The 282,909-nt window shown below is 42.2% G+C and overlaps 11 protein-coding genes, 1 long non-coding RNA gene, 16 other non-coding genes and 3 pseudogenes across 33 annotated transcripts; 18 read left to right on the forward strand and 13 right to left on the reverse strand.

Moving 5' to 3' along the window:
- The first annotated feature begins 15,528 nt into the window (after positions 1–15,528).
- On the forward strand, positions 15,529–17,182 carry LOC136171823 (brain ribonuclease). Its single transcript, XM_065940834.1, has 2 exons — positions 15,529–15,602; positions 16,402–17,182. The coding sequence occupies exon 2, from the start codon at positions 16,427–16,429 to the stop codon at positions 16,961–16,963; it is 537 nt and encodes a 178-aa protein (XP_065796906.1). The 5' UTR covers positions 15,529–15,602; positions 16,402–16,426; the 3' UTR covers positions 16,964–17,182.
- Positions 17,183–37,987: 20,805 nt separating this feature from the next.
- Positions 37,988–40,703, reverse strand: EDDM3B (epididymal protein 3B). The gene is made up of 2 exons (XM_065941783.1): positions 40,580–40,703; positions 37,988–38,761 (listed from the first exon to the last, which is right to left on the reverse strand). The coding sequence occupies exon 2, from the start codon at positions 38,741–38,743 to the stop codon at positions 38,303–38,305; it is 441 nt and encodes a 146-aa protein (XP_065797855.1). The 5' UTR covers positions 38,744–38,761; positions 40,580–40,703; the 3' UTR covers positions 37,988–38,302.
- A 4,593-nt stretch (positions 40,704–45,296) lies between these two features.
- Positions 45,297–45,743, reverse strand: LOC136172236 (angiogenin-1-like). The gene has a single exon (XM_065941440.1). It carries the CDS (start codon positions 45,741–45,743, stop codon positions 45,297–45,299), a length of 447 nt encoding a protein of 148 aa, XP_065797512.1.
- A 41,130-nt stretch (positions 45,744–86,873) lies between these two features.
- Positions 86,874–87,749, forward strand: LOC136172018 (ribonuclease pancreatic-like; annotated as a pseudogene).
- Positions 87,750–100,424: 12,675 nt separating this feature from the next.
- On the reverse strand, positions 100,425–111,418 carry RNASE6 (ribonuclease A family member k6). The gene is made up of 3 exons (XM_065941058.1): positions 111,291–111,418; positions 101,791–101,906; positions 100,425–101,200 (listed from the first exon to the last, which is right to left on the reverse strand). Exon 3 carries the CDS (start codon positions 101,193–101,195, stop codon positions 100,731–100,733), a length of 465 nt encoding a protein of 154 aa, XP_065797130.1. The 5' UTR covers positions 101,196–101,200; positions 101,791–101,906; positions 111,291–111,418; the 3' UTR covers positions 100,425–100,730.
- Positions 111,419–121,743: 10,325 nt separating this feature from the next.
- RNASE4 (ribonuclease A family member 4) lies at positions 121,744–150,992 on the reverse strand. Of its 2 annotated transcripts, none has more exons than XM_065941060.1 (2): positions 150,694–150,760; positions 121,744–123,002 (listed from the first exon to the last, which is right to left on the reverse strand). In XM_065941060.1, the coding sequence occupies exon 2, from the start codon at positions 122,983–122,985 to the stop codon at positions 122,542–122,544; it is 444 nt and encodes a 147-aa protein (XP_065797132.1). In that variant the 5' UTR covers positions 122,986–123,002; positions 150,694–150,760; the 3' UTR covers positions 121,744–122,541. The 2 variants fall into 2 exon arrangements, with proteins under 2 accessions (XP_065797132.1, XP_065797131.1); XM_065941059.1 differs by lacking the exon at positions 150,694–150,760 and adding an exon at positions 150,860–150,992 and having other exon boundaries at positions 121,745–123,002.
- LOC136171956 (angiogenin-1-like) lies at positions 129,173–150,989 on the reverse strand. 2 transcript variants are annotated; one of them, XM_065941055.1, is made up of 2 exons: positions 150,860–150,989; positions 129,173–129,768 (listed from the first exon to the last, which is right to left on the reverse strand). In XM_065941055.1, the coding sequence occupies exon 2, from the start codon at positions 129,748–129,750 to the stop codon at positions 129,307–129,309; it is 444 nt and encodes a 147-aa protein (XP_065797127.1). In that variant the 5' UTR covers positions 129,751–129,768; positions 150,860–150,989; the 3' UTR covers positions 129,173–129,306. The 2 variants fall into 2 exon arrangements, with proteins under 2 accessions (XP_065797127.1, XP_065797128.1); XM_065941056.1 differs by lacking the exon at positions 150,860–150,989 and adding an exon at positions 150,694–150,752.
- Positions 134,181–151,153, reverse strand: LOC136171957 (angiogenin-2). The gene is made up of 2 exons (XM_065941057.1): positions 150,920–151,153; positions 134,181–134,897 (listed from the first exon to the last, which is right to left on the reverse strand). Exons 1-2 carry the CDS (start codon positions 151,136–151,138, stop codon positions 134,436–134,438), a joined length of 681 nt encoding a protein of 226 aa, XP_065797129.1. The 5' UTR covers positions 151,139–151,153; the 3' UTR covers positions 134,181–134,435.
- Positions 151,154–151,421: 268 nt separating this feature from the next.
- TRNAP-UGG (transfer RNA proline (anticodon UGG)) lies at positions 151,422–151,493 on the reverse strand. The gene has a single exon. It is a non-coding gene; the product is annotated as a tRNA-Pro (tRNA).
- Positions 151,494–152,583: 1,090 nt separating this feature from the next.
- TRNAY-GUA (transfer RNA tyrosine (anticodon GUA)) lies at positions 152,584–152,673 on the reverse strand. The gene is given in 2 exon segments: positions 152,584–152,619; positions 152,637–152,673. It is a non-coding gene; the product is annotated as a tRNA-Tyr (tRNA).
- A 1,187-nt stretch (positions 152,674–153,860) lies between these two features.
- TRNAT-UGU (transfer RNA threonine (anticodon UGU)) lies at positions 153,861–153,933 on the reverse strand. The gene has a single exon. It is a non-coding gene; the product is annotated as a tRNA-Thr (tRNA).
- A 15,909-nt stretch (positions 153,934–169,842) lies between these two features.
- LOC136171905 (uncharacterized) lies at positions 169,843–182,545 on the forward strand. The gene is made up of 3 exons (XR_010663935.1): positions 169,843–169,873; positions 176,945–177,024; positions 182,507–182,545. It is a non-coding gene; the product is annotated as an uncharacterized lncRNA (long non-coding RNA).
- Positions 169,905–169,986, forward strand: TRNAL-UAG (transfer RNA leucine (anticodon UAG)). Its single transcript has one exon. It is a non-coding gene; the product is annotated as a tRNA-Leu (tRNA).
- Positions 174,217–174,298, forward strand: TRNAL-AAG (transfer RNA leucine (anticodon AAG)). Its single transcript has one exon. It is a non-coding gene; the product is annotated as a tRNA-Leu (tRNA).
- Positions 177,470–177,559, forward strand: TRNAY-GUA (transfer RNA tyrosine (anticodon GUA)). The gene is given in 2 exon segments: positions 177,470–177,506; positions 177,524–177,559. It is a non-coding gene; the product is annotated as a tRNA-Tyr (tRNA).
- Positions 178,127–178,216, forward strand: TRNAY-GUA (transfer RNA tyrosine (anticodon GUA)). The gene is given in 2 exon segments: positions 178,127–178,163; positions 178,181–178,216. It is a non-coding gene; the product is annotated as a tRNA-Tyr (tRNA).
- On the forward strand, positions 180,894–180,988 carry TRNAY-GUA (transfer RNA tyrosine (anticodon GUA)). Its single transcript has 2 exons — positions 180,894–180,930; positions 180,953–180,988. It is a non-coding gene; the product is annotated as a tRNA-Tyr (tRNA).
- Positions 182,546–182,772: 227 nt separating the features above from the next.
- Positions 182,773–182,862, forward strand: TRNAY-GUA (transfer RNA tyrosine (anticodon GUA)). The gene is given in 2 exon segments: positions 182,773–182,809; positions 182,827–182,862. It is a non-coding gene; the product is annotated as a tRNA-Tyr (tRNA).
- A 10,252-nt stretch (positions 182,863–193,114) lies between these two features.
- OR6S1 (olfactory receptor family 6 subfamily S member 1) lies at positions 193,115–194,110 on the forward strand. Its single transcript, XM_065941997.1, has one exon. It carries the CDS (start codon positions 193,115–193,117, stop codon positions 194,108–194,110), a length of 996 nt encoding a protein of 331 aa, XP_065798069.1.
- A 6,783-nt stretch (positions 194,111–200,893) lies between these two features.
- TRNAP-UGG (transfer RNA proline (anticodon UGG)) lies at positions 200,894–200,965 on the reverse strand. The gene has a single exon. It is a non-coding gene; the product is annotated as a tRNA-Pro (tRNA).
- Positions 200,966–202,521: 1,556 nt separating this feature from the next.
- TRNAT-UGU (transfer RNA threonine (anticodon UGU)) lies at positions 202,522–202,594 on the forward strand. Its single transcript has one exon. It is a non-coding gene; the product is annotated as a tRNA-Thr (tRNA).
- A 3,762-nt stretch (positions 202,595–206,356) lies between these two features.
- Positions 206,357–206,438, reverse strand: TRNAL-UAG (transfer RNA leucine (anticodon UAG)). The gene has a single exon. It is a non-coding gene; the product is annotated as a tRNA-Leu (tRNA).
- Positions 206,439–212,831: 6,393 nt separating this feature from the next.
- On the forward strand, positions 212,832–212,904 carry TRNAT-UGU (transfer RNA threonine (anticodon UGU)). The gene has a single exon. It is a non-coding gene; the product is annotated as a tRNA-Thr (tRNA).
- A 326-nt stretch (positions 212,905–213,230) lies between these two features.
- Positions 213,231–213,302, forward strand: TRNAP-AGG (transfer RNA proline (anticodon AGG)). Its single transcript has one exon. It is a non-coding gene; the product is annotated as a tRNA-Pro (tRNA).
- Positions 213,303–213,588: 286 nt separating this feature from the next.
- RNASE12 (ribonuclease A family member 12 (inactive)) lies at positions 213,589–237,281 on the forward strand. 4 transcript variants are annotated; one of them, XM_065941564.1, is made up of 10 exons: positions 213,589–213,823; positions 215,236–215,509; positions 225,425–225,514; positions 226,329–226,511; positions 229,314–229,470; positions 230,278–230,501; positions 232,129–232,222; positions 232,328–232,418; positions 232,528–235,978; positions 236,664–237,281. In XM_065941564.1, exons 9-10 carry the CDS (start codon positions 235,945–235,947, stop codon positions 237,137–237,139), a joined length of 510 nt encoding a protein of 169 aa, XP_065797636.1. In that variant the 5' UTR covers positions 213,589–213,823; positions 215,236–215,509; positions 225,425–225,514; positions 226,329–226,511; positions 229,314–229,470; positions 230,278–230,501; positions 232,129–232,222; positions 232,328–232,418; positions 232,528–235,944; the 3' UTR covers positions 237,140–237,281. The 4 variants fall into 4 exon arrangements, with proteins under 4 accessions (XP_065797636.1, XP_065797637.1, XP_065797638.1 ...); XM_065941565.1 differs by lacking the exons at positions 226,329–226,511; positions 229,314–229,470; positions 230,278–230,501; positions 232,328–232,418; XM_065941566.1 differs by lacking the exons at positions 226,329–226,511; positions 229,314–229,470; positions 230,278–230,501; positions 232,129–232,222; positions 232,328–232,418.
- Positions 214,996–215,077, reverse strand: TRNAL-AAG (transfer RNA leucine (anticodon AAG)). Its single transcript has one exon. It is a non-coding gene; the product is annotated as a tRNA-Leu (tRNA).
- On the forward strand, positions 215,984–216,055 carry TRNAP-AGG (transfer RNA proline (anticodon AGG)). Its single transcript has one exon. It is a non-coding gene; the product is annotated as a tRNA-Pro (tRNA).
- Positions 237,282–242,640: 5,359 nt separating the features above from the next.
- Positions 242,641–243,237, forward strand: RNASE11 (ribonuclease A family member 11 (inactive)). Its single transcript, XM_065940057.1, has one exon. It carries the CDS (start codon positions 242,641–242,643, stop codon positions 243,235–243,237), a length of 597 nt encoding a protein of 198 aa, XP_065796129.1.
- A 10,959-nt stretch (positions 243,238–254,196) lies between these two features.
- LOC136172567 (V-type proton ATPase subunit e 1 pseudogene) lies at positions 254,197–258,051 on the reverse strand (annotated as a pseudogene).
- Positions 258,052–258,583: 532 nt separating this feature from the next.
- On the forward strand, positions 258,584–259,164 carry LOC136172568 (inactive ribonuclease-like protein 9; annotated as a pseudogene).
- Positions 259,165–270,020: 10,856 nt separating this feature from the next.
- LOC136171534 (inactive ribonuclease-like protein 9) lies at positions 270,021–270,656 on the forward strand. The gene has a single exon (XM_065940201.1). It carries the CDS (start codon positions 270,021–270,023, stop codon positions 270,645–270,647), a length of 627 nt encoding a protein of 208 aa, XP_065796273.1. The 3' UTR covers positions 270,648–270,656.
- Positions 270,657–282,909: the final 12,253 nt, after the last annotated feature.

The raw sequence follows: 282,909 nt of genomic DNA on the forward strand, positions 1-282,909 counted from the left end.
GTGCAATTGTGCGGTAGTTTGAGCATTCTTTGGGATTGCCTTTCTTAGGGATTGGAATGAAAACGGACCTTTTCTAGTCCTGTGGCCACTGCTAAGTCTTCCAAATTTGCTGGCACATTGAGTGCAGCAGTTTCACAGCATCATCTTTCAGGATTTGAAATAGCTCAAATGGAATTTCATCACCTCCACTAGCTTTGTTCATAGTGATGCTTTCTAAGGCCCACTTTACTTCACACTCCAGAATGTCTGGCTCTAGGTAAGTGATCACACCATTGTGATTATCTGGGTCGTGAAGATCTTTTTTGTACAGTTCTTCTGTGTATTCTTGCCACTTCTTCTTAATATCTTCTGCTTCTGTTAGGTCCATACCATTTCTGTCCTTTATCGAACCCATCTTTGCCTGAAATGTTCCCTTGGAATCTCTAATTTTCTTGAAGAGATCTCTAGTCTTTCCCATTCTGTTGTTTTCCTCACTCCAGGTCAATATCTCTGTTTCTCATTTGCATCCCTTTCCTTATCTGGTACACATTCTGCCCCACCCCCTTCTTTTCTACACATTCTGACATACAGGAACGAAGCTGGATCCCATCTCTGCCAGTTCTTGGGGCAACGCTCTATCTCTGTGCTGTTTCTTTCAGCGTCTTTTCCTGTATGGGCTCTTTCTTCAGGGGATGTCCACCTCTCCCCAGCCTAACCTCACCAAGCTAGTGCACTTGGAGTGCTTTTTCTTCCTCATCAGGTGTTTTGTCAAAGCCATTCTTTATCTCTGACTTTCTTTTCAGCTTTCTGAAATAAGGATGCTCTGAAGTTATGCCAGCAAATAATCAAGCGAACCCTCAATTTTCCCATCTATTCATCTAATAATATATTTCTTTTTTAAGTATTTTATAAATTTGTAGTAGTGCCCAAAACACTGATATTCAGAAATTTTATTTATTTATTTATTTTCATTTATTTCTATTAGTTGGAGGCTAATTACTTTACAGTATTGTAGTGGTTTTTGCCACACATTGACATGAATCAGCCTTGGATTTACATGTGTTCCCCATCCTGATCCCCCCTCCCATGTTCAGAAACTTTAAAGAATATCTATGTGGCAAACACTCATAACTTCAGCCAAGGTCAGAAATAGAACACTGCAGCACTTCCAAAGCCCCCAACCATGTGCTTTTTTCTGATCACAGTCTTCTCATTCCCTCTAGAAGAAAGCATTGTATTTGTGTTTGAAATAAAAATTTCCTTTATTCTTCTGCTACTTTTATTTTCTATGTACGTATCTTTAAAATTGCAGTTTAATTTTGCCTGTTCTTGAATTTTATCTAACCAGAATCACATTGAGCATATCTTTTATAACTTAAGCTAATATCAGGTTTATGAAATCCATTCATCTTGCTACAATATGCATATTTTCAACCTGTTTTCCCCAGTGACTACATAGGGCATAACCTCTTGGCTGGATCAGGGATAGCATGTGGCAGAAATGAAAAATTAGTATACTGTATTGGTCTTTATCTTTCTGGCTCACTTCATTCTGTATAATGGGCTCCAGTTTCATCCATCTCATTAGAACTGATTCAAATGAATTCTTTTTAATGGCTGAGTAATATTCCATGGTGTATATGTACCACAGCTTCCTTATCCATTCGTCTACTGATGGGCATCTAGGTTGCTTCCATGTCCTGGCTATTATAAACAGTGCTGCGATGAACATTGGGGTGCACATGTCTCTTTCAGATCTGGTTTCCTTGGTGTGTATGCCCAGAAGTGAAAAATTAAATTTATATTATTTAACTTTTTGAGGTTGTATGTTACAACTTAACCTATCCCAACAGATCCACATTCCAATTAGTCTCTGCTAGTTTGGAATTCATACAATGTGTTTGTACTCATTGTTTACCTTAGAAGTTCCAAATTGCATGATAAACATAAAAAAGTCAACACTTACTCAATACCTTTTAGTTATCTGTTGAATATTTGACAATTTATAACTCTTCCTAGTTATGTTATTGATGTGTCACAGGGTTGGCATGGGCTCGGGAAAATGATAAAGAGAAACTCCGATTTCTTAAAGAAAGAGACAGTACTGACTGCAAACTGTCATTGGAATGAAATAGGGGTCAACTCACAGCGAGAAGCTAGTGACTCAAGCAAGTACACAATCTCAGGTGAGCAGCTCTCTGTCCACTGGGACCCTCAAAGTTGGGAGTGTACCTATGAGCTTCTGAGGTCCTGCTGCAGACGAAAGAGTGATGCAATGAGTCTCGTTACTAGATAGAGAAGTTGAGTGATATTTTCCCTGGAGGACCGGGCTAAACTAACATTTCTAACATCAGCAGCTGTCATTAGGAGTATTCATTGAAACACCAGCAGCAGCCACCAAACAAGGTGTGTTAAGTAATGACAAATTCTGTTCAGATGTTAATTTATCATAAGTAGTAAGAACAGAGGAAATTCCCTGGCAGTCTAGTGTTTAGGACTCCCCATGCTCTCACTGCAGAAGTCACAGTTTCCATCCCTGGTGAGGAAACTAAGATCTTGCAAGTTATATGGCCAAAGAGAGAGAGAGAGAAATCAGAATGCAAACACAGAGATTCAGCATCATTATTATCGAGCTGCAGAGAAGGGGTGTGAAGTGATCTGCTGGATTACTAAGGATAGATGTTGAAACTCATTTCGTTAGCTTTCTGTGTAGTTTTCCTTTTTGCCAAAACAGGGGAAGTGGTAGACCAATCTCTAACCAATTATCCCATACATTAACGGCAATGAAAGATCACTGATGGAATAAGAACTCCCATTTGATTTCCCCCTTCTCTCTCACTGGTCTAATTTCCTCCTGTATTGGCCTCATTTATCATGGTCTAATCAACCTATTCACGCAGACAGCAGCCAGCCCTTCCTCTCAAGGTGCCCGGCCTCTGGGTGCAGCCTGCCCAGGTGCCTGGTGACCCGTTCCCAGGATAGGTTCATTGAATCCTACCGATCTCACAGACCTTTATATGATCCTGATTAATATCAAGGCTTCCTTCTCATTTCTCTGCCTGGTGCAAACCCTGAACCTGCCCCTGCCCCCACTGTAGCTTCTCCAGCAAAGGCTTCAGTCTCCTGCGGTCACCCACCTGCTCCTCTCTCTTGTGTACATTTCAGCTATCTCCATGGCACAGCCTGAGGCTGGTGTCATCATGCAAGATCTGGAGTTGTGGACCTGGAGGCTATACAGATTCCTTCCCTGTCTCAACCACCCTCTCTCAGCTGTGTACAGAGGGAGACCTGTCCACCTGTGAACCCCTACACACATTCCAAGTCTCAGTTTAAGGTTCAGCTACTCTGTGGTGCCTTCCTTAGAACAATTCCTTTTCCTTTCCTTATGTTCCTTGCTCACTGAAAACATTTTGTAGTAGTTTTGCTCCCGCTATAGAACTGTAAGTGCCTTGAGGGCAGGTACTGTGTCTCATCTCCGTGTGTTTATAAGGACTAGTGCGTAATAGATGCTTGACAAATAATTGTCAAAGAAGTTAATTATAGTGCACATCTATCATAAGGGAGGTCAACGAGGTAAAAGGAAGTATAACACCATATCCCTATGTTAGTTTGCTTCCCATTTAGTTCGAAACTAAATTTACATAAGGCCACAGCTGAAAATGCAAGGCCACAGAAGCATCATGTAAGCAGTGCAGAAAGAGGTTCTGAGTTCAGAGGAAGATTAGATGCCTCCTGCTGAAATAGCCAGGAGAGTCTATCGAGGGTCAGGGGGTAGTTAGTTGAAGCTTGGAGGTGAATAGGACATGAATGGATGGGCAAGTGCACCCTTGGCAGCAGGAATGGTAAATGATTCAAAAGGAAAATTCAGAAAATGGTTAATAGACAGCTTTGGCTGGCACAGTAATTTAACCTTGATGCAGTACTTCTATCAAATTTTTTTTTGTATACAAATTTGTCAATCAACCCAATAATATCTTTGGCATCTTTTTCCTTCTAGCACTGGTTCCAGCCTGGTGTGAAGTGGCACATTTAGCTGTATATCTCTTTCAGTTCAGTTCAGTTCAGTTCAGTCACTCAGTTGTGTCCCACTCTTTGTGACTCCATGAACTGCCTCATGTCAGGCTTCCCTGTCCTGTCCATCACCAACTCTCGGAGCTTGCTCAAATTGATGTCCATCGAGTCAGTGATGCCATCCAACCATCTCATCCTTTGTTGTCCTCTTCTCCTCCTGCCTTCAATCTTTCCCAGATTCAAGGTCTTTTCCATTGAGTCAGTTCTTCGCATCAGGTGGACAAAGTATTGGAGCTTCAGTTTCAGCATCAGTCCTTCCAATGAATATTCAGGACTGATTTCCTTTAGGATTGACTGGTTGGATCTCCTTGCAGTCCAAGGGACTCTCAAGAGTCTTCTCCAACACCATAGTGGAAAAGCATCAATTATTTGGTGCTTAGCTTTCTTTATAGTTCAACTCTCACATCCATACATGACTACTGGAAAAACCATAGCTTTGACTAGATGGACCTTTGTTGGCAAAAGTAATGTCTCTGTTTTTTAACGTTTCTTCAACCACCATTGTTTTTTAAAATCAATTAATTGATTTGTTATTTTCATTGCTCTGGTCTTTGTTGCTGTGCGCAGGCTTTCTCCAGTTGCTACATGTGGGGACTACTCTTTGGAGGCCAGGCTTTGCTTTGGTGCTGGGCTTCTTATTTGGGCTTCTCTCGTTGTGGAGCACAGGCTCTAGGCCCATCGGCTTCAGAAGTTGCAGCATGCCAGCTAAGCTGCTCTGCCACGTGTGGAATCTTCCCTGGATCAGAAATCAAACCCACATCCCCTGCATTGCCAAGGGGATTCTTATCCAGTGTACCACCAGAGAAGTCCAGCCATCTTTAATTTGTTACATTTCCACAGTCTTTCTTTTTTTAAATTTTTAGGTCTTTGAAAATTTTGAAGAAATCACCATCTTCCTTTTAAATAGACTTCATATTTTATAGCAGTTTTAGATTCACAGCAAAATTGAACAGAAACTACTAAGAGTAACCATGTATCCCCACTCCCCCCTGCCACATGCCTAGCATCCTCAACTATCAATATCCCCTACCAGAGGGTACATTTTTTATAGCTGGTGAGCCTACATTGATACATTATAATCACTCAAAGTCATAGTTTGCAAGATGGTTCACTGCTATCGGTGTACATATGTACGCAATTAAATTTGCTTTGTTTTCTTGTTAATCTATGTTTTGTTTGATTGACAGTCCCCAGTCACTGAAACTTAATTGGTAGAGGAAAGTGTTTCTTTCTCCCCTGCATTACTTTGGTGCTTTCAATGCAGGGGCCCAGGTTCGATCCCTGGTCAAGAAATTGGGATCCCACAAGTCACTTAGCATGGCCAAAGAACAAAACAAAAACAAACAACTCCCGCCTCCCGCCGCCAAACCAAGGGATTGGACAGATTGACATACACAAACAGGTAAAATGACTTCTTATAGATTGGGATGCTTTGTAGGCTATTGAAGAAGCTTATTCGGGTTACTGAAAACTTGTTCATATTTGAACGGTGATTTTGAAATCTTGTTGGACCAATGCCCTGAAAGTCTTCTTGTATTGGAAAGATGCCACAAGAATGACTATTTTTGTGCAGCCATACCCAACACCTAGGTGAGATTCACGTGGTGAATACAAACCGTCCTACTGGGCCCCTCTAGGGCAGGTCCTGTAACTTATTTCTGTATTACCACTGCTGAATAAATGGCAAATTCTAAAGTGATTACTGTGGGTATCCACTCAGATCTGCAGAGTTGATAGGAAGATTATTTTAAATAAGATATTTGAGACCTAGCAGATGCAGAAAGAAGTTTTTTGGGGGAGAATCTCTTATCTGAATAGATAGAGTCTTCTGAGAGTAAAACTGCTGTAAATCCCTTTAGGGGAATTTTATAGCCCAGAAAAAATCAGACCACCCATACTTGCACAGACAGACACTATCACAAATTCTTTTACATCCCATTTATTCCCCTAAAAGCTCATGTATTTCCTGTAGAGTCCCTCTCCCTCCCATTAAGTTGATGTATGAACCTTTACCCATGCTGTTCAGGGAACTGCTTCTTTTGTGCTCCTTCACATGCATAGGAATAAACTTTGACAGTTGTTCTGTTAATCTGTCTTTGGTCAGTTAATTCACAGGCCTCATGAACTGAGTGGGTGAGAATCTCTCCGTTGTGTCCAACTCTTCACTACCGCATGCACTATGCAGTCCACGGAATTCTCCAGGCCAGAATACTGGATTGGGAAGCCATTCCCTTCTCCAGGAGATCTTCCAACCCAGGGATCTAACTAACCCAGGTCTCCAACTAACCCAGGTCTCCAACATTGCAGGCAGATTCTTTACCAGCTGAGCCACCAGGGAAGCCTTTCCTCTTCCAAGAACTAAAGGTAGAGGAAAAGTTTTCCTTCTAGTGCCTCTCAAGATGATATGAGTAAGATCTTAAGACTAAGAGGCAAGTAAAACCTGGGTGGTGGGTGACCTACGGAAACAGGAAACTAAAACCTCATGCCTCACCATGTATTTCTTGGCCTCACTTCCCTTTCCAAATTTATACACATTACAAAATAATACTGACTTTACAAAAATTTTTTCAGATTTCATGTGGCAAAGCAATTTAAAATTTCCACTTAAAGAATTCTGTTATTCCAATCAGGTTTCTTCTCCTTTCTCTTCCTCCTCTTTTTCCCTCCCCAAGGCTTTGAAACTCCCTGCTATTTTCAGCTCTGGTTTTTAGCAGGAGTTACCTGACTATCTCATGTAGAAAACAATTCCAAGATTACCCGGTACTATTTAATTCATTTTTATATTATTTAATTTATTTTACTTTTGGCTGCTCTGGGTCTTCTTTACCCTGCATGAGCTCTGTAGTTTTGGCAAGCAGGGGCTATGCTTCATTGTGGTGCATGGGCTTCTCATTGCAGTGGTTTCTGTTGTTGCAGAACACAGGCTCTGGGTGCATAGGCTTCAGTAGCTGTGGTCCATGGCTCAGTTGCTCTGCCACATGGGGGATATTCCCAGACCATGTTCTGTCCACTGGCAGGTGAGTTTTAACCACTAAATCACCAAGAAAGTCTAGCCAGTATTATTTAAACAGGCTTTCTGTGGGAGACCTTAACCCCACCACATGTGATCAATCACTCACTTACAAAGCGCTACCTTAAGTCCTTTGCATCTTACCCTATTTTGTCTTAATAACAAACCTAAGAGGAACATGGTATTATCATCCTCATTTTAGAGGTGAGGAAACTTGCTCAGTGTTTAACATGCTAAAACAGAATTTGGACTAAGACAGTGTAAACCTAGAGCTTGGAGAGATATTTTGATAATTCTCACTCTAGAAGAATTACAATTGTCCTCCATTACACATTATACACATATGGCTGAATCACTCTGCTGGACACCTGAAAGTGATGCAATAATATAACCTGCCTCTACTTTAAGAGCATTATAAATAGAAAGAAAATCCCAGGAATCTTTCTGGGAGGAAATTCTACTGCTAAGAAATATGAGGTTTTCTATTTCTTCTCAGAACATGAAGTCCATATTGCAAAATTCATGTTTAAATTGAAGAAAGTAGGGAAAACCACTAGGTCATTCAGCTATGTGAAGTGAAAGTTGCTCAGTCATTTCCCACTCTTTGCGCCTCCTTGGACTACACAGTCCATGGAATTCTCCAGGCCAGAATACTGGAGTGGGTTGCTATTCCCTTCTCCAGTGAATCTTCCCAACCCAAGAATCAAACCAGGGTCTCCTGCATTTTGGGGGATTCTTTACCAGCTGAGCTACCAGGAAATCCCTAAGTCAAATCCCTTATGATTATACAGTGAATGTGACAAATAGATTCAAAGGATTAGATCTGGTAGACAGAGGGCCTGCAGAACTAGGGATGGAGGTTTGTAGCATTGTGGTACAATGGTACAACAGGAGTGGTGACCAAAACCATCCCAAAGAAAAAGAAAGGCAAGAAGGCAAAGTGGTTGCCTGCAGAGGCTTAACAAATAATCGAGGAAAGAAAAAAGTGAAAGGCAAGGGAGAAAAGGAAAGAGAAACCAACTGGAGGCAGAGTTCCAGGGAAGAGCAAGGAGAGATAAGAAGGCCTTAAATGATCAGTGCAAAGAAATAGAGGGAAACAATAGAATTGGAAAGATTAGAGATCTCTTCAAGAAAACTGGAGATATCAGGGGAACATTTCATGCATGGATAGGCATGATAGAGGACAGAAACAGTAATGATCTAACAGAAGCAGAAGAAATTAAGAGATGGCAAGAATACACAGAAGAACTAACAAAAGTGGTTTTATTGACCCGGATAATCACGATGATGTGCTCACTCACCTAGAGCCAGACATCTTGGAATGTGACATTAAGTGGACCTTAGGAAGCATTACTATGAACAAAGCTTGTGGAAGTGAAGGAATTCCAGCTGAGCCACTTCAAATCCTGAAAGATGATGCTGTTAAAGTGCTGCACTCAATATGCCAGCAAATTTGGAAAAGTCAGCAGTGGGCACAGGACTGGAAAAGGTCATTTTTCATTCCAATCCCAAAGAAAGGCAATGTTAAAGAATGTTCAAACTACTACACAATTGCACTCATTTCACATGCTAGCAAGGTAACGCTCAAAATCCTTCAAGCTAACCTTCAGCAGTATGTGAACTGAGAACTTCCAGATATACTAGCTGGATTTAGAAAACGTAGAGGAACCAGAGATCAAATTGTCAATATCTGTTGGATCATAGAGAAAGCAAGGGAATTCCAGGAAAAAAAAAAACATCTACTTCTACTTCACTGACTACTCTATAGCCCTTGACTCTGGATCACAACAACCTGGGGAATATTGTTAAAGAGATGGGAATACCAGACCACCTTACTTGCCTCCTGAGAGGCAGGGAAAACAGAACCTTGCCCCAAGGTTCTGCAGCTGCAGCTCCAGCAGCAACAGTTAGAACTGGACATGGAACAACAGAGTGGTTCAAAATTGGGAAAGGAGTACGTCAAGGCTGTTTATTGTCACTCTGCTTATTTAACTTACATGCAGAGTACATCATGCAAAATGCTGGATGAAGCTGGAATCAATATTGCTGGGAGAAATATCAACAACCTCGGATATACAGATGATACCATTTTAATGGCAGAAAATGAAGAGGAACTAAAGAGCCTCTTGATGAGGATGAAAGAGGAGAGTCAAAAGACTGGCTTAAAACTCAGCATTCAAAAAGTGATAATCATGGCATCTGGTCCCATCATTTCATGGCAAATAGATGGGGAAACAATAGAAATAGTGACAGACTTTATTTTCTTGGGCTCCAAAATCACTGCAGACAGTGACTGCAGCCATGAAATTAAGACGCTTGCTGTTTGGAAGGAAAGCTATGACAAACCTAGACAGCATGCTAAAAAGCAGACACATCACTTTGGTGACAAAGGTGTGTGTAGTCAAAGCTACAGTTTTCCCAGTAGTCATGTATGAATGTGAGAGTTGGACCCTAAAGAAGGCTGAGCACTGAAGAAATGATGCTTTCAAGTTGTAGTGCTGGAGAAGCCTCTTGAGAGTCCCTTGGGCTACAAGGAGATCAACAGTCAATCCTAAAAGAAATCAACTTTGAATATTCATTTGAGGGACTAATGCTGAAGCTGATGTGAAGAGCTGACTCATTGGAAAAGAGCCTGAAGCTGGGAAAGATTGAGGGCAGGAGGAGAAGGCACAGCAGAGGATGAGATGATTGGACAGCATCACTGACTCAGTGGACATGAATTTTCAAGAACTCCAGGAGATAGTGAAGGACAGAGGAGTCTGATGTGACTCCTGATCACATCCAAAACTTTGGCCACCTGATGTGAAGAGCTGACTCATTGGAAAAGAGCCTGAAGCTGGGAAAGATTGAGGGCAGGAGGAGAAGGCACAGCAGAGGATGAGATGATTGGACAGCATCACTGACTCAGTGGACATGAATTTTCAAGAACTCCAGGAGATAGTGAAGGACAGAGGAGTCTGGTGTGCCGCAGTCCATGGGGTTGCAGAGTCAGACACAACTTAGCGACTGAACAACAACAAATTTCTTCTCTAAAGGGAATTTTGCATTTTGTCTTATCTCAAGTTCCTCTCCTCCACTCTGGCCTGTGTAAGGAGGGGTCACTGTAAATAAGATTGGCCACATACCCTCCTTCAGTAGTCCAGGAGCACAGACGTGGCCAGAACTGGGTGAGCTCACACAGAGGTTTTCTTTTTCTCTTCTGTATTCAGGTACTCTTTTCTTATTCTCCATGTCTGGGTACCCTTCCAGCCGGGGCCACTGGACACCTCTCCTCGCTCTCCCTGCAGAGGTACTGGTGAGAGATGTGGAATGTTGGCCAAATCCATCGACTGGTACTGTGCAGGGCCCTGCAGGGCTGCTGGGCACAAGGCCTTTGCATCTTCCACTTCTTTGATTATAGGAAACAGCCTTCTTTCAACCTCCCTGACCTTCCCTGAGTTCCAGTGGGCAGATTCAAGCAGTTGTTAATTAGGGAAGGGAGAGGATGAGAGACCAGGGAGACACAGTCAAGAGCAGCCTTGGGGCAAGGTTCTGTTTTCCCATCAATGGATACACACAACAATCAGTTCAGTTCAGTTCAGTCGCTCAGTTGTGTCCGACCCTTTGCGACCCCATGAATCGCAGCACGCCAGGCCTCCCTGTCCATCACCAACTCCCAGAGTTTACTCAAACTCATGCCCATCAAGTCGGTGATACCATCCAGCCATCTCATCCTCTGTCATCCCCTCCTCCTCCTGCCCCCAATCCCTCCCAGCATCAGGGTCTTTTCCAATGAGTCAACTCTTCGTATCAGGTGGCAAAAGTATTGGAGTTTCAGCTTCAGCTCAGTCCTTCTAATGAACACCCAGGACTGATCTCCTTTAGGATGGACTGGTTGGATCTCCTTGCATTCCAAGGGACTCTCAACAGTCTTCTCCAACACCAAACTGCAAAAGCATCAATTTTTCGGCGCTCAGCTTTCTTCACAATCCAACTCTCACATCCATACATGACCACTGGAAAAACCGTAACCTTGACCAAATGGACCTTTGTTGGCAAAGTAATGTCTCTGCTTTTTAATATGCTATCTAGGTTGATCATAACTTTCCTTCCAAGGAGTAAGCATCTTTTAATTTCATGACTGCAGTCACCATCTGCAGTGATTTTGGAGCCCCCAAAAATAAAGTCTGACACTGTTTCCACTGTCTCCCCATCTATTACCCATGAGGTGATGGGACCAGATGCCATGATCTTAGCTTTCTGAATGTTGAGCTTTACACCAACTTTTTCACTCTCCTCTTTCACTTTCCTCAAGAGGCTTGTTAGTTCCTCTTCACTTTCTGCCATAAGGGTGGTGTCATCTGCATATCTGAGGTTATTGATATTTCTCCTGGCAATCTTGATTCCAGATTGTGCTTCTTCCAACCCAGCATTTCTCATAATGTACTCTGCACGTAAGTTAAATAAGCAGGGTGACAATATACAGCCTTGACGTACTCCTTTCCCTATTTGGAACCAGTCTGTTGTTCCATGTCTAGTTCTAACTGTTGCTTCCTGACCTGCATATAGGTTTCTCAAGAGGTAGGTCAGGTGGTCTGATATTCCCATCTCTTTCAGAATTTTCCACAGTTTATTGTGATTCACACAAAGGCTTTGGCATAGCCAATAAAGCAGAAATAGATGTTTTTCTGGAACTCTCTTGCTTTTATGATGATCCAGTAGATGTTGGCAATTTGATCTCTGGTTCCTCTGCCTTTTGTAAAACCAGCTTGAACATCTGGAAGTTCACAGTTCACATATTGCTGAAGCCTGGCTTGGAGAATTTTGAGCATTACTTTACTAGCATGTGAAATGAGTGCAACTGTGCAGTAGTTTGATCATTCTTTGGCATTGCCTTTCTTTGGGATTGGAATGAAAACTGACCTTTTCCAGTCCTGTGACCACTGCTGAGTTTTCCAAATTTGCTGGCATGTTGAGTGCAGTGCTTTCACAGCATCATCTTTCAGGATTTGAAATAGCTCAACTGGAATTCCATCACATTCACTAGCTTTGTTCATAGTGATGCTTTCTAAGGTCCAATTGACTTCACACTCCAGAATGTCTGACTCTAGGTGAGTGATCACACCATCATGATTATCTGGGTCGGGAAGATCTTTTTTGTACAGTTCTTCTGTGTATTCTTGCCACCTCTTCTTAATATCTTCTGCTTCTCTTAGGGCCATACCATTTCTGTCCTTTATTGAGCCCATCTTTGCATGAAATGTTCCCCTGGTATCTCTAATTTTTCTTGAAGAGATCTCTAGTCTTTCCCATTCTGTTGTTTTCCTCTATTTCTTTGCATTGATCACTGAGGAAGGCTTTCTCATCTCCCCTTGCTATTCTTTGCAATTCTGCATTCAAATGGGAATATCTTTCCTTTTCTCCTTTGCTTTTCACTTCTTTTCACAGCTATTTATAAGGCCTCCTCAGGCAGCCATTTTGCTTTTTTACATTTCTTTCCCATGGGGATGGTTTTGACCCCTGTCTCCTGTACAATGTCACGAACCTCCATCCATAGTTCATCAGGCACTCTGTCTATCAGATCTAGTCCTTTAAATCTATTTCTCACTTCCACTGTATAGTCATAAGGGATTTGGTTTAGGTCATACCTGAATGGTCTAGTGGTTTTCCCTACTTTCTTCAGTTTAAGTCTGAATTTGGCAATAAGGAGTTCATGATTTGAGCCACAGTCAGCTCCCGGTCTTGTTTTTGCTGACTGTATAGAGCTTCTCCATTTTTGACTGCAACAAATATAATCAATCTGATTTTGGTGTTGGTCATAGGGTGATGTCCATGTGTAGAATCTTCTCTTGTGTTGTTGGAAGAGGGTGTTTGCTATGACCAGTGTGTTCTCTTGGCAAATTCTGTCAGCCTTTGCCCTGATTCATTAAATACTCCAGGGCCAAATTTGCCTGTGACTCCAGGTGTTTCTTGACTTCCTACTTTTGCATTCCAGTCCCCTATAATGAAAAGGGCATACGCTTTGGGTGTTAGTTCTAAAAGGTCTTGTAGGTCTTTATAGAACCGTTCAACATCAGCTTCTTCAGCATTACTGGTTGGAGCATAGGCTTGGATTACCGTGATATTGAATGGTTTGCCTTGGAAACGAACAGAGATCATTCTGTAATTTTTGAGATCGCATCCAAGTAGTGCATTTCAGACTCTTTTGTTGACCGTGAGAGCTACTCCATTTCTTCTAAGGAATTCCTGCACACAATAGTAGATAAAATGATCATCTGAGTTAAATTCACCCATTCCAGTCTATTTTAGTTCGCTGATTCCTAGAATGTCAGCATTAACTCTTGCCATCTCCTGTTTGACCACTTCCAATTAGCCTTGATTCATGGACCTAACATTCCAGGTTCTTATGCAATATTGCTCTTTATATCATCGGACCTTGCTTCTGTCACCAGTCACATCCACAACTGGGTGTTTTTGCTTTGGTTCCATCCCTTCATTCTTTCTGGAGTTATTTCTCCTCTGATCTCCAGTAGCATATTGGGCACCTACCGACCTGAGGAGTTCCTCTTTCAGTATCCTATCATTTTGCCTTTTCATACTGTTCATGGGGTTCTCAAGGCAAGAATACTGAAGTGGTTTGCCATTCCCTTCTCATGAACCACAGCCTTGTCTAACTCAATGAAACTAAGCCATGCCATGTGGGGCCACCCAAGACGGATGGATCATGGTGGAGAGGTCTAACAGAATGTGGTCCACTGGAGAAGGGAATGGCAAACCACTTCAGTATTCTTGCCTTGAGAACCCCATGAACACACAGCAATATCTTTAAGCTATTCTCCAGATTCTAAAACCTCCTCCAGGTGAGATAAGTTAAGAAATGATGATATGTTTGCTGCCTACAAATATGTAGGCCCCAGAGCAGTCAGTTGGTCCTGAAGGGTGATGATGTTGAGTCCTACTTACCTTACTCACTGACCCACTGGAAGGATGTCCATGAGCTGATCATGACCTATTTTACTACAAAACATGTCACTATCTTCACCTCATTGGTACATTCGGTTTTGAGAACATGAACCTGCTATGTCCCTCTTTGCCTGGCAAAACAATAAAGCCATCCTTTTCTACTTCACCCAAAACTCTGTCTCTGAGATTTGATTTGGCACTAATGTACAGAGAAGCTGAGTTTTGCTCATCAGATAAGAATGGACATATACTCTACTTCAACAGTCCAGGTGTGTTGAAGTTGTCAGAACTGGGTGAGGTCATACAGAAACTTCTTTCTTCTCCATGTTCAGGTGGAATCAAGACTGCCAGGAGAAATATCAGAAAGCAAAGAAGAACTAAAGAGCCTCTTGATGAAGGTGAAAGAGGAGAGTGAAAAAGTCGGCTTAAAACTCAATATTCAAAAAACTAAGATCATGGCATCCAGTCCCATCACTTCATGGCAAATATATGGGAAAAAAGTGGAAACAGTGACAGACTTTGTTTTCTTGGGCTCTAAAAATCACTGCAGATGGTGACTGCAGCCATGAAATTAAAAGACGCTTGCTCCTTGGAAGAAAAGCTATGACAAACCTAGATAGCATATTAAAAAAGCAGAGATGTTACTTTGTTCACAAAGGTCCATATAGTCAAAGATATGGTTTTTCCAGTAGTCATGTATGGATGTGAGGGTTGGACCATAAAAAGGCAGAGTATCAAAGAATTGATGCTTTTGAACTGTGATGTTGATGAAGAATCTTGAGAGTCCCTTGAATTGCAAGGAGATCAAACCAGTCAATCCTGAAGAAAATCAGTCCTGAATATTCATTGGAAGGACTGATGCTGAAGCTGAAACTCCAATATTTTGGCCACCTGATATAAAGAGCTGATTCATTGGAAAAGACCCTGAATCCGGGAAAGATTGAAGGCAGGGGGAGAAGGGGATGACAGAGGATGAGATGGTTGGATGGCATCACCGACTCAACAGACATGAGTTTGAGCAAACTCCAGGAGATGGTGAAGACAGGAAAACTTGGTATGCTGCAGTCCATGGGGTCACAAAGAGTCAGACACGACTGAGTGACTGAACAATACACCCTTCTCCAGATCTGGGAACTTTTCCAGCTAGGGGCAGCTGGACACCTCTCCCCACTCCATGCAGCCTTCCTCCCCAAAGGTGCTGATGAGAGATGTGGAATTTTGTCCAAAGCAGCTGTTCTCATGATCATATGCTACGTGTCTTTAGCTAATCTCAAAGTGCTATTTACTGTAGAGCAAGGGCTTGACTGGGGTTTGAATATCAGTGCTATCGTGGTTTTCCCTGCTGCTTATATTAATAGAAAGAAAGGTTCTTGTTGGCAAAGGCTTCCTCTCCCCAGTACCCCCCAAAGAGGGCGCCCTGGGCAATTCCCCACCCCTTTCTAACATGACCTTGTTTTCTTGTGGACCGAGATCAAGATGCTCCACCCACCCTGCTCTTCTTGGAAGCCAAGCCCCCTTTCATCTGTATAAATTCCACATCCCTGGGATAGAGTGATTGCAGAAACTGCCTTCTTTCTCAGAGACCAAGCTAGAGACCCAGGTAAGCAGTCCAAGAAGTGGTCTTAGGAGCTGATTCTGCTTGAGGGCTTGAGAAGGGCGATCCAGGTTGAGTGAGACTAGCCTAAGAATCGGGTTGGGCAGACATGGGCAGGGAGCAGAGCTGGGGTCAGGAATAGAGCATGCAGGCTGCAGAGAACCCACGGGGCTGGAGAAGGAGAAGCCTCCGGGTTGGGGGAGGCTCGATTCTCTCTTAGGAACCCAATGGCATCCTTTATGATGTGGTGTCAGACACAGGACAGGGGCTGAGTTTCCCTTGTGCTAGAGGACAACAGGGCTCTGTCAGCCGTGATCCTGGATGAATGCTGGCGGTTGTCTCAGGGAAGCTTGCAGTCCATGGTGTCACAAAGAGTCAGACACAACTGAGCAATTGAACAACAACAACAATTTCAGGATACAATGTGTCTTACTCAAAATCTGGCTTATTTATTTAATGATTTATTCAAAAGGGACATCTAACTTGCTGCATGAATGCTGGGTACAAAGGTATTTTATTTTTCAAATGTATTTCATATCAAAAGACTTTCTGTATTCAAAGACAAGACTGATAGGATTTTAGGTCATTTCTGGGGTCATCACCCAGAGGGTAGGACGACCCCTCTGTAGGGAGTGGGAGTCAAATGTTTGTGGGAAGAGTATATGTGAGTGTCTCCTTACCTAGAAAAGCTCTTAGGAAGCGGGACATCTTTCTGGTTGACTGTAAGCCAGGGAGGCTACAGGTGGGAGCTGGGGTTCTCTTTCTAAGGCAATGTTTTCCCTCCTCTGCCCTTTTCCCCTGGCAGCTTTCTCCAGGGGAGTGTGGTCATCATGGCTCTGAAGTCCCTGGTTCTGTTGTCAGTGCTGGTCCTGGTGCTGCTGCTGCTGGTGTTGGTCCAGCCTTCCCTGGGCAAGGAATCTGCAGCTGCCAAGTTCCGGAGGCAGCACATGGACGCTGGCAGCTCCTCCAGCGGCAACTCCAACTACTGCAATCAGATGATGAAGCGCCGGAGGATGACACATGGACGATGCAAGCCGGTGAACACCTTTGTGCATGAGTCTCTGGACAATGTCAAGGCCGTGTGCTCCCAGAAAAACATCACCTGCAAGAATGGGCAGCCCAACTGCTACCAGAGTAACTCCACCATGAACATCACAGACTGCCGTGAGACAGGCAGCTCTAAGTACCCCAACTGTGCCTACAAGACTAGCCAGAAGCAGAAATACATCACTGTGGCTTGTGAGGGAAACCCGTATGTGCCAGTCCACTTTGATGGTTCGGTGTTCTTACCTGCCACCCCCCTACCCTCACTGCCAGCTCCACACAAGCACAGGCTTCTCTGGCTTGAGGGCAATAACTCAAGCTAGGATTCTTATCCAACACACACACACACACACGTATAACCACATGATTCCCTGACCTGAGGGCAATAACTCAAGCAAGTTAGGGCTCCTATCCAACCCACACATGCGCCCCTGACCTGAGTCTTTCCCCTGTGTGTTTGGGGCGGGGGGTGAGAAGTGGATTGTGAGATGGGACCTGTGTTAACCAAATCACTGCTTCTTTCAATAAAACACATTTGCAACCACCTGAATTACTGATGCTTCCCCCATTTGGGTACTGTTTGTGTGATTGCTCTCTTGCCAGGGGTGAGAAGTGTGAATGCGGTTTTCTGTGCTGAGATGGGGATGCAATCCTTAAATACCACCTCTTCTAACTTTCGGTTTTCACTGCCCTAAGATAATTCCTCTCCTTGTAGGTTTCTTGATGTCCAATATAGTTTTAAATTGTGGGTGATTATAGCTAGCACGGATCTGTAGTTTGGGACACTGTCATGCTTGGTGAGCTGACAGAGGGTGAAACTCACATACAAAGATCTCTGACACAGAAGGAAAGACTGTGTGATCCAGGGGGAGACCCTGCTCCATCTTGGGATAGGGGGAGGTGAGTGTATGAAATTATGACCCTAAATTTCTATTTTCTTTTTTTTTGACGGAGCCACTGCTAAGTCAAAAAGGTGGTCCTCTGTTACTTGCAAAGTTAGAACACTCCATTTAGGAGCTAGAAAGAACTTCAGAGATCATCTAATAGGGGAAAGATAAGTAGATTTCAGCTTGTGGACCAACTCTAAGTGTAAATCCTTCCCTAGAATGTTGCAGAAGAATGCATAAACAGTGATGTGATGGAGCAGTGGTCTCTACCGAAGGCTCGAGGGAGGTGAGGGTATGTGTGCCACCCGTTGGCCATCCCTGACCAAATGAAACCCCCACGTTTTACAGGAGGGCACCCTGAGTCTTAGAGAGGTTAAGGGACCTACTCCTGGTGGCTACTAGTTAGTGTCTGACTGAGACCAGACCCTGGGTGTGCTGACCTCCCTGTCATTGCTCTTTCTGCTACTGGAGTCTCCTCAAGGAGGAAATCCCCCAGTCCCCCTCCGTCACTGAGGGCTGTGGGGTCACGGCTTTCTCTGCCTGAGCTTCTGGTAGCTTTCACAAGTAGCCAGTGCACTTGGCTATGAGACTGCTTCTTGACAACCCTTGCTTACATCATTGAAAAGACTAGACTTGGCTTCTGTCAGCATATAATCATTTCATATGATCCTCTGTGTACACTTGTATCTGGCTCTAGACAAGGTCATTGAACTAAAGAAAGATCCCACTGCCAACCAGTTTGACCAATGCTGTGATTGTGTGTTGTTGTTTAGTCGCTAAATTGTGTCTGACTCTTTGTGACCCCATGGACTGTAACCCACCAAGCTCTTCTGCCCTTGGGATTTCCCAGTCAAGAATACTGGAGTGGGTCACCGTTTCCTTTTCCATGGAAATCTTCCAGTTCCAGAAATTGAACCTGTGTCTCCTGCATTGCAGGAAGATTCTTTACTGCTGAGCCACCCTAGAAAGTCTGTCATTGTGTCACTACTGAGCATGCACACACATACACACACACACGTACTCCTGCAATTCCTTCAGTTAGCTAAAATAATGGGAGATGCTTTAAAATATCACTTTTTTCCTTATTGCGTTCCTTTACAAGCTGCTGTCTGTGAAATCCTCCAAACCACAGGTAGTTACCACTTAACAATTGTCGTAAGAGCAGGGAACAAGTTAACTTTGTGCATTGTATCCTCACTTCAGAAAAGTTGTCAAACTGCATTTAAAGACCTAAATATAAGGATGCCTAACACTATTGCATAGATCCTTGCGAGCTCTGATGAAACGTCTCTTTATAATTGCTGTTATAGGCTGAATTGTGTTCTCCCCATATTTATATGTTCAAGCCCTGACTTGTCAGAAATGTGAAAGGCATCTCAGAATATGACTGCATTTGAGGCTGTTGTTGTTCAGTCACTCAGTTGTGTCTGACTCTTTGCGACACCATGGACTGTACCCACCAGGCTCCTCTGTCCATGGGATTCTCCAGGCAAGAATACTGAGGTCAGAGGACCCTAATCCAATGTGACTGTTGTTCTTACAAAAAGAGGAAATTTGAGCACAGGGAGATGACACCAGGGGTGCCAGACTGCTGTGGTAAGTCATTATCCCAGTCGGAAAGACAGGAAGTTGAGAGCTGGCTAGAATGTGAGCTATTTGAGGATGTCTTTTTCAAAGAGCTAAAAAAACTTTTCTTTAAGCTTGTAATCATCCAAAGAGGAGATGGACCTATTTTATGATGTATTAGGAATTTTTAAAGCCCCTCTTTTATGTGCATTTATATACCACACTGAGAGCTAACACTAATCACTCTTTGTTGAATATTTCAGTTTTCTTGGTTGTTTTTTCCACTCAGCTTAAAGATACTAGTGACCAGGTCTTTTTCACTTTTCTATAGCTGGTGATTTGCAGGGTGCCAGACAAAGTAGAGTTTGGCAGATTCTATAAATGAAAGTGAGTAGATATAATATTTTATCTTAGTAAATGAGGTGTCATTTGTTTGCAAAGGTAAGTAATTTGCACAGGTAGTAAATGACTGTACTGAAAAATTTTTTTAAATCTTTATTTTGAAATAATTTTAGAGGTACTGAACAGTTGCAAAATGATACAAAGAATTCCTGTATATCATTTGTCTATATTTTCTAAACTATAATTTTTTCCCTATTTGTTTTATTAGTCATATATTTATATACAGCTATATAATTTTTTTTCTGAATGTTTGAGGGTGTATGATATACATGTTGCCCCTTTCCTAGGTACTTCGCTATACACTTCCTAAAAATAAGATCATTCTTTTCACAAGGGATTAAGAAGTATACTTATCAAAACCAGAAAATTTGAATTGAAACTCTACTATTATCTAATACTCAGACTATTCAACTTTCACCAGTTGCCGCACTAGCATATTCTACAACAAAGGGAAAAAGTTTTTTTCTTTCAGGATCCCATCTAGGCTCATACCATGGATCTAGTCAGGTCTGTGTAGTCTCTTTTAATATGTGTTTCCTTTAATTCAGTCTTTGCCTTTCATGATTGTGATGTTTTCATGCATATGTGCTTACTACTTTACAAAATGTCTTTAAGTTTGAATTTGTCTAATTTTGTCCTTCATGATTAGTTTTGGTTATGCTTTCAGTGTTTTTTTTTTTTTTTTTTTTGGAAACCCACTTGTGTCAGGCATTGTACTAGCATCTGAGGATCTAAAGATGCAAGCAACATATTTTTTAGCCTTCATGACAATGTTGTGCTATTTCATACCCATTAGATTGGCAAAAATGCAGGAGCATGATACTCTCATGTTTTGCCAGAGACAGGACATTGGGACATCAAAACACACATACCATAGTTTCTGGTGAAAGAGTCAAATTATACAATCAATGTTTCAGTTACAACTGTGTAACAAATTACCCCCAAACTTGGTGGCACGAGACAATCATTTCTTATGCTCCCAGTGATCCAAGAGTTCAGATACAGAGGGGACAGCTTGTCTCTGTTCCAATGTCTGAGGCTGCAGCTGGAAGACTCTGAGGTTTAGAGCTGGAATCATCTGAAGTCTCATTCACCCACATGTTTTTGAATGGTTCATGTTGCCTGATACCTTAGCTGGACCTGCTGGCTAGAACACTTATACGAGGTCTCCATGTGGTATCATCTTACTCACAACCTGATGATTGGGTCCAAGTGTGGGTGTCCCACAACAGAGAGGGAAAGTCAGGCAGAAGCTGTCTCACCTGTTATGACCTGGCTTTTTACTTCTTTATTTTTGAACTTTTTATTTTGTATTAGGGTACAGCCGATTAACAATGCTGTGATATTTTCAGGGGAACAGTGAAGGGACTCAGCCATACATATACATGGATCCATTCTCCCCCAGCCCCTACCATCCAGGCTGCCATATAACACTGTGCAGAGTTCCATGTGCTATACAGTAGGTCCTTGTTGGTTATCCATTTTATTTTTTTTTCCTTTTTTAAAATTTTTTATTTTTCAGTGGGTTTTGTCATACAGGTTATCCATTTTAAATATAGCAGTGTGTTCATGACCTGCCCAAACTTCCTAACTATCCTTTCCCCCCAGCAAACATAAGCTCATTCTCTAAGTCTGTGAGTCTGTTTTTGTTTTGTAAGTAGATTCATTTGTATCATTTCTATTTAGATCTCACATATAAGGGATGTAATATAATATTTTTCCTTCTCTGTCTGACTTCACTCAGTATGACACTCTCTAGGTCCATCCATGTTGCTGCGAATGGCATTATTTCATTATTTTTTAATGGCTGAGTAATATTCCACTGTATATATGTATGTGCCACATCTTCTTTATCCATTGGTCATCGATGAGTATTTATTAATAAGTTGCTTCCATGTCTTGGTTATTGTAAACAGTGCTGAAATGAACATTGAGGTGCATGTATACTTTTGGATCAATTTTTTCTCTGAATATATGCTCAGGAGTGGAATTGCAGGATCGCATGGTAGCTCTATTTTTAGTTTCATTTATTTATTTTTGACTTCACTGTGTCTTGTTCCTGCGTGTGAGCTTTCTCTAGTTGTGGGAAGTGGGGGCTACTTCTGGTTGCGGTGTGAGAGCTTCTCATTGCTGTTGCTTCTCTTGTTGCAGAAGCAACTCTAGGGCCCGCCAGTTTCAGTAGCTGCTGCTGGGCTCAGTATTTGTGGCCCATTGGCTTAACTGCCCTAAAGCATGTGGAATCTTGCTGGGCGAGGGATGGAACCCACGTCCCCTGCATCGGCTGATGGATTCTCCACCACTGAGCCATCAAGGAAGTCCATGGCCTGGCTTTGGAAATCATACAGATTTACTTTCACCCCATTCTATTCATTAGGAGGGGTTTTCTAATTCTAACCCATACTCAAGGAAAGGGGAGATTTTGATAGAGAAGAGTCAATATCACACTATAAGTGTATGTATAATGGGATATGTTGATACGGACATCTTTGAAAAATACAATCTGTTACAATTTGTGCACAAAGAAGAACAAAGAACAAAATGGCAACCCACTCCAGTATTCTTGCCTGGAGAATCTCATGGACAGAGGAGCTGGCGGGCTTCAGTCTGTGGGGTTGCAAAGAGTCGGACACAATTTAGAGAGTAAACAACATCACCCAGTTATACGAGGATTAAGTAGCAATCCACTACAATTGCTCACTGACAGGGCACCCTGTGGGGAAGTGAGGATGATAAACAAGATAAGGCACTCTGTGCTCTGAATAAACAGGCCTTTGGATGGTTACATGTGTATCTCAGGAATAATTTCAATGACTCCAGATTCTTGCAGTTTCCCATACATAGAAATCACTAAAGTCACTAACTTGAGATGTCTGTCCTTTGTGATTAGTCATGCTTTTTTTTTAACCAAGATGTATGCTTGATGCTTGTATTCCCTAGCTATAAAAATCATGTACAAATTGGCTCCTCCCCTACCTCTTTGGAGCAGTTACTCAGAGCTAACTGAGTAGCTGTCTCCTAGGCTTTAGTACTAAGTAAAATCATGAATACAACCTAAACTCACAATTCTTATGCTGCTTTTTTTTTCTTTCAATTGACAAGTTTGGAGAAAGTATGGCAAAATTTGATAAAAGTAAAAATAGATCTTGGTAAAAATTTTTGCACATGTGTGCACAGATAAATGTACAAAGATATTGTTGCAACACTGCTTGTTACAGTGGAAATTTGGGAATGTTCCAAATATCCATGAACAAACTATTGATAAACAGATAATGGTTTGTTAATACAAAGAAACAATACATCAGGAAAAATAAAAGAACAAGAAAGATACATTTTTATATGTATGAATGATGAGTTCCAAGTTTCTTTCTGAGGTTTAGTTTTATTGTTTCTGTGGAGCTGAAGGCCTGACACTCAAAATGGCCTCCAAGCTTTAGCCCTTTGGTCAATTTGGGCACGTAATACTGTTTCTTCTTTGTCCAATTGCTAGATCAGACTGTTTCTTGTGACTCCTTTCCTCTTCACATCAGGCACAAGGACCTCTATACATTTCCTGAACAACTCATAAGCTTCTGAGTCTTCAGAAAGGAAAATAATCCAAAATTTGGAAATGGACAAAAGAGATTTCAGTTCAGTTCAGTCGCTCAGTTGTGTCCGACTCTTTGCGACCCCATGAATCGCAGCATGCCAGGCCTTCCTATCCATCACCAACTGCCCGAGTCTACCCAAACCCATGTCCATCGAGTCAGTTATGCCATCCAACCACCTAATCCTCTGTCGTCCCCTTCTCTTCCTGCCCTCAATCTTTCCCAGCATCAGGGTCTTCTCAAACGAGTCACCTCTTCACATCAGGTGGTCAAAGTATTGGAGTTTCAGCTTCAGCATCAGTCCTTCCGATGAACACCCAGGACTGATCTCCTTGAGGATGGACTGGTTGGATCTCCTTGCAGTCCAAGGGACTCTCAAGAGTCTTCTCCAACACCACAGTTCAAAAGCATCAATTCTTCTACGCTCAGTTTTCTGTATAGTCCAACTCTCATATCCATACATAACCACTGGAAAAATCATAGCCTTGACTAGACGGACCTTTGTTGACAAAGTAATGTCTTTGCTTTTTAATGTGCTGTCTGTCTAGGTTGGTCATAATTTTCCTTCCAAGGAGTAAGTGTCTTTTAATCTCATGGCTACAATCACCATTTGCAGTGATTTTGGAGCCCCACAAAATAAAGTCTGACACTGTTTCCACTGTCTCCCCATCTATTTCCCATGAAGTGATGAGACCAGATGCCGTGATCTTAGTTTTCTGAATGTTGAGCTTTAAGCCAACTTTTTCACTCTCCTCTTTCACTTTCATCAAGAGGCTCTTTAGTTTTTCACTTTTTTCCATAAGCGTGGTGTCATCTGCATATCTGAGAGTCTTTTCATTTAGTACCAGCATCTGCCTAGCAGACCCACTGTGGATGAACAGACACTGTGAAGGTGTATATATTTGACTTGCAGAGTAGAAATGTGCTTCTATAAAACTAACAACATGCGTATCTTTCCTGTTCATAGTGATACAAATGAATTTTGTCCAGCAGAGAATATACATTTCTGTAAACCAAAATCACATTTGAACTGTTTTTAGCATGTTACTAATATCCTTATTAGGAGAAACATTTTCTCATCCTCAAGATGAGCTAAATAAAATGGGATTATTTATGAGTTTGTTTGATGACTTGGGTTTTTTTTAAAAAAAACTTTTATGATAACCACAGTTTTAACTTTAAAAAGTAGCATTCACACTTTTACAAGCATTATTTCTTTTTCCTGTATTTTCCTTTCCAACCTAGTCTGCTTGGTTGCTTATCCATCTTTCTAGACTGTGTTCAAATATCCACTTCTCTGAACTTTCCTCTATGCAGGCACAGAACTCGTCCAGCCCTAATTTGTTCAGACCCTGTTAGCACTGACTGGATTCTAACTGTTAAATTATGTTACAGTTATATCAAAGTATAATTGAAGGATAAATTCAGTTAGAAAACATCAGATCTGCTGTCTTGCTCTTCCACTCTTTGTTCTAGCTCTTCAAAGTAGGGTGGTTTTTACTAACCACACATTTACTTAATAACTTTCTCTCCTTACTTCTGAATGAGTTAGAATTTCTCTATGAAGTAAATTGACTTCCAACTACTCCTAAGAATGCATACTTCACATATCTGGCATGGAACTTTAGAAGCTTTGATGGTTGTCGTAAGATGATAAAACTAAGATTCTTCAATATTTGTTGGAAGAATTTAAGGATTATAAAATGCAATAAGTTCACAGAAACAAGAAGGGATAGAAATTGTCTCAGAATACAAACAAAGGGCAAAGATAGCACAGCGAACCATCTCTCCCTTTTCTTACTATCCTCTCTATCAGCTACTGCTGATGTGAAGTAGAGTGCTGTCTTGGAGCAGAAATAAACTTTGTGTGAGAGTATTTATGGAGTTATTATAAATCTGTTGTGTGTAATATCTTATGAAAATATCTATCTTTGAATAATATCCTTGTTCTAGGTATTGCTGACTCCTAAAATATGGCCTCTACAATGTGTATGTGTGTTAGTTGCTGAGTTGTGTCCAACTCTTTGTGACCCCATGGACTATAGCCCGCCAGGCTCCTCTCTGTCCACGGAATTCTCCAGGCAAGAACACTGGAGTGGGTTGCCATTCCATTCTCCAGGGAGTCTTCTCTACCCAGGGATCAAACCTGAGTCTCATTATGTTTCTTGCACTGGCAGGTGGATTCATTACTGCTAGTGCTACCAAGGAAGCCCCAGGGCGATAGGGGTAATAAAATCTGGATAACAAAATCTGAAATTTTGTCAGAGTATCTCTAAATTCAATATAAATTACTTTGGAACCATCAATTCCAGCTGGTAGAATGAGTTTTGATTTTCATCATAGGGGACTGGAATGCAGAAGTAGGAAGTAAAGAGGTAGCTGGAGTAACACGTAAGTTTGGCCTTGGAGTACAAAATGAAGCAGGGCAAAGGCTGACAGAGTTTTGCCAAGAGAATGTACTGGTCAGAGCAAAGACCCTCTTCCAACAACCCAAGAGACAACTCTACACATAGACATCACCAGGTGGTCAATACCAAAATCAGATTGATTATATTATTTATAGCCAAAGATGGAGAAGCTCTATACAGTCAGCAAAAACAAAAATTGGAGCTGATGGTGGCTCAGATCATCAGCTCCTTATTGTAAACTTCATGCTCAAATGGAAGAAAGTAGGGAAACCCACTATGTCATTCATGTATGATCTAAATCAAATCCCTTATGATTATGCAAGGGATGTGATGAGGAGATTCAAGGAACTAGATCTGAAAGACAGAGTGCCTGAAGAACTATGCGTGGAGGTTCATACCATTGTACATCAGATGGTGGCTGAAATCATCCTCAAGGGAAAAAAAAATGCAAAAAGGTTGTCTGAGGAGGACTTACAAATAGCTGAGAAAAGAAGAGAAGCAAAAGGCGAAGGAGAAAGGGAAAGATATACCCAACTGAATGCAGTTCCAGAGAATAGCAAGTAGAGATAAGAAAGCCTTCTTAAGTGAACAATGCAAAGAAATAGAGGAAAACAATAGAATGGGAAAGACTAGAGATCTCTTCAAGAAAATGAGAGATATCAAGGCAATATTTCATGCAAGGATAGGCACAATAAAGGATAGAAATGGCAAGAGCCTAGGAAAAGCAGAAGATATTAAGAAGAGGTGGCAAGAATATACAGAACTATACAAAAAAATGTCTTAATGACCCAGATAACCATGATGATGTGGTCACTCACCTAGAGTCAGACATCCTGGAGTGTGAAGTCAAGTGGACCCTAGAAAGCATTACTATGAACAAAGCTAGTGGAGGTGATGGAATTCCAGCTGAGCTATTTCAAATCCTAAGAGATGGTGCTGTGAAAGTGCTGCACTCAATATGCCAGTAAATTTGGAAAAGTCAGTAGTGGCCACAGAACTGGAAAAGTTTTCATTCCAATTCCAAAGAATGCTAAAATTACCATACAATTGCACTCATTTCACATGCTACCAAGATTATGCTCAAAATTCTTCAAGCTAGTCTTCAGCAGTACATGAACTGTGAACTTCCAGATGTACAAGATCAAATCCGCAACATCTGTTGGATCATAGAAAAGGCAAGGAATTTAAAAAAAATCTACTTCTGCTTCACTGACTATGCTAAAGCCTTTGACTATGTGAATCACGACAAACTGGAATATTCTTAAGGAGATGAGAATACCAGACCAGCTTACCCGTCCTGAGAAACCCATATGCAGGTCAAGGAGCAACAGTTAGAACTGGACATGGGACAATGGACTGTTTCAAAACTGGGAAAGAATTATGTCAAAGCAGTATATTGTCACCTTGCTTGTTTAACTTAAATGAAGAGTGAAGTGAATGAAGTCGCTCAGTCGTGTCCGACTCTTTGCGACCCCGTGAACTGTAGCCCGACAGGCTCCTCTGTCCGTGGGATTCTCCAGGCAAGAATACTGGAGTGAGTTGCCATTTCATCAGGCGAAATGCCCAGCTGGATGACTCACAAGCAGGGAATCAATATTGCTGGGAGAAATATCAACAACCTCAGATATGCAAATTATACCACTTAAATGGCAGAAAGTGAAGAGGAACTAAAGAGTCTCTTGATGGAGGTGAAAGAGGAGAGTGAAAAAGCTGGCTTAAAACTCAACATTTAGTGATCATGTGTTTGGCACTCAGGCGGAAGTCTCTGACAGCTGCTTTGGGATGAGGAACTTGCTGAGCATAGCTGGAGAAAGCAGATGGATCTTATCGCAGCTTTGGAGGCAGAAGTTGTAGGTTTGCTAAACTCAACATTCACATGATTGGCAAATCTGGAAGTCACTTCCCGGTCAGAGCCAAGTTCAAGGTGGCAGAAGAAACAGTGTGGGTTACCAGAAATCTATAAAGAAAACCAAAGAATCTAGGTTTCAGGTTCTTTGGGGGAAAAGTGGAAGAAGAGCTTCAATAATTAACGAAGTAGGCCTGGCAGTCTTTAAGAGGGTCGAATGCTTTGCAGAGGATTGGCTTTGGCAGAAATCACACTGCATGTGCCTCAGACCATTTGATATAACACTGTCTGTTTACAGAAGACTGGTATCCTAGCAATAAAACCCATGACCTGAGAAATGGAGTTCATTTTGCCTGCTCAGGTCAGAATGCTACATAAACGCAGCACAAATAGTAAGAAGTAGAGATTGTAGATGGGTTCAGTTCAGTTGCTCAGTCGTGTCTGACTCTTTGTGACCCCATGAATCGCAGCATGCCAGCCCTCCCTGTCCATCACCAACTCCCTAGATGGGTAGAAAGGAAGAAAAGAAATCAGCACTTAGTACCCAATTAAATAGTCAGCCAAAGACAGCCAGAAAAAAAACAAACCTCAACACTCAAAAAACGAAGATCATGGCATCTGGTCCTATCACTTCATAGCAAATAGAAGGGGAGAAATTGGAAACTGACAGATTTCATTTTCTTGGGCTCCCAGATCACTGTGGATGGTGCCTGCAGCCACAAAATTAAAAGATGCTTGCTCCTTAGAAGAAAAGGCTATGACAAACCTAGACAGCATACTAGAAAGCAGAGACATCATCTTGCCAACAAAGATCCAATAGTCATGTATGACTATGTGAGTTGGACCATAGAGAAAGCTGAGTGCTGAAGAATTGATGCTTTCAAATTGTGGTGCTGGAGAAGACTCTTGAGAGTCCCTCGGACTGTAAGGAGATCAAAGCAGTCAATCCTAAAGGAAATCAACCCTAAATATTCATTGGAAGGACTGATGCTGAAGCTGAAGCTCCAATACTTTGGCCACCGTGAAGAGCTGACTCATTGGAAAAGACCCCGATGCTGGGAAACATTGAAGGCAGAAGAAGGGGACAACAGAGGATGAGATGGTTGGATGGCATCACTGATTCAATGGACATGAGTTTGAGAAAACTTGGGGAGATAGTGAAGGATGGGGAAACCTGTTGTGCTGGAGTCCCTTGGGTTGTAAAGAGTTGGATTGGACTTAGAGAGTGAACAACAGCAACAATGGTATTTTTGATAGTTATGTACATATGTGTGGTATTTATACCACAGCCACTAGACCAATGACTGTAAACTTCTCTGAGAATTTGAGGAAAGCCATTTGACTTGCTATCCCCAAATGGAAACATATCAAGAATTTATAATTTCAGTGGGCTTACGGACTTCTTGAAGTCCCCAGGTTAGAAGAAACTGTTTTAGGGAACTTGACTCCCTGCAGGAAACTGACTTTTTCATCCTTCTATCATGATTGCTTAACACAGCATTTGTCACATAGTAGACATTCCACAAAGCTGTTGGATAAGTGAAAGTGAGAAAGAGTGAGTGAATATGAGAAACATTTAAACCATACAAAGTAGCATATGTGAAAGTGTTAATGACAACTCTTTGGGACCCCATGGACTGTATAGCCTGCCAGGATCCTCTATCCATGGAATTCTCCAGGCAAGAATACTGAAGTGGGTAGCCATTCCCTTCTCCAGGGGATCTTCCCCACCCAAGGATTGAACATGGGTCTCCCGCATTGCAGGCAGATTCTTTACCATCTGAACCACTAGGGAAACTCACAAGGCAACATACGCTAAGTCCCAAATGTATGGTACAAATGTGTTAGGAGGAAGGGATCATCATGAGTAGAAGGCTAGCAGCTTCTCAGTGGCCATGGGACTGAACTGGGATGTAAACAAAGGGCAGATTGTCACCAAGCGGCAACAAGTAAGAAAGAAGTTTCAGTGGCTGAAAGGTGTATTTCATATTTCTGGAACTGTAAGTGACTACTATTAAGAGAATAAACTGAGATTTTAGGAGATGAGCCTAGTGAGTTGGGGAGGATAGATTATGAAGATTATGTGCTTGAAACTGAGCAGAATCCTACAGGACCCTCCAGGTACAGAAGTCTTTCTGTTTCCTGTTTGTAGGCCTTCCCCTTTTCCAAAGAGCTGATGCAGACAGTTACTAACTAGAGAAGTGGGGAAATGCAGAAACGAAGGAAAAGTGGTCAGGAAACAAAAATAGTGCAGAGACAAAGCAGAGTCCTAGTTCCTCTTCAAGGGGTATAGTAACAATATCTTTTTGAGTTCTTTTACAGGAAATAAGGCCCCCACCCATGTGGAGGATGGTAACTTCAAGTGAGCACAAGAGTCCTGGGTTATCATCGTACTGCCTCACCACCAACCAATCAGAAGAAAGTCATACACTGTGCAGCCCTCACCCCAAATTTTGCGTTTAAAAACTCTTCCCTGAAAACCATCAGCAATTTCAGGTCTTTTGAGCATGAACCACCCGTTCTTCTTGCTTGGCTCTGCAATGAACCTTTTTCTGCTCCAAACTATGATGTTTTGGCACAGTTGGCATCACAGCACATCATGCATACTAACTTGGTTTTGACACAGTGCTGCATAAAAGCAGTTAATGTTTCCGGTAGGATAGGTACTTAGTATGCATAGCAGATCTCTGAATCTAGATGTTATGATCATGCTGGTGATTGTGAGGATCACAAACTTTGCAGATAAAGTTTATCCATTTGGGTATTTTTGGTTGCAAGCAACACAAAGCAATTTGAAGGGGGAATTTTTAAGTGGTAGTGAAACCACACAACCCAGACTGGGATTCAAACTCACTGTCTTTTAATTGAGATCACACACCTGATCTCAGAACTTACTGAAGTTCAGGTTCTCTATGCCTCAGGGCAGAAAGAATTCAGTGAGAGACAAAGTGATAGATAAGAAAGTAAAACTGAGGTCACTCAGTGGAGTCCGACTCTTTTCGACCCCATGAACTGCAGCCCACCAGGCTCCTCTGTCCATGGGATTTTCCAGGCAAGAGTACTGCAGGAGTGGGATGCCATTGCCTTCTCTGCAAAAGCATTCTATGTCCCTCTTTATTTAATAAAGCTGCAGATAGGCGCTTCTTGTCCAATGAGTTGGATCTACTCTCAGGTGTGAATCTGAACATATATGGGAAAATGAGCAGCTAAGTTTACAGTATTTACCACACTTATTTTGATATCTATTTAGAGATAAAGGCCAAGATAATGTTTGGTTTTCTTTCTTAAAAATGCGATGTCTCTGCAACATGTACATTACAGAGCACATCTGCAATACTTCAAATGACTTGGCCTTATATGAGATCAGTAGTCTGTCTTTTTATTTCAGTTATTAAATAGTGGTCTTATGATTCTTTGAGACCAGGAGAGCAGTCCAACAGATCAAAATTTTGCTAAATGAAGCAAAAAGTTCCTAATGGTAAACTCCCAAGTTCAGTCTGTTTGAAAATCCGAGGTGATCAATGGTTGCATTTATGAATAATTCTACATATTAAAAATAGCTTAATGGTATTTGAGGGAACATTATCAAGAAATTTAAGATATTTACTAAATATTCTTTTTTTTTCCATTTATTTTTATTAGTTGGAGGCTAATCACTTTGCAATATTGTAGTGATTTTTGCCATACATTGACATGAATCAGCCATGGATTTACATGTATTCCCCATCCGGATCCCCCCTCCCACCTCCTTCTCTGCCTGCTCCCTCTGGGTCTTCCCAGTGCACCAGGCCCGAGCACTTGTCTCATGCATCCAACCTGGGCTGGTGGTCTGTTTCACCCTAGATAATATACGTGTTTCGATGCTATTCTCTCGAAACATCCCACCCTCGCCTTCTCCCACAGAGTCCAAAATTCTGTTCTGTACATCTGTGTCTCTTTTTCTGTTTTACATATAGGGTTATCATTACCATCTTTCTAAATTCCATATATATGCGTTAGTATACTGTATTGGTCTTTATCTTTCTGGCTTACTTCACTCTGTATAACGGGCTCCAGTTTCATCCATCTCATTAGAACTGATTCAAATGAATTCTTTTTAATGGCTGAGTAATATTCCATAGTGTATATGTACCACAGCTTTCTTATCCATTTGTCTGCTGATGGGCATCTAGGTTGCTTCCATGTCCTGGCTATTATAAACAGTGCTGCGATGAACATTGGGGTGCACGTGTCTCTTTCAGATCTGGTTTCCTCGGTGTGTATGCCCAGAAGTGGTATTGCTGGGTCATATGGCAGTTCTATTTCCAGTTTTTTAAGGAATCTCCACACTGTTCTCCATAGTGGTTGTACTAGTTTGCATTCCCACCAACAGTGTAAGATGAACATTGGGGTGCACGTGTCTCTTTCAGATCTGGTTTCCTCGGTGTGTATGCCCAGAAGTGGGATTGCTGGGTCATATGGCAGTTCTATTTCTAGTTTTTTAAGGAATCTCCACACTGTTCTCCATAGTGACTGTACTAGTTTGCATTCCCACCAACAGTATAAGAGGATTCCCTTTTCTCCACACCCTCTCCAGCATTTATTGCTTGTAGAGTTTTGGATAGCAGCCATCCTGACTGGCATGAAATGATACCTCATTGTAGTTTTGATTTGCATTTCTCTGATAATGAGTGATGTTGAGCATCTTTTCATGTGTTTGTTAGCCATATGTATGTCTTCTTTAGAGAAATGTCTGTTTAGTTCTTTGGCCCATTTTTTGATTGGGTCATTTATTTTTCTGGAATTGAGCTGCAGGAGTTGCTTGTATATTTTTGAGATTAATCCTTTGTTGCTTCATTTGCCATTATTTTCTCCCATTCTGAGGGCTGTCTTTTCACCTTGCTTTTAGTTTCCTTTGTTGTGCAAAAGCTTTTAAGTTTCATTAGGCCCCATTTGTTTATTTTTGCTTGTATTTCCAATATTCTGGGAGGTGGGTCATAGAGGATCCTGCTGTGATTTATGTCGGAGAGTGTTTTGCCTATGTTCTCCTCTAGGAGTTTTATAGTTTCTGGTCTTACATTTAGATCTTTAATCCATTTTGAGTTTATTTTTGTGTATGGTGTTAGAAAGTGGTGCTGGGTAAACCACTTGTAAAAGAATGAAACTAAATATTCTTAAACAATACTTTGATACTTATGTATGTACACAAGCAGTCCTAAGACAGTAGTAAAGAGTCTATCATTTGACCAAAATTATAATCTGAAGGGGAGGATATTGCAAGCCATTTTCTACCAAAGTTTCTTGCTCTGTTTTGAATGCCAAAATTAAGGCCCACAAGTCACTAATAGGACAAATATAGTGGTTTGCATCTTCAACACCTGAGTGAAAATCTCTTAAACTCATGACAGAGGGATAATAGTGTTTCTTCTACGACCAAATGTTTTACATGGTGCATCCACTACGTTTTTCAGTTAATTCTGATTAAGCTGGAAGTCTCATGCTTGAGGTAGGGGAAAGGCAGAGACTGGCTTTAGATGTGCTGGTGTAATTTGCCTTCCCAAGATAAATCCTGAAGAAGAGAGAACCCAGAACTATAAAGTCATGGGGGCATCTGAGAATTCAGCAGAATCCACTGGGTAAATGTCAATTAAGAATTGTCATCTTCTCCCTTCCTTTCAATCTGCCAAATTCTGACAGCTACAGAAAATTCTGATCTTAGCACTTTTCTTTCTCTACTCATGGTCAAGTAAATTATTGTTCATTAGGGGTGCCCCTTTGGAAAAACCTAATGCATCCAGATTTGTAAGGCAAAACTTTGTATTGATTGGAAGTCACCATAGAATTTCTTTAGTTAACTTTCTCAGTGTTTTCAACATGATTGGGTTTTTAAAAAAGATTTACATACAACTTTCCTAAAATTCATGAACTTGTATAAAATGTGTGTATACCTGAATGTATTTCAAAAAAGAGAAAAACAATGAAAGTATATGAAAAAATAGTTTAAAAATATATATCTTAGTCAAAATAGAACTGACCTGAATGAGTAAAGAAAATCAAATAAATAAAAAAGTAAGTTTAATTTTCACTCCTCTCTTCCCCCACACTGAGGTATCTACTAAAACACCTAAAAGAAAAGTATCTGATCTAAGAAGGAATCAGTACTCAACATTACAAATTTAGGTACCGAACAATAGGTTAGAGGGAAAAAATTGCACGTTTTACTGAAGAGGATCTTTAGATACCTCAAAACAATCATTTCATTTGTACGTGAAAAATCTGAGCTCAGAGAGGTACAAAAACTTGCTCATGGTCACAACACTAATTAGTAACAGAACCTGGTCATCTCGTCCCAATTTAATGATTATTTTTCCAGACATCAATATTAGTCTTGAGAAAAATACACAAAAAATTGGGTATTTTCCCAAGATAAACACTCTTATATTAATTTTACATAAATACATCACATTATTTCAAATCAGTAAATAAATTAATGTTTTATACCAAAATGGAAAATAACTTAACAATCTCTTCTTCGTATTCTGATCAAGTATTTTCTTCAGAAGTCTCAGAATAAGATTTAATGCATCAAATCCAGCAGCGTATCATCTCAGTCTTCATCAGCCTTGTGTTCAGTATTGATTAGTGAAAAGAAGTTAAACCTTATCTCTTTGTGAATAGATTTCAGCAGTTCTAACCCTGCTTGATGGTCTATGCTCAGTGTTGCTATGCATCAAGAAAATAAAGCTACAAGGTTAATCCAAAGAACAATTTAAAAGCCATTTCAGTGGCAATTTCTGTAACTGAGTCATGAAAACAGACATAAAGTTCTTGAAGCTTGGGGTGAAGAAAGAGTCTCCCTACTACTCAGTAAGCCATAACTGGCGGTGTTTTCCTCTGATCAGTCCAGTTTTCAGGTGAGCGTTCAAACAATACACCATGTTCTTTCACATGGTTCAGAGAAGACGCTGAATTTGTTGAACCTGAATAATCTTTACCATTTAGTGCTTTCTTTTCCTCTTCAGCCTGCACGAATGGCGAGACAATACTGATGGAAATTCTTTATCAGTTGAGGGTGGATAGAGCCGCTCAGCTGTGCCACCTCTTCATGGGTAGGAGAAATAAAGATCCCTTGCACTGTTTCTAAAGCAGCGTTATGGAAAAGTGAATTCTCAGGACCAGATGTCGATTTCACTGTGTTATATATATCCAGTTCTTTTTCTGAAAGGTCCTTTTTAGATAAGAAGTGGGTTTAATTAGAGATATACACATTCCATAGACAGAAGGTTGTCTCAAAAGGTGAGAACAGCCTTGGAAGGAAAAAGCAAACTCCACAGAAAGTGTGGGCCATCTCAGAAGAGGGCAAAAGGCCCCAAAACATGGGGTGGTTGGTTTTTTACCAACCACCTATGGCTAGGTAATTTCATAGGCTAAGGATTGGGAGGATTATGCCAACCATTTCAGAGAAGAGGTGGAGATTTCCAGGAATTGGATCACTGCTTTTCTGTTTTTTTACTCTTATATGGTTAGTCTTGAAATTGTCATGGCACCTTTGGTATGTATTTGGATGCTAAAGTATTACAATGAGTGTATAATGAGGCTCAAAGTCTACTGGAAGTCAAATCTTCTGCCATAATGGACCTAGTTGGTGCTAAACAGTTTATGTCGTATCCTCTAGGGCTTATGTCATTCTTTCAGAGGTTGTGTCCTAGCCCCTTCTCTCTTGTTTCGATCACAGGAATGGGGTGGGGGTCTATTGGAAGAATTTGGGAGAGATTACAATACAAAATACAGCAGCAGAATTTGTTGAAAAAGCTCAACACAAGAACCTTGGATCAAAGGCTGAACAGTGCCAAATGGGCATGAATCCACTTTACCTTTAAAAAAAAAATTCTTGCATCACTACTTGAGATTTATACTCTGAGGACGGTATAGGGAAAAAAAAAAAAAAAAAACCTTCTCCATTTTTCTTTCCCAGTTCTCAGGGTCTCTATAACAAAAGATAGATTAACAAGAGAAAAATGGACAGAAGTTTATTCCTGTGAATACCCCATGTAGACATAAGAGAAGCTCAATGATAAGCAACTCAGTGAGGTGGCTAGAACTTGGGCTTACATTCTTTCTTCAGCTAAAACAAAGAAAGAAGAATGTGGAGGCAGTAAATTATGGGGAAGTGACCAGGAAAAGTACAGTAAACAAGGGTAAGTTTTGTTATGCAGATTTTAGTTGACAAGTGTGTTTTATGATTAGAGTCATTTTTTCCTTCCTGGAAAGAGAGGGAGGCATCCTTACAAATGGAAATTTCCATTGTAATTGTCAATTTCCCATCTATAGGGTAATCTATACTCTATTTCAAAGCTTCTCCTTTATCTGCTACTTGTCAAAATACTCCTGTGTCAAAGAGGTACATTTTGGTTTCCTATAAAAGAGAGTATAGCTAGCCTACCTTGGACCCTATTACTATGGTTTGACTCAGTAGAGGAGTTCAGGAACCTTAATGGACAGTCCCACCAATACACGCACAAAAATAAGAATGATAGTTCCCTAAGGGAAATGAATATTGCTGTTGTTGAGCCGCTAAGTCATGTCTGACTCTTTGTGACCCAATGGACTGTAGGACCCCAGGCTCCTATAACCTCAACTATCTTTTGGAGTTTGCTCATATTCATATCCATTGAGTTGGTGACGCTATCTAACCAACTCATTCTCTGCTGCCCATTTCTCCTTTTGCCTTAGATCTTCCCAGCATTAGGGTCTTTTCCAATGAGTTGGCTCTGCGCATTAGGTGGTCAAAGCATTGGAGCTTCAGCTTCAGCAGCAGTTCTTCCAATGTATATTCAGGATGATTTCCTTTAGGATTGACTGGTTTGATCTCCTTGCTGTCCAAGAGACTCTCAAGAATCTTTGCCAGCACCACAATTCAAAAGCTGGGTGCTTTCTTTATGATCCAAATCTCACATCTGTACATGACTACTGGAAAAACCATAGCTTTGACTATATGGACCTTTGTTGACAAAGTGGTGTCTCTGCTTTTTAATTGTCTAGGTTATATCATAACTTTCCTTTCAAGGAGTGAGCATCTTTTCATTTCATGATTGCAGTCATCATCCACAGTAAATGAATATGCATCTATCCAAATAGGGGAAGCTGATATGGGAAAGTCTAAGCAACAACACAAGGCTATTGTACTATGTTGCCCTGAAATAAATAGACTGCCAGATATTTCTCCAGCAAAGATAGGTTTATTCAGAATCAGCATGGTTGCATGCTAAGTTGCTTCAGTAGTGTCCAGCTCTTTGAGACTCCCTGGGCTATAGCCAGCCAGGGTCTTCTGTCTATGGGACTCTCCAGGCAAGAATACTTGGTCTCATGCCACCATTGTTTTATTGTTTGGGGACATGTTTCATGCCTCTGCTGTGTGAATTTTGTTTCTAAGCAAGTCTGTTGCATTTTGTGGTTAAGCAAGCCTGCTTTCTTGAATAATCAATCATTAATTTACAGGGATCTCCCATACTTTTTTCTTTACTTACAATCCTCTAGTGGAATTAAGTGTTTAATCATCTACTTTGTCCCATTACGCTGTCTCTATTAGTTTCAGGGCTTGAGTCACTCAGTGATGCAGGAGATTGAAGAACACAAGTTCCTTTAATGTTCAGTAGTCTCCTTCAAATACCTGCCCCAGGCAAAATTATATGACATGAACATTTCTTACTCTGTTTCTCTATCCTCAATTTAGCAAACAACTTCGGTGAACCCTATTTACTTGTGTCTTTAACATTTCCTTCTCCAATCTACTTCTTCTTTCCTCCAACAAAATGTAAGTCTTAAGCCCCACTTTTAAAGTCCTCTTTGCTTACCCTGGAGCTTCCTTGGTGACTCAGTGATAAAGAATCGGCCTGCCAGTGTGGATTCAGGAGACGCAACTTTGATCCCTGGGCTAGGAAGAACCTCTGGAGAAGGAAATGGCAACCCACTTCAGTATTCTTGCTTGGGAAATCCCATGGACAGAGGAGGCTGGTGGGTTACAGTCCATGGAGTCTCAAAAGAGCTAGATAAGACTTAAGTATTAAACAACAACAAAGCCCTACCCTATATCTCTGCCATGTGAAATGGTTGTTTATCAGATAAACTCATTTTGCTCATGTCATCTACTTAATGTACTATTCATCAGGGGATGTAACAATTTAACTCATCTGAAATGCAATAGCCTCCTTAGAGATATTCTTAACAAAAGCCAGGAAGAGAGATGATTGGTAGGCATTTGTTATGTTTATTTTGTCAAAGTTAAGATATCAAATCAAAGGATGAGGAAGGAAGAAAACAGTGATGGCTGAGCAACTGCCATGTGTCAGGAACATGCTACATATTTTATACCTAATCAGCTCTGGTCACATCAACCAATCTGGGTGGATCTCAGCACGTCCCCACCATCAATGCTTACAAAATCACCCCAGCTTAGCACATAAACAATTATAGTTTCATCACACACACAAGAAAAACCAGTATATGCTTTAGACACACACATATAATACACACCTACATAAAGCACAAATCACATTCAAGCAAAAGCTATATAACACACACTTAGAATACCTGTACTAATCACACAATACATACTCTGCATACATAAATAAGTTTCACACGCATTGAAATGATATAATTTATTTAGGGATGGAAAGATCATTCAGCTTGCAAAGGTATAAGGAGAATCAATATCAGGAAAAATTCCCAGTTTAGTCAGAAAGATGCCATATGTGCTGAGTCTTTAAAAACAAACAAACAAACAAACGTGTAGAAGAAAATCAGATAAATGAGAGCAGAAGGGTATTTCAGGCAGAGAGACAATACAGGTGAAGTTATGAGAGCAAGAAACCATGTGAAACAACTCTAAGTAGTTGGAAATTTTGGCCCATAAATGTAAGGGCTCTTGATGTAGGTGGGGCCACCACTTGAAAGCACTGAACACTGAAAGCTGTGGGTCTGGTTGGACTTTCTAGTTGCCGATATCCTCTAATAACCTCATGTCCTCTACAACATCAACAAACCCATTCATGCTGCAGTGGAATTCAATGTAGCTGTAGCTCTTATAATCTTTGTAACTGCTTTTGCTGTTCTTCCGGATGCACTTGAGTATCTTGAAGGGATCTGGGGCCCATATATATACATTTCTGTAGCGGTCTCTCCAGTTCCTCAGGCATATACGCTCAATTTTGTGCCATAAGGTATAGATGAAGATGTGATAGTTCTTGTCTTTTGCAATGCCTCTTTCCCTCATCAGATCATTGCATTTGTACTTGCTGAATGCCCAATTTGTGCTCAGGTGGTGCTGTTTCATAAATTCCCTCCAGGAAAGGTTCTGGCTGTGTACAAGGAGCCCACATAGGGTGAACTGCAGAGCCCACAGAGAGCCTAGGACCTTCAGAGTGGATGCCATCTCAGTCACCAGGACCACCTGCGGATGCACGGGGAAGGAGAGGAAAGCATTGTCTCAGCACTGCGCTGAGAGCTGAGCTCCACCTTAAAATTCCTCTCTCTGTCACTGTAGGCACTTGGACCCAATTTTACCATTTGGTTCCAGGCTTGAAGATAAGTCTCACGAGATAATAAAGTTTATAAGAAATGAAAATATGCTATAGCCTGTCTGAGACAAGAGCAACATTGTGAAAAATTGAAGTTTATTTTGGCATTTCCAAATACCTCCTGTCTGCCCTCTCTTCCATCTGAACTGAGGAATCAGTCTCGCTCTAGCTAGCTGTCTTGCATTCACATCAATTCTCAAAAGAGTGTGTATCTTAAAGAAGATGGGATTTTAAGCATTATGTCTGTGAATTGCAAAGGGTTGCCCCTCTAGAGGGGCTTCCTTGGTGGCTCAGCGGTTACGAATCTACCTTCAGCACAGGAGACACAGGAGAGCAAGATTTGATTGCTGGGTCAGGAAGATCCCCTGGAGGAGGGCACGGCAACCCACTCCAGAAGTCTTGTCTGGAGAATCCTGGACAGAAGAACCTGGTGGGCTACAGTCCATGGGGTCACAGAGACTCGGACATAACTGAAGCAAAAGAGCACGCACATTCCTTTAAAGGGGATGCAGGATATGAATAGAGACTTGAAGAATATTTTCCAAGCAGGAGGCTTTGGTTCCCTGAAATCCTAGGCTGCAACTATACTGATTCTGCAAGATAATGCTCTCCAGAATCTTGTCGTCCTTATGACACTTCCCAAAAGCCTGCAAAACATGTTTTCACTTCTGACTACACACACCCCTCCTCAGAAGACATTTCCCTAATTATTGTCATTATAATTGATCTTGATTTGTCATTAAGAATGTTATAAGGAGCTCCAGTTTTGAAATATTGTTTTAATCATTCAAATATCAAGATTGAAGCTGCCTTCACAAGAGCTATTTTATTCAGATTAGGGCAGAGAGTTGCTTGAAAAAGTCTCCCCTTTAAACTAGCTCTCTGTTCTCATTTACTATGAGGAGTATGCCTGATGGTGTGGAACCTCTATCCTAATTCTCAACTCTCTGAGCATGATGCCTCAAAACGGGCTTAATAATCCATCCCTCAGACCTGTGAGAGTCTAATGAGATACATTTACTGACAGCATTTCTGAGAATGTCAAGTACTGTGCCAAATATAGCATAAGGGATAGGTACCTTCTCTTTTGTGATACCCTATCCCTGGCTCAAAAGGCCTAAACAAGATGAGAAGACCAGGATTCAAGGTACTTCAGTGTACAGTTAACCCTCTGAATCCACCTGCTCTGCACCCAGGGATTCCACCAACCACAGATATGGATTAAAAATACTCCAAAAAATTTTTTTTTCCTCCAGAAAGCTCTAAAAAGTAACACTTGAATTTGCTTTGTGCTGTCAATTATTTCCATAGCACTTACATTGTATCTACAGCTATTTATATAAAATTTACCTTGTTTAGGTATTAAAAGTGATATAGAGATAAGTATATAGTTTAGATGCAAACACTGTGCCATTTTATACAAGGCACTTGAGCATGCTTGCATTTTGGTATCCTGGGCATGGAGGATCCTGGACCAATACCCCATGGATACCAAGGGATGGTGATATTACACTTAGGAAGAGTGGGGAGAGGCTATAAAAACTGATCAACAAGATTGAATCCAGGTCATTAGTTCTCACAAGTTGGGTCACTGTCTATTCTTAATCCCACCATCTTAATTTCCTCTTCCAGCATTCCTGGGCCTTTCCCTCTAAACATCCTCAGCACCAGCCCTTCTAACCATAACTCACCCTATTTAGATCCAACACTCCTGTCACTGATCGTAGTGGGGATCAGTTTATGGATGTGCAGAGCAGAGAGTGTGTGTCTTTCCCCTTTCCTTAGAGCCAAGAAGTCTGCAGCAGTGAAGGAAAAGATGGAAGGAATAACAGTCAGTGGGAGGTACAGTGTTCCAACTGATTGGCAGTAGCTGGGGGGGAGGGGATAAGATGGCCTTACTAAAAGAACCAGTCCTGCAACTTTTCATCTGGAACACTTGGGTTTACTCTGAGAATAGCCTGGAGCAAAGGAGTCAAACTTCAAATGCTGACTTGTGGTGCTGGTCTTGGCCCAGTATCTGCAGTTGGGAGCCCTGGAACTCCCTGTCTCCCTGCAGTCTGTGACCCTCACTACACCCTCATGGCAGTTCATCTGGCCGTTCTTGCACTGAATGTTGGCAGTGCTGCAGATACTGCGGATGTTCCAAAGATCATGAATGAAAGTGCTGAAGCGCTTGCACTGATGTGAAGTCATCTTCCGTCTTTGCATCATCAAGTTGCAGTAGCCGTCATTGCCTCCTGTCTCATCAGGGTCCACGTGTTGCCACAGGAATCATTGGTACATGCGATCCTGGCCAGAGGAGGGCTGTACCAGCTCCAGCCCCAGCAGGGTCAGCAGCAAGAACAGAAGAAAGACCTGGGTCTGCTGGAGAGCCATCACTGCCTTGGAGATGCCTAGAGAAGACCAAGGGGCAAGAAAAATCATCCCAGATTCGACAGGAAGTGAGCAACCCAAAGCAGCAAGGACAATTTTTGGAGCAACAGACTGGCCCTTTTTCTACAGGTGCAGTCTAAGGGTTAGGACCAGCTGAATTCCTAGTTTGATACATATGTTACTGCTGTCCTTTGTTTTCAAAGATGCTGCTTCATGATGGTGGATCACACTATGTGTGATTATAACGCTGATGAGGGACTTGCATCTTATTCTACCTACAGCCTATCCTTAACAATAATGATCAGGATTAAACATAACTAACTATCATTCATTTAAATGCCACCTTCTCAGTTCACAACCACGTTTTGCCTATGCACAGAAAGACCCAAAGTTCTATGTCACATTGCTGTGTCTGCTGCTTCAGATACGTGATATGGAGTTAGGAGGAGAGGGAAGTGAAGGAGTTGTGGGAAGCAGGGTGGCAGGAAGAAATGATGCTGGATTTACTCCTCACCCCAGGACCACTGGATTCAACTTCTGAAGACACACTTAGCACTTGGGTATAAGCTTCATCCCCACAATGTACTTTGTGTTGTCTGTCCTAAAACCAGTTGTGCACAATTCTGTCTCCTTTCTCTCATTCTGCTTCTTTGTGACCAACAATATGGGTTAGCAACATGACTAGTTACAGAGAAGATTTTACTTTTTATATAAGAGCATGAGTGGCCTCAGGCACAGTAACCAATTGACTTAGTAAGACATGGAAAAATATTATGAACAGAGTTCAAAGTCGACATCAATGGGTGCCTCTCAAGCTTCTACTTACAACAGAAAATGAAATGATCCCCAAATGCCCCCAACACATACTTTTAGGTTAGAGCTTGCACCAATGGCTTGCTCTGCTGACATGTTTAATCTCAGTAAGAACTTCTTTTGATATGGTGATCCGAAAGACCTAGTTTTAGCACACTAACTGTGTGATCTTGGGGAAATTGCTTAACTTCTCTCAGTGTGTTTCCTTAGAAGTAGAATAAACATAATGAAAGTGCTACCAGGCCTCCCTTGTGGCTCAGCTGGTTAAGAATCCGCCTGCAATGTGGGAGACTTGGATTCAGTCCATGGGTTGAGAAGATCCCCTGGAGAAAGGCTACCAACTCCAGTATTTTGGCCTAGAGAATTTCATGAACTGTATAAGTCCATGGGGCTGCAAAAGCTACCCACTCCAATATTCTGGCCTAGAGAATTCCATGGACTGAATAGTCCATGGGGTCGCAAAGAGTTGGACAAGACTAAGTGACTTTTACTTTCATTTCAATGTTACAGAAAGAGTTGTGGGGAGTCCAGCTGCTCACTGCTTAAGCGGCAATAAGCAGGCCAGGCTGGTGGAAAGGAAAGTTTGCTTTATTTCAGATGCCTGCAACTGTGGGGGGAGGGTGGTGGACATCCATCCAAAGGCCAACTTCCCATATCCCCACAACCAGTGGGGTAAGAGATTTTACAGACACAAGTCAGGGTGGGCGACTACATGCAGGAACAGCAAAGTCATCTCTGACAGTCGTCTTCAGCTTGGTCATCGGTGGTCTGACTAGCGACATGTTGGTTGTTTTAGGTACAGCTAGTCTTCAGTTCCATCATCCATTTGTTCCCATTTCTTTGTGGCCAGTTCTCAGAACTGTGGCAGCTCATGTCCTTGGAACAGTCTGGTCATCATGATGTTAACTTCTCCACCTGGTGTTTTAGTATCTGTAAGACAGCTCACAGGCTATGGCTCAGAATATTATCTATAGCCCTTGAGAAAGAAATAAAGGTCCTTGACTACATTATTGTTTAGTCTCCTTTGACTGTTTCCCTTTGTTTCCACGTTTCTCGTTTCCCTCGTTAAACTCATTCTTTGACTAAAGTTTCCCACAGGCAAAAGGCAGGCAGAGGACATGGTGTAGGGGCAAGGTCCATAGGGTCCTTCTCCTCAAAGGAACGTTGTGAAGAAGAAATGATAAAATCAACGTAAAGTGCTTATCACAATGCCTAGCCTAAGTGTTCAGTAGGTGTCAGCAATGAGCATTTTTAGGATTCCCATTTTTCTTGGTTTCCTTTGGTCCCTTCAATCTGATAAAATAACAACTACACTGAATTGCAGTCTTCTCAGGTGACACTAGTGGTAAAGAATCCTCCTGCCTATGCAGGAGAGGCAAGAGATGTGGGTTTGATCCCTGGATTGGGATGATCCCCTGTAGTAGGAAATGGCAACCCATTCCAGTATTCTTGCCTGGAAAATCCCATAGACAGAGGAACCTGGTGGGCTGTAGTCCATGGGGTCACAGAGTCGGGCACGAGTGAGTGACTCTCACTTTCCAATAGTCTTGCCTGGAAAATCCCATGGAGAGAGGAGCCTGGCCAGCTATAATCCATAGGGTGGCAAAGAGTCAGATGTGACTGAACAATTAATACACACTACCACTGATTGGGATTTCCTGGTGGCTCAGAGGGTAAAGAGTCTACCTGCAATGTGGGATACCTGAGCTCGATCCAAGAGACATGAGTTTGATCCTTGGGTTGGGATGATCCCCGGTAGTGGGAAATGACAAACCATTCCAGTATTCTTGCCTGGAAAATTCCATGGATGGAGGAGGAGCCTGGCAGACTATAGCCCATGGGGTTGCAAGGAGTCGGACAATACTGAGCAACTTCACTTTCACCACTGATTGGAGAACCAGAAAAAGAAATCAGATATCTATCAAACATTGTTAATATCTTGCTTCCTAAGGATTTTTTTGATTTTTATAGTAAGACAAATTTTCCAATAAAGAGGTTTGGAAAATCCTTCTTCCTACTTTGGAGAGAAATGACAATGTTTCCAATTTTTAAATAGATGAACCAGTAACCTACTCTTTCATCCCTTCCCCCATAAATTGAATACTTTCAGTGAGGCTGGGCTCTGTGTGGCACCAAGGCACTGGCCTCTAACCCAAGTATCGAGGAACCAGGGCTTTTGGTTCATTTCAGGGCATGTAGGCAGCAGGGGAGGTAACCATGGGGAATAGTGACTGTGATAGTTATTCATAAAATGGAAGAACTAGCAGTGCATAACTGTAGTTTATTAACTACTTTCTAAGTAAGATATCCAGTCGTCTGTTGATGAAATTAGGTAACTTTGAACTCATGGATTAATTAGCATATTTTACAGAGACTGTCTGTTAACTTAAGCTTGTATTTACTTGAAAACATATCAAGTTGAAGAACAAAGGAAAAGCTTGAAATCTTTGTATGACCTTCCCAAGACCTCAGCGTTGCTAGATATCAGTTAATAAAGTAAAATATTAAAGAGAAAATAGTGTAGTAATCAGTCTTTTATCTTTATATAAAATAACCATGAGAATATCCTGGGAGTGTTCCAGTCAAAACAATATCAAATTACTTCCTACTTAAGGTAAGAGGTAACTATCCTGATTGTGTTTTGTTATTTATGCAGGATTACCCAAGTGTGGGTGGGTGTGTTTGCCCGTGTGTGTGTGTGTGTGTGTGTGTGTGTGTGTGTGTTTGTGTGTGTTTGTGTGAGAGAGAGAGAAAGAAAGAAAAGTGTAATTAATCTGTTGGTATTTAGTACTAAATTCTTCTTCCTAAGGCTTAACGTTGTAAAAGTAATATTGGCTTATTAGGTGACAGCAAAAACAATTTGCCTCTCCTAAAAATTCTGCGTAGGGGCCTTAAGCCTTGGAATTTTCCCAACAACCTCTGTAAGGTGAATTTAACACTTTTACCTTCACAGAAAAGTGAGGTCCACTCCTTGAATGCCTGATCAGGAACCGACTGACAAGGAAAAAAGCATTGGTTTCCCATCTAACCCTTTCAATTGAACAGGGAAAATGGGGAAAGATAAATAGACCAAGAATCAGTGAGAAGACTCAGAGACATATTTATTAATGAAATATATTCTAAAGCAGAAAAGAAAAGGTCAGCAGCTCATTTTCCTAGCAACGAATGTTGCCGCGGTGTAAGGGGGAAATGCCATGAAGGAAGAGCCGCGCCAGCTCCGGACTACTTGCGTGGAGGGACAAAGGACTCATCTAAGTGGATGGGCCAGCCCTTTTCACAGCCGATAACGATGACTCTGTAGGCTTTGGTGGCTTTGTAATAGCATGGAGGCCGCGTGGACCCTCCTTTATGCTTGCAAATGGTGACCTGGAAGGCAGATTTGCTTATTCTGAGATTGCCTCTGTAAGGTTTTCCATTCTTATCTTTACAGATGTCCTTGATGTCATTCTTGTTGCCATGAACAAAGGTGTTGATGCCTTTGCAGGGTTTGGTCAGGTTTCGTCTCTTCATCATCGTTTCACAGTATTTGTCATCCCGGCCCTTTGGGCTACGATCGTAGTGCTGGGTCAGGAAGTGTTTGTATCTGCGGTCATCCTTAGCCAGAGTCAGTGGGGTCAGACCCAGTCCCAGCAGAAAGACCAAAAACAGGGGGCTCAGGACCATCACCATCTCTTTCAACAAGGGCTCCTGCCAAGGACAAAAGGAGATGTAATAACGGCACAGAATAGAATTGCCAAATTAGGCTAAAAGGACAAGGATTTTTCTCCCTGGCAGCGCATCATGAATCAGGTATCCTCTGTCACTAGATATATTTTTTTCTTTTCCTTTCCTCAGTAGTCTCATATGTCTTCTCAATTGATTCTTTGGAAATCTATAAAAACGTTTCCTGAATACAACTTCCAAGTACAACCACCAATTCCTATCCCTGAGGATCTCTAAGAATTTACCTTTCTATCAGTTGTTGCAATTCAAAATCCACTCACATTCTTTCATTCATCTATTAACTAATTTAATAACAAGCGCTACATAAGCCCCTATTGGGTACCAGGCACTGTGCTAGGTCCTAGAACACAAAGACCAGTAAGACACATCCAGTGCCTCGCTAACCCAGGATATAGCACCCATGGGGAAAGGATGGGAGTGCCAATTTACTGAGAAGAGACAGCAAGATATACTCTGAGAGCTAAAAAGGAGGACTTTCAGGGAACCTTGAGCCCAGGGAAGGGCTATCAGAGAGGGTTGGTGAAGACAGGATTCCCGAACAAGTCAGTCCATCAGCTGACTGTGAGAAGAGTAGTGAGAGAAGTTTCTCCCTGAGGTGAAAGGAAGCGGACCTAATTCCCCAAAAAGTAGGCTTCCCTGGTGGCTCAGTTAGTAAAGAATCTGCCTGCAGTGTAGGAGACCTGGGTTTGATTCCTGGGTTGGGAAGATCCCCTGGAGAAGGAAATGGCAACCCATTCCAGTATTCTTGACTGGCGAATTCCATGGAGAGAGGATATCGGCGGGCTACAGTTTATGGGGTCCCAGAGAGTTGGACATGACTGTGTGGCTATCACTTTCACTTTTTCATGACTTCTTAGCAATCACACATGCTGCAAAATTCTTATAATGGGATGAAAGTTTGACCTTAAATTTATTCTTAGATATACTATAAACTTTATAAATCCTAAATTGAAACATAAATGGTATAGTGTCATGGACATTAAATTAATTATTAATTTGTATATTGCGCTTTTCTTGTGTGTAAGTCAGTAAACATATTTTCATATTAAATGTTTTTGTAGCCCTTAAAGAGGCCACCGGTTGTAGCACTAAGCCTGTCATGATGTTAAACAGTCCTGGGAGTACAATTGTGACTCTAGAAATATAAGAGCATTTGGGGTTCTGCAGTTTACATGGGAAGCCATGTGACAGGCTGAGTGAAATGACCGCCCTTTCTAATCAGCATCTGGCATTGATCTTTATCTGTTTATCACGACTATAGACAAATTTGGTATATTGCCAAAGAATTACCAGATTATACACTAAGAAATTATTTGGTCATTCCTCAATATTGAAATAGTCCCTGAAAAGGTTTCCATTAAGCACATAAGAGTTATCATTTGTAATAGAATCAGGAAAAATAATTTGGGGAGGTTAGCAAGAAAGTCGAAGGCAATGGCAACCCACTCTAGTACTCTTGCCTGGAAAATCCCATGGGCAGAGGAGCCTGGTGGGCTGCAGTCCGTGGGGTCGCAAAGAGTCGGACACCACTGAGTGACTTCACTTTTATTTTTCACTTTCATGCATTGAAGAAAGAAATGGCAGCCCACTCCAGTGTTCTTGCCTGGAGAGTCCCAGGGACGGCGGAGCCTGGTGGGCTGCCTTCTAAGGGGTCGCACAGAGTCGGACACGACTGAAGCGACTTAGCAACAGCAGCAAGAAAGTGGTAGACGACTGGGAGAGTCACGCCTAAAAGAATAACAAGCCGTCCTACAGGGCCACTGCCCCAGCACAGCCACTGGGCTGCCACGCTCCCCACGCACCAAGCTCTTTACATTTACACGGCGCTTTCAGTCTCCTGAGTGCGTATTTCCTTCCTACTTTTGGGGAAGACACTTTTCTTGAATTGTAATCAGTTAAATCTCTTACTCTGCAATAGACAAAATATTGCCTTTTAACATCAAAAGCAGTTGTAGACTTTTGTCAAGGGTGGAAGTATCCTTAATAATCACACTGTGAATAGAGGCCAGAATCCCAGAGTTCAAAAATCTGGCAGAACCTGAGCTGGTCGTACCCAAAAGAGTCATTAGGTGGCAGCGGTGGATAGGAATGTTGTCTCCCTCGCTTGGAGGAAACGGTGGGTCCTTGTAGGAGTCAGTATTGTACAGGGGATATTGCTGATCACAGAAAGGGGTGTGAGCTGGCAGGCCTGGCCACAGTCTCTGTCCAAAAACTCTATGCTTTAGACATATATTATTCACCTGAACCATACTGCCTGCCTCACAGCAGACCCTCAGTAATAACTGTTTTAATGACTGATGTCATTTTCCTCTCCAGGTCTAAACTTATCTATGAAATGAGAGTTGCGAGCTATAAAAGTTTGAAATTCCATGGCTCTCATTAGGCATAAGGGAGCCATTCTAGTTTCACTAGCAAAAGTCCAGTGAGCATGGAATTGGAAAGATAAGTTTGTATGGATTTAGTTGGTGTCACAAGGCAAAAAGAAAGAGATGGCAGGGTGATCTGAGCCAAGTCTCACTGGTGTGCATCATCCTGTAAGGCTCAAGGTGTAAGCCCAGCCCTCTCCACCTCTAGTTAAGGCTCTGACCCTACCTCAGGGTTGGCACCCTAAAAAGGCACTTGTTTGTTGGGAGGTTGAAGGTCCTTATATTCCAGTCTGGGGAGGTAAAGGAATATATTTATTTCTGATGTACAAAATTTGTGCATTTATCCTGTAACAACTCAGCTAAATTTTGCTCAGGCTTATTGCAATCTTGGGGGCTTCCCCAGCAGCTCAGTAGTAAAGAATCTGCCTGCAATGTAGTAGCCTCAGGAGACAGGTTAGATTCCTGGGTTGGGAAGATCCCCTGGAGGAGGACAAGGCAACCCATTCCAGTATTCTTGCCTGGAGAATCCCACGGGTAGAGAAGCCCGAGGGGCTACAGTTCATGGGGTTGCCAAGTGCCTGACAAGACTGAGCGACCTAGCGTGCATGTGTTCTAATCATGACTCCCTGAGACATCCAGAAACCAAACCCTAGCAAACATGCACCATGGCCACCTCTATTTAACATCTGTTCCCTCACTCACACCTTCCACACAAATGTTTGCAATTCTAAATTTCCCAAAAAGAAAGGTAAAAGGGAATTGGGAAAAGACAAATAAGAGACAGAATATTTGTGGTACAGAATATTTGTGGGAAAAAAACAAATAAGGACAGAATATTTATGGTACAGAATCTGCGTAGGCCAAAAATGCAGGGCCTCACATTTGGTCAAGGACTGTCAGACTCATTTAGACAGATCCTTCTAGACCCAAGCACATAATCGTCAGGTCCTTCTAGACCCAAGCACTTAATTGTCAGTGGAATTTGTTCCGAATGTTCTTTAGACTAACTTTGTCCTGTGTCTCAAACCGATCCCTTGATCTTTATAAAAATTATTATTCTCTTCCTCTCCCCACAGGCAATAGTTTGTACTCAACAGATCCATCAAACTTTATGCACCAAAAAATTACCTTGACATTGGATTATGAGTAACTACAGTCAGTGTACCTTCCTTTGAACTTTGGATGTGTTCCACTTACTTCTTGGAGCATCCAAGAACTTCTCTCTTCTTTTTTTTTGTTGACACTGTATGATTTGTGGGATCTTACTTCCCTGACAAAGGAATGAACCCACACCCTTGGCGGTGAAAAGCAAAAAGTCCTAAACACTTGGACTGACATGGAATTTCCCCAAACTTTCTTAAGGAAAGTAAATAGCAGGGAAGGAGATAAGACTGAGAACACATGCATGCATGTTATAAGAAAACAGTGCTAGGACTTCCCTGATGGTCCAGTGGCTAAGACTCCAAGCTCCCAACGCAGGGGCTGGGTTCCATCCCTGGTCAGGGAAGTAGATCCCTCATGCTACAGCTAACGATTCTATATGCGGCAACTAAAAAAAAAAAGATCTGCCATGCTGTAGCTAAAAACAAGGATGGAAGATCTCCCATGCCTCAGCTAAGACCCAGTGCAGCCTAATAAATAATAAATATTAAAAAGGAAAGAAAGAAACCAGAGCTAAAAATATACTTCTGTTTTTTCCTTGTTAAGCCACATACACTGTCTGTGTCTGAGGTGGAGTGGGGGCTTCCAGATGCCCTTCAGCACCTGTCTCTCCTTCTTTGGGGATTTTATCACAATTTAGGAGTCTCTCCTAAACCTCCGCTTGCTCCCAGCTGCACTAATTTGCTTTTATCTACATATAGAATATCCCCTAAAGAAATTAGTTTTCATTTTAGACTTTGGAACCTAATTCATTTTCTTCTGAATTCATGAGCTTGAGCCCAAAGGCTTTAAAAGGGTGGGGGAATAGGTTCATTGAGATGGATGGACAGCTAGAAATAGCATATAAACAAATAAACATATATAAAACAATAATTACCCAGATGGAAGAATCTTACAAAAATCTAGAAGTTTCCTTCCAACTACAGAGGAATTCCAACTGTTTGTTCCTTCCAGCTGAGTGAATCTGGAGGCCCCTCCAGTTCTGATCATACAGTGATCAGATGGACAGGTTGGAGAGATTAGAACTGAAAATCCTCAGTCCTGTCAGAGATACGCAGACCAAGGACACTACTCTTGGACAAAACATGGAGAGTCATTTGCCTCTTCCTTGGGCACAACTGGGTCGAATATTAACTCACTTGAATGGATTAGAGATTTGTTCTAGGAGGCAGAATTTGATAAATGTGGCCTTTTGTCCCCAAGTTGGCTTTTTCTGACACCTCTGGTTCTTACCCCTGCCGAGACAGGACCGAGGTTTCACTGTTCTCATGCAATGATCTGGATCCCAAAGATGTTTCTTGGGCCACCTCCAAGAACTGCCTTGTAGAAGCCTGCAGAGAAGATGGGGTCCCCCGGGAGGATGCAGCTCCGCTGTACTTTCCCTTTACCCACAGAATCTGGTCTCATGAACAGGTGTTAAGTAGGTTTCATAGAACCGGGAAAGCACTTCCAGAGAAGGTTATGTGACAGCTGTTACCACCCTGCACCTGACCTCAACCTCCCAGCTATTACCCTTCAGAAATATCCTTATCCTGGGCTTTGGTTTCCTTTCATCTTTACCTGTCCACAAATGACTAACTGTGAGCACCCGATATTTTGCTGTAAAATTGTCTAACTCCACCATCAACGCAACACTGACTTGCATCCGCTCACAAAATGGCTATGTTGCCTGCATAGAAAGTGGACCCAAGTGTACCAGGATCACTTTCAGATCCTGTGGTTTCAAATATCAGGTAGTGTCAGGGGATGTTCAGCTTTAAGGAATCCTATATGTTGTTTTCTTCCTTTGTGTGCTGTTTCTCAAGGGCTCTCTGTTCCTTATCAGTTCCTGGAAAACAGGAATGAGCAGAGCTGCACACAGTTCTCAGGACAGAGGTCATGAGACAGAGCGCACGCGTGGATTCCCTTCAGTGACATTTTACCTTACTGTAAACTATTCAGTCACATCCCTACTACTCAGGATATGGATTGTCTTCTGGCCCTGTGACGACTGTTATTCACCTGGTTCTGTGTTTGCTCAACTTTATTTTTGCTGTTTAAAGCTTCCTTGTATGAAAGTATATACGCACAGGCTGTTCCAAATAAAGCACCCTTGTTTAACTCGAGACTTGGGTCCCCCACGTCCCTCTCTTCGTCGGCTCCAGTCCCCAGGTCCCGGTCTGTAAAGACCGTAGCGAGGTAGCAGCAGGCGGCCAGCCGTTTCACAGACGCCCAGCAAACACCTTCACTGGTGTTGGATCTAGGACGCTGTTATCTTGTTAAAAATTGCCAGCCTTCTCTTGTCATTCACCCACCTCTACGTTTTCAGTCTCCCGGTATTTTAGGCATTAGCTAAAGACATGCTACCTACCAGTAAAACAAATGCACTTGACATCATCATAATAATTATAATAATCAGTGTTACCTTGCATTCTATGAAAAGCTCATATATTTAACCATCACCAGAACTATGTGAGGTGGTTATTATGTAAGTCAGTTCTTCTTACGAGGAAACTCTGAAATCAAACAGCAGGGGAACCTTGACTGAAACAATCATTTCTCTTTTTTTTACTAATAACTTTCTTGCTTCGTCCAGTTTCTGCCTATAAAACCTTTCCACTGCAGGCAGGCTCCTTGGAGCACCTCTCTTATTTACTAGATGAGATACTGCCCTTTTGTGTCAATGATTCAAGAAAACCAATTAAGTCTTCAAATTTACTTAGTTGAATTTTGGTTTTTAACAGAACAAAGAGAAGTAGCAGGATGTGGGGCCTCTGCTGGCATCCAACAATGCATTCAAACACTCACTTTCCTCTTCTGAGCAAACACACTGTTTGAGAGGAGCACCTATTTTAATTAATTGTGCATCACTTTTTAAAAATAAACTGAAAAATTGAGTTTTGGAAAGTTTTCAACCATTACAAACCACACAGTTGGGACTGTACTGAAAGAGGATGCCAGATGAAGTTACATCAGTAAGGAGGATGCCAGGGTATAAAGCAGCAAAGGATAGGCTAGCTCTGTTGTTTGGTGGCAATGCTCCCAGGGATATGAAGCTGAATCCTTCTTAGTTTATCATTCAGAGAACCCAAGAGCCATTAAGAACATAGCCAAGGGTACTCTTTCTGTTGTATGTGAGAGTAACCTCAAAGTGTGGGTTATACAAACAATTTTCCAGGACTAGTTTTTCTATCACTTTATCCTAGAGGTAGAGAAATATTGCTTGGAAAAGGATATCCCATTCAACATTCATTTGCTGCTCAGCAGTGCTCCCAGACACCCCCTATTCATGGCTGACTTTCATCTCAACATCAAAGTAGTGCATCTGCCACTGAATACTACATTGTTCATCCAACCTAAAGACTAGGGAGTTATACTGACTTTCAGGAAATATTATTTATGTCATATTTTTCATCAGGAAGTACAGGCAAGTGACAAATCATGAACAATCTTGTGCCAATTTTGGAAGGACTAAAATATCTACAAGGCCATAAAAAATTTTGACTTTGCCTGGCGTGAGGTTCCAATGTCACTGAGAACGGGGTTTGGAAGCACCTTTGCTACAGTTTGTTCACAATTCGTGGGTTTGAGAAGGTGGATGAGAAGTCCAAAGAGGTCTTCAGTGACTTAGTGACCCTCAGTGAGAAGCTAGATTTAGATGCACAAGGGGACAATTTCACTGAACTCCTTACTGTGCAACACAAGAGGTTACTAATGAAGACCTGATGACATTGGAGGCCCAGAGAAAGGACAAAGAGATACAACAGGAAGAAGTAACTGAAGAACTGATGAGATTCACAACACAAGAAGTGGCAAGGGGATTTTCTTTACTTGAGGAGGCATTGTTAGTTTCTGAGCCACAGGACCAAAATATAGAAAGACAAAAAAGCTTGCAGAAACTGTTCAGAATGCAATCCAGTGCTACTGTGTCATTTAAAATGACAGTAGAAAGGCTACTACCCAGACATCACTGGATCAGTTTTACAAGAGGCTAGGTAGAACTGGAGCTGCAATACTTCAGCCACCTGATGCGAAAAGCTAACTCACTAGAAAAGACCCTGATGCTGGGAAAGATTGAAGGCAGGAGGAGAAGGGGATGACAGAAGACGAGATGGTTGGATGGCATCACCACTTCAAAGGACATGAGTTTGAGCAAGCTCCAGGAGACGGTGAAGGGCAGGGAAGCCTGGCATGCTGCGGTCCATGGGGTTGCACAGAGTCGGGCACGACTGAATGACTGAACAACAGTTAGAATTGAATCTAGCAAGGAACCAGAACCTGTGCCATCAATGTCAAGTATGAGTGAAACTGCAGCCTGCCCTCCATCTCCTGCTGCTGATGACCCTTCAGCTGAACCATCTCGCACCTTCTCTCCCTCCTCTGGTCAGGAACTCTTCTCATCTGTTCACTCGATGCCAGCCCCATATGCCAACTGTTGTACTGTACTACTCTACTTTTCAAGGTACTGTACTGTAAGATTAAAATTTTTTTATTTTTATATTAATTTGTATGAAAAGTGTTATAAAACTATTATAAAACTATATTATAGAAGTATTATAAAACTATTATACTATAGTACTACATAGCAGGTTGTGTCAGTTGCCTCCCTCAGCTAACTTTTTTGGACTAATGAAAAAGAGGACTTACAAACTTGCTTTCAGAGTAGAACTCCTTCTTATGTAGGGGACTTACTCTATTTTGAAACTATGCCAATATCCTGTTCTTTATCAAACTATCAGCTTATTCATTTGTTTATTTTATCAGTGTAGCCTCATGGGCTCTCATTTTTTTAGCTGTTTATATAATCTGTTATTTTCATTATTATCTTGATGCTCAAATTGTCACAGATTTTGCCATTGGGAACCCCTTAAACTGACTTCTGTGTCCTTTTGACGTTCCCATCATTCCTTGGGTATTTCCTTGCTTTCTGGCTAAAGATATTCTAGTCTCCTCTTCTGTGCTCCCTGTCCCAGCCCTGAGGGTAGCCATTTCTTCAGGGAGCCATTTCTCCAAGGCTCTTTTAAGGATAGTACATGGTATTTAAATAAAAGCCAAGTTCTTGCTAAAAGCTAAGCATACTTGTCACTCTTGGGATGTGCTATTATTAAACTCTTTGAGTGACCACATCGAGGAACTGTGGATACATAAATTCACACACATTGGTAAAAGTTGAGGTGGCAGCAGAACCAAGAAAGCGGAGGGGGATTAAGGATTAGCCTTTCTGGAGAATGAAATTCATAGTCAGGAAGCAAGAACACAAGCCAGATCAGATTGCAGTGAGGGAAAGCCTTGAGACCGTTAAATGCAAAGCTCAAAGCAGATCAGCCAGTAGGTCAAGAGGCTTAACCTAGTGACTCCTTAAAAGACTTCACTTAAGTAGATGTGAGACTTGTCTCCTAAACTCCATAAGGTTGACTCTCTTCATCTTAGATGACTGCCTTGACTTCCCCATCCATGTGGCTTGTCTCTTGACTATATCCCCACCTGTGGAGAAAGAAGCAGTGTTGTACTGGTTGGAACTGTCCTAGTGATTAACACCAGGAAGAAAGCAGAAGATGGAAGATGTGTGACTCAAGAAATTTCTAAGCAAATGACTTTTTTTGAGACCTTGCTTCCTTGGTGGAACCAGCATGGGATGCCTTTTAAGGAGAGGGAGGGTACTGTTTGGACTAGCAGCCTTCCTCCTAAACAGGTTGCCCTGTCTCCCCACCCTGCCTCCTTGCACCTCACTCTAGCTGCTCTGATATAAGAGCCCCTGTTGTTACCCCAGTATGAGTCCCCAGGCCCCTAACTCAACAGGCGGGGTGAGCAGCAAAGCCTTCTCCCACCACAGGGCACAGCAGGAAGAGGTAAAGGGGGAAATCCGAGGCTCGAGGAAGAAGGGGATTATTTCACAATGAGAAATTGTAGCCCTCTGGGGGTCCATCCCCAGGATCAGTTTCCCATGCACAGTACACCAGGCAACACTGTGTAGTGAGAACTCTGCCCTGGGGAGTTGGGGACCTCACACTGGCTTCTGGTTCCGCGCCAAGATGCAACTGTCTGACCTTGGGTCCACCGTGACCCTCATTCTCCTCAGGTGTACAGTGGGATGCCAGCAGGAAAGTTCTTTCCATTGCTTGTGTCTTGTCCATCTATGAGTTCAAGGTAACTGTCTATATATATATATTTTATAAATAGAAGCGTTTTGCATGGTATTCAAGAGATGTCTCCCATGGCCTACATTTTATTTCTGTGTTATCCCTGGTGCCACAGAGAAACTTGCAATTTTCTAAACACATAGTGCTCTGCCATATGTGTGTAATGTCTCTGACCTTTTTTTCCTCTCTGAATTGCCTATCCTCTACCTCTAATTGGAGGGGGGACCCTATTTATGCTTAAAATTCTCCCCAGGTCAATGTATGACAAAACCCACTGAAAAAAAAAAAAAAGAAAAAGAAATTCTCCCCAGGGAAAATCTTTGCTCTGGAACCTTCCCTGATTCACCCTGACTCCACCCCTTTCCTCTTGTTGCTTCTTAATAACTCCACCCTCACCTCTCCTGGAGTTCTTCTCAAGGTCTGGTTTATATTATGACTCTCGTGGTTGTGTCTGTTGGGGAGAATTCTCAGCACTTGGGTCTTAATCATAGTTCATGATTTACTTGCTTAGCTCTTTTCAGAAGACAGATATCTAGCTCTGGGGGAGTGCAGATTTGACATCCCTAGATCCTTCAGGTGCCCTGTCCTCCTCTCTTACCAGCTGTTACCTTTCACACAGGCGTTCTGGTCAGCCATTAATGCCCCTGTGATAAGCTACCGGAAGAGTTGGCGCAAGTGGCTACCCCTGATGTGGGGGTGGGGTCACTGGGGCTTGCCCTAGGGGGAAGAAGGGTCGGTGGTGGTAGGGTTGGGTCTCCTAAAATACTTGAAGCCCAGAGACCACTGAACAACCCAGGCTGATTAGGTAATTAGGTCTTCTCCAATCAGGAAGAGCAGACACCGAAGTCTTCTTTTCTCAGGTACCCTAGCTATGTCTGACCTCACTTTAAGAGGACCCAGGGCTGGGAACTGGAGTGGGAAAGGACATGTGGAGAATGGGTGCGTCCTTGGGCTGAGGAAACAGTGATAACGTGGAGAGGCTGGGAGGTGGAAAGCGGGAGGCGGGGGCCAGCCCTGTGTGCACCTGAGTCCAGACCGTGGACTGCACCTGGCGGGTCACAGGGGAGTCAGAGTCACCCTCTGGGAAAGTGCAGCCTGTGCTCAGGTGTTGGAACCCCTTCCCCCTTTTATCTTTTGACTGCTCCTCATGCCTTGTGGGATCTTACTTCCCAGATCAAGAATGGAACCTTGACTCTTGGCAGTGAAAGGACAGAGTTCTAACCATTGGTCCACCAGGGAATTCTGGCAACCCCTTTCTTTCCCGGTTTGTGCTGCTGGGTGTATGAGGGTGGGATGAACAGGAAGAGACATGGGAAGTCTTGTAACATGGGGATCATCAACAGGGACCTGTACAGCCTCAAAAGCTTTTTATGCTTTTGCAGTTGATTTGTCTTGAGAGGTAAAGTGTTGGGTGTCAACAGGAGGTGGAAATTAGGAGAAGATTGAACAATGTTTCCCTGGGGAAGGGGCTGCTCAGTAGAGGTTGATAAATGCAAAGCTTTGTGACAGGCTTGACGGACCACTTGGGCTGTTTGACTCCTAGGGAATTCCCAAATTTCCTCCATCCACAGTGACCTCTGTCTCCATGGAGTTGGCTTCAGAGGACCCAGAATTCAGAGCCCCAGTCCTGAAGAGGAGCCAGGAAAACTGTATAACCTGGGAGAGGGGCAAGTGCCCTACCTGAGAGAAGAGTGTGGGGGGTGTGGGTGGGCCTGGCCACAGCCTCTCTAAGGGTTCCTTGGGGCCTGGAGCCCAGTGGTGTGGTATAATAGTTCTAACCTTCCTGGGCTGCCTCTGAATTTAAGGGGATTTCAGGGGTTAATTTCCAAGCATTCTGTGAAGGGGACAAATGTACACTTCCTTTCACTTTCTCAGCTGGGCCTGTGATCAGCCAGTACTGATGTGGCTTCATGATGTCTTAGGAATCTTACCTTGAACACCTGCTTCTTCTAACTGATCGGCATCTTCCTGCCCTACTGTTTCCTTCTTCCATCCCCCTGTGTCTTTTCCCTCCTCTCCTCACTGTGTGCCTACAACTACTGTGACCACACCTCCTGTCCCCCTCACCTTGTATCCCTGTCCTCTTTCATTCATTCTGCCCCATGCCTCCCATTCCTCGCTCCTTCTCTTCTCCCTCACATCAATCCCTCTGTGTCCCCGAGTCCCTGTGTCCCTATTGATTTCTCTGTGTTTCATCCCATCCACGACTCCATCCCCATCTCCTCCAAAGTCCCATTTTGTGCCCCCAGCCCCTAGCATCTCTCTCCTCTCCTCCCTGTGTGTCCTCATCCCTCCACATTGAGTCCCTCCTTTGCCCACCTTGTCACTCACCTGAGGGTACTCTTATCTGACCAGAACCCATCTCTTTCCTGTCCTTTCTCCTCACCCATGTTCCACCGTAGGCCTCACCTCGTCAATGAGTCCTCCTGTTGCAATGCCGGCTCAGCGGGACACAGCTTCCCTCCACTGGGCTTCAGATCTCTGAAGGCCTCCTCTCACCACGAACTTCTTAAGAACTGGCTTGACCTGTGGTGCTTTTATTTGGGTGTGGGCTGGGGAGCAGCCTTGGATCAGGAAATGAATCAGGTTCATGCCTTTTCACTTACATATTCCAAGTGAGTGGATACCTATGGAGCAAGTACATCTGCCTAAACATCTTCAGCAATGCGGAAGCTTGAATCCTCACACTCAAAGAGTGGAGCTGGCTATAGCTACAAGATTTTAACAAGTCTGTTAAAACACCTGGCCTAAGTGTCTACCTGAAATGAGAATTGTCATTTATCACCTCCTATACACCCCTCTGGTTCTGATTCTGGAAAGAGCCATCATTGTGGTGGTAAAGATTGCTTTTTTCTGACCTGGGATACAGATGGAATAACCTAGAAGATTACGTTGCATGGCTTCCTGTCATCAAGAATGAGTGATGGGAGAGGGGATGATGACACAAGGCAGAGAGTGATGGGGCAGCTGAGCTAGCTGTTGGAGATGCTGTGCCCATGTCTGGGAAGAGACATGCAGTCTGCTGAGACAAGGAAGGTTCATTGCCTCATGGCCAGTGTGACTCTAGCCTTGCAGTATTCCAAGCCCTCCTTCTATTACTCCAAGGCTGTTGGAAGAATGAGATCATATCATGCCACTCTTTTTTAAGCTGAAGTCAGTGGTTTCTGTTGAGCCCTGAAAATTTACAAACCTAGGATCTCTATGCAATACCTTGAGTCAACAGATCCACCCGGAGGAGTAAATCCTTCAGTTGTTTCTCTTGAAAAGATGCTTAAGTGCAGCTACTGTGTGTAGGATTACCAAGAACAAGAATGAATGACCATATGGAGGGTGGAAGGAATGGAAATTGCTATATATCTAGGCCTGGAAAAGTAGCTGATAAAAAGGAAGTCAGGAGCCCCAGACTCAAGGACAAATGTACAAATTTGATGACAAGCCACCTCTGTTCTATTCTGAGAGAAGTCCTGCAAAAGATTAGAGCTATCTCTCAAGCAATCACTTGAATGCTGCTCCTGTCTACAGTGTGCGAAGAGTTTTCCCTTCCTGTTCCTCACTGATTCCTGAGCGCAGCTCTGTGATGGAGGGAGAGTAGGAGCTGTCATTATCTGTCCCCTTTTCTGTCAGTCTACATTTCCAGATTCTAGAGCCTGTGCCCCTTCCTGACCCAAATGTAAATGAGCCACAGTATTCTCATATCTCTCTATTTCCCACAAATCTCAGACACAAAGGAGGGGATAAGCTTCTAGAGCAGAATGTAACCACACTAAAGAAGGATACAAGCAGACACACAGGGCCTTGTGGGTAGTCCTGTAAAGTTTATTGTGTATGCACCAGGAGTTTCACCAGGCGATGCTTGTGGTAAAGAACTTGCCTGTCAGTGCAGGAGACTGTAAGAAATGTGGGTTCAATCCCCGAGAGGAAGGCATGGCAGCCGAGTCCAGTATTCTGATGGAAAATCCCAAGGACAGAGGAGCCTGGTGGGCTACAGTCCATAGGGTCATAAAAAGTTGGGCAGGACTGAAGTGACTTAGCATGCATGCAGGGAACTTCATTAAAAAAAATTTTTTTTTTAATTGAGGGATAATTGATTTATAATATTGTGTTGGTTTCTGTCATGTATCAACCAGAATCACCCAACTGAGCCAGACTTGAAGGAGGCTGGGGGCTTGTGCCACAAGGACTGATGCTGATAGGCAGGGTGGATGGCAGGACTGGACCATGGTTGTAACTGTGGGCCTTGGCCAATGAGCATGGCCCATAGTGCTGACCCAAAGTTTAGATGATCTCATGCAAGTGAGCTAGAACCATGTGGTATTGTCCTGTGATCACGTGCAATGATGAAGATTGTGTGACCACAGGACGAGGTGACCACAGACTCTGTGTCTGTGTCTGACCATTGGGCAGTTCGTATAATGAATGCAGTGCATGTCCTATGAGATTGCAGGAGGTTACAGGTATTTTGAGCTATTATGACAATTCATTCTGAGTAATGTAGGAAAGGTTACATTTTTGATGGTACAAATATGAGCTACATGAGCAAGCATTGTGTGGAGAAAAGTGCTTCATCCTTTGCATACCATCCTGTAACATTTCAGCATTGCATTGAGGGTCAGTTCAGTTCAGTTGCTCAATCATGTCCAACTCTTTGTGACTCCATGGACTGCAGCACTCCAGGCTTCCCTTCACCATCTCCCAGAGCTTGCCCAAACTCATGTCCATTGAATCAGTGATGCCATCCAACCATCTCATCCTCTGTCATCCCCTTCTCCTCCTGCCTTGAATCTTTCCCAGCATCAGAGTCTTTTCCAATGAGTCAGTTCTTTGCATCAGGTGGCCAAAGTATTGGAGCTTCAATTTCAGCATCATTTTGTACATATACAAAATATATGTGTATGTATGGCTGATTCATTTTGCTGTACAGTGGAAACTAGTACAACATTATAAAGCAGCTATACTCCAATAAAAGTAAATTAAAAAAAAAAAAAAAGAAAGCAAGCCAGGAATCCTACCGTATAGGAACCATACTTCCTGTGAAAAGAGGGGTATCTTCTGCATCCTGGCAACTAATAACACACTCTCCTTGCTCACCCAGCAGGCCCCCGGCTGTCACTGTGGTTCTAGATCCTTTTCCCTCTGCTCCAAAATCTGTTCTGTGCCCTGGGCACTAACTTCAGCTCTAGGGCTCCTTGTCTTACCCAGTATCTCTGGTGTGACTCCTGCATAAACCAATCCAGCTGGTAGGCCTGGGGCTCAGGGGCAGCTGGTCTACCCCCATCCTTGGGATTGGAGATATAGAGCAGTGCCTGTGGGTGGGGCCAGCAGAAGCACGAGGAGTCTAAGACCTGATGAAACCCACAGACTGGCACAGGGCCCACTTATGCAATGAGCCTCTTTGTTTCATTAATTGCCAATCCACGTGTCCCCAGGGACACACCACAGCTGCTTCTCTTGTAGCAAATCTAATTCCAGGTTCCTGTGCAGGGCACAGCTCTGCCACTGGATCTGGACTTCTTAAATGAAAAGTATCACTGGCTGCAGAATGGCCTTAGATTTTATAACTCAGCTTGGGGGAAACACACGGAAAGACTCAAGTACATAAAGGCAGGCTCAGTACACAGAGCAAATAGAGTTAGGGAGGTCTGTTTGCACAAGAGTAACCCAGGTCCTCCTTTCACTTTAGTGATCATTCTGGTTCCCTCTCATGCAAATGTTCTTTATCTCCTCACCTCCCTGTGCTGAAAACTTGAACTCTGAGATTCTCATTGCTCAAAATCTTATAAATAATCCAAGCAGTTTGTGATGCATAGATGAGTTTTTGTTATTGTTGTAGTCATATTTTTTTTATGCTTTCTATGCATTAAATTCACTTTCTCTTGTTTTCACCCTGGCCTGCTTATTGCAATCACTTACTGTGAAGTAGCATAATCTGAAAACACCCAGAGCAAAGTCTGTAAAATCTGTCAGGACTTTTCCACTGTGATATATTTTTTCCTTTTAAATTTTGAAAAAAAGTTTGAATTTACACAAAAGTTGAAAGGAAAGTTCCATGAGTGTTTTTTCTTGAACTAACTGAGACAAATGAAGATGGATGCCCACCACCTCCTTCCTGGGTTTCCCTCATAGCTCAGTTGGTAAAGAATCCACCTACAATGTAGGAGAAGTCAGTTTGATTCCTGGGTCGGGAAGATCCCCTGGAGAAGGGATAGGCTACCCATTCCAGTCTTCTTGGACTTCCCTTGTGGCTCAGCTGGTAAAGAACTCACCCACAATGCAGGAGACCTGGGTTTGACTCCTGGGTTGGGAAGATTCCCTGGAGAAGGGAAAGGCTACCCATTCCAGTATTCTGACCTGGAGAATTCCATGGGCTACACAGTCTGATAGAGTCAGACACGACTGAGCGACTTTCACTTCACCTTCACCTCACCTCCTTCCTCTCCCTTTCACTTGCCAAATATAACAATGTGTATTTTGTACAAACAAGGGCATTCTCCTACTTCATCACAATCATCAAATAGCCATCAAAATCAGGAAATGATCCTTGATTCATGACTACCTCTAATCTTCAGAGGCACAGTCACATTTTGCCAATTTCCTCAATAGCGTCCTTCAGAGCAAAAAATTTCCATTGAGAATAATTTGCTGCTTTTATTTGTTGTGTCTATTTTTATTCAACTTGGAATGATGCCTCAGTCTTTTCTTGACTCTGACGATTTTGATAGTTATTTTGAAGCTGTACCTCTCTATGAGGGTTTGTCTAGTGTATCCTCATGACTAAATTCAACGTGTGTGTCTTTGATAGAAATGTCAGGGAATTGTTGCCTTGTTATTTGTATTGTATGTTATTGTACCTTATTACGTGGCACATGACGTTTAGACATTTGCCTTGTTAAATATGTGATTCACTTTGAGCATTTATTAAGGTAGTGTTTTCCAGGCTTCTAGATAGAGTGACTATTTTCCCTTTTGTGATTAATAAGTGTTGGGGGAGACAGTACTTTGAAACTATGTCAATATTCTGTTCTTCATCAAACTTTTAACTTATTCATTTATTTATTGTACAAGTGTAGCCTCATGGTTTCTCACTTTCTTAGTATTTTATATTAAAAATTATTTTCATTATTTATCTTGATGCTAAAATTGTCACACATTTGGCCATTTGGAGCCCCTTAAATTGACTTCCGTGTCCTTTTGACATGTCCCCATCATTCTTTGGGTACTTCCTTGCTTTTTGGCACAAAATATTCTAGTCTCCTCTTTTGTGCTCCCTGTCCTAGCCCTGGGGTCAGCCATTTCTTCAGGAAGTCCTTTCTCCAAGGTTCTTTTAAGGATAGTACACGGTATTTAAAAGCCAAGTTCTTGCTAAAAGCTAAGCATGCTTGTCACTCTTGGGGTGTTGCTATTCCCAGAATCTTTGAATGAACAGATAGAGGGACTTTATGAATGTAAATTCACACACAGATTTACATCTCCATTTTATATCAGCATTGAAAATTATGACTAGTCATTGTTCAAGTTTCAATCTACCACCGCAAGTTTCCTTCTAGTTTCTTGTCCTCTACACTAGGAACTCTCATTCCTAAATGAGAAAACTGGGTCAGATTTTTCTTTAAATAATTGTGTATTTTTTCTTTAAATAATTGTGTATTCCTAAAGAGTTCCAGAAAGTGTCACAGTGGCATGAGGATTGTTTTGAGTTGAAGACATTTGGGAATTAATTGGCAAGCACAGGACAGTGCTTTCTCTGTGCTCCCCTTATATCTCTGAATATACTGAAGACATTTAATTTTATCATAGCAAGATAGGAATTTGTGTATTGTGTGAAAATACACAAAATATATTTCTTGCTGATCTGTGATGGGAATTCAGTAGGGTAAGGTTGGGTGGCGGTGGTGTAGGTGAGAACTTTCCCCTCTGTCTGTGTATATCTGTATTTCTGGACTAATGTGTGTGAATGATTTGTTCCACAATCAGTTGTTTAGTTGCTAAGTCATGTCCAACACTTTTGCGACCCCATAGACAGTAGCTCACCAGGCTACTCTGTCCGTGGGATGTCCCCTGTGGGAATATTGGAGGCGGTTGCCATTTCCTTCTCCAGGGTATCTTCCCGACCAGGGATCAAACCTGCATCTCCTGAGTTGGCAGGCAGATTCTTTACCACTGAGCAAACCAAGTAGAACTGAATGCAATTGGCGAATAGATTCATAAAAGCAACTTTGGCGCTGTGAAAAACATAAAAGTCTTAAGAAAATAGATTTGATATTGAGATCTTACATTGTCTTTCTTCCTGGGAAATATAAGCAGATTTTTAAAATAAGAAATACTTACAAAGAAACAAAACAATTTTTAACTGGGGAAATCTTAGAGATCATCTTTCTACACACTTCCATTTCTCAGAAAATAATACTAAGGACAAGAGAGATCACACGACCTAGCCAGTCACCACAGGGTCCAGCAAGGGAAGTCTGCTGGCCCAGCTGGTAGAGGGAGTTGGAGTTCCATGATCACATATTTTCCTCATACACGTGTATGCCAAGTGGGAGATACCCTCTTCTATTCATAGAAAATACCCAGAGTCCTGCTGATGTCTCCCTTTCTAGCTTCCTTATGAGAAATAGAATTACATAAAACATAAAAACAGTTGAATTTGGGGCAGAACCGGAAAAACGAGAGAGATTAAGAATTAGCCCTTCTGGAGAAGTGAAACACTCAGGTCAGGGAATGAAAATAGGCTGGATCAGATTGCAATGAGGGAAGGCATCAGGATTGTTTAGTTCAGAGTTCAAAGCAGGTCAGCCAACAGGTCAAGACAGTGAACTTAGTGAGCCCATGATAGACCCCACTTAAGTAAAGGTGAGACTTATCCCTTAAACTCGATAAAGCTGACTCTGTTCACCTTAGGTGCTGGCATGACTTCCCCATCCACGTGGTTTGTCTCTTGACAAGAGCCCCCGCCTAAACAATATCTCCCACCACAGGGCACAGCAGGAAGAGCTGGAAGGCTAGAAGAAGGGGATTATTTCACAATGAGAAATTGCAGGTCTTTGGGAGTCCATTCCGAGAGCGGGTTCCACCCCAGCAGCACAGCAGGCCGCACAGTGTAGTGAGAGCCCTGCGCTGGGAGTCGGGGGCCTGAGACTGGGGCTGAGCTGACGCTCCAGGGGCCAAGACGTGTCCGTCCGTCCGTCCGACCTCGGGACCACTCTGGCCCTCAGTCTACTCGGGTGTGTATTGCTCGTGTGCAGTTCTTCCTTGAGTTCAAGGTAACTGTCTATATCTTTTACGAGTTGAAGTGTTTTCCATGGCGTCAAACAGACTTCTACCCTGGCCTGCATTTTATTTCTGTGCCATCCATCCCCTGCCTCCTCCTGGCCACATGGAGAAATTTGCCCTTTTCTTAACACACGGTGCTTTGCCGAATGTGCCTAGTATCTCTTTCTGGCCTTTTTTCCCCCTGAATTGCCCTTCCTCTACTCTTCATGATGGGGTGGGAACCCTATTTATGCTCAAAAGTGTTCCCCAGAGAACTCTTTGCCCTGGAACCTTCCCTGATTCCCCGTCAATCCACCCCATTCTTCCTATTGCTTTCTGATAACTCTACCCTCACCTCTGTTGAAATTCTTCTCAAGGTCTAGTTTGTATTACAACTCTAGAGGCTGCTTCTGTTGGGGAGAATTCTCAGCACTTGGGTCTTAAATAAAAGTCCATGATTTAGTTGCTCAGCCCCTCTTAGGAGAAGACAAGGGTATGGCTCTGGGGGAGACTGCAGATCTGATGTTCCTAGATTCCTCAGGGGCCCTGTCCTCCTCTCTTACGAGTTGTTTTCTTTCACACAGGCATCTTGGTCAACAATTAATGCCCCTGTAATGAGCCTTCTTCTGGTGAGAAAAGCTGGCACAAGTGGCTATCCCTGATGTAAGGGGTGAGGGTGTTGGGGCTTGCTCGAAGCAGGAGGAAGGGTCAGGGGCGGGGGTGGTCTCCTAAAATGATTGAAATGGAGAGACCACTGAACAACCCACACTAATTAGTTAATTAAGTCTCCTCCAATCAGAAACTGCAGACACCCAAGTCTTTCTTTCCTCAGGCACCCTAGGCAATGTTTGACCTTGCTTTAAGAAGGACCAGGGGTGGGAACTGGAGTGGGAAAGGACATGTGGAGAATGGGTGCGTCCTTGGGCTGAGGAAACAGTGATAACGTGGAGAGGCTGGGAGGAGGAAAGTGGGAGACGGGGGCCCAGCCCTGTGTGCACCTGAGTCCAGACCATGGACTGCACCTGGCGGGTCACAAGGGAGTCAGAGCCACCCTCTGGGAAAGTGCAGCCTGTGCTCAGGTGTTGGAACCCCTTCCTGCTTTTATCTTTTGACTGCTCCTCGTGCCTTGTGGGATCTTACTTCCCAGACCAAGAATGGAACCTTGACTCTTGGCAGTGAAAGGACAGAGTCCTAACCATTGGTCCACCAGGGAATTCTGGCAACCCCTTTCTTTCCCGGTTTGTGCTGCTGGGTGTATGAGGGTGGGATGGACAGGAAGAGACATGGGAAGTCTTGTAACATGGGGATCATCAACAGGGACCTGCACAGCCTCAAAAGCTCTTTATCCTTTTGCAGTTGATTTGTCTTGAGAGGTAAAGTGTTGGGTGTCAACAGGTGGTGGAAATTAGGAGAAGATTGAACAATGTTTCCCTGGGGAAGGGGCTGCTCAGTAAAGGTTGATAAAAGCATAGCTTTGTGACAGGCTTGATGGGCCACTTGGGCTGTTTGACTCCTAGGGAATTCCCAAATTTCCTCCATCCACAGTGACCTCTGTCTCCATGGAGCTGGCTTCAGAGGACCCAGAATCCAGAGCCCCATTCCTAAAGAGGAGCCAGGAAAACTGTATAACCTGGGAGAGGGGCAAGTGCCCTACCTGAGAGAAGAGTGTGGGGGGTGTGGTGGGCCTGGCCACAGCCTCTCTAAGGGTTCCTTGGCGCCTGGAGCCCAGTGGTGTGGTATAATAGTTCTAACCTTCCTGGGCTGCCTCTGAATTTAAGGGGATTTCAAGGGTTAATTTCCAAGCATTCTGTGAAGGGGACAAATGTACACTTCCTTTCACCTTCCCATCCAGGCCAAGAATCAACTAGTTAGTGATGTAGTCTTGGAGCCTTCCTTGAACACTCAAGTTGGTCCTCCCATCACCCCTCAGTAGAATGCAGACCAGGGAGATGGATAGCTCAGTCATGCTTGGTGACAGGATCCCCAAGCTTGGAATCCCAAGGACTTGAGTATGTCAGTTGTGTTCATATCTTCTGGGACTCAAGACACCATCCTCTTTTTTCTCATTTGCCTACAGCTTGATGTCCTTCACAACACCATCCTCTTCACACTCAGGCTTTTCAACAGTCTTCTTGGAGAGATTTCAGGATGTCAGGAACTTCATTCCTCTGTCCCAAAAAAGTCCACCTATATCCACCCTCATCAAATGAGGTTCTTTAATAAGAAGATAAAAATTGTATTCTATGTTTGGAAATAAGGCTTAAAGTATATGCTCAGTATGGTTTCTAAGTGGTTTTGGATTCTTATGGAGGAAGATAAAAGAATAGATGAAGCAGGGAGCTTCCACACAGAGATGTAGAAGAAATGAGCAGGGGAGGAAGCTCAGGGAGGGAGGCTGATACCTGGAGACAGAGCGTAGCTTTGAGAAAGTTGCATCCGTGACCCTCCTGTGCCCCTAAATATCCTCAGACCTAACAAACCTCTTCTCACCTGATTGTTTGAGAATCAGTTCTTAAACACTTATGTTTAAACACTTTCAGCGTCTGGTGCCAAAGGGAGGGATGGGAGAGGAAGAGTCCCCAGACGAAGGAAGCTTCAGCTGGAGATCCCTGTCTCTGCCTCCTTCCCTGCAGCCTCTTGCCCAGTTCTGCTTACGATCCATCACCACTCGTAGGTCAGCTTTAGACAGTCTTTGCTTCCTTACTTTCTGCATTTGACAAGGAACTCTGGAATATTAATGAGTGTGTGTGTGTGTGTGTGTGTGTGTGTGTGTGTGTGTGTGTGTGTGTTGGGGCTGTCCTTGAGATTTTACAAACCTTCCTTGTAAAACAAAACCCTCACCCTCTACATACCCACTTCTTTGCAGTTTTAAAGATCATGTGGAAATGAACAAAACCGCTCAGATGGGAACAAGAAGAGCCAGTTTATTCAGTTTACTGTAGTCAGAAATCAGCCACTGTCCCTTTTATTTGTCAAAGACTCAAAAACAGGGAAGTGGGAAAGCTTTATGGTGGAAAAAAGAAGTTTTCAGATGTGCCCTAATTGGAGGCTGCTGGCAGGGAGCTGGAAGTGGGCTAACTAGAAGCAGGACAACCTACAGTTAGAGATGCATATTTGGTTTTTTCCAGCAAGTCCTAAAATGGGGAAGCAGAGACAAAAATTAGGAAGCTTAATTTAGTAATTTAGTCACAGTTCTTTGAGGCCAATGGACCACCTGTTTTGCTAACTCTAGTAGCTGCTGTTAATGACACTACCTTTGCCCTAGATGGAATATTATTGTTTGGCTTCCTGGACTGGTTTACAATGTAGAGTAGGTTTCCTGGATTTATTGCTGCTGATTGTGGATCAGAAGTTTATCTCAAATATAGTCTGGCTGTTGTCTGTTCATGTATTTTGGTCTCTCAGTCCCTCTTTATGTTCATTCTCTCACTTCCAAGAGGTTGGTCAACTTGTGAAAAACAATAATTCCAGATCTTTGTTGCTCAGGAACAGTTCTGTTATCTTCATAGTCAACTGTACTGTAAGATCTTCTTGATCTTTCTGTTTTTGTAGATGATCATCATGGTGACCATCTGATGAGAGAGGGGCTGCACGTAAGCATTTAAGACTCTACAGCAGACCAGCATAATGATCACTATCACTAAAACAAAAGAAATTAATAGTCTCTCTGAGGTGCTTCAAAACTAGAAAGTCCAGCTGTCCAACCCAGGCCGAGAGATATACTCCATAGGTCATGAAGCTCAATCTTAGACATCCAAATAGCTTTTCTTTAAAGTCAATGGAAGGCCTGTTAAATTTTCCTATTTCATTGACAAGTACAACAGGAAGTATTAGCACTGGCCCAGGCATCACCATGACTCGCCAACAAGACATCTTAAGCAATGTGATTGTCCATCACTACTCATGCCAGTGAGCTGAGACTGACCTTTAATCCATCTAGGGCAAAGGTTAGTGTCATTAATAGCAGCTGCTAGAGTTAGTAATAGGCTTATTATTTTTTAAGATTTTATATTAAAGTGTAGCTAGTTTATAATATTGTGAAAGTTTTAGGTGTACAGCAAAGTTATTCAGTTATACATACACATATATCTGTTGTTTTTCAGATTCTTTTCCCACATAGGTTATTCAGTTCAGTTCAGTTCAGTCACTCAGTCATGTCTGACCCTTTGCGACCCCATGAATCGCAGCACGCCAGGCCTCCCTGTCCATCACCAACTCCCAGAGTTCACTCAAACTCATGTCCATCAGGTCGGTGATGCCATTCAGCCATCTCATCCTCTGTCGTCCCCTCCTCCTCCTGCCTCCAATCCCTCCCAGCATTAGGGTCTTTTCCAATGAGTCAACTCTTCGCATGAGGTGGCTTACAGAGTATTGAATATAGTTTCCAGGCTATACGATAGGTCCTGGTTGATTACCTATATTTATGTATAGTAGTGTGGATTTTTTAATCCCAACCTCCTAATTTATCCCTTCCCCCAGTAGTAGGTTTCTTAAAGTTTTTCTGTTTGTTTGATTCCCACTGATGGGAACACTGTTCTGATTATTCAAATAAAAATGAGCCAGTAACTCACCCGAGTATTAATAATCCAGAATGGTGTCATCTTCCTTCATATCTAAGTTGGAATTTCCAGTCTTGGTGATTTATATAATTACAGACAAGTCTTGGAATACTATTCCTAATGATCATGAGGTGTTAGTCTGAGGCAAACAAAACCAGGCATCCTGATCACAAAGGAAGTAGTATCCAAGAGAGGTATGTGGAGATCCAGGGAAAAAATGCTGCTTATGACATGAGGTTGGAACCAAGGCCTTACATAACATGTTTGGATTTCTACTTGTCTCTTTCAGATTTGGCTCACCACCTTGCCAAAGATTGTTGAGTTCAAATTTAGAATTATCTAGGGTTTGAACAATAGATTTTATTAACTCAGGGTCTTTTTCTGGGAAAGAGTGCTTGCTCGGTCCCTTCAGTTGTGTGAAGGACACTAACAGGGTCACTGGTTGACTTCTTTGGAATCAATTGTTCAAGTGGGTGCAGGTAGAAATGCCATTGGCTGTGATCACCTGTGGCCTTATTTGATGAAACTGGAATTGCTCAGAGGGCTTTATCATGGGAATCTGGTGATTGTTGGTATATTCAGCAGTAAGACTGAGAACAGTCTTGTGGCTCTCTCTTGGGATCATCTGAAAATGGCAGTTGAATGAGTATTTCCTTTTCTTTTTAACTTCATTGAGATATAATTGACAAATAAAATTGTAAGATATTTAAAGTTTACAATGTGACAATTTGATATATGCAAGCATTGAGAAAGAATTCCTTCCATTGAACGAATTGACGTGTATCACCTGACGTATTTATCGTTTTAGAATGAGCCTATTCTGACCTAGCAATTATAATGTCAGGAAGAAAAGAGAAAAAGGCTCTTTATAGGTGAATGACAATAAGCGATCTATAGAAAATAATAAAAATTATAAGCAAGCAGATAAAAAAAAACAAGAATTGGACAGAAGTTTTGGTCCAACATGTTGGCTAGAGGCTGTCCACTATCTGTGATCATCTGTTTGTTCCAAAAGTCTTAGGCTAGCTGTCTACTTCTGAAGATCAGTGGTTTCTGAAGGATCTCTGAGAAACCTTGGTTTGAGATTTTGTACTGAAATAGCCCTCTAATTACATGGAATTCTAAATAGCTTTAGTTGTGAATTGTGAACCCAGTAATTGATTTCCTTTAGTTTTACTGCTGTATTTGTTGTTAACAGTATTTTGATAAGGTCCCTTCCTATGAGGTTCAAGAACAATTTTTCTCTGATACCTCTTTCAATAGATAAAATCCTCTGATTGAAAATAATGAAGAAATTGTTTAGAAAGATGTTGTGGGAGTGTGGCCTTACTCTGTTGGTGACAGGACTTGGTATATAGCACAAGAGTCCCTCACAATATTTTGCCATATCTGCATATGGTAGGGATGAGTCTAGAATTGGAGGTGAAATTTCAAATGCATATGCCTGTGTGTGTTAGTCACTCAGTCATATCCAGCTTTTTAGGATCGATGGACTGTAACCCGCCAGGCTCCTCTGTCCATGGGACTCTCCAGGCAAGAATACCAGTGTGGATTGCCATTCCCTTCTCCAGAGGATATTCTCGACCCAGGGATCAAACCCAGGTCTCCCGCATTGCAGGCAGGTTCTTTACTGCTTGAGCTACAGGGAAGTCCCAATGCATGTGCCTTCCAGTTATCAATTCATAGGGGGATAATCTATAAAAATAAATGCAAAAAGGCAAAATGGTTGTCTGAGGAGGCTTTACAAATAGCTGTGAAAAGAAGAGAAGCAAAAAGCAATGGAGAAAAGGGAAGATATTCCCATTTGAATGCAGAGTTCCAAAGAATAGCAAGGAGAGATAAGAAAGCCTTCCTCAGGGATCAATGCAAAGAAATAGAGGAAAACAACAGAATGGGAGACTAGCGATCTCTTCAAGAAAGTTAGAGATACCAAGGGAACATTTCATGCAAAGATGGGCTCAATAAAGGACAGAAATGGTACGGAACTAACAGAAGCAGAAGATATTAAGAAGAAGTGGCAAGAATACACAGAAGAACTGTACAAAAAAAATCTTCATGATCCAGATAATTACAATGGTGTGATCACTTACCTAGAGCCAGACATCCTGGAATGTGAAGTCAAGTGGGCCTTAGAAAGCTTGACTATGAACAAAGCTAGTGGATGTGATGGAATTCCAGTTGAGCTATTTCAAATCCTAAAAGATGATGCTGTGAAAGTGCTGTACTCAATATGCCAGCAAATTTGGAAAACTCAGCAGTGGCCACAGGACTGGAAAAGATCAGTTTTCATTCCAATCCCTAAGAAAGGCAATCCCAAAGAATGCTCAAACTACCGCACAATTGCACTCATCTCACACGCTAGTAAAGTAATGCTCAAAATTCTGCAAGCCAGGCTTCAGCAATACGTGAACCGAGAACTTCCAGATGTTCAAGCTGGTTTTAGAAAAGGCAGAGGAACCAGAGATCAAATTGCCAATATCTGCTGGATCATTGAAAAAGCAAGAGAGTTCCAGAAAGACATCTATTTCTGCTTTATTGACTACGCCAAAGCCTTCGACTGTGTGGATCACAATAAATTGTGGAAAATTCTGAAGGAGATGGGAATAACAGACCACCTGACCTGCTTTTTGAGAAATCTGTATGCAGGTCAGGAAGAAACAGTTAGAACTGGACATGGAACAACGGACTGGTTCCAAATAGGAAAAGGAGTACATCTAGGCTGTATACTGTCACCCTGCTTATTTAACTTCTATGCAGAGTACATCATGAGAAACGCTGGGCTGGAAGAAGCACAAGCTGGAATCAAGATTGTCGGGAGAAATATCAATAACCGCAGATATGCAGATGACACCACCCTTATGGCAGAGAGTGAAGAGGAACTAACAAGCCTCTTGATGAAAGTGAAAGAGGAGAGTGAAAAAGTTGATGTAAAGCTCAACATTCAGGAAACTAAGATCATGGCATCTGGTCCCATCACCTCATGGGAAATAGATGGGGAGACAGTGGAGACAGTGTCAGACTTTATTTCTGGGGGCTCCAAAATCACTGCAGATGGTGACTGCAGCCATGAAATTAAAAGACGCTTACTCCTTGGAAGGAAAGTTATGACCAACCTAGATAGTATATTAAAAAGCAGAGACATTACTTTGCCAACAAAGGTCCGTCTAGTCAAGGCTATGGTTTTTCCTGTGGTCATATGTGGTTGTGAGAGTTGGACTGTGAAGAAAGCTGAGCACCAAAAAATTGATGCTTTTGAAGTGTGGTGTTGGAGAAAACTGTTGAGAGTCCCTTGGTCTGCAAGGAGATCCAACCAGTCCATCCTGAAGGAGGTAAGTCCTGAGTGTTCATTGGAAGGACTGATGCTGAAGCTGAAACTTCACTGCTTTGGCCACCTGATGCGAAGAGTTGACTCATTGGAAAAGACCCTGATGCTGGGAGGGATTGGGGGCAGGAGGAGAAGGGGATGACAGAAGATGCGATGACTGGATGGCATCACCGAGTCGATGGGCATGAGTTTGAGTAAACTCCAGGAGTTTGTGATGGACAGGGAGGCCTGGCATGCTGCGATTCATGGGGTTGCAAAGAGTTGGACACGACTGAGAGTCTGAACTGACTGACTGACTAAACCTATGTATTCCTAAGAGAGTGGTCTGTTGGGCCATAGAGATAGTGGCTGGGAAAAGCTGTGGGCAAGAAAGCTCAAGGATTTCTGAAAATATTGCTAGTATTTTTTTGGCCACACCTTGCGGCTTACGGAATCTTAGCTCCCAAATCAGGGACTGAACCTGGGCCACCACAGTGAAAGTGCTGGGTCCTAATCACTGCATCACCAGAGAGTTCCCAAGAGTGATAATTTTATCTTATTAAAATTTTTTTATTGGAGTATAGATGATTTACAATGTTGTGTTAGTTTCATGTGTACAACAAAATGAATCAGTTACACACATATCCACTCCCTTTTAGATTCTTTTCCCATATAAGCCATTACAGAGTATTGAGTAGAGTTCCCTATGCTATATAGTAGGTCCTTGTGAGTGTGAAAATTGCTCAGTCATGTCCGACTCTTTGTGACCCCATGGTCTTTACAGTCCATGGAATTCTCTAGGCTAGAATACTGGAGTGGGTAGCCTTTCCCTTCTCCAGGGGATCTTCCTAACCCAGGGATTGAACCCAGGTCTCCTGCATTGCAGGCAGATTCTTTACCAGCAGAGCCACAAGGGAAGAACATAAAGTTGGTCCTTGTTACCTGTTTTATATATAGTAGTGTGTACAAGTCAGTACCAATCTTCCAACTTATTTCCTCCCCACCTTACTCCCTGGTAACCATATTTAAAAAAAAAAAAAGTCTGTAACTCTGCTGTTGTTCAGTTGCCAAGTCCTGTCCAACTCTTCGTGACCCCATGAACTGTAGCATGCCAGGCTTCCCTGTCCCTCACCATCTCCCAGAGTTTGCCCAAGTTTATGTCCATTGCATCTGTTACTGTTTTATAAATAAATTCTTCGTACCTTTTTTTTAAGATTCCACATATAAGAGATATATCATATGATATTTGGTTTTCTTTGTCTGACTTATTTCACTCGGCATGACAATCTCTAGGTCTATCCACCAATATTGCTAATTATAATTTAAGGATGCTGTTAGTCCTCTACAACATTTCCAGAAGATTGTGCATGAAAAAAGGACAGCTTTCCTTATTTCTGTTTTCTCTATTATTTATTTCTTTGTTTTTTTTGTTGCCTTCAGTTTTTGAGTAGAGGTAGCACCATGGAGAGTTCTTTTATAATTGTTCCCGTAAAGCTTGTGCCTCAATCACTTGATATGAAAGTTGGGATGCCCCAAGGAGAAGACTCTAAATCAAGTAGCTTTTTTAGCAACTGTAAAGCTGTAGCTCTTGGGCAAAGTAAAAGTGACTCAGTCGTGTCCGACTCTTTGCAACCCCATGGACCATAGCCTGCCAGGCTCCTCTGTCCATGGAATTCTCCAGGCCAGAATATTGGAGTGGGTAGTCATTCCCTTCTCCAGGGGATCTGCCTGCCCAATGAATCAAAACTGGGGTCCCCTGCATTGCAGGTGGATTCTTTACCAGCTGAGCTACTAGGGAAGCCTCTTTGGCAAAGATACAATGCTATTAGATACAACTCATCCTGAAAATCTACATAAAATAACTAAAACATTTAAATCCCATGGAGTGTAGAAGTTAGGTGTCTAAAGGTATCCAAAGGGCGCTTGAGGCTTTGGTTCATGACCATGTCCAACCTTTACAATTTTTCCAGAATTCTGTTGCTGACTGTTAACAGTGACCCTGTTGGGACTCAGGGCAGGCCAGCACAGAATAGATCAAGGTGACATGTTGATTATTTTGAATTAAAATAACAAAGAAACAGCCAGTGCCTAAAGGACACTCTGATTTGCTTCTTTGTCTCCCAGAAAGCAGTAAATAAATATCCCATGTGAAAGGTCTCCTCCCTGTCTAGGAGGCAGAGAGACATCTTTATTCCCAGAGGTAAGGAAACCAGGACTGAGAAGGCTGTAAAACTACCCATGTTATTTCTTTACTAACCAACTGCCCCAAGCCCAAACTCTGTTTAGATTCTTTACCAAGACTAAGTTTCTTAGCTCTGTCCATTCCTCACCAATTTGTTGAGTTATTTTTTAATCTCTAAAGTATAAAAGCTACCTGCCTTGGACACTTCTTAGGTCCTACTTCTTTTATTATTAATTAATGTTTATTTTTGCCTGAGCTGGGTCTTAATTGCTATGCACAGGCTTTTCTAGTTGCAGAGAGGGTGGGGCAGCTACTCTCTAGTAGCAGTGCTAGGGTGTCTCATCGTGGTGGTTTCTCTTATTGCAGAGCACGGGCTCTAGGTGCACAGGGCTTCAGTAGTTATAGGTTGCTGCTTTTGCTAAGTTGCATCTGACTCTGCAACCCTATGGACTGCGGCATACCAGGCTCCTCTGTCCTTCACTATCTCCCAGAGTTTGCTCAAATTCATGTTCACTGAGTTGGTGATGCTATGTAATCATCTCATCCTCTACTGCCCCCTTCTCCTTTTGCCTTCGATCTCTCTCAGCATGAGATAGAGCACAGGCTCAATTATCAGGATGCATGTGGGATCTTTCAGATGAGGAACTGAACTGGTGTTCCCTGCATTGCAAGGTGGATACTTATCAGCTCCTACTTCTTTGAGACCTCTGTATATACAAAGTAAATCTGTCCCCCTATTCTTGTTAATCTGCATTTAACCTACTTATTAAAGCAGCCAAAAGAACTCGAGAGAGGTAGAAGGGGCATGTTCCCATCCCCGGCAGTTGGCACAGTCAGCACGATACTGCCCAGACCCCTCTCCCCGGAGGCTGCTGGAGCTGAGAGATCCTGGGACATCTGACAGAAACTGGCGGAAAGTGGGATTTCTTATCACAGCAACCTCCTGGATATCTGCCTGCAGGATTAAGTGGAAGAGAAGTTGTGAGAGTCCCTTTTCTCTCTTTCTAAATTTAAATGACCTGGAAAATATACTTTCAGAATTAGTTCCACGGACAGAGTGACTCTGGCACTGAGCCTTTTCTTCTCAGAGATGGTCACTGTCTGTCTTTGTCTTTTGTCATTGTCATAAGGAGGAAAAACTACGGGGCAGAACACTGGCATAGCCCGATAGTCTGGTGTTCAAGCTGGCCTCACAGACTGGGAAGTTAATGGTTCTCATCAGACTGGCATCTGTTTGGACAAACTTTGCTGTGGGTCTCCTATGTAAAGACAAGCTGAGATTTTTCTTTTCGTCTTTTTCTATATCCTGAGAGCTTGGCTTTGTAACCAACGAGAATATTCTCTGTGGTCTTCACCATCCAGAGAGTATACTTAACCAGGGTGCAACTTCGTGGGTCAACCCAATAGCCAGCTCTCAGGGGAATTTTTCAGGAGTCCAAGTCTATAAGGGGTTTCTGTTATCTTAATTTTTGTTGCTTTTTCAGTGTTCAAAACATGCCATTCCAGGAGCACCATTACCTGGTGTCACAGATTAGTGGGTCTGTCGCTGGAGGCATTTCACATTCTCCTGGGAAACTAGAGACACCATTTTCACTACACCAGGTGCTACCGCCTGTAGCACCAAAGGCTTTTACTTTCTTAGACTAACTCTAGGAGTGAACTTTCTGGGTCTTGCTTGTGAAGGCTGCATACTCTATTTTGAGATGAGGCATATGCTTTTGGTAAGCCATGGAAATGCATTGATTTGAGTTGCTATCTAAGATGAATATCCTACTCATCGAGGACAAGATGATGGATCTTTTGAATTGGCTATACTTAAGAGAAAAAAATTGTTTTAGCAAACTTTCTTTCTAAAACCAAATTTAAAAAGTGGATAAAGTGCAAGCAAAAAAATGTATACAGGCATACCTTGAAGATATTATGGCTTTGTTTCCAGATTGTTGCAATAACATGAACATTGGAATAAACTGAGTTACACAATTTTTTTTTGCTTCCCAGTGCATATAGAAGTTATGTTTATGTTGTACTGTTGTCTATTAGGTTTGTGAAGCATTATTTCTAAAAAAAAAAAACAAAACAAAACACTGTATACCTTAATAAAATTATGTTATTGCTAAAAGATTCTAACCATCATTTGAACCTTCAGCAAGTCATAATATTTCTGCTGGTGGAGGATCTTGCCTTGATAACTGACCAGGATGGTGGTTGCTGAAGTTTTACGTGTATTTGGCAATTTCTTAAAATAAGACAACAATGAAGTTTGCAGCATCAAATGACTCTTCCCTTCAATAACAATTTCTCTAGCATGCAATGTTGTTTGATAGCACTTTACCCACAGTTGAACTTCTTTAAAAATTGGAGTCAGTCCTCTCAAACCACTGCTTTATCAACTATGTTGGTGTGTATGTGTGTATGTTAGTCGTTCAGTCGTGTCCGATTCTTTGTGACCCCATGGATTGTAGCCCACCAGGGTCCTTTGTCCATGGGATTCTCCAGGCAAGAATACTGGAGTGGGTTGCCATTTCCTTCTCCAGGGGATTTTCCCAACCCAGGGATTGAACCTGGGTCTACTGGATTGCAGGCAGTTTCTTTACCATCTGAGCCACCAGGGAAACTATATTTGTATTATAGTCTAAATCCTTTGTTGTCATTTCAATAATCTTCACAATATCTTCCCCAGGAGTAGATTCCATTTCAAGAAACCACTTCTTTTGCTTACTCATCAGAAAGCAACTCCTTGTTCGTCAAAATTTTCTTATGAAACTGCAGCACTGCAGTCACATCTTCAAGCTCTACTTCTAATTCTGTTTCTGACTTTGCGTGGCCTTGGTCAGCAGTAGCTTGAAACAAGATCTCAGATCCTCAACCAAAGATTGAAACCAGGCCTCAGCAGTGAGAGCACTGAATCCTAATCATTAGACCACAAGTGCCAGCAGATAGTGAGAAGTCCCTGGCTCATCTGCTTTATAGAAATGAATTTCAACAGAGATGGAAGATAGTGAAGCAGTGAAGTATTTATTAAGAGGAAAAAAGATACATGTGAATAGATATACACCAGTGGGGTGGGATAGGGACGGGATGGCTCAGAGAGACAGTCTCACTCTTGTGGTGGTTTAAATAACTTACATGGAGCATTTCTTCCTGGTTTCCTCTGGCCATTCATCTTGCTTTGCCTGGCTCTGAGTCTCTCTGTTATAAATTCAGAGTCCTCTGCTGTTTGCGCAAATCACATAGCCAAGACGGATTTTAGCACAGAGGCCTGTGGGAAGGTTGACACCACTTATTATGCAGTGGTACAACCTCTTTTTGGTCCCTGAGGGGCCTTTCTGCACGTGAGCAGTTGGAAAGTTCTCCATTACTTCAAGAATGAGAAATATGCAGTCTCTTTATCTCTCTCTCTCTTTTTTTTTTCCCTTTTGAACTTTTCCTTTTGTGCCAACAAATGTACGAATAGTCAAAGTTATGGTTTTTTCAATAGTCTTGTACAGATATGAGAGGTGGACCGTAAAGAACGCTGAGTGTGGAAGACCTGATGCTTTTGAATTGTGGTGTTGGAAAATACTCTTGAGGGTCCCTTGAACTGCAAGAAGATCAAACCAGTCAATCCTAAAGGAAATCAGTCCTGAATATTCATTGGAAGGACTGATGCTGATGCTCCAATACTTTGGCCTCCTGATGCAAAGAGCCGACTCATTGGAAAAGACCCTGATGCTGGGAAAGATTGAAGGTAGGAGGAGAAGGGGACGACAGAGGAAGAGATGGTTGGATGGCATCACCGACTCAATGGACATAAGTTTGAGCAAACTCCTGGAGATGGTGAAGGACAGGGAAGCCTGCCATACTGCAGCCCATGGGGTTGCGAAGCATTGGACACGACTGAGTAACTGAACAACAACAAATGGAATATACCCGATTAACAATGTTGTGATAGTTTCAGATGAACAGGGAAGGGATTCAGCCATATATATATACATACATGTATCCAAGCTTCCCTTGTAGCTCAGTTGGTAAAAAATCTGCCTGCAGTGCAGGAGACCTGGGTTCAATGCCTGGGTTGGGAAGATCCCCTGGAGAAGGAAATGCCAACCCACTCCAGTATTCTTGCCTGGAGAGTCCCATGGACAAAGGAGCCTGGCAGACTACAGTCCATGTGGTTGCAAAGAGTTGGACGTGACTTAGGGACTAAACCACCAACCATACATGTATCCATTCTCCCCTAATTCCCCCTCCCATTCAGGCTGCCACATAATGTTGGGCAAATTTCCATGTGCTATACAGTAGGTCCTTGTTGGTTATCCATTTTAAATACAGCAGTGTATACGTGACCACCCCAAACTCCCTAATTATCCCTTCCCTCCAGCAACCGTAGTTCCTGGTCTCTTTATCTCTTACCTGGGCAGGACTCAGCTCCTCCTTCTCCTGCCATGATCTTTACCTTGGAGTATCTGTCCACATAGCATAGACTTCAGCTAATCAGACTGGTGCCCATCTATCTCAGTTCTTTTCCTATTTTTAGCACATCTGTAGTGACTCCCTCCACTAGGAGGGAGTCTTCATCCCCGAAAGTATGTAGGTTAATGAGAGCATATAATGAAAGTATATCCTGCTTGATAACCTCCAGTTTCAGTTTTAAGATATGATCCGTCAACAAATAAAATTAGGTCAGGGTCAATCAATAGGAGTCTAGAAATCTGAGATACAAAACATTCTCTGTCTAAGATAAGATGATCATGAGGCTCCCCTTCTTTCAGTCAGAGAAGAAGAATGGCAGGATTCAGGGTGCTTCAGTGGTGAACAGTATGTGAGATGTGAGAGTAACGGATTCTAATACCTTAGCTGGACTTACTGGCTGGATATTTATACAAGGTCTCCACGTGGCACCACCTTCTTCACAACGTGATGATTGGGTCCAAGTGTGGGTGTCCCACAACAGAGAGGGAAAGCCAGGCAGAAGCTGTCTCACCTGTTATGACCTGGCTCTTTGCTTATTTATTCTTGAACTTTTGATTTTGTATTGGGGTTTAGCTGATTAACAATGCTGTGATATTTTCACATGAACAGTGTAGGGACTCAGCCATACATATACATGTATCCACTCTCCACCAGCCCCTCCCATCCAGGCTGCCACATAACACTGTGCAGAGTTCCATGTGCTATACAGTAGGTCCTTGGTGGTTATCCACTCTAAATATAGCCATGTGTTCATGACCTGCCCATACTCCCTATCTCTTCCCCTCAGCAACCATAAGTTTTTTCTCTAAGTCTGTATCTTTCTGTTTGTAAATAAATTCATTTGTATCATTTCTTTTTAGATTCAACACAATATTTTTCATTTGACTTAGTTCACTCAGTATGACACTTTCTCTGTCTATCCATGTTGCTGCAAATGGCATTATTTCATTATTTCTAATGACTAAGAAATATTCCATTGTGTATACGTACCACATCTTCTTTATCCATTCCTCTGTTGATGGACATTTAGGTTGCTTCCATGCCTTGGTTATTGTAAACAGTGCTTCAATGAACATTGTGATGTATATATCTTTTTGGATCATGTTTTTCTCTGGATATATGCCCTGGGGTAGGATTGCAGGGTCATGTAGTAGCTCTGAACTTCTCTGGTAGCTCAGATAGTAAAGAATCCACCTGCAATGTGGGAGGCCTGAATTTGATTCCTGGTTTGGGCAGATCCCCTGGAGGAGGGCATGGCAACCCACGCCAGTATTCTTGCCTGGAGGATCTCCATGGACAGAGGAGCCTGGTGAGCTGCAGTCCACGGGATCACAGAGTCAGACCCAACTGAATGACTAAGCACAAGCACAAGCATGGCAGCTCTATTAATGGTTTTTGATGGTTTCCATAATTAAAGCTGAAGGGTGGGAATTCCCTGGCAGTCCGGTGATTAGGACCTGGTATTTTCAATGCAGGGGCCCAGGTTCAATCCCTAGTCAAGGAACTGGGATACCACAAGTCACTCCATATAGCCAAAGACCAAACAAAAACAAACAAACAACAACAAAAAAAATCCAAGGGTTTGTCCAGCATGCCATACACAAACAGGCAAAATGAAATCTTACTTTGGGATGCCTAGGGGATAGACTATTGAAGAACCTTATTTGGGTCACTGAAAGCCTGTTCATATATCTGTAATTCTGAAATCTTCTTTCAGAAGACCAACTCCCTGAAATTCTTCTTGCACTGGCAAAATATCACAAGAATGACTGTTTCCATGCAGCCATGCCCAACACCTTGGTGGAACTCCCCTGGCGAATACAAACCGTCTTGCTGGGCACCTTTAGGGCAGGCCCTGTAACTTATTTCTGTACTTGACTGAAGTTGAATGAATGAATGAGCAAATTCTAAACTGGTTACTGTGAGCAACCAATGGAGATCTGCAGAGTTGATATGAAGGTTATTTTAAACTGAAGATATTTGAGACCCAGCAGATGCAGAAAGAAGCTTTTTCTGAGCTTCTGAATAAAGGCAGAATCTTCTGACAGTAAAGCTGCTATACATCCCTTTACAGAGGTTTACACCCAGGAAGAAAACAGATCACTCACACTTGCATTAGACAAACATTAAAACAAATTATTTTCCATCCCATTTATTCCCATAAAAACTCATTTATCTTTCCTTTAAAAAAATCCATTTATTTCCTGTAGAGTCCCTATTTGTTCCCCTCTCCCCCATTAAGCTGATGTAAAGTATAAACCTTTTCCCTAGCAGTTCAGGGAACCACTCCTATGTTCTTCCATATGCTTATGCATAAACTTTGTCATTTCTCTTTCTGTTAATCTTAAGTCATTTTTTCAGTTAATTCACAGGGTTCTTGACTGTACGTAAATGAGTATACAAAAGGTTTTCCTTCCAATACCCCTCGAGATGGTATGAGTACAATCTTAAGACAAACAATTGTGTGAGTGAATTACGGAACAGGAAACTAAAAGCTCACACTTCACCACATCTTCTTTGGCCCCACTTCCCCTTCCAAATTTAAACACATTAGAAAAGAAGGTTTACTTTACCAAAGATTTCTTGGATTTCATGTGACAAAACAATTTAAAATTTTTCCCTTAAAGAATTCTGGTGGCCCAGGGGTTAAAAATTCGACTGCCAATGCAGAGGACATGGGTTCAATCCCTGAGCCAGGAAGAGGACATGTTCCTGTGAGCAACTAAGCCCCTAAGCCACAGTTGCTGAAGACCATGTGCCTAGAGCCTGTGCTCCGTAACAAGAGAAGCCACCAAAATGAGGAACCCTTGCATTGCAATGAAGAGTAGCCCCACTAACTGCAACTAGAGAAAGCCCTCACACAGCAGTGAAGACCCAGTGCAGACAAAAATTGTTTATTTATTTGTTTTCTTTATTTTTTAATTTTTCCATTTATTTTTATTGGTTGGAGGCTAATTACTTTAAAATCTCTTAAAAAAAAATTCTGTTCTTTCCATCAAGTTTCCTCTCTTCTCTCTTCCTCCTACCTTTCCCTCACCAGGGATTTGAAACTTCCTGCTGTTTTCAGCTCTGGATTTTAGCAAAGCAAAAGCCAGGCAGTTATTGACTCCACTCCCTGTAGAAAGCAATTCCAAGATCACCTAGTTTTATTTAAACAAATTCCTTGTGGGAGGTTTTAACCCCACACTCTGTGAATAATAACAGGCTTTCTAAGCACTGTCTGCATCTTACTTGGCCTGTGTACTCAGTAGCATTGTCTTGTCTGACTCTTTGTGACTCTATGGACTGTAGCCCGCCAGGCTCCTCTGTCCATGGGATTTCCCAGGCAAGAATACTGAGGTGGCTTGCCATTTCCTCCCCCAGGGATCTTCCTGATCCAGGGACTGAGCATGTGTCTCCTATGTCTCCTGCATTGGCAGGCAGGTTCTTTACCACTGAGCGATTATCAGGGAACACTGCTTCTTACCTTATTTTGTCTTAAAAACAAGTCTAAGAGAAACATGCTATTATCACCCCATTTTAGAGATGAGAAAACGTTCCCAGTGCTTAAGGTGCTAAACCAGGATTTGGACTTGTCACTGAGTCCAAGCTTGCTCTGTTCACCATAAGATAGGACAATAAATCTGAGAGGCTAGGTGTTGAGACACAGAATACAACTCTGTCAGGGGAGTGTGTGATTTTCTTGGTTATGTCTCACTGCAGCAAAGATTTGAAATGGTAGACCAGTGTTACAGCTAGGTTATAGCTTAGTTTTATTCAGCAAGCAAAGGATAGTACACCCACGAGGTGTGAGGGCAGGCAGACCCCAAAGGTGAGGCCCCAATGTCTTGGCTTCCTCCTTTCATTCATTTGTCTCCTCCCCGCTGAGCCTGCCATATGTAAATCGGGCTGGCCAAGAAGGGGGTGTGTTTGTTTCACCTGAAGTTCTCACTCCAGTCTGCAGGTTTTCTTTTGTTTCATTTTTGCGGGCTTTCCCCTTTCTTTATCTTTTAGCCACCACCATTTTGGACTCCTTTTTCCTATTCTAACTACCTAACAACTTTATTTGGACAGTCATCTGACCAAGAGGATGGCAGACTAACATCTCAAAATAACCATTTTGTTGGGGCCTGGATGCCAGGTTTTTTATGGATCAGAGATGGGGGGTGAGGTGAGGAAATAAAGTTGAAAGTGAAAGTGTTAGTTGCTCAGTCAGGTCTGACTCTTTGTGACCCCATAGACTGTAGCCCACAAGGCTCCTCTGTCTGTGGAATTTTCCAGGCAAAAGTACTGGAGTGGGTTGCTATTCCCTTCTACAGGGGATCTTCCCTACACAGGGATGGAACTTGGGTCTCCCACATTGCTGGAAGATTCTTTACTGTCTGAGCCACCAGGGAAGCTAAAGTAGAAAGACCATTTATTTCTTGCAAATACCTTCTAGAATGGCAAGTCCCAGATGGGGATATGTGAGTTTCACTTCCTTACAGACACTCATGTTAAAGAACCCACCTGCCAATGCAAGAGACATAAGAGACGCAGGTTCAATCCCTGGGTTGGGAAGATCCCCTGGACAAAGGCATGGCAACCCACTCCAGTATTCTTGCCTGGAGAATCCCATAGACAGAAGAGCCTGGTGGGCTACAGTCCGTAGGTCACAAAGAATTTGACATGACTGAAGTGACTTAACACAGACACAGCCTCTTCGCAGGTGGTGTGAAATGGAATATCTCCTGCCGTATCAATAAGCAAGGATGCCACAGGTATGTGCAATTCCAGCTGCCCCCTCTCCCCCAAATGTGAATTTCTGAGCCACTCCGGGCAAGCAGCAGGCAAGTGGCACCACTGTCTACACAAGGAACTTAAGAATGTCACAGTCCTTCACAGGCGGGCAGGGCCAGGTTATCTTCCTGTGAGCTGAACAAAGGCACTTTAGTTTAAGGGTGTGACTTCCCTGGTGGCTCAGAGAGTAAAGCATCTGCTTACAATGCGGGAGACCTAGGTTCAATCCCTAGGTTGGGAAGATCTCCTGGAGAAGGAAATGGCAACCCACTCCAGTATTCTTGCCTGGAAAATCCCATGGACGGAGGAGTCTGGAGTCTTACAGTAGTCTTACTGTAAGACTGGAGTCCTACAGTCCATGAGGTCACAAAGAGCTGGAAACGACTGAGCGACTTCACTTTAGTTTAAGAGTGTAGGAGTGGGCAGGATTCCCTGAGGCAGGCATTTATGTATGCTATAATAACAAAAGTAGCAAAAAAAAAAAAAAAAAAAAAACAAACAAGGATTAAAGTCACAGAAACAGATCCAGTGTAGAATCAAAATTAACCCTTCCCAGTTACAGACTGACACAGTGTAAACCTAGAACATAGGGATATTTTGATAATTCACGCTCCAGAGGGAGTAAAATTTCCTCCATAAAACAGTAATAGCTGTATTTGTCTATATATATCTGAGTCACTTTGCTGTACACCTAAAACTAACACAATATTGTAAATCAATTGTACTTTAAAGTGAGTAAAAAGTGAAGTCGCTCAGTGGTGTCCAGCTCTTTGCAACCCCATGGACTGTAGTCTACTAGACTCCTCTGTCCATGGGATTTTCCAGACAAGAATACCAGAGTGGGTTGCCATTTCCTTCTCCAGGAGATCTTCCCGACCCAGGGATTGAACCCTGGTTTCCCACATTGTAGGCAGATGCTTTACCATCTGAGCCATCAGGGAAGTCTATATTTTAAAAGTAAATAAATAAAAACAAAATTGTCTCTCAGCAAATACAGGTCTCTTTCTGGGAGGAAATTCTACTGTTAAGAAATATGATGTTCTCTGTTTCTTCTCTAAAGGGGATTTTGCATTTTGGCTTATCTCAAATTCGTCTCCTCCACTCTGGCCTACAGGAGGAGAGATCACTGTAGATAAGAACAGCCACACACTCTCTTTCAACAGCTCAAGAATGTAGAAGAGGCCAGAACTAGGTGAGGTCACACAAAGACTTCCTTTTCCTCCTCAGTGTTCAGGTACTCTCATCTTCTCCAGATCTAGGGAGCCTTCCAGCTAGGGCAGCTGGATACCTCTCACCTCCTCAATACCCCCTTCCTCTTGCCACCCCTTCCTCTCGCCACCCCCTTCCCCCTGAAGATGCTGATGGGAGTCATGAAATTCTGGCCAAAGCGGCTTCAGGATTCCAGGGGAGAGAGAAGACATCCCATGCCTTCCCCTTCTCAAGACTACTTGTTATGTGACTTTTGCTAACCTCCTTGTGCTTCCCAGGTGATGCTAGTAATAAAGGAAACCAAGTGTCAATGCAGAGATATGAGACATGGGTTCAGTCCCTGGGTTGGGAATATCCCCTGGAGGAGGGTATGGCAACCCATTCAATCCCATGGACAGAGGAGCCTGGCAGGCTATAGTCCATAGGGTCACAAAGTGAAAAGTGAAAGTGAAAGTCATTCAGTCACGTTCGACTCTTTGTGACCCTGGAATTCTCCAGGCCAGAATACTGGAGTGGGTAGCCTTTCACTTCTCCAGGGATCTTCCTGACTCAGGCATTGAACCGGGGTCTCTTACATTGCAAGCAGATTCTTTACCAGCTGAGCTATGAGGGTCGCAAAGAGTCAGATACATCTGAAGCAACTTAGCACACATGCATGGGCTATTTAGTGTGGAACATGGACTTGGTTGGAGTTTGAGCATCAGTGCTACAGTGGCTTTCTCTGCTGCATTATAGAGAGAAAAGTTTTTATTGGCAAAGTCTCACTATCCCCAGCAGTCCCCCAAAGAGGGTGTGCGTGCGTGCTCAGTTGTGTCTGGACTGTAGCCTGCCAGGTTTCTCTGTCGATGGGATTTCCTAGGCAAGATCTGGAGTGGGTTGGTATTTCCTTCTCCAAAGGATCTTCCCACCTCAGGGACAGAACCAGTAGTCTGCTGAATAGGCAGGCGGATGTCTCGCTACTGGGCCAGGTGCCCTGGGCAATTCCCCAACCCTTCCTCACATGACCTTGTTTTCCTGTGGACTGAGACCAAGATGCTCCTCCCACCTTCCTTGGAAGCCAAGCCCCTTTTTACTGGTATAAGGCCATACCTCTGGAAGAGAATGATTGCAGAAACTGCCTTCTTTCTCTCAGACATCAAACCAGAGGCCCAGGTAAGCAGCCCAAGAAGTGGTCTCAGGAGCTGCTTCTGCTTGAGGGTTTGAGAGGGAGGATCCAGGGTGAGTGAGACTAGCCTGAGAATTGAGCAAGGCAGACATGGGCAGGGACCAGAGCTGGGGTCAGGAATGGAGCATGCAGGCTGCAGAGAGCCCACGGGGCTGGAGAAGGAGAAGCCTCCGGGTTGGGGGAGGCTTGAATCTCTCATAGGAATACCATGGTGTCCTTTATGGTGTGGTGTCAGACACAGGACAGGGATTGAGTTTCCCTTGTGCTGGAGGACAACAGGGCTCTGTCAGCTGTGATCCGGATGAATACTGGTGGTTATTTTGGGGGTACACCTCGGCTTATTCAAAATATGACTTATTTATTTAGTGGTTTATTCAAAAGGAACCCCTAATAAGCTGCATGAGTGCTGGGTACAAAAGTATTTTATTTTCCAAATATGTTTCATATCAAAAGACTTTCTGTATTCAAAGACAAGACTGCAAGGATTTTAGGTCACTTCTGGGGTCACCACCCAGAGGGGAGGACAACCCTTCTGTAGGGAGTGGGAGTCAAATGTTTGTGGGAAGAGTATATGTGAGTGTCTCCTTACCTAGAAAAGCTCTTAGGAAGAGGGACATCTTTCTGGTTGACTGTAAGCCAGGGAGGCTACAGGTGGGAGCTGGGGTTCCCTTTCTAAGGCGATGCTTTTCCTCCTCTCCCCCTTTTCTCATTCCGGTTCCTCCAGGGGAGTGAGGTCATCATGGCTCTGAAGTCTCTAGTCGCGTTACCACTGCTGGGCCTGGTGCTGCTGCTGGTGTGGGTCCAGCCTTCCCTGGGCAAGGAATCTGCAGCCGCCAAGTTTGAGCGGCAGCACATGGACCCCAGCGCGTCCTCTGCCAGCAGCTCCAACTACTGCAACCAGATGATGAAGATCCGGAACATGACCCAAGACCGATGCAAGCCGGTGAACACCTTTGTGCACGAGTCCCTGGCTGATGTCCAGGCCGTGTGCTTCCAGAAAAATGTTGCCTGCAAGAATGGGCAGTCCAACTGCTACCAGAGCAACTCCGCCATGCATATCACAGACTGCCGCCAGAGCGGCAGCTCCAAGTACCCCAACTGTGTCTACCAGGCCACCCAGGCGGAGAAACACATCATTGTGGCTTGCGAGGGAAACCCTTATGTGCCAGTCCACTTCGACGCTTCAGTGTAGGTCTCCACCTGAGGCCAGAGCAGCAAGATGCGCCACTTCATCACAAAGGCATCTGCCTCTCCCCTTGTTTCCTTGCCCTGGGGGCAATAGCTGAAGTTAGTTAGGGCTCTTATCTCTGCATACCTTACCGGAAACACACACATAGGATTCCCTGGCAAGAGGGCAATAACTCAAGCTGGTTAAGTCTTCTATCCAACCCACACTTGCTCCCCTGACCTGAGTCTTGCCCCTGGTGGTTTGGGGGGTGAGGAGTGGGTTGTGAGATGGGACCTGTGTTAACCAAATCACTGCTTCTTTCAATAAAACATACTTGCAACCACATGAATTCCTGATGCTGTCCCCATCTGGGTATTGTTCTTGTGATTGCTCTCTTGCCAGGGGTGAGAAGCGTGAACCCGGTTATCTGTGGTGAGAGGGGAATGGAATCCTTAAATGCCACCTCTTCTGACTTTTGGTTTTCACTGCCCTAAGATAATTCCCCTCCTTGTAGGTTCCTTGATACCCAGTATAAATGTGTGGGTGATTTTAGCTAAAAAGGATCTATAGTCTGGGACACTGTCATGCTGGGTGAGCTGACAGAGGGTGAAGCTCACATACAAATATCTCTGGCACAGAAGGAAAGATCATGAGACCCAGGGGGAGACCCTGTTTGGCCTCAGGGACAGAGGAAGACTATGAAATTGTGACCTAAGTTTCCTATTTTCTTTTTTTTGAGGGAGCTATTACTAAATCAGAAAGATGATCCTCTCTTACTTGCAAACTTGGACTCCTTCATTCAGAAGCTAGAAAGGACCTCAGGGATCACCAAATGCGGGGAGGATTTCAAATAAGTAGATTTCAGCTTGTGGACCAAATCTAATTAGAAGTGCCTGCCTAGAATGTGTACAAAAATGCCTTAACATTGATATGATGGAGCAGTGGTCTCTACCAAAGGCTCCACGGAGGTGAGTGTACACGTGCCACCCACTGGCCATCCCTACCTAAAGAAAGCCCTGCCTTTTACAGGGGGAAACCTGAGTCTTAGAAAGGTTAAGTGGCCTGCTCCTGGCGGCTGCTAGCTAGTGTCAGATTGAGACCAAACCCTGGGTGTCCTGGCCTCCCTGTCGTTGTTCTTTCTGCTACTGGAATCTCCTCAAGGTGAAATCCCTCAGTCTCCCTCCTTCACTGCGAGCTGTGGAGTCACGGCTTTCCCTGCCTGAGCTGCTGGGGGCTCTCACAGGTTCTAAGTGCACTTGGCTGCGAGCCTGCTCACTTCTTGACAACCCTTTATTATATCCATTGAAAAGACTAGACTCGGCTTCTGTCACCACTTAGCCATTTCATATGACTTCCTGTTTATACTTGCATCTGGCTCTAGACAAGGTCATAGAACTAGAGAAAGATCCTACTGCCAACCAGCTTGACCAGTTCTGTCATCATGTGTACTACATTTATAAATGGTGAAATCAATTGTGTGTTTTTAGGTAAAGTGAATGCTTAACCCTGGGGTCTGTGGGGGATAGGGGCGGATAGCTGATTCAGTGGCAGTAGGGATCTCACTCCTTACAGTGAGGATGGAGGAGGGAATAAAAGGGAAACTTTGTTTCTAGATCTGTTTTCTTTAGATAGAATTTTTCTTAAGTTCTTCTCACTATTGTTTCCAAACCAGCAGTTTCTCTTTTTCCCTCCTTCTAGAGTTAAGAGAATGGTTAGTGGAGGTTCAAACACTCACTTGGAGTTTTGCTGCATCTATTCTGCACAGTCACCAGCTCTGACTATTGGTTCCCTGCAGATTCTGGGCCAGGGGACCACGTGAGCCTCCATCTAGGGAATAAAGTGATAGGTGGTAACAGATGGTCTGGGTGCAGCCCTGGACAGCCAGGGAACCAGAAGGTGTGGGTGTGGATGGGGAGGGAAGTGCTCTGAACAGGACCCCGAAATGGGAAAGATCAAATCTTGTCCTAGAGACATCAGGCAGAGTCAAGGAGAAACAGCAGTTGTTGGGAGACAAATCCGAGATCTCTTTGCGGGGGACCTCCCTGGCAGTCATCGGTTAAGACTCCAGGCTTCCACTGCAGGAGCCTGGATTCTATCCCTGGTCTAGGAACTAAGATCCCGCATGCCACGTGGTGCAGCCAAAAAAAAAGTTTCCCTTCTCTGGGGAAGTCTTGCTACCCCGTAAATAAAGGAGTATTAACCTCTTCCAGAAGACTAACCCAGGCAGATTAATCTGAAAACTGAGGTGCTAACATGTGAAGATGGATATCTGCATCATGACAAAAATGACCATATCTAGTGATTCTTCTAAGAAAGGTAGTGTTAATTGTCAGAAGATTCTTCAAACCAAACAAGCTCCAGGAATTCCGCATTCTTGGTGGACAGGTAAAATGCCTCCCAGCACACTCCTTGCTCCTGCAGTCTTACCTGTACCGACAAAACCACAGTGTCTTCTGCCTCTTTCGACAGGCTGATTTTCTCCTGCCTCTCTCTGTGGTAAATTTCCCTTCAATTCCAGCAGCCTGAACAGATCAGTCATCCACACCTTAACTGAGTCCTTCAATGAACAGAGTACAGGGCCATCACGTCAGGTTCTTTCTTTCCAAGTGCTATCTGGTCAGTATTTTGCACTTTGAGCTTTTTCTCTAACTGGAAAATGAAAGGTGGCTGCCAATCTTCACTCTTGCCTCCTTAGCCTGATTCAGCCCTCACAGAGCAAGTGGGAGCACTAAGGGGTGCTCATCTTCCTGTCTGTGATGAAAGGTGCTTCAGTACTGGTTTGGGGAATGGATCACGAATGTGAGACAGCCCTCCGTGTGCATGATTCATGATGCATGATCGAGGTCCTGGTAGAAGGTTCAGAATGAGAGTGAATTTCCTGGAGACTAGACCATGACACTCCTGGAAGCTCTTCAAAACTGTCTCCCAGGAGCTACTTTCTAGGGGACAAATCGCAAGCACGTCTGCAAAGCGTTCAGTAAATTCCCCATGCACTTTGGGTTTCTTTGTGGCTTGTAACAAGTGTAGGTAGGATAGTTTCATCTCACTTCCTCAATGCCTTTGAAATTTATTCAAGTCGTTGTGTGAATCAATGGTTCATTTCTTTTTATTGCTGTGGATGTTCCACAGCTTATTTATCCATTCACCTGTTGGACATTTGCACTGGTTCCCTTCTGGGTGATTATGAAGATAGCTGCTTTGAACATCTAAGTACATATTTCTGTGTGAATTGGTGGAAGAATAAACACATAAATCAATGGAAAAGCATAGACAGGCCAGAGACATACCCACACAATTACAGTCAAATGATTTTTTTTAAATTTATTTTTGGCTATGCTGCGTCTTTTGGCTGTGTGCAGGGGAGTGGAGGCTACTCTCTGTCTAGTTGCAATGTGAGGGCTTCTAGCTGCTTGACTTCTCTTGTTGCAGACCACTGGCTCTAAGGTGCCTGGCCTTCAGTAGTTGCAGCACTCAGGCTCAGTACTTGCAGCTCATAGACTATAAAGCAGAGGCTCAGTAGTTGTGGCACATAGGCAGCAGCTGGTAAAGAAACATATTGAGGAAAGAACTGATTTTTAAAAAAATATCCCTCGTTATATTAATTTTTGAAGGAATTGCAAGAGTACATGGAGACTGTAAAAACAGTAAGTACTGGGCACCATACTACTGAGTTTAGGTAAAATACCAGGCTTGCCATAGAGGCTGCCAACCAATCCCGAGAGCCCAAGAAAAGAAGATGGAATTCTGGAAAAGCAGAGCTCTATTTCTTGTGAGAAAAACAAAACAAAACAGATGTTTCTCCTACTCCTGAGTGACCTGATTTAGTTACAACCCTCCAGGTAGTCAACAGAACCCACGCAAGTGTGCCATCATTTCTGATCTTGTTTTCTCATCCTTTTTTCTCTCTAAGTCACATCCATACATCCTGACACCACATTATAATTCCCTCTGTCTTTCTTCTAACATCCTGTGCCTTCTTCATTGCCTGTACTGTCCCAGTTTCAAGGCTCCCAGAGAACAGATCCATGTGGTGGGTCTAGAACTTAGAAGCTGCTGTCTGTGAAATCCCCCAAACTACTGGTAGACACCACAAAACAGTTGTCCTAAGACTAGGGAACAGGTTAACTTTATGCATTGTATCCTCACTTGTGAAAAGTTGTCAAATTGCTTTTAAAGACCTAAATATAAGGATGCCTTAACAGAAACAACCTAGAGACTGAACACCACCTCCACCATCACTTAGTTCCTTGGGATGCTTATGAAACTTCTTTTAATAATCTCTTTTACAGGTTGAATTGTGTTCTCCCAAAATTTATGTCTAAAGCCCTACCTTGTTGGAAATGTGAGATGCATTTGAAGTGAAGCTCTTTAAAGAAGTGAATAAATTAAAATGAGCCCTTAGATAGGCCCTAATCCAGTGTGACTGGTGTCCTTATAAGAGGAAATTTGAACACAGAGAGACACCATGGGTGCCAGACTGCTGCGGCAAGTCACAGTGGTGGGTTGGGAAGAGCAAGACAGGAGGATGAAAGCTGGCTAGAAAGGGGGCTATTTGAGGATTGTTTTTAAGAGGGCTAAAAAAACTTTCCTTGAAGTTTGTAATCATCCAAAAGGAAGATGGAACAACTTTTATGATATACCACAAATTTCATTAAACCTCTTCTACATATGCTTGTGTCTACATTGGGTCATTCAGGTCTTGAAGCCACTCCGAGAACTAGTAATAATCACTTTTTGTTAAACATTCCAGTTTTCTTGGTTGTTTTTTCCACTTAGCTTAAAGCTACTACTGACTGGGTCTTTTTCACATTTCTATACCTAGTGATTTTCAGGGTGCCAGAGTGGAGTTTGGTAGATTCCATAAAGGGAAGTAAGTAGACATAATATCTTATCTTAGTGTCGACTTAAAAATTAGCCGCAACCTGAAAGTAGAGAGTGTTTTACTTGGTGTGAATGTTTAGGACCCCCAGCCGGGGATACAGCATCTCAGTAGCCCTGAGAGACTGTTTTGAGGAGGCGGGAGAGGGAGTCAGGCTATATACAAGTTTGCAACAAAGCAGACAGGCAGTGGGAACATCAAAGATTATTGGTAAGTAAGGAAAACCAGATATCAAGTAAAGGGATTTAGTGGGAGGGCTTTCCAGGTGGCGCCTGTGGTAAAGAACCTGCCTGCCAATGAAGTTAAGATGTAAGAGACCTGGGTTTGATCTCTGGGTCTGGAAGATCCCTGGAGAAGGAAATGGCAACCCACTCCAGTATTCTTGCCTGCAGAATCCCAGGGACAGAGGAGCCTAGAGGGCTGCAGTCCATAGGGTTGCACAGAGTTGAACATGACTTAGCAGCATCTGCAACCTATGTATGGGAAGATGCGAGATTCTGAGATTATTGAAGTCATTCTTTGCATATGCATCTCAGTTATCTGGGGCCAACATTCTGCATTTTTACAGAAATGTTCTTCTCTTCTTGAATTCCCTTAGGTCACACTGGAGGGCTGTGATCACTGATGACTATGACATCCTTAAGTTCCTCATGTAGGGAGTGGTGCTGCTTGTTGGCATGACTCATAAATTCACATTGAGGGGTCAGAATCTCAGAAAGCTGTGGCACTTATTGCCCACCACATGGCAGGAAATACTTCATTTCGTGTTAGTAAATGAGGCACTGATTATCTGCAAAGGTAAGTAACTTGTACAAGTAGTAAATGTTTGTGCTGAAATTGTTTTTTAACTTTTTATTTTGAAATAATTTCAGATGTACAGAATGGCTGCAAAAATGATACAAAGAATTCCTGTACACCATTTGCTTATATTCTCTAAGCAATAACATCTTTCCTATTTGCTTTATTATTGTTGCTTAGTTGCTAAGTTGTGTCCAGCACTTTTGAGACCCCGTAGACTGTAGCCCACCAGCCTCCTCTGTCCATGGGATTTCCCAGGCAGGAACACTGGAGTGAGTTGCCTTTTCCTTCTCCAGGGGCTCTTCCCAACTCAGGGATCGAACTTGCATCTCCTGCATTGGCAGGTGCTTTACCACTGAGCCACTAGGGAACCCCATTTGCTGTATTAGTCATATATTTATGTACAGATATACAATTTTTTTGAGAATAAATTATGGACATATTGCCTTTTTCCCTAAGTACACTATACATTTCCTAAAAACAAGAACGCTCTTTTTACAAGAGTTTAATATAAGTATACTTATCAAAACCAGGAAATTTGTATTAAAACTATACTATTATCTAACCTGCAGACTATATTCAACTTTCGTCAACTGCTATCTTTAACAAAAGAAAAAAATTTTTTTTGTTTCAGGATACCATCCAGGCTCACACCATGCATACCTCTATAGTCTCTTTTAATATGTGCTGTGAAGGTGCTGTGCTTAGTAATGTCTGGCTCTTTGCGATCCCCATGGACTATAACCCACCAGGCTCCATTGTCCTTGGGGATTCTCCAGGCAAGAATACTGGAGTGGGTTGCCATGCCCTCCTCCCGGGGATTTTCCCAAGCCAGGGATCGAACCCAGGTCTCTCGCATTGAAGGCAGATTCTTTACCATCTGAACCACCAGGGAAGCCCTTTTTAAATATGTGTCTCCATTAATTCAATCTTTCTTTGTCTTTCAGTATTGTCATGTTTTGATGGTTATGGGTTGGTTCATTTGTAAAATGTCTTTAAATTTGTAGTTGTGTAACTTTTTTTGGGGGGGGGCCACATCACGAGGCATGTGGAATCTTCCTTCTCTGACCAGGGATCAAACCCACGGCATCTGCATTGGAAGCACGGAGTCTTAACCTCTGGACTACCAGGGAAGTCCTATACTTGTCTAACTTTTTCCACTCCTGATTGGAACTTGTTTATGCATTTTAGCATTTTTTATTTATTTATTAGAAGCCAACCAGTGGGAATTCCCTGGCATTTCAGTGGCTGGGACTCTATGCTTCCACAGGAGGGAAGAGAGGTTTGATCTTTGGTTGGGGAACTAAGATCCTATGTGCGGCATGGCCAAAAAACTAAAAAAAGAAAGAGAGAAACCCATTAGTGTCAGGCATTGTACTAGGAATTGTCAGGCAATGTACTAGGAGTTAAGGATCTAAAATTACAAATAAGATTGCTTTTTTTCTCTCCCTACACAACGATGCTGTGCTTTCATACCAATCAGATTGGCAAAAATGCTAGACCATTATATTCATGTTTTGCCAGAGACAAATAATTGAGCTATGAAGACTCATACACCATAGTTTCTGGTGAGAGAGTGAAATTAAACAATCAATGGTTAGTTAATACATGTGTGCAACAAGTTATCCCCAAACTTGGTGACATAAAACAATAATTTCTTATGCTCCCAGTGATCCAACAGTTCAGATAGGACATAGTGGGAGCAGCTTGTCTCTGTTCCAATGTCTGAGGCTGCAGATGGAAGACTCAGAGGTTGGGAGCTGGAATCATCTGAAGGTTTATTCACCCATATGTTGGATGGTTCATGTTGGCTGATACCTTAGCTGGACCTGCTGGCTGGATTATCTGTACAAGGCCTCCACGTGGCACCATCTTCTTCATTGCATGATGATTGGATCCAAGTGTGGGTGTCCCACAACATAGAAAGTCAGGCAGAAGCTGTGTCACCTGTTATGACCTGGCTTTGGAAGTCATATAGTGTCATTCTCACCACATTCTGTTCATTAGAAGGGAGTTTCTAAGACTAAGCCATACTCAAGGAAAGAGTATGTAGACCTTTCTGATAGAGAAGAGTCAATATCACACTATAAGAGGAGCATAGAGAATGAGATATGTTGACATGGACATCTTTGAAAAACACAATCTGCTCCAATCAGTTTGTGAACAAAGAAGAACAAAGAACATTTTTCATCACCCAGTTGTACAAGGATTAGGCTGCAACCCACTGCAATCGTTCTCTGACAGGGCACCCTCTGGGGAACTGAGGATGAAAAACAGGATGAAATACTCTGTGCTCTGAATAAACAGGTCCTTGGATAGTTATCTCAAGAATAATGTGAATGACTCCTGATTCTTGCCCCTTCTCATACATAAAAATCACTAAAATAATTAATTTGAGATTGTCTGTTCTTTGTGATTGACAGTAATCTTTTACCAAGATGTATGTTTGACTGTTTCTCTGGTGGCTCAGTGGTAAAGAATCCATCTGCAATCCTCCTTGTAGAAGGAAATGGCAACTCATTCCAGTATTCTTGCCTGGAAAATCCCATGGAAGAGAAGCCTGGTGGGCTACAGTCCACAGGGTCACAAGAATCAAAACATGACTTAGGAACCAAACCACCACCACCACCATGCTTGACTGCATATATTCCCGAGCCAAAAAACTCATGTATAAACTGATTCTTCCCCTACCTCTTTGATATCTTTCAAAAGGCAAGTGTGGGGTAGGGAATAGGGAGTGAAAGTGTTAGTCACTCAGTCATGTCCAACTCCTTGTGACCCCGTGGACTGCAACCCGCCAGGCTCCCCCGTCCATGGAATTCTCCAAGCAAGGATACAGGAGTGGGTAGCCATTCCCTTCTCCAGAGGATCTTCCAGACCCAGGGATGGAACCTGCATCTCCTGCATTGCAGGCGGGTTCTGAGCCACCAGGGAAGCCCCGGGAGGGGAGGGAGTAGGGGGTTCCTATGTACTTCTAGTTCAAGCTGTATAGAGGGGACACTGAGCCTGGGCTGCTTTAGGATCTAGAATCTCAGTGCTATTTGAGGATCTTGGAACTGAGGGGCAAAAATGGGGGAGGCATCGCCTTGAGGTACAACAGTGACCCACTATCAAGGTTTGTTTCCTGAACTCTGTTGAAGGCAGGATGCTCTCCTGGGGGGGTTGCATGATAACAGGCCCACTACAGTGGAAGGGAGGGGGCCTCCTGACCGTTTGGGGCTCCTTGGACCCCTACAAGAACCGGCAAAGGAGGATCGCTACAATGGCTGAGACGACTGACTATGACCACAGAGGGTAAGTGAAGTTGCAGTTAACAGATGGGAGCACGGGCAATTGTGTAGCGTTCAGGGACCATCCTGGTGTCTGCGTGTTGCCATCACCAGTGGTAAGTTGTTCAAAGAAGACCACTGTCACGCCAGGCAGGACCACCAAGTACAGGTCATCTCTGTGGGTGAAGAACGCCGGCCCAGCCGAGGAACTGCCAAAGTCAACTTTGGCTGTGCCTCGCGGCATGTGGGATCTTGGTTCTGCAACCAGGGATCAACTCTGCACCCCCTGGTCTCTTCATCAAGCTCTTTGTCCCTGGGGGGCCACGGGCGTAATCGGAGGCGGGCGGGGCTCAGGGCAGCGACGGGTTGCGCCTGTGCCAGCTTGTCTTCCTTCTGGCTGGCTCTCCAATGCATCACGAACAGGAAGGCCGGTGTTCCCGCCATCTTCCCAGGCCCAGGGGCTCGATGGGGAGGAGGGGAGACCAGGGGGCTGTGGCTGCCATCACCACGGGGGGCCCCCGGACAGCCCCTGCCTCCCCTCCCCTTCTTTCTCCCTTTTCGCACAGGCACACGTTCACCTGACTACCCGTCCTCCCCACACACGCCACCCTCCGCCGTGGAGGGCCCGGGAGAAGTCCCCCTCCTCTCTCCTGGGCCCCTGGTTCTCGGGTCGGTCGGAGCACTTAGTCTAGGCGCCCCCGCCCCATCCGACCCGACAGACCCCCGCGGGGCACCTGGGCTTTCCCCCCCTACCTCTTTGAAACAGTTCCTCAGAACTAATTGAGAGGCTGTCTCTCAGGCTCTAGTCCTCAGTAAGACCATGAATACAACTTAAACTCTCAATTCTTAGGCTAGGTGTCTTTCAGTTGACAAGTTTGAAGAAAATACAGCAATATTTGGCAAAATTAAAAATATATATGACTTGGAAATTCCACATCTAGATATACCTTGGTAAACACTTTTGCACACAAAGAAATGTACACACAAAGAAATGTACAAAGATATCACTGCAACACTGCTTATTAGAGTGGAAATTTGGGAGCATCCCCAAAATCCATCAACAGATGATTGATAAATAAATAATGGTTCATTAATACACAGGGAAAAACATCAGTAATAATAAAAGAACAATAAGATATATTTTAATACTGATGAATCTTAAAAAAACTGCTGAATGAACAAAAACAACAACTTGCAGAATGATTTATATTACATGATAATATTTATGTAAATTACTTTAAAATTGTACATGAAAACTATAGTTTGTTTATAAATATATCATACATGAGGTATAAATATAAAAAATAGGACTGGAAACACCCTAAATTTATGATTTCATTTGAGAAGAGTTAAGAGGAATGGAAATGAAGAGAGGAATAAAATGAACTCCAATGTTTTTATATATATATATATTTTTAAATAGTAAGCAAATAAAAAGCAATATTTATTTGCGTGCTATATATTAGTTTGTATTTATCTACACTGTTTAATTTTTGAAAAGTAATTAATCACATTAAAAATGAAAGGAGGCCATGAGAGAGGGCAGGGTATGATAAAATCTATCAAGAAGAGTGAGGAGCTCCAGGAGAATTCCTCTCCTCAAGAGCATGTGCTCTCCCTTCCCATGAGGTTCTTGGGCCTTGCTTCTGCCACCCACACACAGGCTTCCTCTGTGGACTTGCCTCATATGTAAACATCACCTTTTCTGTTTCTATTAGCCCTGTGTAGATAGTGTGCAAGGGATAGGATACCCACTCCAGTATTCTTGGGCTTCCCTGGGGGCTCAGTCAGTAAAGAATCTGCCTGCAACACAGGAGACCTGGGTTTGATCCTTGGGTTGGGAAGATCCCCTGGAGGAGGGCATGGCATCCCACTCCAGTACTCTTGCCTGGAGAATCCCCATGGACAGAGGAGCCCGGCGGGCTGTAGTCCACGGGGTCGCAAAGAGTTGGGTGTGACCAAGCACAGCACAGCACAGATAGTGTGGCATTTTCAAAACAACAACAAAAAAATCCCCAAAGCATTACAAATTAAAAACAGTGTTGAATTTATCAGTGAAACGGTTTTCAATTGTATTCTTCTCCACCGCCCCCTCCCCCCAGTGGAACTTGTTAAAATAGCTAAGTCAATCAGTAAAGCAGTAAGAGGGGCATAATGTTTTTATTGGCTCCACCTCCTGTAGTCAATATAAAATTTTAGAAGTACAATGTCATCTGACCTGATACTCAAATTCTTTTTCCATACTCTGTGGGTAAGAGATATATATGAATTGCTTACTTAGCTCTTTTTCCCTGAGAACTGTGGCATCTCTAAGCCAGCACTAATGGTCCTGGAACCAGGCTTGGTCCTGGGATGCCACTAGAGACACAGACTCTAAAACCCCTCAGGGTTTCCTGTCTTTTGAGGCTCATATCTTTGTGGGGCTCCCATGTGTACATGTGTAACTAAAATTGTTTTTTCTGCTAATCTTTTTATTACAGAGGGGTCTAGGCCAAGAACCTAGAAGGGTTTGTGGAAAATTATTTTTTCTCCCTTACTCCTAAGGCCTAAATTCTTAATCCCAGTCCTTCAATTTCTAAATCAAATACCGATTCCAGGACACAGCTTCCACTCCAACAAGGGTGTGGGCAAGTCAGACTCACCAGTGACAGACTCAATGGGCCCTCCCAGAGGACCTGGCCCAGGGCCTTTCCGTCACTACTGCCTCCGCCACCCACTCGTCCTGTCGAGGGCATCCTGTACTGAAGGCTGTTAGAGCCTCCCTGGACTCGCTACGTTCTAGCTGCCAGGAGCAGCGCAGCACCAACTGTGGCTACCAGGAACGCCGCCAGACACGGCTTCCTCCTGCTCCGTGACAACCACGCCCTTCATGATGGGTGATTGGGAAATAAGACACACAAGTTGAAAACGAGGCACAGATGTCATTAGGGTGAACCACACGCACTTTCTCTTACCAAGTGTTGGAAGCTGAGGTACAAAGAGAAAGAAATCCTATGACACTCGATATCATAGCAGGAACTGAGGCAAAAGATTGGGCACCCACCGGAGTGAGCAATGCGCCAGGAGCCAGAGTCTAAAGGGTATCCACGAGTCTGACCCCTCAAAGGGACGGCTGAATGAAAGTCACAACTCCCTTAGGCTGATTAAACCTGTTGTTGCAGTAAACAAAGATGTATATGATTTTAAAAAAAAAAATCTGTTCCAAAACCCCAATGAGTAGAACAAGAATGTTTTTAGTTTCCCAGTGCTTCCCCCCAGCACTCCCCCACCCCGTGATCGATGCTTTCTCTTTGTTCATTCTAATAGAGAATGGGAGACTTGACTCTAAGATTACTGTGGATTATTATCACTATTTTTTTTTATTATTATTTTTGGTTGAGCTGGGTCTTTATTGTTGCCCACTGGCCTTTTCTAGCTGCGGTGAGTGCGGGCTACTCCTTGTTGCGGTGAGCGGGTTTCCCATTGCAGGGGCTTCTCTGGTTTAGTAGCTCAGGCTCTAGGCACAGGGGCTTCAGCACTTGTGCATGGGGTGAGTTGCTCTTCAGAGTGTGAATCTTCTAATGAACCAGGGATTGAACCCGTATCCTCTGTACCACCAGGGAAGGCCCCTTCAACTATTGATATTTAAAACATTATCTGATTAAATATAGAAACAAATAGTTAAGATCTAGGATGCCTCAGTTACCAGTGTTAGAACCTATGTATGAAATGCCATTAGCACTCTGGATCAGTGCCACCTCCAACAAACACAGACAATTATTTCAAGGGAAATATGTAAAGCTATGAGCAGAGTTTGAAGGGATGGAGAATTTTCTTGCTCTTTAATCCCAGAAACCTGGCGGAGGCCCCAGGTTACTAAATAACCTCAAAGTTTGCCTAGGGCCAAAATAGTTCTAAGAATATTGGCAAATGCAGGCCTAGATAGCTCCAGGCTGACAACGACATGAAAGGGATCTCAAACATACTTATACACACACTCACTATAATGCAACCAAAAATGGTTTTATTGCTCTGAACACAATACAGCAAACATTGGCCAAATTCCTAAGGTTAAAAATATGGAAGTCTGGACCCACCTTTACCCTTTTACCTACTACCTTCCTTCAAAACACAGAGCTCCAAAGCAGAAAAGAATCTGACTTTTTTTTGTTCAACTCTGGTCTGGTATCCTCATCACTCTAGTTTTTCCAATACTCTCCTTTTTCCTTCTATGGGAAGCAGGAAAATCAATAAAAGACAAGAAAATCAGAGGAGATCATAAGAGAATTTGTGCTAAGCGAGAAGCAAAGTGACCTTTAAACAATCTTATCTAAGTGTACAGGAACCAAATGGTAAGGGGGGTCGGTCTTCTGAGGGGGGTCACAGGCGACAACGAAGAACTTATATTGGGCGGCGTCATGGTAGCGGCAGTCAGGATACCTTCCCGCAATGAAATTGCACTGAGTCAGGTTGACAGGCTTTGGACTCTGGTGACAGTTGTGCTGGCCGTTCTTACAGATGATGTTGGGCAAGTCACAAACAGCAATCACATCCTGGAAGGAGTTGTGCAGAAAGGTGTTTTCAGGCTTACAGTGCTGCGTGTAGTTATTGACGCCACTCATTGCCTTGTTGCATGGGAGAAGCCCTGGCTGTATATGCTGAATTTCAAACCAGCGAGCCTTGGTGAGATTTTTTGGCACCGCATCAAGAGGACGCACTGCCCACCACATTCCCAGCAGCAATAAGAGGACAGAAGAACGTCCCAGAAGATGTGGCCCCATCTTTTCTGTGCAACGAGAGAGAAAATAGATCGTAGCAGTAAAAGCAACAAGAGAGAAATTATTGCTCGTAACCATTAAGATTTTTATTCTGCTTTTTAAGATTTCATAACTCTTTTTTTTTTTTTTTTTTAAACCATCTTCTTTCTCACTTGAGTCTCATAGTTTTGAAGAAACTAAAGCCCAGTGAGGAGGAGTTTGAGGTAAGACAACCTTCCCTCTGGTTGGTAGATCTTGTTCTTCTCTTTGACCTGCACTCGTGTGTGTGATGCTGCCCATGTCAGAAACCTTGTCTCTTCCCAGGATCCCTGGTGGTCCAGTAGCTAAGACTCTGAGCTCCCAGTGCAGGGGGCCCAGGTTCAATCCTTGGTCTGGAAACTAGATCCCACATGCCACAACTAAAGATCCTGCATGCCACAGTGAAGATCAAAGATCCTGCATGCCGCAACTAAGACCCAACGCAACCAAATAAATAAATATTTTTACAAAGAAAAAGAAATCTTGTCTCTTCCTTCCTGAAACATTTACCCTCCTTCTATTTGACCTGGATCTCCCAGTTATCTTCACTGCCCACTCTCTCCCCAGCTGTGGGGCTTACCACGTCTCCACGATGTGGCTCCAGCAGCAGTAGTTAGTCCCAGGACCAGAAGCTTTTGTCTGTTGTTTTCATCCCAGGCATGCTAGGTCTGCCTGCGTGGGGAAGGGTTCTGAACCCTAAGAAAGAGAAACCTATAGCTTGGAAGATGAATTTCTTATGGACAGTATGGATGAAACACTTAGATTTTCAAACCTGTTATTTAAAATAGTATCAATTACACTGTAGACATAGGGAGACTAAGCTTATTTTAGAACCAATGAGACTTAAAACACAGTTTTGAGGAACTGATCACTTCCTGATATGAAATGGTATTTCCTTCCTTACTTCAAGCTTCATTTTTTTTGCAAGTTTTATGATTTCAGTTCCTTAGGAGAAAATATACATGAAAATCTGATGTAATAACTGTCACATACTTGGTATGTGAATTTCAACAATAGACTTGAATGAATTATTCATTTATGTGTATGTTTTTTAGGCCAGCTACTGGGCTACTCTGATTCATGAGCTCATGATCAGTCAGTTCAGTTCAGTGCTCAGTCTTGTCTGACTCTTTGTGACCCCATGAATCACAGTACGCCAGGCCTCCCTGTCCATCACCAACTCCCGGTGTTTACTCAAACTCATGTCCATTGAGTCAGTGATGCCATCCAGCCATCTCATCCTCTGTCGTCCCCTTCTCCTCCTGCCCCCAATCCCTCCCAGCATCAGGGTCTTTTCCAGTGAGTCAACTCTTCACATGAGGTGGCCAAAGTATTGGAATTTCAGCCTCGGCATCAGTCCTTCCAATGAACACCCAGGACTCTTGATAGATATACGTAAATAGACTGATACATAATGTATTAATAAATAAAAGTAGCACTTACAGCTGTGATCAAGGTAACTGTCTGGAGACAGTAGCTGCTGCTGCTGCTAAGTCGCTTCAGTCGTGTCCGACTCTATGTGACCCCATAGACAGCAGCCCACCAGGCTCCCCCATCCCTGAGATTCTCCAGGCAAGAACACTGGAGTGGGCTGCCATTTCCTTCTCCGATGCATGAAAATGAAAAGTGAAAGTGAAGTCGCTCAGTTGTGTCTGACTCTTAGTGACCCCATGGACTGCAGCCTACTAGGCTCCTCTCTCCATGGGATTTTCCAGGCAAGAGTACTAGAGTGGGGTGCCATTGCCTTCTCCAGGAGACAGTAGAAAGGAGGTATTATTGGAAGGCACAACACCTGCTCTGAGCTTTGAGGATTAATTAGAAGTTAGGTGAAGAAGATGGTAAGGGCATCCCAAAGAGGAAATTGTAAGAGACCCATACACATGAAGCAGGGCACATTTAGGGTATTTGCCTGTTAAACCTTTTCCTATTTTTTCACTGGGGCTGCAATATCCTTATTCAGAACCTATTGTCTCATAGAGGACTCACACAAGTTTCCTACATGGACTCTCTGCCTTTAGTCTCTTTTGCTTCCAATCCATTCTACACATTACTTCCAGATTAACATTTCTTGAGCATAAATGTAACAGTGAAACACTCTTGCCCAATACTTTTAATGACTGCAATAATCTTCAGGGTAAAATTTAGTCTGTTTATAGCAAAGCTATAGGACACAAGGTTAATATACAAAAATTGGTTGCTTTCTTATATACCAGCAAAGAACAATTTTGATTTGAAATAAAGACACTAACATTTCCATTAACACCAAAGAAAAATGAAACACTTAGGTGTAAATATAATAAAATATGTATAAGATTAATATGAGAACTATAAAACTTTGATGACATAACTCAAAAGAGGATATAAATAAATGGAGAGATGTTTCATGTTCATGCCAAAAGAAACCAGAACATGTCATCCCAAAATATGGCTCTTTGACGTCAAAATTATTTTGCATTGAAGGCAATTAAGAATCATGAAGTGCAAAATGAGCTTCTCCCTTTCTGTCCAAAGGCAGAAAATAAATTTTCCTTTTACTGGAGAGAGACTGTCATCATCCCAGTGAGGACACCAGTGGAATCTGCAAATGAATCTCAAAAACTATCTTTTTAGTTATTTCTTCACCATTTACTATCCAGAGATAGTATGATGAAGGGGTATACTATGTCTGGTCTCTGGTATATTATCCAGAGACCAAACCCCTTTGTCTTGTCAGTTCTTTACAAAGGTATTGCTTCTTTGTCTAAAGGGTATAAAAGCTTCCTGCTGTGTCCACTTATTTGGATTTTCATTTTCTTGTGAATGCTCCCACGTGCATATGAACATTTAATAACATTTGTATGCTTTTCTTCTATTGATCTTTGTCTGTTGAATTTTCAGACCCAGCCAAGGAACCTAAGAGTGCTAAGGAAAACTTTCTTCCCATACAATGACATTATGCACTTGTAAAAATGTGTACAGCAAGAACAAATTCTAGTGTAAGTTGTGGACTTTGGTCAATAATAATGTACTTTAAAAAAAATAATTTTATTCGCTGCATCTGGTCTTAGTTGCATCATGTGGGCTATTTGGTTTTGGCATATGGACTTTCTAGTTGTCACGTGTGAGCTCAGTAGTTGCTGCGCCCAGATTCCAGAGTGCACGGGCTCAGATGTAGGCTCAGTTGCTCTGTGGTATGTGGGATCTCAGTTCCCGGACCAGGGATTGAACCTGTGTCCCCTGCATGGAAAGGTGGATTCTTAATCACTGGGTCATCAAGGAAGTCCCAGTATTACTGTATTAATACTGATTTATCAATTGTAACATAAGCACTACAGTAAAATAAAATGTTAATAATAGGAAATTTTTGAACTGTGTGGTTAGGAGAAGGGAAAAGGAAAAGAGGCATATGGGAACTCCTTGTACTTTCTACTCAATTTTTATGTGAATCTAAAATTTTGTCCTGGGGACTCCCCCTGATGGTCCAGTGGTGGTGAATCTGTTTTCCAATGCAGAGGTCAAGAGTTGGATCTCTGGTCCTGGAACTAAGATCCCACATGCTGTGAGACAAATAAGCCTGAGCGCCAGACAATAGGAGAAGCCTGCCTAACGTAACTAGGGAAGCTCACACACTGAGATGAATACCCAGTACAGCCTAGATAAATAAATAATATCTTAAAAAAATAAATATCTTTAAAAAATAAAATAAAATTGCTCTGAACCAACAAGCCCATTAATTTAAAAAAATGTTTTAAGATGTCTGTTTGCCGAGCACTCAAGCATCTTTTTCTATAGCCTATGTATTAGAATAGTCTCCCTTCTCCTTGAAGTTCCACAACTTGATTGTATTCCAAGTCTACTACAGAGAAAAACAATACCAAGTTATCCATGTCCCTAGATAGGGGTCCCCTAACCCTGACCTCACATCAGAATTGCCTATAAAAATTTTTATAATGCCAAGATCCTAGGCCTACTGAATCTGAATTTGGGGGACTGAGGTCTTTGCATATCTATGTTTGATTAACTCCACAGTGATTCTTAGTAGAGAACCATTTTTCTTGACTGACATTGATTTTCACCCAGTGGCCAAGTTTTAAGACTGGGCCTGTGCTTGACTCCTGAGATAATGTTTCCACTTTGTCCTAATTCAGACAGATGAATTCTTGTCTTGCTATAATAAGTAAGGTGCAAGACAGATGGGGGAAGACAAGAATGGGAGAATATACCTCTCTTAATTCTCTTAAATTATCCCAAATCTTTGAAGTGTAGGGGATACTTTTCCTTCTACACTTCTAAATTCTCAGCTGGGGTCCCTGTAACAAAAGACAGATTAATAAGATAAAAGCATACAAATTTATTTAGTATAAGGAACATAGGAACACTTGTAAGGAAATGGAGACCCTAAGAAGTGATTAAACCTGAGTATTTTTACGCTAGGTTTGACAAAAAGTGGGAAAACATGGACAGATGTGAAAGAACAAAGGTACAAGCTAAGTGTAGTATGAGAGGAGAAACTTACAAGACCTATTCATCTAGATCAGAGATAAAGATGCTCTTTTCCCCTTAGACATAGAGAGGGCTCCTCTCACATGAAGATCTCATGATCTGCTTCAGAAGGTCAGAAAATCCTTCCTGCACAATCTTCCATCTCTCAAATTCTTTCAGCTTAAAACATTCCATAAGCTAATGTGTGCACGCTCAGTCATGTCTGACTCTTTGTGACCCTATGAACTGTAGTCCACCAGGCTCCTATGTCCATGGAATTTTCCAGGCAAGAATATTAGAGTGGGTGCCTTTTCCTCCTCCAGGGGATCTTCCTCACCTGGGAATAGAAACTGTGTCTCCTACGTCTCCTTCATTGGCAGGCATATTCTTTACCACTGCACACCTGGGAAGCCCTCAATATGCCAGGGTGCCAAATTCAGTAGTAACATGTCTTGAGTCCCATCAGATGCTACCTGTGCAGGAAATGGACCCTGGTCATTGTCTGGGCCCTAAAATTCTAAAGCAAGTTCAGGGCATCTGATAGGGTCTCTATTATCTATGTTTTCTCCATACCCATGCCTCACCAAGAAGGGATTAGGTCTATGGCCTGTCATTTTGTATATTCTATTCTCTAGACCTTTATTTGATTGTTGACTGCAAGAATAACAGTCCCAAAGCCCTGTCCTGAAATAACAGATCAGTATCTTCAATCTACTAGTTACTTATTATAACAATTATCAGCCATATTCACCCCTCTTAGAATGTTCCTTCTTTCATGGTTGTTGATGTATGTCTGTGTCAGGCATCCAGCCAGTGATGGCCAGAACAATGAGTCAGAGGCTGATGCTAGGTGATGAGTTCCAAGTTCCTTTGTGAGGTTTAGTTTTATTGTTTCTGTGGAATTGAATTCCTGACACTTGAGACAGCCTTCAACTCTTAACTCATTGGTCGATTTGAGCATGTGATACAGTTTTTTCTTTGGCCTATTGCTGTATCAGACTATTTCTTGTGACTACTTTCATCCTCTTCACATCAGTCATAACAATCTCTATACATTTTCTAAACAAGATGCTTGCTCCTTGGAAGGAAAGCTATGGCAAACTTGATATATTAAAAAGCAGAAATATCACTTTGCCCACAAAGGGCCATATAGTCAAAGCTATGGTTTTTCCAATAGTCATAATATGGATGTGAAAGTTGGACCATAACAAAGGCTGAGCACCAAAGAATGGATGCTTTTGAGTTGTGGTGCTGGAGAAGACTCTTGAGAGTCCCTTGGACACCAAGAAGATCAAACCAGTCAGTTCTAAAGGAAATTAACCCTGAGTATTCATTGGAAGGACTGATGATGATGCTGCACCTCCAATACTTTGGCCACCAGATACAAAGAGCTGACTCATTAGAAAAGACCCTATTGCTGGGAAAGATTGAGGGCAGGAGGAGAAGGGGATGACAGAAGATGAGATGGTTGGATGGCATCACCAACTCAGTGGACATGAAGTTGGGCAAACTTGGGAGATATTGAAGGACAGGGAAGCCTGACTGACATCCTGCAGTCCATGGTGTCTCAAAGAGTTGGACACAACTTAGCAACTAAATAACAACAATAACAGAAGGGAAAATTGTCCAAGACTTGAAAATGGGCAAAAAGAGATTACTGGGAGTCTTTTCATTTAGTACCAGGATTTGTCTAGCAGACTCACTGTGGATGAACAGACACTGTGAAGGTGTATACCTTTGATTTGCAGAATAGACATAAGCTTTTATAAAATGATAACAGTGCATCATTCCTGTTCATGGTGATGCAAATGAATTTTATCCAGCAAAGAACATACATTTCTGTAAACTAAAGTCACATTTGAACTGTTTTTTGGATGTTACTGACTTCCTTATTGTTGATGAGTTTATTAAATTGGGTTTATTTATGAGCTTATTCAATGACATGAATTTATTATTTAGACTTTCTTGATAGCCACAATTCTAACTTTTAAAAAAATTATTCACACTTCATAGATTTACAGGTGTTATTTCTTTTTCCTGAAACATCCTTTCCAACCTAGTCTGCTTGGTTGCTTACCCATCTTTCTAGTCTCTGCTCAAATATCCTCTCCTCTGAACTTTCCTCTCTCCAGGCACAGAAATCTTCCAGTCCTAATTGTTCAGATCCTATAAGCACTCATTGGATTCTATTTTCATTGTTAAATTATATTTTAATTATACCAAAGTATAATTGAAGTGTAAGTTCAGTTAGAAAACATCAGATTTGCTGTCTTGTTCTTCTGCTCTTTGCTCCAGGTCTTCAAAGCAGGGTGGCTTTTACTAACCACACATTTACTTAATAGCTTTCCCTCATTCCTTCTAATTGAGTTAGAATTTCTATGTGAAGCAAGTTGACTTCTAGCTTTGGATTTACAGCTACTTGTAAGGTTATGTGGGGGGAAACAAGAATACCTGCCTCCCATTTCTCAAATGGAAATTTAGGATTTTTGATGAGTGTTATAAGATATTTTATTGCTAGGATTCTTCAATATTTGAGGGGAGGGTTTGAGGACTATAAAATGCAAAAAGTTAATGAAAGCAAGATGGGATAGAAATTTTCTCAGAATGCAGAACAAAGGGTGAAGATGTCACAGCAATGCATCTTTCCCTTTTCCCATCTCACACCTCGCCATCAGCAGTATGGATGTGAACTAGAGTGTTATGTTGGATCAGAAATAAACTTTGTATAAGAGTGTTTATGGAGTTATTATAATTATGATGTGTGTAATATCTTGTGAAAATATCTATTTTTGAACAAGACCACTGAATAATATCTTTGTCCTAGAAAATGCTGACTCCTAAAATATGGGCTATCCCATGTGACAGACAAAATCTGGAATTTTTCCAGTTAAAGTATCTCTAACATAAATTCCTTTGGGACCACCAACCCTGGTTTGTAAAATGAGTTTTGACTAGATTAATAGAATTTTTTGATAGTTATGTGCACATGTGTGGTAATTATATCACAGCCACTATACCAATGACTGTAAACTTCTCTGAGAATTTGATGAAAGCCATTGATTTGCTGTCCCCAAATGGAGACAAACCAAGAAGCATTCATACAATTTCAGTGGCTTTGTTATTAGGAAGAGCCAATTTTTGCTCCATGTTGGATCTGCTTCTTCGATTTTAACCTTTGATTTTTGCTGCTTTTGTTATTATAGTCATACTTAATGGTCTGCTCTTCTGCTTGACTATTCAGAGAGACAATCCAACCCTATCCACCTGTGACTGGCAGAAAAGAAGAAATTAACACTGAAGCTGGCCATTCCCAGAAACATTTGAGAGACTTATGACCTTTTTACTCTACTTCCTTACCTTCTCCACACCTCTCTGTTCTATAAAAGAACCAGATATCCCCCCAACAAGATTATTATTTTGAGACATTAGTTGGCCATCTTCTTGTCCAGCTTGCTTTCTGAATAAAGTCATATTCCTTGCCTCAACACCTCATCTCTGATTCATTGGCCTATTGTGCAGCAAGCAGATAGACCTTGGACTTGGGAACATGGTTCATGGACTTCTTGAAGTCCCCAGGTTATAAGAAGCAGTTCTAGAGAACTTGACTGCATGGAAGCTGGCTTTTTCACCTTCTACCATAATTGTTTAGCACAGCATTTATCACACAGTAGGCATTCCATAAATGCTGTTGAATAAATGAATACATGAATGAATGAATAAAATATGAGAAAAAATTTAACCAAACAAAGCAGCATATGGTAAATGCCAAATGTATGATGTAAATGAGTTAAGAGGAAGGGATCATCATGAATTGGAGCCTAACAGCTTCTCAGTGGCCATGGACTGAACTGGGACATAAACATAAGGCAGATTTTCACCAAGTGGGAAGAAGTGAGAGCAAAGTTTCAGTGACTGGAATGTGTATGGCATACTCCTGGAACTGTAAGTGGCTACATATGACTACTACTAAGAGAACAAGTAAAGTGAGTGATATCCTGTGGATATCATATCCTATGATATCCAGATGAGCCTAGAAATGTGGGCACAGGTCAGATTATGAAGACTGTGTGCTTGAAACTGAGCAAGACCTTGCAGAATCCTCTGGGTACAGAAGTCTTTCTGTTTCTTGTTAGCAGAACTTCCCACTTTCCAAAGAGCAGAAGCAGACAGTTACTAATTAGAGAAGTGGGGAAATGGAGAAACGAAGGAAAAGCAGTCCAGAAATAAGTCCCTGCACAGCAAGGGAAAGAGAATGCTTTAATAGAGAAAAAAAAGGAAGTTGGAGGGCTATAATAAACAAAGAGTCCGTGGCTTTTCATTGGCTGAATCCTTGCCAGGAAAGTCCTGACTAACCCTGCTAGGTCACAGGGTGTGAGAGCTCCCTCTTCTGGTCTTCCAGTTCTATTTAATAGAGATTGTGTGTGTGTGTGTGTGTGTGTGTGTGTGTGTGTGTGTGCACTCTAAGTCGCTTTAGTCGTGTCCAACTCTGTGCAATCCCATGGACCAATGCCTGCCAGGTTCCTCTGTCCATGGGATTCTCCAGGCAAAATACTGGAGTGGATTGCCATGCCCTCCTGTACTGTTTACTAATCTTTTACAACTATTAATAATTTCTTTTAAATTCATTTTCCTCCTATACTGTTTTGAACCATCATCATTTAACATTTTAATAAAAACAAATTTTAAAGAATTTTGAAAGTGAGGTATTTGTGAAAAACTTATTGTAGGAGAGCTGAAAAGACAATCCTAAAATATGACTCTAGGAAACCAGAATGCACCAGTACATTTTAAAGCAGTATTTATCAAGTAAGAAAAACAACTTGTGTTCCCCATATGTAAATTGATCATTGATGAAGATCTGTTACCCCCAGAAAACTGAATTTGCCTCTTGGTGGATGTCAGGGGAGTGTAATCTCCTCGGTTCTGTCTTGTCACAACAAAAGTTTGAAGCGATGGACGTTAAAGCCCTCAGCGTGTCACAGCTCTTAGACAGACCGTATTATAGCTCTCAGCTCTCAAATAGACTGTGTTACAGCTCTCAGCCCTTGGACAGGCCATGTTATAGCTCTCAGACAGATCAGGGTTACTGCTCTGTGTTACAGCTCAGTTTTACTTAGAAAATAAAAGGAAAAGACATCCTTGAGGCATGAGGGCATGCCGACCCAAAAGATGCGAAGAGAGAGTCCTGGCCCTTTGGCTCCTCTTTTTATATGTTTTTTCCTCCTCCTGGGCCTGCCCTATGTAAATTGGGCTAGCCAAGATGCTGTTTGTTCTACCTGAGGTCCTCACTCCCGTCCTCGGACCTTCCTTTGTTCTATTTTCATGGACTTTTCCTTTCCTTGTCTTTTAGCCACCGCCATTCCGGACTCCTGTTTCCTATTCTAATTACCTAACATGAATGTCAAGCCAAAAGACACAACCAAGGCAAAGATCAGGAGCAGGAAAGATTTATTACTTGCAGCAAGGAACCTGGTGGGCTACAGTCCTTAGGGTCGCAAAGAGTTGGATACAACTGAAGCAACTTAGCATACACACAAGTTAGGAGCACACCAGAGATTTTTCCCAAAGCAGTCTCCACAAACAGCAAAATTGGGGAAGTTTTAAACTAAGGGTACTTGCATATCATGAAGAGGCTTGAGCAGAGATTTGGTGTAGAACTGGGGAAATGTTGACAGAGTCCAAGCTTTAGTCGACTGAAGTCAGGAGGGTCAACAGCATCTTTCTGTCCTGCATCTGGAACTCAAAAGACTTTATCAGATTGTTATGTATGTCCTTTGAAGAGGAACTGAGACACTGTTTTATTGCTGAACAATTACTTCTTGATTGCTTTCCCTTTGTTCCTGCATCCCTTACTTCCCTTAAGATCTTGTGACCAAGTTTAGACCATGAAATGCCTATGGCTAAAATGGCTTCTCTTATATTAAGAAAGCCCTTCCTGGTTCTCTTTTCCTGGGGACCCCCTATCCTATCTGCTTATAGAACTACTGTTTAATACTAATCTCTTATGAGTTTGGTTGGTAAAGTTCTTTATCTCCCAGGCTTCTGCTCATTTCCAAGTACACAAAAACAACTGCAAAGCTGAGGAGCTATTTGGGACATGATGACCAATCTAGATTCACTGGCCACTCACTGAGGCCCGAATTCCAGGAAGGTGTTGCTGAGAGGAAAATTTGTTTCCTTTTCCCCTTGTAGCTTAACTGGTGCAATAATTATATTATATGAGATACTGACAGGAGAACAAACAAATGTTTAATAACATGTATAATACATAGCAGACACCCAGAAAGCTGAGTAACTCACCAAAATGGCTGATGCCATCACCTTAAACACCATCTTTAGCTAAAGACAAAAGGAGATGTTGAGGATGAGGAGTCTATGGAAGATGACCAAGAAAAACACCGTAAACAAGGATGAGATTGTTTTGCAGGTTTATTATTGCCTTCTCCATCAGTAAGTTTCTAGAGAATGAGTCACCCCCACCCACCTTCCTGGTACAGCAGGAAGACACTCTTACAAATGGAGATTTCCCTTTTACCTGTGATTGTCTCTTGTGCGTGTTCTAAGTTGCTTCAGTTGTGTCTGACTCTCTGCAACCCGATGGACCATAGTCCACCAGATCCCTCTGTCTATGGGATTCTCCAGGCTAGAATACTGGAGTGGGTTACCATGCCCTCCTCCAGGGGGCCTTCCTGACCCAGGTATCGAACCCAGGTCTCTTCTGTTTCCTGCATTGGCATGCAGGTCCTTTACCACTATCTCCACCTAGGAAGCCCAAATGTCTCCTACAAAAGAGTTACAAAAGTAACCTCTATTTGATTTTCAGAATCTCTCTCATATCTGCTGATTCTTTCTTTTTTTTTTTTACTGAAGAAAGTTTTTATTTTTAATTTTTCCATTTATTTTTATTAGTTGGAGGCTAATTACTTTATAATATTGTAGTGGTTTTTGTCATACATTGACATGAATCAGCCATGTATTTACATGTATCCCCCATCCTGACCCCCCCTTCTGCCTCCCTCCCTCCCCACCCCATCCCTCTGGGTCTTCCCAGTGCACCAGCCCCAAGCACTTGTCTCATGCATCCAACCTGGGCTGGTGGTCTGTTTCACACTTGATAATATACATGTTTCAATGCTGTTCTCTTAAAACATCCCACCTTTGCCTTCTCCCACAGAGTCCAAAAGTCTGTTCTGTACATCTGTGTCTCTTTTTCTGTTTTGTATATAGGGTTATTGTTACCATCTTTCTAAATTCCTTATATATGCGTTAGTGTACTATATAGGTCTTTTTCTTTCTGGTTTACTTCACTCTGTATAATGGGCTTCAGTTTCATCCATCTCATTAGAACTGATTCCAATGAATTCTTTTTAAAGGCTGAATAATATTCTTAAAAAATAACCAGGCTCAAATGACCCCTATGCCAAAGAGGTATATTTCAGGGTGGAAAATTCTACTTCCTTACAGTGTGCAAACTAATTTAAAATATCAGCTAATTTAAAATTCTTATATTATTGTTGTTCTGTCACTCAGTCGTGTCCAATTCCTTGTGACCCCCATGGACTGCAGCACACTAGGCTTCCCTGTCCTTCACCATCTCCTGGAGCTTGCTCAAATTCATGTCCATTGAGTCAGTGATGCCATCCAACCATCTCGTCCTCTGTCATCCCCTTCTCCTCTTGCCTTCAATCTTTCTCAGCATCAGGGTCTTTCCTAATGAGATGGCTCTTCACATCAGGTGGCCAAAGTATTGGAGCTTCAGCTGCAGCATCAGTCCTTCTAATAAATATTCAGAGTTGATTTCCTTTAGAATTGACTGGTTTGACCTTCTTGCAGTCCAAGGGACTTTCAAGAGTTTTCTCCAGCACCACAGTTCAAAAGCATCAATTCTTCAGCATTCAGCCTTTTTCGTGGTTCAATTCTCACATCTATACGTAACTACTAGAAAAGCTATAGATTTAACTAGACAGACCTTTGCCAGCAAAGTAATGTCTCTGCTTTTTAATACGCTGTCTAGGTTTGTCAAGGTATAAAATGTTCATACCTTGGTCTTTTCTCTAGTTGTTTCAAGGTTTGAGTCATTTGTTGATGCTGGAGACTGAATTATAGTGTTTAGTATTTCTCCTTCACGTAGCTGCCCTGGGCATAATTATATGACATGAACATTTCTCTTACCCTGTGTCTCTATCCCCTATTTAGCAAACAGAACTACTGTGGACATTACTTACTTCGTCTTCAACATTCCTTCTCCCATATACTTCCTCTTTCCTTCAACAGAGTGTAAGTCTTAAGTCTCACTCTTGAACAGAGTTTCATTTTAAAGTCCTCTAACCTTACTTTATATTTCTGCCATGTGAACATGATTATTATCAGATAAACTCCTTTATGTTCATATCTTCTACTTGATATTTTATTCATCAGGAAACATATAACCTTAACTCATCTAAAATGCAGTACCCTCCTTACAGATATTTTTAATGAAACCTAGAGAGAGCAGACAATTGCTGGGCACTTGTCATGCGTGTTTTCTCAAAGTTAAAATATCAAGTCAAAGGATGAGGAAGGAAGAAAATCATTGTTGACTGAGCACCTGCTATGTGCCAGGAACATGCTACATATTTTATACCTAATCAGCTTTGGTCACACCCACCAATCCGGGTGGAACTCAACATGTCTCCACCATCAATGCCTAGGTCATGTATTATCCCCTGCTTAGCACATAAGTAGTTATACTTTCATCACATACAGAAATCTACTGCACACAGTAGACACACACATATAACATACTTTAAACTTATAAACACTACAAATCACATTTAAGCATAAGCTATATAGCACACACGTAAAACACCTGTACTAATTACACAACACATACTCTGTACACATAAATACATTTCATACACATTGGAATGATATAATTTATTTAGGGATGGGAAGATCATTCAGTTTGCAAAGGTATAAGGAGAATCAATATCAGGAAAATTCCTGGGATAGTAAAAAGGAGATGCCATGTGTGCAGAATCTTTTAAAAAGTAGAAGAAGAAGAAAATCAGATAAATGAGAGCAGAAGGGTATTCCAGGGAGAGAAACAACACAGGCGGTTATGAGAGCAAGAAACCACATGAAAAATGCTAAGTAGTTGAAAAATGTTGGTACATAAATGTAAGGGCTCTTGATGGATGCAGGGTCACCACTTGGGAGCACTGAACACTGAAAGCCATGAGTATGGGTGGACTTTCTAGGTGCTGATATCCTCTAATAACCGAGTGTCCTCTATACCATCAACAAACCCATTCATGCTGCAGTGGAATTCAATGTAGCTGTAGCTCTTATAATCTTTGTAACTGCTTTTGCTGTTCTTCCGGATGCACTTGAGTATCTTGAAGGGATATGGGACCCATATATATATATTTCTGTGGTGGTCTCTCCAGTTCCTCATGCATATATGTACAATTCTGTGCCAGAAGGTATAGATGAAGATGTGATAGTTCTTGTCTTTTGGAATGCCTCTTTCCCTCATCAGATCGTTGCATTTGTACTTGCTGAATGCCCAATTTGTGCTCAGGTGGTGCTGTTTCACAAATTCCCTCCAGGAAAGGTTCTGGCTGTGTACAAGGAGCCCAGATAAAGTGAACAGCAGAGCCCACAGAGAGCCTAGGACCTTTAGAGTGGATGCCATCTCAGTCACCAGGACCACCTGCGGATGCACGGGGAAGGAGAGGAAAGCATTGTCTCAGCACTGCCCTGAGAGCTGAGCTCCACCTTAAAATTCCTCTCTCTGTCACTGTAGGCACTTGGACCCAATTTTACCATTTGGTTTCCAGGCTGGAAGATAAATCTCATGAGATAATAAAATTTATAAGAAATGAAAATATGCTATAGCCTGTCTGAGACAAGCCCAAAATTGTAAAAAATTAATGAAGTTTATTTCAACAGTTCCAAATACCTCTTGTCTGCCCTCTCTTCTACCTGAACTAAGGAACTTATTTCCCTTTAGCTGACTGTTTTGCATCCAGATCAATTCATAGAGGTGTATATATCCTTAAGAAAATAGGATTTTAAGCTTTGTGTTTGTGAATTGCAAAAGGTTGTCACCTTTAAAGGATATGCAAAGTACAGAACAGACTTTTGAACTCTGTGGGAGAAGGTGAGGGTGGGATGTTTCGAAAGAACAGCATGTATATTATCTATGGTGAAACAGATCACCAGCCCAGGTGGGATGCATGAGTCAAGTGCTTGGGCCTGGTGGGCTGGGAAGACCCAGAGGAGAGGGAGGTGGGAGGGGGGATCGGGATGGGGAATACGTGTAACTCTATGGCTGATTCATATCAATGTATGACAAAACCCACTGAAAAATAAAAAAAATAAAAATAAAAAAATAAAGGATATGCAGAAGATGAATAGAGACTTGGGAGATATTTTCCCAGCAGGAGGCTTTTGTTCCCTGAAATCCTTGGCTGCAGCTACACTGACTCTGAAAGATGTTGCTTCCCAGGATCTTGTCTTCCTTATGACACTTCCCCAAAGACTGCGAAGCAGGCTATCACTTCTGGCTACACACACCCCTTCTCAGAAGCCATTCCCCTAATTATTGTCATTATAAACAATCTTGATCTGTTGTTAAGAATGTCATCATAATGAGCTCTAATTTTGAAATATTGTTCTAATCAATCAGGTACCAAGATTGAAATTGCCCGCACAAGAGCTACTCTGTTCAAAATCAGGGCAGAAAGTTGCTTGAAAAAGTCTCCCCTTTAAACTAGCTCCCTGTCCTCATTTACCATGAGGATTATACCTGGTCCTGTGCAATGTCTATCCTAGTTCTCAACTCTGAGCATGCTGCCCCAAAATGGGCCTAATAATCTGTCCCTCAGACTTGTGAGAGTCTTATGAGATATATGCATTGAGAACATTTGTGAGAATGTCAAGTGCTATGTCAAACACAGCATAAGGGATAGGTGTCTTCTCTTTTGTGATACCCTATCCCTGGCTCAAAAGGCCTAAATAGGATGAGACCAGGATTCAAGCTGCTTCAGTGTATAGTTGGCCCTATGTATCCACCTGTCCTGCACCCAGGGATTCAACAAACCACAACCATGAATTAAAAATATTCCCCCCCCCAAAAAATCCAGAAAGTTCTAAAAAGTAACACTTGAATTTGCTTTGTGCTGCCAGCTAATTCCATAGCATTTATATTGTGTTTACAGCTATTTACATAAAATTTAAATTATATTAGGTATTATAAGTAATGTAGAGATGATTAAGATATATAGATTAAATGCAAATGCTATGCCATTTTATATAAGGGATTTGATGCTTGGATTTTGGTATCCTGGGCATGGGGTCCTGGAGCAATACTCCATAGATATCAAGGGACAATTATATTATGCTCAGGAAGATTGAGGAGGAAGCGGGAGGAGTAGAAGAGTGGGGAGAGGCTCTAAGAACTGTATCAGTGAGATTCATACTGAATTGAATTCAGGTCGTTGGTACTTACAAGTTGGATCACTGATTGTTCTTAATCCCACCGTCTTAATTTCCCCTTCCAGCATTCCTGGACCTTTCCCTCTAAGCATCCTCAGTACCAGCACTTCTAACCATAACTCACCCTATTTAGATCCAACACTCCTGTCACTGGTCGAAGTGGAGATCAGTTTATGGATCTGAAGAGCAGAGAGTGTGTGTCTTTCCACTTTCCTTAGAGCCAAGAAATCTCAAAAGTGAAGGAAAGATGGAAGGAATAGCAGTGGGAGGTATAGCACTCCGACTGCTTGGCAGTAGTTGTGGGGAGGGGGGTAAGACAGACTTACTATGAGAACCAGTTCCTGTGTCTTCTCATCTAGAACACTTGGGTTCACTCTGAGAATAGCCTGAAGCAAAGGAGTCAGACTTCAAAGACTGACTTGTGGGCATTTAGAAATTATAAGGCCCTGGATAACCCAAGAGGTTATCAGGAGACAACCAGAGATCTGGCTCCTAAACTGGTTTCCCAACAAAATTCTAGGAGAAATTCCCTAGATGGTTATGTTCCAGGGGAATTTAAGTGAGGAAAACTACACCTGAAATTGTAAACTTCTGGACTTTCATTGAGAATTGAAAAGTATCTAGTCAAAGGCACCTTTTGCAGACAAAGTGAGATCCTCAAATGTGTTTTCTATTAACATATTTCTTCAAGGGCTGATCCTAGCTAAGCCTCTTTGGCTGAATTTCTCCCTGGGCCATCTTGTTAAGAGAGTATCAGGAAGTGTAGCAGAATATACCCCCCCCCCCCAAAGTATGCCTCTGAGGTGAGTAACATTTGCCTCCCCAAAATGTGTCTCTTTGGCAGGTGGGTTATTTTGAGCCGAAAACAATCAAGGTCCAAAGGTTCTGAAAGAACATTTGACCTTCTCCCTAACTACCTAAAAGAGTTATGGACAAAGAATATCACCTGCCATTCCAGGAAACAAAGAATGTTGAGGCCATCAAGCCAGTAGTCATGGCAGTAGTTGAATTCAGGATGGAGATAAACAGGATACAGGCCTAGATAGTTAGGGTGTATATCAGGGAAAGATTTTGGTGAGTCTAGACTCTTTCATCTTTCTGTACAAGGAAAAGTGCTAAATTTGTTAAATTTAAGTTGCCTGGTTTTTCTTTAATTAACAGTAATCTCTTGATGTTCCAACTATTTGTGGCTTTTTTGGGGAAAAGTTCCTATATATCCTGGTTCTTCCCTTACTTCTTCAAAACAGTCCCTCAGAGCTATCTGAGAGACTGCCTCCCAAGCTGAAGTCCTCAGTAAGTCCACTGAATAAAACATACTTCTCACCTTTTAGGTTGTGAATTTTTTTCAGTCAACAGAATGTATATAGAGGATTTATTTCAGGAAGAGAGCTATCACCATGGATAACGACAGTATAATATGAACTAGATGTGTAGACAGGGAGGTCTGTTAAAGTCTATTAAATTTTTTCTCTGTCCCCATGGTCTCTGCAAGGCTTAACAAATATTTGTTGACAAAATGTTTGCTCATTTCAAATTCTGCTGAATTGCTCCCTTCCCTTTATAGTCCCCAAATACTATCCCCAACTTTTGCCTTTAGCTAAAAATGTTATTTGAGGTAGCAGCTTGGTCCATTTGTCAAGTTTTACTCAGCTTTCCTGGGTGTCTCCTATGCATATGGGAAATATCCATGTTGTTAAGCTTCTGTTTGTTTTTTGTTAAAAAAATTAATAAATAGAAATCTCATTTAAATAGAGTCAGGAGACTAGAAGGGGAAGCTTTCACACTCTACAAGGATAGCAGAACCAATGGGAAGAAGAAAGATTACCTCTTTCTGGCTCAGACCTTAAGAGACTGTTGCAATTCGGCCAATGAAAAGTCACATGCTCTTTGCTTACTGTAGCCCTCTCAACTTCCTTTTTCCCTGTATAAAAGAGTTCTCCTCTCCATTTTTGCTTAGGATTTGCATGTGGCTTACCATAGTTGCCCACCCAAAATTGCAATTCTTTGCTGATCCCAAATAGACTCTTTTTTTTTTTTTTTTGGCTGAAAAAAAGCTTGGTGGTCTGATCATCATAGTGCAACACTTGCTCTCGTTAATTTATTTTTTATTACAGAGGGAGCACAGACAGAACCTAGAAGGGTAGGGGAAAAATTATTTTTCTTGTCCTAGAGTTAGAATATTTAGTTTATATCCAGAACTTATCTTCAAAACTTGTTAGTAGCAATGCCATCTTCTTTCTTCTCTCTTTTTGGCCATGTGTGTTGACTTCAGTTCAGTTCAGTTCAGTTCAGTTGTTCAGTAATGTCCGACTCTTTGCGACCCCATAGACTGTAGCACACCAGGCCTCCCTGTCCATCACCAACTCCCGGAGTTTACTCAAACTCATGTCCATTGAGTCGGTGATGCCATCCAACCATCTCATCCTCTGTTGTCCCCTTTGCCTCCTGCCTTCAAATTTCCCCAGCATCAGGGTCTTTTCAAATGAGTCAGCACTTCACATCAAGTGGCCAAAGTATTAGAGTTTCAGCTTCAGCATCAGTCCTTCCAATGAATATTCAAGACTGATTTCCTCTAGGATGGACTGGTTGGATCTCCTGGTTGAGTCTCCAAGGGACTCTCAAGAGTCTTCTCCAACACCACAGTTCAAAAGCATCAATTCTTCAGTGCTCAGCTTTCTTTATAGTCCAACTCTCACATCCATACATGACTCTAGAAAAACCATAGCTTTGACTAGACGGACCTTTGTTGGCAAAGTAATGTCTCTGCTTTTAAATATGCTCTCCAGGTTGGTCATAGCTTTTCTTCCAAGGAGGGTTGACTTGCAGGATCCCAATTCCTCCACCAGGGATCTAACCCATACTCCCTGCAATGAAAGCTTGGAATCCCAACCACTGGACCACCAGGGAATCCCCTTGTTTCTTCTCTTCAACTGGGAAATAAGTCATCAGGGTTAGATGGGGACATGTTGGTATTTATAGAAACTCTGGTGCAATTTAAGCCCTAGCTCATTATTCCCCTGAATAATGGGGAATTGGGCACCAATAGACTGGATGGGGGCTGTCTCAGGGAACATTGTAAATCCAACTACTCTCCAGTTTTTTGGTGAATGAAGAGGGGGAGTAAAAAGGCAAGAATTCTGGGCACCTGGGTATGGAGGACTTGAGAGATGATTCTAAGAAAAGATAAGATGGCCATCATGTTCCCATACATCTCTAGAGTTCCCAGCAAGTTAGTGGTATCCCCTGCAGACCTAAGTCAAGCAGTGGCTCAAGGGGTGTAGAAGCTGCAGGGAGACACTACTAGGGCTCGTATGTGATGCTGCAAGCTATGAAAGACCCGTTTTATGTCTGCTTATAGCTCTTTTTCTGGGAAAAATCCCAAATTAAATTCTAAGAAGTTAAATGAGGGGCAGTAGTTTCTCTTCCAGAGAAGACGATGGCACCCCACTCCAGTACTTTTGCCTGGAAAATTCCACGGAAGGAGGAGACTGGTGGGCTGCAGTCGGAGGGCTCACTAAGAGTTGAACATGACGGAGTGACTTCACTTTCACTTTTCACTTTCATGCACTGGAGAAGGAAATGGCAACCCACTCCAGTGTTCTTGCCTGGAGAATCCCAGGGACGGGGGAGCCTGGTGGGCTGCCGTCTATGGGGTCGCACAGAGTCGGACACGACTGAAGCGACTTAGCAGCAGCAGCAGCAGCAGCAGTTTCTCTTCAGTTTGCAGGTGCTCCATTACTGTTAGCTCAAAATAAAGTGAAGGAAAGTGAAGTCGCTTAGTTGTGTCCAACTGTTTGTGACTCCGTGGACTGCAGCCCACCAGGCTCCTCCATCCATGGAATTTTCCAGGCAAGAGTACTGGAGTGAGTTGCCATTGCCTTCTCCAGGGGATCCTCCCGACCCAAGGATTGAACCCAGGTCTCCCACATTGCGGGCAGAAGCTTTACCATCTGAGCCACCAGGGAAGCTCAAAATAATCCATATCCCAAAGTAGCACATCTTATGAAGGACTCTTCTGAACCCCTAATTTTTTTAACAGGTGGGCAATATAGCAGCGTATACATAAAATGTGCTAACAGGGTAAATCCTATGGGTTCTCACCGCGCGCGCGCACACACACACACACACACACACACACACACACACACATACATGAAAGGGTAACCATGTGAAGTGGTAAATATGTTAGCTTGGTTATAATGATTATCTCAGGATACATATGTAAACCAAATCAAGTTGTACATCTGAAATATAAACAATATATGTCAGCTACGATTCAAATGCTTTCAGTTCAGTCCTTTCACACATACACACACACTCTCCTTCTTTAGTAGCTAGTGTCTTTATACATCTCTGTTCCCCAATTTGTTTCTAAATATTCAAAGGGAGAATGTGTGAGAATTATCTTAAGAGGAATCATTCTCTCTGAAGCAAATGAAACAAAGCTTTCTGTGTCATGGTCACTGATCTGATGGGCTTTAGTCTTGACCAGAGTTTATGAGGATATTAAAGTATGTGCATGTTTATAAACTAGAGAAGAATTAAAAGAGGATAGGAGGAAAAAATAATCTCACACACAAGAACATAGTCTTCTCAAATACCTGAAATTGAAATTATCTTATTTTCTTTATTATAAGGAACATATGAAAAATCTTTCAGTCAGGAAGAGTGAAGGAGTCTTAATGATCTAGTACATTTTAATACTCTGACTTACTAGGGTGACTCAAAAGTTTGGGAAGGGGAAAAGAAAATTCCTTATATCATTTCTTGATCTTATTAGATCCAAATACAGCTACTTTGCCACATAATACAGATAGAGCTCTCATGTTGCAAGTATATATTTCCAACCTTTTAATGCCTCTCCCAAGAGCTGATTTTTAGGAATAACAAGAGCCACGTATTAAAACTTTCAAAACTCCTGTGCTGAAGTGGGAAAAGTACTGGATAAGTAGCCAGTTAAACTAGACTTTTGTCTCAGCTTTTCTACTAAATTTTGGTCTTAGCAAATTCCTTAACTTTGAGTTTTTGTTTACTGTAACACTAGGAGTAGCATTCCAAAGGTGCCATGGTATTAGAATGAGATAGCTTAGATGAAAGGACCTTGAAATTCTTGAAGTGCTATGTAATGACTAAATTCCAGATGATAAGATCAAAGATAGCAAAGCTGACCAATATTATAAAAGAAAGCGTATTATAGAAGAGCCCAGATTCATTATAAGTTTGTGTCTCATCTTTTTCTGTCATGCAATGTGTTTAACAGAATGGGTTATATAAAGAAGAAAAAAAGAATCAGGGGACCCAGCCTGGGACAGCCCAAATGCTTACTCATTACTGTTTAAGGAGTAAGTTAAGGGCCCGCTGCTGGGCCATAACCCCTGTTGAGAGGTACCTATTTGTCAAAGTGCACAGGCACTTCCGGGTTACCCTCACAGGCGATGACAACACGTCTGGTGCTGGCCTTGGCCCGGTATCTGCAGTTGGGAGCCCTGGAACTCCCTGTCTCCCTGCAGTCTGTGACCCTCACTACACCCTCATGGCAGTTCATCTGGCCGTTCTTGCACTGAATGTTGGCAGTGCTGCAGATACTGCGGATGTTCCAAAGATCTTCATGAATGAAAGTGTTGAAGCGCTTGCACTGATGTGAAGTCATCTTCCGTCTTTGCATCATCAAGTTGCAGTAGCCGTCATTGCCTCCTGTCTCATCAGGGTCCACGTGTTGCCGCAGGAATCGTTGGTACATGCGATCCTGGCCAGAGGAGGGCTGTACCAGCCCCAGCCCCAGCAGGGTCAGCAGCAAGAACAGAAGAAAGACCTGGGTCTGCTGGAGAGCCATCACTGCCTTGGAGATGCCTAGAGAAGACCAAGGGGCAAGAAAAATCATCCCGGGTTCAATAGGAAGTGAGCAACCCAAAGCAGCAAGGACAATTTTTGGAGCAACAGACGGGTCCTTTTTCTACACGTGCAGTCTAAGGGTTAGGACCAGCTGAATTCCTAGTTTGATACATATGTTACTGCTGTCCTTTGTTTTCAAAGATGCTGCTTCATGATGGTGGATCACACTGTGTGTGATTATAACGCTGATGAGGGACTTGCATCTTATTCCACCTACAGCCTATCCTTAACAATAATGATCAGGATTAAACATAACCATCATTTGTTTAAATGCCACCTTCTCAGTTCACAACCACATTTTGCCTGTGCACAAAAAGACCCAAAGCTCTAAGTCACATTGCTGTGTCTGCTGCTGCAGATACGCGATATGGAGTTAGGAGAAGAGGGAAGTGAAGGAGTTGTGGGAAGCAGGGTGGCAGGAAGAAATGATGCTCAATTTACTCCTCACCCCAGGACCACTGGATTCAACTTCTGAAGATACACTTAGCACTTGGGCAAGAGCTTCATCCCCACAACGTACTTTGTGTTGTCTGTCCCAAAACTAGTTGCGCACAATTCTGTCTGCTTTCTCTCATTCTGCTTCTTTGTGACCAACATCATGGGTTAGCTACATGACTAGCTACAGAGAAGATTTTACTTTTCAAACAAGAGCATGGATGGCATCTGTCACAATAACCAACTGATTTAGTAAGACATGGAAAAATATTATGAACAGAGTTTAATGTAGACATCAATGGGTGCCTCTCATGGTTCTACCAACAACAGAAAATTAAATGATCTCCAAATCCTCCCAACACATACTTTTTGGTTAGAGCTTGCCCCAAAGGCTTTCTCCACTGAACACGACAATCTCAGTAAGAACTTCTTTTGATACAGTGGTCCCAAGGACCTAGTTCTGCCACACTAACTGTATGACCTTGGGGAAATTAACCTCTCTCAGTATATTTCCTCAAAAGTAAAATAAGCATAAAGGTAATACCAATCTCTAGGAATGTTGTGAAGAAGAAATGATAAAATCTATGTCAAGTGCTTATCATAATGCCTAGCCTATGCTAAGTGTTCAGTAAGGGTCAGCAATGATTATTTTTAGCATTTCCATTTTATCTTGGTTTCTTTTGTTCTCTTCATTCTGCTAAAATAACAACCATACTGAATTGCACATACTATAGACACCCTCCCTCTTATACTGTAGAGAACCTATATTCCCAAAACATTAGAAGACTGTTTTGCAGCTGAAATATCTCAGCTACTAGGATTTATGCTGTGTACCTACACAAATGTTTCCTCTCCAAAGTGCATGGAATTTTCTTTCTTGCATGTCACCCTTTTTCAAAAGACTTGACAATTTTGAGTTCTTTTTCTCTTATCTTTGTAAAGTCAGCAAAACATAGTGGAATAGGATTTCAATTTCACAAATGATTGACATGAGATAAAACGACTTGCCTGTGACTAAACACTTCATTCTAAATAGCTTTTTGGTTGTGAGAGAACAGGAGATCAAGAGCAAAAAGTACTAGGAAGGGCTGGCTTCTCAGCAGCCAGCTCCATCAGCAAGTGGAGAAGCACCCTGTCTCATTGCCACATGATTTCCTGGAAAAGTGTCATTTGTTCTAACACCAGGGCTGAGTATGCAATAATAATGCTCTAAGCAGATGTTTGGAGATGTGAGGTATTGAAATTTTTTAAAAAATTTATTTAGCTGTACGCCCGAGTTCAAGGGCAGCGGCTGAGAGGAGCTACCGCATGTCCAAGGAGCGGCGGCTGCGCAGGCCCAGAGGAGCTACTCCACGTTCAAGGTCAGGAGGGGTGGCCGTGAGGAGATACCCCTCGTCCAAGGTAAGGAGCAGAGGCTGCGCTTTGCTGGAACAGCCGTGAAGAGACACCACACGTCCAAAGTAAGAGAAACCCAAGTAAGAAGGTAGGTGTTGTGAGAGGGCATCAGAGGGCAGACACACTGAAACCATAATCACAGAAAACTAGCCAATCTGATCACAGGACCACAGTCTTGCCTAACTCAGTGAAACTAAGCAATGCCGTGTGGGGTCACCCAAGACAGGACGGGTCATGGTGGAGAGATCTGACAGAATGGGGTCCACTGGAGAAGGGAATGGAAAACCACTTCAGTATTCTTGCCTTGAGAACCCCATGAACAGTATGAAAAAGCAAAATGATAAGATACTGAAAGAGGAACTCCCCAGGTGGGTAGGTGCCCAATACGCTACAGGAGATCAGTGGAGAAATAACTCCAGAAAGAATGAAGGGATGGAGCCAAAGCAGAAACAATACCCAGTTGTGGATGGGACTGGTGATAGAAGCAAGGTCTGATGCTGTAAAGAGCAATATTGCATAGGAACCTGGAATGTTAGGTTCATGAATCAAGGCAAATTGGAAGTGGTCAAACAGGAGATGGCAAGAGTGAGCATCGACATTCTAGGAATCAGCGAACTAAAATGGACTGGAATGGGTGAATTTAGCTCAGATGACCATTATATCTACTACTGTGGGCAGGAATCCCTTAGAAGAAATGGAGTAGCCATTATGGTCAACAAAAAAGTCTGAAATGCAGTACTTGGAGGCAATCTCAAAATGACAGAATGTCCTCTGTTCATTTCCAAGGCAAACTATTCAATATCATGGTAATCCAAGCCTATGTCCCAACCTGTAATGCTGAAGAAGCTGAAGTTGAACAGTTTTATGAAGACCTACAAGACCTTTTAGAACTAACACCCAAAAAAGATGTTCTTTTCATTATAGGGGACTGGAATGCAAAAGTAGGAAGTCAAGAAACACCTGGAGTAACAGGCAACTTTGGCCTTGGAGCATGGAATGATGCAGGGCAAAGACTAGTAGAGTTTTCTCAAGAGAATGCACTGGTCATAGCAAACACCCTCTTCCAACAACACAAGAGAAGACTCTACACATGGACATCACCAGATGGTCAACACAGAAATCAAATTAATTATATTCTTTGCAGCCAAAGATGGAGAAGCTTTAAAGTGAAAGTGAAAGTGAAGTTGCTCAGTCGTGTCCGACTCTTTGAGGCACCATGAACTGCAGCCTACCAGGACCCTCTGTCCATGGTATTTTCCAGGCAAGAGTACAGGATTGGGATGGTATTTCCTTCTACAGGGGATCTTCCCACCCAGGGATCGAACCCGGGTCTCCCACATAGTAGGCAGATGCTTTACCATCTGAGCCACCAGGGAAGTCAGAGAAGCTCTATACAGTCAGCAAAAACAAGACCCGGCGCTGACTGTGACTCAGATCATGAACTCCTTATTGCCAAATTCAGACTTAAACTGAAGAAAGTAGGGAAAACCACTAATGACCTAAACAAATCCCTTATGACTATACAGGGGAAGTGAGAAATAGATTTAAGGGACTAGATCTGATAGACAGAGTGCCTGATGAACTATGGATGGAGGTTCATGACCTTGTACAGGAGACAGGGATCAAGACCATCCCCATGGAAAAGAAATTCAGAAAGGCAAAATGGTTGTCTGAAGAGGCCTTACAAATAGCTGTGAAAAGAAGAGAAGTGAAAAGCAAAGGAGAAAAGGAAAGATATTCCCATTTGAATGCAGAATTCCAAAGAATAGCAAGGGGAGATAATAAAGCCTTCCTCAGCAATCAATGCAAAGAAATAGAGGAAAACAACAGAATGGGAAAGACTAGAGATCTCTGCAAGAAAATTAGAGATACCAAGGGAACATTTCATGCAAAGATGGGTTTGATAAAGGACAGAAGTGGCATGAATCCAACAGAAGCAGAAGATATTAAGAAGAGGTGGCAAGAATACACAGAAGAACTGTACAAAAAAGATCTTCACAACCCAGATAATCACAATGGTGTGGTCACTCACCTAGAGCCAGACATCCTGGAATGTGAAGTCAAGTGGGCCTTAGAAGGCATGACTATGAACAAAGTCAGTGAAGGTGATGGAATTCCAGTTGAGCTATTTCAAATCCTAAAAGATGATGCTGTGAAAGTACTACATGCAATATGCCAGCAAATTTGGAAAACTCAGCAGGGGCCACAGGACTGGAAAATGTCAGTTTTCATTCCAATCCCAAAGAAAGGCAATCCCAAAGAATGCTCAACCTACTGCACAATTGCACTCATCTCACACGCTAGTAAAGTAATGCTCAAAATTCTCCAAGCCAGGCTTCAGCAATATGTGAACCGAGAACTTCCAGTTGTGCAAGCTGGTTTTAGAAAAGGCAGAGGAACCAGAGATCAAATTGCCAACATCCACTGGATCATCAAAAAAGCAAGAGAATTCCAGAAAAACATCTATTTCTGCTTTATTGACTATGCCAAAGCCTTTGACTGTGTGGATCACAATAAATTGTGGAAAATTCTGAAAGAGATAGGAATACCAGACTACCTGACCTGCCTCTTGAGAAACCTATATGCAGGTCAGGAAGCAACAGTTAGAACTGGACATGGAACAACAGACTGGTTCCAAATAGGAAAAGGAGTATGCCAAGGCTATGTATTGTCACCCTGCTTATTTAACTTATATGCAGAGTACATCATGAGAAACGCTGGGCTGGAAGAAGCACAAGCTGGAATCAAGATTGCCAGGAGAAATATCAATAACCTCAGATATGCAGATGACACCACCCTTATGGCAGAAAGTGAAGAGGAACTAAAAAGCCTCTTGATGAAAGTGAAAGAGGAGAGTGAAAAAGTTGGCATAAATCTCAATGTTCAGAAAACAAAGATCATGGCATCTGCTCCCATCACTTCATGGGGAATAGTTGGGGAAACAGTAGAAGCAGTGTCAGACTTTTTTTTTGGGCTCCAAAATCACTGCAGATGGTGATTGCAGCCATGAAATTAAAAGACGCTTACTCCTTGGAAGGAAAGTTATGACCAATCTAGATAGCATATTAAAAAGCAGAGACATTACTTTGTCCACAAAGGTCCATCTAGTCAAGGCTGTGGTTTTTCCAGTGGTCATGTATGGATGTGAGAGCTGGACTGTGAAGAAAGCTGAGCACCAAAAAATTGATGCTTTTGAAGTGTGGTGTTGGAGAAGACTCTTGAGAGTCCCTTGGACTGCAAGGAGGTCCAACCAGTCCATCCTAAAGGAGATCAGCCCTGGGTGTTCATTGGAAGGACTGATGCTGAAGCTGAAACTCCAATACTTTTGCCACCTCATGGGAAGAGTTGACTCATTGGAGAAGACCCTGATGCTGGGAGGGATTGGGGGCAGGAGGAGAAGGAGACAACAGAGGATGAGATGGCTGGATGGCATCACCGACTTGATGGACATGAGTTTGAGTAAACTCCGGGAGCTTGTGATGGACAGGGAGGCCTGGCATGCTGCGATTCATGGGGTCGCAAAGAGTCAGACATGATTTTCCAGCCAAGAATACCGGAGTGGGCTGCCATTTCCTTCTTGAAACCATATCAAATTGAAGAATAAAGGATAAGTTTGGAATTTTTCTATGACCTTCCTAAGACCTCAGAGTTGCCAGGCATCAGTTGATAAAGTAAGAGATTAAAGAGAAAACAAGGTAGTAATCAATTTTTTAATCTTTTTATGAAATAACCATGAGAATATCCTGGGAGTGTTCCATTCAAAGCAATATCAGATTTCTTCCTGCTTAAGGGAAGAGGTGGCTACCCTGAATGGGTTTTGTTATTTATGCAGGATTTCAAACGTGTGCATGTGTGTGTGAGAGAGAGGGAAAGAAAATGTAATTAATCTATTAGTATTTAGTCCCAAGGGGCTTCCCAGGTGGTGCAGTGTAAACAATCTGCTTGCCAATGCAGGAGACACAAGAGATGTGGGTTCAATTCCTGGATTGGGAAAATCCCCTGAAGGAGGAAATGGCAACCCACTACAGTATTCTTGCCTGGAAAATTCCATGGACAAAGGAACCTGGTGGGCTATAGTTCACGGGATCCCAAAGAGTGGGATATGATTGGACGACTAACACACACACACACACCCCTTCACAGAAAGGTAAAGTCCATGCCCTGAATGCCTGAAAAGGAACTGACTGATAAGGAAAGAGGCATTGTTCTACCATCCAACCCTCTCAGATGAACAGAGAAAATGCAGAAAGATCAATAGACCAAGAATCAGTGAGAAGACTTTGATTCTTACTGATCTGAGAGACTTTTTATTTATGAAGCATATTGTAAAGAAGAAAAGATCAGCAGCTCATTTTCTGGATTCTTATCGATGAATGTTGCCGCAGCCTAAGGGGAAAATGCAGGGAAGGACAGCAGAGCCAGCTCTGGGCTACTATCTTGAAGGGATAAAGGACTCATCAAAGTGGACGGGCCAGCCATTTTCACAGCCGATAACAATGACTCTGGAGGATTTTGCAGCTCTGTACTTGCATGGAGGCCGGGAGGAACCTCCTCTATGCTTGCAGGTGGTGACCTGGAATGTAGACCTGCTTATTCTGAGATTGCCTCCGTAAGGCTCTCCATTCCTGTCTTCACAGATGGTCTTGATGTCATTCTTGTTGCCATGAATAAAGGTGTTGGTGTCTTTGCAAGGTCTGGTCAGGCCTCGATTTTGCATGATGTTATTACAGTATTTGTCATCCCGGCCCTTTGGTTTGGCATCGTAGTGCTGGGTCAGGAAGTGTCTGTATCTGTAGTCATCTTGATCCAGGGCCAGTGGGGTCAGACCCAGACCCAGCATGAAGACCAAAAACAGGGGGCTCAGGACCATGACCATCTCTTCCAACAAAGGCTCCTGCCAAGGGCAAAAATAGATGCAGTAGGGCACAGAACAGCATTGCCAAACTAGGCTAAAAGGACAGGGATTTGTTTTATGGTGGGGTGCCATGAATCATGGAGGAGAAAATGGCAATCCACTCCAGTACTCTTGCCTGGAAATTCCCATAGACAGAGGAGCCTGGTAGGCTACAGTCCATGGGGTCGCGAAGAGTCGGACACGACTGAGCGACTTCACTTTCACTTTTCACTTTCATGCACTGGAGAAGGAAATGGCAACCCACTCCAGTATTCTTGCCTGGAGAGTCCCAGGGACGGAGGAGCCTGCTGGGCTGCCGTCGATGGGGTCGCACAGAGTCGGTCACGACTAAAGCGACGTAGCAGCAGCCATGAATCAGGTAACCGCTGTCACTAGGTATATAATTTTCTTTTCCTTTCCTCAGTAGTCTCATCTGTCTCATCAATCAATTTCTTTGGAAAGTCAATTTAAAAGTCTCCTGAACACAACTTCCAAATGCAAACACTCTTTCCTATCCCTGAAGATCACTGAAAATTTATATTTCTATCAGTGATACCATTAAAAAATCCATTCACATTCATTTATTAACTGGGTACCAAACACCATGCTAGGTCCTAGAACACAAAGACCATTAAGACATACCAAGTGTCTCCCTAATACAGGGTACAGCACCCGTGGGGGGATCAGCCATGGGGAAGGCATCAGAGCACCGATATACAAAGATGAAACAAAAAGATATACACTGAGAGCTATGAAGATGAGGGACTTTCAGGGAACCTGGAGCCCAGGGAAGGGCGATCAGAGAGGATTGGTGAAGATGGATTCCAGGGCAAGTCAATCCATCAGCTGACTATGAGGAGAGCAGGGAGAGCAGTTTCACCAGGAATTGAATGGAAGCAGAAGTAGCAGAACTAATTCCCCAAGAAGTAAGTGCTTCATGGCCAAATGTGGAATTATTACTATTTAGGAAGAACAGGGACAAGTGTGGAAGAATCTGTGTCGTACTTGGGAGTGGGTCTGGGGTGGGCTCTTACAGAGAACTGGAGGAAGAGGAATTCAAGCATACTCTTGACAGCTTCTTGCACTGGGAACAGTTTGGATTACTCTCAGAGAATATTTTCCCGTTTCCCTGAAGGCCTATGTGGACAGTTACACAACAGGCAAATGGTATTATCATGTGGCTAAACAAATAAACAACAAAACACTTCAGACCTTTTCATTAAACAAAAGGCTTTATAATTTGCTGTATTGATTTCTTAACATCTTCCTCAAAAGAAGAGAGAGCTGCCGTCATCACTCAGGAGCACTCAAATAAAACTGTAAAGCTCACACATCCCAGGAATGGTGTGTCACAGTACTCAGCACAGCCAGAGAGTAAATATTGTTCTTCTTGCTGGGATATGATTTTAACTCAATGACAGATAATTAAAAATAGAATTAGACCAACATAATTTATAACAAAATAGAAAACAAGCTTCTTATGAGCCACTAAGATTTTATTTCTTCTGGAAGTTGAGAATTGGAGCATTGCAAGATACTTATTGCTTGTAGCAGATAGTTTCTGACTACACCATCACTTCTTTGGAGGAAAATTGAAAGAATAGGGCCTTTTTAAAAAACCACCATGGTCCTACTTCACTTTTTACCAAATAAATGTGAATGTCCTCATGTCTAACAATAAAAAGAACTTTTCAACGTTAATTGGAAACTGATTTTTATAACTTGGTTTTTCAAATTGTTTTCCAATGAGTAACTTATCCAATTTATAATTGGCTATGATTTCTCGTCAGTCATCACACATGCTGAGAAATTCTTAGACTGGGATAAAAATCTTATCTTCAATTTATTTTTAAATATACTATAATCTTTATGAATCCTAAACTTAAACGTAAGTGGTATCAGTTCAGTTCAGTTCAGTCGTGTCCAACACTTTGCGACCCCATGAATCGCAGCACGCCAGGCAGTGCCATGGATATTAAATTATTAATTTTTATATTGTGATTTTCTTGTTGTAAGTCAATAAACATATTTTCATATTAACTATTTTTGTAGCCCTTAAAGAGGCCACGAGTTGTAGCACTAAACCTGTAGTGATGTTAAACAATCCTGGTAATACAACTGTGGATCTAGAAAGACAAAAGAATTCGGGGTTCTGCTGCTTACATGGGAAGGCATGTCAGAGTGAGCTTTCTAATCAGCATCTGACATTGATCTGCCTTGACTGTTTTATTGCTGTTCAGTCGCTCAATTGTCGCCAACTCTTTGTGACTCCATGGACTGCAGCATGCCAGGCTTCCCTGTCCTTTACCATCTCCTGGAGCTTGCTCAAATTCATGTCCATTGAGTTGGTGATGCCATCCAACTATCTTATCTTCTGTTATCTCCTTCTCCTCCTGCCTTCAATCTCCTTGCAATCCAAGGGACTCTCAAAAGTCTTCTCTAACACCACAGTTCAAAAGCATCAATTCATCAGCGCTCAGCCTTCTTTGTGGTCCCGAGCTCACATCCATACATGACTGCTGGAAAAACCATAGCTTTGACTCTACAGACCTTTTTCAGCAATGTGCTATCTCTGCTTTTTAATATGCTGTCTAGCTTTGTCATAGCTTTTCTTCCAAGGAGCAAGTGTGTTTTAATTTCATGGCTGCAGTCACCATGCACAGTGATTTTGGAGCCCAAGTAATAAAGTCTGTCACTGTTTCCATTTTTTCCCCATCTATTTGCCATGAAGTGGTGGGACCAGATGCCATGATCTTAGTTTTTTGAATGTTCAGTTTTAAGCCAGCTTTTTCACTCCTTTTTCACCTTCATCAAGAGGTGTTTTAGTTCCTCTTCGCTTTCTGCCATTAAAGTGGTATCATCTGCATATCTGAGGTTGTTGATATTTCTCCCAGCAATCTTGATCCCAGCTTGTGCTTCCTCCAGCCCAGCAAGTCACATGATGCACTCTGCATATAAGTTAAATAAGCAGGGTGACAATATGCAGCCTTGACATATTCCTTTCCCGATTTTGAACCAGTCCGTTGTTCCACGTCTGTTTCTGACTGTTGCTTTTTGACCTGCATACAGGTTTCTCAGGAGGCAGGTAAGGTGGTCTGGCATTCCCATCTCTTTAAGAATTTTCCAGTTTGTTGAGATCCACACAGTCAAAGGCTTTAGAGTAGTCAATGAAGCAGAAGTAGATGTTTTTCTGGAATTTCCTTGCTTTTTCTATGATCCAATGGATGCTGACAATTTGATCTCTGGTTTCTCCACCTTTTCTAAATCCAGCTTGTGCATCTGGAAGTCCTCAATTCATGTACTGTTGAAGGCTAGCTTGAAAGATTCTGAGCATTACCTTGCTGGCATGTGAAATGAGCCCAATTGTACAGTAGTTTGAACATCCTCTGGAACTGCCCTTCTTTGAGATTGGAATGAAAACTGACCTTTTCTTGTTCTGTGGCCACTGCTAAGTTTTCCAAATTTGCTGGCATAATGAGTTTAGCACTTTAACAATGTCGTCTTTTAGGATTTGAAGTAGCTCAGCTGGAATTCCATCACCCCCGCTAGCTTTGTTCATAGTGATGCTTCCTAAGGCCCACTTACCTTCACATTCCAGGATGTTTGGCTCTAGGTGAGTGCTCACTCCATCGTGGTTATCTGGGTCATGAAGCCCTTTTTTGTATAGTTCTGTGTATTCTTGCCACCGCTTATTAATCTCTTCTGCTTCTGTTAGGTCCACACCATTTCTGTCCTTTATTGTGCCCATCTTTGCATGAAATGTTCCCTTGGTATCTCTAATTTTCTCGAAGAGATCTCTAGTCTTTCCCATTCTATTGTTTTCCTCTACTCCTTTGCATTGTTCACTCAGGAAATGAACAATTTCTTATCTTTCCTTGCTATTCTTTGGAACTCTGCATTCAGATGGGTATCTCTTTCCTTTTCTCCTTTGCCTTTCGCTTCTCTTCTTTTCTCAGCAATTTGTAAGGCTTTCTCAGACAACCATTTTGCCTTTTTGCATTTCTTTTTCTTTGGGATGGTTTTGGTCATTACGTCCTGTGAAATGTTACGAATCTCTGTCCATAGTTCTTCAGGCACTCTGTCTACCAGATCTAATCCTTTGAATCTATTTGTCACTTCTACTGTATAATCATAAGGGATTTAAGTTTCCTCTGTTCATAGTTCTTCAGGCACTCTGTCTACCAGATCTAATCCTCTGTCTATCAGATGTAATCCTTTGAATCTATTTTTCCCTTCTATTGCATAATCATAAGGGATTTGATTTAAGCTTACATTGCACTTTTCAGTCTGCTGGATGTGTTTTCTCTATTTTTTTGAAAAAGTTTTCCAGCAATCGCTGAAAGATAAATTTAACATCCCAACCTTCATAGAAAGGAAAAGTTTGCCCCCTGTTACCTGAGATGGAAATGACTGATAAGGAAAAAGGCATTGCTCTCCCATCCAACCCTCTCAGGGGGAAGCTGAATAGAGAAAATGGGGGGAAGATCAATAGACCAGGAATCAGTGAGAAGACTGATTCTTGCTGATTTCAGAGAATTTTTATTTATGAAGCATCTTGTAAAGCATAAAAGAAAAGATCAGCAGCTCATGTTCTGGATTCTTAGCAATGCATGTTGCCATAATGCGAGGGGGAAATGCAAGGAAGGAAGAGCAGAGCCAGCTCTGGACTACGGTCTTGGAGGGATAGAGTTCTCCTCAAAGTGGACAGGAAAGCCATCTCGACAGCGAATAACAATGACTCTGTTTGCTTTGAAGGCTCTGTACCGGCATGGAGGCCGGGTGGACCCTCCTATATGCTTGCAGGTAGTGACCTGGAAGGGAGACCTGCTTCTTCTAAGACCGTCTCTGTAAGGTTCTCCATTACTATCACCACAGATGGCCCTGATGTCATCACTGTTGCCATGAACAAAGGTGTTGGTGTCTTTGCAGGGTCTAGTCATGTTTCGTCTCTCCATCATGGTGTTACAGTATCTGTCATCGTGGCCTGCTGGGCTAGGATCATAGTGCTTCCTTAAAAATCCCCTGTACCCATCATTTTGAGCCAGGGTTTGTGGGGTCAGGACCAGATCCAGCATGAAAACCAAAAACAGGGGGCTCAAGACCATGACCATGTCTTCCAACAAAGGCTCCTGCAAAGGGCAAAAGGAGATTAAGTAGGGCACAGAACAGCATTGCCAAATTAGGACTTTTCTCTCTGACAAGGTATCATGAGTCAGGTATCCTTCATCACTACTTAGTGATATTCTTTTCATTTTCTCGAAAAGGAAATGTTTCATCTTGTCTATTGATTCCTTTGAAAAGTCAATTTAAAAGTCTCCTGAACACAACTCCAGCCTCAGCTGATCTTTCCTATCCCTGAGGATCACTGAAAATGTACATTTCTATCAGTTGAAACATTACAAAATCCATTCACACGCTTTAATTCAGTTATTGGCTAATTTAATAGCAAACTCTATATAAGTCCCTACTGGGTACCAGGCACCATGCTAGGTCCTGGAAGACAAAGGCCATTAAGACACACCAAGTGCCTCCGTAATACGGGATGTGGCACCCATGGGGAAGGGATGGGAGCACCAGGCTACTGAGATGAGACAGTAAGATAGATGCTGAAAGCTATGAAGAAGAGGGACTTCTATGGAACCTTGAATCCCAGGGAAGGGGCGATCAGAGGATTGTTGAAGACAGATCGCAGGCACTCAAGTCAATCCATCAGTTGACTGGGAGGACAGCAGTTGCACCCTGAGGGGCTGAGGTGAAGGGAAGCGGACCCAATTCCCCAAGAAATAGGTGGTTCGTGGCCAAAGGTGGAATTGTTATATAAACTACCATACAGTTGTGCTCATTTCACATTCTAGCAAGTTATGCTCAAAATCTTTCAAGCTAGGCTTCAGCAGTATGTGATCCTAGAACTTTCAGATGTACAAGCTGGGTTTCAAAGAAGCAGATGAACCAGAGGTCATAACACTCTAATGACAGAAAGTGAAGAGGAACTAAAGAGCCTCTTATTGAGCCTGAAAAAGCTAACTTAAAACTCATTGTTAAAAAGACTAGGATCATGGCATCTGGTCTCACCACTTTATGGCAAATAGAAGGGGAAAACACAGAAGTAAGTGACAGATTTTAATTTTCTTGAACTCCAAAATCACTGCAGACGGTGACTGCAGCCATGAAATTAAAAGACACTTGCTTCATCCTCTAGAGGACTGGAGGAAGAGGAACTCAAGCTTATTCTTAGGAGCTTCTTGAACTGGGAGCAAATAGGATGATCCTCAGAGGATATTTTTCAGTTTCCCTGAATACATACCTACACTGATACACAATAGGCAAATGGTATTACCACATGGTAAAACAAGCAAACAAAATACCTTAGATCTTTTCATCAAATCAAAGGTGTTGTAATTTCCTTATTGATTTTTAATATCTTCTTCAAAAGAAGAAAGCTTCTATCAACTCTCAAGAGCAGTCAACTCAAACTGTAAAACTCAAACATTTTAGGAATGGTGTGTCACAGACACTCAACACACCCAGAGAGCAAATACTATGTTTCTTCCTGGGGCACAATTTTAACTCAATGACACATAATTTAAGATAGAATTAAATAGGCATAGAATATAATAAAATAGATAACAAATATCTTACAGTTACTAAGATTTTATGTGTTCTGAAACTTGAGAACTGAAAGATATTTGTTGTTTGTAGCAGGTGGTTTCTGCTATACCTTCAGTTCTTTGGGAAAAACTGTGACAAACAAGGCCTTTTTGTAAACCACCATAGTTCTACTCCACATCTCACCAAATAGATGTGAATGCCCTCACATCCAACAATAAAAATAACTTTCCACAGGAAATTAGAAACTGATTTTTATAACTTTTGTTTTTCAAATTGTTTTCCTATGAGTAACTCATTCGTTTTATAATTGGCTATGATTTCTTGCCATGAAGAGATGGGACCAGATGCCATGATCTTAGTTTTCTGAATGTTGAGCTTTACGCCAACATTTTTACTTTCCTCTATCACTTTCTTCATCAAGAGGCTTTTTAGTTCCTCTTCACTTTCTTCCATAAGGGTGGTGTCATCTGCATATCTGCGGTTATTGATATTTCTCCCAGCAAACTTGATTCCAGCTTGTGCTTCTTCCAGCCTAGTGTTTCTCATGATGTACTCTGCATATAAGTTAAATAAGCAGGGTGACAATACATAGCTTTGGCATACTCCTTTTCCATTTTGACACAAGTCTGTTGTTCCATGTCTAGTTCTAACTGTTGCTTCCTGACCTGCATATAGGTTTCTCAAGAGGCAGGTCAGGTAGTCTGGTATTCCCATCTCTATCAGAATTTTCCACAGTTTATTGTGAGCCACACAGTCAAAGGCTTTGGCATAGTCAATAAAGCAGAAATAGATGTTTTTCTGGAACTCTCTTGCTTTTTTGATGATCCAGTGGATGTTGGCAATTTGATCTCTGGTTCCTCTGCCTTTTCTAAATCCAGCTTGAACATCTGGAAGTTCACAGTTCACGTATTCCTGAAGCCTGGCTTGGAGAATTTTGAGCATTACTTTACTAGCATGTGAGATGAGTGCAATTGTGCAGTAGTTTGAGCATTCTTTGGGATTGCTTTTCTTTGGGATTGGAATGAAAACTGACCTTTTCCAGTCCTGTGGCCCCTGCTGAGCTTTCCAAATTTGCTGACATATTGAGTGCAGCACTTTCACAGCATCATTGTTCAGGATTTGAAATAGCTCAACTGGAATTCCATCACATCCACTAGCTTTGTTCATAGTCATGCTTTCTAAGACCCACTTGACTTCACATTCCAGGATGTCTGGCTCTAGGTGAGTGATCACACCATCGTGATTATCTGGGTTGTGAAGACTTTGTACAGTTCTTCTGTGTATTCTTGCCACCTCTTCTTAATATCTTCTGCTTCTGTTAGGTCCATACCAATGTTCCCTTGATAACTCTAATTTTCTTGAATAGATTTCTAGTCTTTCCCATTCTGTTGTTTTCCTCTATTTCTTTGCCTTGATCCCTGAGGAAGGCTTTCTTATCTCCCCTTGCTATTCTTTGGAACTCTGCATTCAAATGGGAATATCTTTCCTTTTCTCCTTTGCTTTTCACTTCTCTTTGTTTCACAGCTATTTGTAAGGCCTCCTCAGACAGCCATTTTGCCTTTTTGCATTTTTTTTCCATGGGAATGCTCTTGATCCCTGTCTCCTGTACAATGTCACGAACCTCCGTCCATAGTTCATTGGGCACTCTATCAGATCTAGTCCCTTAAATCTATTTCTTACTTCCACTGTATAGTCTTAAGGGATTTGATTTAGGTCATACCTGAATGGTCTAGTGGTTTTCCCTACTTTCTTCAATTTAGGTCTTAATATGGCAATAAGGAGTTCATGATCTAAGCCACAGTCAGCTCCTGGTCTTGTTTTTGCTGACTGTATAGAGCTTCTCCATCTTTGGCTGCAAAGAATATAATCAATCTGATTTCGGTGTTGACCATCTGGTGATGTCCATGTGTAGGGTCTTCTCTTGTGTTGTTGGAAGAGGGTGTTTGCTATGACCAGTGCGTTCTCTTGGCAAAGTTCTATTAGCCTTTGCCCTGCTTCATTCTGTACTCCAAGGCTACATTTGCCTGTTACTCCGGGTGTTTCTTGACTTCCTACTTTTGCATTCCAGTCCCCTGTAATGAAAAGGACATCTTTTTTGGGTGTTAGTTATAAAAGGTCTTGTAGGTCTTCATAGAACCGTTCAACTTCAGCTTCTTCAGCGTTACTGGTTGCGGCATAGGTTTGGATTACCATGATATTGAATGGTTTGCCTTGGAAACGAACAGAGGACATTCTGTCATTTTGAGATTGCATCCAAGTACTGCATTTCAGACTCTTTTGTTGACCATAATGGCTACTCCATTTCTTCTAAGGGATTCCTGCCCACAGTAGTAGATATAAAGGTCATCTGAGCTAAATTCACCCATTCCAGTCCATTTTAGTTCGCTGATTCCTAGAATGTCGATGCTCACTCTTGCCATCTCCTGTTTGACCACTTCCAATTTGCCTTGATTCATGGACCTAACATTCCAGGTTCCTATGCAATATTGCTCTTTACAGCATCGGACCTTGCTTTTATCACCAGTCCCATCCACAACTGGGTATTGTTTCTGCTTTGGCTCCATTCCTTCATTCTTTCTGGAGTTATTTCTCCACTGATCTCCTGTAGCATATTGGGCACCTACCGACCTGGGGAGTTCCTCTTTCAGTATCCTATCATTTTGCCTTTTCATATTGTTCATGGGGTTCTCAAGGCAAGAATACTGAAGTGGTTTTCCATTCCCTTCTCCAGTGGACCACATTCTGTCAGAGCTCTCCACCATGACCCAACCGTCTTGGATGGCCCCACATGGCATGGCTTAGTTTCATTGAGTTAGACAAGACCGTGGTCTGTGCGATCACTTCATGGCAATTAGATGGGGAAACAGTGGAGAAACAGTGTCAGACTTTATTTTTTTGGACTCCAAAATCACTGCAGATGGTGACTGCAGCCATGAAATTAAAAGAGGTTTACTCCTTGGAAGGAAAGTTATGACCAACCTAGACAGCATATTAAAAAGCAGAGACATTACTTTGCCAACAAAGGTCCATCTAGTCAAGGCTATGGTTTTTCCAGTAGTCATGTGTGGATGTGAGAGTTGGACTATGAAGAAAGCTGAGCGCTGAAAAATTGATGCTTTTGAACTGTGGTGTTGGAGAAGACTCTTGAGAGTCCCTTGGAGTGCAAGGAGATCCAACCAGTCCATCCTGAAGGAGATAAGTCCTGGGTGTTCATTGGAAGGACTGATGCTGAAGCTGAAACTCCAATACTTTGGCCACCTGCTGCAAATAACTGACTCATATGAAAAGACCCTGATGCTAGGAGGGAAGGGGGCAGGAGAAGAAGGGGACGACAGAGATGAGATGGCTGGATGGCATCACCAACTCGATGGACAGGAGTTTGAGTAAACTCCGGGAGTTGGTGATGGACAGGGAGTCCTGGCGTGCTATGATTCATGGGGTTGCAAAGAGTCGGACACGACTGAGCAACTGAACTGAACTGAACTGATGATTTCTTGGCAATTATCACACAAGCTGAGAAATTTTTAAATGGGACAAAGATATGACCTTCAATTTATTTTTAACTGTACTATAATCTTTATGAATTCTAAATTTAAAAACAAATGATATAGAGTCATAGATATTAAATTATTTTTATATTGTGCTTTTCTTATGTGTAAATCAATAAACATATTTTCATGTTAAATATTTTCATAGCCCTTAAAGAGACCACCACCAGTTATAACACTAAGCCTGTAGTGATGCTAAACAGTCCTAGGAGCACAACTGTGACTCTAGAAAGACAAAAGGATTCAAGGTTCCGCTGGTTACATAGGAATGCATGTGACAGGTTGAACGAAATGATCTCTCTTTCTAACCAGCATCTGGCATTGATCTACCTTATCTGTATTATCTTATATATAGACAAATTTGGTATACTACCAAAGAATTACCAAATTGTACCCTAAGATTCTTTGGTCATTCTTCAACACTGAAAGAAAGAAAGAAATAGTCACTGAAATGGTTTCCATTAAGCACGTAAGAATCAGCAAAAGTATTTTGGGGAGGTTAGCAAGAAAGTGGTAGATGACTAGGTGAGTCACGCCTAAAAGAATAACAAGCTGTCCTACAGGGCCACTGCCCCAGCACAGCCGCTGGGCTGCCACGCTCCCCACGCGCCAAGCTCTTTACATGGCGCTTTCAGTCTCCTGGGTGTGTTTTCTTCTTCTTCTTTTTTTTTTTTAATTTTTATTAGTTGGAGGCTAATTGCTTTACAATATTGTAGTGGTTTTTGCCATACATTGACATGAATCAGCCATGGATTTGTGTTTTCTTTTTCTACTTTTTTGGAAGACACTTTTCTTGAATTGTAATCAGTTAAGCCCCCTGCTCTGCAATGGATAAATATCGCCTTTTAACGTCAAAGGCAGTTGTAGAATGGCAGGCTGTCAAGGGTGGAAGTATCCTTAATGGTCACACTGTGAACAGAGGCCAGAATCCCAGAGTTCAAAAATCTAACAGAACCTGAGCTGGTCGTACCCAAAAGAGTCATTAGGTGGCAGTGGTGGATAGGAATGTTGTCTCCCTCGCTTGGAGGAACCGGTGGGTCCTTGTAGGAGTCAGTACTGTACAGGGGATATTGCTGATCACAGAAGAGGATGTGAGCTGGCAGGCCTGGCCACAGTCTCTGTCCAAACACTCTATGCCTTAGATATTAAGACCAAGGACACCTCACTAGATACGAGTGTCAAAGCAAAAGTCACAAAGCTCAGGATATCACAAATAAAGATTTAGTGGTTACCAGGTTTCATGCCTGCCATTCCTAAACCGTTATTCATGGGATCTTAAGCAAACAATTACCTATTTACTTATAAATGTTTCTTGCATCCCCACTCAGTCACTCAGTCGTTACCGACTCTCTGTGACTGTATGGACTGCAGCCCACCAGGATCTTCTGTCCACAGCATTATTCCGGAAAGAATACTGGAGTAGGTTGCCATGCCCTCCTCCAGGATAAGTGTTTCCTACTGGCATATAATCTACAACAGGGCAGAGAGCATATTATTCACCTTGAATCATACTACATGCCTCATAGCAGACCCGCAATATATATATTTTTTAATGACTGTTTTAATTTTCGTCTCCAAACCTAAATTTGCTTACTATAAAATGAGAGGTGCTCACTGTAAAAGTCTGAAATTCTGTGGTTCTCATTAAGGCATCAGGGAACCTTTCTAGTTTCATAGCAAATGTCCAGTGACCACGGAATTGTAAAGATAAGTTTGTATGGATTTAGTTGGTGGCACAGATAGGATGATGTGAGCCCAATCTCACTGGTATGTATCATCCTTTAAGGATCAGGGCGTAAGCCCAGCCCTCTTCACCTCTAGTTAAGGCGTTGAGCCTACCTCAGGGCTTGGCACCCTAAAAAGTTATTTGTTTGTTGGGAGGTTGAAGCCTTCATGTTCCAGTCTGGGGAGGTAAAGGAATATCTTTATTTTTGATCTACAAAATTTGCAAAATTCAGCCTGTAACAACTCAGCTGAAGTTTGCTTAGACTTATTGTAATTTTGACTCCCTGAGACATCCAGAAACCAAATCCCAGCAAACACACTATGGCCACCTCTATCTAACATCTGCTCCCCCACTTCACACATTGTTTTCAATTCTCACATGTTTGAGATTCTAAACTTCTGGAAATGAGAGGTAAAATGGAATTGGGGAAAAAACAAGTAAGAGACAGAAGGTTTGTGGTACAGAAGTGAATCTGCCTAGGCAAATGGTGCAGAGCCTCACATTTGGTCAAGGATAGTCAGACTCATTTACACAGATCCTTCTAGACCCAAGCACATATTTGGCAGTGGAATTTATTTCAAATGTTCTTTAGATTTTTATCCTGTGTCTCAGACTAATCTCTTGGTCTTTATAAAAATTAACATTCTTGTCCTCTCTGACAGGCAATATTTTGTATTCAAGGGAGCCATCAAACTTCACGTACCAGAGAATTACCCCAACCTTTGATGATGAGTAATTATGGTCAATGCACCTTCTTTTGATCTTGGGGTGTGTTCCACTTGCTTTCAAAGAACACCCAAAACTTACTTTCTTCCTTTTTTGCTGTTCCACACAGCTTGTGGGATCCTAGTTCCCTGACAAGGAATTGAACCCATGCCTTTGGCAGTGAAAGCATGGCATAGTCCTGCTTGGATTGTTAGGGAACTCCTCCAAAATTTTCTTAAAGAAGTTAGCTGGGAAGCTTACAAGTAAACAGAGATTGGACTTCCCTGGTGATGCAGTGGCCAAAGCTCTACATTCCCATGCATGGGGCCAGGGCTTGATCCCAGGTCAGGGAACTAGATCCCTCCTGCCACAACTAAGAGTGCCAGCACCACAACTAAAGATCCTGTATGCTGCAACAAGGATTGAAGATTCCTGTGCCACAATTAACACCTGGTGCAGGCAAATAAATAAATAGATATTTAAGAAAAAGAAAACTAAGAGCTAAAAATATACTTTCTGTTTCTTTTCTTGTTCAGTGTCACACAAAACCTATACTGGGTTTTCGAAGAGACAAGTGCTCGGGCCTGGTGCACTGGGAGGACCCAGAGAAGTTGGGTGGAGAGGGAGGTGGGAGGGGGGATCAGGATGGGGAATACGTGTAACTCTATGGCTGATTCATGTCAATGTATGACAAAACCCACTGAAATGTTGTGAAGTAATTAGCCTCCAACTAATAAAATAAAATTAAAAAAAAAAACCAAAAAAAAAAAAAAAAAACCCAACATATATTGGGGAGGTGGGGGTGAGGTGGGGCTCCAGATACCCTTCAGCAAACAGCTTTCCCCAGGCTTTGGGGATTTTACCACAATTTAGAAATCTGTCCTAACCCTCTACTTGCTCCCAGGGGCACTAATTTGCCTTTATCTACATAAAGGATATCCACCAAAGAAATCTGTTTTCATTTTAAACTTTGGAACCTAATTCATTTTCTTCTGAATTCATGAGCTTGGGCCCAGAGGTTTTAAAATAGGGGAAAATAGTTTCATTTAAATGGATGGATGGCTATAGTATATAAACAAAAAACAAACAGACAAATAAATAAAATAATGGATTACCCAGATGGAAGAATCTTACAAATATCTGGAAGTTTCCCTCCAACTGCAGAGGGGTTCCCGCTATTTGTTCCTGGAGATGGGTTCCAGCCAAGTGAATCTGGAGGTCCCTCCTGGTTCTGATCACACAGTGATCTGATGAACAGGGTGGAGAGACCAGGTCTGAAAATTCCCAACCGTGACAGAGACACACAAACCAAGGACACTGCTCTTGAACAAACAATGAGAGTCGTTCACCTCTTCCCTGGGCATGATTTGGTCAACTATTAACTCGCCTTTGGATTAGAGATTTGTTCTAGGAGGCAAAGTTTGATAAATGTGGCCTTTTGTCCCCAAGTTGGCTTTTTATGACACCCCTGGTTCTTACCCCTGCCTGAGACAGGACCGAGGTTTCACTGTTCCCATGCAATGATCTGAATCCCAAAGATGTTGTTTCTTGGGCCAGCTCCAAGAACTGCCTTGTAGAAGCCTGCAGAGAAGATGGGGTCCCCCGGGAGGATGCAGCTCCACTGTGCTTTCTCTTTACCCACAGAATCTGGTCTCATGAACAGGTGCTAAGGAGGTTTTATAGAACCGGGAAAGCACTTCCAGAGAAGGTTATGTGACAGCTGTTACCACCCTGCACCTGACCTCAGCCTCCCAGCTATTACCCTTCAGAAGTATCCTTATCATGTTCCTGGGCTTCTCTTTCCTTTCATCTTTACCTGTCCACAAATGACTGTGAGTGTCCAGTCTTCCGCTGTAAAACTGACTAACTCCACCATCAATGCAACACTGCCTTGCATCCACTCACAAAATGGCTACGTTGCCTGCATAGAAAGTGGACGCAAGGGCACCAGGATCACTTTCAGATCCTATGGTTTCAAATACCAGGTAGCAGCAGGAGGCCAGCTGTTTCACAGGCCCCGGCAACCACCTTCACTGGTGTTGGATCTAGGACACTGTTGTCTTCTTTAAAAATACCAACCTTCTCTCGTCATTCACCCACCTCTGCATTTTCAGTCTCCCTGTATTTTAGGTGTCAGCTGAAGTCAGGCTGCCTATCAGTAAAACAAATGCATTTGAAATCATCATAATAATTATAACAATCATTGTTACCTTTCATTCTATGAAGAGCTCATATTTATTTATATGACTACATTTAATCCTCACCAAGACTGTTTGAGGTGGGTATTATGTAAGTCAGTTTTTTTTGTGTGTGTGAAGAAACTCCAAAATCAAACAAAACCTTGACTGAAGCAATCCTTTTTTATTTTCCTCCTGCTAATAACTTTCTTGATCCATCCAGTTTCTGCCTATAAAACTCTTTCATTGCTGAGCTTCTCAGAGCACCTCTCTTATTTACTAGATGAGATGCTGCCCCTTTCATGAATCATTTATCAAAGCCAATTAGGTCTTCAAATTTACTCAGTTGAATTTTGGTTTTTAACAGAGCAAAGAAAAATAGTGGGATGTGGGGCTTCTCCTGGCATCTAACAATGTGCCCACTCACTTTTCTTTTCTGAGCAAACACACTGTTTGAGAGGAGCACCTATTTTATTTTTTTTTAATAATTACTTTATTTTAATAGGAGAACAATTACTTTATAGTATGATGGTTTTTGCCATACATCGACATGAATGAGCCATCAGTGTACATGTGTCCCCCTAGCTTGAACCCCCCTCCCACCTCCCTCCACACCCCATCCCTCTGGGTTGTCCCAGAGCACTGGCTTTGAGTGCCCTGCTTCATGCATCGAACTTGCACTGGTCATCTATTTTACACACGGTACTATACATGTTTCAATGCTATTCTCTCAAATCATCCCACCCTCACCTTCTCCCACAGAGTCCAAAAGTCTGTTCTTTACATCTGTGTCTCTTTTGCTGCCCCGTATGTAGGATCATTGTTACACTCTTTCTAAATTCCATATATATGTGTTAATATACAATATTCGTGTTTTTCTTTCTGACTTACTTCACTTTTTATAATAAGCTCTAGTTTTACACACTTCATTAGAACTGACTCAAATTTGTTCCTTTTTATAGCTGAGTAATATCCCATTGTGTATATGTACCACAACTTCCTTATCCATTCATCTGCTGATGGACATCTAGGTTGCTTCCATGTTTTAGCTACTGTAAATAGTAAGAATACCTATTTTAAATTACCCACACATCATTCTTTAAACACACTGAAGAACTGAGTTTTAAAAAATTATCGACCATTACAAACCACAAAGCTGGGTTTTGCTTTGAGATTCAATCAGAAGATCTTTTATCAGAGAGTTCAGGTTTATAAATATAAATAATGTGATCTTAAAACAAAGTTATCAACCAGTCACTTATTAGGGAGAAGGCTCTCAGGCTCCTGCGACAACCTTAGTGCCTTAGCAACCCTGGACTAGGAAGCAGCAGCCGACTCCCACTGTCCAAGGGGATCAAGACAAATTAACCAACATGACCCCATCCTTCTCTGGTAAATCACCTAAAAGCAGCAGATCAGCCTCTGATTTTAGAGTCACGCAGTAGTGCTGGTGGGCAGCCTCCAGCTTCTGAACACAGCTAAGTCCTATCTCTTCCCCTTGGATTTTACCTGACAAACATTTGGAGATTACACAACCTATCCCTGGGCTTCCCAGGTGGTGCTAGTGGTAAAGAATCCATCTGCCAATGCAGGCAAGACATAAGGGGCCTGAGTTCAATCCCCAGGTTGGGAAGATCCCCTGGAGAAGGAAATGGCAACCCACTCCAGTATTCTTGCCTGGAGAATCCCGTGGACAGAGGAGTCTAGCAGGCTGCAGTCCATAGGGTTGCACAGAGTTGGATGCAACATAGCAGCAGCAGCAATCCATTCATAGAACTGACAATGCCAAAAGCAAGTTGGTGAGTAATGAATGGTTACTTTTATTCTAATTGCTTTTCTTTTCACCTTGGCACAATGAGTTGATGCAAACAGAAAATAAGATTTTGAAATAAAAAGAAAATTTTAATATTTTATTAAAATGCATCTAAATGCTTACTCGATATGCCAGCAAATTTGGAAAACTCAGCAGTGGTCACAGGACTGGAAAAGGTCAGTTTTCATTCCAATCCCAAAGAAAGACAATGCCAAAGAATGTTCAAACCACTGTGCAATTGCACTCATCTCACAGGATAGCACAGTAATGCTCAAAATTCTCCAAGCCAGGCTTCAACAGCACATGAACCATGAACTTCCAGATGTTCAAGCTGGGTTTGGAAAAGGCAGAGGAACCAGAGATCAAATTGCCAACATACATTTATTGGATCATCGAAAAAGCAAGAGAATTCCAGAAGAGCATCTACTTCTGCTTTATTGACTATGCCAAAGCTTTTGACTGTGTGGATCACAATAAACTGTGGAAAATGCTGAAAGAGATGGGAATACCAGACCACCTGACCTGCCCCTTGAGAAATCTATATGCAGGTCAGGAAGCAACAGTTAGAACTGGGCATGGAACAACAGACTGGTTCCAATCTGGGAAAGGACTATGTCAAGGCTGTATATTGTCACCCTGCTTATTTAACTTCTATGCAGAGTACATCATGCGAAATGCCAGGCTTGATGAAGCACAAGCTGGAATCAAGATTGCTGGGAGAAATATCAATAACCTCAGATATCCAGATGATACCACCCTAACGGAAGAAAGTGGAGAGAAACTAAAGAATCTATTGATGAAAGTGAAAGAGGAAAGTGAAAACTTGGCTGAAAACTCAACATTCAGAAAACTAAGATATGGTATCCGGTCCCATCACTTCATGGCAAATAGGTGGGGAAACAATGGAAATAGTGAGAGACTTTATTTTTTTGGGCTCCAAAATCACTGCAGATGGCAACTGCAGCCATGAAATTAAAAGACGCTTGCAGGCAAGAGTGGGATGTTTTGAGAGAACAGTATCAAAACATGTATATTATTAAGGGTGAAACAAATCACCAGCCCAGGTTGGATGCATGAGACAAATGCTCAGGGCTGGTGCACTGGGAAGACCCAGAGGGATCGGGTGGAGAGGGAGGTGGGAGGGGGGTTCAGGAAGGGGAACACATGTAAATCCATGGCTGATTCATGTCAATGTATGGCAAAAACCACTACAATATTGTAAAGTAATTAGCCTCCAACTAATAAAAATAAATGGAAAAAAATGGGGTAAACCCAATAAAAGAAAACAAAACAAAACAAAACACGCTTGCTCTTTGGAAGAAAAGCTATGACCAACCTAGACAGCATATTAAAAAGCAGAGACATTACTTTGTCCACAAAGGTTCATCTAGTCAAGGCTATGGTTTTTCCAGTAGTCATGTATGGATGTGAGAGTTGGACTCCAAAGAAAGTTGAGCGCCAAAGAATTGATGCTTTTCAACTGTAGTGTTGGGGAAGATTCTTGAGGGTCCCTTGGACTGCAAGGACATCAAACCAGTCCATCCTAAAGGAAATCAGTCCTGAATATGCTTTGGAAGGACTGATGCTGAAGCTGAAACTCCAATACTTTGGCTACCTGATGGGAAGAACTGACTCATTGGAAAAGAATCTGAATCTGAGAAAGATTGGAAGCAGGAGAAGAAGGGGATGACAGGGGATGAGATGGTTGGATGGCATCACCAACATGATGGACATGAGTTTGAGTAAGCTCCAGGAGTTGGTGATGGACAGGGAAGCCTGGTGTGCTGCAGTCCATGGGGTTGCAAAGAGTCCAACACAGCTGAGCAACTGAACTGAAATGCTTACTCAAAATACCTACAATGAGAAGCTACAGTTAACCGTCCATATCCACAGGTTCCCCATCCTCAGATTCAACCATGGACCGAAAATATTTGAAAAAAAATTCCAGAAAGTTCTAAAAAGCAAAATGTTAAATTCACTGTGTCCCAGCAACTGTTTACATAGTATTTACATTGTATTAAGTATTATGAGTAATCTAGAGATCATTTAAACTATAGGGAAGATGTGTGCAGATTATATATTAGCACAAATACTATGTCATTTTATATAAGGGGCTTGAGCATCAGGTTTAGGACCCTTGGCAAGTCCTGGAACTAATTCCTGTTGAATACCGAAGGACTTCCCATAATCTATGATTAATGAATGCTATATCTTTTTGTCAGTAACTTCAACAGATGGGAAGCACCATGGTGGCTCAGACCGCAAAGCGTCTGCCTGCAATGCGGGAGACCCGGTTCGATCCCTGTGTTGGCAAGATTCCCCTGGAGAAGGAAATGGCAATCCACTCCAGTACTCTTGCCTGGAAAATCCCATGAATGGGGGAGCCTGGTAGGCTACAGTCCATAGGGTCGCAAAGAGTCGGACATGACTAAGCGACTTCACTTACCTTACCTTTAATAGATGGGAAGCAATTGCATTGCCAATTGAAAAAAATGCTCATATATTTAAAAACTGTTCTGTCAGCTTGAACTTAAAGCCATCCCCTATATTTTGAAATGTTTTTCACTCTCTCCTTCAAGCCAACAGTTTCCCTGCACAAGGACACAGGAAGCATGGGTTCTCCTTCTATGGACTTGGTGCTAGTATACCTTTCCCTTTATACAGAGTACATATGTTTAGTTCTGTCCCCAAGGGTAATTACAAAAGTAGGTGTTGGTGGGAAGAGATTAGTCTACAAATTCCTTCATAACAAAAAATGTTAGGTCTGTAAGTGTGAAACTTATTTAGTAACAGGAGTCAATGGTTAAAGGAGGATGAAAACGACATGGAAATAAGGACCACTCTTCTACCTCCAGGAAGTAGAAAACACTATTGACTGAGGGAGAGGGGGGACAAAGTCCTACTGGTCTACCTATATTTCCAAATAAAAACAAACAGTAACCATCCAGTTTTCAACAGACTCTGGGTTCTGTGCCCATTTGCTCTGTCCCAACTGAAGAAGGAAATGGAAACCCACTCCAGTGTTCTTGCCTGGAGAATCCCAGGGACAGAGGAGCCTGGTGGGCTGCCGTCTATGGGTCGCAGAGTCGGACACAATGGTAGTGACTTAGCAGTAGCAGCAGCTCTTTGCCAGGTATTTCAGTGTGTTCTGAGAATAGCTGTTTACAGAGATTGTTTGCTCAAATACAGATTCAATAAAAACTAAAGAGGGATTTCACCAGCCTGCTGTGGTCCACTTTCTCAGCCATCTAATTTATGAATCACACTGGCACATGCTTCTAACAGTAACTGGGTAAACCTCTTAGCTTTGACTGCTTATACACTCACATCTGCTCTTTTAACAATAGCCAGAGTCATTCCTCTTTTTCTAGAATGATTTTCCCAAGCCAAACTAATTTGACTCAAAAGAGGATGTTGAGGGTGGGAAGTCAGTTACCAGGAAAAGCAAAATAAACAATTGAGGGTGGTTATGCAAACATGTCTTTGCCTTCTCCAGTTGGCAAGTTTGTAGAGATTTGGTCATCATCTTCTTCTGGGTACAGCAAGGGAGACATTCTTACTAAATGGACATTTCCCTTATAAATGTAAATGTTTCTTGTTACAAAAAGTTAACTCCTTTCAGGTTTTCAGGATTTTCTCCTTGTCTGCTGTTTTTTAGAAAACAACCAAGTTAAAATAATATGCCAAAGAGACATTTTGGGGTGGCAAATTCTGCTCCCCTACAGCTCACTTGAGATTTCCCCAGGCCCCCAAACACCGTTGAAAATTGCTTTTACTGTCCTTCCTAAATAAGCCTGTGTCGTTATCATTTGATGTGCTGTCACAGAGTAAGAAAGTTGAGGGCCCCAAGGTTCCACTAAGAAAGCTTAGAGAAGAGGTTGTTGGTGAAGTGTCTCAAAGAATTTCACAACTCAGGCTGAAGGTGGGTTAAGGGGGAGAAGACAGAGGAGAAAAGGAAAACATGAGTTCCCAAATGTCAGTTATGGTTGCAAAAACTTGACAAGTTATGGTTCATAAATCTGGCGATCATCCTGTTTTCCTGAGGAAGTGTAGCCTTCCTCGGATTTCCCTTCCGTTCACCAATTCTGCGGTCACGCTTAGAGCCTATGTTCTAGACAACAGGTATTTCATGCTGCCAGCTCTACTCAGCTGCAGAAAATAAGCAGCGGAGTAGGAATGTGGGCTAGAGGAGGGCATGGCAACCCACTCTAGTATTCTTGCCTGGAGAATTCCCATGCTCAGAGGAGCGGAGTGGGTCCCAGTCCATGGGGTGGCAGAGTGGAACACGACGGAGGGCCTATGCACAGGAATGTGGGATCCCTAACTGGAGAAGAATGGAATTTTTACCTTGTCTTCCAATCCTCAGCCCTTCCAGTCCAGTCCCGCAAACGCCTCCCCACAGAACTCCATACTGTCTCTGCTGAAAAGGGACTGCCTCGCCCAAACTCCCGGATAAAGCTACCAAAAAAGGAGGAGTAGAGGGGGAGATGAAGGAGCGGGAGTGGGAACCTACCTCGGCCTCGGAACAAGTCTGCAGAAATGGGCAAGACGGTGGAAAAGAAGTTTTTCTCACCCGCTTCTTCCCTGTAACGACGACGTCGAGTCGGGAGAAGTGCAAAGATGCAGAGGGGTGGAGAAGGGTCGGGGTGCGAGGCTTTTTGTAGTTGGGACGGCGCCCCACTTCTCCTAGGAGGCGCTTCCCGCCAGGACCCGCCTCCAAAGCAGGCGTCAGAGCAACCCCCGTTCTAGGCGGAACCGGAGGGTTTCTGCCTGGGCTGAGACTGAGCCTCATTGGCCAAGAGGACGCGGCCTGAGGGGGCCTGCAGACTGCAGGACCCTTACTCCAGGGAGGAAGGCTGCCTCTCTCAGGCGTCTGCTGGCGAGAGTCCAGTAAGTCAGGCAGTTTGGCCCGCACACATAACCAGATCCAGCTACCTTATGTTCGATCAGTGTACATCTTTTGTAAAACAGTTCGGAACGCCGGGAAATTTGCACAGAACAGCGGGAAAATTTGCACAGAACACAGCTTTTTTCAGCTATTAGTAAAGGTGGGGTAGAAAGGAGATAAAAGGATTGGGCTCGTCCGGGATTTGAACCCGGGACCTCTCGCACCCAAAGCGAGAATCATACCCCTAGACCAACGAGCCACGGCAAAAGCGAGATGCAGAGATTATCTCTGCATCTCACTTCTCCGTCAGCAATTGGCCGTGTGGTTGCTCTGAACTTTTATTCTCTGTGTAGACGTTTACCTTTGATTTTTATTAGCTGTTCTTTATGAAGTATCACGTCTGACTCTGACCTCACTTATTCTCCATCCGCGTCCTGGACCCCTCCAGACGCCAGATGGGGTGAGGAGAGGCAGCTTTTCAAGACGTCAGTCCCGAGTCTGAGCTCCAACAAGCCCCTCCCTGAGGAGTCTCTGAGTTCCAGACAGGAGGGAACCTGCAGAGAACCCAGTTGAGGGCCCGAGCTGGGGTCGACTGCAAGACTGTAGGGTTCAGAACACCAGGACAGATGCCCAGGATGTGTATCTGTCCGGCTGCTACTACTTCGCGAGAGTGTAAAATCCTAGGGGCAGGAATGACCGGCATCAAAATACGGGTAGCCAGTATTCTGATCTATTGTAGGTGAACCAGTCTGGGGCGTGTTCGTAAAGATCAGACCCCCGAAGTTTCCTTGAATGAGAATCAAATGTTCCATTTCCCCACCTTTAAGTTGTTTCCACAGTTTGAAATTCTCTTTCCCAATCACATCCCAATTTACGTCAAAGCCTATTCCTTCCTGCTCCAGTTCAAAAAAAATTTTTTTTGGTTGTTGTTGTTGGAACTATTAAAATCTGTTAACAGTTGAATAAATTAAAAGTCTCTCCTCACTGAATGGACATGTGCGTGTAGTGTGAATGAAGTTCTCAGGGGGTTGTCCCGCAAATTAGAGCTCTAAGGACCGCAGAATAGAATATATATTCAGTACCAACGAGTGGTGTTGGATCTTCAACAGGCGGCAACCTAAATTCAGTTAAACCATCAAACTCAGAACTTCTTCAGATGGTTGGAAGAGTTAGTGCTCACTCCCCCTTTTCTGAAAACTGTGCCCAATGGGACCGTTTTCTGGATAACAAAACCATCTTTGGAACGTGGTAAGGTCTGGAGGAAAATAGCCTAGAACACTTAAAACGACGTGAGAAATTGGAGTGCAAGGGCTCACGAAGCGGTTGCCACCCCCAAAACACTCATCTCTTCCTTCGAGCCGGAATCGAACCAGCGACCTAAGGATGTCTACTCTCGAAAGTACTACAGTCCTCCGCTCTACCAGCTGAGCTATCGAAGGAAGCGCGAGCAGCAGCTACCTAGAATTTTGTATTAAGAACATTGATAAACAGAGATTCCGGCACAATAGCCCACTAGTTACCAGTGTGTGGGTACCACGTAGCCGAGCAGCTTAGGAGAAAGTCCCTCATCCACACTTCTACGGACAACCCCTCTAGAGCCGAATTCTCCTGATTCAGAGAGGGGCATTCAAGCGGGCCTAACCTGGGAGCTCTTCACTCGCGTACCTAGAACCTGTGGATCTCGAGGCCGCCCCCAGCCGTGGCGATCTGCTGGCCTGTTGTCTTCACTTAGCGCGCTGCCCCGGGCCCCTTGGCCTGATGATGTGTATCTAAAGTGGGAGCAGACACCCGGGCATTGGAAAACTAAGGGCTGAGGTGGTGTAACATCCAATTCTGATCGCGCAGCTGCGAGTCAAGGAGAAGGGCGGGCCTCAGAGCTCCGGCCTGGGCCTCCCTTTTCCTCACTTCCCATGCTCGCCTCCATAATCCAGCAGCGTTTGCACAAGCGAGCCGCTTCTCCCTTCCGCTTACGCGTCCACAGGCTTGCGGAGGGAGAGGCTGTGACGTATAACATGGCTAAGCCCAATGTTACTATGAGAATTGACTCTTGGAGAAACTATTTTAAGGTTTTCAAAGAGGTAGCCACAGATTCTTTGAGTCAATAATAAAATTTAGTGATACGAGTCTCGACCCTAACTTTCCCGCTTTGATACTGAAGTGTTCGAAAACCCACTGAAACGTGGAACCTTGTCGGACAGCCTATATTCTCCCAAACGCCTAATCGGGACAGCGGACGCTGGGGAGAGGTCTTGGTTCTGGACTCCAGGCCTGCTCAGAGCGGGTGTGCGGGTTCGATCCCATCTCTTTCCTCACCGCCCTTGTGTCCCGCCGCGGCACGGGCCGCCCCCACGGCTCTTGCTGTGGTCCCGCAAAGCCAGGGCGTCCTCGGAGCCTGGCAGCACTTGCCGCAGTTTGTAACCGACTCTGCCACAATCAGGGCGGCAAAGCGGCCCTTGCCCCCTACTATTGAACTTAAAAGTAAGTGTTCCGCTCGACTGTTTATTTGGGACATCTGCAAACCGGCGGGAAGATATAATTAGCGGAATTTCGGCTGGAGTTCAAATTACGCGAGAGTGGTGGGTAGCTGGTGAAGTAGGTTTTAAAAAGAGTGAAGGGATTGCCCAGTAGGCCCCAGCGAGATTTGAACTCGCGACCCCTGGTTTACAAGACCAGTGCTCTAACCCCTGAGCTATAGGGCCCCGCAAGTGACCACTCTCCCTTGTTCTTTAAAACAGCTTTTATGCTAGACCTTTATTAGGGTGCCTGTATGTACCGGACAAAAAATCCTGGACGTCAGTTTCAGTCGGTTGTTGTTCAGTCGCTCAGTCATGTCCGATTCTTTGCAACCCCATGGACTACAGCAGACCAGGCGTTCCTGTCCTTCATCATCTCCCTGAGTTCACCCAAACTAATGTCCATTGAGTCGGTGATGCCATCCAACCATCTCTCCCTTTCTCCTCCAGCCCTCAATCTTTCCCAGCATGAGGGTCTTTTCCAGTGAATCGGCTGTTTGGATCTGGTGGCCAAAGTATTGGCGCTTCAACTTCAGCATCAGTCCTTCCAATGAATATTCAGGGTTCATATCCTTTAGGATTGACTGGTTTGGTCTCCTTAGAATCCAAGGGACTCTCAAGAGTGTTCTCCAGCACAATTCAAAAGCATCGATTCTTCAGTGCTCAGCCTTTCTTTATGGTCCAACTCTCACATCCTTACATGAATATTGGAAAAACCATACCTTTGCCTATCTGTTCCTTTGCCAGCAAAGAGATGTCTCTGCTTTTTAATATGCTATCTAGGTTTGTCAGAGCTTTTCTTCCAAGGATCAGGAGTTTTTTAATTTCTTGACTGCAGTCACCGTCCATGGTGATTTTGGAGCCCAAGAAAATAGTCTCTCACTGTTTCCATTGTCTCCCTACCTATTTGCCATGAAGTGATGGGACCAGATGCCATAATCTTAACTTTCAGAATGTTGAGTTTTAAGCCAGCTTTTTCACTCTCCTTTTTCACCTTCATCAAGAGGATCTTTACTTCCTCTTCACTTTCTGCTATTAGGGTGGTGTCATCTGCATATCTGAGGTTGTTGATATTTCTCCTGGAAATCTTGATTCCAGCTTGTGCTTCAGCCAGTCCATCATTTCACGTGATGTACTCTGCATAGAGTTAAATAAGCAGGGTGACAATATACATACTCTTGACATACTCTTTTCCCAATTTGGAACGAGTCCCTTGCTCCATGTATGGTTCTAACTAGTGCTTCTTGACCTGCATGCAGGTTTCTCAGGAGGCCGGTAAGGTGGTCTGGTATTCCCATCTCTTTTAAGAATTTTCCAGTTTGTTGTGATCCACACAGTCAAAGGCTTTAGCATAGTCAAAGAAGCAGAAATAGACATTTTTCTGGAATTCTTTTGTTTTTTCTATGATCCAACGAATGTTGGCAATTTGATCTCTGGTTCCTCTGCCTTTTCTAAATCCAGCTGGTACATCTGGAAGTTCTCAGTTCACAAACTGTTGAAGCCTAGCTTGAAGGATTTTCAGCATTACCTTAGCATGTAAAATGAGTGCAATTGTGTAGTAGTTTGAACATTCTTTGGCATTGTCCTTCTTTGGTACTGGAATGTAAACTGACCTTTTCTTGTCCTGTGGCCACTGCTGACTTTTCTTGCTGACATTGAGTGTAGCACTTTAACAGCATCATACTCTAGGATTTGAAATAGCTCAGCTGGAATTCCATCCCCTCCACTAGCTTTGTTTGTAGTGATGCTTCCTAAGGCCCACTTAACTTCCCACTCCAGGATGTCTGGCTCTAGGTGAGTGATCACACCATCGTGGTTATCTTGGTCATGAAGATCTTTTTTGTATAGTTCTTATGTGTATTCTTGCCACTTCTTCTTAATCTCTTCTGCTTCTGTTACCATTTCTGTCCTTTATTGTGCCCATATTTGCATGAAATATTCCCTTGGTATCTCTAATTTTCTTGAAGAGATCTCTAGTCTTTCCCATTCTATAGTTTCTCTCTATTTCTTGCATTGTTCACCTAGGAAGGCTTTCTTATCTCTCCTTGCTATTCTTTGGAAATTTACATTCAGATGAATATATCTTCCTTTTCTCCTTTGCCTTTCACTTCTCTTCTTTGCTAAGCTATTTGTAAGGCCTCCTCAGACAGCCATTTTGCCTTTTTGCTTTTCTTTTTCTTGGGGATGATTTTGATCACCACCTCCTGTACAGTGTTACAAACCTCTGCCCATAGTTCTTCAGAAACTGTGTCTATAAAAGCTAATATCTTGAATCTATTTGTCACTTCCACTGTATAATCATAAGAGATTTGATTTAGGTCACTATTGGAACTCTGTAGTCTCTTGCTGGGAACAGTGCAATATGGGGTCAGAGACAGGAACTACCACTAGTTTCAGTTCAGTTCAGTTCAATCATTCAGTCATGTCCGACTCTTTGCGACCCCATGAATCTCAGCACGCCAGGCCTCCCTGTCCATCACAAACTCCTGGAGTCTACTCAAACTCATGCCCATCGAGTTGGTGGTGCCATCCAGCCATCTCATCCTCTGTCGTCCCCTTCTCCTCCTGCCCCCAATCCCTCCCAGCATCAGGGTCTTTTCCAGTGAGTCAACTCTTCTCATGAGGTGGCCAAAGTATTGAAGTTTCAGCTTCAGCATCAGTCCTTCCAATGAACACCCAGGACTTATCTCCTTCAGGATGAACTGGTTGGATCTCCTTGCAGTCCAAGGGACTCTCAAGAGTCTTCTCCAACACCACAGTTCAAAAGCATCAATTTTTCGGAGCTCAGCTTTCTTCACAGTCCAACTCTCATATCCATACATGACCACTGGAAAAACCATAGCCTTGACCGGACGGACCTTTGTTGGCAAAGTAATGTCTCTGCTTTTTAATATGCTATCTAGGTTGGTCATAACTTTCCTTCCAAGAAGTAAGCGTCTTTCAATTTCATGGCTGCAGTCACCATCTGCAGTGATTTTGGAGCCCAAAAATATAAGAATGCAGAAATTTGCCCAATCCAACATAGTCTAATGTAGTGAAAGTTTTCCACTCTCCACCCTCTGCAGATTATGAAAATGAAGAAGGGAAATTCTACAGAGAGATAATTGTCGACCACAGATCTCTCAGGCTAAGTTTCAACATCCACATTTGGTTTTCTGTTTGACTTAGGACATGCACCAAGGGGCAACCGCCTGCCCCAAGTTCGTAAGATTAGCGATTTCTCCACAGCTCAAGTCTTAGTGCCAGAACAGGCATTCGTTAATTTGTTCATCCCTTTATTGGATAAACACTGAACTCCAATTCTGTGCTAGGTGGAATGAGACATCTAGATATGGTCTTTACTTTGAAGCCAGTGGCATAGTCTTGTGGTATAAAAGAACGTTAATTTTCATGAAAAAAAGGACAATGAGAAGTAGCTGTGCTGGGTGTGAGGGAGGGTAACAGTGCTAAGGTTCACACACCTGCAGAGTGAGCCATCACAGAGGCAGGCCTTCAGGAGGGGATGGAACTTGAACGGCACTTTGAAGGCGAGTTAAGACTTACACAAGTTTGGGAACAGAGGGATCCTTGGTAGAGAAAAAAATTATGAGCAAGGTTGGAGAGAAAGACCTTGGCATTTAAAGTGCCAAGGCAGAACATTGGCTGGGGCAGATGCCAGCCCTTGTGGAAGTGAGGTATTGTAAAACAAGTTAGCAGGAGACTTAGAAAATTCTGGAATGAAGTTGTACCCCTTTAAAAATTGAACAGGAAAATTCACAAGGCAAGAATATGAAGACTGGATTGAAGGGGAGAGAAGCCAAAGTCAAGGGAACACCCGAGACTGGCCATGGTACAGACTCTCAAACATAAAATGTAGGAGAATAGTAGTTATGGAATTGGAAAGGAAGGAATGAATGAGAGCGATACAGGCAAGGGAGAGTCTGCTGAAGTGAAGAAGAAGAAATAAGAGACAATAAAGAAGAAAGAAGGAAGATTCTCAAACATCATACTTTGAAGAAGCAAAATGATACTGAAAAAAGGAAATCTAAAGGAGAGATGGGTATCTGGAGAAGACAGAGGGGTAAAGAAATGTTAGAATTTAGGTAGGCTGGATTTGAAATGTAGATGGAAGATATGGGAATTTATGACAGCTTGTGTCTAGAGTTCTGTAGACTGATAAGTCAAGGTTAGATCAAATTACAGAGGTCATTCATTGAGTCAGAGCTTGTAAGAATTGTGTGCTCTTGAAGGAAGAGAGTACAAAGAAAAAACAACAGACACCTGAAAATAAGCTTTCTGAATAGCCCTGTTGCAGGCCTTTGTCATATGAGTGTGTCCAACATTTTAAAAACATTTTCCTTACTTTTTTGTAATTTCAATATTATAAGTAAGATTGTCCTAGGAAACTTGCTTTCCCACCTGGCAGCTGAGAGTGAGGATATGACCTAGGTCCACCAATCAGATGCATCCAGAGAAGATTTCAGTTTAGAGGTATAAATAATCCTTTTAACTCCTCTAATCCAGGAGTTAATAATTCCACAGGGAAATCCCATATTTGTCCAATAATGAAGGTGTCAGTTTCTTGGCTTTGGGATTTCTTAAGTCTATAGATTATTGCCTTTCTTCCCTTCTGGAAAATTCTCATCCATTATCTTTTTAAGGTTTTTTGTCCTCTACTTTTCTTTCTCCATTCATGAAACAAATTAAATATATATTAGACCTTCACACCCTGTCCTTCATCTGTTAACCTCTCTTTCATATTTACTCTCTTTTTGTCTCCATGTTGCTTTCTGGGTTATATGTTCTTACTCATAATCAACTACTGCTGTATTTAAGTGAAAAGTGAAAGTGAAGTCACTGAGCCATGTCCGACTCTTTGCCACCCAGCGGACTGTTGCCCACCAGGATCCTCCGTCCATGGGGTTCTCCAGGCAAGAATACTGGAGTGGGTTATTTTCAATTTTAGACATTTTGCTTCTTTTTCAAAACTACTAAGCCAAATTCTATAATTTCATATTATTTGCAGATATCTGCCAACTTTAAAAAAATCTCTTTAAACATAGCAATTATATTATTTTAATATCTATGATAATCTGTATTATGCTATCTGTTGCTTTAGTTGATTCTTACTCTTGTCGAATTGTTTCCTGTGTAACTGTTCATCTTTGAATGTATACTGCTCAATATCTTTGCAAAATTATAAGCAGTGAATTTTTGAGGTCAAGATGAAAGTTTCTTCCTGGAATAAAAAAAATTACATGGCTTTTGTTTCTCATATGTACCTGAACCATTATCAGCCCAAAAGGACTCTAAAAAAAGTTCATGGTTAGACATTCCTTGGGCCTCCAAGATGATGTAAAGCCAAACTGCAAATCAGAGAAAAAGCATACCTGTGGTCCTAGCTTCCCAGTAAAAGTTGAAAGCTCTTCTTTTTATTTTCCCTTTCTAAGCTCAGCTGATTTTTGCTGAGCTCCACAACAATTAGTGTAAGTGAAAGGTTAACTTCTTATTCATTCTTATCTTGTGAGTATAGCTCTTTGGGGTCCCAACTTAATATTTGGAAGAGTATCTTAGTAGAATTTCCACTTTTGGTGGGTGCTGAACCTTGACGTCTGCCCTTCCTTTTTCTCCTACCCAAAGATGCTGCCAAAACTATAACCCAATTTTGCAGTAATTAGCAAATGTCTTAAGAGCTACAAAGATGAATGCTTTCCTTACCTCTCAGATTTCATCTTTTCCTTAGATTCTGGTCGATTAGTTTCCTGTTATCATATTAGTACTTTGATGCTTTTACAAAGATTTGGTAAAATCTTATCCAATATTTTTATCATTTTTCCTCAAGAGGTTGGTCCAATTTATTTAGCCCACAATTACTAGAAAGGAGACTAGAGTGGTAGGAGCTATAACATCAATCATTTTCTACCACATGGACTGAGGAGAGAATGCATCAGTCTACAAAAGGCCTAAGGGAGAGAGAGCGCAAAAAAGAGAGCAGTGATAGTGAAAAAGGAAGCCTGTGTACCTTCCAAGTCCCTCGTTATGACTCACTCCTGAGGCCTCACTGTATTCCCTCTTAGAATCTATGAGATGTCCCTGAATTTTTACAGCAATTTTCCTTTCTATTTTAGGAAAAATTATTTTCAACTTAAAATACTCCTAAATAACACTGAAGGCATTAATACATGTCTCTACATTATAGCTTTTATCTTCTAGTATTTGGATCAACATTTATCAAATGGCAGTTATATGTTGGCCACATACACAGATCTCTGCTCCAGTCAACTTGGTCCACTTATAATTCTCCAAATATAACTCACTTTTCCAGTTGTGATCATTTGTTTATTATTTCTTCAACTAGAATGATTTTCCATTTTTCCATATCTGTCAAACACTACTTATCCTGGAAAGATTATCTCAATGTTCTAATTCACAATGCCTTTGCTTTTTTACCAAGTAGATATCATCTCATTTCCCCTCTAAAACCTATGAGCCTTATTCATCTTTACTATTCCTTATTCTTCACTCTCTCTCTCAGGATTTTGAATAGGACACATGTAATGGAGGTATTCCCTAGCACCCAAAATTAAGCATCTAGACTGCCATTACCCATTCAACTACACTCAGTCAGTTATGAAATTATCAGACTGCTCTGTCCTTCCTGAGTTTCTTCATCTTATATGAAATATTGTTGAAAGAATGCACCCTTTTATTTTTTAATCTTCCAGAATTACTTCTAAATTCTGTTTTCCTATCTATGTGTGTGTCCACCTTTTGGAAATGCTACAAAGGATACAAAGAAAGAACTGAATGAGATGGAAAGGAAAAGGGAAGGAGATTCTACTACACTTAGTTATAGACCGCTTTATCTTGTTTTTAGAATTCATTGTGTTAGTATACCATCAGCAGTTTTAGTACATTGTTTTAGAACTGAAAGTTTTAGAACTTTCAGATGTACAAGCTGGATTTAGAAAAGGCAAAAGAACCAGAAATCAAATTGCTAACATAAGCTGTATCACAGAAAAAGCAAGGGAATTAAAAAAAAAAAAAAAAACCATGTACTTCTGCTTCATTGACTACTCTAAAGTCTTTGACTTTGTAGATCACAACAAAATGTGGAATATTCTTAATGAGATGGGAATACCAGGCCACCTGACCTGCCTTCTGAGAAATCTGTATGCAGGTCAAGATGCAACTGTTAGAACTGGACATGGAACAACAGACTGGTTCCAAACTGGGAAAGGAGTATATCAAGGCTGTGTATTGTCATCCTGTTTATTTAACTCATATGCAGAGTACATTGGGCGAAATGCTGGGCTGGATGAATCACAAGCTGGAATCAAGGTTGCTGGGAGAAGTATCAACAACTCCAGATATGCAGATGACATCACCCTAATGTCAGAAAGCAAAGAGGAAGTAAACAGCCTCTTGATGAATGTGAAAAAGGAGTGTGAAAAAGCTGGCTTAAAACTCAACATTCAAAAAATGAAGGTCATAGCATCTGATCCTATTACTTCATAGCAGATAGATGGGGAAAATGTATAAACAGTGTCAAGTTTCATTTCCTTGGTCTCCAAAATCAATGTGGATGGTGACTGCAGCCATGAAATTAAAAGACATTTGCTCAGAAGAAAAGCTATGACAAACCTAGACAGTGTATTAAAAAGCAGAGACATACTTTGTCAACAAAGGTCTGTATAGTGAAATCTATGGTTTTTCCAGTAGTCATGTATGGGTGTGAGAGTTGGACCATTAAGAAGGTTGACTGCTGAAGAATTGATGCTTTCAAAATGGTGCTAGAGAAGACTCTTGAGGGTCCTTTGGACTGCAAGGAAATCAAACCAGTCAATCATAAAGAAATCAACCGTGAATATTCATTGGAAGTGCTGGTGCTGAAGCTGAAGCTCCAATATTTTGACCACTCATTGGAAAAGACCCTGATGCTGGGAAAGATTGAAAGCAGGAGGAGAAGGGGGAAACAGAGGATAAGATGGTTAGATGGTAACACTGACTTACTGGATATGAGTTTGAGCAAACTCAGGCAGATAGTGAAGGACAGGGAAGCCTGGGGTGCTGCAGTTCATGGGGTCGCAAAGAGTCGGACAAGACTTAGCGACTGAACAACCACAAACAGTTTTATGCACTGTATTCTCAGCTCCTTGAGGGGAAGGTTGTATGGGTTTCCAAAATACCTAACAAAGTAACCAGCACACAGTGGTATTACCAAATACTTGAAATGGAGAGCAAACTACTACCCATTTATGTTCAGAGAGTAAAAGATATTATTTCCCCCAGAAATCTGGAGCCCAATAGATTATTTTAGTTTCCTCTTCCTGAAATTACTGGTAAAACAAGCACTGAAAATCTCTAAGGGACTTCCAGCTCTCATCTAATTTAAATTCCAGGATACTAGTCTGAATTCAGGGGCCAGTTCTCATTTTACACGGTCACTATATGGTGTACCTAACACTAACAGAGATGAATGCTCCACCCACCCAACACACACAGAGTATCCTTACAGAAAAGAGGAGAAGTTACCTAAAAATAAATGTATGGTTACCTATTGAGACTGAGAATATATAAGATAATGTTTATAACAAAAGACTGGGTGAAATCTGTTTAATATGGCATATGCATTTAGCCCTGCTGGGGCAGATTTCCTTTGAAAAATGTCTGACCTCCTTTCTCAGGCTAATTCATAATTTCAGACCCTCAGGCAGACACACTTTCCAGCGAGAGAAGCCCCACCTAAGAAACTTATTTGTCTAACAGGGCAACCTTTGTTTCCTACACATTTGTTCCGCAGAAAGTGTGTCTTCCTGAGGGTCTGGCATCACACATTAGGACTGTGAAGGAAAGTCAGGCATTTCTCAAAGGAAATTTGCCCTAGTAGGGTTGAATACATGCATTAGGAAAAGAAGGAGCACTTTCAATCTCCTTTTATGGAGCCAGTATCATGCAGATACCAATAACAGACAAAGACACTACAAGAAAGGAAAATTATAGTCCACTACCAATGCAAAATGCTAGCAAATTGAATTTAGCAGTATATTAAAAGGATCATCACAATGACCAGGTCGGATTTATCTCTGGGGTGCAGAGATGATTCAACATGTGCAAATCAATCAATGTGATAAACTATTTTAACAGAAAAAGAAGAAAGCCGCATGACCACCTCTGTGCTATGCTTAGTCGCTCAGTCGTGTCCGACTCTTGCAACCCCATAGACTGTAGCCTTCCCGGTTCCTCTGTCCTTGAGATTCTCCAGGCAAGAATACTGGAGTGGGTTGCCATTTCCTCCTCCAGTCCAACTCTTTAGGACACTGTAGACTGTAGCCCTCCAGGCTGCTCTGTTCATGGAATTTTCTAGGCAAGAATACTGGAGTGGGTTGCCATTCCCTTCTCCATGACCATCTCTAGATGCAAAAAAAGCATCTGCCAAAATTCAACATCCATTCATGATTAAAAAAATACTCTCACTAAAATAGGTATAGAAGGGACTTCTCTTGACAGAACAAAGGTCATATATGAAAATCCCACAGCTAACACCATAATTAATGGGGGAAACCTGAAATCTTTCCCTCAGAGATCTGATATGAGACAAGGATGCCCACTCTCACCACTTCTATTCAACATAGTACAGGAAGTCCTAGTCAGAGCAATTAGACAAGAAAAAGAAAGAAAAAGCATCCAAATTGGAAAGAAGTAAAATCATCTCTGTTTAGAGATGACATGGTCATTATGCAAAAAACCCTAACTACTGAGCAACAACCAAAAAAACCTGTTAGAACTAATAAGTGAACTCAGTATAGTTTCAGGATATAAAGTCAACATGCAAAAATCAGTTGCATTTCTATACACGATAACTATGCAAATAGGAAATTAAGAAAACAATCCCATTCACATCAGCAATAAAAACAACAACAACAAAATACTTAAGAATAAACTAAAGAGGTGAGAGCTTGAACTTTCTGACCTGTACCAAACTCAAGGACATCGCTAGTCAATTTCAAAACAACATCTGATAGCAGATTCTAGGTGCAAGTTTGTAGTTTCAAAGTGCCCCCCACCCATTTCACAACTATGTTATCATTTCAAACCCCAATCAATCCTTATGAAATAAGCACCCTTACTTCTTCTAATTCTTGACAAGCAACTTATGTAACCTCACAGTTTTTTGCCTTTGTAAGCTTTCCTCATTTTGTAATCCAATGGAACTCAATTCAAGTGCTTCCTTGAATTTGTGCTTACTGGACTGCTGTCTTAACAAACCCTCAAAAAAGCTTTTTTTTTTTTTTTTTTTTTTTTTTAATCTCAACCAGGTCTCTGTTCCTGGACTTCTTGGTTAAGAAGGAAAGAAACAAAGAAAAGATAAAGAGGAATCTTATTGTAGGATGACACAAATGTTTTAAACCTTGATTATAGTGATGGTTGTACAACTTGATAAATTTACTAAAATAATCATTGAATTGTACACTTACAAGGATGAATTTAAGTATATAAATCATATCTCAATAAAGTTGTTTTTAAAAAGTATTGATGGGAATAATAGAAAGCAAATAGCATTCAGGAGACTTAATCTCTTCTATTTCAGAAATTACATTTAACATAAGTGGAACAAATACTGTTGCTAAAAGTAAAAATTGCTAAATTGAGTTAAAATCAGACCTAACTCTATGCTGTTTATAGAAAACACATTTTAAATGTAAAGACATGTGTTAGCAGAAATAATCAATAAACAACAGAAATAGAAAAGAGTTTGATCTGTGCCAAACCAAAGACTATAACCCAGGAGATGTAGATTCAATAAGCTCTCGAACTGTGTTGTAGTGGCATACAAAATGGGAAAAGCTTACGTAGGCAAAAACTGCAAAGTTACGTAAGTTGTTTGTCAAGATTTAGGATTGGATCTGGCAAGAAATAAAGGTGTTTGTTAAACAAGGATTGCTGCTAGCAGATGCTATTTTGAGAACAGCTGGCGGTGTCTTTGAGTCCCATACAGTTAAAACAAACAAACAAACAAAAATTCAAATTCTTAGATTCAGAAACATGTCTGAAACCAAATCCACAATGGCCACCCAGCTCCATTTTGAATGCCTAAACCACAGTTACTCCATTTTGACTTAAAAATGTATTCTTTTCTTTAATGGTTAAAGCAGACGTACAACCCACGTTTGACAGGTCATAAGACAGACTGTTCTAGTTAGCATAAAGTTCAAGCCAAATTGTGTATAAGCCAGAATAATGTGCCTTTACCTCAAAATATGAAAAATTTTCCCATCATACAGATGTTAAAAGTAAAAAATGAAAAAGACATACTATGAAAATGAAAAAAAAAAAAAAAGCTGATGTAGCTACCTCAATATCAGATAACAGATTCTTTAAGGTGAGAAATACTATATGAGATATTGAGGAATATTTTTTTATTAAAGGGTCAATTCTATACAAAGCACAATATTCCTTTTGGCACCTTTTGGTACATCCATACAATGGACTATTATTTAGCACTAAGACCTATAGGCATGAGCTATCAAGCCATGAAAAGACATGGCAGAAATGTTAGGAACTGAATGCCTATGTTTCCCTCAAATTCATATGTTGAAACACTAACCTCCAATGTAACGGTATTTGGAGATGTACCCCAAAAGGGGGTACATAGGGTTAGATGACATCATGAAGATGGGGCCCTCATGCTGGGATTAGTGCCCTTCTTAGAAGAGATGCCAAAAAGCTAACTTTCTCTTTCTCTCTCTGTACCATGTGAGGACAAAATGCTTGACTGCAAGCCAGGAAGATAGCTTGCATCAGAATCCAACCATCCTAGCACTCTAGACTTCTAGCCTCCATAACTGTGAATAAATAAAATTCTGTTGTTCAAGTCAACCAATCTATGGTATTTTGTATGGTAGCCTGAGCTAAGACAAAAAACTCAAATGTATTTTACTAAGTGAAAGAAGCCCATTTGAAAGGATACATATTATATGATTCCAACTACATGATGTTCTGAGAAAAAGGCAAAACTATGGACACAACAAAATGATCCTTGGTTGCTAAGGGTTGTGGGGAGAGAGGGATGAATAGTCAGAGCACAGAAGGCTTTTAGGGTAGTGAAACTGTTCTATTTGATATGGCGGATATATGCAATACATTTGTCAGAAACCATAGAATTTATAACACATAGAATTTATAAACATAGAATTTTTAAGCTCTCCAACAATAGTCTTGCATTTCTATGTATCTAATAACATATCTTCAGAGGTAAGAAACAAAAGTTGACAGAACTGAGAGAAGAAATAGAAATAGAAAAACACACAATCATGACTGGATATTTGAACAAATCTCTCTCAGTAAGTGTTAAACCACTAGACAAAATATTCAGTGAGATCATTAAAGATTTTATGAACACAGTAACCAATATCTGGTATTGAGAGGTAATTGGATAGATTCCTAAAAAAGAAATTTTGAATGAAGTTTACTATGCATATGTCAAGTACAAATTGCCATTTTCCCTCTGCCTCTACAAGGATTAAGTCACTAGCTGCTGCAGTCACTGACCTTCAACACATCCTGAAAGGAGCTCAGGGTGGAGATCAGGAATGAGGCACTCTGTGCTCTGGGAAAAACTGGTAGAACAGGGCTTCATTCAGGTAGTTATTTTCAGGAGAAGACTTTATGAGCTCAAATTCTTGTATCTTCTCACATCTAGAAAAGCACTAAAATCATTAACAGAAACATTTTCTCCTTGTGATTAGCAGCAGGCCTCTGCCAAAATGTGTGCTTGACTGAACATATCTCCCTTCACTCAAGTCATATAGAATACTGACTTCCCCTATTCCCTGGAGAAGGGAATGGCAATCCACTCCTGTATTCTTGCCTGGAGAATCCCATGGACAGAGGAGACTGGTGGGTTACAGTCCATGGGATTGCAATGAGTCAGACACAACTGAGCAACACTACACACTTCACACTTCCCTACCTCTTCAGAGCAGATAGTTCCTCAGAGCTATCTGAGACACTATCTCCTGAGCTTTAGTCTCCCTAGATAAAACTTAATGCACAACTCCCACGTTGTACATTTTTTCAGTCCACACAAACTTCAGTCACTCAGCTGACAGAATGGAGGACTGTAGGATGCATGTCCTGGTAGACTTAGGTCTCTATGATTCAAAGGAGAACACAAGTATTTTGCACACTACTGATAAGGGTGTGCACACCACCTTGTTGAAGCCTGAAAAACTGACATAATAAAAACCACATTTGGACTTAGAAGATCAAGGTAGTTGAGATTCCTTGTTCTTGGACCAAGATCTTGCAGGTGCATTGTTCATGGACTTCACACTTTCTAGATTTCAAATCGCTGAGGTTCTTCCACAGATGAGAAAGACCCCTGGTATTGAGTTTCCAGGATGATCTCATTTGATTAATTTGAACATGTGAAGAGCTGTCCATGTGGCCCAAGAGAGGGTAATGGTGCAAGCATTTCTCCTAGTTTCGCCTGCATACTCACCTGTCATGCCCAGCAAAACAAATACACTTGGCCAGAGACCTCAGAAGATAGCACAACTTGATTTCATTTTTGTGTAGTTCATCTGAGATCTCCGGTGTTTCTAGTCCTGGGCATCCTTTGGTTACAGTCTATTCATGCCTAAAGGGTCATAAAGTGGTTGGTACTGTTCCTTAGTATTGGAAGGATCTTTTCCTTGTCCTTAACAGTTGTCTTTACTATTTTGCCAGGGTTTTCTTCTTTTCCCTCTCATTTATATCTAAGGCTTCTCATTTTTCCCCCTTCTGCCACCATACTGAGCACCATCTCTTCCCTGCACACTGTTTTCAAGACATCAGGAGATCTTTGACTTCTTTAGTTCACTTTCCTCATTTCTGTTGGAATTCCAAAATTCTACAAAACTGATCTCTGCTGCAATCAATGGTTCTCAAAGCATGGTCCCTGGATCAGTAGCATTTGCATCACCTAAAAACCTGTTAGAAATATAAATTCTTAGGCCCTTGGTCTTCTAAATCAGAAATTCCAAGAGCTGAGTCCAACAATTTGTCTTTTTAATAAGCCCTCAGGTGACTGTGATGCCTGCTGACGTTTGAGTCAGTGCTCTACCCTGGAGAGATGCCCCTCTCCAGTCATGCCTCTCTCCACAGCAGCAGGGAGCTCTGGCCCAGTATGCCTACCTCTTTCACCCTTGAAAATGGGTTTAACCCTTGAAAATCTCATTGACAGAGACCCCACAGAAGATCTGAGTTAGCAGTCTTCCTCCAATCCCTGCTCCCTTCACTTCTATGTTAAAACTTACGGGATTTCAAGAAGAGATCTCTGTCTCTATGCCCAAATTTCCCCTTGGGATAAAGACACCAGCCATATTGGATTAGGGTCCACACTAATAACCTCATTTTAACTTGGTTATTCTGTAAATATCTTATTTCCAAATAAGGTCACATATTGGGGCACTGGGGATTAGGACTTCTATATAACCTTTTGGAGGGACAAAATTCTACCTACAACAAAGACCACAGAATTTTACAGGAGGCTCTGGGAAAATCCCCTTTATATGTCCAGGGAACCCCCAACACCATCATGGGATTAACTTTCTCTTCTCTTGGGGGAAATTAAGAGACAGTGACAATTGTCTATTCTTAAGGAAGTAAGCCAGGTCTGGGTGCTTCTTCCCTAACATAGACTGTGTATTTGCAAGAGGGAGGGAGGCACAAAACATGAACATATACAACCTCTCCATTTAAAGCTCTTCGTGGAAATTTGCTCCCCAAATAGCTTTAATATTATTAAATGAAGGGTGTGATCCGATGTCATCAAGGAGCCACAATTGCTACTTTCTTAGAAGGCAGAAAATTCACCCAAACATCCCCCAATCCCACCACCCAGCCTTTTGCTGTCACCTGTTCCCCCACCCCACCACCACCTCCAACAAGTCTAGGCAGTAGTTGTGAAATAATTCTGCTACAGCCACACACTAGTGAAAGAGATAGCAGCATCTGGTCGTTCTGTAATTTCCAATTCGTTGTAAGTAAAAGAAGCAAGAGTTCCTTTCCGCATGGGGAACACAGAGACTCAAGTGTGTGGACCCTAAACAGATGCTCAAAAGCTCGGAAAACTGATGTGTGTGGCTACTAATCTGAGTCAAGAGGGGTGACAGTGTAATGCTAATTTTCTCTCTTTCCGGCTCCGTTCCCCGGCTCCTCTCCGTAGGCCTGTAGGCTTGGGGTTCTCGGTAGGATGAGGTGCGGGAGACGCGGAGTTCTCAGGAGTACCAGCCTGGGCTCAGAATCCTCCCTCAGTCCCCGGAGAAGGGCTTCTCTGGCTTCTCCTGCAGTCGCCAGGGGTAAGAACCGCTGCATGGCTACAACTGCGCAGGGGAGACAGGACCTCTCTGGGAGACGCAGAAATATATGTTCCAAAGAAAGGGACTAAAGGCTCCCTGGAAGCAGCAACCGATCCAACCTAAAAGACAGCCTTCTCTTGCAACAGAATTTGCTGAATTGCGAAGATTCTGCTTGGGCTGACACTAGGCAGCGGGCATTGATTGGCGTCGACTGTTTGGGCTCTCGGCCACTAAGAGCAAAAGGGAACTGGGAGACAAGGGTTTTTTTGTCTCGTTTTGTTTTTGTTTGTTTGTTTATTTTAATCCTTTAACGCATGCCTTATGCATGCCTCCTGGAGACTCAAGACTGCTCTCCCGGCTTCAGAATCGAAAAGTATCGAACTCAAAATTTAGCAAAAAATTGAAGTCCAGGCACCTGGAGCTGACAGGGAAAGGCAGCTTTGCTCATTCTTACTCCACCACCACCAGTATCCCCAAGCAATATGGATACTGATCACCTTTTGTCCAATCAACAAATAGTTTTCGAGCGCTTACTGGATGCAAAGCAGAACCTGATGCGACCCACCTTCGGGAAGTTGTTTCATTCCACACCCTAAGAGCTGCGCTTCCGGAGCGATACTTGGCTTTGAAGTTACTTCCCTTTTAGTTCCGCGAGTGGAAAAAGCTATTTGAGTTGGGTGGATACAGGTTCGAGTTCTAGTAGAGCAGAGAAGAACTTTCTTAGTGTCCTCTGGTGATATCTAGAATCAAGGTTTGGGGTCACAGAGGAGAGAACAACGCTGAAAAAAAAGAGGCAGAAAGGTGTAAGTATAGGGGGATACTTGGTGTGGGTGTGGTAGCGTGGCCGAGCGGTCTAAGGCGCTGGATTTAGGCTCCAGTCTCTCTGGAGGCGTGGGTTCGAATCCCACCGCTGCCAAGGTTTTGTTTCCTGATCGTGGATGATCACGACCCACGTCCTCACTACAGGACCGGATAAGGACTTGCCAAAAACATAGCATTTAAGCTGGGGCTTTTTGAAGTTGAGAGAAGAGAGGTGCAGAGCCATGAAAGTGCAAGGGCCCCATAGCGGGCTGCCCCAGCAGAGGAGAGCAGGGAGTGAAGACAGATTGTCTCATCATTTGCTGCTAAGCCAGCAAACTTTGGGCAGTTGCAGAATGTCCCGGTGCAGTTTCTGCTGCTGACTGCCTCTGGGATCCCTACTGTTTCCTACTGGTGATCTCTATTTATCTGCTGCTCTCCTCACTTAAACAGCACCCCCTCCCTTCCTCCCTCTTTCTCTTTCCTTCCCCTCCAGGCAAGGGTGGTAAAGTCAGGCCAGTAAAACAGATGGGTTAAACTGGAAGAGAATCATCGAGGGAGGCAACTGCTCCTCAGTTTACCAACTGAGTTTACCAACCACCAGGGACGCCCCATCAGCTCAGGGAAGTGATTTAATTCCTAGGCTTGAGTCAGCCAAAGAAGAGTACTCCGACTCTACCTAGCACATAGTGTCCTAGTGAATTGAAGTCGCTCAGTCGTGTCCGACTCTTTGCGACTCCCGTAGACTCTAGCCTACCATGCTCCTCCGTCCATGGGATTTTCCAGGCAAGAGTACCGGAGGGGGTTGCCATTTCCTTCTCCAGAGGATCTTCCATAGTGTCCTAGGATGGGTTCAAAGTCAGAATTTGAGCTCTTTAAGGAACACTCTCACTTTCTGACCCTACAGGGCAGTGCGTTTCCTGCCCAGTGTGCACCACTGTTGGTTCCCAAAGGGTGCATTGGGCTTGGTTTGGCACCGACTGCACTCAGATTTGAATCCAGGTATCTCGCCTTCCTTAAGCCTTTGAGGAGTCATTGGTTCACTTTAGTAGGTGGTGATGGTCCTGACTGGCCTATGGAGGCAAACAATAAATTTGTCCATGTGACTTGTTACTCTAGTCAGCTTCTGAAAGTGAAGTGAAAGTGTTAGGTGCTCAGACCTGTCTATTTGAGACCCCACGGACTGGAACCCGCCACGCTCCTCTGTCCATGGAATTCTCCAGGCAAGTGGAAATTCTTTGCTGTGGAGGCCTGTTATATGCATTGTAGAATGTGAAAATGTCTCCAGACATTGCCAAATGTCCCCTAAGAGGCAATATCTGCACTAAAGACTCAGGCTGCAACTACACTGTTATCTCTCAGTGTTTGGCTTGTTGTGTCAATTTCCTACAACATCTTTTGAAAGGTAGAGGTTCTTAATTTTATGAAGTACAGTTAATCATTTTGCTTGATTTTTCTTTTATGGATCGTGCTTGTAATGTTACATCTAAGAAATCTTCCAACACAAGTTGACAAATATTTTATTTTAATTATTTTATAATTTTGGCTTTTGATATATTTCAGTCAATTTTTTATTCAGTGTGACATAAGGATCAAAAAAAATTTTAAAGATCATTTGTTGAAAAGACTACTTTTCTCTACTGAATTGTCTTTGAAATTTTGTCAACAATTAGTTGATAATATATGTGTAATTCTACCTCTGTACTCCTGTTCCATTGATCTATTTTTTTTGTATCTTAATGCAAATACTACAGTCTTGATTATAGCAGCTTTATAGTCTTGATACCAGACAGAGTGAGTCCTTTAACTTTTCAGAGTACTCTCCTTTTTCGAGTTGTTTGGGACATACTATGTCTTTGATTTTCCATATGAATTTTCCATATGAATCAGTCAGCTGATTGTTTTCCGGGGGGGAAAAAATAAAAAGGCCTGTTGTTATTTTGATTTGGATTGCATTGAACCTATAAATTAATTTAGAGATAATTGATATCTTAACAATATTGCCTTCTCATTCATTAACATAAAATGTTTCTCCTTGAATTTAGATTTTCTTTCATTTCTCTCAGTCTTTGTGTGTGTGTGTGTGTGTGTGTGTGTGTGTGTGTGTGTGTGTGTATACAAGTTTTGGACATATTTTAATGCTAAGTATTTCATTTAATAATTCTATGGTAACTTGGATTCTTTTTAAAAGAATCCAAAATCAATTTCTGATTGTTCATTGCTGGTATATACTATGTGTATATATATTATACACTATATATATACTTACATATATGTATGTATGTGTATATATATATGTGTGTGTCCAACTCTTTGTGACCCCATGAACTGCAGCTTGCCAGGCTTCCTTGCCCTTCACCACCTCCTGGAGTTTGCTCAAACTCACAATAATATATACAATTAATTTTAATATTAATCTTATATTCTACAATTTTTCTAGATTCACTTATTAGTTATAGCTTTCTGAAGATTCCATAGAATTTTTAAATAGGCTTTCAAGTTTGATTTGCTTTATACTTTTCCAATTGAGTTTTATTCCAGATTGGTTTCACAACAAAGCTTATTTTAAACCCAGTGCATTTCCCCACTGCTAACAACTCCATCCTCCACCAACCCACAGATCAAAGAACTGAAGCTACTGCTCAGCTGTGAATGTGATATCAGTTACAGACTTTTAAGGAATCTAGAACGAAGTCCTGGAGCCAGGTCAGTGACTCAGTCAACTCCCAAAACAATTTGCAGTCCCGAATTTGCAGTTGTGTGGTTTCAGAAGTGTCTCTGGCCCTGCCACTCTGCTCAGACTGACAGGAAATCCACGCAACAACAGGGATTGGTGAGAGCCTGGAACTTCCGCATTATCCCCAGTGGCCTGTTGCCCACCTGCTAGAACAGCCATGAGGACAGTTGTGTCTGGGCCAAAGCCACTCAACTGGGGGCATGTTCAAGTGTTACGCAGAAGAGGCTAACACTAATCTATAAAGAAAAAATAGCTGCTCACATTGACCTTGGCTCACTATATGCCAGGCACTGTGCCAAGCAAGCACTCAGTACTTTATCTTTGTAACAACCCTGTAAGGTAGGTTGTAGCATTATTTATCCTCATATCAAATGCAAATTGTGTGAGCATCTGTTCTCTCTTTATGAGAACAGAGAGAAGACATCTCCGGGTGTTTTAGAGTGTAAAACCATGTAAGAAGCTTCATCTCTGAAGAAATAATTCAGCAGAGCCACATGTGTGCATTCTTTGATGTCTCGGGTGAGGGAAGAGACTCAAGAGTGAAGTCACATACTTGCCTAAGTTTCAAAGCTATTAAGTGGCAAACAGTTCCTACAATGGCTACAACCCAAGTTCCAGTTCTGAGAGAAAGGGACAAAACGACCCTTGAGTGGCCTAAACTCTATAGCTTATCCTCTGGAAAATGACTCTGGAGAAGGCGATCTGTCAGTGAGGACAGGATATTCTGTGATAGTAACAACTGCCTGATGAGAAAGAGGGTAACTGCAGGGATCAGAAGCCCGAGTCTGGCCTCTATGGAGCTTCAAGATTTCTATCACCAAAACGTTTTTCTCGGGGAAATGAACATGTTTTGTCGCTGGGCTAGGATTTCCCCGCACAAGTTCCCTAGCAGATTCCGAGGGTGAATTTGCAACGCAGAGATGTCAACAGTGGCAACCTGGGAGACCCTTCAGCCCCTAAAGTCACCAAATGCAAATTGTGTGAGCATCTGCTCTCTCCTTATGAGAACAGAGAGAAGTGTCTTAGGAACAGAGTGTAAAACCATATGAGAAGCTTCTTCTCTAAAGAAATAATTCAGCAGAGCCACATGTGTGCATTCTTTGATGTCTCAGTTGGTGAAATAGGGGGAGTTATAGAATTCTGTTGGCATCTCTGGGTTGTTGGTTAGGTTCCAAATAGGCGCTGTAGCATTTGCAAATGCTCTAAAAACGCCATTGGATGTCATGTTCCTTTAAAGATAAGATTTTCGTAGCTTTAATTAGCAACAGCCTTTGTTTATCTTTGTAAGAGATTTATGGTAGACTGAGGAAGCCTCAAGGAATAAAACATAGTAGCACTGCTGAAGACCCAGAGCCTAGTGTGTGGTACAGATTTAATTCATTCATTACCCATTTATTCATTCACTAAATTCTTCCGCTTTAAGCCCTGGGTGGAAGATGAAAAATTCAGAGCCAAAGAGGAGAGTAAATTTTTGCGGTAAGTGTCTGCTGTGCCCTGAACCCCTTGCTCTTGACGGTTGAAGTTAGGACTTCAAGAACGTATCGTGTAAAGCAGAATTGAGATGTAAAGAAAGTATTATCTGAAAGAGCAGTAAATATGCTTCCAGCATCTGGTAGCGTGGCCGAGCGGTCTAAGGCGCTGGATTAAGGCTCCAGTCTCTTCGGGGGCGTGGGTTCGAATCCCACCGCTGCCAGGGAAAGTTTTTGCCAGTTGCAGAAGACTCAGATCTAAAATGAGACAAATATTGCACTTACTAGGTTAGAGGTGAGAGATTGAGCCTGTGGGAGCGAGGTTCAGTTAAAACTAGTCAAACGCTTTCTCTGGCGAGGAAGTTTTGCTAGTTAGTAACGTTTTGATTGGTCTTCAAAGAGGGGAATTTCACGAAGGGGATAGGGGTCATCAGGAACAAGTTTTAAGACCTTAAAACGGAAGCTTTAAGTGCAAACGCACTCCGGAAGAAGAAATTGTCACATTCGACAAGGGACTGATAAAAGGGTAGGGGAAAGGGGGAGCGGTGTCCTTTCCCTCCCGCCCCCCCCCCCCCCCCCCCACACACACATTTTTACAGAGGGAAATTCACAGAGGCTTAGCGGGCAGTGTAAAATCGAAATTCAAGCGGCAACTCTTTTGGCAAAAGTGCAGGGAGTAGCCCTTGGGTCCATACTGTCGTCAGAGTACAGCGGAGACTTTAGAGTCAGTTCCTCAGGTCCTCAGCTCTCCATCGGTCTGTTTGCTCTGGGACGCATCTGCCTCCCCACGCCCAAGCCCCATTTCTGGTCTCCTGATGAAGACTCTGCATCTTTCTCTACCAGGAAGTGAGAAGGACAGGGAGGGTCTGAGGGAGACTGTCTGGAGCGTGACTCAACAAAAAAGGCAATGTGCGCTGGGAGGAGGGAGGTGTTTAAATTCTTGTAGACTTGAATCAAGGATCTTGGACAACAAACTTGGAAAATCTGCTCACTGTCCCTACCGCTTGCTTTCAAAAAGTCTGAGAATGTTTTAACCAATAATCTGAACTCCTATTAGACATTTTCACCTCTTAATCTGTGAGTACAGGTAACTTTGGATCTTGGCCCACATTTCAGGGTTCCAGGAGAGTGTATGGACGGAATTTGATGTCCACTGAAATCCAGGTTGAATTAAAGTGTTACACCTTTCTCAGTGTCTTTGTAGAGGCCCATTTTGCAGGAGAGAGCATCCTTATGCAATGGAGAGAGCACCTTCAGGAGGTGGTGAAGGAGCAGAGATGGCCCATGTCCTTAAAAGAAACATCAAGAGAAGTTTACAGTTCCTGGCTGAATTCTTAGTCTAAGGGTCTGCGTATGATTGTCCCTCTTTTGCTTAGAAAACTCACTTAACAAAATCGCAATCTTTGTTCAACATAAATATTGCACCCCTGCACTCACCGAGCTGAACTAGAATGAAGAGAAACCCAGTAATGCTCAAATGGTCTCAATTTAAATTCATGACAATGATCTCAAGTGCATCTGCATAATAATCTTATTATTTTTGTCAATCACTTCATTGTACCATTCTTAAAGGCGAATCTTTCATCCCTTCTATAGTGTCTTTAAAATAGCAATACCTCAGCATCCATTCTCACTCTTGGCTTTCTATTTCACTAAGGAAAGAGAACCATTCACAGGAGAATGTCTGCATGCACGATACTACAAGGTATCCATCTACAGGCATCTGAGGACTTTTATTCCTCCTGTTACTGTGAATGACCTAGCCGAGATACTAGCTAAGATCATCCCCTCTAACTGCACACTAGAAGCCATCCTTTATTGCTTACCCAAGAACATTCTTTCTAGTAGCAGTATACATGCAAATGGATAGACATGGACAAAATCAATTCATGAATTTTTCAATTAATACTTTTTTCTGTTTGGAGGCAGTTTTATGTAAAAGAAAACTGAGCACAATGTAAAGAAAGTTCTCATACATGTGCTCTCCCTGCTCCTCTTCCAATATTTTCCCTTCTAATGACAAATTGCATTGGTATAATACATTTTGTTACATTTGGTGAACCAATTATATCATTTTGTTAATAATTAAATTCAGGCATCATCCTAGCAAAATTTCTTTGTTTGCCATTAAAGATTTCTTCAAACCTGGAGAGTAAAAGAAACTTGCAATAAAGGTCCCAAGAGATTCTGAGCATGCATAATTATAAACACACCCAAGATAACTATCCTGAACTTTCAAAACTCTTCCTTTATTTTCCCACTGGCTTGTCTCAGCCTGCATTTTAGACAAATATCTGTTGCCCTATATGCTGCTCTCATTGCACCCAGAAAGTGTTAGTTTCATCTGAAAGAGCAATGAGTGCTGAAACTTGGAGAATTAGAAACAAATATACTGCAAATTCTGACATAGAGATATAGAAATAGAGAAAGACAGGGAAAAAAAATCAGAAAGAGACAAAAAACAAGAGATAGAGACATAGAAACAAAGAAGAAAACAGTGGGGAAAAAAAAGTTACAGAGAAAAATCAGACCAAGAGGGCTAGACACCCTGAGAGACAGAAAGAAAATGAGAAACAGACACAGCTATACAAGAAGGGGGAAAGTTTAAGAGAAAAGCACGAACTTAGGGATCAAAAAGTGATCAGAAATACACCTGGTAGTAGGAAGGTGGTGGGGAAAATAAAGAGGGCTGAAGCAAGGGAACTGAAGGGTGCAGGGAGTGGAAGATAGATTCTGGAGAAACAGCTACTGACAAAGATTCGGGTCTGTGGGCAGAAAAGATCCAAGTTCCTCACTGGCCTCAGCTAACAGGGCAGAAGAGTACCGATGGGACCGCGGAACCGAACGTCACTTTCTCCATCACTTCCCAGGAAGCCTCACTGAGCGCAAAAAGTCAGACTAGGTCTAGGTGAGCACCGCAGTCCCGGTCTGGAGTGAGTGTTGAGGCGAGGTAAGTACAGAACCTGGGGCGGGAGTTGAGTGGGATGGGGAGAGGCGGTTAGAGGCAGTGATTCTCCTCAAAAGGTCTTCATTGACCCTGCAGGATGCTTTCTGCTGCTCTCCATTCCTTCGCAAGCCCGCCATCAGCCAACCCACGCCTCCCTTTGGCTGACGCCCCCTTTACCCTCACCTCTTACAGGGTTTCTGACCTAGGATGGCCGGTATCCCACCAGTCCGTGTAGAAAGGATCTGGGGAGAGAAAAGACTCTCCAGGCCCAGACATTCTGAAAATAGCCACCCCAGGATGCTTGACAACCACGGAGCTGGCATGTACATCTCTCTTTGCCAAGAAGGCTTTCAACCAACCAGACGCTTGATGTTCCCCGGGGTCATCCAGTGTGTTGGCCTCTGTCCTTTCTGCAAAAAGGAAGGACCCAGGGTGAGCCAATGTGCACCCTTCGATAGCTCAGCTGGTAGAGCGGAGGACTGTAGGTCTAATACATGTGGACATCCTTAGGTCGCTGGTTCAACTCCGGCTCGAAGGAAGTGCCTCACTTGCTTTTGCCCCATCATAAATGCCACCACCTCCTGGCACCTGGTGCCCCTGCCCTGCAAATTGGCCATTGCCTGTGCACTACAAAATCATCTTCATTCTCACTGGACAAAGCCAACAAAGCCCTTCCGGAGTCACTTGTCCCTTTCTCAAATCCAACGACACATGCCCTTCATCCAAAAGCAACCTGAGTGGACTGTGGCAACCCCTTCAACATCCCAAGCCCTTTAAGCTTTTATTCATGTGCCTCTTCCTGGGGAAGACAAGTACCCCCTCTTGCACTACCATTTTGCTCAACGTGGACAGATTCCTGACAAACACGTGTCCACACAGGAGCTGCCCACTGCAAGCCCTGGAGCCCAACAAGCACACGGGCCATGGAAAACCAAGGCATTCTTCTTGAAAATCCTCCCACTGAGTTTTCTAGTGGGTGGGATGGAAGGAGGCGCTTAGAGGTGGTGCTCCTTTGAGGAGCAGTGAGGCTCCCATTCTTTGGCCCCTCTCATTTTTGCAAAAATAAAGGACCCAGTGCTTGTCATTGGAAGGCATGGACATGCACCCTTTGATAGCTCAGCTGGTAGAGCGGAGGACTGTAGACTTGATAAATGTGGACATCCTTAGGTTGCTGGTTCGATTCCAGTGCAAAGGAAGTGTCTTAGTTACTTTTGCCCCATCATGAGGGCTACTAGTGAAATGTGTCCACTGACATATGCCCTCCAGCCCCAAACACTCCTTTTCTCCTGCCTTAGGAGGCTGCCCCAACAAGGCACCCTGTTGACCCCCAAGCCCTTTTAATTTTTATTCACCCACCTCTCCCCAGGGATAGCAGCACCTGCTCTGCTACTACACTTACTCAACATGGATAGGCCCAGCCACACAATACCTGCCCACCACAAGCCCTGGAGCCGGACAAGCACTGGGCCATGAAATGGGTCATGGACAATGAAGGCATTCTTCTTGAAAATCCCCCCATTCAATTTCTCTTTCCTACTCGGCCTAGTCCTAGGGTGGTCCCTTGCTTCTCTCTTCTGTCTAGCCCAACTGCAGTCTCTGTGTGTCCTTGTCCATTTCTCCAACTTTCTCTCTGACTCTCTCTTTCTCTTTCTCCCTCATTCTCACATTTGCTCTCTCTTTCTGTGTTTCTTTCGAATAATCCATAAATATATAGACATAGGGAGACAGAAAACCTCCATCACTATTCGTTTTCTATACTGTGGGACAGGACTGCCACTCTGGGATGTACCAAGCCACTGCCAACTCTACACCTGCATTGAGAGCCACTGGCATTGGCAGTGGCAACAGACACCAAGGCTCTCAGGACGGGGGGAGAAGGCTTGAAGTCATGATGAAACCTGCCGAGGCCCGATTCAGGTCTCCTGTCAGAGAACTAGGCTGAGGCCATGGGAAAACTTCAAATTCCTTGAAACTTCACAGCTGTTCTGGTTGCTATAGGAAGCTTTGAGTTCCTTCTGAAAGACTAATGATTGCTCCGACTCTGTACAATGGAGGGAAAAACACGTGCACTGATTCCCCTGCTGCTTCTGATATAAGACATAGCAAGAGAGCTGGAGATAAAGACAGAGAGAGACCAAGGGGGAGTGACTGCAAGGGGAGGGGGAGATGGAGAGGAGCAGAGTTTGTGAGCAAAAAGAAAGATTTATAAATGAGTGAGCACTGAGAGTAGGAAAAGTGGGAGGGGAGGGCAGGGAGGGGAGGGCAGATAATGGTGGCTGAAGGCAGGGAGCAGAAGGGGCCAGGGAGTGGGGTTTGATGGCTGGATGTGTGATCTGGAGGGGTACACCCACTGTCCACCTTACACAGGCCACTGGCCTGTGCTTTCTGACCAGCTGGCTTAATTAAGGGCCGGGCCCTTAGGCTACATGGACTGGACCTTCCCACTGACCTCCATTCATCCCCAACTGAGCCAGGCTGAAGAGGTGGTGGTGGTTGGGGGAGGGTTGTCAAGGCTTGTGGGTGCAGAGAGGAAAGCCAAGGTGTGGCCCTGGCTCTTTTCCCTCTTGTGGGAGGGAAACTTCTGAAGGTGGGAGATATGTTGGGAAAGCATGGGGAAAAGGACTATCTGTACAACGGTGATGGGTTTGTGACTCTCTGCAGTCCCGGGGCCCAGCTGCTGGCCTCCCCTGACTCTTAAGCCCACAAACTCCTGTTCAGTTCAGGTTCTGCCTCTGCATTCAGACTGCATTTCCCCACACAGTTTCCTCTCCAGGTGAGCTGCCCCAGGTCTTCCCATGTCCCACTGCTGGCTAAAAGGGGCTGAGCCCGGGGCTGTGGCATCTCCAGGGTCCATGGGGTGGTCCCACTGCTTTCCCACAGGAGACCTTCAAGAGAAAGGTTTTATTGCTCTGTGACCACAAAGAGTCCCCAGCCTTGAATGTCACCTTCTGCAGAGACCAGCGGACAGGGACCGAAGAGATTTTCTAAGGCACATCTTTCATTGGATGTGCCCACAGACACCCTTACCTCCGCCCCCCTCCTGCTCTCCATGGGTATTGGAGATTCCCAGGTTTGGGGGAACTAACTCTGATGTTTTGGGGATGTATCAGGGGCAGGGGAGTCCCCATAGTTGGGAGATGGACTCTGATGACTTGGATACTCTAGGGTGAGCCCTAGCACAGTCAAATCCTCCTGTCTGGAGTCTCACAGGGAGCAGCAGGGGACCTCCGTGGACATGGCCTCATCCTCACAGGAGCAGACCTGTGGGTCTTTTGATCAGAGGTGGCGACACAGGCATTGGAGGGCAGGTGACTTGGGTGTGGCCTGCTGCACCTCTGTGCTACCTGTGCTGGGTGGGTGACCACGCACTGTTGGGGTGGCGAGCCCACACCAGATAGGATCTGAAAGGTTTTTCAAAGACTCCAAGTGAGGGCAAGAGGTCCAAGTCGACAGGAGGGTGCTCTGGCTCCTCCCTTCCTCTCCTGTGCCTATCCAGGAAGGCCGCAGAATCTTTAGCTACTTCAGGGAGCAGTCGCCTCTGCCAAAGGAATCCGGGTCTGTGGGCAAAGGAGGGGAACCAAGGCCCCAGATTGGGCTAGCCCAATCAATATCCTTTCTGCATCATTTCCCAAAGCCTCACTGCGCGGAAAAGTAAGACTAGATCTAGGTGGGCACCAAGGCCCCTCTCTGGAGTGAGTAACAGGTAAATGAGATACAGAACCAGGAACGGGGATTGGGGATGCAATGGGGGAAGGAGCTTAGAGGCCCACGCTTCTCTTTAAGAAACAGTGAAGCTCCATTTTCTTGTCCCCCTTCATTTCTGCAAAAAGAGAAGACTCAGTACTTGTCAGTGGAAGGACCTAACTATGCACCCTTCGATAGCTCAGCTGGTAGAGCGGAGGACTGTAGTATCACATCCTTAGAGGTAGACATCCTTAGGTCGCTGGTTCGATTCCGGCTCGAAGGAAGTGCTTGGGTTTTTTTTTTTTTTTTTTAATCCATCACGAAGACCGCTAGCGCCCTCTACCGCTGCCCTGTATATTGACCCTGGCCCTTTCATCAGTAGATCATCCCCATTTTCACAGGACAAAGCCCTTCAGAAGCCAATTACCCCTCCTTCCTGAAATCCATGGACAAATGCCCCTCATCCTAACAACACCCCCTTGCTCCTGCCTTCGCAGGCTACCCTAGTTAGCCACCCTCGCAACCTCCCAAGCCATTTAAACTTTTATTCATGTATCTCTCTCTAGAGAAAACTGCACTCTCTCTGCCGCTACCACTTACTCAACATGGACAGATCCGTGACAGATAAATGGCCACAGAGGAGCTTCCCACCACAAGCCCTGGAGCCCGACAAGCACCCCTGCCATCACATGGGTCAGGGACAACCAAGGCATTCTTCTTGAAAATCCTCCCATTCAATTTCCCTTCCCTACTCTGCCTAGTCCTAGAATGGTCCATAACTTTTCTCTTCTGTCTAGCCCAACTACTGTCTCTGTGTTTCTCTGTCCATCTCTCTCTTTCTAACTTTCTCTTTCTCATTCTAACTCTCTCTCTTCCTCATTCTCCAGAGAGAGAGAGAGAGAGAGAGAGAGAGAGAGAGAGAGAGAGAGAAGGTTACCAGGTTTGGGGGAACTAGCTTTGATATTTGGGGGATATAACAGAATGAGGGTGTGCCTATGGTTGGGAGGTAGACTCTGGTGACTTGGACACTCCAGAGTGAGCCCCACCATGACCCCACTCCTCCTGTCTGGGACCTCACAACGGGCAGTAGGAGACCTTCGAGGACATGGACCTCGTCCTTGCAGGTGAAAACCTGCGGGTATCTGGATCAGGAGTGGCCACGCTGGCACTGGAGGCCACACTTGGGTGTGGCGTGTCATATTTCCGTGCGACATGAGCTGGGTGGGTGACCAAGCATTGTTGGGGTGGCCGGCCCGCACCAGACGGAACCTTAAACATTTGTCAAAGACGCGGAGCAAAGGCAAGAGGTCCAAGCCTGACGGCAGGGGGCTCTGGTCCTCCCTTCATCTCCCGTGCCTGTCCAGGAAGTCCCCAGAATCTGGAGCTACATCAGGGAGCAGCCGTCTCTTGCCAAAGGAATCCGGGTCTGTGAGCCGAGGAGGGGAGCCAAGTCCCCAGACTGGCCGCAGCATGACCAGGCTTCTGGGTACCTAAGGTGTGGTCTCCCCGCCTAGCCCGACATCCTTTCCTCATCACTTCCCAGGAAGCCTCACCGTGAGGAAAAGTGAGACCAGCTCGTGGTAGCAATAGGGTTAAGTGGAGGGGTGATGACGCCCCAGCATCAGAGGGCAGGTCTGGGTTTGGGTAAGGGCTGGGGGCGACGCTCAGACACTCCTCGAGGGCCCCTCAGCGGATCTTACCCAGGTAGGATCCTCTGCTTTCCTCCGCAAGCCAGCTCCCACCTCACCCACGCATCCATTTGGGTTTCAGTAACGCCCCCTTCTCCTCACCCTCTTTCCAGTTTTCTGACCACAGAGGGCTGCTGTCCTGTTCTCTCTGAAGAAAGAGCCCAAAGGAGAGAAAATGAGTCAACAAGTAGCGGCCCGGGCTCAGATTCTGAAAATCACCTTTCCGGGATGCCTGGCCACCACGGATCCCCGGCGTGTGCAGGCTCTTTGCCAAAGGACTTACCGCCAAACCAGAGTATGTTGTACCCGGAACCTATTAGAGCCTTTTGGCTTTTGACATTTCTGCAAAAAGGAAGGACCCAACCGACTGCGTACGCACCCTTCGGTAGCTCAGCTGGTAGAGCGGAGGACTGTAGATGCGAAGCATATAGACATCCTTAGGTCGCTGGTTCGATTCCGGCTCGAAGGAAGTGCAGCTGGTGGTTTTGCTCCCTTGTGAAGGCCGCCGCCACCCCCGGGCGCCCAGCTGCGCAAATTTACCCTTGCGAAGAAGGTTAGCATCTGAACTCTCACAGAATAAGGGCAGGAAAGCCCTTCTGGAGTCACCCTCACGGCGACCTGTGGACTGTCGCCAAGGAACACATTTTCTTCTTCTGAAGTCCACGACTTTCAGCGCAAAACAACAGCCCCCGGTCCCCCAACCATCGCTCCCACTTAAACGGATAGTAGCCCAAGCCTCAAGCCTTTTACACTATTATTTCCCTACAACTCTTGCTTTTGCATCTTCTGCCTAGCACAGCGCTCTCTGATACCCACATTTCTGAATTCGTTTTCTACAGTAGTTTTTTAGGGTGGATGGATTCTTTAGGATTTTCTACATATAAAAATTATAAAATCTCCTAGCAGAGACAGTTTTACTTCTTCCTTTCCAATTTGGATGCATTATATTGTATAGTAAGGTATATACAATATATCATTTTGTTTTGTTTCATTTTGTTTTATTCCATCCCATTCTATTTGCCTGAATTCCTTAGCTAGAACTTCCTGTACAGTGTTGAATAGAAGTGGTGAAAGTGGTTGTTCACTCTTGTTCCTGAATTTAGGGAGAAAGTTTTCAATGTTTCACCATTAAGACTGATATTAGCTGCAAATTTTTCATAGGTGTCCTTTATCATATTGAAGATGTTCCCTTGTATTCCTGGTTTGCTGAGTATTCTCATCAGGAAAGGATATCAAGTTTGTCTAATGTTTTTTCTTTATCAGTTGGGATGATCATGTGTTTTCCCCCTCTATTTTGTTAACATGGCATATTATATTCATTTTCTTATGTTGAACCACTCTTACATTCTTGGGGTATATCCCAATTGGTTTTAGTGTATAATCTTTTCACTATGCTACTGGATTAGGTTTACTGGTATTTGGTTGAGGATTTTTGTATTTGCATTCATGTGGTACAGTGGTGTATCATTTTCTTTTCTTATTTTTTTTTCTTCTAAATTTGATATGAGACTAGTACTGGCCTCATAGAACAAGTTTGGAAGCATTCCCTCCTCTGCCTTTTGGAAGAGTTTGAGAAGGATTGGAGTTAATTTTTCTTTAAATATTTGGTAGAATTCACCAATAAAGCCAAATGATCCTGAATTTTTCTTTAATAGGTTTTCAATTACTGATTTAATTTCTTTATTCACTATAGAATCTGTTCAGATTTTCCATTTTTCAAAGAAACTTTTGAGTGAGTTTTGATAGTTTGTGTGTTTCTAGAAATTTTTCCATTTCGTCTATGTTGTCTAATTTGTTGGCATACAGGTGTTAATAGTATTCTCACAGTATTTTTTATTTCTGTAAGGTCAGTAGTAACATCTCCACTTTAATTCCTGATTTCAGTAATCTGATTTTTTTTTTCTTTTGTTTTTTCCATTGTCAGTCAAGCTACAGATTTGTCCATTTTTTTTTCTTCTTTTCAAAAACCAACTTTTGGTTTTGTTGATTTTGCTATTTAAAATTATTTTTCATTATCGCCGCTCTAGTCTTTATTATTCCTTCCATCTGCTTGGTTTGTTTGTGTTTAGTTTGCTCTTCTTTTTTCCTAAAACTTTTCTTCTTAAACTTTTCAACCTTAAGATTGAAGGTTAAGTTGTTGATTTGAATTTTTTTTTTAATGAATGTATTTATAGCTCTAAATTTCCTTCTGAACATTGCTTTTGCTGCATCCTTTAAGTTTTGGTATGTTGTGACTTTGTTTTCACTGATCTCTAAGTATTTTTGACTTCCTCTTGTGTTAGCTAATTTGACACATTTGTTGCTCAAAACTGTGTGATTTAAGTTTTTTCTGCTATTGATTTGTAGTTTCATTGCATGGTGATCAGAAAAGACACTTGTATAATTTTATTGTGACTAGTTTTGTGGCCCAAAATCTATCTTGGAGAATGTTCATCTGTATTTCTGAGGGAGGTGTATTCTGTTGTCATTGGGTGGAATGTTCTATGTGTGGTCTGTTAGATCTGAGCTGTTAGGTTAGCTTACCATGTTGAAGTCTTCTATTTCCTTATTTATCTTTTGTCTAGTTGTTTTCTCCATTATTTACACTGGGGTGTTGAAGTCTTCAACTATCATTGTAGGACCGTCCAAATCTTTTTTTCATTTAAAAAATTAGAGGCAGGTTTTCTTATTAACAAGTTTTGCAAGTTCTTAATATAGCTGGATACAATTTTACCTTTATTAGATATGTGATTTTAATATATATAATTTCCCCAACCTATAACTTGTTTATATGTTGTCTTAACAGTATTTCTTTTGAGAAAGAAAACTTGTAATTTTGATGAAGTTCAATTTATCAATTTTTCTTTTATGGACTGTGCTTTTGATTTAGTTTCTATTAAATCTGCCTAAATCAAAGTCACAGAGGTTATATCTTATTTTGTACTTTTAGAAATTAAAATTATTTTAGTTTTACATTTAAGTCTATGAATCTTTTTTTTTTACTTAGTTTTTATATATAGTCTAAGATGTAGATTAAAGTCCATTTTATCATGTGAATATCCAACTGTTCTTTCAATATTTGTTGAAAAGACTATACTTTTTCCACTGAATTTCCTTTTCTTATTGAAAATCAAGTGGCCATAAATATGTGGGTCTATTTCTGCACCCTTCTGTTTCATAGATATTTGTCTGCCTTTATGTCACTTAATATTTCTCTCATGTATTTTGTTTCTTAGTTCTGTGTTCTTTAAGATAGTCTTCAGCCATTCCTGAAGTACCTGCTTGTTCTGTTTTATCCTTCTTTTCACACTGTGGTTATTATAATCAAGGCCAGATTATACATGGGTATGAGTTAATGTATATGAATTAAGGACTACGGAATAATCTTCTATTCATATTTTAGATTTGTATTGTATTTCTTGTTCTTTTTATTCAATTCTATGTGCTATTTTTTCTCCTGGTAAGTTCCTCTTATATAAAATTTGATAATGGAACTCAATCTTGTTTTCCTATGTTATTTACTTACCCTTTTAAAATATGAAAAGGGAAAAGAAGAAGGGAGAGAAAAGCAATCTTTATTTATTTTCAGAAATTTTATCATAATGAAAAAGACAATCTTCTGTTTTCAACATTTTCTTTTAATCCTATCTCCGCATTCTGAACTGTGATTCCATGTGAATAGCTGTGCTTCTATATTGCCTCCACTACTTTTGGATCAGAAAGCAACTTGTTTCTGGGAAGCTTGAATTCCTCCTGGAGTTGATAGTTCATTATAGTTTTACATTTCCTGGCTCTGAGTAGGCCACATGGTATCTGACATTCCCCAGTGGTTGGTTGGCTAATTTTGTGGAAATTGAGTTGCCATCTTTAGGGAAATATTTCTGACATTCATTAATTTTTTAACTGCAGACAGTTTGTATTTCTAAAAGCTGAATTTTCTTCACATATATACCTGATTGTAGCTACATATTTCTGATGCTTTTTCATTATGAAAAATTTCAAACATTCTAAAAATAAAGAAAATGGTATAATGAATAATGGTGTAACAAACTCATAGTTCCATGAATTACCAAATCATGGCTATGCTAATTTTATCTATACCTCCACTCATTTTATTTTGAAGCAAATCCCAAGTATCATATCATTTTGCTATAAATTATTTTCTATACAGTTACCACAACAGGAATTTTACTGATGAGGAAAACTAAAGTCAAAGTGGTATTAAAAGATGATTAAAATAGAAGCATATTCGAAAATATTGAAATTCCATCATTCAACAGAGTTGTCAAGCTAGCAGTCTCCTTAGTTTAAATATTTTCCTTCTGTCCTCCATATAATGACAGGGAAAGTTTTCCAGGATATCCTAAAAGTGAGTAATAAGGTACAGAACAGAGTAAGAAAGTCACAGGTAAAGAATTAAGCATTGTGACATTTGCCTACATACACACAAAACAACCCTGGAAAGTTGTGCAGTAAGATAATGAAAATGGTTAAACAGGGAAGGGATATGGGATGGATTGGGGGGGGAGAAGGATTAGAACTTTAAAAATCTATACATTGTTGTATTTTTAAGTCATTTGAGTATGTTTTATATTTTTAAAATAAATATGATCTTTTCTTCTAAAATGTACTATTTCATGCAAAAACTAGGCTATTCCTATGATCAAGTCATTTTGAAAGTATTATAACAATACCAAGATCATTGTTAATTGGACAGATGGCTATATAATTTTAAAAAATTGCCTGACTTTGTAGTTAGAGTCTTAAGTTTTATAGTTCAATTAAATGTTACAAACATATATGGCTTAAGTATGCTTTACTAGCGCTCAGACTTCATGCATCTCTCTTTGCTTCAACTTGTCCTCCTTACAGCTCAACAAACAAGAGCCTCAGGTTCTACTTTAGTTTTCTTCAACTTACCTCAACCAGGTCTACCTGTCTGTGATCTCACTATTTCCTCATAATCTAAAGTGATGAAACTTCTCATGCCTCATTCATGTTTCCAGTTAGGTATTATCTTTTCTCTAAAAAAGAATATGTCCAGAAGAATGGAATTCAGTCAAACTGGGCCTCAGGGGGACCTCTGTACAATCAATCCTGCATATTCATGGGTTCTGCATCTGGGAACTCAACCAACCATGGATTTTTAAATAATCAGGGAAAACAAATTTGCTATACCAACAAATATTTACATAGCATTTACATTGTATTGTGAGTGTGTGTGTGTGTGTTAGCCACTCAGTCATGTCTGACTTCTTGCGATCCCATGGACTATAGCCTGATAGGCTCCTCCATCCATGGAATTCTCCAGGCAAGAATACTGGAGTGGGTTGCCATTTCCTACTGCATTACATTGTGTTAGGTATTATAAGTAATCTAGAAATGATTTAAAGTATAGCTTACCCTTGAACAACATGGGTCTGAACTGAACAAGTCCACTTACTTGTGGATTTTTCCAATAAATATAGTACCTACATTTTCATTTTACATATCCTTAAATTAACTAGCTATGACAGGAAGTTTCATTTCTCTTAAAGATCACAATATGTGAAATCAAAAGAAATCAGAAGGGTTTGAGTACTGATTCTGACCAAACTCTTTCAGGTTTTTGCTCTTGGGTAAGTCATTTATGAATTCCTCTGTTTTTGAGGCAGAAATAGCAGTATGTGGGTTTTCAACTACATGGGAATTGGCATTCCTAAACCTCCCTCCCACTGCATTTTTCAAGAGTCAACTTTACATGGAAGATATGTGCAGGTTATATTCAAATACTATCCCATTCTAATCAAGGGACTTGAACACTCATAGTTTTTTTTTAATATCCCCAGGGGGTTCTGGAACCAATCTGATGCAGATAACAAGAGACAACTCTACTTTTCTTCCTCTCAGCTTAAGACTTATCTCACAATACCAGCTTCTCCTCAAGTCTAGGGGTCAGAGTAGTTTAATTCACTTATTTATTGAGCACCTAATGTGTTCTGGGCACTGTGTTTGGTGTTTGTTATTATACTAAAATATAATTCCTGTCCTACAAGTTCAGAATCTGGCATGAGACACAAATGAGAAGGTAGAGTTCCAATTAGGTATTGAGACTTAGTTTAGCAGAACCAGCCATGGATCAGGTTGGAGAGTGGGCAGGAGGTGGGGTTAAGGTGAGTGGGCAGGGGAAGCTTCTCAGAAACGAAGCTGATATGTGTCAGGGTAAACTGAGTTTTAGAACATGAATAGGAGTTAGTCAAGTCTTTATTCAAGGACATAAAGTGAACAGAGATAGAAAAATGTGAAGAGTGGTTCAGAATTCTGAATAGTGTTTTAGGTGTGTGTGTTATTTATTACTGGAAGATAAGGTCCAAGGCTGGGAGAAGCAGTAAAAGCTAGGGATGATGCAGGGAAGCTTCTCTTATCTTATCCCACCCTTGAGGCTACTATTGCTTCCCAACCCAAAAGCCAGGGGAGGGATTCTCAATATCAGTGTAAATCCTCAGGGAGAAAACAGAATGCTTCTGTAATTGGGATATAAATATGTCCCATGAGTGCTGTGCAGGAGAAAGACAGATGTTGGCTATGGTCCTCCACAGCTGGTCAGACTCCATTCTTTCTCTCATTTCTCCTGTATTGCCCAGTACTTTCGCAGCTGCTGGTTTGGGGTGAGTGACAGATGAAAGCAGAAGCATTCCCACCCAACCCTTGTTAAGGGTCAGCCTCCTTTTCATCAAGCATGAAGTCTGGGAAACTTCTGTTGAATTGCAAATTTCTCTTGTGTCTTTGAGGAATTATTTTCTCTCTTTCTTATGGCTTTATTTCCTCACCAGTTGGATCTCTTTTCTTTAGCAGGTACTGCTGCTAGCTGGGCTCCTAGTGTTTGGTTCAGTAAATCCTCATTTTGGGGCATCACCACTGGAAACTCAATTTTTTTTTTTATTGGAGGATAATTGCTTTATAGTGTTATGGTGGTCTCTGCTGTACATTGACATGAATTAGTCATAATTATATACAATATGTGTAATATATTATACATATATAATATATATATCCCCTCCCTCCGTCACCCATTCCCCCCTTCTAGGTTGTCACAGAGTTCCACGCTGGGTTCCATGTGTTATGTAACAGCTTCCCGCTAATTATCTATTTTACACATGATCATGTATATATGTCATTGCTACTTTCTCCATTTGTCCTAACCTCTCCTTCCCGCTGGAGAAGGAAATGGCAATCCACTCCAGTACTCCTGCCTGGAAAACCCCATACCAGGTTCCTCTGGTAGGTTACAGTCCATGGGGTCGCAAACAGTTGGACACAATTGAGCAACTTCACTTTTCTTTTATTTTCTCCTTCCCATGCTGAAACTCAAATTTTGCATGAAGGATCCTACTTGTCAATAGATGGACTGGTTAGAAACCAGCCACTTCTTCAGTCTTCTCCTTCCCTGCACTCAGGCTCATGCCAGGAGCCAGGGAGGACAGGGTCTCAAACAGAAAAACTGACAGTTTGTACATAAAACTCACCAGCAAAAAAGGTGACTATCTGGATTTAAATGGAACATTTTTCAACCATTAGAGACAAAAGGAGCTATAAGTAAGTGCATAAAGTCTTTTCATAGGTAGATGAGAGGTTTAAACCCTCTATATCCACCCCTTGCCTTTCAGCCCCATGTTATTCTTTTAGTGACATACCTTGGAGCCCTATGAGATCATCGTATTTCACTTGAAGTGTACCTGTTCAAACCTAAGGCAGTGATCAGAATGCAGAAGAAACTCTTCATACAGGGAGGAGAGGGTGGACCTTGATTGTGGACCTGGCCACGGCCACAAGAAAGGACAATGTGATGCAGCCTCCTTAGGATCAGAAAGTCCCTTTATTTACAAGGCAGAAGAAAAGCTTTGAAGAATTATACCCAGGAGGAAAGCACAAAAGAAGAAGCAGATTATCCACCTGCAGCCTCTTTTCCCAAGTGCTCTGCCCATCCTCAGGAACTCCAAGTGTGCCAGGCTATTGTCAGCATCACAGCAAAGTCATGGGAAGGACTCCAGGATGGAGCAGGACATTTCAGTCATAAAAAGGGAAAGAAAATTCTTGCAGGGTGATCCTCAGCCTCATGGAGATATCAAGGACTTTCAAGGGCAGGTAGGAAGAATCCCTTCTATATCTTGATTTGGGACTCATCCTCTTCTCACTTAAGGGATAATTAGTTTCAGTATTTTCAGACAGCCAGAAAGAATCCTCTTTGAGGGGACCAATCCTATTTCATTTCACTCCATTACTTATTTTATGTGCATCAACTGCAACATACTATGCTCACGTACTGCTCTTTTCCATTAAAAACCTCCTGTCTCTCCTATCAAATCTATACTTATTTTTAGTATTTATTTTAGGTATCACCTTTCTCTAGAATAGTTTCTCTCTAAGTCTCAGCTTGGATTCCTTCAAGTCCCCTGGGCTTACCTGTGACACTTCATGTGTGACACATTTTAACTTTTCTGTCATTCTCATTAGGCAGTGAGCTGCATGAGGGTAGTGACAATGTTGCCTTTACCTCCAAATCAACAAACTTAGCACCTGAGACATAATCAACCTAGAACAAAAGATGAATGGTTTTACTGCTAATAAGGTAATTTCTATAGAAGCTACAGGGAGATGAGAATGTTGAATGAAATCTCTAGGGGAAAAGACCACAGAATTGCTTTATCCTAAACAAAAGGTGCAAAAGTTTTCCTACTTGAGTGGGAGCCACAGGTGAGAGATTGTAAGTAGAGAGGTGGCAGTAGTGGTAAAGAACCCGCCCGCCAATGCAGGAGACGTAAGAAATATGAGTTTGATCCCTGGGTCGGAAAGATACCCTGGAGAAGCAAATGGCAATCTACTCCAGTTCGTGGACAGAGGAGCCTGGCGGACTTTAGTTCATGGGGTCACAAAGAGTCGTGTCCATGGGGTTACAAGGAATCATACTCGACTGAAGCAGCTTAGCACACAAACTTTATTGCAAATGTAGACTGCTGGGTGTGCTAGAGAACTGTGGGGCTGACAGAGAACCAAGGGCTGAAGGTCATTTCTCATGCTTTGCATGGCTAATGGTGATCAGTTTTCTCCTAGTAACTGAAGCTTTAAGAAAAATTTCAGAATATCATTGATTTGTTCTTATAATTGGTGTTAGTCTTCAGAATTGGAATGACGAGAATCAGTTGGTAAGGACTTAATTTCTGAATTTATTAGAAATTACTAGGAATTCATAATTTTGTCTCTGGCAAGTCATCTAATAGGGCCCAAGTTTGAAGAGACTTATCTTGGTGTTATGGACTGAAAAAGCTTGAGAAACTCATCCTAACATTCCCCAGAATATTTGGCTTGAAGTTGGCTCTAAATTAAAACATGTAGATAACCGACTGATTGAATCAGTGTGGTTTATCCCTATTCTCCCTTTTAAATATAACTTGCTTTAGATAGGCAAGCACTTTGTGACTAACTGAGTTCTGTTAGACTCTTGGGTTGCAGGAGAAAGTCTCCATGAAAAGGTAACATTGTGTAATAAATGTACTAATGGCCTAGATTCCTATGACTCATTCTACAGCTGAGCAGATGAAAGACAATCAAAGCTGGATTAATTGACTGTTTTCCAAGGGAAGAGGCAAGTCTCTGGTGCTCTAAACTTAGAGTCCAGAGCTTTCTCTATCACATCATTTGCCAGCTAACTGCTGGGAACTCTTTGCACTATGAATTAATTTGCTCCTTACAGCATTTTATAGTTGAGTTGCGCAGAGAGGTTAAGTAACTTTTCCAAGGCTACTCAGCTAGTAAGTATAGATGCTGGGATTGAAAGCCAGGCAGTCTGGCTCAAGTTCTGATTCTGGTTGAATAGGAATCACATTCTTCACAAAATCATTTTTCTTAATTTTTGTCCAGCTCAATGGATATTGTTTTTATAATAATGAGATATCACCATTTGGGATCTTAGAATAGTAGATGTGAAGATGGAGCCTCCTATCATCTTCACACCTTAGTTTTAGCTACCATTTATGGGAAATCTTTCTCAGCTCTAAAAATCAATTAGATGAGGACCTCAGGTCCTTCAAATCTTTTTAAAAAATTTTTATTGGAGTATAGTTGATTTACAATGTTGTGTTCATTTCAGGTGTACAACAAAGTGAATCAGTTATACATATACATATATCCACTCCTTTTAGATTCTTTCCCCATTTAGGCCATTACAGAATATTGAGTAGAGTTCCCTGTGCTGTATAGTAGGTCCTTACTAGTTATCTATTTTATATATATTGTATGCATTTATCAATCCCAATCTCCCAATTTATCCCTCCCCCTACTCCTTTATAACCATAAGGTGTTCTTTTTTTACATCTGTAACTCTATTTCTGTTTTATAGATAAATTCATTCATCATACCCCTGTTTTTTAGATTGCACATCTAAGTCATATCAGACAATATTTGTCTTTCCCTGTCTATTTACTTCACCAGTATGATGATCTCTAGGTCTACACATGTTGCTGCAAATGGCATTATTTCCTTCTTCTTTGTGACTGAGCAATATTCCATTGTATGTATGGGCCAGATCTTCTTTATCCATTTGTCTGTTGATGGACTTTCAGGTTCTTCAAGTATTAACAGGATCTGTGACTAGAGAAAGTGGAGCTCTGTGTGCCATATCATGATAAAATAAACTTTAGGACTGTCTGGAGAAGACCTATCCTCACCAGGACTGCGTTCATGCTGTTGCACAGATGGGAAGGATAATGGCTCCTGATGGAAACCAGAGCAGTGGTGTGACTGAGTTCATCCTGGCGGGTTTCCCAAATCTCAACAGCACAAAAGCAGAACTGTTTTCTGTCTTCCTTCTTGTTTATCTGCTGAGTCTAACAGGTAATGTGTTGATCGTCGGAGTGGTAGGAGCTGATACTCGCCTGCAGACTCCCATGTACTTCTTTCTTGGTAACTTGTCCTGCCTAGAGATTCTGCTCACTTCTGTCATTATTCCCAAGATGCTGAGTAATTTCCTCTCAAGGCAACACACTATTTCCTTTGCTGCATGTATTACCCAGTTCTATCTCTACTTCTTTCTTGGGGCCTCTGAGTTCCTGCTGTTGGCTGTCATGTCAGTGGATCGCTACCTGGCCATCTGTCATCCTCTGCGCTACCCCCTGCTCATGAATGGGGCTGTGTGCTTCCGAGTGGCCTTGGCCTGCTGGGTCGGGGGACTCCTTGGAGTACTCGGCCCCACAGTGGCTGTGGCCTTGCTTCCTTTCTGTGGACAGGACGCTGTGGTGCAGCACTTCTTCTGTGACAGCGGCCCACTGCTCCGCCTGGCATGCACCAACACCAAGGAGTTGGAGGAAACTGACTTTGTCTTAGCTTCTCTTGTCATCATATCCTCACTGATGATTACTGCCGTGTCCTATGGTCACATAGTCCTGGCCGTCCTGCGCATCCCCTCAGCTTCAGGCCGGCAGAAGGCTTTCTCCACCTGTACCTCCCACTTGATGGTGGTGACCCTCTTCTATGGAAGTGCCGTTTTTCTCTATGTGCGGCCATCGCAGACTGACTCTGTGGATACTAACTGGGCAGTGACAGTGATAACAACATTTGTGACACCGCTGCTGAACCCATTCATCTATGCCTTACGTAATGAGCGAGTCAAACAAGCTTTGAAGGACATGTTTAAGAAGGCAAGAGCAGGATATTGGTGGCATCTTTCACTTGCTAAGAGTTTCAACAAGAAAATAGTGAGGTAAAAGTGAAGGGATGCCATCACTTAAGGGATGTCCTAAGTCCAAGTCTCCTTTGTTATCTTCTCATTGTCTCATCATCATGGCTATCACCACATGTCCAAATTTTGGAACCACTAAAGAACTACAAGGCATCAAATTCATCCTTCTTCTCTTTCAGGCAAAATTCCTTGATTCTATCTCATATAAATTCACATTATAATTGATTTAACATAATCAATACCATCATAAGAACCTCCAACCTGTGCAATCCTAACCTATGGGTCCATAGTCACCTGTGCTGGGGTCCAGCAGGATCCAGGGGGTACCCTAAGGACGTTCGTACCCTAAGGACGAACGGTGTCGGCGAGAGAGAGAGAAGACATGTGAGACCAGCCTTGATAGGGCCAAGTCTCAGGATGAACGATGAGAGAGAGAGAGAGAGTGACCAGACCCGGGGGTGGGGGGGGGGTGGGGGGGGGTGTGCAGCTGAGTCTGGCAGAGTCTGGCAGGGTCTGGCAATGCTTTATTTTTTACTGTAGCTTTTATACCCTAAGTTACTACATCTCTAAGGGGGAAGATAGTTTAACATTACATCAGCTTGTTCTTCACGAAACCAAGGTGTTTTCTGCATACTTCTTTGTTTATGAGGGTCTTATACTTTATCTTCTGGCCTTGGGGCCTATTAACATTTTATGCAAGTCAGGTGAATGTAAACCTATTTTCTGTTTCTATGGTGACCTTAACTGAAAGGTAGCAGTCTCATAGGGCAACAGTACAGAATAGAAGTATAACCTTGTTAACGCAAAAATTAATCCTTCTGCAGAAGTTGTCAGTTGCATTTATCTAAGAAGTTTACCCCACATTGACTCTGCAGCTTCAGTGAGGCAGCTTCTGCCTAGCACTCCTGGCTCACAATTAACAACCATCTCATTGTTACCACACTAGGGCTAAGCTCTTATTTTTCTAGATCTTTAACTATATTAACAATGGTTTCTATAACACAACCTTAGCACATTAAGAGCAAAAACACAGCAAGCAAAACACAGCAAACAAACATCAACCCAATAACCACCTTTAGGATAATTTTTCTTATGTTTTCTAATAGGGCTTCCTCACTCCCCGAAGGGCTCTATGTCTATTAGGGCCTTTATATGATCAGGTTCTTTATGTTATTTTATGACTAGGGTATTATAAGCAATCATGCCTATTAGTACCAAGGGCATAAACACATTTGCCAAATAAACTAAAATACCAGCAAAGGAGTTTCAATTAAAACACTCCTTTCACCCTGAATAATCTCATAAAATACCACCACCCGGGAAACTTATTGATTAAAGTTCTAAATTGATTCTTCTTTGGGAAGAGTTTGGGGAAGGCCTTCTGCCTGTGTCACAGAAATTAGGGAGTAGTCTATTGAAGCAGGCATCAGAAAGACAGATATCATCTTTAAAGGTGAGCGCCGGGGGGCAGCTTTTCGGAATCCCTGAAAACCTGATCTGCCTTGCCTGTCAGGTTTTCTTCTCATGACCTTGTCATGGGTGGGATCTCGTGAGCTGGCCTTTTTGAAACCCCTGAAAACCTGATCTGCCTTGCCTGTCAGGTTTTCTCCCTCATGACCTTGTCATGGGTGGGATCTCGTGTGCCGGCTCCTGGCACACCTGGGTATCTAAGAATGAGCTTCAGAAAGTGTATAAGCACTATTATTATGTAAACGTATATATCGAGCCTATATGCAATTGTCTGGGAAGAGGACAAATAGCTTTAATTCAATTCCTAAAGAGTTCCGTGTATGACTCTCACCAAAAGTTAAAAACTAGTTCTCATTAGAGTCTTTAAATTATTTATGAAAATCAAGAATCTTAAGGCAAATGTCCTATAATCATAAAAAGAAATAGATTAACTGTGTATTTTTGTGCATACATTTTGAAAAAAAATGCATTCACTGTTAGGTGGAAAAGGGGTAAAACAAATTTAATAAGGGACTTATTTTCTTCTCCATGACAGTTTCAGATGCCTTTGAAAAAGCAGATCAAAAAGAAAGCTTATGAATAGCAGCATTTAATGTGGTTATCTAAGTTACACTGTATTATAAAGGTTTAATGTGGTTATCTAATTTACACTGTATTATAAAGGTGGATTAAAGATATATTCACTCGTTTTGTCAGTGGATTATGTTGCTTTCATTTGTCCATCTTTTTATTACATTTGAATATCCTCATTCATCTTTTAGTTTTAGTAAAATGGGGATAGAATGAGGACTTTCAGCATAAAAAAATTAAGAATATCAACTATTGTTATACCTACCAAGAATCAGATTTTGTGTTACATTTTATCTAACCTCATTGTATATTTGAAAGGAAATGAGGGTTCTTATTTGTGGTGACCTTGGAATCTTGGACAAATGTTTATGTACGTATATATGTATGTATGTATTCAATCATTCAACAAAGGTTTTTTAAGCATCTTTGTTGGATACTGTGATATATGTGTAATATATGTTATTATATATACTATGTCCTTATTATATATAATAAGATGAATAAGCAATGGTTCCTAACCTCAAGCGACTTTGATCTTAAAGTGGAAGACTAAGAGACAAATAATAATTCAAAGATAGGGGATGATAAGGGGGTTTACAAAATAACATTGGAGGTCATATGAAAATTGATTTATCCTGTTAAACATTTTCTTGTTAGAGAAGTTTTCAGAAGCTATCATTCACTACATGGGAATTAACTCCATGTTGGAGTGCATTTGTATACAGAGACACAACGCTTAGAAAAAATAAATATCAAAGTATGGACAGCACATCAACCTCAAAATAATGTTGCAAAATTGGCAAACTGAGCATTAATATGCAAAGTAGTAAAAGTGAAGTCGCTCAGTCATGTCTGTCTCTTTGCGACCCCATGGATTGTAGCCTACCAGGCTCCTCCTTCCATGGGATTTTCCAGGCAAGAGTACTGGAGTGGGTTGCCATTTCCTTCTCCAGGAATATCCAAAGAAATAGCCATAAAGTTTCAATGGTCACTGGAAATAGTGATGCTTTTATCTGGTTCTATTAGTAATACACAAAAACACACACTATTTCTCCCCTGAAAGATCCCTGATTGAGAACTAGAGGAGTGGAAGGAATAAGAATAAGCAGTAATTTGAGAGAGAAAAAGAATTCTTCTGGAATGATCTAGAAGTGTCACCCAGAGGGCAGAAGAGGTATTGCCTTAAAAGCTACCTAATTTCATGGAGCATAAAAACCTGAAGTCAATCCCAAAGATCACAAAATAAGAGGAAGCTAAAAATAAGAATGTGTTCCAAACATATAGAACAGAGGCTGGTACTTAGGAGGTGCCCAAGAAAGTTGACTCTGTACTGTGTCTGTCTAAGCTGGAACTACATTATCTGGAATTTTCTTTTCTATGTGAATCTAAATTTCTATATTTATGTGGTGAAATTTGTAGTGAGATTTAGAAGGTGAAAATGTCACACACAGCAACCACTGTGTTCTGAAGATTGGCATAGAATGCCAGGCTTTGTTGCAGCTTGTACTTATTGATGCAATAGAGATGCTGTTCTACTAGTCTGCTTTTCGCTCATTGGTATGGGCTTAAGTTGGACCCACAACTCCTCTGGCACAAATGGATCTCCTTCTCCTTCTCTTGGGCCAAGGGCATGGGTAGTTCCATGATGAAGGGAGCCAGCTTCTCCTGCAGATTTCCCACATCAACAAGGTTGGAGACAGTGAGAGACAGATGTAGGTCCCAATTTACCCTTTTTATTTCATTTTGTCTTTATGGATTTCATGGTGTCAGTTTGAATCATCCTCCCCTCACTTCAATGCCCACTTGTCCTTACCTGTTCACCCCCAGGGTTACAGATTCAGACCCAACACTAGCCTTAGAAGCAAGAACTTAACATAAACTTTTTCATGAATTCCCAGAATTATAATAAATCTCTTATTCATCACTACTTATAGTGCTTCCACTTTGATTGAATCCTAAATGATAAAATTTCTTTTGCAACAATAAGCTGCAACATTTCTCCTGTTTCCCATTATTTTTCAAACTTCTTGAAGACAGAGACTGGGTCCTATCTGAGTTCATTTCCATGCCATCCAGAAGAGTACCTGGTAATTTGGAGCATAGTAAAGTCTCATTACTTTTTTTTTCTTGTAGGGAAAAATTACATAAGGAATGAAAAAGTGTCAAGTAAGTATGCTCAATAGTGATTTGCTAGGGACACTTTTGTATAATTCAAAGGGGATCGTGTTGACAATAGCTTATTAAAGGCCCATATTGGCATAGGAGTACGATAGTTATAGGTACCATAGGAGGTGAGGAAGACAGTTTAGCAGCTCTAAGTTTGTACAGGCCCTGAGTCTATGGCTGAGCTCCCGAGTGGGCTTTGGAGCAGATGAGTTCAGTAGTTATACATACATAGTCAAGTCCTTCCTAAAAGATCCTCATTTCAGGAAAACCATGATTTTGTGAAGTTTTGCATATGGATATTTCCCTTGGGTTCCCCATCTTAAAAAAAAAAAAAAAGAGTGCATTGCAGCTATAGGAAGTATTTCAAGATCTGACAATACAGAAAGGATTTTAGCAGTAAAGACTTTGACAAGTTTTCCAGACGTTCTCTGTGACTCCTAACATTCCTTTAGCAGTGAGGATGACATAGTGGGTCTCAACCCCAACAAGCAACAAAATTACTTGTTGGAAGTGTCATCAGTAGAATAAACTCTGAACTCAGACTCTTAGCTGTAGAAGCTGGTGCTGCTCCTCTCAAGCAGAGCCCAGAAGATAAGGTCCCAATTTCCACCATTATAGAAAAAAACTACCCACTGAATCTTTAGCCAGGTGCTCTGTTTCTGGTTCCCAATGGACATTATTTTCTCGAAGGTCAAAAGATCTTATCTGAGATTAGAAATCCCCACATCTCTCCCACATAAGATCATTTTAAACTATTTCTGCTTTTCAGAACTAATTTTCCTTCTTCTCCCCCCTCAAGCCCCCTGGGTATTCTTTAATTTGCTCCTTTGAGCCTTTTTTTCAAGTGCTGACGAGTTCCTTGTCTTGACTGTAGCCAGTATTTCTGCTTCTTACTATGATAATGGAAGGAGGATGGAAGGAGGATAATGGGAGTAAAGTGGCACAGATGCCACTTTCATCTGTGCTACTGATAAAAACCCTTAAGGGTCAGAACATACCAAGATCAAGGAGTGCACTTTTGGCAACCCAACATCCTTTGCCCAGGTTTCAGGGCAGGGCAGCAAAAGACCCACTGATTGTCTTTGAGTAGACAATTAAATAATTGTGAAGCTATCCCAAGACCTCTAAGCTAAATGTGTGAACTGTCTAGGTCCTCCCCTTCACACTCAAGATTCTAAGAAGAAAGATTTACTTATGTGTCTACACCTTCCCCTTATTCTTCATTCCATACAGCACTGTCATCTCCCCTAAACTTTTTGCTTTAAATGCTGGTAAAGATTGTCAGTGGGCCCTAAGAAAATAAATAAGCCATCAGAGCAAGTGACTGTCATGAGCCTTCCTTCTCTAGTTCCTTCACTCATTGGTATTTTCTTTTCACATTTTTAAACACGAATGATCACCAGAGCCAGTCCTTAAATTCTTCTTCTCTATATAATTGCTCTTTCCTGTTGGTTCTTACCCACATCACTGTTAACTACTCTTTTTTTATTCATAAAACTCCTTTCTTTGGTTTGGATCTTTCTCTTGAATCTCAGGATTTTATATTTTATATTTATATTTTAATATAAATACAACTTATATTAATATTTTATTAATAATATTATTATAATATTAATAATTAATAATTTAATATTAATGTTATTTTATATTCATATTTTAATCTCAGAATTTTATATCCAAATTCTCACTGTGCATCTCCACCAGCAGTCATTCAGCAAACACGTTAAAACCCAGGCTGGATACATCACCTTTCTCAGGGGAGGGTCAATCTGTCAAGGACATCCTGGCAGATTCTACTTTCTCCCCTCCCTCCAATCACCAATCACAAAACTCTATTCTTGCCTGGACACAAAACCTTTCTAAGAGAGGAAACTTGCAAATATGATCAAGTCAGACAGAAATCCTGTCAAAGATCCCCCTTGTATAAGCAGTTTAGGAAGATAGGCAAATTTGAAGGCCTGTCACACCAGTGGTTTCTAAGTCTTGGCGACTTCCACAAATCGGGATCAACCACACCCTAAGGTCACAAGTAGACACCTCACATTATAACCTGATGGTTTTCCAAGTGAGCAATCAAAGTGCATTGAAGAGTCTGGTGGGCTCTTGCCGGAAATGGCAAGACAATTGTCACCTTGTTATACTGCGTTTTGGAAAATAACGCCTTAAAATAATTCAATTGTACTGCCTTTGGGCGGCATGGATGTCTGAACCCTTTGAGCCCAAGGGTTCCCGGAGCCCCTATTTATTGGGAAGACCGCGTACAGCACTTGAGACTCTGGGGAAGACAGACTAGGACCTCAGGAAGAGAGTTCTGTCAGGCGTTGCAGCCCCAGCACACCTCCGGGTACCACTCTATTCCGTGTGAATGCCGAATGAGAAGCGCACTAGTTTTCGTTCCTGCTCGAAGTGCCGACAGAAGCTCTGCCTGAGCAAGATATTCCTGACAAAATATCTACATAGCGGGACGAGGTACCTCTGTCTACAACGAAGTCCTTGAATCAGGTCAAGGTTGAAAGGGACTTCACCTAAGTGGATCTAGGCTTGGTGGTGATGGCTTCATTTAACTTTAAAGAGGTGGAAAAGAAAAAAACGAAACATCCTGGGGCTCGTCCGGGATTTGAACCCGGGACCTCTCGCACCCAAAGCGAGAATCATACCACTAGACCAACGAGCCAACCACTATAACCTGCTTTCTTATTTAAGAATATTCATGTATTCTGTTCCCTGCATCACACTGTATGAAGACCATTTTTGATTTCTCTCCTAAGCCCAGCGATTTCCTCCAGATTTCAGGAGCATCAACGCGCGGATTCAGGGAAACCTGAGCCACAGCGTTCCAGAGGCAGAAATGTTCGGTAAGGGACACAGGCTGAGCTGCTAGTCCACCTGTGGACCCTCTTGCGAGGGTCTGAGTTCTTACAGTTAGAACAAACATCCCTGCCGATGGCCTGGGGTTAGAGGACACGTAAAGACAAAAAACCACATTGATTTCATCGAAAGCCTTCCCGCCCGGGGTCTAAAGCTGAGGAACTCGATACCACGCCCCTGCGGGGGTCAAATCCTAGAACCACTGCCCCAGCCTGCCCACTATGTCACACCTTGTATCATGCTCTTGATGTTTTCTTTCAGCTTATTTTAATGAACTTTGTACTATAGATCTAGATTTAAGGCACTCTTCAAGGGCGCGCGGAAGGTGGCAAACGTCGGGAAGAGCCGACCATTTCCAATACCCTCTCCTTTCGAAGCCTACCCTCGCCCGCTTCTCCAGCACCCAGAAGGTGGTGGGTGGAATGGGAAGCGAGAGCGTAGCCCTTACTCCGCAGTCTCTTTTGCTTGGGGAACAAAGCTCTTGGGCTCTAGCTTGTCTGCCTTGGTCACACGGATCACCGCGCACCGAGCATATTCCTGGCTCAGGGCACAAACCTGATAAACAACGAACACGGGACTCAGTATCCGCGCCAGATTGCTGGGCGGGCTAAGATGCGAGAGAAAAGCAGGGGATCGCCCCCTTCCTAACCATTCTCTGAAACGCCACTTTCTGTTGATTCTAGACTTCGGTTGGGTATTTAGAAGAGCTCTGAGACCGAGAGAGAAGCAGCTGCCGCTCAGACTCCGAACTGTTGGCAGAGTGTTAAAGGACCGAGGGAAAGGCTACTACTCTTCTAGTCTATTTCTGCTTCAGGAAACCTGGAGGAATCTCAGACCCAGGTTGACTAAGACCGAACCTGGTTCCACTGAAAGATCGTGTGGTGGGGACGGCCTGGACCCCTGAATGTCTTCACCTCGGGCACGCTCTGGGCTTCCAGAAGTCCGCCTTTCTTAAAACAAAAACAAACCCTAATAGAGTCTACGAGAGCTGTAGCAGTTACTTTTACAAGGATCCAAGCAGATAGGAGGCAAGGACGAGACGCCGAGTCTCGCACGCGCACCTGCCCCACTTTATCTCCGGGCTGCGCTGGTGGCCCTGCGGTTGCCCAAGTTCGGTGACTTGTCAGGCCCGAGCCTGAGGAGCACGCACTGTGGGCGCTTCCAGCGCTCTTCCAGGGACTCACATTTCCGTTTGGGCCTAGTCAAGGACATATTTCTTCTTCGTATATAAAGAAGCGCTTCCTTCAAAAAAAAAAAAATCCTTTTAATTTTAAAATATCTGTTAAATTTTATGTAAATATGTCATTTAGCTGCAGGTATCAAAACTTAGGGAAGTCGACGGGGAAACCTACGCTGCGCTTTGGCTCCATAGCTCAGGGGTTAGAGCACTGGTCTTGTAAACCAGGGGTCGCGAGTTCAAATCTCGCTGGGGCCTTAAGAGAGTACTTTCACTAATAGGAGTGGTGCTTCCGGCGCTTTTCTTTGTTACACTGACCCTTGAAAGAAAAAAGCAGTGCGTGAAGGTCCAGGGGAAATTATCCGCTGAAGATTTGAGAGGAAAGATTATAGGATGGGCGGAGTCCACACAACTGCGTTTAAGGTCAAGAATAAATCAACCTCGGCCAACAGATTACCGTGGTCCTCCGGCTGCCGCTGGCGCGTGGATTTGCGCATTTTCCCACTTGCTACCTGCCTGACTCCCCAGTGTTTCCTTTGCTTCTGGAGCGAGAACTGTTTTGCCGATTACTCTGGGACAGCCCAGTCCAGAAGCTATGCAGATACACCCGAATCCGGGCGGTTTCTGCTCTTACTTCCTCGGACTCAGCCTCTGTGTCCTGCCCCAGGCTACTCCAGGATTCAGTTTACCCTAGATTTAACTCTCTGGAGATTTCTTGACCTCCGGTTTAAGCCCGAACTTCAAATACAAAAAGCTAGGCCACTCACTGGCTCAGTACTGTATGGCTCAGTTACTATATGCTCAGTAATCGACACTTTGTCGCGTTAGATGCAACCTTTGGTAGCTCAGCTGGTAGAGCGGAGGACTGCAGCAGTAATTACGCTTCCGTTATCCTTGGATCCCTGGTTCGATTCCGCCGAGAGAAAATGTTTAACCTTTCGTTGCAGTTTCCTATTCCACTAGATTTTATCTCCTAAATCAACAACTGTGGAATATTTAATTCGATTTTCAGGCAACAAAAAGTCGGCAACTTTTTGCCGACCATAAAACTTAATGTTATATGTCCTCTCGGTGATCATGAATTATAGGTGATTCGGTTTACTGAGGAGATATGAAATAACGATTGGAGAAGGAAATGGCAATCCACTCCAGTATTCTTGCCTAGAGGATTCAGTGGACAGAGGAGCCTGGTGGACTGCTGTCCGTGGGGTCGCACAGAGTCGGGCACGACTGAAACGACTTAGCATGCATGCATGCACTGGAGAAGGAAATGGCAACCCACTCCAGTGTTCTTGCCTGGAGAATCCCAGGGACAGAGGAGCCTGGTGGGCTGCTGTCCATGGGTCGCATAGAGTCGGACACAAGTGAAGCGAGTTAGCAGCAGCAGCAGCAGCATGAAATAACGGTACCCCATTTAGATTTGAATGGCTTCTCCTAATCTTGAAGGCCAGCAAGTCTTAACTGAATATTGGGTAATATCCCTCAACCCCTTCCCCCAGCCCTACAATTTTCCCTTACCATGAATAATTTATGCTAAGCAATTCAGAGTTTAAAGAGAAATACTGTAGAAATATCTGTCCTTCAAAAGAGTGTGAAGAAACAATGTCGAGAATAAGCAATGCAAAAAGCAAAATATGCATGTGGGAATGTTCTCTCAATAATAAGAAAGAAATACTAATACAAACTAGCGGATTTTGTTTCACCACCAAATTACACAGTGTTTGCTGTTTAGTGCTGGCCAGGATACAGTGACAAAGACTTTCTCCTAAAATTGTCACTACTTTCTGGAGTAGTACAATTGGGCCTTATAAATCAGGAATCTTAAAAAAACACTGTGTTTAAAAAAAAAAAAAAAACACATACAACAGACATGGTGTTTCATCAAGTATTCTTTTCCTACTCCTATAAATTTATCATTCATTTTTGGAACAAAGGAAATACAGCAAAAGATGTTTATCTGTGGGTAAATTGTGTTTTGTATACTTTAAGTATTTTTTTTCCAAAATATGCTACATATATAAATGACATTTTTTAAAAACCGAAGGTTTAACCTTACAAATGATGTTTAAAAATACACTGTGCTGCAGTGGAAGACATTTGGACAGTTTCTTACAAAACTAAATGTACTCTTTCCATACAACCCAGGAATCACATTCCTAGGTACTTACTCAAATGAGTTGAAAACTGATGTCCACACAAAAACTTGCCCATGAAAGTTTATAGCAGCTTTATATATGTATAATTTTCAAAACTAGGAAACAGTAAAGATGTCCTTCAATAGGTAAATAAATAAAACTGTGGTACATCCATACAATCGAATACTATTCAGCACCAGGAAGAAATGAGACATCAAACCATGAAATGGTATGGAAGAACTTTAAATGTGTATTAAATGGAAGAAGCCAATCTGAAAAGGCTACATACTGTATGATTCCAAATATTCAACTGGAGAAGGAAATGGCAACCCACTCCAGTATTCATGCCTGAGAATCCCATGGATGGAGGAGCCTGGCGGGCTACAGTCCATGGGGGTCACAAACAGTCCGACACCACTTAGCGACTAAACAACAACAACGACAACAAATATTCAACATTCAGGAAAATGCAAAACTATGGAGATGCTAAAAGGGTCAGTGGTTGTCAGAGGTTATAGGGGAGGGAGGAATGCATTGGGGAAGCACTGAGGATTTTTAGGCCTGTGAAATTAGTCTCTATGATACTTTAATGATGGTGGATATATTATCATTGTTCATTTTGTCAAAACCCATAGAATATGCAACACCAAGAGTAAACTGTAAACTGAAGATTTTAGAGGATTTTTTCCCTCTTCACAAAGCACAAAAATATAATCATTTTGTGTGTGTGTGTTTGTGTGTGTGTGTGAAGAACATAGGCGTCTTAAGATTTTTTTTAGTGAGAGGTGGATAAAAAGGAAAGGAACTGATCTGGAGGAGTCATCAAAGTGAAACAGGAGATGACCTGTGAGGACACAGAAGATAATTTTGATTGAGTAGAGAGAATGACATAAAAAGGAAGGCACAATCAATGTGTCACAAAAAATCCCAAGACCTTGGTTCCTGTGCAGAGTCCTCCTTCTCTGCTCTGTAACTTTCATTCCTCAGGGCACTGCAGGGAAATACTGTACCTCTTTGAGAGAGCTGTACAGCCTGTGGGATAACAGGGGCTGAAAGGGCTGAGAAGGGCAATGGGACAACCATTCTGATAGGGCACCGCTAAATAGACCCTGAGTGTATCCCTTCCACTTCCCCACACTGAGTTAGGTTCTAAACAGGCATTGCAGTTGGGTGATTCAGAGACCAGGACAGTCTCCAAGGTAACTGAATTCATTTAGAAGGGGCAAAGCAGTGGCTAAGCCAACATTCACAGAACACTCCACTGGGCTTAACACCCAGAGTCAGCCAAAAATCAGCTTTTAAGAGTTTTGGAATCAAAAACCCTCCTGCAAAGTCAAATTCAAAAGAACCATTTACCTGCCCTGCCCCAACTCTAAGGCAATAATGCCTGAGTGAGAGCTGGAAGCCTGGAAGGAAATGGCTTTCTGCATGGATGCATTCATTCATCATCTTCAGTTACAAGAGTAATGTGACTAAAACCAAATCAAGTCTGTGTGGGTTATTTCCTGAGCACAAAGCTGCAACTCCTAAACCAGTGTTGGCTCCCAAACCAGGGCTGATGGGGGCTATGGGGCACTATCTAGGAAGTCTTTCCTGCCAGATGGTGCCTAAGCCAGGTCATGAGAATGATTCAGTGTGAGCATGGATTTTATAAGAGGAGGACAGAAAGAGTTCCCTGTTGTGAGAATACAAAAGCTTAGATACAAGCAAAGATGAGGTGCAAAATAGTTTGAGCAGGAGATGTTGAGAAGAAACCTAGCTAACTTGATTTGAAATAATTTTCGAGCAGGATTGAAAGGTTTTCTGGAAATTCTTGCGAAAGATTTCCGTAGATTCAGCTTGAGTTATACTAATTCTGATTTACAGCTTTACTAAAACACACCTTTGGCAGTGGTGGGATTCGAACCCACGCCCCCGAAGAGACTGGAGCCTAAATCCAGCGCCTTAGACCGCTCGGCCACACTACCACAAGCTCGGAGGAAACCTCATCCCCGAGCTGTTTACTACAGTACACGTGCTCATAATTTTGAATTTTCTTGAGATAGTGGAATTTCCCTCAGTGTTTTCATTTATCCCTAAGGACCCGAGAAAACTCGGAGAGAGGAGAAATCATTGTATTCTCACAGGTCTGAGAAGTGAACTAGAAAGTGGTCAATGATTATTAGCGCAAATTTCCTTGAAAGACCTTTTCTTTAACCGAGGCAATTCCACGCAGAAAGGAGCGGGGAAATCTCACTGGCGACTTATTGCAAGTGATTTCAGAAGACTAAGAAACTCTCCTCTGTTGGGTCGTTGGTCTATGGCTGTGAAAGTCACAGAGAGAATGAGGTCGGAGATCAGATCAAGCAAGAGGTTCGCTTCCGTTGACAGATCTCCAAGCCTGTCGCCGATAGACAGGAAAATCCTTGGTCGCATTCCCTGCAGGTTCGGTCAGAGAGAGAGATTGGTCTACTTTTCCTGAAAGTAGCATTCTGGGGTAGACCCACGCACACGCGCACTACTGTAGCCTCTGAACAATTTCCCTTACAGAGGGAATGGGTGACTCCCAGAGGGAGGTTACATCCAAGAACTTTCCCACAGCGGGGAGGGCTGTGTCCGGGTTTCCATGGGGGTTCCGGAGCCACCAAGCTTCAGATCGTTTCTTTCGAATGGCGTAGAGGGGAAGAAAAAGTTTCAGAAGTGCTCCCAGCCAGGGATCTTCAGCGCCCAAGTGGAATCGCGTACCTGTTAACGATCTGTGCTCCGCGGTAAGCCCTGGATTACAAGTCACCTTATTCATTGCTGCTTCTGATTGGCCATTTCTGGGTCTCAGGATGCAGAAACTCTCCTAGAGTCTAATTAAAGTTTCCTAACTTCCTCTTACTCCCCGCCTCCACCACTCCAAAAAACCACACCCTGCTCTTGCCTACCCTTGCCCAAGAGCTCTCCGAGGTCCTATCCCGGTGGCCTGAGGAGTCGGGGTCAGGTCAGGCGTGCTTCAGTTCAGTTCAGTCGCTCAGTCCTGTCCGACTATTTGCGACCCCAGGAATCACAGCACGCCAGGCCTCCCTGTCCATCACCAACTTCCGGAGTTTACTCAAACTCATGCCCATCGACAGAGGCAAAATTGTTCTTCTCTGTAATTTCTTGGGACGAAGGTCTCGCTGGTTCCCATCTTCGATGCCAGGAAGCGGGGTGGGGTGGGGAGCGAGGAACACAAAAGAACTTCTAAAAAGGCTGATTGGAAATAGGGCTCAGGGGACCCCGGATGAACGTAGAACCAAGACCGGGAAGCAGGAGGTGGGAAAAGCTGGGGCCACTTTAGGAAGAGTTCAAGGCCAGAGGCGGGCTGTCCTCGCACTCCCCATCAGCTCCCTACTGCCGCCAATCCGGGTGCCCTCTGGGTCAAGTCCCCTCCACCCCCCACCTCATCTCCTCCCTCTCCCACACCGGGTTAGACGCTTCCTGATCGCTCTTTTCCGCTCTCTCGTTCCCTCTCTCTGCTCCCAGTTGACAGGCAATCTGAGCTCCCAGGGTAAAACTGGGTGTCAACTCGTGGGTTCCCACCGAGTCCTCTTTCTCTCCAGAAGGTACTGGAGTCACGAGCGTGGCCGTCTCTCGGAGATGGTGAGAAGCAAAGGCCAGCGAATCTAGCGGAATCGGCAGAGGTGTGGCTTCTATGCTCCACATCACTGGAGATGGAGGAGCTCAAGGACCTGTCTCCAGCCCCTTTTGGCTGAAGTGGACAACTTTCAAGAAACTTCAGTTCGTGTTTCCACACTTTTTGAGGACCTTCAGCAAAAAGTGTGTGTGACCTTATTGCCTTGAGTAGTACACGCTTCTTTGCAACAGGTCACAAGCAGTGGGAAGACTGATGCTCATCTCAAATTGGAGAGAACCTAGAAATCGTGTGCAATAAACTTTGTGCATAAGACAAGGAAGCATCAGTTTGAAAGACAGAAAAGGCCTGGGTTTCTTTACTACCTGAAAGGATATAGGGATGGATGGGAGGAAGAGAGAACAAGTGTTGAACATATTTATCGAACTATTTTGTCTAGTAGTGAACCAGGTGAGAAACTCAGGGTCTATGGATTGGTCCTGGGAAATCTCATATTGAGGCTTTTGATTAGAAGATTAAGTGAGATCATATTTAGGTCTCAGTGCTAATTTGGTAAACATACACATTTAAATAAACCACAGCTTCTGTAAATGTTTTTCTTCTTTTTAAAAATATGGATTCCAAAAAAAGTACAGAGATTCTCATAAGATGGAAGTGACCTGAACCCTTGATTATTTATTTGTTTTTTAGTTCTAGGTCAGGGCAGTGAGAGGAACTAGTTAATAAGAAAGAACTTGATCAATATAGCAGAGGTCCCTTTGATTCTATGGGACTGCAGATTCAGGCTCCACAAATTGACAAGCTTCAAAGCATTTTCTTATCAGGACAAAATACCACAGTCTCACATGCCATTCTAACTTTCCTTTACTAACCAGTGTGCACGGCCTCCCCTATTCAGTCACCAGTTATCGCTGGAGCACTCATTATTTGCCTTAAACTCACTGGATTCTTCTATGAGAGAAGTCTTTTGATCTGTTCCTCATAGAAGTGGATCATCTGTTAGACTTACAGAGACCTGAAGTCAGAAGTCTTAGCTTTCCTAGTGGAATGCCAGCCTTGCCAAATACTTGATTGACCAGTATCTGAAGCCCTTTGGAAAGATGCCTGATAGAGATAAGTGTGATGTTTGTCTGGCACATAACTATTCCTTCAGTTTTCAGTGTTGAAAGGATCTTAGTATTTTAGGCTAGTATTAACTAGTATTTTAGGCTCTAACATTCTGCAACATTACAGGAGAATTTAACCTTGGATTTCCTGCTATCCATACCTTGTCAATAGCCTAAATGATGAAAATTTATACACAAATGGAAGATTTACTTTAAGGCCTTGATGCTCAAGGTATAGTCTAAGAACCCAGCAGCATCAGCATCTCCTGGTAACTTATTAGGAATCTCAGGCCCATGAATTGGAATCCTAATAAGTTCCCCCAAAGTTAGAGAATTGTTACAAGTACTCTATTTTCCAATCTATGCTTCAACTGTTGTCTTCTCTATTTAGGGCATTTTAAAGTTCCCACCAGACTTGCACTACATGGCAATGTAAGTCTCTCACCCTAGCTCCAGTAGAGAGCCATCTGATTACTGGCTAGGCTCCCATCTGCATGTGCTCTAAAAATCTCACTAAAAGTTCTTTATGACCACCAAGCTCCTCTGTCCATAGAATTCTCCAAGCAAGAATTCTGGAGTGGGTAGCCATTCTTTTCTCCAGGAGATCAAACCCTGGTCTCCCGCACTGCAGGCAGATCCTTTACCATCTGAGCCACCAGGGAAGCCCACAAAAATCTTACTAAAAATTAAATACTGGTAAATAATATGTTCCTTTTGATGGATGTATCAGATAGTCTTTTCAGGATTTATTGAGCCCCTAGTTAAATATTTAGTAGCTTTTTCATGGTCTCGTGTGTTTAATACATTGACCATCAGAGTAATACAAAATACTGTGATGTATTTACACTTGCAACTTTTCTAAAATAACTAACTTTTAAATAAAAGAACTTCTAAAGAAAAAGGAGAGAAGGGAAAGAAAATCTTTCCCCTTATTTTCAATAGGAAGAATTAAGCCTCTTATTTTAAATTTGTATTTGACTTTATAACGTTTACTGAAGTTGATGGAAGAGGTGGGACAAAAGGGAACAATCTCACCAGATTGATTGCCTCTGCAAGCTTCAGGTGAAAAGAAATGTAACCCTGAACATGGTCAGCCTAAGGGAAGGAAGAAATTTATGAGGCATTCCTTTTTCTTTGTTTTTATTCATCCTGCTGGTAGCAATAACCTCCTTCTCCTCCACCCCCCACCGCCAACTCAGTCACTACAAAATATTGTAATAGTCTGGCTACTTTGGGTTTTGGAAAGATCCCCTGGAGGAAGGCATGGCAACCCATTCCAGTGAGAATCCCATGGACAGAGGAGCTGGGTGGGATACAGTCCATAGGGTTGGAAAGAGTCGAACACAACTGGAGAGACTTGGCAGGCATGCTTTGGGTTTAAGAAGATAAAATCTGATGTACACTTGATTTTCTTCTTTGATTTCTCTACTACCTTGCCCAGCTTCTGACTCCAGTTCCAGAGTATCCAAGTACTCAGCGGGCAGCTTCTCGATGAACACATAAGAGTAATTATAATGGATTTAGGCACTTTGGATTCGGTAATGGAGAACACGGACCAAGAAGCACTGTGAAACTGAGGAATAGAATCTTCTTTTGGTGTTCAAGGTACATTACAACCCACCCCACATCCACCAAATAAATCTGTGCAGAAAATAAATAAGGTTATTATCCCTGCTTGTAGCAAGCTTGCAGTTGAGTGTAAGAAGATATTTTCTGTAAAACATACAATATAAATCTAGAAGAATGAATACCCACATACACACCACCATTAGGTGGTAACACGAGCAGTAACTGATACACCAGAGTGAAAGTAGCCTCAATTTCCCAAGGGTCAGAGATCTAGGGAAACTAAAGAAAATAAATTTAAGAAAGCATTAAGTTGAGGCTAGTACAACTTTTTTTTTTTGCTAAAATTTTGCAAAGCCTTGTTCCTTGATATTCTAGATAAATAGTCTATGTACCTTAGAAACCAGTCTGTCTATCCATAGATGTACTTGGATGCTGCTAAGATGAATAATTGATTGGATGCTCTTAATTGTGCCTACTTTTCTATATAAATTCTTGACATTTTAAGGTACTTTAGGATCAGTGAACCTGAAAATCCAGGGTCTTCAACCAAGGAGATCAAGAACGTCTCTTTTGTGGGAGGAAAAAAAAAGCTCCTTGAATGGCACACAATGCATTTTCATGCAAATAGATAAAATAATCTTATTTGACCTCGTTTTTCTGCTTGGACACTTAGAAATTTAATTTTGTCTACAGCCTAGACAATCTGTTCTGGAAAATTATTTGGTTCCTTAGAGTATTAAAAATCTGTGAGGTAGTGCTCCTAACAAAAATATATAGGCTGAATCCAGTTAGAGTATTGAATCCACTCCAGTATTCTTGCCTGGAGAATCCCATGGACAGAGGAGCTTGGCAGGCTACAGTCCATGGGATTGAAGAGTTGGACATGGCTGGAGTGACTTAGCATGCAGAATGTGAGACTTATAAGAGAGCTACTATGAAAGAAAGGCTGAAAGGAGGGGAATTTTCAAATGGAAAGAGACTAAAGGTTCATTAAAACTAAAAGCAGCCAGAAACATTGTTTGAATCTAGTTTTAAAAAACAAATTGGAGGGAGCCAGTTGGGGAAATTTGAAAATATGGACTATCAAATTACAGAGTTATTATAAATGTTGTTAATTAGGTCCGATATGGTACTGAAGTTATGCTTTTATTCTTAGTTCTTATTTTTAGGAGATGTCTGTTAAGTATTTAGGTATGGAATTTAAAGGTCACAGTAACTTTCAGATTTCTTGCAGACTTAATGATCTTGGGCAAATGACATTAAAAATTAGTGAGTACACGAGCAGGCCTATGGTCAGAGAATCTAAATCTTACTAAATAAAAGTGGTTCGCTTCTTGGGCTTGCATGAGTCAGTCCTTTCCCCCCGCAATGTTCTAGTCTATGGCTATATTTGCAGTAAAAAATAAGTACAAGATTTTTTGTAGTTAAATAAATTTTTAGTTCCTGTTTACTAGCTTATAAAAACAGGATCTCTAAAAAGTGAAAACAAAATCCCCTTTAAAAGATTGTATTATTCATACCAAGGATACCTGCAAATCCATATGTCTTTAAGGAAAGATTAAAATTTTCCTCTCTAGCACCTCTTTTCCCTGCTTGCTCTTAACCGTGAACCTTTGAGTGGCAATAATTCCAACATACAAGCAAGAGTTAGGGGCTCTGGGATTCAGAAAAGACAAAAAACCGTGTGGTAAACCTCTTCCCACCTTCTCTGTGGATTTCACCACCACATGAGAAAAGGGAGTGCACCATAACGTCCCTGCCTGTCGGATACCCTCTATATGCGCCTTTTTATTCTCAGGTGGGTCTCTCGAGTGCCCAAGTATCTGGAGTTCTGGCATATGCATCCTTTCTGGGCAGCAGAGACACAGAAGGCAATGTCTCAGCCGACTATCAGGGTAAGGGACTAGAAGACAGTCTAGTAGTGACTCTGCTCAAAGCAGAGTCTTTTGGAGTGGTTGACAGAACACAGAAAGATTTCAATTTTGCAGCATACCTTAGTTTTTGCTTGGATCAAAATGCCATTTAACACAGTAATCTTACTGAAAACAACTATAACAGGGAAGATAGAGACGCAGCATACACGAGAGGGCTCCATAGCTCAGGGGTTAGAGCACTGGTCTTGTAAACCAGGGGTCGCGAGTTCAAATCTCGCTGGGGCCTGATGGTCGTTTTTTTCCCCGCCTCCTAAGCCGTGGCCACAGGGCGAGGGAACCCGTGCGGCTGTTCTGGCAGATCTCCTCTGCCGTCGGCAGCGCGTCATAAGACTTTCAGGCCAAGTGGACGTAGCTCCCCCTCTGCTGTCCTGGTCTGGACCCACGATCACAGTTGATAAATCCTCCGCTGCGTCAGGCACGCGCTCGCTGGGGAAACGACACGCATTTCTGCCGGTAGAAGGCACTCAAACTCCTGTGTCTTAGAAACGGCTAGTGACGTGGCCTAGTGACGTGCGTGAGCCTTGAGGCGGAATTAATGGGCTATCTCACTGTGGCTCGTTGGTCTAGGGGTATGATTCTCGCTTAGGGTGCGAGAGGTCCCGGGTTCAAATCCCGGACGAGCCCACCTTTGTTTGCTTCTGGTAATTTATTTAAAATATATGTGCTATCGCATTTTGTTCTCTCTACTCTGCTTTGAAAAGTTGCGGCACAGGGCCCTTAGAAAAGAGAAATGGTAAAGTTACGGAGAACTACGAGTTTTTCAATTCTGTCTGATGATGCGATTCCCCACTCTTCTGGCTTGCAGGCTGACGTGGCAGCTCCGAGAGCCTGTCTCCAGACCTCGCAGGTGCATCTGCTGTGAAAATGCAAATGGTCACATGTTCCCTTTCCCAGTCTAGCGCCAGGGATCCCGTTCAGTAAATAAAATAGTGTATGGGAAACTGAAGAAGGAAAGGAGCAGGTTGCCCTGACTGGACTGACTCCATTTTTTAAAAAAACAGGAACTCCACCTTACACTCTCGGCGGACTTTGGACTGCATACCTAGGGAGTCATAGAGATGAAATACCAACAGCCAAGCAGGCCTCCCTGGCGGATAAAAACCAGACCAGGCCGACCCCGTACCTAGACCTCCCGGAGCCAGAAGGTACGCAATGTCCACTGTGTAATCTTTTTTTTTTTCTTAAGAGTTTTATTTTTTTTTTTCATTTATTTTTATTAGCTAGAGGCTAATTACTTTACAATATTGTAGTGGTTTTTGCCATACACTGACATGAATCAGTCATGGATTTACATGTGTTCCCCATCCCGATCCCCCCTCCCGCCTCCCTCTCCATCCCATCCCTCTGGGTCTTCCCAGTGCCCCAGCCCTGAGCACTGGTCTCATGCATCCAGCCTGGGCTGGCGATCTGTACCACTATGTAATCTTAATAATACTTATTGATGTAGACTGAACTCTATGTCCAGATAGCTTTAGAATGTAAATTTATGGCTGTAACCTGATTGTATCTCTTACTAACATTGTCCAGAGTGGACTTTAGAGAATTTGGAGATGTGGGCTTGGGCACGTACACTTTGTATAAAAGGTTGTCACCAAGTCGGTAGGGGTCCTTGGCTAAGGAGGAAACTGCCTGGGACCCGCCATGTAATAAACTGCACTTCACGATCCAGGCTGTCCTTCTGAGTGAGTTCGCTTCCCAGAGCGTTTGGCTGTAACAAAACTGCTTGGCAACTTCAAATAGTGCTAAACACAAACTGCTTTTCCCGCCCCTGAAGGAACGCGGGTCTGAAATGTACTAACATAATCTCCATTTTAAGCGTGTGTGATACATTATCCTTTAAAAGAGTTTTTATGTAGTATCACATACTGTGGTGTCTTCTTTGTTTTCTCTTTCTCCTACTCCACACTCCTGTTAGTGTGGAGTTAAAAAACAAGCAAACAAACAAAAACCAAAAAACCAAACAACACTCACGTAGAGTAAGGTCATCTCTAGCGGAGGAATTAGAATGATTGTTTGTTCAGACGCTCAGTCGTGTCCGACTGTTTGCGACCCCATGGACAGTAGCACGCCGGGTTTCTCTGTCCTTTATCGCCTCCCGGAGCTTACATTACCGTTTTGCCGGCGATGCCATTCAACCCTCTCATCCTGCCTTGAATCTTGCCCAGCAACAGGGTCTTTTCCAAAGCACAAAACTGGGCACGTCCATACTCTATCAAGCACTGAACATCAGTAGGGAGAGGAAAGTCAAGAAACTGTATTAAAGTGGCAGGATCGGCGGAGTCAAGGATATTTGATCTGCATGGTTTCAAAAACCACCTGGCAGCGGTGGGATTCGAACCCACGCCCCCGAAGAGACTGGAGCCTTAATCCAGCGCCTTAGACCGCTCGGCCACGCTACCTACAGACGGCGCTTAGGGCCATACGCTTTATGATCCTCTCTCCTCCCAGTCCCTCCACACCCAGTGATTCACATATTTATTATTTGGGGAGGCTCTTCGTATCTACCCCGCCCCCACGCTTTCTTCCTGATTTGATTTGCTTTCTTTCTTCTTTGAAGCCAGAGTGCTTGTGATTTATGGGAAGACTCTTATTGCACAAGAGCGCCTCGAGAGGCCGGACAACCTTTGTTAGCTCTAACGGGTACCGAGCGCCTGCCTGGGCCCGGCACAGTCTGGTCGCCCGGGAGAGTCGGCCCTCCCGGGTCTTGGGGATGCTTTTCGTGGAAAGCGCCACACGGCGAGAGCTTTCGGTCCTTAAGATGCTGAGTCTGGGGTCCTGCGGCGAGAAAGCGTCTGGATCTTCCTAGAGGAGACGCAGAAGCTCGCCAGGCGGTGAGTTCCATAGCTTAAAAGGGAGAGCCAGAAAAGTCCCAAACCGAACCCAGGAAACAGTCAGTAATGTGCCGAAGCCTGAAGAAGCCTACCAGTTGGGCCCCAGTCTCCAGCCCGCAGCGGACCGAAAACAGATGCTCTGTCAGCAACGCGGGTCCACTCCCCTCCCCAGTATCACAGGATCACCCCTCGGCCTGTGACTGCCCCTAATGCAATTGCCTACCTTCGTTCCCGCAGCGTCTTTGGCTCACTCAGAAGCGAAAACATGCTGCGCAATTATTTTTTGTTGATCCTGAATCTTTTTTCTTAAAAACGATCTGTGGAATAGCAATCCGTAATGTGGACGAGAGTGCAGTGATTTATTCTTCCACTAGGTGTCACCCACGTCCATAGTTAGCAAAAGATTTTTGCAACCAACTGTAGACGTGGCTAAAAGTTTCTCTACTAAAGTTTAAAAGAGAAGGATAGTTGTGTGGCTCGTTGGTCTAGGGGTATGATTCTCGCTTAGGGTGCGAGAGGTCCCGGGTTCAAATCCCGGACGAGCCCTATTTTTTTTTTTTCCTTTCCTTGTCAGCTGTCTTTCCTTTGTCTGCCTCCCATAAAGCCTCTGATTTGTTTATGTTAAACACCATCACGTTAAACAAGCACCCTATGTAGCTAATATTACAGTAAGGAGCACCATTTTATACTCCACTATTGCAGATTTAAACATATCTTTAGACAAATACTCTTTGTGTTCTTAAATCACAAGGATAAATGCTAGATGTTATTAAGCATATTTCATATAAAATTTCTTCTACAAAATCATTATTTCTAACGTCAAGTATCATTTCTCTTTTGTAGTTTCCTGTTATTAAATAGGAAGTGTTCCTTCTAGGGAGGTGGAAATTTTCCTAGGTGGAAATATTCCTAGGCGGTAAGCCTGTGGCCCACACTGGGTACTGGGGCCTCCACAGCTCAACAAGTGTGACCACGCGTCTTGTCCCAGAAAGCCTGGACTCCCTCCCTCATTCAAACCTAACATTCCAGGGCCCTTGGGTATGTTAGTAGGTGTGTGGGAGTTTCTGGTAGAGTAGCACCCTGAGAAGGAACTTCTTGACAGGGGTGCTCATACATGCCTGCAAATTAGCCTCAACCTGTAAATCTGTTTAATCATTCACTGGGGGTCCAACCCCAAACCAATTAAACCAAAGTCTTTGAGGATGGTCATTTCATAACAGATCTTCAAGTGTAATTAAGGTTGGCCTGGGAGTCACAGATGCTACCTAGTTGCTCTACAGGCCACAGCTAGAGACCACGCCCAGTATCCCAGCAACTAGGCATCCTGCGCCCCATTCCGCCTGCCTCAGAATCACCCTCTTCCAGCTGGTACTTCCTTTTCACTCCTTAAGTTTAATTCTGAGTACAATCTTTTCTCTGGGATATGGGGTGGGAGGGGTGGTAACTCTCATCCTCTACACAAGGGCTAGACTCTCAGTTCATGACCTTCATCCTACTCGCTCCCTACCTGCTGGATATGCAGTGTTCACATCCCCTTATTTCAGTCAGATGCACTCTGGCTCACCTGATGAACAAGACCTAGAAACCATAAGTAATTTTTACTTCACTCTTATTTCCCTGAGTATTTAACTTCTAGTACCTCTTAAGACATTTGGAAGAACTGTAAAACAAATGATCTTGGAATCATTGTTTAGTGCTCTCTCTTGTAACCTATATTCAATCCTGTAACAATTAATATTGTCTGTACCTTTAGAATATTTCCAGAGTCTAAACATTTTTCACCACCTCCACCACCTCTGTACTCCAAGGCACCACCACCTCGCCCCTGCGCTATTACAATAGCCCATCAACAGGCCTCTCTGGTTGGCCCTTGTGTATACTCTCAATGCAGTATAGATGTAAACAAGAAAGACCCTATGGGGCCTTCCCAGAACGTGCCTTCTCTCATATTCTCTGCCTTAACTCTTCTCTGAAGTACCTAGATAATAGTATTTGATGCGTAGTATTTTCAGAGTTGTTTTACAGATATGAACCACCACCATCCCCCCAACCAAATGGAAGATGTTAACTACTCAATGACCATGGGCACATAGACCCCAGCCTCCTGGAGCCTAAGGACTGATACTGTTAACCCCTCTGACAATGCCTGTTCCCTCACCATCAGCCAATCAGAGAAATGTGCATGAGCTGATCACATACCCTATGACCCTTTCCCTCACCTGGCTTTTAAAAATGCTTTGTTTACGAACTTCCCTCATGGTCCAGTAGTTAAGATTCCATGCTTCCACTCAGGGGTCACGGTTCAGTCCCTGACCCCATATACCGCACTGTGTGGCCAAAACCAAAAATGCTTTCCTGAAACCCTTCCGGAGCTTAGACAATTTAGAGTCTGAGCCACCTCGTCTCCTTCCATGGCCCTGCAATAAACTTTTCTCTTGCTCCAAACTCCAACATTTCAGTTTGTTTCACCTCACAGTGAGTCAGGCACACGAACTTGTGTTAACAGAGAGAACGAGCCTATTAAAACCTTTGTTGTTGTTCAGTTGCTACGTCATGTCGACTCTTTGTGACCCCATGGACTGCAGCAAGCCAGGCTCCTCTGTCCTCCACTATCTCCTGGAGTTTGCTCAAATTCATATCCATTGAGTTGGTGATGCTATTTAATCATCTCATCTCAGTAGCATATTGGACACATTCCAACCTGGGGGGGGTTCATCTTCTGGTGTCATATCTTTTTGCCTTTTCAAACTGTTCATGTAGATCTCCAGGCAAGAATACTGGAGTGGGTTGCCAGTTCCTCCTCCAGGGACCATGATTTGTCGAAACTCTTCACTATGACCTGTCCATCTTGGGTGGTCCTGCAGAGCGTGGTTCATAGCTTTATTAAGTTATGCAAGCCCCCTCACCATGACACAGCTGCGATCCATGAAGGGGATTAAAACCTAGGAGACAGCAGATCATTGCTCTGCTTAAAATCCTTTGATGCATCTCTGTTTCATTTCACATTTTATCAAAACTCCTTGACATGACTTCAAAAATCTCTACATGACTCTGCCATTTCTCAGACTCCTCTCACTTTTTTGACCTCATCTCCCACTGTCTCTCCCATTGTCAGCTGTGTTCCATCCACATTAGCCTATAGTAGTTCTCAGAAATACCCACCCCAGTGCCTCTGCAAATGCTCTTCTCTCTGCTTTGAATCTTTTCTCCTTCATATCTGCATGGCTCAGTCCTGCTTTTAAGATCTCTGCTCAGATGTTAGCAGAGTGACCTCTGTATGAAATAGCACCCACCCCCTATGCTCTCCGCTCCTCTGTCTCTACTGTAACTACATTCTTTGCACCGACCAGCACCTAACTTTTGCTGGTGCTCCTGTTGTTGTTTAATTCTCCCTCCTCAGCCACTAGAATGGAAGCTCCGTGAGGACAGGGCATTGTATTTGTTGTTTTCACTGCCAAAGTCTCCTATTCCAGAGGCTGGAACAGTTCTTAGCACCTAATAGATACTCAAGAAATATTTGTTTAATAAAGTGTGTGAATTGTCTTATTTTATTTATTTTTAACCACAGAGCAAGGTCCTAACTGCCAGATCACCAGGGAATTCCCTGTGTGAATTATTTTAAATCAAAAAGGAATCCCTGGGGACTTCGCTGGCAGTCCTTGGTTAAGACCTTGTGGCCCCAATGCCAGGGATGATGGTCTGATCCCTGGTCAGGTAGCAAAATTCCCACATGCCTCAGGGCCAAAAAAAACCCCCCAAAACATAAAACAGGAGCAATATTATAACAAATTCAATAAAAACTTAAAAAATGGCCCACATTAAAGAATATTTTAAAAAAAGAAAAAGGAATCCCTGATTCTGGATGCCGAAGGGAATAAAGAGCATGGAGGTTTTGGGAGCTTGAACAAGAGGGCTCTTGCAGTGTCGGGTATCCTATGCATGTGCCATCTTCTAAGAAAGCCTGAGAACGGGCTTTCTGAAATATATTCTTTGGCAGCTCTCCTCGGTCACAGTATGGACCTGCAAATGCTTTCCAGAAGTGTTGAAAGGTTCTCCCAACTGGACATAAAGAAAGGCACAAAGCTGTAAATTGTGCCTCAGTGCCACCGACTTCAGTAGCAAGCTCTCCCTGGGCAGAGCTGCTTGGCCAAATTTGCTTGGGCAAATTCTGAACCACATGGTGTTTTGAGTTCACACTGTAGAGTTGCATTTAGCAGGGCCATTCTGTTAGAGTCTGTAAAATAATGGACTTAATAAGAACAAAAGTCCATAAAAGGGAGATTGCAGAGGATGAGAAAAACGAAAGAAAAGAAGCTGTATAATCCAATGGGACTTTATCAACTTCACTTGACCAGGTTTCATGATAAGCGATCTGTGACTGTGAGTCAAGGAAACAGTGCTCACATGAAGGGAGAATGCTGGGAGGAGTATTTAAAACAAGAAGTGAAAACCTGTTGATGCTCTCAAGATAGGTATTAATAGGCAAAGTGACTGTTCTCAGGGGCTATGACCACCAGTTGAAATCTGCCCCCTTGTGGACAGACCAAATATTACCATGAGTTTTTCCATTAGGGTCTTGGAGATGATTGATTTAATCTCCTTGCAGTCTAAAATCCTACTACAGTCCAAAAACCTACAGTCCAGGGGACTCTCAAGAGTCTTCTCTAGCACCACAATTTGAAAGCATCATTTCAAAAGCATCATTTCTTCAGGTGCTTGGGCTTCTTTATGGTCCAACTCTCACATCTGTACATGACTCCTGGAAAAACCATAGCTTTGACTATACCGACATTTGTTGGCGAAGTGATAATTCTGCTTTTTAATATGTTGTCTAGGTTTGTCACAGCTTTCCTTCCAAGGAGCAAGTGTCTTTTAATTTCACAGCTGTAGTCACCATCCGCAGTGATTTTGGAGCCCAAGAAAAGAAAATCTGTCACTGCTTCTACTTTTTCCACATCTACGTCGCATGAAGTGATGGGACCAGATGCCATGATCTTAATTTTTTGAATGTTGAGTTTTAAGCTAACTTTTTCACTCTCCTCTTTCACCTTTATCAAGAGACATTTTAGTTCCTCTGTTTTCTGCCATTAGAGGGGTATTATCTACATATCTGAGATTATTGATATTTCCCCCTGCAATCTTGATCCCAGCTTATGATTCATCCAGCCTGGCATTTCGCATAATGTACTCTGCATACGAGTTAAATAAGCAGGGTGACAGTATACAGTCTTGTCGTACTTCTTCCCAAATTTTGAACCAGTCCATTATTCCATGTCCAGTTCTAACTGTTGCATCTTGACCTGCACACAGGTTTCTCAGGTGGCAGGTAAGGTGGTCTGGTATTCCCATTTCTTTAAGAGTTTTCCACAGCTTGTTGTGATCCACACAAACCAATCAATTCTAAAAGAAATCAACCCTGAATATTCACTGGAAGGAGTGATAGCTGTAGCTGAAGTGCTAACACTTTGGCTACCTGATGCAGAGAGCCGACTCATTGGAAGAGACCCTGATGCTGGAAAAATTGAGGGCAGGAGGAGAAAGGGGCAACAGAGGATGAGAAGTTTGGATGGCATCACTGAGTCAATGGACATGGGTGTGAGCAAACTCCGGGAGATAGTGAAGGACAGGGAAGCTTGGAGCACTGCTGTCCACAGAGTCGCAAGGAGTCGGACATGACTTAGCGACTAAACAGCAGTAGCTTTCAGATTAAAAATTAATTTTCAAGGACCTCATTACTTTTTGCTGAATCTTCCGTGTACATTGTATGGAGGTATATCTTACAAGGAAAAAGTTATATTACTGTCCAGGGAGATGGTGTTGGTGGGGTTAAGCTGAACTACTTATTAAAGTACATGGCATCCCATGGATATACAGGGAAAGCAGAAAATAGAGCTAGCACCCATTAGCAAAACTCTTGAGTTGTTTCTTTAACTAAAGGTGAAGGTTCAGAGTGACAATCAAAGATTTAAAATCTTCAAGTAGAGGTGAATCAACATTTTCTTTTCTTTTATTGATCTTTCTGATCTTATGTCCATATGGGGCTACAGGTCCCACCAAAAAGTATCAAAGCAGATTATTAAATTTTGCCAAGGATAGCCTTTTGATACTATTTTTAAGGGTGAAATCTGGTTCTTTTAAGACATGCACTCTTGGATTTTTCCGTTCAGTCTGTATTTAAAGAGTATTTATTGAGCAAACATTTGCTGAACATTTGCATTATTCCAGGCTCTGTGCTTGGAACAGAGGTTACTTCAGGGAGCCAGACAGATGTGGTTTCTACCCTCATGAAACAATCAAATAATTTTTCCAAAACTGAGAAATACAGTTAATTTAATATACTAGTTATAAAGGCCGTAAAGGAAAAGTAGGAGTGTGATGCAAGCAAAACAGAGACTGTTCATTAGGCTGGGGCTTCTGGGCAGGCTGGCCTAAGGACAGGAGAATGGGGAGGGCGAATGGAATAAGGAACATGTGCAGGAACTAGATGTTAAAATCTTGAGTTGAGAGGAACCCTGATGAGTTCAGGGATCTAAAAAGGGGAGTTTAAGGAGGGTTAGGGAGACAGGGAGAGTGGTTTGGGGTGAGGCGCCTTTGCGTGGCCTGGTAGGCAGAGGTAAGGACTATGGTCATTATTTTAAGACTTAAGTCATTGATACAGTTTAGGTCAGGGGTGGTGGTTGTGGAGAGCACAGGCACAGAACTAAATCTGTGTTTTCAAAAGATTACTGCGGTATAGCAGGGTTGACAACAAAGCCATGGAGAACCCCTGTGTCAGCTTTCTAATAAGCAAGCCCAGAGCCCCACATCAGGGAGGTTTACGGATGAATGTGTTTTACCAACTCTAAAATTGTTCATTGTTTTTCTCTCGTGCATTCTGCCAACTCTGCCAGCTCCCAGCCACTTCAGAGGAGGTCAGTGAGGCCCGTGGAATTAAGCTCAGGGTCACAGAACTATTGAGTGGCAAAGCCAATGTAAAGAGAGGAACACAGCTTTCATGACTCCCAGGCCACTGCTCATTTTGCTCTAGCTGGAGGCCTCTGAAAAGGGAGGGTATTTTTCTTTTTTTTTTTTTTTTGTTGGTGGTTGTCTTAATTTTTGGTTTTGTTTATTTATTTATTTATAATGTGGAGAAGAAAATGGCAACCCACTCCAGTACTCTTGCCTGGAAAATCCCATGGACAGAGGAGCCTGCTAGGCTACAGTCCATGGGGTCGAAAAGAGTCGGACACGACTGAGTGACTTCACTTTCACTTTTTAAAAAAATTGCATCTGGGTTCTTTTAGGCCTTAATAATGATTGGGGTCAGGAAATCATCATTTGAAGGAATCTTGTCTGATTTTCAGGGAAACTGAAATTGACTCCCAAGAGGACAGCAGAGATGGGAGTGGTAGGAAAGGTATGAATGTGCTTGGAGATGCTGTAGAGGAAAGATGGGTTAATGCTCCTTCCTCAGTGTGGACTCAAAGGAAACTGGTTCAGGGCTCAGCCTGGGAACACACATGAGGATTCAGGTACATTATGGTCAAAGCTTTCTCAGAAGTGGGAAACAGAAAGGCTTACCAAGTAGCAATTAGATACAGTTAGGGCAATCTCTCCTCAACCTGACCTCCTCTGGCCTACCACTTGGTGGCTGTCATTTCAGGAATGCAAGTAAAAATTACCAAAAAAATTGGTTTGCCCCCAAGAGAGTACAGTCCCTCCCACTGCCTGTGTGCATAGACTGGGGCTGTAGCTGCAAGGCTGAGAGGTTGATAGCCTCTGACTCAGAACATGTCCTGCACAAATCAGCAGCAGCTTGTTTTTGGACATAGGCAAGCTCCAGTCTAACTCACCTGGATGGAGATGGGTGAGGTAGTGGATGGAGACGGGTGAGGTAGTGGGAGGGCAGTTGGAAGAGGGCCCAGAGGCTTGTGAACGTATTGAATGAACGCCCTCCTGTATTCCTACTGGTATGAATCCTGCCAGTAACAGCTTACCTAGGAAACAGCTTTGCGGTTGCCGAAGGTAGTCAATCAACCCTTCCAGAATAGGGGTGGCTTCATGCTTTTTTTTTTTTTTTGGCAATAGTGTTTTTTATTTAGGGAGATATATTTATGCCAGAATGCCAATTCCCTAAGCCATTTCACAGGCTGTTCCATCTCACTTCTGAATCAGAGTTCTGCTCCCCACCTTTGGGACTGTTGCCCGGGATCTAGCCCCCTATTTCTGCATAGCTCACCCTGACTCCTCAGGTGGCGCTCGTGGTAAAGAACCTGCCTGCCAATGCAGGAGACTGTAAGCGATGCAGGTTTGATCCCTGGATTGGGAAGATCCCCTCGAGAGAGGCAAGGCAACCCACTCCAGTATTCTTGCCTGGAGGAGACTCCAGACAGGAAAGAGGAGGCGCGCATAGAGTCGAACACTGAGCACACACGCACACGTGTAGCACCCTGACTCCAGCCCGGGAGGCAGAAAACACGTGGCTACTCCCCCAGTGTGGAGCGAAATAGAAGTGGTGGCCAGAGAATCCTCATCTTAAGAGAAGAGCTTTCAGGGCCGTTTAAATGTAGTTCCGTTTAAATGTAGTTCAGAGCCTTTATTTGCAAAAGTAAGAATGTTCAAACACTTGGCAGCGGTGGGATTCGAACGCACGCCCCCGAAGAGACTGGAGCCTTAATCCAGCACCCTAGACCGCTCGGCCACACTACCCACTGAAGGGTAAATAGGACTGTGAAGGATGACTTGAGGAATATACTTTGTACGGTCCGCTCTCCTCTGCTTCCCTCCATACCCTGTGGTTCATACATTTATCGTTCAGAGGAGGCTGTTTGTATCTCTTCCACCACCCCACCCCCCTCTTTTCTTCTTGATTTATTTTGCTTTTTTCTTTGAAGTCACAGTGCTTGAGATTTATGGAAAGAGTCTTTTTTTTTTTTTTTTAGCATGCTTGTCCTGCTTCCCCCTCCCCCATTTATTTATATTAGTTGGAGACTAATTACTTTACAGTATTGTAGTGGTTTTTGCCATACGTTGACATGAATCAGCCATGGATTTACATGTGCTTCCCATCCTGAACCCTCTTCCCAGCTCCCTCCCCATCCCATCCCTCTGGGTCATCCTAGTGCACCAGCCCTGAGCACTTGTCTCATGCATCAAACCTGGACTGGTGATCTGTTTCACAATTGATAATATACATGTTTCAATGCTATTCTCTCAGATCATCCCACCCTCGCCTTCTCCCAGAGAGTCCAAAAGTCTGTTCTATACATCTGTGTCTCTTTTTCTGTCTTGCATATAGAGTTATCGTTACCATCTTTCTAAATTCCATATATATGCGTTAGTATACTGTATTGGTCTTTATCTTTCTGGCTTACTTCACTCTGTATAATGGGCTCCAGTTTCATCCACCTCATCAGAACTGATTCAAATGTATTCTTTTTAATGGCTGAGTAATATTCCATTGCGTATATGTACCACAACTTTCTTATCCATTTGACTGTCAATGGACACCTAGGTTGCTTTCATGTCCTGGTGATGAACATTGGGGTACACATTTCTCTTTCAGTTCTGGTTTCCTCAGTGTGTATGCCCAGCAGTGGGATTGCTGGGTCATATGGCACTTCTATTTCCAGTTTTTTAAGGAATCTCCACACTGTTCTCCATAGTGGCTGTACTAATTTGCATTCCCACCAACAGTGTAAGAGGGTTCCCTTTTCTCCACACCCTCTCCAGCATTTATTGCTTGTAGACTTTTGGATAGAAGCCATTCTGACTGGTATGAAATGGTACCTCATTGTGGTTTTGATTTGCATTTCTCTAATAATGAGTGATGTGGAAAGAGTCTTATTGCACAAGAATGTCTGGAGAGGCTGGACAACCTTTGTTGACCTTATAGTCAAATTCTTCCTTTATTCTTTTCTACCACCTCTATTTTAGAGATGAAGGAACTGTGACTCTGAGAAGTGATACAGAAGAAGAAAAAGATCTGAAATCTTTCATCCATTCTGTAACGTTTTTTGATCTCCTGTGAGTACCAAGCAGTGTGCTTGAGCAAGCAAGTACATTGTTCAGGCTGTCCAGAAGCACACTGCATGGGGGAGAGAAAGCCAAATACATTCTCTGCCACACCACATAGTAGTCACCACTGCCAAGTTGTGAACAGAAAGCTGAGAGGAAAGCTTTGTATGGCACTCAAGGATAGGATGCAAGTGGGTAATTCATAAAATTCCTGGAGGAACTGATAAAATCCCATGCCCTTTGCTTGGCAGTCAAGAGATATTGCTTGCTAGGTGGGCTTGTGTCAAATGTCTGAGAGTTTGTAGGAACCAGCAGAAATTGCAGGCTCCACTTCCAAGGTTAGAAAGAAGCTTGACTGTTGTCCCCATCAGAGTAGTAGGTGAAAATGGTTTGGGAGGGCTGCTTGGTGAAAATGAACAGTGAAGAAAGAAAACAGATCCCAACTCAGAAGTACTTCCCACCTTCTGTCTTAAGAGTAGTGCTAAAAGGTGGACATCTGGGTGATGAAGAAATAGGGAGAGAGAACTAGAGAATGGTGGAGGGTGGGGGTGAGGAGTTCTTTCGGCTTTAAACAAGCTTCCTAAATTCAAGGTATTGACAACTCTTTCTCTGCCAGTCATCCCCACTTCCAAGGCACACACACATGTTCTTACTACTCCCTTCCTCCCTGCCTGACCCTGGACTCTCCCTCCCTAGTAGAACTCAGATCTCTCCAGTTTATCTCTAGGATCCCGATGAACTGTTTTGAACACGAGTAGTTAAGGCCTATAACTGAGAAATACAGACGAATCCTTTTTCCTCCAATGATCTGTTTGTGACATAGGTCTTCCCAGGATCCAGGGAAGAAGCATTCTGAGGAGCGGGCTGAGTCGTGTGATGTGAGACAAGTGCATACCCTTGTGCCTTGTGGAAGCTCTGAACGAGGAAAAGTGACCTAGACATCATGGTTTCCTATTAGGGTGTTGAGTAATCCACATCATAATGGAAAACTCAGCTTAATTGTGGGGTGGGTGCCACTCTACAAATTATGATGCTATTTACCAACTCGAGGCTCATCTAGTATGGTGATCTTTAAATATCAGGGAGCATTATAATCACCACAGATGGGCTACTAATTACACATGCAGAATCCAGGGCCTCATCTCCAGAGATTTTGATTCTATGGGTCTAGGGTAAAGCCCAGATTTCTGTATTTTTCATCAGTAGCCAAGGGACTCTGATGGGTTTCACTTAGAAACCACCACCTGTACCTCTTTTTTTTTTTAATCTGTGGGAGCCAGGAAGTGACAGATTAAGGAGTGGTTGAGGACTGACTGTGAGGTCATCCCTTCCACAATATGCTCCCCACCTTCCTTCCATCCCCATTCTTTGGCATGGGCAATTTGTGTTTCCTCAGTTTTATGGTAAAGTACTCAGAAGATACATCTTCAAGGGGGCCCCTTGCCTCTTCTTATGGAGTAATGAGCACCCCTCAGGCCGAGCTCCTTTGAAACTCTGTGGTCACTGCTGTGAATAGGCATGGAGCTTGAGGAAGAGGACATATACAGTATGGGATGATGAGGGGAGTAAGCACACCCCATATCAGAGTGGCCCAGAAAAAGGACAGTTTGAAAAAGACAGCTGGTGAAGGGCCTGCTGACCGATGGCAGGACTAGCAGATGTTACGAATCAGGGTGAAGGTATTTTTTCTCTTTTGTAATTAAAAATGTTCAGAAAGTCTGTTAAACTCCATATCCTTGTGTTTTGTGTGTATTAGTGAGTATAGGGCAGGTCTGTGTCCAGGCTTTGGGAGAAGGGTGAAACAGGCCAGAAACAGCTGCAGCCCCATGGAGAAGCACTTTGAGAAACCAGGGATGAACCAACAAGAAAACCGGAGCATCTGTTATGCACACGAGATTAAAGTGCTCCCCAGAGATCTTGAACAGTTGCAGAAGGGAACTAGAATTCTAATAGTGATGAAGCATGGAGCTTGGATTATTGCTATACAAGGGAGGGCAATCTCCCAAATCTAAAATATTGGGTCTATTTAGGTTACATTCCCTTTGGCTTATTATTTCCTTTGTTACCACTCAGATGCCTGACTCTTAGCTTGCCATCTATGTCTCCTCATCCATGCACTTTTTCCCCAAGTGATCTTTCACAGAACCCTGTTCCTTTGACTGTTAATAGTAGTGTCCATCAAATAAAGCTCCAAGCTCAAATCAATTTGAAAAATCTTGAATTAAATGAAACTAGTCAAGCTTCTCTAATGCTGAGCTTCTCAGAACCTCACGCTCTGTGAATCTCGTGACTGCAAAGGAAGGGATATAATGAACAGTGTTTCCTCTAACTTTAGATCGTGAAATGTTTTTCTTGAAGTTCACTCATTAACATTTTACAGAAGGACATTTGCCTGAAGGCAAGGTGGCCCTCCGGTGTTTTTTGTTTGGTGTTTTGCTCACATTAGGTGGCATGTGGGATATTAGTTTCCCAGCTAGGGATTGAACCTGTGCTCCCTGCATTGTGAGCATGGAGTCTTAACCACTGAACCATCAGGGAAGTCCTTCCAGTGTTTCTCCTCTCCTTCTCTTGTAGTAATAGGGAGCCAGAATTTTAGCTGGGCACATGCCCACCCAGAATAAACCTTAAGTTTCCCAGTGTCCCTTGCAGTTGGGTCTGACCAAGCTATTGCTGATGAGATATAACTGGAAATAGTGTGCCAGACTTTGGGATGTGTCCTCAGAAGGCAGTGCATGCCCCTTCCCTGCCTTTCTTCTCCCTGCTGGCTGGCTAGACTGCAGACTGGAAAGTTGTGACAGGGCAGCCTTCTGGACCATGACGCAGAACCCACACAATGAGAGAGAAGAACCACCATTTTGGAACACCTCGCCAATTGTAGGCTGACTACCTAAGGCTTTCCCCTGGTGGCTCAGACAGTTAAGAGTCTGCCTGAAATGTGGGAGACCCAGGTTCGTTACAACCCAGTCCATTATCTTGCCTGGAAAATCCTATAGGAGCTGGGCCAACTACAGTCCATGGGTCACAAAGAGTCAGGCACAACTGAATGACTTCACTTTATTTACACAAGAAATAAACATTCATTTTGTTTAGACTACTATTACTTTGAGCTTTCTATCATTAGCAGCCATTTGGGAAGCGTGTAAAGGTGATCTTTTTAGACTTTTTTTTTTTCCCTCAAAACAAGTTGTGTATTAGGACGTACACAAAGTCTAGGGATTTGCACATAAGCTAACAAAATATAATAAAGGATATTCCAAAATGGATACTTGGAATAAGAGAGGGCCTTGGCTGATTAAGAGTATTTAGAATCAATAAATATATTCTAACAAATATACTAATTATAATAAGTTGTTCAAAAGTTTTCTTCTAAAGCTTACATCTCTCTCTCTATATATATCAGTTCAGTTCAGCTCAGTTCAGCTCAATTCAGTCGCTCAGTCATGTCCTACTCTTTGCATGCTGGGCTGCAGCACGCCAGGCTTCCCTGTCCATCAACAACTCCCGAAGCTTGCTCAAACTCATGTCCATCGAGACAGTGATGCCGTCCAGCCAGCTCATCCTCTGTCGTCCCCTCCTCCACCTGCCTTCAATCTTTCCCAGCATCAGGGTCATTTCCAACGAGTCAGTTCTTTTCATCAGGTGGTCAAAGTACTGGAGTTTCAGCTTCAGTCCTTCCAACAAATACTTATAACTGATACTTATATATCTTTGATCTCCTTCCCCTATCAGTAGGTCCAAGGGCTATATACAAATATGTATGTATTTGAGTATAATAACTGTTTTTCTTTCAATAAACTCCATTTGTCAGAGACAAATACAGTACTGTAAACAGTCTCCAAGGGCATTGGCCCCAAGGCCCCAGTCTGTACAGACAACTCCTCAGAGTCCACAGGAATTCTGAGCTTCCAGAGTCCAGAATGGTTCAGAACATACACACAGCGGCCTAAGCTCGTCCAGTCAGTAAGGTGAGCAAAAAGTTTCCTCCGGTCCTCATGCCTCCTTCATCTGTCACTCCATTCTTAGCACTCCTGAGACAAGCTTCCCAGGTTCTTTATTGGAAGGCATTTAAGCACCAGCCCTTGGTGCTACTCCACAACACACTCTTTTAACGGTTGTGAGTCAAATCCAGGGGGGGAACCAAGGAGTTGGAAATGTTTTCCTTCCTGAGGGGAGCTTGTTCAGAGTACTCCTGACATGGAGCCTACTTGTAAGTGGCAGCAAACAGATCATAACAACAATCAAAATAAAAATGAAAATTACATAATATATTAGAGGGTATAAATGAAATAGAAAAGAAAAAAGTAGAACATGTAAGTGTGGGTCAGACATGTGTGGGCTAGAATTTCAGGTGGGTTGGTCTGTATGGGCCTCACTGGCAGACTTGAAGGAAGGAGAGTGAGTGAGCACAGCGTCTGTGACGGACAGACATCGGGGATCCGGCGGAGGGGGTGGCCAGAGCAAACACCCCAGGCAGGAGACCCCCGACCTACACAGAAAACACAGCTAGAACAGATATGGATGGGGTGCGAATTTGTCACTAATGTGGCTCTTATCAGCTCCCACTGATTTTGTCATTCTTTTCATTTCCATTAGCTATTGTTCTTGTTTAGTTACTAAGTTGCGTCCAACTCTTTGGAATCCCATGAACTGCAGCATGCCAGGCTTCCCTGTCCTTCACCATCTCCCGGAGCTTGCTCAAATTTATGTCCATTGAGTCAGTGATGCTATTTAACCATTTCATCCTCTGCTGTTCTCTTCTCCTTTTCCTTCAGTCTTTCCCAGCATCAGAGTCTTTTCTAATGAGTCGGCTCTTCACATCAGGTGGCCAAAGTATTGGAGTTTCAGCTTCAGCATCAGTTCTTCCAATGAATATCCAGGACTGATTTCCTTTAGGATTGACTGGTTGGATCTTCTTGCAGTCCAAAGGACTCTCAAGAGTCTTCTCCAGCACTACAATTAGAAAGCATCAATTCTTCAGCACTCAGCCTTCTTAATGGTCCAACTCTCATGTCAATACATGACTACTGGGAAAATCATAGCTTTGACTATATAGACCTCTGTTGGCAAAAAGATGTCTTTGGTTTTTAATATGCTGTCTAGGTTTGTATTGGTTATTCTTCTTCTCTAAAGAAGAACTTTCCTTTATTACATGAAAGGTATTTGGCTACCCTGAAATAATGTGCAGCTGTTATATTTTAATTATAAATGTTCATATTAAGGATTGATTCAGACTCAGAGGGGAATAGTGATCTTTGTCTTTTCACTGATATGTCCCAAGTGTCGAAAATAGTGTCTGGCACAGGAAGACAAATAACATGTGAATGATAAAATTTCCTTATAGTAGGTGACAAAAATCCAGTATAAACAGGGACTGAGGAAACTAAGTCTTGGCACAACCATGAGTCAAGAATTCTGAGTGTGAACCCTGTACTCAAGGAGTTTTTTAAGGGAAGTTGATAAGAATGTTTGTCTCCTGGTTAGTGCTATTGGCTGATAGATGTTTCTAGATGCCCCTGGATCCCTGGGAGAAAAAAAACCCATAATAACAACCACATTGAATTTCTCCCCAGATTAGTAGGGCAGACGACTTAGAATTAACTTTAATTTGATATAGAAGCAATAAGGTGATGCAAATTTTCTTGCCTAAGTTTGTAGAATAAGATCTATACCTGTTAGGCAGCAAAATATTTGTTACTTACAATACTGCACTGATTTTTTAAGTGAATCAATTATCAGGAAGGGTCTTTTTTTCCCCCCTGATATCTTGCCAGGCATTTTTGAAGAACATTCAAGAACATATTTGTTTTCACAAAAATGAAATCATACTTTGTATTTCATTACATAACTTTTCACTTAATTCATCAGACTTAATGGAAAAGAATGTAAAAAGGAATGTGTACATATGTATAACTGAATCACTTTGCCGTACAACAGTAATGAGCACAATATTATAAATTACCCATGTGTGCGTGCTAAGTCGTTTCAGGTATGTCCACCTCTTTGTGACCCTATGGACTATAGCACTCCAGGCTCCTCTGTCTATGGCAAGAATACCAGAGTGGGTTTCCTTACCCTTCTCCCAGGGATGGAACCTGTGTCTCTGATGTCTACAGCAGTGGTAGGTGGGTTCTTTACCACTAGCGCCACCTGGGAAACCTGATTTTAAAAATGTAATTCATCAGACTTCCCTCAAATTTTTATTTATTTATTTAAAAAAAAAAACTTTTAATTTTGTATTGGGGTACAGCCAATTAACAGCTGTGATAGTTTTAGGCAAACAATGAAGGGACTCAGCCATACATATACATGTATCCATTGGGAGGGGTCTTGATTTGGTTACAAGGTACTTGTGGAAAGGTGGGAGCACAGAGGGACAGGTGGAATCCAGGAGACACAGAAGAGCTGGCACCATGGAGAAGCGAGGCTCTCAAGTCAGAGATAGAGAGAGATGGGGGAGTTAAAAGGGAACTTTGATAGTTTTACAGCAGACGGAGATTTAAAAAACTAGTTTTGCATTATTGTTTGTGTGACAACTGAGGCCTTGCACCCAGGGAGGGCTCCCATACTCCCAGGGAAAGTCAAAGCAACCTCCAAACGTCTGTTTCATCATGTTTCCTCTGCAGGAGAGAGCAAGTGAGCCTAGGTCTGTCTGGAACGTTCTTGGATCCTGCAGGGGAAGACATCCTGGGCATCTCTATGTCCAAGAAAACTTCAGTGGTATCTATAGTACTATTTGCTAAAAGTTGGTGCAGTTGGATTTGCTTGGGGAGATTTGGCAGAATGGTGAGATCTTTAGTCTGTCTGTCAATTGCTGCTTTACAGATCACCCCACATGGTGGCCAAAAACAATAACACTCATTCAATCCTAAATCTGGAGGTTGAACTTCACTGGGCAGTTCTTGCTTGAGGTCCTGTATGTGGTTTCATGCACAGGGAACTGAAATGGGTGGAGCAGTCTGGGCATCTCTCTCGCTGTATGGCCTCCCCCCGTGTGGTCTCAACAGTCAGACTTCTTTCTGCAGGACACCCAGAGTCAACATCCTCAGAGAACCACGGCCCAATGGAAGCTTGTGACCTCGGCTGAGAGGTCACATGATGCTACATGACGGGAGCAGGCACAGAAGCCCACCCTTATTCTCAGGAAAGGACAGAGACTCTACATCTTGCTAAGGGAGTGGTAAGATTCTGGAAGAGACTGGGATAGAAATATACTGTGGTCATTTTGGGGAGAAATACAATCTGCTACGTGGCTTTAAGGTGAGCGAGGCATTGGGCAACTGCAGAAGTCTTGCAAGGGTAGCCAACCACATCTGTGGGACATGAATAAGCTCCACAGTTTCCTGAGGGAGGTGAAGCAGCTGGAGGTCTTTGCGCATTTCTCTCCCTCCATGCGTTCTCTCCACTGGTGGCCTCTACAAGCCAAACTTCATACGTGGCAGCTGAAGGCCTCCAGAGTAAGTGCTTGCTTCCTCTACTGTCCCTTTGAGGCCACTGCCTTGTCACAGACAATGTGGGACGTGGGTCAGTTTCTAGCCGTCCTGGAGTAGAGCTCATCACTTTGACAGGATGAGTCATGAGAGGAATTACTTATGTTGTTTTACATCCTGGCACTGATATTAGTTTCCAGCAACTATCTGCCTCCTGCAGTCTTCTGAGATAGACCTGAGACTTAGCAAAGGGAGAGTGGCGGGAACTTCAGGTTGAGCGCAATCAGCTGATAATCCCTTCCCTTCTTTCTCCCCTCCTCCTCCTCCCCGCCCCGCTCTTCCTCCCTGCCTCCTTCTTCTCCTCTTCCCCCTCCATCTCCATCCTTCTTTCTTTCCCTCTTTTCTTCTTCCCTCCCTTCCCTCTTCAGAACTAAGTTGATCATATTCTGTTTACAGCCTCTCTGGTTTTATTCAATTTTATTATTTTTCCTTTTTATCCCTTATCCTTGCTTCTATTTCTCTCATTCTCATAGGCATCTGTCTTAGAGGATGTAATCCACATTCTTCCCTCTTATTTAGATATTGTATATCCTTGGAAAATATATTATTTTTGAGCATGCATGTTTTCAATATACATCAACTGACAGTGATTTTTCTTTTTTCACACAGCACCATGTTTTGGAGTTCTATACATGTTGTTATTTGTAAAACTAGTGCATTATTTGAAGCTGTTTTATACTATTTTATTTTATGTCTCTAAAACATCTCTACCTGTCCATCTCTGTCATGCGGGACATTTAAGTTACCTTTAGCTCTTTTCTGCCACTTATCATGCCGTGATGAGCATCCCTGCACATATTCCATCTGGAAGAACTCTGTTGGAGTCTATGCTCGGGATAAGATTACACGGTCTCAGATTATACCCATTCATAATTTCACCAAATACTTCCAGATTATTTTCCAATATCACTACACCAATTTTTCAAGCCTACTAACATTTTTTCCAGCACTTGATGTTAGATATTCTAGTTGTTGATAATCTGGTCGTTAAAAACCACTTATCTCTTGGTTATGTTAATTTCCATTTATTAGATTACCAACACAGTTAAGCATTGACTTCCCCTTCTGAAATCGACTTTTCATAACTCTTTTCTCCTCTGGAGTGTTTGTGTCTTTTTATTGTTGATATAAAGGAAATCAGTCCTGAATATACATTGGAAGGACTGATGCTGAAGCTGAAACTCCAATACTTTGGCCACCTCATACGAAGAACTGACTCCTTGGAAAAGACCCTGATGCTGGGAAAGATTGAAGGCAGGAGGAGAAGGGGATGACCGAAAATGAGATGGTTGGATGGCATCACCGACTTGATGGACATGAGTTTGAACAAGCTCCAGGAGTTGGGAATGGACAGGGGAGCCTGGCGTGCTGCAGTCCATGGGGTTGCAAAGAGTCAGATATGACTGAGCGACTGAACTGAACCACTGAAAGAAGGAATTCCTTATGTCCAGGTGTTAATCTTTGGTTAGTTTTAGGCATTACAAATGTTTTCTCCATTTGGCTGCCAGCACTATAAAACATTTAAACCCAGCCTCAACTCTATTGGGAAAGGGTAATACTGTGAAATAAGAGATAGGCCTAGTTGCATTAGTTGAGGATAAATTTTGTAACAAGAGTTGATTCCTTGCCTGTAAACTTAGTATCACATCTATATTTTAGCAACTTGGAAATCCTGGCAGGAAACAGTGAACATGTGACAATACAGTAGATAGAGTTCTTTTTATACAACAGAAATGTTTTTGTAAGATGTGCAAATCAAAATTTGTTAATTGAAAATTTCACAAACAATTAATTATGCACTTATATCTTTGTGGCATTTTTGCAGCACATACCAAAACAGGACAGTTTGAATTGTGAAAGGACAGCCAGAGTGAAAATTTTGGGAAAGTAAATAAAAACCTCCTGCATGTTCATCTTCATGGTCTGGAATTATGCTTTTATTTTTATTGCATAGAAAGAGACACATTCTTTGAAGACTTTTCCAGGACTGTCTCCTAGACAAATTTTAACCCTCAAATAGCTTTCGACATGACATTTAGAAAGACATATACAGAAACATACAAAGGAGACTGTGTAGCTGTCTTTCCAAAAGAGAAATCATTTCAGAGCAAGAAAGAGCAAAATTAAGTCCATTTTCCCATTCCTATATCAAAGACTGTAAGATTTTGGCAACAAAAATAATTCTATTGTCTCGATACCTGAGCCACTATTTTACTTAAGCCCTTATCTACTAATTTTCCATGTAGACGTCCAATGTATACTATAATTCAGTGGTTCTCAAATTTTGCTGCATATTAGAGTCACTGGGAAACGCTTAATATACTCAACACTCAGGTCTTACCCAACACTAACTGAGGCAGAATGCCTCAAGGTGGCATTTAAAAATACCTCAGAGATTCCTAAGTTCAACAGAGTTTGGAAATCATTACCATGCTCTCTGAGAGCCAAGGGCTTTATTAAGACTCATGTTAATGTCCAGGAATTGTTTCTGCCGTGTCCTGGACACCACGTGGGAATGAAATTTGCTGAAACTGGAATTCAAGGCTTAAGGATTGAGATGGTGAGATTTTTAATATTTTTGCCATATTGTATCTCTGCCTGCAACTTTCTGCAACTTACTTCTTCATTAATGAAGTGGAGATAACAACTACTTCACAAGTTTGTAGTAAGGACTGATGAAAATTTGGAAAATAACTAGACTCAGGACTTTAATAAATGTTTTGAAAAGTCACTGCTTGTTTAATGAGGATACAAACAGGACCTGCCTTCCCCAACTGTCCCTCTGAAAGTAACTTCTTTTCCTGAAGGCAGCCAAGCACACTCCCCTCCTACAGGCGCCTCCCTTTCTGCTCTTTTCACTTGGACCTGCCCACACTCAGCTGGCTCCCTACCAGTTATTGTCTGGGAACAGTGAGACACAAAGGACTTTCTGAGTTCCATGATCACAAGGATATGTTGTCTATGAGAGCTACAGCAAAAACCAAAGGTGAGAGGGTCTAGCACAAAACCAAGTAAGATCGACAGAAGGAGAGGTTGGGAAGGAATTGGGAAGAAAGGATTAGTAGACAGTGCTAAAAATGCATATGGAATTGGGTAAAATCAAGGTTAAGACAATTATGGGAGAGAAAGTTGTTTAGTAATAGGAATAAAACAATCAGATATGGGGTACTTTTAATAGCTTCTGTATGTTCTGCTTTGTATTAAGCACTCTGATGGATTCAGGAGAAACAGGTGATGAGATACCAACTATTAAGAAGCTATGGAGACCACCACCACCACCACCAAAACCCAGGAATAATTAGAGAACTGATCAATGCCAGCCTGAGAGCTGAAATGATCAGAAAGGGCTTTCTTGGGGAGGGAGCTGTACCTCTAGCTGAACATTGCAGGGTTAACATGGCTTTTATTAACAGAGAGAAGGCTGTTAAAATATCAAAGGCCAGGGGAGAAAGTCCCTGGGTTGGGAAGATCCCTGAAGTAGAAAATGGCAACCTATTCCAGTATTCTTGTCTAGAAAATTCCATGGACAGAGAAGCCTGGTGGGCTACAGTCCATGGGGTCGCAAAGAGTTGAACATGACTGAGCAGGCACGCACAGGGGAGAAAGTCAGTGGATGGGGCTGGTGGAATCTGATCACTCTCCAATATTTGCTGTCTTCTCTTCCTCTGTAGTAATTAAGCCAAAACATGTGAAGGATCTCATACCCCTGATGATACTAATGGTGATAATCTTCTTGCTGCTTCTATTCTGGGAAAATGAGCTGGATGAGGATGCAGTGGCAGCAACTTTAGAGCAGTTGCATGTGGATTACCCTCAGAGTGACATTCCGATAAGGTACTGCAACCACATGATCATACAAAGAATCATCAAGGAACCCAACAACACCTGCAAAAAAGAGCATTTCTTCATCCATGAGAGGCCTCGAAATATCAACAGTGTTTGCAATTCTCCCAGGAGGTTGCCTTGCCAAAACCACGACCCCAGTCTCTGCTTCCTCAGTGAAATCGAGTTCAAAATGACAGTCTGTAAGCTCATTGAAGGCACCAGATATCCTGCCTGCAACTACCGCGTTTTCACCACAGAGGGGTTTATTGTTGTCATTTGTGATGACATGGGGCCATCTAAAATCCAGAGATACACTGAATAATCTGAGACCAGCATCAGAGTCTGCCGTCCTCTCATCTCCTCTTTCAGAGGCACTGGTGCTGGTTTTCCTGCACACTGTGGACATGGGGCCATGCCTAGAGTGAAATGCATTTATCCTTCCATTACTGCTGAGTTGGAATCTTTTTATTCTGCTTTAATAAAAAAAAATCTACTGAATTAAACCACAAAGTCTATATGTGTTTTAATTCCTTCTCCTTTTTCTGTGGGTCATTTGATGAGAACCAAGAGTGAATCCTATACAGGCCTGAAATTAGGTAAGGGAAATAACGTACTCATTTGACACCCAAAATTTTAGGAACACCAAAATCCCCAGAGTCATAGAGTGAAATAAAATTTTAAGGATCAATATAAAAATTTCTGATGAGCAAAATATCTGAATTTTAAATTAAGACCCATTCTGACAGGGTTGGATTTAAGATGAGGTGGGGTGCATGAGTTATAACAGTGTAGGATCATATCCTGTTACTTAAAATTTTGATATCTGTTCAGCAGGGTTTATTTTGCATTAAATTTATTTCTTTGTTTCTTTGTTTTTATTGGAGTATAGTCAATTTACAATGTTGTGGTCCTTTCTGCGGTATAGAAAAGTGACTCAGTTATACACATATTCTATTCTATTAAGGTTTATCCTAGGATATTGAATATCATTCCCTATACCATAGGAGAGTCCCTTGGACTGCAAGGAGATCAAACCAGTCAATCTTAAAGGAAATTAGTCTTGAATATTCATTGGAAGTCTGATACTGAAGCTGAAGCTCCAATACTTTGGCCACTTGATGCAAAGAACTGACTCCTTGGAAAAGACCCTGATTCTGGGAAAGATTGAAGGCAGGAGGAGAAGGGGATGACAGAGGATGAGATGGCTGGGTGGCATCACTGACTCGATGGACATGAGTTTCAGCAAGCTCTGGGAGTTGGGAATGGACAGGGAAGCCTGGCATGCTGCAGTCCATGGGGTCGCAGAGACCTGGACATGACAGAGCAACTGAGATGATAATTTAGAACCTTGTTGTTATCCATTCTAAATTTATATAATAGCTTGCAGCTGCTAACCTCAAACTCCCAATCCATCCCTTCCTTGTCCCCTCCCTCTGGCAACCACAAGTTTGTTCTCTATGTCTATGAGTCTGTTTCTGATTCACGTGTGAGTGCTCAATCGCTTCAGTTGTTTCAGGCTCTTTGTGACCCTAAGGACTGTAACTCACCAGGCTCCTCTGTCCATGGGATTCTCCAGGTAAGAAAAGGGAGTGGGTTGCCATGCCCTCCTGCAGGGGATCTTCCCGACCCAGGGATCGAACCCTTGTCCCTTACATCTCCTGCATTGGCAGATGGATTCCTTACCACTGTTGCCACCTGTGAAGCTCGTTTCTGTTTCATAGATAGGTTCTTTTGTGTCATGTGCATTAAATTTACTTTTAAATGTTGCAATAAAATAATGTTTATCTTGATTATTGGGCTTTTAACAGTTTGTACCTGCAGAGTGAGTAATTCATTCATCTCACACTTACCCTAGACTTTATCCTAAATGTAGAGGGAGTAGGGGTCATCTCTTAAGGTCTTCTTTAAGGATGACGTGTATAACTCTAGCTGTACCTGCTCTTATTCAACAGCTGCCTCTGTGCCTTGAAAGAAAAGGAAAAGGAGATCAGAAGAAGCCTAATTGGTGAGAAACCATTTCCCTTAGAGTCTAGAAAGAAATGGATAAAGATTTCCCAGGGAGGGATCAAGACTCTCAGGGTTCCGTCTGTTTCCTCTTTGTGTCCCCAGAAGGAACAGAGATTACTTTGACTCAGACAAATCATTCTTTCCCCTTTTAGTTCTTACAACTGGACTGTTTAGCTTCTCCTCATTTGCTATGGACAGAGGGTCTTTAAAATGAGAGGACAAAAGAAGAGAAGGAAGGGAAATAGAGACGCCTAATTCTGGGGATTTGATTAAGTTCTGTTCCTCTATACCAGTTTCCTCATCTGTAAAGTGAAGAGATTGAACTAGATAATCTTTGAGCTTCTTTCCAGGTCTATTTGGAGGAGGCAATGGCACCCCACTTCAGTACTCTTGTCTGGAAAATCCCATGGACCGAGGAGCCTGGTAGTTTGCAGTTCTTGGGGTTGCGAAGAGTCGGACACGACTGCGCGACTTCACTTTCACTTTTCACTTTCATGCACTGGAGAAGGAAATGGCAACCCACTCCAGTGTTCTTGCCTGGAGAATCCCAGGGACAGCGGAGCCCGGTGGGTTGCCGTCTATGGGGTCGCACAGGGTCGGACACGACTGAAGAGACTTAGCAGCAGCAGCAGCAGCCAGGTCTATTACTCCACAATTCTATTTCTTAGGGAATCTAGAATCTTTTTGGAGTTGTCAGAGATAGGGAGTAGTAAGGAAAAAAGGGGTAATAGGCAAGTAAGGGCCAGGTTATGGGGTCACTAAATCTGAGCTATGACAGTTTAATCCTGTGAGAGCCAGACACTCATCGCTGAGCTAAAGCAGACACAGGCAATGCATAAGCTTTAAAGGGCCTGGTCTGTTCTTATCTTTTCAGTTGAGAGACTTCAAACTATTCAATTATTTAGTTGTACTTAATTCAAGGTCAGATCAACCTATGCTAGTTGGTAACTCTGTCATTGTTAAACATCAAGTTCTAACAGACTGATGACATTTTTGGAGGAAAGGGTGTGACAATCATTTGTAAAGAACACTTGGCAACCTTTTAAGTAGAGGCTTGCCTCTCTGGGGTAGCCCTTTTGCAGCTGAGTTCCATTACTCATTTCTCTGCGAGTAATGAATCCTATGGTCCTTGTCTTTATGAAAGTGTGGGTATCACCAGGGAAGCAGAGCCCCCAGTGTCAGAACAGATGCTGAGAGGGCATAGCTGGCCCCTACCGTGTGACAGGTTGGGTCCTGGTAGCAGAATCATTTCCTGGGAAAATGTAGCTGAAATGGGTTTTGCTTTTTGCTTTTCTGAAATGCTTTAGGCCTACATTTCTATGTTCTGACTTCTGATTCCTTTCTCTCTCTCTCTCCCTAGGCTTCATTGTCCTTTCTTTCCTTCCCAGTACTTTTCCTTCCCTTTCTCCTCTAACCTCCTTCTTTGTATTTAAAAACAAAATCTTGCAGATAAATGCATTCCTATTAAAGTAAGTAACTATCTTTGGAATATTTTCATTTTCCAAGGATCAAATCCCAATTCAAATGAATTGTGACATTTTAGACATTTGTAGTTTGAAAGGAGTCAGGTGCATATTTTTAAAAATAGGTACCAGCAACCCCAATCAAACCCAAGTGGCTGTGAATTCTTCCCATGTAAAATGTTTTGGAAAAACTGGGTGTTTCTGTTCTGTGCTTCTTGTTTATTTTTTTCCTTGTTGTCTCCTGTTTTCCTATTAGCACCTCACTATTGATGTGAGCTGAAACTCCAGTACTTTGACCACCTCATTCGAAGAGTTGACTCATTGGGAAAAGCCCTGATGCTGGGAGGGATTGGGGGCAGGAGGAGAAGGGGATACAGAGGATGAGATGGCTGGATGGTATCACCAACTTGATGGACATAGGTTTGAGTAAACTCCGGGAGTTGGTGATGGACAGGGAGGCCTGGCGTGCTGTGATTCATGGGGTCGCAAAAAGTCGGACACGACTGAGCAACTGAACTGAATTGATTGATGTGATGGTAGAGGATATTTAGGAAGCAGTTCAAATCCTTCTTCCCTCCTCCCTTCAACCTGTACCAAGTCTGTGCTCAAGGCACACACATGAAAACATCCACTGAATTCTTAATAATCTATCAATAATCAATCAACCCAATTACTAAGGCTCATGTATTTTTGGTACTGGGTGTTTGCTCTAATTTCACACACAGGACAGAATAGGGTGTACTCACAGGAGAGTGGGTCACACTGATTTGACTGGAACAGGTGTGTACACCAAAATAATGGGTGATTATCCTTGAGAGGCAGCTTGGGATTAGATCAAATAGAATTTTGATGAAGTGGACTCGGAAGATTAGATTACCTTGTAGAGACAATGAGAAATATCTCAATGTTCCTGAAATAGTGTCACCGCAAGTGTGTTTTTAGAAAAGTAGCATATTGAAGGAATTGGAGGGGCAAGGACTAGTGATTAGGAGATAATACAGTAGATACAAGTATAAGGGAAGGAGACTTTTAGAGGTGGGAGAGAAAAAAAGAGGGGAAAAAAAGGGATGGTCATTATAGAGCAAGAGAAAGAATTATTACCCCCAAATAACCGTTCCTTCTGGGAATCTCACTGTGAATTTTCCAGCACTGACCTCAAGTAAAGGACTTTCTACAGTAGTCAAACCATGTTATGTTGTTGGCAAACATTGTGAGAAACTAGGACATATATAGTTCATTATCCCTGTAGAGAATGAAAAGAAGCAGTGGCTATTTTCCAGGCTCAAGAAATTTCTAGACTCCAGGAATTGGTGACGGACAGGGAGGCCTGGCGTGCTGCAATTCATGGGGTTGCAAAGAGTTGGACGCAAATGAGCGACTGAACTGAGCTGAACTGAATAAAAAGGAGAAAAACTGTACCAACTAACTTAAAAAATTTTTTAAAAAATGTATAAAATCAAACACAATATTATCTATGCTGTAGGGTTTCAAAAACAACAAAAATTACTCTGGGTTGAAGTGGAAATAAACAAAGAAGATTTCACAAGAGAAGAAGCAATGGTACTGCCCAAGGGCACTGGGATTCTGACAGCCAAGTGGGCACTGCATTCAGTTCTCCGAGCATCACTGGTTCCACTTTGTCTCCTCCTTCTATCTCAGAAAGTTCTGCCTTCTCCTTCTTGCACCCCCTTCCGTTGTTAGATCTAGTAAGAGAAACTCCCAGGAAATGAATACAATTTCACTTCCTGCCTTGCAACAAGCTGGGATCTTTCTCTACATGATCAACTTGCCAAAAGAACTGGTAAAGACAGAAATTCCATGACTGAGAATCAGTGGGAAAAGAAATGAGAGATGGGAAAATATCATGGTGGTTTTTTCACGTGCCTGCCATGCACCAGGTACTGTGTGAGGCTGGGGGATCCACAGCAATAGTGAAGAATATGTTAAGTGAGATTATTGGGACCCACTGCAGAGATTACAGACTTTACCAGTGAGATTATAGATGGGGTGAAAAGAAAGAGAAATGACTACTTGGTTCTGGGTACTTTAAATGTATTATCTTATATAATTCTCATATTTTCTTTTTTTTCACAAGAGGAAACTGAAGTTAGTTACATGAGGTGGAATAAATTGCTTATTAGTGGATAAACAAGGGTTTGAAGTTGGATCTTCAGACTACATAGCTGATTGTCTTTTTCCTATCTCATCCTTTCATTAGTAGATGTAGGTGTCTTATCTTACATGTAGGAGTCGACCCTGGGACTGTCATAAGGAAAAGAGAGCTACTCACTTAATATTTTCTTCATTTTTATCTTTTAGTTTTTACTGCAGAAGAGTTTGCCCTAGATCTGAGATGGAGATCTTCTTTCTGCTGCTACTTGGCCTGGGAGTGATTTTTGCAGGAGTTTCAGAAAGTATAATGGAGATCATTAAAGAAGAATTTTTAGAGAAAGAGGTGCAATATGACATGGAAAAAAGTGACCAGGAAAAACAGACCATTGAGGTATTAATAAATTTGACTGTGTTATATAGAAACACCAGCCTCAGCATGTCCAAAGATGTGTCTTCCTCATTATTGACCTTCAGAAGATTACATTATAGCTTGCCCTCCAAACACAACCCAGGTAATAACAAACATTATTGCAATGACATGACAGTCTGGAGAAAAGTTTCAGAAGCTAATGGGTCATTCAAGTTGAGCAATAACTTCATCCATGGCTCCGTGGAAGTGGTCGATGGGGTCGCCAAAACCCCCAGCTGCAAGTGTGGACAGACTTCATGCATAAGCTGCTCTGAGACTCCAGAACTAAGGACCACTACATGCCAGTTCACTGTGGGCAAACAATCCCCCAGTTGCCAACACCATGGTGTTACTTCATTAAAGAAAATTTTGGTAGTGCTGACAAGTCATTCTCTGATGAGCTGGTTAGTTAGTATCTCTAACTTGTAAATCCCACAGAACTTTTCATTATTGGTTGTTGCTTTCTATTATCCACATCTATCCTTTCAGCACTGTAGGAAACTCTTAATTATTTATAGCAACTGGAGAAATGAAACAAATCTACAATTGTAGATAATTCAGTTGAAGTGTATCACTGATGCTGGAGTGTAGATGCATTCTCTCTTTCTCTCTCCCACATACATATATGCATGTACAAACTTTCTCTGAACCAAACTGAATTCCATCCTCACTCAGCTATAAAGCCAAGAAGCAGAGTTTACCCAACTTGACAAAATTAAGGAGAGAAGGCTCCAAACCAGTACAGAGTATTGAAATGTAACTGTACTGCCACTGAGAGGATTCAGAGAAATAGTGAATGACAGGGGGATATTTTTATCATTGCTTCTCTTCAAAGAAAATGTATGTTGATGCATGCACACAAGTGTGAGTGCCCACCTATGTAGCCATGGGATCTGCCTGTTCTCTAAAAGATGCCAAAAGAAAAGATCCTTTGGTTTAGCTGTTGCCTTCAGTCAACAGCTCTAGCCCTATCCAATCTCCATGCCTCCATCTTTTCCCCTATCTATTTCACAAGTTGCTACAGAGAGAAAAAAAAAGCTTCCATTGTAATTTTTACTCAAGCGTAGTCTTGATTTTCAGGGGCCCTGGGAGAGGAATGGCAAGCCATGGGGGGATAAAGGAAGTAGAAAGATGGGAAATAGCAAGTCTATGCCAAGTCTATTTGTAAATCTTTATGGTTCAACACCCTACATAAAATTGAACAGTTATCTTGTTCATAAATGTGTGTGTATGCATTCTTGATTCCTCATCATACATCCTCCCTCTATCCTGAGATCCTTTTTAATGTCCTAATTTTATTTTAAGGCAAGGAATAGTGACTTTATTTAGAAAGCTGGCAGACTGGGAAGGCGGCAGACTGGTATACCCAAAAAAGCATCTTCAATGTCCTAATTTTAAATAAATGCATGTAAATAGAATGTTGTACCTCACTCTCTCTATAAATTTTCCTAATGTTTTTCATATCTGGTGCAGAATTCTCATTATACTGAAACTGCAAAACTCTGACAATCAACCAATATGCAACATTAGGACAGATATTTTTATATCTTTTAGCTGAATTTTCCTTGTCAGTATGATAGCTGCTTAAATAAACAATCACTATGGTCTTGGCCAAATATTGATAGTTATGTTCTCAGCAACTATTTTTCACTTGGCAGCTGGAGAAGAAACTTATAGAAGTGCCTGGAGTTTGAGATCCTCTTCTCTGTGGGAGGAGACTGCAAGGCCCTGGAAGGGAGCCATATCACTGGGTTCCATTCTAGGGCTAGTTCCATGTAGCCAGGCTGGAGCTACCACCCACTCACCAAACGTGAGATGGGCTCTCTCTGTAGTGGAGCAGTCTAGTAGGTCTCTCCTTGGCTCAAACTTGGTTCAAATTTGAGTAACTTCTTTCCTACTATAGAGTTCAGCTCTGGGAGGTGGGCATATTAGCCCCAGAGACAATAACTATACTAGTTCTGAGAGAGTTTTTTGGTAATATGTAAGAAAAAGTAAGGCGTCTCTTGTGGCTCAGCAATAAAGAATCTGCCTGCCAATGCAGGAGACATCAGTTCGAACCCTGGGTTGGGACGGTCCCCTGGAGAAGGAAATGGCAATACTGCTCCAGTACTCTTGTCTGGAGAATCCCATGGGCAGAGGAACCTGGAAGGCTACAGTTCATGAGGTCGCAAAGAGTCAGACATGACTTAGCGACTAAACAACAAGAAAAAGTAAGTTCAGCCTAGTTCAGAATCTATTACAGATTTCTTCCTTTACCAGGAACTAAGAACAATGACTTGGCAGAACAGATACCACCTTCCAGGTCAGGAGCATTTGCTAAAGGGTCTTAAGACCAAACCTTTCCAGTTCTCGGAAGAAATCAGGAGCTCTTGGTTCCAAGTCTTTGGTGCTTTGATCTCCCAGAATCTACCTAATCATCAAACTATGAAGTCTGAAAGATATCAAATGTGAAGATGCCATAGACTGTCAGACCTTCCGAGTGCTAGCACTCCTCACCCTCAAAGTCACTCACCCCTTCAAGATAATAGCATTTGAAGATCCCTAATGGTGACAACAGGCAGAGGATTTCAGATTCTGCAACATTAAGTTTTCATCATGTTCCTTTTCTGCTTCCAAACCACAAGGGCCCCTGCTCCACTCCCACCCCCCACCCCCTGCCCTTGTCTTTGGAAAAATTATCTTTCACAAAACCAGTCCCTGGTACCAAAAAGGTTGAGACTGCTGATGTAGATGATGATTTGTTCAAGGAATAGCCACAGAGAAAGGGGAGCAAAAGCCCATGTGCCCAAACAATTGTGTGAGGCAGAGTTATTTTCCCAACCTGAATTGTTCAACTTGGGTCTGATATATGAGAGAGAAATAAATGTCTTTTTAAAAATCCACTGTACTTTGAGATTCCATTCCATCCTCTTAGCTTTACCCTAACACATTTTAAAACTTAAGGAATTGATATTAAATACAAATCCCTGGGCCTCAATCCAGAACAATTGAGTTCTGTATGTTAGAGATAAGACTGGAGTTGCTCTGATGACTTTGAGTGTGGGACCTCATGGGCGAGTTTGAGTAGGCCGTGGGGCTTGTCTTGCATAAGGTCAGAGAGCAGGGCCAGGTAAGCTGGCAGAGCCCTGGGTATGTGAGAGCTGCAGGCTATGCTGCTGGCGTGTTCTCTCCTTGTCTCCCCAGCTCAGGCTGTTCCAAGAATCCCGTGTTCTTCGTGATAGGACTGTGGGCTGAGCTCTTTGTCCTGCCACATTCACTGCCCCTTCTGAGAGCTCTGCTGGGCACGGGAGGCAGAGTCTGTTAGTGGAAGTATTGGGGGAGCAAAGTTGGGAAGATGGGCTCCAAAACACACCTCCACAAAGAGTAATGACTCTTAGTTCTACCTTTCATCTTCTGTCCCTTCCTCACCTACCTTTCATGTTTTCTTCTGTTGATCAGATTGTGACCTCAACTTTCCTTCTCCCTTTTATAGCCTGTGTGTCTTCTGCTTATCTGGCTTCCAGGCTTTGCACCACTTAACTCTATGCTTTCTTCTCTGTGTGTCTTGTATTCTAAGTCGCTGTACAGATAGAGAGTGACAAAGGTGAACAGATTTCTAGAGCCAGGCCAATATTCAATCTGGCCTGGCTTCAACCCCAGTGGAGCAACCTGTTCATCCAAAGCTCATGGAACACATAGCCCTGAGTTGCCCAGGTGGAAAAGGACAAGAACAGCGCGGATTGCTGAACTCCCTCTGGGAACACATCCAGCCCTTTTAGAGGAGTGCCTCTGAATTGCTCCCAGGCCTGCTTTGGAGCAGGCCTCTCTTGTCTTCCTTTAGAAAATTCTGAAATTGTTCAGCTGTCTTTATAAAAATCATATTCATTGTTAACATTTTTATGAGTTGCTTCCTTTGGGGCCTATTTACCAGGCACTATGATAACAGCTGACTCATTTGAAAAGACCCTGATGCTGGGAAAGATTGAGGGCAGGAGGAGAACGGGGACAACAAAGGATGAGATGGTTGGATGGCATCACCGGCTCAATGGACATGAATTTGGGTAAACTCCAGGAGTTGGTGATGGACAGGGAGGCCTGGCGAGCTGTAGTCCATGAAGTCGCAAAGAGTCGGACACGACTGAGCGACTGAGCTGAACTGAACTGATGATAATAGCTGGGCTTCCCAGGTGGCTCAGTGGTGAAGAATCTACCTGTCAATGCAGGAGACATAGGAGATGCAGTTTCAATCCTTGGGTGAGGAAGATCTAGAGGAGGAAAGAGCAACTCACTCCAGTATCCTTGCCTGGGAAATCCCATGGACAGAGGAGTCTATCAGGCTATAGTTCGTGGGATTTGCAGAGTCAGACACAACTGAGCTCACACACATGATAATGGCTATGAACATCACTTAATGTGTGGCAAATTACACTGATGTAAATTTAATCACAGTTCAAAAATACATTCATCATATTTTTTTTATTTTCTAGTTTTAGTCTTCATGTCGGGCAGTCACCTGTAAATTAATTATAAAAGTGAAGGTATGTTCATGTAGGCCTAGAGTGGCTGAGTAGACCTTTGGACCCAGTGGGGAGAAATGTGATGATATTATGTGAGATGGCCTGTTATGGAAGCACAGTAATAATAGAATGGTTAGTGAGTAAAATGTATTTACAGGCAAGCAATTGAGAAACATTCATATGTAAGGCATTATGCCAGCTACTGTGGGAAAAAGGCATAATGAAAGAAATGTGTACATGTACTGGATATAGGCTAATAATATAGTACCTTAAGGGAAGAACATATCTCTGTTGCTTGAAGTGATCAGTGCAGGCACTTGTAAAAGAAGACTTAAAATCTTTAACTTGTTGGACAATCCATTAAAATAGCTAAAAAAAATGAATAAAGAGAAAACAGTACTAGGAATGGGAAGAAACATATGAAAAGAGTGGGTGGAAATATAGTTGTAGATAGATGAATGCTAGAATAAACAACTTGAATGATTTTTTTTCCTCATAAGATTGCAGAAGGCTGAATGGCTCTCAAAGATATCCAGGTCCTAATCTATAGAACTGGTGAACGGGGCTTCCCTCGTGGCTCCGTGGTAAAGAATCCAGTTGCCAATGCAGGAGACAAGGGTTTGACCCCTGATCTGGGATGATCCCACATGCCAGGGAGCGACTAAGCCTGAGGGCCACCACTAGTAAGCCCGAGTTGCACAGCCTGAGAACCGCAACTGCTGAGCCCTCAGGCCGTAACTCCTGAAGCCTGTGTGCCCTAGAGCCTGCGCTCAGCAACAAAAGAAGCCACTGCAGTGAGAAGCCTGAGCACTGCAGCCAGAGAGTAGTCCCCACTAGCTGCCCACACAGCAACAAAGACCTAGTACAACCAACAAATAAATAAATAAAAATTATTAAAAAATAGAAATTGTCTCTGAAGTGTTGGGCACTAACCCCATTCATGAGGGCTCCATCCTCATGTCCTAATCACTTGCCTAAAGCCCCATCTCCCAATGCCACTATATTAGGAATTAGGATTTCAACATATGAATGGGGAGTTACATAAAGATTTAAGTTATTTAGATCTCTTTTTTCTGTATCCAGTTCAGTGAGGTTTTGTCATACAGTCAGATTTGAAATGTGGTCAGATTCACGCTATAAAAATTCATGTGCAGGTTTTTATGTGAATGTAACTTTTCAGGTCAGCTGGGTAAATACCCAGAAGCATGAATGCTAGGTTGTATGGTGGATCTCTGTTTAGCTTTGGAAGAAACTGTCAAACCATCTTCCACCAGTCAGTTCAGTTCAGTTGCTCAGTCCTGTCCGACTGTTTGCAACACGGTGAATTGCAGCACGCCAGGCCTCCCTGTCCATCACCAACTCCCAGAGTTTACTCAAACTCATGATCATCAAGTTGGTGATGCCATCCAGCCATCTCATCCTTTGTTGTCCCCTTCTCCTCCTGCCCTCCATCCCTCCCAGCATCAGGGTCTTTTCCAATGAGTCAGCTCTTCTCATGAGGTGGCCAAAGTACTGGAGTTTCAACTTCAACATCAGCCCTTCCAATGAACATCCAGGGCTGATCTCCTTTAGGATGGACTGGTTCGATCTCCTTGCAGTTCACGGGACTCTCAAGAGTCTTCTCCAACACCACAGTTCAAAAGCATCAATATTTCAGCGCTCAGCTTTCTTCATGGTTCAACTCTCACATCTATACATGACCACTGGAGAAACCATAGCCTTGACTAGACAGACCTGTGTTGGCAAAGTAATGTCTCTGCTTTTTAATATACTATCTAGGTTGGTCATAACTTTCCTTCCAAGGAGTAAGCGTCTTTTCATTTCATGGCTGCAATCAACATCTGCAGTGATTTTGGAGCCCCCCCAAAATAAAGTCTGACACTGTTTCCACTGTCTCCCCATCTATTTCCCATGAAGTGATGGGACTGGATGCCATGATCTTAGTTTTCTAAATGTTGAGCTTTAACCAACTTTTTCACTCTCCTCTTTCACTTTCATCAAGAGGCTTTTTAGTTCCTCTTCACTTTCTGCCATAAGGGTGGTGTCATTTGAATATCTGAGGTTATTGATATTTCTCCTGGCAATCTTGATTCCAGCTTGTGCTTCTTCCAGCCCAGCGTTTCTCATGATGTACTCTGCATATAAGTTAAATAAGCGGGGTGACAATATACAGCCTTGACGTACTCCTTTTCCTATTTGGAACCAGTCTGTTGTTCCATGTCTTGTTCTAACTGTTGCTACCTGACCTGCATATAGGTTTCTCAAGAGGCAGGTCAGGTGGTCTGGTATTCCCATCTCTTTCAGAATTTTCCATAGCTTATTGTGATCCACACAGTCAAAGACTTTGGCATAGTCAATAAAGCAGAAATAGATGTTTTTCTGGAACTCTCTGGCTTTTTGGATGATCCAGTGGATGTTGGCAATTTGACCTCTGGTTCCTCTGCCTTTTCTAAAACCAGCTTGAACGTCTGGAAGTTCACGGTTCACGTATTGCTGAAGCCTGGCTTGGAGAATTTTGAGCATTACTTTGCTAGTGTGTGCTACTGCTGCTGCTAAGTTGCTTCAGTCGTGTCCGACTCTGTGCAACACCATAGATGGCAGCCCACCAGGCTCTGCAGTCCCTGATTCTCCAGGCAAGAACACTGGAGTGGGCTGCCATTTCCTTCTTCAATGCATGAAAGTGAAAAGTGAAAGTGAAGTCTTTCAGTCGTGTCTGACTCTTCAAGACCCCATGGACTGCAGCCTACCAGGCCCCTCTGCCCATGGGATTTTCCAGGCAAGAGTAATAGAGTGGGTTGCCATTGTGTGAAATGAGTGCAATTGTGTGGTAGTTTGAGCATTCTTTGGGATTGGAATGAAAACTGACCTCTTCCAGTCCTGTGGCCACTGCTGAGTTTTCCAAATTTGCTGGCATATTGAGTGGAGAGCTTTCACAGCATCATCTTTCAGGATTTGAAATAGCTCAACTGGAATTCCATCACCTCCACTAGCTTTGTTCATAGTGATGCTTTCATTATTTTACATTCCTACTAGAAATGTCCCAATTGCTCCACATCTTCACTTGTATCCCTTGAACTTTGACATCTCTTCTCATTATTCAAAATAGTGTTCAATAATCAGAAAATGAAGTAGTGAATGCATACACTGGATGTAATACACTCTGTTTTAATCCTTTTTTTTTCCAGTTTGTTTCCATAATCAAACAGTAAAATTCATTGAAGGGCCAGGACCTGGCGAAGCCTCTCTTTTTCTTTCTTCCCAAGGAAAAAGGATTAGGTAGTCACCCCTTTGAGAGTAAAGGATTTCCATTCCCTACTTTACTTTTTAACATATCTATGAGACTTTTGAATTATGTGCCATGTTGAAACCCAATTGACATCTACACATAATTTATATAACTTTCATAGTTGTTCCAAATATATAGTTGTCTGATAGGCATATGCTAATTTCTTTTATGATATATTTATATCTAAAGCTTATTTTTATTGAGCTTAAATTATAAAACAATGCATGCTCATTGTAAAAATTTCAAAGCAGGAGAAAGTAAATGTCTGGTTTTACTCTCACATTCACTCTGGTGTCTAATTTTAAAGTAGTCATTCTGGTTACTGCTCATGTCATTGAGCTTTTAAACATTTTGAAAATAACTCCTGTAGATAATCAAGTCAATATGTTTATTGTGTATAATCATAGGTCTTTTCTTCCACACATACATAGATTGGTGCACTCCCAGATAGATATTTTTTAGGCATAAATTGGGTCATATTATACATTTTTAATTCTGAGACTTGTTTTTCCTATAAAAATATGTCCTGGTGCTCTTTCTACATCAATGGAGAGATCTATTCATTCACTGTTTTAAACTTATCATTTAAAAAATAATTTTAAGTCATAGGAAGCTGAATGATTGTACACAATCCCAGGTCACTTTCACCCCAGCTTCCCTCAGTGGTAGCATGCTATGTAACTACAGTGCAATATCAAATAACAATACTGTTAACTAAACCATAGGCCTCATTCAGATGTCATCAGTTTTTACATGCAATCAGTATGAGTTTTAAGCCAGCTTTTTCACTCTCCTCCTTCTTATCAAGAGGTTCTTTAGTTCCTCTCCGCTTTCTGCTGCTAGAGTGGTATCATCTGCCTATCTGAGATTGTTAACATTTCTGCAGTCTTGATTCCAGCTTGTAACTCACCCAGTCCGGCATTTCGCATGATGTATTCTGCATATAAGTTAAATAAAAGGGTGATAATATACAGCCTTATCATACTCCTTTTTCAATTTTGAGCCAGTCAGTTGTTCCATATATGGTTCCACGTAAGGGTCTAAACTAAGATCATGGAATCTGGTCCCATTACTCCATGGCAAACAGAAGGGGGAAAAGTGGAAGCAGTGACAGATTATCTCTTCCTGGGCTCCATAATCACTGCAGATGGTGACTGCAACCACAAAATTAGAAGATGCTTGTTTCTTGGAAGAAAGGCTATGACAAACCTAGACAGTGTATTATAAAGCAAAAACATCACTTTGCTGACATTCGTCCACATAGTCAAAGCTAAGATTTTTCCAGTAGTCATGTACAGATGTGAAAGTTAGATCATAAAGAAGGCTCAGTCTGAAAGAACTGATGCTTTCAAACTGTGTTGCTAAAGAAGACCCTTGAGAGTTCCTTGGACTGCAAGGATATCAAACCAGTCAATCCTAGAGGAAATCAACCCTGAATACTCATTGGAAGGACTGATGCTGAAGTTGAAGCTCCTGTACTTTGGCCACCTGATACAAAGAGCTGACTTATTGGAAAAGACCCTGATGCTGAGAAAGACTGAAGGCAAGAGAAGAGGGCAGCAGAAGATGAGATGGATGGATGACTTCACTGATTCAATGGACATGAACTTGGCAAACTCTGGGAGATGGTGAAGGACAGGGAAACCTGGCGTGCTGTAGTTCATGGGGTCACAAAGAGTCAGACACGACTGAGCCCTGAAAGACAGACGTGTGAGTGTGGGTGTAGTTATATGTAATTTTATCTTGTGTATAGATTCATGTAATCACTATGATAGTCAAGATACAGAACTGTTCCCTTTCCACCAAGGAACTCCTTCACCCTTGATAACTACTGATTTGTTCTCCATATCTATGATTCCTTAATTTTGAGGTAAAGGAGTGCATATAGTATGTAGCCTTTCTGTTTATGTTTTTAAATTAAATCTTTTATTTTGGGGTTATTATAGATTTACATGCAGATGTAATAAATAATCAAGAGTAATCTATGTACAGTTCACCCGCTTCTCCAATGACAATATTATGTAAAACTGTAGTACTATATCAAAATTGGGATATTGACATTAAAACAGTCAAGATACAGAACATTTCTGTCACTGCAAATGTCTCTCATGGTCTCCTTTTATAAGCACATTACACCTCCCCTCACCCTGGCAGCACATACGTACACATTCACACGTACTTTTTCCAACTTTGTTGGGATATAATTGACATAAAATGTTGTGTGACTTTAAGGTACATTTAAGGTCCCTGAATATCTTTTCATGGCTTGTTAACTTATTTCTTTTTAGTACAGAATAATATTCCATTTTCTGGATGTACAGTTTATTTATCCATTCATCTATTGAAGAACATCTTGATTGCTTCCAAGTTTTGGCAATTGTGAATGAAGCTGCTATGACTATCTGCGGGCACGTTTTTAAGTAGATATCCATTTTCATCTCCATTGGACAAATACCACTGAGTACAACTGCTGGATTATATAATGAGTATGTTTAGTTTTGTAGGAAATGTGAAATGTCTTCTAAAATCATTGCCATTTTCCATTCCTACTGGCTGCTCCTTTTCTTCTAAGGGATTCTAGCCCACAGTAGTAGATATAATGGTTATCTGAATTAAATCCACCCATTCCTATCCATTTTAACTCACTGATTCCTAAAATGTTGATGTTCATCCCTGCCACCTGTACGTCTTCTTTGGAAAAATGTCTATTTAGGCCTTCTGCCCCTTTTTTAATTGGGTTGTTTTTTTTTCTACTGAGTTATATGAGTTCCTTATACATTTTGGATATTAATCCCTATCAGAAATATCATTTACAAATACCTTCTACCATTTAATAGATTGTCTTTTCATTTTGTTGACAGTTTCCTTCACAGTTCAAAAACTTTAAAGGTCAGCCCCATTTGTTAACTTTTGCAGTATTTTTTTGGATCAGTCTCTTCAGACAAGAGAAACAATAGCAATGACAAACCTAGACAGTGTCTTGCAGGGACATCACTTCATCAACAAAGGTCCATATAGTCAAAGCTTTGGTTTTTCCAGAAGTCGTGTACAGATGTGAGAGTTGGAGCATAAAGAAGGTTGAGTGCCAAAGAACTGATGCTTCCCCCCCCACCCCGTAGAAAGCAGAAAAATAATTTATTCCAAAAAATGGCAGAAATACGAAATTTATCCTGAAATTGATTCATACTTTGGTATAATAAACTTTGTTATAAGTTTGTGGGACAGATTTTCCCTTGAACATGTTCTCCTACTGACTGCCTCACTGGAGACTTATTATCATGTAACAGTTTTTAAACATTTTGCTGATTCTCGTGTTGTGAGCAGGCAAGAGCCATGTTTAAACCCACAGAATTCCAAGGAGAGAGTAATGTTATTTCTCAGAAGAACAGCACTTTCAATCTCAGAAGAGTATACATAAGTATTTTACAGAGGCAGCATAGTTTAGATTAAACAGGCACATCGTTCATCAAAGTGTAAAAAGGGAGACAGGAAAAAATTACTGCATTGTAGATTATGATATTCAAATGTGGGTGAAAATTTAAGGCAGCTGATGGCCACAATGGGTGAGTCAAGGGATGTGGTCTGGGTATGGAGGTGTTTTTTCATCTAGATGAGTTCTCTACATGATCTCAATGTTTCAGTACTGGTGAGCAAGCCAGTTCCCCAAGGCCAATGACACTTGAGGTACCAGAATGTTTCATTTTCAACTGTGGTCCAAAGAGAGGGTTGAGTTGGGCCTGAATTGCATTCAGCCAAAAGAGACAGCAGCAAACAGAACAGGTCACCAACATAGCGATAACAGCTCCCCAGTTGGGATCCTTAGGGATGAACCAGAGCATCTGGAAAGCCGATGATGCCCCAAAACACACTCATCATGGAAAGAGACACGGTGAGGCCAGGATATGCCGTGGTCGCTGTGGAAGGTGCCAGCCCTGCCAAGTTACGTCACTTTAACCCCATCCTGAACTGATGCTTTTGAACTGTTGTGCTAGGGAAGGCTCTTGAAGAGTCCCTTGGGCTGCAAGGAGAACAAGCCAGTAAATTCTACAGGAAATCAACCTTGAATATTTATTGGGAGGACTGGTGCTAAAGCTGAAGCACCAATATTTTGGACACCTGATGTGAAGAGCCGACTTATTGGAAAAGACCCTGATGCTGAGAAACATTGAAGGCAAAAGGAGAAGGGGCAGCAGAAGATGAGATAGTTAGATAGCATCGCTGACTCAGTGGACATGAGTTTGAGCAGCGGGGAGCAGCACTGGAGCAGGAGATTGAGCAGGAGCCCCATGTGTGTTGGAGGGCTTGCCGGGTAGGTCCTGGCAGGCTGGTCAGAACACTAGGCAGTTATCAGTTTGGTGTCTCTGCACTGGGACTGAAAACAAGAACTTATTTGTTCTGACTCTTTTTTAAAAAACATTTTTTTACTTAATTATTTAGCTGCACTGGAACTTAGTTGCTGCACGCAGGGCCTTCGATCTTCATAGCAGCATTCAGAATCTTTGAACATTCAGAATCTTTGAACATTGCAAGCTCAGAGTCTTAGCCACTGGATCACCAGAGAAGACTCTTTGTTCTCACTCTTCAATAGTGGAAACTCATTTTCTTAGCAGAGGACCAAGTCCCACTGGTTTTCAAACCAGCTAAAGGGGTTCATCTTCTCAGTGTCAGGCCCCAGTGCTAGGCTGTCTAATATATGACTCATTCTGTCCCTCCTCTGAGAGGATCTTCAAGTGTGTGATATCTCCTTCCAAGTCTGTGTCACTTACAGGTCTTGACAGGATTTGGTGTTGAAAGCTCAGCTTCTGTCTACACCAGTGCCAAATCAAATCTCAGAGACAGTTTTGGTTGCCTTTTGGATAGCTTTATTACTTTGTCAGGCAAAGGGGAACACAGCTCCTGGCTTGAGAAACTATGTGTCCCCACCTAGAAGGAGTTGATGAAGAGTTTTATAACAACAGTCCTCAAGGATGGGGTTGCTGACAAGATTAGGGTGTGTGTAGGTCTCAGGTGGTTGGGTCTTTTAATCTTGATGAGTTTCTCAAGTCTTCAGGTGTTTTCTTGGCTGCTTTTACCTTAATAACAATTTCTTTCAGATAATTTTTAGCAGAAAGAGAAACTGTGATAATGTCAAGCAATATTGACATAAAAAATAACTAAATTTTCTGTTTTAGGACAAATTCAGGTGATGTGATTTTCCTAATTACGTATAAAAGAAAGAAGACACATAAATAAGAACCGAGGTAAATGCTGCCACAGTCGAACTGAATTTTTGATGCAGATATATTGAGTTTAGAGAAGAAATTTGTACTTTTCTTGTATTTAAGTTTGGAAAGTAATTTCATATTATACCTATTTAAGAACTGTTTTCTAAGCTAATGTTGGTTTTCAAAATTCAGTTTTGCTGGTTTCTGCCATTAGAAAATATTGTTATGCAATATGTTTCAGTAAGGTTTTCTGTGTACTCATGTATATGGGTATGTAATTCAGTCTATGTGTGTGTAAGGAAGTCTTTCAACCTTTATCTTTAATTTCTTTATGCTTGTATGCCTGTTTTGTGTAACAAAGACATTCCTTACTAATTCCAAACTTATGAAAAATACCATAGTATAATTGCATCAGTATCTTTAGTGTTGCTTTCTAAATATTACTTTGATCTCTAGTCCACTATATATTGGGGAGTGAGTTTTTGTGTGTGTTTGTGTGTACATGTGTGTGTGATATATGGAATGAACACTGGAACCTGTGTTACTTTTTCTTGATATACAACATTTGTCTCACTGGATGTATTTTCCTTTTCTCAAGAAAATATGAGATTCTCTATCCTAACATATTTGATACTTTCATATTCCTGCTATTCCTAATCTGTCAAGGAACAAATTATAAAATCAAAACAAACCAGTGGCAATATCTTGGTCTGTACCTTATAAACTCACTTTGACATGACAGAGGAAAAAAATCTTTAAAATATTTTTTAGAATCATACAATGAGCAACTAGGCAAGGCATGAGTTAGTATAGATTTGCAGGAAAATGCAATCAGTTGAGAGATTTTTTTCATCTAAGACCTGGTTTTGATTCCATTTTGCTAAATAAGATGTTGAAATTACTCTACATTTGTGCTCCGAAGGTTGATTTTCAGTTACTGAAGACTTCTTATTTTGTGTCTGTCCATTCTGTGTACCTCTGTAAGCTCAGACACTCAAGTATTCACAGTGATCCTAAGGGGAAGACTTGTGCCGAATTATGAGCCATGAGAATGACTTTTCCTTCTAGGTTTTCTCAAACTAATCCCGTTTTCGCTTTAGTTATAGATATGAAGGTCTGAAGCATAAATATTGCCTCCTTATGTTTGTGAAAAGTAAATTTAAAGCTACCAAAGGTGTGATTTTTCTTCCTGAACTGAATGGAGAGATACTCTGGGATTTACTCACAAAAGTATGTCTATTATAAGGATTGAGTGTTTGGACTGTCTTTGCTCAACCACTTAAACTAAGGAACTGATGTTTCCTGATGCTGATAAAGGATGGGAGTTTACTAATATAACAATGTGGCATTCTGAGAAATTGGCACTTGGTATTGGACAACACACCCAAACCAAGTCTTAAAGATATATGTCTTCAATGACACTTCCTCAGAATTATTTATTTTAACTTTGAGAATTTGACAACTTTCAAGACCACAATTAAAAATTAACCCTTCAGAAATAGCAGTTGAATAAGGTTTTGTTTAGGGCTCCCTCTCCCTCACCATATAATCTTTATTTTCATTATTTGGGACCAGGTTGCAGATTTTGATTTTTTCTTGACTTTTTCAAATGAGCATTTGCTGCTTTTGTATTTGTATCCATTCCTTTGTGGAGAAGGCAATGGCAACCCACTCCAGTGCTCTTGCCTGGAAAATCCCATGGACGAAGGAGCCTGGTAGGCTGCAATCCATGGGGTCACTAGGAGTCGGATGCGATTTAGCCACTTCACTTCCACTTTTCACTTTCATGCATTGGAGAAGGAAATGGCAACCCACTCCAGTGTTCTTGCCTGGAGAATCCCAGGGATGGGGGAGCCTGGTGGGCTGCCATCTAAGGGGTCACACAGAGTCCGACACGACTGAAGCGACTTAGCAGCAGCAGCAGCACAGTGGAGTGAATAGACATGGAGACACACACAGAGGAAAGGAAGGTCATGACAGTGCAATCTCTGATGATGAGATTTATATCTTCATAAGGGCACACAGGATGGGAAGAATTTAGGAGTAGAAAACCTGAGAAGAAACCATGAAGTCTAACTTAAAAAAAAAAAAAAAAAAGATGGGAAAAACACTCACAAGATCAGTAATGCACCTTAGTGGAAGAGCTCTTCTGAGCAAGAAGAGGATGCAGAGGAGACCACAACATGGACCCACAATTCCAGGCAATGAGGTGATGGTAACGGTATTTACACCAATCCACACAGCATTTGGTGCTCATGTGACATGATGGATCTTGTTTGATCCCTTGTGAAGGGCATTGATGGTCAGAAATGAGCAAGAGGAAGAAGTCATAAGATCAAGAATGATCCTCAGAAGAGCAGGATGTTGGTGAGGGGAAGTGGGGATCAAGTCCACCTCTTTTCAGCACAAGTTCTTAACTCCAGGAAGAGAACAGATGCATTTACTTCAGAAGGAGGGAGCACATGGGCCTCCTCTCTGCCTCTCACCCCACTGCCCTCTCCACCGCTTGTCCTTCTTTACCCTTCCCTCCTGGCCTTCATCTTTCTCTTGCTCTCTTCCTCAGTTCTTCCTTGTTACTTTCTCTCTCTCTCGCCTCATCTTTTTTCCCTCTCTCTCCCTTTCTCCTTTACTCTCCTTCTTCCTTCCCCTTTCCCTCTCTTACCTACAGTCTTCTAGACTGATGTCCTCTAAGGTCACTTTTATTTTACAGGTATTAAAATAGATTTTGAGTTGTCAATTTTAAAACAGTCCAAAGTCTTAGAGCTCAGAACAGCAAGAGGTAGTAAAAATGGGACATAACTCCTTCTCTCTTGTGTTCCCTTCAGGGAAACACGGGGACTCTGATCAACATGCAGCCCCTATTTCTGCTCTTCCTGCTGCTGAAGCCATTACAGTTCATGAGGACATTATGATGAATCTTTATCAGACGAACAACGAGAAAGATTAGAAAACTTTTTAGATGACTCATACGCTACAGGGCTTATGAGACCACTTGCCAAAGAAACATTCAAATCCCATGTCATTATTGATTCTGAAAGACCATTAACTGATCTAGACCACTATAATGATGAAATGAGATGAAATGTGTTCACAGTAGACTTTATTGTGTTAAAGAGCATTTCTTCCTCCAAGCATCATATGAGGACATGCAACAGATCTGTCACAACACATTTGTGCAATGTAGCAGTGGAATTAGGAAATGTCACAGGAGCTGGAATGCAATAGCCAGAGTGCATTGTGTTTTAACAAGTGGGATCATGATGTCATTTTGTGAATACAGAGGGAGGGATGGGTCTTTATCACTTATGGATGGAGAAATTATGTTGGAGAAATTATTCCTGATTCTGTAATTGATATTATTAAAATGTAAACTGTCATCCACCAAGATAGTATCCTCTCCCTACAGTTCTAGAAGTATATTCTCTAAGATGTTAAAGCAAGAATATAGAATCCTATCCTTACTGATCCTTACAAGTCAAACTTGAGAATGGAAATTTTGATCCCATTCACTTTCATCATTCACTGCCTGCCTTTTTTCTCCTTAGGCCAGGCAAAGTGGGCTGGATTAAAAGATAGTGCTCTGAGGTGTGGTTTTAAACAGGTCACAGAGTTTAGCACATTTTGAATGTGATTTGAGGATGAATACCTGCAGGGAAAGGATAAACAGCACCAAGAGGAATTGGAAATAATTGCTGAGGTATGCTCCAAAGTTGTATTCATGTGAACTATGGTTCAATAGAAATAATAAAGTGCATTGACATAGTGAAGTGTCTGTGGTATGCTTATGTGGAGTTTCTGGGTTTGGACTGATCTTTCTCTGTGACACAGCTTGAAACAAGAAGAATTGGGAGACACCTGAGAAATTGTGAAATTCTTCCTCCTAATGCTACATTTGTAGAATTTCCACTTGTTCTCTTCTTTCTATACAACACAATACTCATGGAAACAGGATAGGATAGATTCTAACAAGAGCCTTGTCAACATAAATACCTAAATATTCAGAATAGCAAACTCCCCAAAGCACTCTTACTATCCAGTGCTACTTTCATGGATTCCCACATTTTTGTTTTAGCTTAGACATCACTGTTCACAAAATTACACACAATTCCTCACTTTCTGGCATAGTCACATTTACTCACTATTTCTTCTCCTCAGTTTCCTGTCACTGTGGCTTCATCTGAGAATACTCCACTTCCAAAAGAGGCTGGAGATCCAGTGTGAGAAAAGAAATCAATCTGTCCTGTTTCAGTAATAACTTCTCTCTCTTTGTAAAACTCTTTATTATCTTTTTATCATTATTCTCTATAACTTACTGAAAATGGGACAAGGCATAGTGAGGAGAGATGGAGTGCCTGTCTCTCTTGCATGTTTCATTACAATCCAATCTGCATGTATCTTCCATTCCCTATCCTTATCTTCAGACTCAGAGCTAATGTCCTCATTTATCAGTAAGGACCCAGAGCCTAGGGCCCAAGGCTGCCAGAGCCCATTCAGTGACTAAGTAAAGGACACCAGAAAATCAAGTCTCTTGATACAACTTTTCACATGGAAACTCAAGACTTTTGATTGTAATGTCTAGTGAATGAGGACCCCACCACCATTTTGAGAATCACCATGACATCCTCTAGAAGTCAACCATCTAGACATTAGCTGAATTTCTCCACATAGTCTAGCTTAGGTATGTGCTGTGGACTATCTCATCTAGGCCATATTCACCTCAAAATCTTGGGGTTCTGCAACATACTACATTCTACAACATACAAGAAATATATTTTTGAGAATATGGTGTAGTAACTAGTTATAGTAGTAACTAGGCAAGAAACCATCAAAATATATCTCTTTTTCTCAAGATGAAAGATCAGATCTTTACACATTCTATAATTAGAGCCATGGAAGTAGAACAATGATTATTTACACAGATTGTTCCTTTTATCTATTATAACAGATTATTCTTATTGCATAAGAAGCCAGATCTTGGTCCTGACCTACTAGATTTTCTAAGATAGGTATAAACAGTAATTTACAGCTTTATGCATATTAAGATTGCAATAGATTATTGTCCTCTGCCTATTAGCAGTCTCTCCTTAATAAAACCACACTAATAAAGTGAACATTATCCCTTCCTTAATTCCCATGACAATTTATTTTTTATGTTAAGAGCCCCTTGAGATAATGCACATTAATTTTACTTAACTGCGGTAAAATTATTCCTGGTTTTGTGCTTGTTTATGTCCCTTGGCATAATGGCTTCAGGTTTCATCCTCACTGTAGCATAGCTAAGCATTTCCTTCCCTTTGAAGGCTAAAATCATGGCATCCGGTCCCATCACGTCATGGCAAATAGATGGGGAAACAGTGGCTGACTTTATTTTTCTGGGCTCCAAAATCACTGCAGATGGTGATTGTAGCCATGAAATTAAAAGATGCTTACTCCTTGGAAGGAAAGTCATGACCAACCTAGATAGCATATTAAAAAGCAGACATTACTTTGTCGACAAAGGTCCATCTAGTCAAGGTTATGGTTTTTCCAGTGGTCATGTATGAATGTGAGAGTTGGACTATAAAGAAAACTAAGCGCTGAAGAATTGATGCTTTTCAACTGTGGTGTTGGAGAAGACTGTTGAGAGTCCCTTGGACTGCAAGGAGATCCAACCAGTCCATCCGCAAGATCAGTCCTGGGTGTTCAATGGAAGGACTGATGTTGAAGTTGAAACTCCAATGCTTTGGCCACCAGTCAGCGAAGAGCTGACTCATTTGACAAGACCCTGATGCTGGGAAAGATTGAGGGCAGGAGGAGAAGGGGACAACAGAGGATGAAATGGTTGGATGGCATCACTGACTCAATGGACATGGGTTTGGGTAAACTCCAGGAGTTGGTGATGGACAGGGAGGCTGGCGTGCTGCGGTTCATGGGGTCACAAAGAGTCGGACATGACTGAGTGACTAAACTGAACTGAACTGAATATTTGATTAAATGTATATGTCACATGTTGTTTACTCATCCTTCCACTGATGAACACTTCAATCATTTCTTTATTGTGAATAATGCTGCTTTGAACATGCATGTACAAATATCTGTTCACGGTCTTGCTTTCAATTCTTCTGGGTATATACCAAGAAGAGAAATTTTTAAATTAAATTTCTTTCATGTTAGAAACACTAACAGAACCACTGACTGTAACTGCCCACCCTGGCCCAGCATCTTAGTAACCACTTGCAGGAGTTATCTTAAACCAGAGGGTCTAGTAAGGAATGCGAAACCAACAAGCTACCACCAACCAGCAGAATTCAGGAAAAATCAAAAGGAGAGACGAGACTCCTGTCCATAAGGCCCAGCAACCTCCCAGAATCCTTGCTGGACTCCATCTTGACTGACACATGTTCCACCAGGAAGGATCCAAAGATAAGCCCAATTACCAGAAAGCCCAACCCTGCAATCCCATGGCAGAACATTCCTCCTGGGTTTCCTCACCCTACTACTCTCCATCCAGGCCCCTCTTCCCAATAAAGTCTCTTGCTTTGACAGCACATGTGTCTCCTTCGACAATTCATTTCTACTTTGTGTCTGTCCATTCTGGAAGCTCAGATACTCAGGTCATCACAGTGACCCTAAGGGGAAGACATGATTCGAACTGAGCAACAACTGTGTTTCAGGGGAACCATTGACCCTGTGGGACCTCCGAGTGGCACTGATGGTAAAGAACCCACCTGCCAAGGCAGGAGACCTAAGAGACACAGGTTCAATCCCTGGGTTGGCATAATGCCCTGGAGTAAGAAATGGCAACCAATTTCAGTATTTGTGCCTGGAAAATTCCACGGATAGAGGAGCCTGGCGGGCTACAGTCCATGCGACTGCAAAGAGTCGGACATGACTGAGCACACACACACACACACTTTGACCCTCTAATGACCCGTAAGGATCACATTGTTCTCCAGGTTTTCTCATTCTGACCCCATTCTCAGCTCAGTTATGGGTATGAAGGCCTGAAACATAAATATTGCCTCCATATGTTTGTAAAAGCATAAATTTAAATATGCCTAAGGTGAGACTTTTTTCCCCTGAATTTAATGGAGAGATACTTTGGGATTTATTCACAAAGGTAAGTCTAATTCTAAGGACTGAGTGTTTAGGCTCTTTATTCAACCATTCAACCATTTCCTGATGCTGATAAAGGGTAGGAGTTCGCTGATATAAAAAGGTGGCATTTTGAGAAACTGGCACTTAATATTGGATAATATGCCCAAATCAGCTCTTAAAGGCACATTTCTTCAGTGACACTTCCTCAGATTTATTTTAACTTTGAGAAACTGACAACTTTCAAGATCACAATAAGAAATAAACTGCTCAGAAACAGCAGTTGAATAAGGTTATGTTTGGGGCTGCCCGTCCCTCACCATGTAATCTTTATTTCAAACATTATTTGGGACCACATTGTAGATATCTTCTGTGTTTTGATTTTCCCCCACCTTTTCAAATGGACATTTGCTACTTTTGTATTAAATGTCCATTCCTTTGTTTGTATTGCAGGGAAGCAGCCTTTTGTCAGCAATTGTCAGGGTTTTAACCCTGTGGTTTTGCCTTTTCTTCGGAGAAAAAAGCATGAACTTCAGATGGACCAAAAAGGGGAACTCACATTCCTGGATTTATTCACATGACAAAAATGAGGCCAATTAGAAAGGCTATTTTCTATGTTGGATGAAAGTTAGAGAGGATGGCACATCTTTCAGTGACCCTATATTGTCTTATAAATGTGGTTAATGATTTACCCTGCCATTCTGTGGAGAGGCCCTGCCTGCACATGAACTTAGCATAGAAAGCAGAGTGGAGTGAGAGAGAAAACAATAGTCTAGTGGAGGACTGGATTTCTTCATCCTGCTGTGTGTCCTGGACGTCTGTCTCTGTGAGTCAGTACAGGTCCTCTTGAGTTTGAGTTAATTTTTTACACTCCTGCCCCCGGTCTGGTTAAAACCAGACATTCCCTTTGCTGTATTATGAATATTATGAATAATATTATGAATATTTTGCATCTGTAAAATTTCATTGATTAATATATTTGTATATTCTGGAAAATAATCCATTCTAAGAATCTATAAATTCAATGAATATAGAACACTGATTATCTCAAATATTAGCTCTTACAGTTACAATAGTAGTGGTGTTTTTGTTGTGTCCATGAATACATCCATGGCAACTTAAACTTTCCTTAAATTCTTGGACATTTATGTTTTCGAAGTTGAAATTTTTGTTCCTATGCAGTAAAACTTGCTGTCCATATTGCCATCTAAAATATGGTACATAGAATTCAAGCTATTGAAATTGGGGGAAAAGTATCAGATTAAAAAAAAATTTTTCATTACACTTGCCAAAGTTTTCACTATAACCAGAAATATAGGATTGTTCCCCTTATTACACTCTCACCAGCAATGAATTTGGAAACTGTAATAATTATTACCAGTTTGAAAGATACAAATTTCACTTTTATTCTGTGGTTGGGGCTACAAAATGATTTTATGATTATTGTCCATTGATGCATCATATTAAGCTGTATTTACAAATCCTGTTTTTCTTCTTTAAAGAGATTTACACTGAAAACACTTAATGACCCCTCAGAGATATATATATATATATTCATATACCTAAGGAATCTTTGACTAGTCTCAATTTTTTAAAAATTGTAAATAGAGTTCTGACCTGGGAGTCAGGACCCACACTTTAGGAGAAAATGCTCTAGACAGACAGCCTCTCTCAGGTCCCTCCCAGCCTATAATCTAAGCTGCCCTAACACTCCCAAACAAGTTTAAAAGTAAAGAGGAATAACCTTGTGAATTTGTTTAAAGCGCAGATTTCTAGGTCCATTCATAGACACAACAAAATGCTTTTTCACTCTCCTCATTCACCCTCATCAAAGAAGCTCTTTAGTTCCCCTAGGCTTTCTGCCATTAGAGTGGTATCATCTGCATATCTGAGACTGTTGATAGTTCCCCCGGCAATCTTGATTCCAGCTTGGGTTTCTCTAGCTCATCATTTCGCATAATGTACTCTGCATAGAAGTTAAATAAACAGGGTGATAATATACACCTTGGAGATACTCCTTTCCCAATTTTGAACCAGCCCATTCATTGTTCTTTGTCTGGTTCTAACTGTTGCTTCTGACCTGCATACAGGTTTCTCAGGAGGCAGGTAAGGTAGTCTGGTATTCCCATCTCTTTAAGAGTTTTCCACAGTTTGTTGTGATTTCACAGTCAAAGGCCTTAACGTAGTCAAAGAAGCAAATGTAGATGTTTTTCTGGAATTCCCTTGCTTTCTCTATGATCCAATGAATGTTGGCAATTTGATCTCTATTTCTTCTGCCTCTTCTAAACCCAGCTTGTATGTTAAGATAAGTTCTTGGTTCATAAACTCTGAAGCCTAGCTTGAAGCATTTTGAGCATTAGCTTGCTAGCATGAGAAATGAGCACAATTTGAACATTTTTCAATGGTAAAATTGAAAATTTTTAAATTTAAAAATTAAATTTACTATTTAAAAATTTTTTAAAAAGCAGTTTGAACACTGTTTGACATTTGCCTTCATGAGTTTGGAATGAAAACTAACTTTTTCCAGGCCTGTGAATCATTCAGAAAAAGAATTATCAAATACATAAGTGAAAGTTTTAGTTGCTCAGTCTTGTCTGACTCTTTGTGACCCCATGGACTGTAGACTGCCAGGTTCCTGTTTCTGTGGAATTCTCCAGGCAAAGATTTTGAAATGGGCAGCCATTCCCTTCTCCAGGGATTTTCCCAACCCGGGGATAGAGTTGGGTCTCCTGTTTTGCAGGCAGTTTTACCATCTGAGCCACAAGGGAAGCCCCGTTAAATACTTAAGGTAACTTTTGAAAATTAATTTATTTTTTAATTGAAAGATAATTGCTTTATAGAATCTGTTGCTTTCTGCCAAATATCAACATGAATCAGCCATAGGTATACTTTTGTCCCCTCCTTCTTGAACCTCCCTTTCATCTCCCTCCCCATCCCACTTGTCTAGGTTGTTACAGAGCATAAGGTAAAATTTTAACTTAGAGGTGAGCGAATGAACTTCATTCTACAAGTAATCAGTACTGAAATTACATATAAACCATATGAAAAAAAATCACTACCTCTTATACTTCAGTATAAATTCCAGATGGATGAAAGTCTTAAACTTTCTGAAAATCCATAAAGACATAAGGTAGCGTGTGAGTGAAAGCACATATACTTGGGGGTGAATGAAGATTTTAAGAAGCCTGAAACCACAACATGAATTCATAAACAAAGGATGAAGAGCTTAGAGGACATACAAAATGAAGGGCTGTCCTGGCCCTGGTGCTACAGGAGCCTCAACTCCATGGCCCATGGTCGCCCTGTCCTGCGCTCTCCAGCCCAAGATGCCACAGAGACTCCAGGGTCCCCTTTCTGGGAATGTGTGCAGAGGTCCCTGGTTTGTCCCAATGGGATCACTCTGCTGAAGAGACACCTTGAGGAGGCTGATGAGAGAGTGAAAGCAGGGGTGTGAGGAATGGCTTCTGAACGTGCTCACACACAGAGTGCCCTCTCTCACATCAACACTTAGGATCAGTTGTTTGTTTCTTGGCCTAATCTCCGATTTCCCATCTTCAGATTTCCTCTTCTCTCCACTTTGTGATGTGTGTCCCCAGATGGACCTGATTGTAGCGCCCCTTGTCTGCTCACATGTCTACAAACTGGATCCACCCTGGAGTCAAATATTGATATCCATCTCCACCTTGGTCATGGTCTCTGGGTTATTTTCAGTATTAGAAAATAACTTGAGTTTGCCCCATTGGAAGACTTCTCTTCTACCAAGAGCACAGTGGAGTAAACAAACAAAAAAACAGAAAACTGTCCTGCAGCAGCACAGCTAGGCTTTGTGGGGAATGGATCTGTTTTTTTTACAGCTCTCCAGTGGCTCAAAGACAAATTTTGTACTGGCCACTGTGGTGGTCTGTGTGTTTCTGGTAGTCTCTTCTAGAGTTACAAAGTCAACCTAGGGAAAGAGGTACATTCCAGCCTCAGGTGGGGAGGCGAGACTGAAGGAAGTCATACAATAGCACTGAGGAACAGAGGTGTGAAAATCAGACTGACTTGTGAAAAAGGCTTGAACCAAGATTCTGCAGGACCTAAAGTAAAATTTGAAGCAATGTCCCTTCACAAAGAGATACTGTTTACTATCAAAACAAAAACAAAACTATAAGAATAGCTTTATCATAAGCTTGTTTGGATGATGATGTATGTTAGTGCTGAACTCAGGGCTTGGCATATACTTGCCTGCGATCTTAGGCATTGTTATTTATGATTTTTATTTTTACTTTAAGGCAACCTCAAGAATGTACTTAATTCAGCCGTTCAACTTTGCTCTTCTCTTTTCCTATTTCAAGCTCTGGCACTCTTACGGAAGATCAATATTCCCAGTATTAGGATATCTCCATTCCCGTCCTGAACATATCCACTCTCTGAAGCTTTGACCATACAAAGAGTAAATGAGGCAAAAGACCATGGGCAAAGATAGGCCAAGAAGCCTGCTCTCTAGTGTACCTAAGGTACTTGCCTTCCCCTGGGAAGAAAGCCTCCTTGGAGAATTGTTGCTTAACAGTCAGATCTGGACAGGGATAAAAAGTGATCAATAGACCCAAGAATCCTCTATAAATGATGACACTTTCCACTAAATAGTAGACTGTGCCCTGATGTTTAGCACTTGGGCCTATTTTCTGGACCACAGGTCACTACTGCTCAGGTTCCCTTGTTGTTGATGTTATTGCTGTTTAGTCACCCAGTCATTTTCGACTGTTCGTGGCCCTGTGGACTGCAGTAAGCCAGGTCTCCCTGCTGTTTACCATCTCCTAGAGTTTGCCCAAGTTCATGTTCATTGTGTTAGTGATGCCGTCCACCCATCTCATTTTCTGTCACCCTCTTCTCCTGCTCTCACTCTTTCCTAGCATCAGGGACTTTTCCAATGAGTCAGCTGTTTGCATCAGATAACCAAAATACTGGAGTTTCAGCTTCAGCATCAGTCCTTCCAGTGAATATTCTGGGTAGATCTCCCATAAGATTGATCACTTTGATCTTGCTGTCCAAGGAACTTGCAGGAGTCTTCGCCAGCACTGCAGTTTGAAGGCATCAACTCTTTGGCATTTTGCCTTCTTTACAGTCCAACTCTCACAACCATACGTGACTACTGGGAAGACCATAGCCTTGACTATATGGACCTTTGTCAGCAGAGTAATGTCTTTGCTTTTGTCTCTAGATTTGTCATCATTTTCCTGCCAAGAAGCAATTGTCTTCTGATTTTATGGCTGCAGTCACTGTCCACGGTGATTTTGGAGTCCAAGAAGAGGAAATACATCAGCCTCCACATTCCCCCTTCTATTTGGCATAATAGAAGGGGAAATCTTCTAATGGGGCCATGTGCCATGATCTTAGTCTTTTGTTTTAATATTTAGTCTTAAACTGGCTCTTTCACTCTCCTTCACCGTTATCAAGAGGCTCTTTAGTTCCTCTTCACTTTCTGCCATTAGAGTGGTATCATCTGCATATCTGAGGTGGTTGATATTTCTCCCCCTATCTTGATTTTAGCTTGTAGCTCATTCAACCCGGCATTTCTCATGACGTGCTCAGTGTATAGGTTAAACAAACAGTGACAGAAGACAGCCCTGTCTTACTCCTTTCTCGATCTTGAACCAATCAGTTGTGCCATACAGGGTTCTAACTGTTGCTTCTTGACCCCCATATAGGTTTCTCAGGAGACAGGTAAGATGGTTCCCTTAAGGACTGTTTTTCTTAAAGTCCCTTAACATGATTAGCATGAAGCGTTATAAAGATGTGCCTCAGAAGTAGGTGCTATATTAAATATTTCCATTTCTTTTTAAGTAGTAGAATTCTTGAAAAAATATAAGGAACTACCTAGTTTCCCATATTTGTGTGGTAAAGACACTTGTTCATCTATATGTCAGGTATTGGGGAAATACTAGTGCAGCCTCCAGTGGGGTGAATAGACATGGAGACACACACATATGGAAGGAAAGTTGTGACTGTGAAGTCTCTGATGATGAGGGTACCATGATGGCACATAGGCACACAGGATGGGAAGAATTTAGAGACAGGAAAACCTGAGAAGGGATCATGACGTCTTCCTTAAAGAAAAGATTTAAAAAAGGCTCACAAGGTCAATAATGTACCTTAGTGGAAGAGTTCTTCTGAGTGGGGAGAGGAGGCAGAGGAGACTGTAACATGGACCCACAATTCCAGGCAATGAGGTGATGGTAACAGTATTTACACCAATCCACACTCATTTGGTGGTCAATAATGTACCTTAGTGGAAGAGTTCTTCTGAGTGGGGAGAGGAGGCAGAGAAGACTGTAACATGGACCCACAATTCCAGGCAATGAGGTGATGGTAACAGTATTTACACCAATCCACACTCATTTGGTGCTCATTTGACATGATGAGTCTTGCTTGATCCCTTGTGCAAGGGTATTGATGGTCAGAAATGAGCAAGAGGAGAATGTCAGAAGATGAAGAATGAAGTGAAGTGAAATCACTCAGTAGTGTCCAACTCTTGCGACCCTGTGGACTGTAGTCCATCAGGCTCCTCCATCCATGGGATTCTCTAGGCAAGAATACTGGAGTGGGTTGCCATTTCCTTCTCCAGGGGATCTTCCCGATTCAGGAATCAAACCCGAGTATCCTGCATTGCAGGCAGATTCTTTACTGACTGAGCTATGAGGGAAGCCCAAGATGAAGAATGGTCCTCAGGAAAGCAAGATGTTGGTGAGGGGGAAAAGGGATCATGTACCGCTCTTTAGAGCAAGTTCTTAACTCCAGGAAGAGAACAGATGCATTTACTTCAGAAGGAGGGAGCACATGAGCCTCTTCTCTGCCTCCTGCCCCACTGCCCTCTCGACTTCTTGTCCTCACTTACCCTTCCTTCCTGCCCTTCGTCTCTCTCTTGCTCTCTTCCTCAGCTCTTCCTTGTCTCCTTCTCTCTCTCTCTCTTCACTGTTGTCTCTCCCTGCCTTTCTCCTTTTCTCTCCATTTTCCTTCACCTTTCCCTCTCCTACCCACAGTCTTCTAGATTGAGTGTAGCTCCCCTGAGGTCACCTTGGAGTAAATATTTTACAGGTATTGAAATAGATCCTGAGTTGTCAATTTTTAAATGGTCCAAAGTCTTAGATCTCAGAACAGCAAAAGGTGGTAGAAATGGGCCTGCACGGTAACAGAAGGCACAGCTTCACAGTGGACATAACTCCTTCTCTCTTGTGTTCCCTTCAGGGAAACATGGGGGCTCTGATCAACATGCAGCCCCTGTTTCTGCTCTTCCTGCTGCTGAAGCCACTGCAGTTTGTGAGGATATATGATCCATCTTTATCAGATGAACGACGAGAAGAATTAGAAGACTATTTAGATGACTTATATGCTACAGGGCCTACCAAACCACCTACCAAGGAAGCGTTCAGAACCCATGTCATTATTAATTCTGAAATGCCGTTAACTGATCAAGACTACTGCAATCAAGAAATGAAGATGAAACGTGTTCACAATAGGCTTCATTGTGTTAAAGAGCATTTCTTCCTCCAAGCACCATATGATGACATTCAAGAGATCTGTCATAACATTTTTGTGCAATGCACAAATGGGGTTAGGAAATGTCACAGGAGCCGGGAAATAGTATCTGGAGTGCATTGTGCTTTAAAAAGTGGGACCATGATGCCATTTTGTGAATACACATCATCTTACAGAGAGGGATGGGTCCTTATCACTTGTCAATGGGATGATGTTGTTGGAGAAATTATCCCTGTGTCTGTAATTGATATTTTGGCCATATAAAGAGTCATCCACCAGGAAAATCTCTTTCCCTCCACCCCTCTAGAAGTATATTCTCTAAGATGCTACAGCAAGAAGATAGAATCCTATTCTTACTGATCCTTACAAGTCAAACTTGAGAATGGAAATTTTTATCCCATTCACTTTCATCATTCGCTGCTTGCCCTCTTTCTCCTTACACTAGGCAAAGGAAAGGTAGGCTGGATTAAGAGATAGTGCTCTGAGACGGATTCAAACAGGTCACAGAATTTAGCACACTTTGAATTTTTCATGTGGGTGAATGCCTGCAGGGAAAGGCTGACCAGCACCAAAAGGAATACGAAATGTTTGCTGATAAGTGAAAGTGAAAGCCCCTCAGTCATGTCCGACTCTTTGTGACCCCATGGACTATACAGTCTGTGGAATTCTCCAGACCAGAATAGTGGAGTGGGCAGCCTTTCCCTTCTCCATGGGATCTTTCCAACCCAGGGATTGATCCCAGGTCTCTCACATTATAGGCAGATTCTTTACCAGCTGAGCCACAACGGAAGCTCCAAAGTTGTATTCATGTGAATTTCTGGTTCAGTAGAAATAATAAAGTGCATCGATGTAGCGAGGTGTCTCTGGAATGCTTATGTGGGGTTTTTGGGTTTGCCTGACCTTCCTCTGTGACACAACTTGAAACAAAAAGAATTGAAGGGACTTTCATGGTGGTCCAGTGGCTAAGATTCTAGGCTCCCAATACAGGGACCCTGCATTCCAGTTCTGGTGTTGGAATTAGATCCTGCATGCCGAATCCAAGAGTTTACATGCTGCAAATGTAAACATGCCGCAAGCTCCAACTAAAAATTTGGATGCCCCAAAGAAGATCAAGACCTTGAATGCTACAACAAAAACCTGGCACCTTAAGTAAATAAATAATTTGTTTTAAAGAAGAGTTGGGAACCCCCTGTGACATTGTGAAATTCACATTCCTAGTTGGTATATTTGTAGAATTTTCACTTGTTCTCTTCTTTCCATGTAACACAGTACTCATGAGGATAGGAAAATATAGATATAACAAGAATCATCTCAGCATAAATACCTAATATTCAGAATAGCAAACTCCCCAAAGTACTTTTCAGCTGTCCAATGCTGCTTGTGTGAATTCCCACATCTTGGTTTCTTTTCTTTTCACTGTTTATTAGATTATAGCTGATTTACTATATAAATGTCAGTTACTTTCAGGTGTGTGGAAAAGTAAATCTGTTACACTTATACATAACATCCACTCCTTTTAAGATTCTTTTTGCTTATAGGTCATTATAGAGTATTGAGTAGAGTTCCCTGTGTTACACAGTAGGTCCTTATTAGTTATCTACTTTTTATAGCAATGTGTACATGCCAATCCCAATCTTCTAATTTGTCCCTCTCACATCTTTGTTTTAGCTTAGCCATTACTATTTATACAAATACAAACTTTCTGGCATAGTCACATTCATTCACCATTTCTTTTTCTCACCTTGCTGTAGCTGTGGCTTCATCTGAGAAAATTCCACTTCCGAAAGTGGAGATCCAGTATGAGAAAAGAAATTTGTCCAGTTTTGGTAACAACTTCTCCCTCCCTTTGTAAAATTCCTTGATATCCTTTGATCATTATTCCTTATAACTTACTGAAATGGAATAGAAAGGAGTGGGGAGAGATGGGAGGGAGAGTGCCTATCATTCTTACACATTTCATTGCAATCCAGTCTGCACATGTCCTCCATCCCCATCTCCAGAGGGACATGCATGGGACATCCCCATCTCCATGTCCCATTCCCTATGCTTGTCTTTAGACTCAGAGCTGAGTCCTCATTTATCAACAAGGGCCTAGGGTTCAGTGCTGCCAGACCCCAATTCTGTGACTAAGAAAATCAAGCCTCTAGACAGCACTTTTATTTGGAAACTCATAACTTTTTATTGTAATTTCTGAGTGAATGAAGATTCCATCAAACATTTGAGGTCACCACGATACCTTCCAAAACCACCTTTCTAGACATCAGTTGAAGAAATTCTCCACATAGGCTAGCTTGGGTATGTGCCCTGGACCATCTCATTTGTGTCATGTTCATCTCAAGTATCTTGGGGTTCTACAACATACAATAAATATATTTATTTTGTATGTAATCATCATAATGTATTTCTTTTTCTCCAGGTAAATTATCAGATCATTACACATTCTGTAATTAAAGCCATGGAAATAGAACAATGATTATTTACACAGATTGTTCCTCTTACCGAATATTGTATAAAAATCTAGATCTTGACTCCTACCCACTAGATTCCCTAAGATAATACAGTTCGTGAGGATATTTGATGAATGTTTATCAGGTGAATACATTTACTTTCTGCTCTGTGTTTGTACTAAACTTTTGAATAAAAGAAGAATGAATGTGGATTGCTTCATTACATATTCACATTCTTTATTAATATTATTCCAATTTTATGTATCTTAAGATTGCAAAAGATTATTGTCCTGTGCCCTTAGCACAGTCTCCTCTCAATAAAACAAAACTACTAAGGTGAACATTATCCTGTTACAGTTTATTCTTTTGTCCCTTGAGATGACACATATTAATTTTACTTAAATGTGGTGAAATTATTTATCCTTTTGTGATGGCTTATTTTCCTTAGCATAATGACTTCAGCTTTCATCCACATTGCAGCATATGTTTGAATTTCCTTCCTTTTGAGGGCTAAATAATATTTGATTAAATGTACATAACACATGTTGTTTATTCTTCCATTTACTGATGAACACATCCACCATTTGCCTATTGTAAACAGTGCTACTTTGAACAGAGATGTGCAAATGTCTGTTCCAGTTCTTGGTTTCAACTCTTGTGGGTATATACCAAGAAGTGAAATTTTTAGATTTTTAGCTGTTTGAAATGTGAGAGTCAAACAACACTATGTTCAATATACTGATGATTTATAATAGAATGAGAAACTGTAATGATGCCAATCAAAATACACACACACAGAAAGAAACTGAAATTTCTGTTTTAGTAACACAAATTCAGATAATTTGACTTTTTAAATTATGTAAAATAGTTTGAACATGAAAGTCACTCAGTCGTGTCCAATTCTTTGTGACCCCATGAACTATACAGTCCATGGAATTCTCCAGGCCAGAATAGTGGAGTGGGTAGCCTTTCCCTTCTCCAGGGGATCTTCCCAAACCAGGAATCATACTCAGGTCTCCCATATTGCAGGTAGATTCTTTACCAGCTGAGCCACAAGGGAAACCCAAAATAGGTTGAATGTGCGTGTGTGAAGGTCGCTCAGTTGTGTCTGACTCTCTGTGACTCCATGGACTATACAGTCCATGGAATTTTCCAGGCCAGAATACTGGAGTGGGTAGCCTTTCCCTTCTCCAGGAGATCTTCCCAACCCAGGTACAGAACCCAGCTCCCCTGCATTGCAGGTGGATTCTTCACCAGTTAAGCCATCAGGGAAGCCAAATAGTTTGAAGGAACCTAAAATAACAACCAAGGTAAATTTTGCTGCCACCCTTGAGAGTTGAAATTTTGATGCAGATATGTTGAATTTAGAAAAAAAAAAATTCACACTTTTCTTGCATCTGAGTTTGAGAAGCACTTTCACACTGCACATATTTTAAAATTAAACGCAATTTACTTTAAACCAGATGTAACTAGGTTTGTAAAAAAAATTTTTTTTGGTGTCTTTTGCATAGGAATTATTATTATGATGTGATTTGTTTCAGGCAAAGTTTTCTGTGCACTTGTGTATATGGGTATGTAATTCAGTGTCTGTGTGTAAGCAGGTCTTTCAATCATTTTCTTAATGCCTGTGCACCTCTTTTGCATAATAAAGACATTCTTGGTAGTTTCCTGGTAGTCTAGTGGCCAGGATTCCATGCTTTCACTGCCATGTCCTGGGTTTAATCCCCAGTTGGAAAACTGAGATCCTGTCTGATGGGCAGCACAGCCAAAAGAAAAGAAATGAAAAACATACCTTACTCAATCCTAAGTACGAAAAAAATATGCTACTGTACTTGTATCAATATCCTTAATGTTTTCTAAATATTACTTTGATCTCAAGTCCAACATACATTGGGGAGAGAGAGAGAGTGTGTGTGTACGGGCTACATGGAATGAACACTGGAACCTATGTTGCTGTTTTTACTGATAAGCAGCCAACTGTCTCACTAGATTTATCTTTCTCTTCCCAAGAAAATCTATGGGATAATCTACCCCACCATATTCCATACTTCTATTTTTCTACTAATCCTAGGACAAGATAATGAAATCAGTCAAACCAGTGGCCATGCCTTGGATATCTTAGTCATTTCCTTCTAAACTCACACTGAAGGACATTTCAGATGCTCCAGGCTGGTGGCTTAGACAGTAAAGAGTCTGCCTGCAATGCAGGAGACTCAGGTTGGGTCCCTGGGTCCAGAAGATACCCTGGAGAAGGAAATGGCAACCCGCTCCAAAATTCTTGCCTGGAAAATCCCGTGGATGGAGGAGCCAGGTAGGCCACAGTCCATAGGGTCACAAAGACTTGGAGGCGACTCAGTGACTTCACTTTCATTTTCAGTGGTTAAAACTCAGCACTTCCACTCCAGGGGGCACTGGTTCAATCCCTGATCAGGGATCTAAGATCCCGCCTGTGCCTGGCTTGTCCAAAACTAAATGAATAAATACTTACATTGTCATCTGATCTGTAAAAATACTTTAAACTAGATAAATTCACATTGACATTACATGAAAATATAGTAAATATCAATGCAGCAAATCTATAAACATTTTTGCAAAATCATACAAAAAAGGCTAAACAGGGTATGAACAAATATAAATTTGCAGAAAGCTACAACCGAGAGAGAGAGTTCTGTCATCTGAGACCTAGGTTTGACTCCATTATTGCAACATAAGATGTTAAAATTACTCTACATTTGTGCTCTGAAGGTTGATTTTCAATTACTGAGAAACTCTTACTTAGTGTCTCTCTACTCTCTGCACTTCTGGAAGCTCCAGATCCTCAAGTCATCACAGTGACCCTAAGGGGAAGAAATGTCTTGAATTCACCAAAAGGTGTGCATTTCAGTGAACCCATTGATCCTCTAATGGCCCATAAGGATCACATTGTTCTCCAGGTTTTCTCATACTGATCCCATTCCCAGTTTGCTTATAGGTCTGAAGGTCTGAAGCATAATTATTGCCTCTGTTGCTGCTACTGCTAAGTCGCTTCAGTCGTGTCTGACTCTGTGACCCCTTAGACAGCAGCCCACCAGGCTCCCCTGTCCCTGGGATTCTCCAGGCAAGAACACTGGAGTGGGTTGCCATTTCCTTCTCCAACGCGTGAAAGTGAAAAGTGAAAGTGAAGTTGCTCAGTCATGTCTGACTCTTAGTGATCCCATGGACTGCAGCCCACTAGGCTCCTCTGTCCAAGGGACTTTCCAGGCAAGAGTACTGGAGTGGGTCGCCATTGCCTTCTCCAATTATTGCTTCTATATGATAGTAAAAAGTATAAACTTTCTTTTTTTCTTTTATTTTTATTAGTTGGAGGCTAATTACTTTACAATATTGTAGTGGGTTTTGTCATACGTTGACATGAATCAGCCATGGATTTACATGTATTCCCCATCCCGATCCCCCCTCCCACCTCCCTCTCTACCTGATCCCTCTGGGTCTTCCCAGTGCACCAGGCCCGAGCACTTGTCTCATGCATCCAACCTTGGCTGGTGATCTGTTTCACTATAGATAATATACATGTTTCGATGCTGTTCTCTCGAAACATCCCATCCTCGCCGTCTCCCCCAGAGTCCAAAAGTCTGTTCTGTACATCTGTGTCTCTTTTTCTATTTTGCATATAGGGTTATCATTACCATCTTTCTAAATTCCACATATATGCGTTAGTATACTGTATTGGTCTTTATCTTTCTGGCTTACTTCACTCTGTATAATGGGCTCCAGTTTCATCCATCTCATTAGAACTGATTCAAATGAATTCTTTTTAATGGCTGAGTAATATTCCATGGTGTATATGTACCACAGCTTCCTTATCCATTCATCTGCTGATGGGCATCTAGGTTGCTTCCATGTCCTGGCTATTATAAACAGTGCTGCGATGAACATTGGGGTGCATGTGTCTCTTTCAGATCTGGTTTCCTCGGTGTGTATGCCCAGAAGGGGGATTGCTTGGTCATATGGCAGTTCTGTTTCAGTTTTTTAAGAAATCTCCACACTGTTCTCCATAGTGGCTGTACTAGTTTGCATTCCCACAAACAGTGTAAGAGGATTCCCTTTTCTCCACACCCTCTCCAGCATTTATTGCTTGTAGACTTTTGGATAGCAGCCATCCTGACTGGCGTGTAATGGTACCTCATTGTGGTTTTGATTTGCATTTCTCTGATAATGAGTGATGTTGAGCATCTTTTCAAGTGTTTGTTAGCCATCTGTATGTCTTCTTTGGAGAAATGTCTGTTTAGATCTTTGACCCATTTTTGAATTGGGTCATTTATTTTTCTGGAATTGAGCTGCAGGAGTTGCTTGTATATTTTTGAGATTAATCCTTTGTCTGTTGCTTCGTTTGCTATTATTTTCTCCCTATGTGAGGGCTGTCTTTTCACCTTGCTTATAGTTTCCTTTGTTGTGAAAAAGCTTTTAATTTTCATTAGGTCCCATTTGTTTATTTTTGTTTTTATTTCCAATATTCTGGGAGGTGCGTCATAGAGGATCCTGCTGTGATTTATGTCAGAGAGTGTTTTGCCTATGTTCTCCTCTAGGAGTTTTATAGTTTCTCGTCTTCCATTTAGATCTTTAATCCATTTTGAGTTTATTTTTGTGTATGGTGTTAGAAAGTGTTCTAGTTTCATTCTTTTACAAGTGGTTGACCAGTTTTCCCAGCACCACTTGTTAAAGAGGTTGTCTTTTTTCCATTGTATATCCTTGCCTCCTTTGTTGAAGACAAGGTGAAAAAGTATAAACTTAAAGTTGCTTGAGGTGAGATTTTTTTTCCAGAATTTAATAGAGAAATACTCTGGGGTTTACTCACAAAGGTAAGTCTAATTGTAAGGACTGAATGTTTAGACTCTCTCTTGTGTTTAACTATCCAAAGTGAGGAATTGACATTATCTGATGCTGACTAAGGGTAGGAGTTCGCTGATACGAGAATGTGGCATTCTGAGAAATTGGCACTTAATATTGAATAACATGTCCAAACCAGCTCTTAAAGATACAGTTCTTCAATGATGCTTCCTCAGAATTATTTTAATTTTGAGAAATGGACAGCTTTCAAGATCACTATAAGAAATTAACCCTTCAGAAAGAGCAGTTGAATAAGGTTATGTTTAGGACTTCCTCTCCCTCACCATGTAATCTTTATTTCAAACATTATTTGGGACCACGTTGCAGATATCTTCTGTGTTTTGATTTTTTCCCCAGCTTTTTCAAATGGACATTTGCTACTTTTGTATTTGGTGTCCATTCCTTTGTTTGTGTTGTAGGGGAACAGCCTTTCTGTCAGCAATTGCAATTCTACTTGCGTTTTAACTTGTGCTTTTGCCTTTTCTTCTCAGAGAAGGATCTGAGCTTCAGGTGGACCAGTCAGGGGAGTTCATGTTCAAGGATTTATGCACGTGACAGAAATGAGGCCAATCAAAAAAGATATTTGTTATGTTGGATAAATGTCTCTGCTAGTCTGTGGTGAGGCCCTGCCTGTGCGTGTAGCTAGCATAGAAAGCAGAGTGGAATGAGAGAAAAAACAAAGAGTGAAGGATTGGATATTTTCATCCTGCTGTGTGTCTCAGACATCTGTTTCTGTGAGTCAGTACAGGTCTTCCTGGCACTCCTGTCGCTAGTTTCTTTGGCACTCCTGTCACTAGTTTTTTTTTATTTTCTCTCTTAATATATATATTTTATTGAAGCATAGTTGACTTAAAATGTCTCAGGTGCACAGCAAGATGATTCAGTTATACATAAACACATATATTATTTTTAAAATTATTTTCTACTGTAAGTTATTACAAGATATTGACTATAGTTTCCTGTGCTATGCAGTAAACCTTGTTGGTCATCACATGTCTATTTCTTTAATTAGAAATCTGGCCTTCTGTTCATACTAAGTCAAACAAGTGGAATCAAAATGTCATAAAATCTTTAGTTAGGCAAAAATTTATAAGTTTTCTAAAGTATATATTGTACATATTATTTATATATGTGTGTACAAAAGCTTTTCTACTACTCTTCATAAAGGCTTGAGAAAGAACATTTAAAAAAGTTATGATTTGAGAGAATAGCATTGAAACACGTATATTATCGTATGTGAAATAGATCACCAGTGAAATAGATCACCAGGTTGGATGCATGAGACGGGTGCTCAGGGCTGGTGCACTGGTAAGACCCAGAGGGATGGGATGGAGAGGGAGGTGGGAGGGGGGATTGGGATGGGGAACACATGTAAATCCATGGCTGATTCATGTCAATGTATGGCAAAAACCACTACAATATTGTAAAATAATTAGCCTCCAATTAAAATTAGTTAATTAATTAAAAAAAGAGTTGAAGAAATTAAAAAACATCAACTAAATGAAATGGGAGCACTGAATATGAAATAGAAAAAGTGATAAACTAGATAAAAGATCATCATATAGCCCAGTTGTTTTTAAACATGACTGCTCATTAGACACTTATCTGGAGCTCTGGAGAAAAAAAAGTAACACCTGGGCATTTGTATTTTTCAAAAAACTTCAAGATAATTCTGATATGCATCTGGATTTTAAAAAGTGATTACAGGGCTGGTGCACTGGGATGACCCAGAGGGATGGGATGGGGAGGGAGGCGGGAGGGGGGATCGGGATGGGGAACACATGTAAATCCTTGGCTGATTCATGTCAGTGTATGGCAAAAACCACTACAATATTGTAAAGTAATTAGCTTTCAACTAATAAAAATAAATGGAAAAAAAAAAGAAACATTTTCCCCTGTGGTAACTAAACACTACAAAGGATCCATGTATCGGATTTGGATGTGGAAGAACTCAGGGCAGAGGTGGTGGCAACATCATTGACTGTGGAGTTAGAGGACTTGGGTCGAATTCTGCCTTACACGTGTGGCTGTGGGCAAGTCAGTCAGGCCTATGGCACCTCAGTGATCCTCGCTATGAAACAGGACAAAGGATTCAGGTCCTCACTGAGCTGCTGTGTAGCTCCAACCAAGTAATGAATATGGAACAGCTTTGGAAACTGAAGACAACTTACAAATATTTAACCAGAAATATCCTGCACTGTATACATACTTAAGTTGCTGCTACATCTTATCTATAACACAGAATGCTAAGAAAAACCTTAGACTGGGAAAAAATTCAAATATGCTAATTATCTTAACATAAATAAACCTTTCATATTGTTCAATATGGAAAAAAAAGTGATTACAGGTTTTTCTGTTAAATCGTAGTTTTGGTGACATAGAGCTCTATTATTTTTCTGTTGATCAGTGATGATACAATGGTATTGAGTAGTAGTTACATAATCACAATAGGAAAAAATATTTAACAGTTTTCACAATCTATATCCAGACAAAAATAATTTCCTGTAACATGGTTTTCATTTTAGTTGCTGTGGGACTGTGTTTTTTGCTTCTTCTGTCTGCCCTCTGATGGAGGAGGCCAAGCAGCCTGTATAAACTTCCTGATGGGAGGGACTGGTGATGGGAAAAACTGGGTCTTGCTCTGGTGGGCAGGGCCCTGCTCAGTAAAGCTTTAATCCAATTATCTGCTGATGGGTGGGGTATCACCCCCTCCCTGGTAGTTGTTTGGCCTGAGGCTCTATGGCAGGGTTAATGGCTACCTCCAAGAGGGCTATTCCAAGGGGGACCCTCCTGGCCTGCTGCTGCCAGTGCCCCTGTCCCTGTGTTGAGCCCCTGCCAACCCACACCTCCCCAGGAGGCCCTTCAACACTAGCAGTTAGTTTTGGTTCTACCCTCCTGTGGAGTTACTGCTGCTTTCCTCTGGGTCTTGGTGCTCATGAGATTTTTTTTGTGCCCTCCAAGACTGGCATCTCTGTTTCCCCCAGTTCTGTGGAAGTCATGCAGTCAAATCCTGCTGACCTTGAAGGCCAGATTCCCTGGGGATCCCCAGTCTCTTTGTCAGATCCCCAGTTTCTTTGTCGGATCCCCCAACTGGGAAGCCTGACATGGGGCTCAGAACCTTCACAACAGTGGGAGAACTTAGGTATTATTGTTCCCCAGTTTGTGGGTTACTCACCTGGCTGGTATGGGATTTGATTTTATCATGTTGCACCCCTCCTACCATCTAGCTGCAGCTCCTTCTTTGTCTTTGGACCTGGGGTATCTTTTTTTGTTGTTACAGCATCCTCCTGTCAATGATTGTCCAACAGCTAGTTGCAATTTTGGTCTTCTCACAGGAGATGAGCACATGTCTTATTCTGCCATCTTGAACAGCCGTATTCCTGTCACTTGTAACCAGACATTCCCATTGCTATCTTATGAATATTCTGCATCTGTAAAATTTTATTGATTAATATATTTGTATATTCTGGTAAGTAACCCATTCTAAGAATATATAATTCTATGAATATTGAACACTGATTATCTCAAATATTAGCTCTTATAGATATGATTGTAGTGGCATTTTTGTCATGTCCATGAACATATTCCTTAAATTCATTGACATTTATGTTTTCAAAGTTGAACTTTTTGTCCCTATACAATAAAACTTGCTGTCCACATTGCTATCTAAATTATGGTACTTAGAATTCTAGCTGTTAAAATGGGCGGAAAGTATCAGATTTAAAAAAATTTTTATTATACTTGCCAAGGTTTTCACTGTCACCAGAATATAGGATTTTCCCCTTATCACCCTCTCACCAGCAATGAGGTTGAAAGTATAATAATTACCAATTTGAAAGATGCAAATTTAGTTTTTCTCTTCTGTGGTTGGGGCTATATAATTATTATATAATGAGTGTCTATTAATGTCTCATATTAAATTCTATTTACAAATCCTGTTTTTCTTCTTAATTTACATTGAAAACACCACTGAATATTCCCTCGGAGATATATATTCTTGTACCTAAGGAAACTTTGACCCATCTTGATTTTTAAAAATATTTTGGATAAAGAGTCCTGATCTGGGACTCAGTACCCTCACTTTAGGAGGAGACGCTCTAGATAGACAGCCTCTCTCAGGCCCTTTCCAGTCTGTAAACCTTAGCTTCCTTAAAACTCCCAAGCAAGTATAAAAGCAAAGAAGAAAAATTAGACCTAACCAGCTGTTTGTACACCCACGTTCAAAGCAGCCTAATTCACAACAGCCAAAAGTGGAAAGGAATCCATCTCAATCTCTATCCAGAAACATTTACTGAAAAAGCCTCACACTTTTGCCACTTTAGGAGGATGTTTTCTTCATAATAAGTACACTTTTATGTAGAGTAAGAAATCGATTCTCAAACTCTAGTGGGTTGAATATCACCTCGTGAATTTGCTTGAAGTGCAAATTTCTGGGTCCATTCACAGAGATCCTGACCAAACAGGTAGGATGAAAAACCATCAAATATAAATTACCAGGAAGTAAAGTGATTTTGCAGTGTGAGGTTACCAGAAGAAAGCTTAAGAAGCATTGCACGAGTGTACTTCACACTATCTGTTCTGTGCTCTCTGTCTCTATGTTTATCTTTGTCCTTGTCTGTCTGTCTGTCTGTTTCTCTGACCATTGATAGCTAGTCTCTATTCCTACCCTCAGCCCTAATCTGCCACTAATTTACTTTCTGCTGTGTCCCTGTACTAAGTTTTTGAATAGAAAGAGGAATGAATGTGGATTGCTTCATTACTTATTAACATTATTTATTAATGATAATAAGTAAAAGCTTATAGTTGGCGTACGAATAGTAAACATAGGATCTAAATACAATATATTCAGAAAAAAAGAATTATTAAACACATAGGTAACTTTTAAGCTAGAGATGAGACAATAAACATTATTCCCTGAAGAACTGGTGCTGAGATTACATAGAAACCATGTGAAAAAAAACCCACCTCCCATTATACTTCAAAATAAATTCCAGATGGATGAAAGGTTTAAATTTTTTAAAATCCATAAAGAAATAAGATAGAGTGAGTGAAAATGCAAAACGTGGGTATGAGCAAAGATTTTAAGAAGCCTGAAACCACAACATGAATTTATAAACAAAGGATGAAGAGCTTAGAGGACATACAAAATGAAAGGCTGTCTTGGCCCTGGTGCTACAGGAGCCTCAGCTCCACTGCCCATGCTCACCCTGTCC

Source organism: Muntiacus reevesi, chromosome 7 (genome assembly GCF_963930625.1).
Source record: "Muntiacus reevesi chromosome 7, mMunRee1.1, whole genome shotgun sequence".
In the NCBI taxonomy this organism is placed as follows: domain Eukaryota; kingdom Metazoa; phylum Chordata; class Mammalia; order Artiodactyla; family Cervidae; genus Muntiacus; species Muntiacus reevesi.

Coding starts and splice junctions, on each gene's coding strand:
- LOC136171823 (XM_065940834.1), top strand. CDS start 16,427: ATGGCTCTGAAGTCCCTGGTTCTGTTGTCAGTGCTGGTCCTGGTGCTG.
- EDDM3B (XM_065941783.1), bottom strand. CDS start 38,743: ATGGCATCCACTCTGAAGGTCCTAGGCTCTCTGTGGGCTCTGCAGTTC.
- LOC136172236 (XM_065941440.1), bottom strand. CDS start 45,743: ATGGTGATGGTCCTGAGCCCCCTGTTTTTGGTCTTTCTGCTGGGACTG.
- RNASE6 (XM_065941058.1), bottom strand. CDS start 101,195: ATGGGGCCACATCTTCTGGGACGTTCTTCTGTCCTCTTATTGCTGCTG.
- RNASE4 (XM_065941060.1), bottom strand. CDS start 122,985: ATGGCTCTCCAGCAGACCCAGGTCTTTCTTCTGTTCTTGCTGCTGACC.
- LOC136171956 (XM_065941055.1), bottom strand. CDS start 129,750: ATGGTCATGGTCCTGAGCCCCCTGTTTTTGGTCTTCATGCTGGGTCTG.
- LOC136171957 (XM_065941057.1), bottom strand. CDS start 151,138: ATGAGGCTCAGTCTCAGCCCAGGCAGAAACCCTCCGGTTCCGCCTAGA. Junction 134,898..150,919: donor TCGTTACAGGGAAGAAGCGG/GTGAGAAAAACT, acceptor TGCCCTTTGCAG/GAGCCTTTGTTGGAAGACAT.
- OR6S1 (XM_065941997.1), top strand. CDS start 193,115: ATGGCTCCTGATGGAAACCAGAGCAGTGGTGTGACTGAGTTCATCCTG.
- RNASE12 (XM_065941564.1), top strand. CDS start 235,945: ATGTTGTCTATGAGAGCTACAGCAAAAACCAAAG. Junction 235,979..236,663: donor AGCTACAGCAAAAACCAAAG/GTGAGAGGGTCT, acceptor CTTCCTCTGTAG/TAATTAAGCCAAAACATGTG.
- RNASE11 (XM_065940057.1), top strand. CDS start 242,641: ATGGAGATCTTCTTTCTGCTGCTACTTGGCCTGGGAGTGATTTTTGCA.
- LOC136171534 (XM_065940201.1), top strand. CDS start 270,021: ATGGGCCTGCACGGTAACAGAAGGCACAGCTTCACAGTGGACATAACT.